We start from the raw sequence: 288358 nt of genomic DNA, 5'->3' as shown, positions 1-288358 counted from the left end.
TGTACTTCTTTTATGTTCTCCTCTTATGTACACTCTTATGTACTTCTCTTATGTACTCTCTTACGTACTTCTCTTATATACTCTCTTATGTACTGCCTCGTTGGTCTAGCTGTCGCAAGTGCGGCTGCTGAGCACGAGGTCTCGGGTTCGATTCCTGAGTCGGGCCGAAATCGCTTTGTGGGTTTTAGAAGACTTTCACATAGCAGCCCGGAGCCTGGAAGGTGGTGATTGATACACCCGTGCATCGGAGAGCACGTAAATGTCGGTCCTGCGCTTGATCTCTTTCCGGTCGTGTCGGATTGCCGTCCCATCGGGCTATGAGAGTGAAGGAATAGGGAGTGCACCTGTGTCTGCGCAAATGCTCGTGCACTATAATATGTCCTGCGTAGTTGGCTAATCTCCTTACATGAGAACAGCCGCCGTAGCCGATAATCGGCTAGGAGGACATCATCATCATCATCATGTACTCCTCTTATGTTCTCCTCTTATGTACTTATCTTATGTACTCTCTTATGTACTCTTCTTATGTACTTCTCTTATGTACTCTCTTATGTACTCCCTTATGTACTCTCTTATGTACTCCTCTTACATACTCTCTTATGTACTTCTCTTATGTACCCTCTTATATACTTCTCTTATGTACTCTCTTATGTACTCCTCTTATGTTCTCCTCTTATGTACTCCTCTTATGTACTCCTCTTATGTACTCCTCTTATGTACTTCTCTTATATACTTCTCTTATGTACTCTCTTATGTACTCTCTTATGTTCTCCTCTTATGTACTCCTGTTACATACTCTCTTATGTACTCTCTTATGCACTCCTCTTATGTTCTCCTCTTATTTCTCCTCTTATGTACTCCTCTTATGTACTTCTCTTATATACTTCTCTTATGTACTCTCTTATGTACTCTCTTATGTACTCTATTATGTACTCTCTTATGTACTACACTTATCTACTTCTCTTATGTTCTCTCTTATGTACTTCTCTTATGTACTTCTCTTATATACTACTCTTATGTACTCTCTTATGTTCTCTCTTATGTACTTCTCTTATGTACTTCTCTTATATACTTCTCTTATGTACTCTCTTATGTACTCTCTTATGTACTCCTCTTATGTACTCCCCTTATGTTCTCCTCTTATGTTCTCCTCTTATGTACTCTCTTATGTACTTCTCTTATGTACTCTCTTATGTACTTCTCTTATGCACTCCTCTTATGTACTCTCTTATGTACTACACTTATCTACTTCTCTTATGTTCTCTCTTATGTACTTCTCTTATGTACTCCCCTTATGTTCTCCTCTTATGTACTCCTCTTATATACTCCTCTTATGTTCTCCTCTTATTTCTCCTCTTATGTACTCCTCTTATGTACTTCTCTTATATACTTCTCTTATGTACTCCTCTTATGTTCTCCTCTTATTTCTCCTCTTATGTACTCTCTTATTTACTTCTCTTATGTACTCCTCTTATGTACTCCTCTTATGTACTCCTCTTATGAACTCCCTTATCAACTGGTTTCAACACTCGAAACATAAATAAATTAGCCACATCTAACTACCTGTAACATCCATCTTCCAAGCCTTTTTCCCAATCATGTTGGGGTCGGCTTCCAGTGTAACCGGATTCAGCTAACTACCAGTGCTTTACAAGAAGCGACTGCCTATCTGACCTTCTCAACCCGATACCCCTTGGTTAGACTGGCGTCAGACTGACTGGCTTTTGACTACCCGTAACGACTGCCAAGGATGTTCAATGACAGCCGGGACCTACAGTTTAACGTGCCATCCGAAACACAGTCAATGGTGTCTATGTCTAAGATATAATTAAAAAGTACATACAAACAATAAACATACAAAAAAGTTGCATTGGTACTTGCCTGGGATCGAACCCGCGCCCTCTTACTTTAGAGGTTGGTCCGTTACCCACTAAGCCACCACGACTTTCTGTAACAAAAAGTGTACAATTATTTTTATAATAACTTTTTCACATGTCAGTGGGTACGCCCTAAAACTATACCTACCTATTTTCACTAAATGGAGGCATTGTAATTTTTTTGGTTCTCTTTTTTAACACATTTTTGTAGCTGCTTGAGCAAAAGGTATGGGTAAGATGTTGACTAGCCAACATAATAAAATATTTTACAGTTTTTTTTTTTAAATACACAAAGTGATTTTTGACGTGGGTGGAGTAATTGAGGGGAAGCAAGCGGCATGCTGCTAGTAACAAAATGAAAAAAGCTAGTGTAGGGTAAAGGCGGGATAGATGCCGCAGTGGGATAGATGCCCCATTTTTAAAAAACCTAACTTCCCATGCTCGCGATTAAGAAACAACCGTTTAACTAGAAGCCACAAGCACCCCGCACCTAAATTAGCCACGCGCCATCGAGGGATGAGGTCGCGTTTCGCTCGTGTATGAATTCATCTCCGCGGCGAACTTACAGCGAGCGTAAAATTTTTAAAGGTGAGTATTTGCTGTTGTATAACTTTATAAGTAGATATTAATTCCATCAATTTTTTTATTACGTATGTATATTGTTTCATGAAGTATACATTTTGATGTAAATAGTTGCTCTATTGTATTTATTTATTTAAAAAAATACTAGGGCATCTAACCCTGTCAAAAAGGATAGTTGCCCTGATTTTTTACGGTATAGGTGCCCCTAGGGGCATCTATCCCTCCATACACCACGTGTACCCTGAATGTATTATAAGTGCTTTGAATATATATTTTTCATGTGTTTATGTATAGGTATTTACACTTTTTATTGATTACGAATGATTTACAGTTCAAACAGTGAAGATGAAGACAATTCACTTAAGAACAAAGTTAAGGAATAGAAAACTAAAGGTTTGCCGGTGAAGAAGACTAAAAGAGATGGGCAGGATGAGCCTAAAGATACAAATAAAAATAACTGCATATAATGCTTTGAAAACTATGAATAAACAAAGTCTAAATCCGACTGGATTCAATGTGTAATGTGTCAGTGCTCGTTACATGAAACCTCTATACTTTTCAGAAATTTTTGCTCGAGATGTAGAAAACTTAAAGCACTGTCCGGTTAAATATTATGATGCTAAGTATATTGTGTTATTTTAGTTTTTAAGAAAGAATGATTTTTATGATTTTGCATGTTGAAACTAAATAATTAATATTTTATAATAAGTGTTTCAAATATAAAATACATTATTTTTGTTGAACAAATACTTTTAGAATATTATTGTGTTAATTTTAATTAATCTGATAATGAATATAAAAAGATTTTAAAAACTGCAAAATACTTTTCATTTCAAATAAATTAAAGTCAAAAAATATATAAATATTATTAATATAATATACTTAAACAGTATGAAGGGCATCTATCCCGCACCGTAGGCATCTATCCTCGCTAGTATTTTCAAGGTGGGGCAACTATCCATAGGGGTAGGCATCTATCCCCAAAAATTGAGGTCTACAAAAAGCTAAAATCTGCAAAACGTGTAGTATATAGGTCCAAAAAGACAAATCACAAATAAACATAAAGGATTAAACTAGTTACATTCATAGGTGTTATTAATGTAGAACCAATATTTATTAAATTATAAGCATATTTCAAAAAGTGGGGCATCTATCCCACCTTTACCCTATGTCTGTATTCAAAGTCCAGGACTATAAGGTGTAATTCCTGGGCACGGGACAAGACACGTAATTCCTGGACAATCCCGGATTTCCCGGTCATCTGGCAACCCTATATATATATAATATATATATGTAACTAAAACATCTAGAATTTTCATTTGACTTATAAATATTTCATCATTTCCCATCATTGAAATATTCGAATAAACAAATAACGATAAAACGAGGCACAAAAATCCTGCAATACACACAAAAATATCTATGAAACGGCCAAAAAAACTCCGAATTAAATACAAAAAGTCTGAATCAAGACTACATCGACATAATCCCATTAATCTTAGTGACTTAGTGACAACATAATTCAATGGGCGACTGAGATACGGCGGGAAGAAAAACGATGGAACTAAGGAAATATCAGGTCACTGAACCGTGGTACATGGCGCCAGCCTGACAAGCCGACAGCCGATAGGTCGCGAAGTATGACGATCTTATCTGCTTCTTAAATAGAAAGAATATTGCTAGATCGCTTTGTAGGAAAAGAGCAAAATTGGGCTGAAGTTATTAATTATTTCACAGCACAGCCTGAAATTTATCTCCTAAAGTTAAACGGATGCTTTACAATATTTCTGGAGTTGCGAGACTTATTTATACAATTTTTTTCCGTCCCAGCAGTAAAAACAAGAAATTAGTTGTAGTAAAACACGCCTTAAACATAAACGACCCTCTATAGTCAAAAACCTCATTAACAAATTTCCAAAAAAGCGCAAAAAATCCAGCCACTCACCAACACGAATCGTTCTTAATTCATCAACGGCTATCACCTGACGAATATAAAAAGTACCTCTCTCTGTCAGCGTTGATTAGTCGGAGATCCCTCTTCAAATTATCTGAGCTATAAGGCCAAGTAATGCACCTTATTGGATTATCCCCAGCTTTGATGTCCGTCCCGAGTTCCGTAGTCGTTTACAGCAAGTTAAAGGTAATAAAAAGCGAGTATTCTTTAAAGGGAACTCTTATTAAGGAAAAGAAATTGTGTAAGCTTACTAAGTGGAGTGTATCAGGAGCAAACGACGTCTGATCTTGTTGGCCGTCATCTGATCTTTGAGATGACAATTTGGGAAATAAGATTTTTGATGTGCACCGGTTTGATCCGGTTTGGACGGGACAAATTGAGGAGTCTTGTATTTTAAAGCTGCTTAAATTGTGTGTGTCATGGAAAATTTTACATACAAAGGAATAAATGTTCCTTTTGCAAGGTAATTGAGTAGTAGGAAGTTTTCCTTTAGTCGTAGTCTCAGAACTAAGTATTGGTCTGAATGTATTAAGATAACATCGTTATCGGCAGACAACAACAATCTTATCTAAATTGACACATGAATTCGAACTATTTATTACTATTCCATTAACAACATACTTTTCCCTATTCATTTCATACGCCAGTGAAACAACATCCCACCAATATACCTATGTAATAAGCATCTTCATAGACAACACAATACAACCTCATTTACTAATTCCGATTGCCAAACAGAATAACCGAATACCATGTTTACTTTACCCCACCATTACGAGTTGTATCAACAATCGCGAACCCGGTGAACGTCGCAAATCAGCATCATTCGACATCACAATAGTTCGACTATAGATTAGCAGTCGTTCCCAATATACGATCTGTCGTTTGATTTGGTAACTAGCGATAGAATTTTGACGTAATGTCTAATAGGCGTGGCGACAGGGTTAAGAAAGTGATTCTGAATAGTCCGTCTCTTAGCTAACCAAAAAATTTTGGACACGTATTTTTTATTTTAATAAAACATAAGGGGCCTTACTACAAAAACTTTAAACCCTGTTTTACACTTGTCTAATAAAATTTTCACTGCAAAATGAACCATATGTCAACGTCATAATTTGACATTTTTTTAGACAAGGCATAAACTGACGTTTAAAAGTTTTTGTGGTAAGACGGTAACCGTCTTACCACAAAAACTTTTTAACGTCAGTTTAAGACTTGTCTAAAAAAATGTCAAATTATGACGTTGACATATGGTTCATTTTGGAGCCACATTTTTTTTAGACAAGTGTAAAACAGTTGCTAAAGTTTTTGTAGTAAGGCCATAACCGTCTTACCACAAAAACTTTTAAACGTCAGTTTAAGACTTGTCTAAAAAAATGTCAAATTATGACGTTGACATACGGTTCATTTTGCAGCCAAAATTTTTTTAGACAAGTGTAAAACAGGGGTTAAAGTTTTTTTAGTAAGGCCATAAAAATTTACTAAGATATAAGGCATTAAAGGCTGGGAGTGGGATTTTGTGGAGTCACGTTTATGTCAAATTAGTACCTAAAAGTGATGTTACATGAAATGAAAACTTATTGTATCTTCGTTGTTATTGTCTGTGAGAGAAAAGAAAAGAAACCTGTCCATCATTTCAGGATTATCTAAAAGTCTAGACTAATTACTTTTTTCTTTCGTCATGCCTATTCCTATCTCTAGTTAGCGACACAAAAGATAGACAGGATATTGGGAGCGGTCCTAGATTAGGTTGCTTTGATAATTGAGAACACAATGGTCCGATGTGTGCCCGCATCGAATCGGTTGCATCGATCCGTGCTCGCGACAAACAGACGGACAAACAATGCGAGCTAACTGAACGATTTGTGCCTATGGATGCCAGTTTTCTTTTTTTTGGATATTTTGAATAGCGTTTTTGTGTATGTTGGTAAAAAAGATTGATCGGATGTAGGATGGACTTTTTGTTAGTAAATATTTCTGTTCACATGTCATCTCTAAAATACTTAGAACTTACACTTACACTTTCTTTCAGGCCAGTATAGGCCAAAATAGGCTTTGTTTCCTTAATTTAGAATGTTGGGAAATATTACAATGACGATCTGATAAAAAGAGCCAGCTTTTAATTCCAAGTAATACTCATAATATGAGAGCTTTAATGCATTTCCATTCAACTATTGTAAGTGGACATACTTCAATACAAATTATATTCTAATTACATAATTTAGTCCCCCTAGATAGGTCTTCAAAAAACGTAAGTCCTTCAACCACTTTCTAATTGCATGCAACTGCAATACTCAATTCAATGCAAATTACACAAATTGCACCCTACCCTTAGGCCATTATAAAAAAATGCCCCATATCACCCCTTACAAGTCTCCTGGGGTTTGACAATCAGAGGCGAAACTATCGTAAGCGCCACTATTTTTGCTAATCAGCTAAAATGGTGTATCTACCGTTCTGCGACCGGCGCTCGCGCAAGGCGCTGAATTATGGCCGTCGCATGCTAATACCGCGGTAATCTAAATGTAAATCTGTATCGCGGTAATTACGATCGAGATTACCGGTTACTGCACATTGGTTATCGCTCTTTAGACGCGTTTGTTTAATTGCAACGGGGCTTGTTTGCTGTTTGTAGTATGGTTGATTGGGTAGTGAAAGAAATAGCTGTTAGTTGCTTGGATTTAGTTCCTAAGCTTTATTTTTTGTGAAATTATATTATGGCACCATTAGAAGTAAAGAAAAAGACAATTAGAAGCGTTAAAAGCTTATTAAACTCCTACTTTCAATAAAGGTTAGGCAGAACGTTCTTATTCCACAATCATATTACATAGTTATTGATATGAGACAAAAATATTCAATTACCTATAATATTGAATAACATTTTTCTGTTTATGATTCCTACGGTTCTTTCATGTTTTCAGTAGCCATAGGTATTAAGTAAGTCATGCTTATGAACATAATAATATCATCCGAACCTAGATATTTTAACTTTTTAATTGAAAGCACTTTAAAAACTTTTATTTACCACTAAATTCAACTTTTAAAAAATATAACAAAGTGCTCAGAGAAAACTTAAAGCTGCATGTTTTACAATGAACTGGAGTCAGGTAAAGGATTCATGCGTTTGAGAGGGTCCATTTATATGCACGGCGGGCGAGCGTTACCTACATACTACCTACATATTTATGCTCGTGCGGTCGCTTAAGGCGCGTACGCACGTACGAACACGAACATAGCGAACACAAACACCAGACCCGAACATTTGGTTCGTACGTATGGACGGCATATTCGAACACGAACGCAAACATAGTTCGAGTCGAGTTCGCGAACAACAGTCGTGAACTCTATCTTAGTAGCCATGACGGCGCCGTTGGAAGTGGTCGATTGTGAAGTTATTAAAGCGCTTCGAACACCGTCCATACAGAACACACTACAAGGATCGCCGCGAACATGTTTGACGAACAGAGTGTTCGATGTTCGATAGTGGTACGCACGTGCGAACCAAGTTGTTGCATATCATGTAACGCAACAAATTTGTTCGTACGTGCGTACGCGGCTTTACACCGTCAAGTGTAACACAACGTTAAGTACGGAACTTTACTGTTTTTATCTTTGAACTTTGTGGACTCATTTTTCGTGAACGCTAGTGTAATTGCATAATGTTTGTGGGATACTAATTTTGGTTCTATTTGAATAATTTTGGGATGCGTCCTTTTTTGAATGGTTTTAAATATGAAATTTTTGCAGTAGCTCTAGAGATCAATGGCAAAATGGACATAACACCAACCTGTAGATGCCGACTTCTAGAGCCATGGCAATTTTTTTTTTTAATAAAAATATTTTTTTGCTTAACATGCTTTGAAAATATTTTTTTGTTTAGGTGTACAATCAAGTTGTGACAAATTGTTACAATCAAGTTGTTAAAAATTAAACCAATCATTATATCTTTGTATTATTCCATCATTAACTCATAATTTCACCAAATTCTTAGAATACTGATCTTCGTCACTTATATTATTTTCACTTCTAACTACCGTATTCCAGAGTATTTTACCAGCTCTTCAGAAATATCGTTGGAAGTCACTTCACTCAGTTTACGGAGAAAAATTTAACTTTCGCAGAACTTGTTCGCAAGAAAGGCTTCTCAAACATTTTGTAAATAGAGAAAAATATTTTAGAAGTGAACTCTTAAAAGGAACTATAAATATTTCTACGGAACTCCTTGCTTTCTGAATAAAAAATAGTTTTCAATTGTTTGCTGGGAAACGGTCTACCTTTGCGGGGTAGGAAACTATTTTGCAAAGATTTTTAAACGGCTTCTTGTAATCAAACTAGGATTTTTACGGTTTTACTTCGTCCAGAGGGAACTAGAAAATAAACCCTAGGATGATAATCTCACACAAAATCTTAATTACTCTAGTTATTTACTACAAATGTATAAATACCTTGTCGATTTAAAAAAATCTTTCTGATTTTTTTGATTGAATACAAAACAGTTATCACAGAACGCGAGCAGAATTGCAGGTCAAAGCTAGTTCACAAATAAATATATTTACTTATTAACTTTCCATCAAGGCAAGCAATAACGAAGCTTTGACGTAAATACTTCTTAAGCGCAAATAATATGCTATCAAAGACGATGCAAGAGTGGAAAACTTATCGCTGGTACTAAGAAACTAAATACTTACGAACCGTATCTCGGAGATAAAGTTAAATAACGATGGAGTTTTAACTGCAGATTAAAGTTATACTGAATAAGGGATGTGTTGTGATGCAATCATAAATTTTATCTTATTATCTGTACCCAATATTACATATTTTTAGACCGCGATTTTACAAGAAACCATTATTATTATATTTTGTCTAATGTTAGTTTAGACCGCTATTTTACACGAAAGTATAATATTCAACTTATTTTTATAGACCTTTTAGCTTTTTCAGTTCAATAAAAATTGCCAAATATTTTTTTTATATTTAAATGGGCAACTAGAACCAAATTTATTTATATTTTTGACGTTCATAAATGCTTGTATATGCTTAAATGAAATAAATGATTTGACTTTGAAAAATACTAAATTGAACTCGCATTCGACGTATCCATAAAGCGATATAAAACTTGAAACTATCTAACCGTTACCCACTACTTTTCATAGAACCATGTATATTAAATTACAATCCGATTCAAAATCGTCACATCTTAAGTCGATTTTTGAAATCCAAGCATGGAAACTCAATTAAAACAATCTCTCACCATCAGCATTGGTACGCTTGCATTTCGCACGTATAATTCAAGTCATTTTCAAGCCCATTGGCTGGGAAAATATGAATTTGCCAACGATAGTTCAAAGAGCTTAGAGAATTAACTTGATGAGCACTTGAGATGAGTATCATTTGTAATTATGGCCGTGTAAAGGTATGGTGCGAGTTGTGAAGGCTTGTTTTGAAATATTTTGTATGGTTAAGATTAATGCTTGGTTTGAGACATCTCAAAAATAGATTTTCATTTACAAACTTGACAGTATAAAAAACTACATAGGTACAACAGTATATAAATAAGTAGTACTTAATTTCTAAGTCATGGGCTGGATAAGACAAGCCCCTATGAATGAAGGTAACTCATTATTTCAGCGATTAAAAGCCTATTTATTTAGTAGGACAGTTTAGAAGCCGGTTATAATGCTTTATAATTATTATTACAGTAGGTACTAATTTGACACACATTTCCCAAAAACGCCCCAAGCACAATACAATTTCCTAAAACTACAGTACACAGCGTGACGTCACCGTTCCTATTATCATTCATTCGTCGTTCACTCATTACTGAGTGAGTCAGTGAGTCACTGAGCGTGGTCGACACGTGCCGAGTTGTTTAATTGTTCTAAAACACGGACATTTTAAAGAGAAAAGGATTGAATGAACTTTTATCGGCTTTTGAATTCTACAATACCTTTATTTGGTAGGTATTTTTTTTCAAGGGTCTGGCTCCTTTCGTTTCTTTGTTGTTATAATTTCAAGAGTCGGGCTATCCAAAACTAATATGATTTTGATTTTTAATATGGATACGTCTTGTATTGATTTAGGGATCCATTTTGTATTCATTTTTATACAAAATGTCTTAAGTGTCTGCTAGAGGTTTAGATAAAATAATGGTTAAATATAAAAAGGCCCTTCATTGAAAACTGTTATACACGCTACACAGCAGTTCTTTTCACTACAAATCAGACCAAAAGAGCACTAACAAATCCCTTTCCTAATCCTCAAACAGTGACAATTTCTGACGTCACTTTGACACATGATCATCGTCGCTCACAGCGCCTCGTTAGATGGCGCGTGTATCGCACGTGCGCACGCGTCCCTAAACTAATTCAATATAATTACGACCCTTAATTTGTCCCTCTTTTTGTACTGAAAAGCTCTCTAATTGGTGTATAGTTTTTATGTGAGATTCTAGTGCATGCCTCGCGTGTGACTCGTATTTTTTATTTGGGTACGTAGTATATTGGGGTTCATTATTGTCTTTACTATGAATGTCTATTCAATTTAATGAAGACCTATATACTAAAACTATATATCATAAATTGTATTCTTATTATTTTAATTATAGGTACTTAATCTCTACATATGAATCTAATAAATTTGTAAAAAAAAAAAAAAACTGTAAAGCTACTTTAGGGTACTATAGGGCTACTATAGGGCTCCAAAAGGAACACAGGTGGATGGCATCCACCTGTGTTCCTTTTGGAGCCCTATAAGAATGGCCCAGGCACAGCCCTTCTAAAAAAAAATAGTTTCAATCAATAGACTATCAATTTAAAAACTCTTCCCTCCCCTATTTACAATACACGAACAATTACTACCCCACATTTTTTTACCACAAGAAATTCATTATTATTAGTGTGTATATCAATTTTGATTTAATAAAAAACTAAGTCCACATCAAAGGACTCGTCTTTATGTGGAAAGCTATATAAATTATGTATATCTATTAACGTTTATGTTAAGCCTATTTCGTGACCACGCGGTTCGTCACAAATAGGATCGCTTGCGAGCGAAATCTGGACCGCCATCTGTGACCAAATCTTTGGGACACACGGCCGTGAAAGGTGGTCCGTAGTAAGTACTATGTAGGGCTATTTATTTTTATTTTTATTGTATTTTAAATCTCTTAAAAGACGTACCTACTTTGATTGTTTGTTATGAATGATTTAAAGATCAAAAAAGAAAAAGTACAGAAAATGTGATTCTGTTTCTTTTTTAGATAACTTTATTTCCTGAGTTTTCTTAGCTGAGAATGTTTTCGTCACATCCCGCAATAACATGACGTAACTCGTAAAGGCACTGAAAAAATAAATATAGATTACTGAAATATGTTTTTTTTTTCTTGAGATTTTTACTATATAATTTGAATACATACTTATAAAAAAGCTTCCGATACTTTTTATTTTTCCTAAAATCGAAAATGCTTCTCCCAAGAAACCCACTCTTTTCGTCCGTATGTCGCAAGTATTATAGAGGTCGTTAAAATTCAATTGTTGCTAGCTCCCCCTAGCCCCTATTGATGTAATAAGTCCATTGAGACTGCATAATTGCAAATCATTTGCGGGTTTTTGTCGATAGTTCGTAGAGATGTCTATTATAAAGTGCGGTGAAACGTAAATTTCGTTAATCGATATCTCATTTACTACGCCCCGCTGTTATGAATAGGTAATGAGTTTATTATTTTGTTATTAAGTTTGTTGTTTTTTGTCTGCGTTGGTCTAGCAATATTTTGCGTAAATGTGGTTATTTTTCAGCCCTAATTGGTTTTTGATTCTGGATGATAAATGGACTGAGACTGAGTAGCTGGTGACGTAATATTAAAATGTCGAATGGCTTAGTTTTCGGGAATTCACTAAACAAAAATTATAAATCTTATTCGAACTAATTACTTCGAACTCTCCTTTTATATTCTGGTAGACATGCTTATCATAGAAATATCTGCTTGCTAATTTATATTTAAGTTTTATAGTTTGAGATACTTATCGACGAAATTGGACATATAATTTTAAAAGTGCTACACAACTTTTATATTCCTACCTACTTCAGAACTTTCTTTCACATATGACATTTTCCTACGTACATATCTATATCAACTAGAAAAGTAAGTATCGGTCCATTTCTGCCATTTCAGCTGTCTTTTGTAGATATTCCTCAAACGTTTTGTCGTCGTATGTTCAAAGGAGCAGATCGTCCGCTCGTTAGTGAAGTTTATGCTTAGTTTCTATTCAGACAATATTACTTGGACATTGATTTTATTTTTATTTATAAAAGTAGACTTGTTAGAGGGCTATTAGGCTGTCTTGAATAAGATCTTTGAGAACTTTAGCTTTTAGGAACATTTTAAAGCCAATTTCACTGGCAATATGAACTTCATTTGTAGCAGTGAAATATCAGTTAACTTTGAAAATTAAATGTGAATATTCATACTCAAGGAAAACCGTCTTTTATGTTGACAGTGAACTTGGGCTTTAATAACCAATACTAAAGCTAGATGGTCGATTTGAAAAAGAAAATGTGACTATTATAGTTCGGCCATTCAGAGAATGCGTTCCTGACACGTCGCGATTGAACTGACGACGTAACTTTGCAATGGCGTTGCAGTTACGATAAAAATATTTTTGCTGGTTGTTTACCGTTTTAACAATTGAGGAGCATTAAAACAACATTATTATATCAATAATCAATGAATGTAGTTACGTCGTCAGTTCAATCGCGACGTGTCAGGAACGCATTCTCTGAATGGCCGAACTATAGTAACGATTAAAACATCAGTGCTTGAGTTGGTCGATTCTTTTGCACTCAAGTGTAACTAAACACAAATCCAGACCTCTAAATCAATATGCAATCGAATCAAAAGGACCCAGACATCTGCTGACAGTTTCCTTACGTAATTCCTCATAAAACACAGGCACAAAAGACCCTCATCCCATCCCGTCATCACAGGGTTATAACAATAAAAATACCTCATCTATTAACATTTATATCTACGTCTGGAGAAACCTTCTCAATGTCGAAACTTTCCCTTATTCGGACGGTGACTCATCTCGTACCCTCAACTCCGGTCAATGTCATATGATACTGAGATAAGACCAACATAGACTTACACCACAAAAAATTCACACACACCCTTACTTTCCTACTCCTAAGGTTGAAATTCCAATGGAGTGTTGTGGTTTGACTGTGTGTGAAAGGTGGTGTAATTCGCTGTACGTAAGAATGTCTAATGGGGTGGACGCGACGTATATTCGCGAATTGGGGCGACTAAGATAACCGTGTATAGCTTTATTATCTGAATATTGGATGTATTAAGTTAGGTACACATTATTTTGTTAGACATTGTGATGAAAAAATACTTATTTATATAGTCAATTATTTATCCGTCTCTTATACTTAGTCGTGATTGGAATCTCATAATTTACTTGATGAAAGTTTTATGATATTGCTCGACTAAGCTGAAATGTACGGATATAACACCTGTGCTTTGGCATGTTAATTCCTATATAAAAACATAAAAACCTATTGACAACTCCTTACTTATATTGTAAATGCGATAGTAACACCGCTTCTCTGTCCGGCGTTTACGCTAAAACTGCGAAACCGATTAAAACGTTTGTTACACAGATAGTCTTAATGTATAGCATAGCTTGACATGTGTAACGACACAGGCAACTTTTTAAGTAATTCTATATGATTACTATTATATTATTTATTAATTTTATATGATTTCCAGTAACTCAATATCATAATACACCATAGCCAACAAACGACAATTATAAAACTCACACAAATAATGACCACGCACTTAAATGCACTTAATACAAAAACTACAAGCATACCATTATAAGCATGGGGCTAGAATTTCGCACCCCACCAAGGGTAACTGAGGGCAATTATCCAAGGGTTTCACTAATTCTTTACGTGCTTAACCTTATTTGTCTGGCTTATTTAAAGACTGGTGGTATTAGGATGGGTCGTGTCAGGATTATCAGAGCAAAGAGTAAAGTGTTAGAAGTAAGTAATTGGTGGGTATTGATGTTTGTTTTTGGAGATGGTCTCAGGTCATTGGACGTGAAAATTGATGACTTAGGGCCTAATATTTTTATGTAAGTAATTTAGGAACCAAAAGGCTCATTGTCCAAGGCTTAGTATGTGATAGTCATGTCCCATAGGTCAGCCTAAAATAGTACAAAGAAGCCAAACAATAACTAACGACGTAAGTATTGTTGGTTGGTATTTGGCATAAGTAAGCACGTTTAGCACCAAACAAAAACAGATAGAAAATAACCGTCGTACCACAAAAACTTTTAAACGGCTTTTGAATAATAATTTTCAAAAAAAAAATCAAAATGTGACGTAAGATCCGTTTTGTAGCCACACTTTTTTTAGACAAGTGTTCAACGACGTTTAAGTTTTTGTAGTAAGTCTGTAAATATCTAAGAAAGACACGCTTGAAAAATACGCATATACAAAACCAATCAATACCACCACCAGACTGTCAAATTAGCAGAAATAATAAATCCGACACAACGCACTCGCGATGCTATCTTCATCCCCGCTAGGGCGCCGGGGTAGCGCAGAGCAGTAATTGGGCGCGATGCCGGCCGATAACGCCGTCTGGCCGGCTGCTGATTAAATGCACGTGCAATGCATTCTCCTGCACTGGGTAAGGATTACTGCACGTTGGGAAATGCTGTGATAAGTTTCTAATCAGGAAAGAAGAAAGTTGTATGGGTTGTGTGTGTATGCATGTATTATCGTCGAAATACCAAAATGAATGTTCTTTTTCAACCTTATTTACGTTTATGTTTCGTCCACATCAAAATCCTGTCATGTTTTGTAATTCTTAGAAACATTATTATTCGAACACATTAAACTATATCACCTTACCGAACAGTTTATTAACAATTTTTTTAAAACCTCTGTTTTGTTAAAGGGTTTAATAATAATTCACAAAGTGATTATGTCACCATCATCGGGAAACATTTAACCAACAAAATTAAAGTACCTGTTGTGTAATGAGTTTTTATATGAATAAATCAGTTGTTGTCAAGCACTGACGTCTATTACTACATGGTGACAGCGGTGATGAAAATTTTTTCAAAATTTATTATAAAATACGTATTTTGGTGCAATTTTATCGACAAAAATAATGGAACACGCTCGCCCACCATCCGAGTTGAGTTTGGACGGCGGTCCTGCAAGCCGCGCAGAGGCGTGGAAACGGTGGCGACAACAACTCACGCTGTTCCTGAAAGCTTCGGGTGCCTATACAGAGACTGCTGGGGTTCAGGCGAGTCTACTGGTAAATTTAATTGGTCCGGAAGGTTTTGACATATACCAAACATTTACGTTCGATAAGGAGGAGTATCGAGATGATATCAGAATTTTACTTGAGAAGTTCGATAGTTTTTTTGTTTCAAAATTAAATATTACACTAATTCGATACAAATTTTTCACTCGGAACCAAGAGGAAGGCGAATCAATCCAACAGTATGTTACTGCGTTACGCCTCCTTTCGAAAAATTGTAACTTCAAAGAGCTTGAGGACGAATTGATCAAAGATAGAATTGTGTGTGGCATTCGAAGTTTAAGGGTGAGAGATCGGCTGTTGAGATGTGAGGATCTGAATCTCGACAAAGCTGTAAAACTATGCCAAGCCGAGGAAATATCCAGGGAATCCGAGCAGCAGATGGATGCTGTTGGCACGAGTTCGGGAGTGGCGCAGGTGGACGTGGTTGGCGCGCAGCGGCGACGAGGTCGCGGGAGTGCCGGTGGCGGCCGGCGAGGCGCGCGCAGGGGCGCAGCGCCCAGCCCGCATCTATGTGCTCGCTGCGGGGGCCTGTCACCGCGCTGTCAGGCTGGAAATTGTCCAGCGAATCAATGCACGTGTTTCGTGTGTGGAAATCGTGGTCACTTTGCGAAGGTGTGCAAAGCGAATGCGTTTTATAAAGGTGGTGGTACAGCGCGCGTATGCGACATTAAACACCGAAGTGAGTCAGAGTCGGATGATGGTGATTCATTTTTTATTTCCATGATTGAGGGAAACAAACGACTAGGTGAGTGGTTTGAAATATTATCGTGTGGCAGTGGTACCGAGAAGTTCAAACTTGACACTGGTGCCGACATAAATGTTATGTCATTTGAGAGATTTTTAGAATTAGGTTTAGATGTTAGCATTTTGAAATGTAATAAAGTTATAAAGTTACAATCTTACAGTGGCGATGTAATACCGGTAAAGGGAACGTGCTATATAGCTTGTGTTTATAAAGGTAAACAATATGAACTGAAATTTGCTATAGCCGATATGAAATGTCAGAGTGTGTTGGGACGGATATCGTGCATACAATTGAATTTGATTAAGCGGATTCATTCATTAAATTTGTCTCAATATGATGACTTGTTCGATGGTATAGGATGTTTGCCTGGTAAATATCACATTGTGATAGATAAGTCAGTACGGCCTGTTATCTCAGCAGCGAGGAAAATACCACTGAGTTTACGGGACCAGTTGGCGGAAGAGCTCAAGCGAATGGAAAGATATGGGATGATCAGAAAGGTCACACATCCAACTGACTGGGTGCATCCTTTGGTCATAGTCGCTAAGAAAAATAATACCATTCGTGTTTGTCTAGACCCGCGGGAGCTGAATCGCGCAGTTCGGCGCGCACACTTTCAGCTGCCCACCGTGACCGAGCTGGCGGCACGCCTGCACGGCGCCACGCACTTCTCCGTGCTGGACGCTAACTCCGGTTTCTGGGCGGTGCAGCTTGATCAGGAGAGTGCTGACTTATGCACGTTTATCAGCCCATTCGGGAGGTACCAGTTCTTACGCTTACCATTCGGAATAAATTGCGCTTCGGAAGTGTTTCATGGTAAGATACGCCAGCTTCTAGAAGATTTGGAGGGCGTTGACAGTTTTATTGATGATATTATAGTCTGGGGAAAAGATAAAGAGGAGCACGACAGAAGACTTGATGCTTTATTAAATAGGGCTCGTGAGATAAATTTAAAATTTAATAAAGCTAAGTGTAAGATAGGAGTTCGGGAGGTAACATATTTAGGGCATATATTTGATCGGAACGGCATGAGGCCGGATTCCAATAAAGTAAAGGCTATAACGGAAATGCCAGAGCCTACGGACAGAAAAAGTTTAGAACGGTTTTTGGGTGCCGTCAATTACTTGTCTAAGTTTATACCAAAATATTCTGAATTGGCATTACCACTAACTAACCTCCTTCGTAAAGACACGGAGTGGTTGTGGGAGTGCGCTGAGCGCAGTGCATTTCAGAGTTTGTGTCGAGCGGTGAGCAGCGCGCCGGTGCTGGCGCTGTACGACGTGAGCGCGCCGGTGCTGGTGTCGGTGGACGCGAGCGCGCACGCGCTGGGCGCAGTGCTCATGCAGGCGGGCCGCCCCGTCGAGTTCGCGTCACGCACGCTCACCGACACGCAGCGCCGGTATGCGCAGGTTGAGAAGGAGCTCCTTGCCATTGTGTTTGCATGTGAGAGGTTCCATCAATATATTTTTGGGAAGAAACGTGTTGTTGTTGAATCCGATCATAAGCCATTGGAGAGTATTTTTAAAAAGCCGTTGATGTCCGTTCCAGCACGCTTACAAAGAATGATGTTAAGAATACAAGGGTATGATTTAATTGTGAGCTATAAACCGGGAAAGTACATGTTTATTCCCGATACACTGTCGCGTGCACCGTTGCCTGATTTATATGAGGATAATATAATGAGTAAAAATATAATGTATCAGGTAGCGATGATTGTTAATAACATTCCTATTTCATGCAATAAACTATGTGAAATAAAAAAGGCATCTCGCGATGATAGAGAAATAAGCGAGCTTATCAAGTGCATTAACTCGGGTTGGCCGGAGCACAAATGTAAAGTAGAGGATGTTGTTAAGCCCTTTTGGTCTATGAAAGATGAATTGTATGAAGTTGATGGTGTGGTGTTTAAAAACGATATAATTTTAATACCTTCTTCTTTACGGGGTGAAATGTTACGGGTCGTTCATGAGGGCCACCAGGGTATAGACCGCTGTAAGCGCCGAGCGCGCCAAGCAATATTTTGGCCAAACATTTCTCGTGACATTGAGTTATTTGTTAAACGTTGTTCTATATGCCAGGAATGTTTAAATTCGCCTGCCAAGGAACCATTATTACCTGTGGAGATTCCATCGATTCCGTGGAATAAAGTTGCATCTGATATTTTTGAATGGAAGAGAAAGTATTTTCTTTTGATTGTGGATTATTATTCTAGCTATGTGGAAGTTTGTGAGTTACCGAATATAACGTCGGCAAGCATTATAAAAGAAATTAAGCAAATATTTGCGAGGCATGGCATTCCTGAACTACTTGTCACAGATAATGGCACACAGTACTGCAGTCGCGAGTTTAGACGATTTGCACGGGAGTGGGGGTTTAATCACATAACATCATCTCCTAACTATCCCCAATCAAATGGGAAAAGTGAGCGCGCAGTTCAGACTGTCAAGTCAATGCTGATTAAATGTTTAAGAGATAACAGTGACTTTCAGCTGGCCTTACTTAATTATAGGAATACTCCAAGAGATGGTCTTAGTTCCCCATCACAGTTACTAATGAGCCGTCAGTTAAGATGTAAGTTACCAGTTAGTGTTAATATGTTAAAACCAAAAGTAGTTGAGGAACATGAAACAATGTTGCAGAAGCAAATTATTTCTAAAAGGTGGTTCGATAGAAACACTAAAGTTCTTCCGGAACTAAAATGTGGAGACGAAGCTATTTGTTTAAATGGGAAAAATAAAAGAACAAGATGTAAAGTTATAGGGCAAGCGGGATTTCCTCGTTCTTATTTTGTTGAGACAAGCTGTGGCAATAAAGTAAGGCGCAACCGACGACATTTGATAAAATGTGAGCCAATCCCGGTGGCAATCGATGTGGCACCTGCTTCCTCTGATCAGGAAAGAGGTATTCAACCTAATGAGAAAGATGCAGCAGGTCCTTCAGTAACCTCGAGCGGAATCCCGCCTGGTCCATTGACTAGGGCAAAAGCTAAACTATTTACTAGTATTGAATCTTCATTTTAGAGTCTTGTTTCATTTTAATTTTCTTTCAATTAATTGTGTTAGGTTTTTGTTCCCTGAGAATTTTAAGATTTATGTTATTTTAAGATTTATGTTATTTAAAGATTTATGTTATTTTAAGGGGGGAAGTGTATGTGTGTTATGTTCTTAAAAGGGGAGTTGTTGTGTAATGAGTTTTTATATGAATAAATCAGTTGTTGTCAAGCACTGACGTCTATTACTACAGTACCTAAATCTTAAAACCGTCTTCACAACCAAGAAACGTTAAAATCCCATCAACAGCATCCTTAAGCGTCAACAAAACCGGTTTACAAAACATGTAACTTCACTCAACTCCACACCGCTCACGCCGCAACAAAATTACCATATCCCAGCTTGGTAATTAAGTGTCTTTTTAAAGCAATGATTACCGATTCAGCCTTTGTCGACGGCCTTTAATCTTAACCCTTTCGCTACAATTCTGCTTACTTTAATGACGTCACCGTGACATAGTGTTCAGGATAGGGTTGGTACCCTGTAATTACCCGGAATCAGGGTAATTCGGACCGCTGAGTATGCCGAGCTTTTTGCTCGTTAGCTCTTGAGGTGGGGTCCTAGGTTCCGCAACATTTGTAGAAGTAGCCCATGAAATTATCGTGTTTTATTGGACTGATAAAGGCAATGAATATTGCGACATTTGAAAAAGAGCGTCAATCGAGCAGCTATCTCTATTATTACTGACTGTTGTCAGCGTCCTATATAATACAGTTGTCCTATCTCGTTGTAAAAGTAGGCTCATTACACTTTTGTTTGCAAGAACTCCACTTAAATCAATACATAAGCAACTTCAAGTAGTTTATTAACTAAAAGTATGTTTTCTATCGCTAACAGTGTGACTAAACCTCACTGGTGGTTCACAGAGCGTGTAACAGCCGCGTCATCGCCGCTCAGATTGCCGGAGAAATGTCTGGAACGCGAGCAGGGATGTCGCGCAACCTGGCAACTTGTGCTCGATACAGAGATCATGTTGGCATTAATTAGTTATAAGCGTTTAAAATGTAATTTGTGAAGTTTATATACCTACCTATAACTTTTTAATAACTTCATGTAGTTTATAAGCCTAAAGCCTGTGTTCTATCGCTAACAGTGAGACTACACCTCACTGGTGGTTCACAGAGCGTGTAACAGCCGCGTCATCGCCGCTCAGATTGCCGGAGAAATGTCTGGCACGCGAGCAGGGATGTCGCGCAATCTGGCAACTTATGCTCGATACAGAGATCATGTTGATATTAATTAGTTTTTATTAGGGCTTTATGGTTATTTGAACGGTACTTAGATACGTTGTGGAGAAAAAAGTGTAGGTAACTTAGTGTATTTAATTTGTTCATATTGTTTTTCGTGTGATAGTTAACCTGTAGGGAAAATATGTATGTGAAAAGGGAAAAGTTTTGAAGAACATAATTTTAAATAATAAAAGATTGGTTCATGAGTTTTGGTAAACCTGCTTTATTAGCGTAAATCTAAAAGCTGAAAATGTATTGTGAGCTTTTGTTGGGTACATAATTATTTTAACTTTTTCTCATTCTTTTAGATTTTAAAAGACAATAGAAATAACATTAATATCACTTTTAACTTTAAAACCTCTCAAACAACAAGAACCAAACCCACCAACCAACATAATTTAATAACCACAAAACGGCCGACATTTTTAACGCAACAACCCAGCCATTCCATAATTAAATGAACTAAACGCTTGACGAAGATAAGCGAGTACCGCGGCGTTCAAGAGGTCTCAACAATACCACAATTAGACAATAACGTCGCACTGTGAATAGCTTAATCTGCGACCAAATGCTGTTAACAGTCCCCCTGCAGCGTTTGTCGGAGCGACAGACGGGCGACAAATGACGGCTGGAATTTTAATAGATAGAGAATGTTCTAGACTTACGTACGTGCTTAATATGTGCGTGTAATGTGGATGGTGTAAACGTGTTAGCATTGGAATTTTAGCTCGGTTCGGACGGTTCGTCATAAGTGCCCTGGTAATAGTGATAAAAAATTGCTTTGCAAATATTATTTGGGAATGTAATTTTTACTGAACAAATACATACTATTTACCTAGTTAAATAATGGCCTCCAGGCCAATAGTCGGCCATAGCAGCTTTTCTCAATTAAAGAAATCAGCAAAATTTAGGTCAGCAAACAAGCATTTCTGTAGACACAGGCGCACTCACATAGCCTGATAGGACAGCAATCCGACACGACACGAAATTATTGAAGCAGATAAACTTAACTATTACTACTGTATTATTACCAATCCATTACTTTAAAAAACCGCTCGTCTACAAACCCCCCATTCATTGTTACCGGCGCAGTGTCAACGCGACCTGGTTTCTCGGAAATCTTGGTAAGCGTCATTTGCACTTTTCTTACCGTACAAAAACATCTCTAGCGAGATGAAAAATGAAATATCACGAACAGCCCTCGGTTCTCAAGCTCTTCAGCTATTTGTTAGATAATACGTTTTCTGAGAAAACAATGGTTTCTTGCGGAACTACAGTATTGTTGGCTTAAAAACGATGTGATCGTGGCATTGATATTTATTGTTTCTGGGCTTTGGTTTTTGTGTGTACTTACTGTATGTTAGGCACAGGAGAATACGTCTTTTTTATATTCACGAGTGAGTTAACTAATAAATAACGTCTTTTAAGACAAGATTGTGTTCCAAAAACTCAGCACTGTAGTATTTTAGATCCAGTTTTCCTCTAGAGATTTTCTTTCACCTTTTAGTCATTGGTGATTGGTGACACTTAAAAAGTACACATAACGTAGAAAAAATATAGAACTTATTCGTTCGTGATAGGCGGCTATTGTAATCTCCATGTTAGAGACCACTGTCTTTATCCACAACTAGCCGTTTTCCCGCGGTTTCACCCGCGTCCCGTGGGAGCTACTGCTCGCACCGGGATAAAATATAGCCTATGTTACTCGCAGACAATATAACTTTCTAATGGTGAAAGAATATTTAAAATCGGTCCAGTAGTTTTTGAGTTTATCCATTACAACCAAACAAACAAACAAAGTTTTCTTCTTTATAATATTAGTAGGTATAGATATATCTAAACAAAAACAAAAAATCCTTATATTTTCGTATTTATCTGTGCTTCACGTTGAAGCTTCGATCACCCATTTCCGCAGAGCGACAACCTTTTAGCGTCTCTTTCATCGCGACGCGCATCAATTTGTTTGACAGATACAATTTACATGTAACGCTCAAAACAAACACGGATGTATTACTATGTATGTATATAGGTACGTATGATCGGAAGCAACGTACCGGAAAATATTTTTAAAATACCCTGTGGAATATTGAGTTTCGTTATGAAAACCTTTGGTTTGTGTGCATTAAAACTATAGTTGTTCTAGATTTGAAATTACTTAATTAAAGTTAGTATACAATTTTAGAAAACATTCTATAAATCAATATGAAAGTTACGCCTTTATTATATTAAAAAAAAAAAACATGGAACACTTATGCACTTTAAAGATCACCCTATTTAACATAACCTATTGAAATTGTATTTCACAAGAAATGTTAGCAACATTTTAAGAAAAAAAGTAACTTTAATAAAGTAACTGCACCCTCCTCCGAAGCGTGCCTTTCAAAGCGAACCCCTAGATAATATCTAAAACAACTGCCACTCAATACCCAAAACGGAATGAGCACAACGGACCTACGGAAATGGCATTATCCGAAAGACATCAACATGTCTTATAGAACGCTGAGAACGGAAAGTATCATTAAGTATTGACAGAGCGATGGGGTAGGAAAGCACATTCATGTCCGTTTGTACACCTTAGAGAGGATCTCACAATACCACGCTCCAAGCAGTGACGAACGAGCTGTGCTCTTGTGACGTGAGTTGACAATGGCATTATGTTCATATTAAATTATTTGCATTCAATAATGTGTTTTACAGAAGTTATTTAACAAAAACTAAAGAACAGTAATGGACTCTGTCAAAAGACAGTAAATTTAGGAACAAAATAATTAAAATGAAAATCAAAGAAACGCGCTTGTGTCAAAGTAAAATGTGTAACCGCCCTTGCTATTCCTCATTATTCAGGGAATAATTACCCGCGAAAAATTGGCTTATAAATATCCCTATTCATTAGCCAATTTTATTGTGATATATTAAAATAAATTTTCGTAAAGCTATGAACTTAAACCAATGAAGACTCCGGAGCATGGCGCGTGGTAGTGTGGGATCCACCTGAAACAAAACAGACTTATAGGGAATGTCATGACGCCATCAAAGAAGGGGTAATACAAATGGACAAAATATTTTTTGGTGGAAATTATTTATTAAGTTGTAAGTAACTTGGACTAAACTTTTATCTTAGCTAATATATCCACCCCTTGTACAAATGCACATAGCTATATATCTGATACGAATGATTGTTTGCAGTTGCAATATCTACATAATGTCATACCACACAACGACTAAGGCCCAAGTTCACCGAGAACATAAGCGTTTATTTGCCTAAAACAACTGTTTGATTTGAACATGAAAATTCATAGCAAACAGTAGTTTTAAGACACCCGACGCTTATTTTGTACGTGAACTTGGGCCTAAAATTGTTATTGCATGACCATAATTACACACTTCTTGTACTAACCACACATTTCTAGAACCTTCTAGAATTTTCTCTTGCATTTGTTTACCTACATAAGGGTTGCAGTTAATTCGGCGTTGCTTCGGATTGGGTGTGGTGTGTGCATAAATTGTAGTATCGTGCTGCTCTACGTTATTTATGCGGCGAGGATGTGCGATCTCAGACGCATAAATACGATTCGGTGACTTGGGCTGGTACTAGTGGTTTTCAGACAGGTATGGGAAAGTTTGGTATTTTTTTCAATAGGTTCTAGAAATAGGTGATGGTTTGATTTTAGGCATGGATGAAAAAATGTTTTTCATTATTGTTATTAGAAATTAATATAATCATTATTAAAGTAGGCTTTAAAAAATACTGTCCTAATACCTAATTGTCAAACTTGAGGAACACGCTTATTTTGTTTTATTTATTACGCTTTCTTCGGGATCTGTTAAAAATAAAGTCAAACAAAAAGAAAGTCAAAAACCTTCAGCGAAACGTAGGTTATTACAAGAATATAAACTGGTGTTTGTATTTTTTCAAAACGTGTCAAAAGTCTGTTTAACTTCTTTGTAACAACACAAATATTATTTGAAATCTAGTCTAGCTTAATTTGTAATAACAGCCCATGTGTTTGAAAACTAAACAAGCCTTTCAGTACCCTAGTAGGGGTCACTTCACGAGCCACTACCTCCCGAATTATAAGACGGCACTATATACGCGATACAATTTATGACTTACCGTATATTTTGACGAGTTCCGCCATCGCGCGATTTAATTACTCGAATCGTCATTAATATTTTACGGTGTTCGTCGATTGTTTATGCTAATGTTTTTTATTATAGTTGTGTTTTGGTGCTGTAAGTTTTGATTGGTTGGAAGTTAAAACTTTTAAAATGAGAGCTCAAGAGTTTTTTTTTTGTTTTTTGTTTGCTTTTGTACTTTTGACAAACATTCGCCATTTTTGAGTTATGGTTATTGTATAATTTATTTTATTTTACAGGGATAAGCCTATGTCCAACAACATTGCAGAATAGTGCCAATATCATTATGATATTGCACAAAAAAAAAAACAATAATCAAATATTTTGCTAAAAAACACATCAAAATCGATTCACACAAAATTGAGATAATCACACACAAACATTCAGGTCAAACTGAGATCCTCCTTTTTAAGTAGGCAAAAAATGGTTCCCGTACGTTGGATAAAGCCTCCTACATCTACAAATACAAAATATTATCTAAACCCTCACCAACAAACTATTAACACTACAAAAACCGGTAAAATCCCGACATTTAGGACCTCCTTTCACGACAACCTTTCTAAGGGCGGTTATCACACAGTCTACCTTCCATAGACGCGACGCGCGGTGATTGATATTAATGGTCGTCGGTGTGCGCACGGCCTTATCTCAGCCGTTGACGTACGGACGGCCTTTTCATAAACTGGGCCGACATGGCCGAATAGTTTGTAGTTTTAAAGAGGCCAAGTTTTGAAGTGCGGACGTAAATCCCGTGAAAGGGTATGGTAAATAAGAGAAGTTTCCAAGAATAGCTGTGTTGGGGAATTTTTGGATAGGGAAATGTTTTTGGTAGGATATTGAGGAATTTTGTTGGTAAAGCTGCATAAGTTCTTCACAATATAAATTGTAAGCCCGCATTTTTAGGTCAGCCTATAACTACAGCTAGACAGAAAAACAAATGCCAAAATTAACTAGGTATTTGGATTGTCGTATTTTTCGGTCTCATTATTTTTGCAATATAAAACACCAAACATTCGAAAAATCCTATTCAAACTACACACACATACAAAGCTACAATGTACAGAAGATTTAACGAGCATCGATTTCTTCGCAGTTTTATCCTAGATAGCAATATATTAGCGGTGCACCACGAAGGCGTTTCCGATACATGACGATAAATTATGCGCAGTCCCGGCTACGGTGCTACGGTGCTACGCTCGTAGCGGTGCAGCTCTAGTGCTACGACGTTGCTACGATACCACTCATTGGGTACGCCGTCGATCGTTTGATACGCAAGATTCTGTTGTTGGCTGGATAAGAACTCAAATGTCATTAAAAATGGATTTAACAATTCGTAAAAAGTCAAGAAACAGACATCATATTTTCTTCAGAAATATCTTAATTAAAAGCGAACTGACTTATTTACAAGATTGAAAAACTATACATTAAAATATACTTTAAGGAGGTTTTTCAACTATATATAAAAATTACCCCACAAAAACTTCGGAAAAGTCTTCTACATAATGTCGATTGGGAGCGTGCCCAAAAGGTTGGCAGTATTGCTACGGTGGATGGCAATGCTTACCCTTTGTCCAAATTAATAGCAAGCCTCATCATTACATAGGATTTTTTTATATATACTATTAGGTATATAGTAAGGATAATTGTGGTAGAAAAGAAAATACAATACGTTATTAATCCAGTCGACGTATCAAATTGATATTTCCGAAAGGATCGAGTTACTCACTTAGAAGAAAATAATGACATGCTCAGAAAAAATAGGTCACGAGGCGTGTTTATTTCTATACGTCAGTATTTGTACGTAGATATAGATTTCCTTAGAACTTACAAATAATATTTATCATTGATATATTTAGTCTGAAGAAAAAATAAATGATGCCTTCACTAACAAAACAGTACCGAAAATAATATAATATCAAACACACTCTTTGTACAAATAAAAAAATCTTCAAACACATATTTCCACTTTCGTTAAAAAGAAAGTAAACAACCAGATCTAACATTACTTTATTCAAATGTCGTCGGCATTTTGCCAATTCTTATCCACATTAACACAGTCTTCGTCAAGCGTACCAATGGCCGTCGTGCCGGCGCCAGTCTTGACCGTGTCCCATTCACGCTACGACTAGAGGCCACAAATCTCACTGAACAAACAACTAATGGGCCCGCGCCGTGAATGGGATTGCTTTATTACTAAAAATAGGATGCCAAGTGATTCGAGTACAATAATGGTACAAGTCATTAAAATTTGTTTGGGGATGGTAGTTGGGTAGTAATTAGTGAAGTAAAGAAGTAGGTTAGTGAATAGAGATTTTTGTGTTGTTCTTTTCTGAATATTTACTTTTTTTCTAAAAGCGTGATAATTGATATTATATTTTCGCTTTCAGCACCATCCCTATTTTATAACATTATCCAATGGGATAGCCAGTTCATGTTTTATCTAAGAGCTAAGCTTTTTTTTCTTATTTTGAATATTCTTATTATGGTACTTTTTGCTAACAACCAACCAGAGACTCTGAACAATTGGAAAATCCCTAAAAATAAACTATAAATAACCTTGAATAAAAATAATACCTTTACCTACTTTTTGCTACATTTATATGTAAGTTAATATCCCTCCCCATATTAGGATCAAATGTATCCAAACCCAACTTAATTTGTTCATCCCCGAAAATCTAATGAAAAACAATCCTCGGGAACCCCTAACCGTCAGGATAAGAAACACTTAGCTGACGGCGCTAACTATCAGGTAGGGAAGTAATTGGGCGAAGCGTGATCTGCAATTAGCACGGGTAGCGCTAATGACTCGGAAGTTTTGTAGCTACCACTAATTACTGACCGTGGGGGATGGTATAAGGATAGGATATAGCGGAGTATTAAAATGTGTTTGTGAGAATGAATTATAGGTATGGGTATTATAGGTACCTACTAATACTAATAGGTAATATACTTTCTACCTGTTTTCTCATTTCTGCCCTAGGCCAGGCAAAAAGAAAAAAATCGACTGGTTCGAATTTATCACATCTACTTAATAATTTAAGCCCATTAATGTAGTTACAAAGTGGGAAAAACAAACGTTTTTAATAACAATTACCTAGTTAGCTTTTTTTGTATTTTTTACTTTTGATCAATTAATAACACCTATGTATCAATAATCCCGTAGTTAAGTAATATCATTATCTCATCTACGTACTTAATAAATCGCTATTCTCTTCTGAAACGCACTACACCAAGAAATATCTGCGTCAATGAAAATATTATTTAAGATGTTAACTTTCTTGCTTAACGTTCCTTACGCTGGATCGGCAAAATAGCAAAAGGAAACCTTTGAAATGTTTTTAAAAAGGAATTTCAAAGATAATATGAATATTAATTAACGTAATTTAACAAGATAGAAGTAGTATAATTTTCAATTAAATCCTAACGTGACCGTATAAACTTCTTAATTGACCTGAGCATGCAGAAAAAAATACTTAATATTCGTTTGTTTCTTACTTCCTTAGCTGTAATATTAACACAAAATCATAGATATCCAGTTTCACTAACTAAATGAAATAAAAGCAAGCAAAACTACAAAACTGCGTACACACCCAAAAAATATCAGCGTCGCAATTCATTCAACTGTGCAAAGGGACCTTAATCCACAAGCAAATCTACCCTCCGTGGGGCATTTCAATTATATTGGGCACTATCTACATCTTGTGTGGACCCGGAGTCTGCGATGCTTCTCGAGATAAACCTCGCTTGTTACATGTGAATAATGTAGACTGTCATATATCTTGGCTTAATTAGTGTTGCGGTTAGTTGATGCACGTCGATTATTATTTCTGGCCAGTGGCTTCTGCTTTTTGGTCATGTACTTGGTTTTACGTGACAGTATTGTTTTGGAAAATCCAACTGTTTTCAATTAAACATTAAAAGAAAATATACTTCGTTTATAATGATTAAAACACGTGAAACTATCACACGTTAGTCTTTGTAGCGACTAACATTATTTTGGGATCGAATCTGTACCTAAATATTTTACTGCCAATTGGTCAGTCACTTCGCTATTATGAATATAGCAGAAAAATACCAACAATAAGTTAAATAATATCAATTTATATAAAAAAACATGTTCTTCTACTTACACTTATATATTAAACATAAAAAATATAGTCACAACCACTACAAGAGCGATTTACCATCATTCTCACTCGGTTGGAACACAATTTCTTTGAAGGCTAAACGTTCATGTATTATTATTTCCCTTTACCCACGCTTCCTGTTTTTCGCGTATGTTTCACGGCTAGATTGCCTTCTGAAATATCTTGTTATGTAAAGGAGACTGCGGGAGATATATTATAACGCTTTCCGAAACTGGAACGTAAATAGAAAATATTATGAAATAGAAAATATTAGTATTTTTGAGGGTATTTTGAATGAATCTATTAAATTCAAAAACCCACGACGGTAAAAATCTTATTGAAAAATAATAAAATAACTCAAACCGACTTAACCAGTTATACCATACCCCAGACTTACCATAATACCGAGGAATATCCGTCGGGGGCTGCCTTTTCTATATGAAATTTCCCCCTCACTAGGGGGCGCCACTCACTAGCTCGGCTATTAAGGCTACTAGCTAGGCCACTAACTAGGCTGTAACTCACTAGTTACAGCCATGACACCTATCTAAGAACATGAACTCATCGAACACAAATACGTTATTGAAAACCGCATCAAAATCAGATCGTTAGTTTAGAAGATACGTGGGAACATTACTTTGCACAAACACACAAACGCACATCTCTCACCTTAAACGCATATACCTGCTCCGTTCCGTCGTGGGTAAAAAATGCTTGTAATGAAATATACTTTGGTATAGGTCCTTAGAGACTGTGTCAGAGGAACATTCATATCATACCTACCTCGTAACCGCCTCTAAAATTGCTCATAATAAAACATCCTCAATATAAATTTTATCAATAAATAAATAAATAAATTATAATAAATAATTCTTAATTCGAATTTGAATCGTGGCCCGAAAATAGTAAAAAAACTAAATACGCCACACTAATAATTATGTCACACAACACTAAAAACTTCTTAAACATTACCAAACCACGTCATTTAACCGTCGTAACAAACATTTTAAACCGTAGTATTCACTAGATGGGCGCTCTCATAACTCAACTTTGACAAATTGAAAAATGTGACAACGCTGTGAGAGTTGAAATTTTTCCTTTGACAACGTAACTTTGGAATACCGCGTGTGGTTGGTATACTGCTTTACTGCGCCATTATTAAATAATCAACGTCCTTTTGGTTGGTTTAATTTTTGCTTTCATTCATTAATTTTCTGGTTGTTTAGTTTAACTTTTATTCATTTTTAGGGTTCCGTACCCAAAGAGTAAAACGGGACCCTATTGTTTTCGCTAATTTGTCCGTCTGTCACCAGGCTGTATCTCATGAACCGTAATAGTTAGAGAGTTGAAATTTTCACAGATGATGTATTTCTGTTGCCGCTAAAACAACAAGTACTGAAAACAAATACAACAAACGTGATATTTTTTTGCTAATTTTTGCTCTGGACCGGACCCTTCGTGCATGAGTCCGACTCGCACTTGGCCGGTTTTTATCATTGCCCAACAGAATGAATCCGATCTCTCTATCATGGGCTAAGTTTCTACACTAAGCAAGTAACAACGTCTTACTTGAAATATTTGCCTTACAACTAAACATAACTTAAGGATATATAATAACTACTAGCTTCCGCCAGCGGCTTCGCCCGCGTAGAGTACGGTATTATCGCATTTCCAAGAGAATTCTTCAAAAGTCCGGAATAAAAACTATCCTATGTTCTTTCTAAAGGTCAACTCTTGGTTTAGACGTGAAAGCGTAACAGCAGACAGACAGACAGACAGAGTTACTTTCGTATTTACAATATTAGTAGGGATTAACTAATAACCACAACTATAGGATAACAAAAATCCTTTCTTAATACTGAGCTAACATTTCGCATGAAAATATTGAGAAAGAAAAATTGCTTGCAACTTTCTCATCCATCTACAAGAGCTTTTAATAAAACCTCTTTATCCACCAAAATAGTTTACCAAACCTTTTTTGGAAACTAACAAAGTTTACAATACCCTCATAGTTTTGGAGCTTGTAATTAATAAACAGCTGAAATTCCTGAACACGCAAGAATCTGTACAAGGGGCTACTCGACGTACTTGCTACTCGTTAATTACTTTGCTAAATATTTACTTTGCCAAGATTCTCCTTTCTGCTAGGATAGGGTGAGGGTAGGGTAGGAACAGCGATTTTTAGTCTTAAAGTTCTTTAGTCCAAGTCTCGTTTTTACAGGAGTTTGTAAGAATATAAAAATATTTCCTCACAGACAACAGGTACTAAACTATGTATTACGAAGGGTGCATGCAGCAAGGTATGTAAATAATAAATTACACGTGTGTAATTATTATTTGCATACCTTGCTGCATACCATTGTCTAGCTTGTTTCCTAGTTAGAGACATGGTAAGTCTTCCTCAGACTTTGGCCCGACTCCAATTTTAAGTCTATTGGTTGCGATGTTTTTAACTGAAGAGTAAAAGATAGGTAAGAAACCAGACAAATAAAATTACCAAACAGGCAGCGGTAAGTCTATTATTTTTATTTTTTTGAGTAAAGGCAAATAATGGAAATAAAAAGTTCCGTATTTAATCGCTTCTCTCATACTATAGTGCGCTACCTTAAGCACGGGAGAAGCGTCTTTGCGTCTAACAAGTAACCGTCGCATTCCTGACAGTCATTGAACAGATTAAAACAAGACAAGATTCATGTCAACACAAATGACATATGAATACGTTTAAGTGAAGAAAAAGTAGCTTAGAATAAATTTATAATAAAACTTGATACTTGAGCCGGACCTAAGTGTCTATTTATTATCTCAGTGCAATTTATGATTTTGAAAATCTGACTCCAAAAGCCACAAATATCAACAACAATCCCCACGTATTTTAAAGTGTGAATTGCTACGCGTCCCTTTTTGTCAACTTTTACTAACCTTCATTTGACTTATAAAAAATAAATAAAAATAAAAATCTTTTATATTCAGACGCCAAGGCCCATAAAATGTTAGTAACAAAAAAACAACTTAACCTATGTTAGATAATTACAATCTATAAAATAATAATAATAGAAAAAATACACCGCCTGATTCACTGGAAGGGACAAACCTATCACGTGCAGGCCCATCCTTTCTATCCGCTTATCTTTTCCTTACTAACCATGCAGAAATCCTTCCTATAATAACTGAATCTGTCTAATCCTAAATGTGGGCAAACTAAACTAAGCTACAGTCCGCATCTGTGAAATGCTTAGCGGTGTACTAGCAATATTGGGACATAACCATGGAGTTAAGATGAACGGAGATGCCATAATGCAGGTAGGTCAGGCGACTTCTTCTAGCTCAAATTCGCACGGTGGCTGCGGGTTGTTCGAAAGAGATACCGTGGTCCTGGTACATAAAAGGCCTATGACGGAACACAACGGTTTTTAGTCAGTAAGAGTCTGACACTCCCTCACCGCTACTAACCCACAGCGGGAGGGGTCATTTGATGATTTTTGACGTCGGTAAAAAAAAAACGCACTGTGGGCAGGAAAAAAACAATCAGTTACGAGTGAACTAACGAGGCGTTCTGTTTGTTTTAGATATTTGTCAAGGATTTTTGGTACTATTTAGAATGATCGGGTCCAAAGAATATAAGGGTGAAACAGTAACGTTCCTCGTCCCCTGCTCACCCGCTACTTTCTTAGGAGATTTTCCGTTATGGCACCTCCACTAGTCATTTTGTTCTCCATGGGCATAACCAACTGTGGTGTGTGCTCGGTACTTCGGCCATGTCGGGATTTACGCAAACTATGTATATTGGGATAACTAAGCAATGGTATTGGGTCATAAGATTGTGACAATGTTCTTAGTAATTGAATTGAATGCCTTAAAATTCACGGGAGATGAATGAGTCTAAAACTATTTAGAAGTGTTTTCCGTAGATGCAAGTTTTTGCGAACAAACATGATATTTTCTAGGACCTAGAGAAAAGATAATAATGGGCGTATTTAATTATTTTCTTAATAAATCTCTTAGAGACTCGCGAGGGCCAAGATCACAAATAGAGGGAATTGATCACCGAAAGTAATATAGGTAACTCATTTTACCTACACTTACAATAGCGACGTGTTTTTTTAATTGCCTTTCATATCACTTGCAAAATTTAAAATTAAATTTAAATAGTGGCTAATTGACAAATGTTTTTATTCAATAGCTAAATTCATGTCTTGTACTACAAGAAATATATAAAGTTATTAATAAGTATTTTTTTTTTTTGTTAAATCGCATTTATTTACATACATATAATTTGGTTTGTCAAATATGCCTAGAGACTTTGTTAATATTAATGTTTTTTTTTAATTGTAATTCCACATTATGATAATGGTCATAATAATATTTGCATGCCGGTTAAACGGCGAGACATGTGAAACACATACCTACTGTAACATCTTGTAATACCATACCATGTTTCTAGCAAATAAAATTTCTGATTACTGATCATACATTCCTGCTCGCGTCAGTTATTCATCAACTTTTTAAACATTCAAAATCAGAACGCGCAAAACATATTCCAATATTCGAATTTCAGTATCCACAGTTTTGTGTCCCCCGCATCCATCAAGGCATGTTAATTGAGTAATGGCCATACGACAGCCAGCACTGATTGATCGAGGCTAGCTAAATATGATGTATCGTACCCCCTGACTGCTGAATGCTGTTCAGGGATTTGACTGTTAAGAGGAAAGACCTTTGTTAGTTTTGGGTTTAAGGTTAGAGTGTAGATGGGGATTATTTATCTATACCAACTAATATTATAAAGAGATTGAACCGATTGAAAAAAATATTTTAACGTTAGAAAGCTACACTTTTCCTGAGTAATATAGGCGATTTTTTTATCCCAGTATGGACAGAAGTTACCACAGGACGCCAGTGAAACCGCGGGAAAATGACTAGTATATACCTAGGTACTAACCTTATAAAGAGCTTTTGTGATTTGTAAGTTGGTGACGTTTTGAAGGTGCATTTGCTGAATACCTATACTGAATTGTTTAAAAAATATATTATACCAATACTAAGAAAAAGTTTTAAGTGAGGATACACTTGGTTTATATTTTATCCGGTTATGACCAATAGTTTTCTCCGGATGTGAATGTGTGCAGGTTTCATTGCACTTCAAATATTTTCTTCAGTGTTTGAAAAATAATATTGTAGGTACGCCAAATTATTTTGAGCTAGGTTCAAGCTACATTTTCTCAGTATAAATAGCCTTATATTTAGCACTGGAACCATTAATCACTTAACTTTTAGAACAAAAACTTTCACCTACTTCTGCTTTATTTCTAGTAATTTCCCTGAAACAATAAATTCTCTGACACGAACACATTACATAACTAGTATGTTAGTACACATAATGAGTACATTTCTAGTTTGTTCAGAATCAAGGTCGTGCGATCGATACGATCCATTTTACTTACAAACAAGAGCATTATTCTTATTATGTTTGCGACGAGCCTATTTACAAGCCATGTTGCGTACATGACCTTATTTCTTACGCTCACACAGAGTTACAAGTCTGTATGTAGGTATTTATATTATAAATAGGGGTTTCCTGGAATTATTAAGCTCCTCTTGAATACCTAAATAATAAAAAACAAGCAACAGCATAGCAATGCTTTCTATGATCTGTCTCAACAAATCAAACGATGTATAATTTATCGAAATTGATACACACGAATTGATCTAAATAGTGACAAAAAATTACAAACTCACATACACACCATATTATCCTCCTTTGCATTGCGCAGTCGGGTAAAAAAGAGGCGCTTAGGATCCAGAATCTTTGTTTAGGCATATGTTTTCGCTGGCGCATATTTGTTTGTCACAAGTCTTTATTTTTCATGCAAGTGGGTTTTTTATAGTCTCATTTTCTGCGATTTTACTCTTAGCAATGTTCTTACAGAAATACCTTATCTGGGTTCCATCTATCTTTGGTATATTTTGCATCCATTGATTATGATAAACAACTATGTAAATCCATTCCAATTTGTACCAACCACATACACTCATCAAAGTAACAAACGCTCATAGTAAAAGTTTGATCATTATTAAGTTAGCCTCGTATTACTAGAGACTGAAGCTGCAAATATTTGTGCCCCTCGCTCAGGTGGGTTGATTGGCCCAATTTGAACGAGGCACGACTGGAAGCCAGTAGACAGATATATTGTTGTATTTGTTATTGTGTTATTAGGGGATGGAGATTATTTTTTTTGGTATTTTTTGGGTTACGTGAGGGAAAAATATGCGATAATTTTGGTTTCTTTTGAGCGAGTCACGACTTGCATTACATTTTTACGTTTGAATGGGTGAGGAGATGTCGGTATTTTTCAAATATATAACGAGATTGCTTACATACATCAACCCTTAGTTTACCCGATTATCGAAAATAGAGCAAATAATCGTACGATAACTGTATAGTTATATATTCTCTCGAGTATGAGGGCGCGGGTTCGATTCCAGGTCAGGCAAGTACCAATGCAACTTTTCTAAGTTTGGATGTACTTTCTAAGTATATCTTAGACACCAATGACTGTGTTTCGGATGGCACGTTAAACTGTAGGTCCCGGCTGTCATTGAACATCCTTGGCAGTCGTTACGGGTAGTCAGAAGCCAGTAAGTCTGACACCAGTCTAACCAAGGGGTATTGCGTTGCCCAGGTAACTGGGTTGAGGAGGTCAGGCAGGGCAGTCGCTCCTTGTAAAGCACTGGTACTCAGCTACATCCGGTTAGACTGGAAGCCGACCCCAACATAGTTGGGAAAAAAGGCTCGGAGGATGAACTGTATAGTTATATATGTTTATAAAAACAGTCTGTTAAAACTATTATATGTTATAATGCATATTGTTATATTTTATAATACAAACGGTATAAAATTCAATCTCTGACACTCATAAACGCGTAACTGCAAACTTTGCATTTAATAAAATAGAATCTTCAAATAAAAGCTAGACGAAAGACACCCAGAACTCATACAGAATTTTTATTGAAAGTCGCATATACGTGACTATAAAAGTCGTATAATTTCGAATTGTCAAGTATAATTTGAACTTTTATAGTATTCAGAATGCCATCAAAATATTGTTGATCTTTGAAATTCTGACTTTAGTAACACTTAAAAGAGTATAAAATTTTGTGGGAATGAAAATAATTTATAGTAGCTTTTCTATTTTATCGTTTCGATTGAAATGTGTTTTAGTTGGTAGTTAAGGTTAGGTATATCATTCAGTAAATCGATTTTTAAAATTATGTCTTTCCAAACTCAGTCTAATGTGAAGGTTGAGTTAGATCGAAAACAGATATAATTCACAGCACTAAGTATTTTAAACAACGCTGCTATAAATATTATTATGAAACGGTTAAATAAACAAAAAAAATCATCAACACATTTTTTATCGCTATAACAACAATATTACTATCGAAAACCCAAATAAATCCTTTCGTAATCCCAAAAAACATAATCGTGACGATAGTTTATACAACAAACGCCTATTATAAATGAATATCGTAGACATTTTCCCGTTTCGTGCACAATCTGATAATTCAATTACGCCTTTATTTCGAGAGGCCGTAGCCTTATACACGCGACGAGAAAAATGCTCTAGTTTAAACAACTGGAGACGTTGTTGTTCAGTCTCTTCTGACGAATGAAGGAGACTGTTGGACATACTCATATGTATATGTGTCATATGAGTCTAGTTTATGCTGTATGATTTTGTCTACCGCGGACTTTTCCGCCTGAACTCTGGTGCATTTTTGCGTTTAAAATCCTACGGTGCTATGCAAAGAAAACCCTTTATGGATTTAACCGCTAGGATAGCTATCGTTTATTTAAGTGGGCAAAAGAACATAATTTAATAAACAAAAAAATAACCTAGTGGTGGTCAGGCGGGAGCATTCTTGATAGTACACTTATGATAGAAAATGCATGACTGAACTATCACAATGTTTTCTGACTTGTGCTCATAGCGGTTCCGGTTGGTTAAACGCTCTATGAGAAAAATACCACAAACAATGTTTTTACTTTCACGCCGCGTTGAACAATGTTGCCAGCGCTGCGACTGTGTTGCAAGTTTACAACGTTTAATTTCGGATCAGGGAGATTGAATTAAATGTGCAGACTTTGTAATTTCATCTTTGTTTTTAGTGTGGAGTATTATATAGTTTGTTTGTTTTATTTTGAAGTACTACAAATTAAGCCAGATAAATTCTTAAATTGCATTTTTCTATCTAGGAAACCCTATTAATGTATCCATATTGACAAACTATTGTCTACCACATTGACGCGTACACATGCAGGTCAAACGGAGAACCCGCTTTTTATTAAATTCGCTTAAAATGCCCGTGCAGGGCAATAGGATATTTCTACTTATTAATTCACAATAAACAAAATTAGAAAGAGCATTTAAAAACTGCCTTCAGCGATGTTGACTCTACAAAAAAGCGCCCAATTCCTTAACTACATCCAAAGTCTTTGATCTTTAAACTAATCAAGTCAACGTATTGCAGTTTTATTCCAAAGTCATTCGTCTTCAGGAATTTAATTATTTTCGGGGGATAAAAAGCGCGGAGTTTAAAGACGATTGGAAAAGAGACTGCACTTTTAAGGGGAAGATACGAACGTTTATTTCGATTTAACATCGAATTTTAGATTAGCATTTTACAGTTAGTACTGAGATACTATAGCTTCATTTAAGGGTATTCTATTTTTTACATTTGTTTTGTAATTTAAATTATTATATACACTGTAAAATAAAACCGGCCAAGTGCGAATCGGACTCGCGCAGCGAGGGTTCCGTACAAATCCTGTATAGTTGGAAATGGTGTGATACAATTGAGTACTGCTTATTTCTAAAGAAATTCAACTGGTGATGTGGTAAAACATGGTTTTACCTGAATTACCTGACATTGTGAGAATTCAAATAAATAGCAGAAAAGGCATGATATATAAATAGGTTTAAAATACGTATCTATAATTGAAATCAGATTCCAATATTTTTTTTTCAACCATAAATGTACCTGCAAATAATCCATGAAACGCATTATCGACTACAAGTACATCTCAGTTTTACACCCGCATAGCCATAAAAATAGGTACTACTATAAACTGCAAAGTTCACGGTATAATAATTTTAACTATTGACAAAGGCTTTTATTTGCTTAACGACCGTCACTACAAAATGAATTAAAAGACAGTAAAAATGTACGGAAAGTCGTATAAACACCACGAACTATGTAGAGCACATAACTTTTATGAGTTTTTAATTTTAATGGTTTCTTTATGTTGTATACAAAGAATAAATAATATCATGTTTTCTCTATTTTATTGTCTGCTGACACTGTTTCCACTTCATTCAACTGAGCAACTCCACGTAAAAAAATCCCCGTATGTTTGACTTGGGAATTGAGACCCGTCTTTATTTCAGTCGATAAGGTAAGTAATAGATAAGCATCCTTCTGCTAATTTCTTAATACTCTTAAATCCTTCCTGATAAAAGATATATAAATGCAAAGGGAACGTGTTTGTCTGTTATGCTTTCATGAAACAAGAGCTGAACCTATTGAAATGTTGGTATACCATGGAAGCTAAAAAAAATATGTTTTTTACCTGTGTTGCAATACGTCGTCATACGCAAAATCAAGTTTCTTAACGCATATTTCAAAAACATGAACATCAAACCTCCTAACGCTTATATAATTCACAATAATCGCGATTACAAATTGCTTGTAAATTGATACTTCCCTTCGGAAACAATTAGAGTACCCCCGAGCTATACTAATGACGATCCCCGACTTTAACTGTATGCTATGTACCTTTGAGGGGCAAAGCGTGAATAAATTGATTTCAGCAACAAATTCTTTGCTGAAAGCTATTGCTTTACAGAGACAGTTGAAGGTATCTGTAGTGGTTTTATCAAACGTTTATTTGAATTTAAATATTGTTGCTATTGACTTTCTTTGAGATTTCACACGATTGGTGAGTGATAAAGATTGTTTACTTGTCTTCATGAGTACGTGGTACAAATAGGTTTCAAAAGCAGGATGCTACGTACGTAAAAGAACATGTTTTACATGTTTATGATATGATGCATACGAAATAAAATGATAATATTGACTCTATTTTTATTTCAGTTGATTCAACACATAAAGACAGAAAATTACGCCCATCGAACCGAAATATAAATAAATGTACAAACAGCTTTAAATCCAGCAATACAAAACAAATAAAAGGCAGACACTCAATCAATGTGAGCCCACATTTTTCGTCATTACTGAAATAAAATGGCGTTTCGCACGTATGAAAACTATCGAAGCGTTAGTTATCAAACGAAATAAAATATTGGCGGGTATATCCGACATTCGGTGTATGAGCCCCAATTGTATCAAAACGGTCTCTTTCACAAGTTTTATTTTGTATAAAAAAATTGTGAAAAGTGAGTGAAAAATGAAAACATCACGAACATGTACCCCCTCCCTCCATACCGAAGCGCATTGTCACACTACCCTCCCGCGGAGCAGAAAAATGACAATCGACACAGGTTATGTTGCAGATGCGATATACGAAGCTAGGAATTATGCCTAATATTTTTTGGGAATACATTGGCATGCTGTACAAAATACATGGTGCATGAATATTGATGAAGAATGTTTTTTTATTGTTTAAAGTGTTTCAGTAATTTATTTATTTCATGGTTCGTATACAACCGATTACTTACGAGTAGGCAACGAGAAGTTATCTATATTAAATTCATATTATATCTATACTAATATTATAAAGAGGAAAACTTTGTTTGTTTGGTTGGTTGTAATGGATAAACTCAAAAACTACTGGACCGATTTTAAATATTCTTTCACCATTAGAAAGCTATATTATCTGCGAGTAACATAGGCTATATTTTATCCCGGTGCGGGCAATAGCTCCCACGGGACGCGGGTGAAACCGCGGGAAAACGGCTAGTCTTTAATATATTATATATCATAAACATATTTTACTCAGTAAATACAGATGTGTCTCTATCTCCGCAATCTACTGTTATTTCTACAGACAAAACGCACATAATATTTATCTGAATAGGTAAATATTGTACGATCTAATGTACTACATAAATAGGCACCTTTCTTTCACATGTGCGCCACATTATAATCTTTGATGTTCACAAAGGGCGGATATGTCGGAAATTTTTCAAAAGTTCAGTGTTTCCTGCTAGTTGATTGTATGCATCCAAGTGAAAGAGTGATTTTTTTGTTTATTTGTTTGTGTGTGCAGCCTTCACAGGGCCGCTCACAATGCAACAGTCAGTCAGATGCAACGTGCACTTTGAGGGTCATTGTGCATCTACTGGTTGGCTGTTGGTGTCTGGCTTCTTCTGGTCGAAGAGTTTCTAAATGGTTATTTATGTTTTAGAGTTGGTTCATACTAGTATATTAAACATAGACTCTTGATAACGTAACTTACAAAACAAATAAAGCAGTAAAATTAAGAAATATAAGTAAAACGTGTGAAGACAATTTTAATATTAGGGGTTCTATAAAATTAAGTAAGCTAAAAAAGCTCTACAATAGAAACGTTAGAATTACAAATTATTAATACATTACATTATAGAAGACCTCCATAAACTATTAACTACCTACTACTTTAGTACTCACTTCGTAGTCACCAAAAACATACGTGACATATCACATTTCGTCTTTGATTTGTAATTCGTCAAAGATCAGAGGCGTCGTTAGCGATGCACCCAAGTAAGATGATCTTGATCTCGTTATATCAATCTTCCTTGACAACTTAATGGATTATATAAAGCGTCTCCGAGGGGACTAGCAAAGAAGAAAGCCTACAAACAAAAAAGTTAAGAAAACATGCATTGGTAACTGAATAAGGTTTCAGAGCGACAGTCGAATTCTTGAGACTTATAGAAGCTACCAGTACGTTGGGTTTAAAAAAAATATATTGGAATTTAGGATCAGATGCTGTGATAAATCAATATCTTACAGCCTGGTTCCTATATACATAACTCCGAAATAACATGTCGAAAACTATCCAATGTCCGTGACGAAACGAATTGTATTTTGTTTATAGATATAGTTATCGGCACGGATAATGAGCTCTCGGAGGAAGAGTGGGGATCGCTTTGCGCACTGTACACTTAAGGCAATAAAACAATAAATCACTTCAGCGCAGGTGAAGGTCAGGGCTCAATATCCTTGCCGATGATTATACATTATGTAATAGTGAATAAATCTTAGAACAATCATTTGACTCAAATGAGTAGAACGAGAAAAGAGACAGAATTCACTTCAGTCTCTGTCATACAATTATGTTAAGACAAGGAGTGATAGTAATGATATGGACCCTTGAATAAAACCTCCGCAAGGGAATACAAATGGTTTATACATTCTTTGTATGAAAGGGCTTCGTAAATGAGAAGTAAATGTACGTTTTGGGCCCGCATTTGGACATATTTATCTAAGTACTGTAACTTGCTTAAATCTTATTTACTTTATATTCTCACATCTTAATACTTTTTTATTTATATTAAAAAAACTCACTCCTTTTTACATTAAACAACGAGGAAAATGAAAAATACTGGTATGTACTAGTACCTACAAGTTTTCAACAGTGACTACAAATTAAAAGGTACATCTTCACAACTTAACCCAAGTATTCTTCATGTCTTATTAAACGAGCACATACATTCATTTCAGCTTCGTCGAAGCGGTCACGCCCCTGCTTTTAGTCCGGGATTCCATACTAATAAATTCCCGGGATTGGTGGGAATGCGTCCGGGACTGCAGCGGGATGCGACGCCGCGGCGCCAACGGATTTATATGCAAAATTCGTTTTAAGATAGAAATAGAATAGAAAAGCGTTTGATGCTGAAGTGGTGTTAACATTCTAGTAGCAAACAATGTAACGTTGTGGAAAATGTTTTGAAGACGCCATTTTTGTATACAGCCAAAATATGATAAAACTTTTGCATTTTCCAATAAAAAATGTTTTACTTTTTAACTTTACTTAGAAAAATAAAAGATTTCGTCGAATTGGCAACCTCCTCCTATATTAAAATAGGTTAAAAACAAAATATTTTTTTCCACAAACAATTTTATTGAAGAAGATATGTAATAGTGATTCTTCTTGAGTACAAAGTCTCCATAATAACAAAATATGATTTATAATAACAATAAAATAATTTAATATTTTCGCCATTATAACGTCATTGGCAGAATCACATAATTCCTTTGCGCACAATGAAATATTGCCATAAAAGTGCTGTTGACGTTTATGAGTGAGCGCGGGAAAATAAAACTGTTATTAATGCTCGTAAAAACTATTGAGAAAAACTTCATGAATCATGTATCTTACTTAAATACATTTAAAATGTGGGCTCTTTTATTTAATGTTGCTATTGGCTTCATATGGAGTGTAAATAAATATTTTTTAGAGTCTCATTCAAAATGGCTCAATGCTCCATGTGAGAGGAGGATTGTGCCCAGCAGTGGGACGATAAAAAGGCTGTAACGGAACGGAGAGTCTCTTTAAAAATGGTGGCTTGAATTTTTTGCAATGCCTACTACTTAAGCAGTAGCTTTAAAATTACTTTATAAATCAACTATGAAAAAACAAAAATATTTACTTCAATTTACTCCAGACTAGAATTTGGTATCAAGACCGATTAAGTACGCCCAAATCAGAGTTTCTGGCCAGGATTTTTTGTAGGACGTTCTGACATTGTGTCTGACACTCTTCCTTTATGAGTCGGTTAAAAATTCACCCAAATCTTAATACAATGATGATGATTTTAAATTTTGAAGTCGCTAAACCTTAATTTTTTAAATAAACTAAACGCACTAACTTCCTTTAGTTCCTCCTCCCGCAAAGACCATCTATTAAAGAAATGTTCAGCTAGGTACATAAACTCAGTGTTCACGCATCAAACACAAGGTGTACAGTGCACAGTATACTGTGGAGGATCGTTTATTATGTATGAACCCAGCCTGTCATACAAAATGAAATTCAAATGAGCACAAATAATTTTTTATGCGTTTCATGTTAACCCTCTGAAACGCAAATGTAAGATGAAGACAAGAATATGCTTACGTGGAAGGTATGTTTTGGTTGGACGGTGGATACTGCGTTGCAATTAATTTGGGTCAGATGCAAAATACTTGTGATTACTAATTTTTAAGTATTTTTTGTGCTGCTAACACACTGCGTCGTGTGTGCCTTCGTATGACTAAATGTTCGCCGGCATTGCTCATTGAGGCTTCGATATTGAACTTTCTCAACGCTTCAAAAAGCAATGCTCATAATTTTTTCAACAAACATTTTTGTTTTACCCCAGTTTCTTTGCTTGCAAGTGTAGGAATACCTTTTATTTAGTATAAATTGTCAATGACCAAACATAACAAAGAGGCGAAGGACCACAAAATGTGAGGTCTGAAGTCATAATATGAGTCGCCACAGCCATCTTTATATAAATATGAATTTATTAGCGACAAAAAGTTTTTATAGGACAGATACTCCTTAATATTTACTTATTTCTTTTGAAGATTTTACGGTGAATTGAGTTTTGGGTTTTCCACTTTTTACGTTTGGAAAAATAAGGATTATATTTGTTTGACTTTGTGCCGAAATAAACACACGTTTATTTTTATATGAAGACTTGTTTTTATGAGTTTAAATAAAGTCAAGAGATAAAATTATAATGGCCTAAATTCTTAATTTTGCAGTGAAATATTAAAATTTCACTGCAAAATTAAGAATCTGCTCTACTCTCTTCTAAGAACAAAGTAAAACTAATCTACGTACTATTTAATGGTATTTTCTTACAAATCAAAAATATCAATACCTAAGTACCAACAAAAGGTCAAACCGCTAAAACTCAAAACTCACAAAACGGAAAGTAAAAAGCGTCGTTCAGCGTTCGTTCCCACATTAATATCGAAAATTAATTTGTTATCGTGAACGTCTACGGGAGCCGTACCGATCGTCGATTCAATGACTATTGGACAAAGTTGCCAACTGGATATTAACATAAAACATCAAAACTCGCATTAAAGTGTCCAAATTTGGCGTGCCTCCCCTTGAAATATTCCCCCTCGCCCCTTCCAACGTGCTCATTCAAGCGCAGGGATGGCCCGCTGATGTGGCTTCAAGTTGTGAGAGATAGCGATTCTTGATAAGAAACTAGACTGTAGATACGTAGATTTTGTTTAATAAAGGAATAATTTATATTTATTTAATCTTATTTGGAAGTAATAGGAATAAAAAAACATTACAATGGCTTTACTACTCTACTAATACTACTCTAAAAATATTAGTTATATAATTTAAAATAATTGTTCAATTTTGTACTTTGTGCCGCTTTAAAAGCATCTGTAAACACGTTATATATACACAATTCTAGGGTCGACCTTTATTGCAATTAACTTTAGGCGATGATGAAAGAAATAGGTCTTATAACTCCTAAACGCCAACCAAATCGCCTATAACTTGAACCACTTCGAAACAATGCCTATATATTATTCAGCTACATCGAAATACTTGAACAATATAATAATTATCATTTATCGTTGCAGGCTTTATGTCGTGGAAGAAATCGCGGGGGTACAGCCTCTAAGTCGGGAACACCACCAAAATAAGAAAAATCGCACCGTCATCATTCATAGTTATGCTTTTTAATCCGCCATTGTTTTAGGGAAAGTTTTATGCAGCTTTTATCTTCTTTTATGTGTATGCTTCTTGCTCAAATGGAAGTTAATAATGGATTTTTTATTTCATCGGCCACACAAGGAGCGTCTATGAAAGAATGCTAAATTGCTTATTGCAAGTCATTCCTATTTTGACTTTTGCATGAGTTTGGGGCAATATTTACGCTCAACTGATTTCAAGATATCAAAAATATTATATCATTCTGCTAGTTTACACAAACTTCAACTTTCGTTAAGTTTTTATGAACTTCTGAAAAACCTGAAGTCAGTCATTTAATTTATTCCAATGTCGATGGATGCACCTTATTACTACCATGAGTCCATTTTACCTACTCGAACTCCCTTAAAACGTCTAACATAAAAATAACTACGAACTTACAAACACACAAAAAGAAGAAAAAAAGTGCTAACAAATGGTCTTATTTTCCTCTCAAAACCACGCATTTTCCGAAGACTCAAGATCTTCGGAATATACTTGCGTCTGAATCGGTCTGATTGCCAAGTGGTCTAACTACGCACTGAAACGGTTCATTAAGGGTATTTACTAGAAGATTCGCTCATACAGATGTCTGGCTACACAATGTCTCATCAAGTCGGGATTAAGAGATAAACACTTAGATGAAAACTTTAAGTATAATGTCAAAGGTATGATGTTTTTTGAGAATTTGATGTCTTGAATTTTAGAAATAGAAGCTAGGCTAGCTAGGTACGAGTACCTCGCTAGGAATTCCTTTGTGTTTAAGCGCCTGCTAGATCTCTAACCTGCCTTCATTTCACCAAGTACATACTCACTGAGCAGAGAAAATACTACAAGCGCTTAATTGCGTTAAAAAATACAATAAGTTGTTCGTTATTGCCATCTTCAAAATCGATCTGAAAGTCATGAACACTGTAAATTCATCTACTCAAACTTATATCATTGCCGATTTTTCGCAAAGTGTTAAGTGATTGCAAATGCGCGTCTGAGCTGACTTCGGCAGACTTCGATGTAGCAGACAACGTATAGGTCGATCGTTATGCAAATTACAACCCTTAACTTTGTGCACTCCGCACGGTTTAATCGCTCAAATTTTCTCCAAGTTTCCACAAGAAACTGCCGAAAATCGAAGGGTGAATAAATTTAAAAACCTCTTAATGCTTAGTGGATGGCGAAAACTTTATGTTTACGCGAATACTGGTAATATATTTTTTTCCTAATCTAAGCGAGTGCTTTCCGGCATTTGGGATATTTTTTAACAAGTTCATAAACTTTCCTGAAGGGTTGAGAACTGATTTATTATTTACGGAGTTAAAAGCGTCTGCGAGGTCGTTCTTGATTCGATCAAGTTGTTTGAAAGTTATGGATTTTGGGTAGATTTAATTGAAGTTTTTTTGTGGAGTGAATATTTATGTAGTGTGAATCAGGGTGTCATATTACGAGGGGTATTTGTTTAGGCATCCCCTATGGTGTCGACACGACAATACACTTTGCACTCTCCCCTCGGTAAAACATAGATTGACAGGAGTCAGTGGCGCGAAGTAGCGGGTGTCACTGGTATTTAGGAAGAAGTGCAATACCTATTCAATCAGTGTGAAGCCAATGGGTACGGAAATGTATTATCGCTTTGCGATATTAAAAATGCCTGCGTTTTTAATTGTAATGGCATGATTGCATGTCAAGGGGGTTAGCGAAATGGATTTGGTTTAATCATTTTTCAAACGTAGGTACTTATTAACGTAAGTACCAATTGCATAAAGCGTCATATTTTTAGTGTTTTAGATTTTATACTTTTTGATACAAACTTCTACTTAATTTTCCATAGGCATAGACAGCGATCACAGACACAGGGACCATTAAAAGGCATACACATAAACTCAAAAAGACTCCCTTCCGGAAAGCTTGACATCAGAACAAAACGTATTCGAATACATACTCGTATACCACACATATCTTACAAAGCGCAACGAATCTTCTCATACAGTTCACGAACCACTGCGTTTAAGGAAGGAGGGGCCTGTGACGTCACGGTTCACGACAAAGGTCGATCTGACGTGCGCGGTTACTTGCACAGGGTAACCTCTCGGTCTTTACCCTTGACTGATGATGGAGCTGGAAGAACATGAGGTATTTAGCGGCGTAATTATGGAGGGTCATAGTTCTTGAGTGTAAGTTCTAGGTTACTTATTGTGACGGAGCAACTATTACCGTTGTAGAACATAACATGTTTGCCCCATGAAGGAAAAAATATGGTCGCTTTCTTCTTAGACTAGACCACATTTCTGTCAATCGTTCATAAGTTCTAACATTTTGTACTAGAGTATTAAAAGTTGGAAAAATACTAATACTGGTAATTTATTAATTTTTTCGTTGAGAAATATCCCAATTATTTTCAGAACATACCCATATTTTATTTATCACTCACATCACTAAAACCTACAAAATATTTCTCCTATCATTCCACATCATTCACGCATCGTTTACCTGATGAGCACCTCTAAATCACGCGCACAGACAAACAAAAGTGCTACGACACTATTGCAAACGAGTGCGTTAAAAGCACAATTTGTTATCTTTTGTGCTCGAAGCACAGTGTTCTCTCTGCAAAGATTAAGTGTGCGTATAAAAGATATGGACTGTGCGAGTCTGGAGTGGTTGGGAAAACAATGGTTTAGTGTTCGAGTTTAGAATTACGGTGTTTATCAAATAAGTTGTTTGAAAGTTAAAAAGTTATAAGAACCTTTTATGCCTTTCATTTTTTAAATACAATACAAACAAAACGATGAGTAAAATTTTATTTATCCTTTACTAGCTTTCTCCCGCGGTTTCACCAGCGTCCCGAGATACCTGCTTTCCGTAGCCGGATGGTGGTCTTTCTCTCAGGTCTAAGCAACCTGTCCCGTCTAATTTTCAGTTTAATCAGTCCAGTCGGATATAGGGAATAATTTTTATATATTTTTTTTATGTAAATGAGTTTGACTATCCGTTGCTACTTCAAAAATTGTGGCTGAAATTTCAAATACTGTAACGTGCTTCTAATTAGTAGTAGATAATTTATGCTACTTCATAACACGATTGTGGGTCTTATATCACCGCGGTTTTTCAATTAAACCTTCAATCTTACTATCAAGTACACTTAAAAAAATAATCATCAAACCATTTAAAACAGCTAATTAAAATATCAGATTCACCTTGACACACTTGAAACTACTCATCATCAAAGTCAAAAGCATTGAAAAATCTAGTCATCCCGTCACATGAGTCAATAAAAACTCAAAAAAGAAACATCAAAAGTTCTCCAACTTTTTAAATGTTAAATGTTATTCAACTGTGTAGCTCTATTAGTATAAAAACCTGTGATACCGTCAAGCAGTTGTTCAGGCGAAGAGCTCGCGAACTAAGTGCCCTCCAATTAAGACGAGACTACCTAGTGCCTGTGTTTTTGAACCTGGGCTGAAAATTCTTGCGTTTTTTTGCTTTTTTTTTCTTTTTTTGTTGCTATGTGAAATGGTTGGTGGTGTTTTGTTTTATTGTAGTGATTGGTGTTTTTTGGATAGAGAATAAGCGGACGCAACATCCATAAAAATCATATTTAAGCTATAATTTACTAATTTAAATAATAAATATGAAATATAGGATAATAATATGATGAATTTTTGAAAGTTTTTGTTAGGTACCTATTTCCTCAAATATAAATAATTTGGCTTTGTCTTCATTTTATAAAAAGTGAAGATTATTTAGTTTTCATATACTAATACTTATCACAGCTTAATTGATTTAATTAATTGCACTTATCTGCAATTTTACCCGAACAAGATCTTTCCTTACCTTAAATTAGTTTCACCAAACGTTAGTCCAAATGTTCCCGAATTTCAGCCAGATGTAAGAAAAATACACGAAGCAGCATATTGTCTTTCCATTAAAGCTATACCTAAATCAATACGGGATGAGAATGAGTTCATTTCGTGAAGTTTAATAGGGTTGCGAAGTTATTACGGATGGCGCAGTGGTTAAAGGAACGGCTGCTGAGCTACTTATAGGTGGTTTGATTGCCGGATGAGACACTTTGACCAATTTCGGCAAGCCGTTGTTTTCTATATCGTGAGCATGAATCCCATATAGAGTAGCTACGTACTTCTGTCTGTGTAAATAATAGTAGCTATGTCCTGACTCCAAAACGTCGGCATTAGTAAAGCCTTTGAACTGTGCAGAAACTAGATTTTTTTTCATCAAAAACCTCATCAAGATTCAAAAGACCCTCATCCAAAGGAACCCTTTAGAAAAAAAGGGTCACGATCCAAAGTAAAAGGTAATCGTTTTTGAATAAAACAAAATCTAAACGGGTCACGACCAGAATTTTATTGGACAACTGATAGATTCAAATCAACCCGGAACGTAAACTTTCACATACCATGAATACATACTCACCGACGTAAATATTTAACCACGCCAAATTAAAACAAAAGACTATCTAATCACGTAAAAAAGAAAATTCAAAAAAGGAAAATCAACGAACAGTTCCACCGTCGAAATTCACTTATAGTAGCACAAACCGCAGACTAAACAGTCGGCCGACAGTTGCCCTGATGGGTATTTTTTTTTTTTTAAGAAAATCAAAATAAAAAATGTTTATTCTAATAAGACTGATAAATGAGCACTTTTCGAACTTCAAAAACAAAAGACAGCCCCCAAAACACCCACTCATCACCACTTCCTATGTGTTTTTGCTCGGAAGAAGAAGTGGCGCAATAAACACCCCACATGTGTTGTCGCAAACGTGAATTCAATCAATGTTTTTAGTCGGTCCAATACTGGAGAAATACATACGACATGATCTTTGTAAATGTGCGTAATCAAAACCAAATAGACCTCGAGCCTTCTATTGCACGTTTAGTATGCTTGCAGGTCGATGAAGTTGGCGAGGAACCTTACTTGAACACAGACCATTCATTTTCATACTGAGTTATGAGCCCAGAACTGTCGGCCGACAAAAAGTTTACGCCCTACTCCTAACATTCCAAAATTCATGTCGGGATATCACTAAATAATTTGTTCGGTATCTCAACACGATATAGCATGTTCCTTGACCCAAATACTAGGTATTCAAGTATTAAGGCTAGGGTTGTACGGCGAGACGATTGCACTGCTTAATAATTGAGACCACGTTCCTACGGTACCGGGCGAAAGTGATAGACGGAGGCGGGCGAACAATTTATTGTTAGGAAGTAAATTGTGAATTGTATTTCTGTTTTGTATGTATGCTTATGGAATTATGCGATGTTTTATAGAAAGTAGGGTAAGTTGTGAATCAGGGTGCTATAATTTCACAGCCGTTTTGAGCGTTTTAGTCACAACAGAAATAGCTCTGGACTTCTTTTAAAGACAGTTTTTTTTGTTCTTTCAATTAATGTTATGAGTTAAGACTGTTGTTATATGTGTAATACTCAGAAAATTGCCTTGTACAACCTTTATTATCTCCCGTATTCTCGTTTGCAGCTGTTACAAAACGCTGATTTATCATAACTTGTGCCTTATATAACAATTTTACCAGTTTCCGCTCAATTCCATCGAAGGAATCCTCTCGTAAAGAACAGGTGTTATGGTTATTAACTCTTAAACCCATACACTTTATCTACGAGATTCTCTTTTCTACACTACAGTTATTGAATTCTTTTAAGAAATATATTTGAGCTACTGACCCATAACGTTCTTCATTTATTTTTACAGATACTAGCTGTTTCCGTGGATTCACCCGTATCCTGAGGGAGGTAGTCTAGAACCTCACTGAAGCAGAAGTTGGGAAAAGGCTAGGCTGATGATTAATTCAGACGTCATCTAGATATTCTAGATATTTCATTTCTTTTTAATTCGTGTTCTAACATTACAATGTAGTGTTATTAAAAGTTATCTGCTATATAACAGAACTGTTGTTTATATTTGGTATTGATTTTGTACAAACTTTTCTAATATTGAGTACGCTTGAAAGTTAGAACGAATACCTATTATTTCGATATAAAGGATTATTACATAAATAAAACAAAACATTTCAAAATGTTTACTTTAATTTCAAAATTTCAAATCACTACTTAATTTTCTTATCTAAACAATACAGTATCTATTTGGTTCATTAATATTTATTTATATATACAACTAATAATGTTTTTTAAACATACTCTTTAGTAAAATATTAAGCCTTTTCTAAGATAATCTCAATATTGATTAGAACGTACTATAGTGTTTGCTTATTAATTAAAATTGAAAGAAGTGTTGATTGGTCTAAAATAACTATATTCTCACTTTCAAGTAAAAATATCAAAGTGAATGAGAAGTCTTATAATTACACAGAAGAAAAACTAAGACTTGTTATAACAATACTAATGGTGGAAATAATTAAGCAGTCGTAATCATAATGGCGAACGTTGAGTTTGTATGGACATCAAAATAATAGAAAAATAACAATTATAATAAACACAAAGGAAGTGAAAATTAATTCAAAGAAATAACGATGACATAATTGGCAAAGTGGAAACAAGTTCAAATATTTTCTCAAAAGATTGACTCAATAAAGAGACTCCAAGAAAAATGTTTTCCTCTATTCAAACTCAACAATTGTTACACATTTCTTTATATTATTTTGTTCAGTTGGGAAAACAGCGCCTTTCAACAACTGTTGCACAATCAATCCTACCCATTTCCCTGAATATCCTCGACAAATTGACCAACATGTTCATGTCGTTATTCCTACACAACCATAAATTCAATATATTTTCTGTCGGAGAACAAGTATTGGAGAAATAATAATAGTAAGAGCAAACTTTTAGCTTCTCAGCCAACAATCGCCAGTCGTTGCTCTTCGCCGTCTGAGAGTCCAGCAGTTTGCACAGTATCACTCGGTCGGACTTGGTCAACACGTTCGTGCGGTAATTATTGTCAACACTAAAGTAGCTCCTAAAGCTGTGATTCTTATACACGAAGTCATACCTACCCTCCTTCTTAGTCAGTGACGAATAATTGAATGGGTTCTCTAATATATTAACAGTCTCTACGCTCGCACAACTGAATCTCTTACAGTTTATGTTAAAATTCAAGTCGTTAGTCTTAAAATTGAAATTGACAGAATTCGATTGCTTCTGCTTCTGGTAAGCAGACACATTAAGCTCTAAACAATTTATTGAGTCTGTCTGTTGCACTACAAATATACAGTGCATGGATCGTACAGTCATGTTCCAAACTTGGGAATACGGCAGCTCCTGGTATTTCCCCCCTGACTGTATTTTCCAACCGACACCTACATCCCTAATATTAATACATAAATCAGAACAATTTTCTTGAAAACAAATCGTTTTTGGATCACAAAGCAATGAGCATCCGGCCCTCTTTTCACTTTCGAAACATTCGTAGAAAGCGTAAGGTGTATCGTTAAACACATGGACTTTCAAGCTATAGTAACTGTCGTCCATTCTTTTAGATATAAACAGCGCTAGTTTGAGCAACTTGGCGTCTAGACCGCTGAAACTTCTCCCGACTAGAACAAAGTCGCTCAGAAATTCGCTCACTAGGTAAACTTTGGAAGGGTCGACTTGCGCGAACAGTGGGGTCCCGGGCGTTTCCTGGCCCAAAGTCAAAACTTTTCGCCACTCCCTCGAGTTGATTTCTTCGGGCCTTTGGAGGATGGATAGGAGCCAGCTGGTGTTCTTCAAGGCGGCACAATGCGGGAAGGATAAAACCACACCCTTGCAGAAGTGAAAGTTTTTGGGGCCGCACCGTATCACGGGGCTTAGTTGAGTTTCACCTGTTAAAGAAATGTGTATCTTTATGTATATTCTTACAGTAATGTCGTGTTTTATGGGGCCCTTAATATTAAAATGTATTATTAATGTTCGGACAATTGTTTTTTGCATAATTACAAAACCAAGATTGAATATGACATTGGTAATCCCAAGAATATGTTATAAGTTATAAGTCACTAATTCAACTATGTACATATTTCAAGGCAATCAATCGTGACCCGGCTCCGAAATAACACGGCCTGGTCTACACGAAGAAACTTATAGGTCGGACTATCTGACATTTGAGATTCAGGTCAGAACACGGCTCAATGTAATCCTATTTCTGAATAGCCAAGTTTAATATTGAGAATAAGTTTGTAAGTTTGTTGCGTTCACTTTGTTTGTTGCAGGTGTTGAAGAGTTGGAAAACTTTGCGATTTAATGTCTGCAGTTCATTGTTTTGCTCAAGGAAGTAAAAGTCCTTTTGTTTCCGTTTGGAGACTGCTAGTTTAATTTCGAAAAGTTTTATAATATTATTTATTTAATATACTTCTTACTTTTAAAATGGACTATAGTCAGTCGCCATTTGTTATGTCTAGGTACGTTATGACGCCTATATTTTACAATATTCTGTAGGCAAAGTGTGCGGTGCGGATGCTTCCCGCAAGCGGTTGCTCAAACTTAAAATGAATAGAAGTCTCTAAAATTTACTTTTAAAATCTGAGCCAACCAATTCAAACCAGATCCAAATCTGGCGATCCAATCTCGACTCCCAATCCAGGTCACTAGGCCTAAATCTAAATTGCATTTACCTTCTTGCATCAGAGGTCTATTCCAGTCGTCTGCGACCTCGATCAAGAATAACTTTATGCCCTTCTCCAGTTCTCCGTGGGGAAACAAACTAATCTTACACTTATGTATCAAGGTTCAGTGCTGATTACTTTGGAACTAAATTATGTATGTGTATATGTGTGTGTGAGGATGATGTTAAAGAGGCTATTCAGGATGTAATGGAGCATCCTATCACTATTGCGGTTTAACGCCAACCAATACGGCATTTTTATAATACCCAATGGCAGATCTTAAGAAGAGCAGATATAACCATAATGTAGATCCAATATGACAAGTCAAAAATATATAATATTTGCACGATTGAAGGTCGATATGACGCTACTGAAAATGCTGTGTGCGTGTCATATATTACCTTAGAAAGTTCAAGTAAACCGAAACACAACATGCATCTTCTAAAAGTTAGGCATTGAATTATACCATTTTTGTAGATTCAAATGGGAACTTACCTTCTTGCAGCAAAGGTCTATTCCAATCATCATCAGCAACTTCAATGGAGAACAACTCTTCGCCTTTATCTACTACTCCATCAGGTACAAACAAGCTAACTCCACACTTATTAAGATTCAGCCAATCACCGTCAGCGGTCACTATCTTCGAAGTAGCTACATCTATGTGCTTAGTGAAGTATTTTGAGTCTAACGATGCATTATTTTTGAGTGATGGTGACATTTCTACACTTTCATTGCCATACGACGAACCGGCTGCAAAGATTTTTTTAGGTTAGAATTAAGTTAATAATGGGAGTTGGATTTTTAAAGCTGATAGAAGCTAGAGGCTTGTGATTATGGATGTGAATGAGGTTTAAAAGTAATACAAAGAACATTAAATAGTATAAGAGAATAATTATTATAACGTGCTGTTTCACAATTAAATCAGGCCAGGTTTTTTTTAAAATTTCGCCAACACCATTTAAAAAAGTCAAGTAGGATATGAAGAAAACTGAAATTTTAACATTATTCCTCAATCTGGTGCCTCAACAAAATGCATAGAAGAACTCACAGCTCAAAAAGCAACTGGAGTCAGATCGGGCTGACTCGACACTGTCCTTGCAAGCGTAAATCCTTTCACTGCCATTCCGTTCGGTCCTTACCTCATGATCTATAGGCGTGATGTAGCTGCAAAATTAATTTTATATTTAAAAAACTTTTTTTAAACAAATTACATTTAATTGAAAAGATTTGTTTAATTTTTAAATTCTTAATCCTATATGTAAGGGGCTTTATAAAATTTAAATTCTACGAAATAGAACAGATGTGAATAGGTATTTATAGCAAAACCTGGTTCATCAAAAAATACCCGAACGGCCGAATACTGAAACGCCTCTCAGTTTTAAAGAGAGGCCAAACCTCATTCGATTTGTCTGAATTACGTAGGACTTTAAGTTCAGCAACGCTTGAGAATTTCTCGGTAAATCTGATAGACGTTATTAGCTCACTCATTACGACTCTTAGGACCAAAAGTAATATTTGGTCCTTCGATCAGTCTTACTTAACAATAAGCCTTGACATCACCTGTTAGCTAATTGCGGTACTTCATACAAATGTTCGTGCCGGGTGTTTGTAGACGTGCTCATATGTCTGTGTGTCCTCCGAGAATCAATAGTTTGGAACTCCTCGTGTATGGTCAGGTCCGGCTGATTCGTTAGAGTCCTCTTTATCACATTCCCAAAGTAATTTGAACCTAAAGAGTACAGGAATAAAGTTGAATATCTTAAATAAGGCACAATTTTTTGGATGATGATTAATAAATGGAAGAAAGTAGGTTATTACCTGAAGGTGGTTTGACATACGGCGAAGTATCATTCAGTCTAATCTTTATGTATTTAATTCCCAAAATGACGACGACCATGAATATTAGGAAGGCTATTGATAACGCAATAAATAACGGCCAGTATGATGATCCTGTCGACAAAAAAACTATTATCACAATCTTCGAAGATGTTCTAGAACTATATTTCTTACAATAACATCTTCGCACATAATAATATTCCACATGACAAGGACAATAAGGACAAATGTAAGAGCCAAAATTATCGTCATTCGTATAAAAATAAGTTAACAAACAAAAATGGCTCACCATCATTAATATCAGATTTAGAAGTCCTCACACAAAGTGGACATTGTGCAACTTGGTAGTCTATTCCACGACATGCATTTAAAGTGAGACACCTCCTCCGTCTAGTTCGAAGGCAATCCAAGTCACATCTCGACCACTCAGACCATTGGGACCAGCGACCTGGGACAAATGGAAGGCTTACATTTGGGAGCGAAGGACCAATAGAGCAAGTAAAATCTGGTCCTCGATTTCGAGGAATATTGAAATGAATGCATTATTACCTAGTATTATATCTGGTGATTCGTCCGCCAATTCGTCTAGTTCATCTGTTGGAAAAACATAATAAAACCTTAAATATAATTCTGGACATTTTTAATCTATTATGGAAACAAATTAAGTTACGAAAGTGTTTTCATAATGTTAATTTATATCTTTACTATTATCACCAATTTTTTTTTTTGTTTTTACGTTGGGCTCCAAAGCTGCTGACCCGATTTGAAAAATCCTTCCAGTGTCGGGAAGCTACACTACCTCCGGATAACATACGCTATATTTTGTCCAGGTGGGGAAAGTCGTTTACACGGTATGCGTGTGAAACTGCTGGAAATAGCTAGTAAGTTAATGCATCAGAATATTTTCCGTACTTACCTATATCACAGTCCACACAATCTTGCGTCTTCTGCAAGTTAGGCCCCATACACGGTTGTCCCCCATTTAGCGGTCTTGGTGCCGTGCAAGTTCGTTCCCTCTTCCTCCCCGTATGACCTTGCCTCGCTTGATCCTCGCAGAAGCACTCGGTCCACGCTGACCAGGCGCTCCAACCACCGTTGACTGGTGAAAGAACTTTAATATCGTCATCAAGAACACATAATGTGCTATCAACCCTATTTAACTATAAATGACTGCATAAGGCGTCCAATTGCTAACTTCGGAGAGTCAAAAGTTATTTCAAAAAAGGTGTATGTACTAATGAGGTACGAGCGATCATTACCATGCTTAAGCGAGCTTTTATTCTGTTGTCAATCAGAAGCTATAGATTTACAATGAAAAGGAAACGTAGTTAAATAATAACGAATTATTTGGGAGGACGAATCAATTAGTACCTAATTAAAATTAAAATATATTCCTCCCCTGATAAGTAAATGCTTGTTACACAAGTACGCATATTGCTAACCACACACACACAAGGAAAACTCACAATTTAAATATCATTCACGCAAACGGTGTCTTGTAACAATAATTTCAGCAGAAACGAGGGAGAGACGAGAAAACAAAATTGCTTCAAGTTTATTTGAAAAGCGACTGGGAGTTGGAATTTTAACGTACCGAAAACTGTCAGCAGGGCTGGTTCGGATATCCTTTTCCCGGCTAAATTTTCAGCGACACATGTGTAGTTCGCCATGTCCTGAAAATTGTTTCACAATTGAAATCTGTCCGTGACTGCGTCCGTAGAATTCGTTTCTTTATTTAGTTACTCGTAGTAGGAAATAAAAAGAATTCTACGAGTTTCAAAATATTTTGTGTTCAACATGCATGCATAATAGTGAAAACTTAGTTTTACTAAATTCATTAACTGTTATTGGACCAAAATTACTCAAGCAATGATTATGAGACATTTGCATCATATTTTTAATGATAATTCAAAATCCTACAATTTTAACGTAGCCAAAAAGTTCGAACGTAGACTCTTTTCTTATTTTAGTCCGGAACAGACCCGGAATAATTTCTTTAAATATATTTAAAAAATCTTTTAGTGTATTTAATAAATGTATTTGTCTTCGAACTTACAAGTAAAGTAGCCTGTTTAATAAGCAGATCTCCTTCCTTAGACACCTGTACATTATCATCAACGACGATTGGAGCTCCATTCTTCAACCAGTATATTTGTACGAAAGGGGCGGCCGGGGGCGGCTCGCATCGGAACGTGACAGATGTGTATTGTTTGACTAACTGAGATTGGGGGGCCACGGAGAACTGTTTCTTTATGTCTAGAAGCAGTTTTTAATTGGTTAGGTTACAGTTAAGTATGCCTTAATTCGTTAAACCATCGGTAAAGTTTATAAGTATGGGAATTGTCCAAGCTGTTTTTAACCAAGTATTTTAATGTGCCGAAGATTTTCGCGCATCTGAATAATTAGATGCATGATAAATAGGTACAAGTGACACTGAAGTCCATTTCATAATTCTTGTTCATTAACGGATACTTCTGCGATGTCCTCAGATCAGAGTGTTGTCAATGACTGACATTGACGATAATAGGTCTGGGTTTACAAATATGCTCAGCAAACAATTTTTTTTCTGTTTACTGCACATCAATTTAAACATTATAATATCAAAATATAATCTTATAGATAGATCTTTCGTGCAATTTACCTACAACTTAACATAAATATTTTTAACTTACAAGCCAACTCAATAGTAGCAGGCTGGCTGCGTATATGTCCCAGGCTGGTCCAAGCAAAACATGAGCATTGGTACTTGTCACTTCCGAAGTACTCTTCGACATTCTCCCTCGTGACTTTACACTCGCCCTCAATGATTCTCACGCCAGTTTGAGGGTCCACAAATTCGAAATTAAGAGCCTGCGTTTGTACTCCATTGCATTTGAAAAATACCTTTGGGTTTTAGAGAAAGTGGTGTTAGTTATTTGCGAAGTTTAATTTGAAGTTTAAAATGGAACTAATCGTAGTGAGTCTGATATGCTTATTAATCGCCTTTATTAGCTTTCATTGATTTTCTGTTGTTTTTGAAAGAAAGGATAAAGGCTGTGTGATTTCATCATTTTATTTATTAGTTATATTAGCACTTTCATTTTTAATCAGTGAAAATTATTTTGATCATCAGTCTAAATATCTTGTATTTTATTATAAGCTGATCTTTTATAATTTCAGATGTTCAAATTCATGACAAAGTTATTAAGATGCAAATTGGAACAATACCTACAACACAACCCTTTCTATCGCATAAAATAGAATATTCATAATTAACAAATTGAAAGTAAGTCTTCGAACTACATAGTAGCTTTTATAAATAGTAAAACTATACTAGAATTTGATTACTTACTTTTAAAGCATTAGCAGCCCGACATTTCAGAGTAGCCGGCTTATTTTTAACAACATACGTGTTTTCAGGCTCCAAAAGAAAAATTGGCAGATTGTCTTTGGCCGTGTGCAAAGGTATCTTATCATCTACAGAAGATACATCATGAACATCGCTTCGTACTGTTGCTGTGTCTGGGGAATCTTTATAATTTGCTTCTTTACCATCATAATCATAGTCTAAATAAGTACTTTCGTCTTCTTCCTCATCTTCCTCAATATCCTCGTGGTTGGTAAACACGGGAGGTAAAAAATAATCTCGTTCGTCTTTTGTTTGGTGGCTGACTAAAAAGTCTAGAGGTTTGTCGTTTTTGAGGTCCGTATTTATATCATCTGTTCGACGGTGAGAATCTATAATGGAAAGTTTGGTGGTAGTATTTCTGCTGTGTTATTGTTTCGCTTTTAAGTGACTTTAAAATTGTTTCAAAACAATATTTAACTTTAGTATATAAAAGCTTCTCACGAAGTCTGAATTGATGCATTAACAACATCACTGAATCATTAATTACACACAATAACACTGATCTAAACTATGGTCATTGTGGTATTTTATAATTAAAGTCAGTTAAAAACAAATATTACATCCATAATGTGAGCTAGAATCAAAATTATTTAAGATACCACTTACTTTTGACCGTGTTTTGTCCTCCCACATAAAAAGCCAATTGCAATTGTGTTATAATCAGGCAAATCCAAAAATTCACTTCCATTTATAAATTTATTAACTTTCCAATTATTTAAAAAAACAACCGAAGTATCGCGAACATCGTGTTCCATGCTTTATAAGTTTTACATAAGTAATAATTTTACTGCACTTTTTTCAAAATATTTTCAAAACACAATCCATGTCACTGTTTATCACTATAGTTTCTTTGATTTGTAATAAATCACTTCACAATATTTTTTAAGGAACTGATTCATTAAAATCGTAAAAGTTTACGATTTTGGCCGGACGCTTGCGTAGGTGTGAGCGTGAAGAGAAATGGCATACTACTGGTATTTAGGGGTTGAATGGAAACGGTTCGTACCCTTAATAATTGCACTGCGCATGTGTAGAACTTTTAAGAGTTTTCATAGAACTTACGATGTTTTTAGTTATAGTGGTAAAACTTCCATTTTGTTTAATTTGCGTAGTGATTTTCTGTCATTTTTTTGACATTTTTGAAATATGTGATGCGATTGACCTACTGCTACTCTACTTGGGTTCGTACATTAAACTCAAACGAATTTTGGAAGAATAATAGAATTTATTGCAAAATGGTTTTCGTTATATACTCCAATATGAATGCCTACGAATGGTCTATTGTCATTGTCAATCTATGTATTAGTCCTGCAGGTGCCTACCTAATTATTTCAGAGCCAAGAAAAAGCAGCCTTAATAAGTATGCATGTAATCTGCATCCTGTAACTACATACTTCATAGGTACTGTAGTTATATATTAGAAAGCATTAATTATGCTTTAGTTTCTTTCACTTTCGTCCTCATAGAAAGTACCTATGTAAAAGTAGGATTATAACAACACTTGCGGTTGATAGGAGCAGAAGGTGTTAAAAATAAGTATTTACACAGTTTTAAAGTTTATTTATTTCAAATTTACTTACTTATCCGGAAAATGTTCCAGCAAATAATTGCTCTTGAACAAATGATATGTAGAACAGAAAAGGCCGACTAGCGTCAAAAATAACCATATTCAATATTCCTTTAACGGGTTTCAACACCGCCCCTGCAAGCATAAATACGTCATTTAGGTACGTACATAAAGCAATGTATCCACACTAACATGTATAATAAAGAGGATTTTTTTCTTTCATTTGTAAAGGCTCCGAAACGACTGAACCAATTTCAAAGATTCTTTCACTCTTTCTCAATATATGTACGTCACTCTTTCTCAATATAGGGCATATTTTTTCCGGGTACGGGAAGAAGTTCCCTCAGTGGGTAAAACCGCGGTTTAACAACTGGTTATTAATATAATTGTTTATTAATCTATTCAGGCATGTATTTTTATTTATTAAAATTTTATGAAAAATAACTCATCCATATCTACTATTTAGGTACTGATATATTTACCTAACTATTGTAATTTTGTAAAAAGTTTTTTGTATCAGGGTGAAAATTAAAACACCCTATTAGGTATAATATCATTTTTTAATTAACAACAGAACACGTTTAGAAAAATCTACAGTTGAAACCACTGATATATCATATTATACGTTACACATAAGTATATTTATTTGTATTTCAAACGCACTTACTATCCCGAAAAAACTCCGGCAAATAACTGTTCTTGGACCATAGTTATGTAGAATATGAACGGACGATTAGCATGAAAAATCTGCATATTTAGCATACTAGGACTTATTTTCTGTACTTGCACTGCTGCAAACATAAATAGGTACAGTCAACTTCAGGTCAGTGGTAACAGTTTTATAGGAAAATCGTACTTACTACTATTGAGTTAAGGTGCATGACAGTTACCACTACTGTGCAGTTTGCTGTACAGAAACTAGCTGTTTTTCCGCGGTTTCACCTGCGAATTTTTACCGTAACGGGACAAAATATTGCCATTTTTTTAATTTATCCTGTAGTTTCGGATCCTTTAATGTACAAAGAAACAAAAAAAATCCTTTTATTATACTGGTGCAGCTATTTTATTTACGTACGCGTACCATGAGAACAATTTAACGCACCTCAATAAAAAAAAAAACGTGCTCTATAAATGGGCAATAGATATAAATCACTTCTGCGCAGATGTAAGTCAGAGCTCAAGATTCGTGCCGATAACTATACAGCGTTTTCACACTGGCGGATTTTCGGAGCGGAATTTGTGTGCGATCTCGCTCGGCAATGACGCGGTTTTTTTTTCTTTTGATCATATTACTATCATTCCTGACGTTATTCATTTCATCATTTTGCATATATTGTTACTGGATTACGATGGCTGAAACCCCTTCCTGAAGGAACTACTTCTCGCACCCAATAACAACTAGCATGAGTATAACATATACCTATTACTGCAGTTTCATCAAAATCTGTTCAGCTGTTTCGGCGTGACAAGAAACAAGGAGAACAGGGAAGAAAACGTTTTCTTCCGTGATAAGAAAATTGTGACTATAATTGTCTTCCTCATATTGAAGCGTGAGTGGGGATATAAAGCATCAAAAATATGTAGGCATAGGTATCGTTTCAAATTTCACTTACTATCCCGAAAAGACGCCAGCAAACAATTGCTCTTGTACGAAGGTTATGTAGAACAAGAACGGTCGATTAGCATCGAATATAGGCAGGTTCAGAATAGCACTTGTAAACACTACTTCTACTTCTGCAAGGACAAACCAACCACCCACCGGTACAAAAAATTACGTTTAAAACCAAGCAGCCTTAGGTAATAAGACTATTCAATGAACAGAGAGCCTTATGCACCTTATGATTGAAAAGACCAATTTTTTTTACTTATAAGTGGTTTGCTCATTAATTTCCTAACAAACATCAGCTATTTATCTGTAACTGCCTCGTTGGTCTAGCTGTCGCAAGTGCGGCTGCTGAGCACGAGGTCTCGGGTTCGATTCCCGAGTCGGGCCAAAATCGCTTTGTGGGTTTTAGAAGACGCCCGAAGCCCAGAGCCTGGAAGCTGGTGATTGATACACCCGTGCATCGGAGAGCACGTAAATGTCGGTCCTGCGCCTGATCTCTCTCCGGTCGTGTCGGATTACCGTCCCATCGGGCTATGAAAGTTAGAAATAGTGAGTGCACCTGTGTCTGCGCAAATGCTCGTACACTATAATATGTCCTGCGTAGTTGGCTATGAGGCGATAATCGGCTAGGAGGACATCATTTATCTGTTATTTCGACCGTATTTATTGCGTACTGTAACATCAATAACGATGGTTACTAAATCGTCAAACAATGTTAACCTTTCCATATTTTGACGTCAGATTACTTGCTTCGAATACCCCACTTTATCTTCTGATTTTGTGTCCACATTTCATATGACATCACCATACTTACATAAATCATTTAGGTACCAGCTTTAATCTGCATACTGCAGACTAAACTGTCGGCAGATATTTGGTAATAGTGTAGGGTGGATTTCTGTGCAAACTACGATTGACTCCAAACTAATTTATGAGCCAGAACAAGCTAGGGCCGACTAAAAGTCTGAAGCAATCCCTGCCGAGACTGATAAATAGAAAGCTTGACTTACCAGTGGCCGCAGCTGCTTCCGTTCCTCTCTCATTAACTTCAATCACAGCTTTATGTATTGCTTTAGACACATAGATTGTTTCATCATCAACAATGCCAGTCAAATCGGATTTACTTCTATCGGTCATAGATCGCAGACCAATCTGAAAATTAGATAAAAACCGCATCGAATATAATTCTTACGTTTATGTGCTGTGGTGCCACAGAAAGATACTAAGAATGAAGGACACAAATAGCTGTGGAGGTTATTAAATAAGCAGCAGAATGCTTGCCACCCCCCTTATTCTCCGAAATACATATACATATCTAGAAATTTGCTACCGGTTGCCTTTAGTTGCTACCAACTGCTAACCTCGTGGGTTTGAAAATAATCTTCTGCTCAATTCAGTGTGAAGAAAAGCATGCTACCTTCCAGTAATTCATTGTGATCTACATAGATTATAAGGATGACAAGATATTAATAAATTGTTTTTAAGTGTTTTACTTAGTAGGTAGGTACCCTTCCTCTCAATACACAGAAAAATGGGTATTACCACCAGGATTTTAGGTAAAATATTTATTTTCTTGATCATTCTTATCTGGCTTACCTTTCTGTATAATTCACGTAAATCGAATTCAGACTCTATTTTGAATTTTGGCATCGTTAGTAACACATCAGTTGATTTCATTCGATCCAATGCCTCGTTCAGTAGCTCTGGTGCCAGTTTCAAGGCTCGTAAGAGTACTGGCAGACCATCGTTGCTGTACGGAAGAACTATGACCATGGAGCAATAATCGCCTTTGTAAGGAATTTCTATGACCTGAAAAATAGGACTCAAAATAGAAAAGCAGTTTTGCTTGTCTTCGTTTGCATGGGGCCAATTAGAGATAACAAAAATGTGTTATAAATTGATACTGAAGGTGGGAAGCTTATTTACTTACTCATTATGTACTTATATAAAAATACTAGCCGTTTTACCGCTGTTCCACCCGCGCCCCGTGGGAACTTCTGACCGTACCCAGATAAAATATTACTCGAGAAGAGAGTAGCTTTCTAACAGTGAAAGAATTTTTAAATCGGCCCTGTGGATTCGGATCTTTTAGGCCTCGACCTCGAATTTTGCGGGCAGCGGGGCGGCAGCGGCGGCGGCGCGGGAGCGGCAGGATCTTAAGCGTATAATCAAATGGACCGGCCCTCGAATACAGCGGCGCGGGAGCGGGCAACGAGCGGTGCACTCGGTGACCGCCCGCGCCGCCCCGCTGCCCGCAAAATTCGAGGCAGAGGCCTTAGGGTACAATCAAACAAACAACAAATTGTTTTCTCTCCAAACAGTCAACTTCAGGTCAGTGGTAACAGTTTTATAGGAAAATCGTACTTATTACTATTAAGTTAAGGTGCATGACGGTTACTGTCCCTCTCTCATTAACTTCAATCACAGCTTTATGTATTGCTTTAAAAACACATAGATTGTTTCATCATCAACAATGCCAGTCAAATCGGATGTGCAGTCTACCGTACTTATAGATATAAAATTAATATTTTAATAATAGGTATTACCTGGGCATTCAAAGTGTCAGATTTATAATAGTTGTACGTTCCTTCACGCGACATCTTTGGCATTCGACGCACCCCAGTGGGAGTATGGAAATCGCCCGTAAAAGTGTTAGGAAATGGATTACTCCAAGCACCCTAAAACATTATATTTTAGTATAAACCTTTACGGACAAATAGAAGACATGTATGCTGGTGAGTTTATTGCACCACTTCTTCTTCTCAGCAAAAACGCATAGGAAGTGGTGAAGGGTGGGCGTTCAGGGAGCTGACTTTTGTTCACACTGACATTCAAAAAGCGCTGTTTTGTACGCAAGTTTGAATAAATGATTTTGAGTTTTTTTTTCTTTTGTAACTCCTTTCTTTAACAAACGAAAATGTATATTTATGTCAATCCTTAAAATACGAATTCCAAGAACAAGATACATAGTTACTTACTGCAAAATAAACAGCGTTGACCAAGACCATTGATGTGTCTTCCGTAATATCATTTTCACTGAGCAGTTTCGTTATTTTATTCTTAGTCTTTTCGGCCACCTGATTTAAAAACATCGTGATCAACTACTTAATGAATACTTTTTTCAACAATACGGAGGGTGAAGAATACAGGGGTGGTTAGGGTAATGGAATCTACTGAACTAAACTATTTACTTTAAAAGTGTTTTAATTAAACTGTTTTCATAGTAAACAGTTGTTTCCTTTTAACCGACTTCGTAAAAGAGTTTTCAATTCGGTTGTTTTTATTTATAAACTAGCTGTTGCCCGCGACTTCGTCTGCGTGGGCAATTTGGAATTGTCAAAATACTACTTATGCCGTAGCGTAGGTGTATTCTTTTACATAACAATATAATTAGGATTACCACTTAGCAGCAGCACGGGTTGATCAATCAAGGTGGTGTCGACGGTGTGTGACTATTTATCTAAACAAAAGAAGTAAAGTTTGTGACGTTGAGGAAATCTCTGGATCTAGTCAACCGATTTGGAAAATTATTACGTAATTCTCACATAAAACAAAGGTCTGACAAAGTTGTCATTTGTACATTTTCTACAGCAGCTGCGACAAATCAGGAGCCAGAAAGTCTGTCAAACAGTTTTACTTACCACGGATAACGCGGTGTCTAGTTCACTGGGTTGAAGAGATCAGATAGGCACTCCAAGTAAACATTGGTACTCAAAAAGATTCGGTTTGACTGGAAGCCAACACCCACACAATTGAGGAATAGCTGGGTGGTTGATGACTGAGTCATCAGGCAAGCGCATAGTTTCACTACTTGTATTTTGGGGATTTTCTGTGCACTCACTCACTATGTTATGTTGGAATTCCACCGAAATGTTTGCATTAGTTCACGATCAGGTAAAGTATACGTCCGAGAGAGTAAGTCCAATTCGTGTGTTGGCACTTGAAGCCTGCAGTTCTTCCAAGATTTTCAAAATGTACGCTCGCAATTTGTCATTTCTTGGTGGAGCCAGCAGATCAGAAGAAACATAAGTGCTGTGTATACTGTGCGTCACTACTGCACAACGGTAAAATTTCGTCTTTATAAATAGCACAAACGTTCGCTCTCTTGCGGAGGACGTTTAAATACCATATTATGTGTCACACGTAGGTAAACAGGACAACAGTATATTATCATCGAACCGCTTTCAAAGATCTGATGAGCGAACAGACCAGAACCAGAAGAAAAAAAAAGACACATATATTTGCAAACAAATTGAAAAAACTTCTCCTAAGCAAATGCTACTATAGCGTCAAAGAATACCTTGACGATAAAAAGATAGTCGAATGAATAACTTGTGTTTTCCTAATCTACTATTGCATCTACTACTGTAATTAGACTTTCTAGCCTTCTTTTGCTGTACCCTAACAGGGTCCATAATATGTACCTAGCTTTAAGCCCCTTGTAACATCTTTATAACTTTATGGTATGCAAATAAATATGATTATGAATATGAACTGACTTGATCGCCTCGAGAAAATCAGAGCTCTATGAAGCGATCATTCGCTTTGATTCCTACTGCTATTGTGGTTTTTGAAAATGTATTCAATTAACCAACGATGAATATAATTCTTAGCCAGCCGACTCTTTTGACTTCTCGAAAATCATAACGATGGTTTTTGTGCAATGCACAAACGGAAATTCGATATACTACACATTCGATATTCACACTTCTACAGAATTGATATTAAAAGGTTTGACAACGGGCTATAGTAGCGTAGTTAAACTAACTGAAACAATTTTAGTGATCCTTCAATAAAGTTAGAGAAGCGGGTGTGCATGATGAACATTAAGAGTTGGTAAATACGTGATGATGATGACCTAATTCATTACTATTCTAATTTGTTCATGTACCACAAAACTCAAGTTAAGGTGGAGAAAAGGATTACCAAGCTCCCAAAGGCCTGGGCATTTGAAACACGTTGCATGGCATCCTGGAAAGTTACGTAATTCTCAGCCATCAGTTTGAGCAGTGTGAGGGAGTGTCAGGCTTTGGCCCTAGTGGGCCTCACAGGGGTTTGCTGAATCTCCTCGAGGGGCGCGTGAAATAACGGGTCTCCCAGAAGCCAGAAGGTCGATGACCCACTCAAAACTAATCGCTCACGCCTACGGTGGCCGGGAGTCGTCTCTCGACATCCGGCTTTCGTGGTGTCTTACCGCAGTGGCTGGAATGAGAGTTGGGAATTTTCAGTCGCTCCGCCGCCTCATTCTTTGTCATCCCATTTCTTCTCGCTCCAGATCATGGTTTAAACCGGGGCCGGGTGCGATAGGTCGCACAGTCCGCACAGTGGTGAGATCCGGGCGCCACCTCCATGAGATCAGAGTTGCGAATGTATGTTTGCAAAAACTAATAGAACATTTAGCAAAAACACGTTTGATAGTAATTCTGTCTTAGTAACTGAATAATATAAATGATATAAACGTAGCTATATAAAAGATGTTTTTTAGACTCAGTCCGTGGGTCTGACTGTGACTGTTCGTAATTGTAAACGGTGTATTTGTGATATAATTCTTAGCTCGATGATTTGTGATCAGGAGTTGAAAGCAAGTATGTCTCTGGCCTGCGACGCGTAATTTGTACGTTTTCAGAACGAACGAACTCTTGTCTTCTGTTGACATCTTGTTGACGTATTGTGACAGGTAGTTATTCCCATTGATGTTAATTTTAGAAGTGACACAATGTTTTCGGTCGTATTTTGCCTACATTCTTTATTACTCAAAAAGTATATTAATAAGGACCTTCTATTTATATGTAAGTGAATTCAAAATAATATAATATATTAAAACCAGGAACTTATTTTTAAGGATGTTTGAATATTAATTACAATGTTTTTTTTATAATAATAAAATCTTAGACTCGCAATGCACTTTCAGTGTGATGCATGTTTGTTATTGGATGAAATGAATGGATATTCATGTTTATGAGAGGTATAGCTTATATTATGTCAGAACAACATATGTAGACTTTTTAAGAATGTGGGGAAGTTCATAATTTCTTCGGGACGTGGGTACCGCTTCCCATGGGAACTACTGCCCGCACCGGGATAAAATATACCCTATGTTACTCGCAGATAATGTAGCTTTCTAATGGTAAAAGAATTATAAAAATGTCCCTGATGATGCGCTGATATTTCTTGTAGTGTTTTTATAGTAGCAAAATACACAAGTTGTCATATATTTTTTTCTTGAAAGTAAGAACATACCATGACAAAGTGAAGTCTGTTTTCATTGATATTTTACCTACTACCAGTTTTATGGCACATCTGTTTCTGCATGATTTTCTTCATCTATAATTTTAGGATATCATTTCTTTAAATTCAGTTTTTTGCTCAAGTTACTTATAAAAGCGTTATTTTCTATGTAAAGATAGATAATAGGCCGATAAACTTACAAAGTTCAACATTCAAATATGTGTCATTATTGCACCCGCTGTTGCAGAAACGTTAACAGAAATTATCGTTCATTGCTCATCCCCCGTAGGTGATAGCGTGATAATATATATCCTATATGTTGAACAGGCTCCCAGGTAATATTCATGCAAAATTTGATTTAAATCTATGCAGTACTTTTCGAGTTCAGTGAGACCAAACATACAGACAAACAGACAAACAGACAAACAGACAAAAATTCTAAAAACTATATATTTGGGTTCAGAATCGATAATAGATCACCCCCCAAGTATTCTTTTTAAAAAATATTCAATGTACAGTTTTGACTTTCCTATCATTTTATTATATGTATAGAAGAAATACTGACGTTTATGTTGTCAGTGCACTTGGGGTTGAGTCAATTAATTCATTGCCGAATAATAAAGATTGAGTAGTTCAACTCCAAGAGCGAAAAAAATATTCTCTATCTCGAAATAATCAACCAACGAAAAAGCTAGTTTTCTTTAATCCTTACCCACTTGTTTATATCTCTCGCAGTACGCGACGGATCTGACCGATCTATTTTCCTGCAAGAAGACTTGAATATCTTCTTCGTTCTTTTCATGAATTTCTTATTGATGTCGGCTTTTGATGAAACGTATATTCTGCTCGCTACGTCTAGCGTCACTCCTGGCAGATACTCCATATTGGTTATTAGAAGACGGAATGCTGTTGATATCTGTTCGAAAGAACGTTATAATGAAGAAATGCGTGACTCTGTTGCTATTGGAATAGGTATACTACGTCTGGTTCGTGGTTAAGTGACCTGGGCCTCCTCAGTGCCAAGAAAAGCAAGATTAGCTGACCTGATAGTTCTTTATGGATGCTTACTCGTCATACCATTATCTGATTTCTGAAGGCGTGCTTTCTCAGAATCGCTCAACAGCCCTGAGACAGCTGTTCAACCTTAATAAACAACCATAAATTCAAAGTGTTCAAAAAGTCGTGGTGGCCTAGTGGGTAAAGGACCAATCTCTCAAGTATGAGGGCGCGGGTTCGATCCCAGGTCAGGCAAGTACCAATGCAACTTTTCTAAGTCTGTATGTACTTTCTAAGTATATCTCAGACACCATTGGCTGTGTTTCGGATGGCACGTTAAACTGTAGGTCCCGGCTGTCATTGAACATCCTTGGCAGTCGTTACGGGTAGTCAGAAGCCAGTAAGTCTGACACCAGTCTAACCAAGGGGTATCGGGTTGCCCGGGTAACTGGGTTGAGGAGGTCAGATAGGCAGTCGCTTCTTGTAAAGCACTGGTACTCAGCTGAATCCGGTTAGACTGGAAGCCGACCCCGACATGATTGGGAAAAAGGCTCGGAGGAGGAAATTCAAAGTGTTGCCACGAGGGGATCTTATCTAACCCGAAACCGCTGTCTCGTTAGCTATTGCGAACTGACTATTCCTACCAAGAAGTTCCACACTTCCTATTAAAAGGAACCGATCCGAATTCATCCATTTGTCAAAATTTCTCTTGAATCACTCCTCTATATGAATATGAATAGCATTAAATATCCCAATTTTCTCCAAAGAAAACGTAGTTTTATGTATGTGTAAGAATGAGGATAATCACCTGCTTACGTTCAGTAAGACCCAAAGCCGACAATAGTTCTTTTTCTGTTGTCTTCTTCGCTCCTAATACTAATTTGCCGAGAGGCATCATCGCAGATATTGGAGAACATATCATATTCCTCCCGTGGTTATCCAACGCTGCTTGCTAGAAATTGAAATCAATAGTTTAATTTAATTTAACGTATGTTCTCGCCAAAATTGATGGCGGCTTGCATAGATACTGAAATTAGTTATCCTGTAGGTAGGGCACGCCACCATAGTGGCGGTAAGTCCCTTCTTTGAGCAGTGGCTCGGGAGGAGTCACGGCGCCCTCACGTACCGTATGACGCAGGTCCTCACCGGACACGATTATATCGGGAGGTACCTGCATCGAATCGGTCCTCAGGTGGCGCCCGGGTGTCATCACTGTGCGGACATCCCCGAGGACACGGTGGACCACACAGTACACACCACAATCACCTGACCACAACCAGCCATGCTTTTCGTATGTTATAATATCCTGATGATTAATTAATGATGAATTAGAAATCTACCGAAGTCATACCAAAGCAAACTCCCTCCTCAAACTGCCTCTCATTTCGAAGAAGGAATCATGCCCAGACGACGGCGGCGGTTCTTCTTCACTGGTTGATAGATGTTTCTTTGCTTCATCGTACTCCCTATACTCTGAACTTCCTATAGATCCCCTCTGTTTATGTTTCTTTGCCGACACTAAAAAGCTTATGTAAATGACTGTAAAAAAAATAATTACAAATGAAAAATAAAAATCGAAACATATCCAGCCACCTAGTAACCACGTAATCATATTTTTTTTAACTGGGAAATTAAAGGATGGATCTAGTTAACATAAGTAAGAGGAAGATTTATGATTAAGTCATAATAAATAGTTACTTACAAATTAAGGCCAATCTCATTATAATAAAATCAAATCATCACTCCATCAGATATAAAAAGTCCACACCAAAAGAAACAAGTTAACCGATAAGGGCACATCGTTTTTTTCAATTAAGAGATTCGTTTCATACTGATTAAAGAACCACCGGGACTAATCATAGTGATTGTTTTACTAGATATAGCAGGTACTTTTCCTTTTCAGGATTAACATACCAGTGGGTAAGTAACTACTTCTCCTTACCTACCAACTTATTTGTACGGGCGAGTGTCACAAATTCGCTGTCTGAGATTAGAGGGTAGTACAGTCAACTTCAGGTCAGTGGACATAAGGAACATAAGGTAGCTGGTAGTTAACAGCGAGAATAAATAAGGAAATGCATAGGGAAGAGATAAAGAAAAAATAAGTATGACGTCACAAGTAAATTAGGTCTGTGGGCATCATGGGCATGCCCACAATCGCCCACAATGCTTTGCACCACTACGGTACCTAGATCCGTCACTGGTGCCAAGTACATTTACCTCCCGAATTCAGCAAACTCAAAAAATATTTATTCTAGGCTGATAAATCAGTACTTTTCGAAAGTCAAAAACAAAAGACAGCCTCCCTTCACCTCAAGCTCGATGCAAGCAGTCAAACACCACAAAAACCAACATAACATGTCTAGTCTGTCCACTGAGAATCTTCACCATGCGGGAAGTCGTCATGGCTCCTAGCTATTAATATTTGATCCACGACGTGTAAAATACTAAATAAATACTCGAGTAAATAATCAGAGTATCAAATGTCCATTAGTATTGTCTCGTCTCTCTAGATATTTTTTTTACGAAGCAAAATGTGTTGAATACCTTTTTCGTTTCTAGACGATACCGGAACTTTTTGCGCTATGGCAACATTGGTGCAATATTATTGATTTTCAGATGACAGTTGACTGACAGTTCCGTACCGTACCGTGCGCGAGGTTTGAGTTTGCCGTGTTCCTATTAATTAAAAATCGTCATTAAAAAAATCATCATAATGGCTCAAGGAACCGGCTACGACTGTAATTGTTTTACTCAGCGACCATTGACCGGTATTACCGATGCTTCTATACCAGAGAATGTTCGATACAATCTCTTTATGTATCGCATGCTAGCTTTGCTCCATCAGTATTCCGATATTTACATCCCGGCCCACGGCCATTGCGTGCGACGACGCGGACGACTAGATCTCGCGTCTCCGTTCTTTCCGCATCCATTTATTGAGTTAATCGCCGCAAAATGATTCCTAGCGAGATTTTTGCTGAAGATTTGATGAGTACTGTGATTAGATATGGATTGTACATCGGTGCGGCATTCCAACTCGTTTGTCTTATGGCGTGTGTGACTTTGACTGACGAACAAAGCGAGCCCCATCCTTATGAAAAGGTAAGTCAGTGTCCCATTGAATTATTTTTAACATCATACCTTTTTAACTTAATATTTGAGTTTATAATACATACCTTTATAATACCAAGTACGACTTAATTAGGGCGTTCAGTATCGATCTGCGCAAATGCACTTTGCGTATGGTGGAGCAAATGACCTGACCTCCAATGATGAAGGGCAGACTGTTTTATTGATTTCTCATAATAGTATGGATGGGAATGTTTGCTGTCAGCATTTTTTACGAATTCATGAGATAGTTACTGCAATAAGACTTTGTATTATAGGTCAATCCTGGTAAACAAAAACAGCAACTTTTGCCTATAATGTAGCAGCTGATATATTTATTATTTCTAACTGATGTAGGTAGATAACATATTAGGACCACATAAACGTTGGTACTTTTTGATAGGGTATTTTGTTAAAAAGTTTTGGCACAATCCGAGCATTGTTTGTATCATGTTGGATCACCATTATTATAATCCTGTAAACTGCTGAATATTATCCTATTGCAAAGGTTTTCAATCATCCCAGCTGTTCTATGGACACTTGCAGAAGACTTCTACACTCCCTACACCATAGAGCAAAGAGTTCCCAATAAGAAAAGCAATGAAAGGAGTTTCACAATTCTTTGTTTTTTCTCTGCAGGCCTACACAGACAGTGACGAGTGCAGCTCTGAGCAATCTTCACCTGGGCATCGTGCCGCCATGTCCCGAGCACGGCGGCATGACAAGAAGAAGAGGCGCTAAATTATTGTCTAAACCTCAAAGGATCTAGGAATCTTTTGATAGTGTCTTTTAAGGCTCATAGTCATGGTTAACAATTGTATAGCAACAGTTGATCAACATTGTTGATGCAACCTTGCCTATAAATAAAAGTTTACAATGAATATGGATCTTAAATAGGTAACATCTTTATGTATCAATGTGTTTTATCTTTCTCTTGATATGTAGGGCACCGTTTTTGTAACATCATTTCAGTCAAATTTCATTTGTTTCTGGCTGCCTCTCTAACTCTTGCCAACATTTCAAGTGGTGCCCTATGTTTTCTCTCTAGTATTATTGTATGACTCATAGTGCAGTGCATGAATTAGTTTTTAAGTTAGTTTTTTTTTGGCTATATAAAAACATTCCTTTTGAAATACTCAATTAATGTATCTATTGTAATGATGCATTTATTTGATAGTATGTAATTTTATGCCTACTTTTAAGATTAAGTTATGATTCGTAAATTAAGTGAAAAATTGCAGACTGTCAAAATTGCATGCAATGCACTTTTTATATTAAACTATTTTTAGGTATTTACTGTTTTGGAAATTTATATATTGATCAATGAGTTTCAAGTTATAACTTTTAATCAATCATCAACTTAAAAAATAGTGCCTAATAGTCTCCCATCAACTGTTTTAGACAGCTGATAATAAATGTACTCAAACCCTGTAGGAACAACCATTGTATTGATCTCACTTTCATTCAATAAAACCATCTACATAATATAAAGCATTTTATTTGTTAAGTGGACTAGAAACCTTACAGCATTAATATTATTGCATCTATATTAAAAACTAATGAATAAAAATCTCATATAAAATTATTCAACATTTGTACAGTTAAAACACATTGTAAGTACAACAACATTTAAGGCACTGGATGACTTAAAACTAAATATATAGCACCAAACATTATGTTTCTTACATCAGAAATTCATATAAAATATTCATTGCATATACTTCCATCTATGGCACTTGATTGACACTCGGTTTCATATTAAAGATGCATATTAACAGTTAAATTATTCTCACACGTAACAATAAAAATCTCAGTGTACAACTTCGTTGTAATGTTTACGTATTTAGAAATTTCGGTTACATAGGTAAGTATCAACATTTGATAAATATATTCGGACAGAGAGCAACGATAGTAGAAGAAAATCAAAAATTGTATTGCATATTCAAAACAACAATAAAAATCTCTTGAAAAACAACAAGATGCATCAATTCATTGTAAATATTGATCTTTCTATTCATTATATACTTGTATAAAATTTCTACATCAAAATACATACAATTGTATATTCAATATAAAACAACAAAACACAATTTATTTAAAATTATGCTTAATATTGGACAAAATATCACTTAGGGCAGACTAACATTGTAAGGATGGCAATGCAAGAAACTCAATGCTTTTGTACGAAGTTAAATGCAATGGTTTATAAAAGCTACAAATATTAACTTGATGTTAGGTTAACGTTATGCAATTTCAACGCGTGGATGAGGTCGTTGTCAGAGAGAAATTGTTTGAAAGCGTCGAGTTTTTTGAAACAGATCGTAACACAACACGCCTTTTCTCCACTACAACAGGGATCCTTATCGCCGGCGTTTTTGTCACAACCAGGCAATTTTTCCGAGCTGGTCATTTTTGAGGAGCTGCACGAATTTTTACCTTCAGAAGGCGACTTATTGCCACTACAACACGATTTCTTTTCTGATTTTTGTTGGCCGCATTTACCACTAGAATCGCAATTGAAATTACATGAACAAGACAAACTTTCGACCACAGCTGATGTTTCGTCGCTTTCGTGGACAGTGAAAATTCCTAAATCTTCCAAGTTAGAGTTCTTGTGCCGTCTGTGATAATGCAAAAACGTGTTGTGGTTTGTGTCTGTGGCTTGTCCGCACCCTACCATACACTTCATTGCTGCATGATCGCATTTGCAATCGATACAGGAACATGTATCTTCATTGCAACCTTCTTTAACAGGCTCTTCATGAGCACAGTTTCTGCACTCACCAAGCCCGGGATCACATTTACATTCTGTACAAGAACAAATGCCAGCGTCAGCCGCCAATTGTTCCAGAGTATTCCTTTTAGCAACTTTACCAAATATATTCTCAGTCCTAACAACATACATATCAGAGGGAGGTTCATTATCAAATAATAATGTATCTTCCAAATCTAAATCTGTGTTGAACAGAACTGAGTTAGCTGGGTTTATTTCAATGTTTTGTTGTACTTTAGAAGGTGGCGGCGTATTTAGTGATCTATCTTCATCAGACCCCAAAAATAAGTCGATATCGTTTTCAATTTTATTAGTTTCAAGATTTGTGACTATTTCACTATCGTTAAACACTTTGTCGCCTACATCTAGAACGCTTGGGGTATCTAAATTGAACGAGTCGTGTGTGATAATATTGGCAGTTGGTGCAACTTCTGTACTCAAGTCAATGTAACTCTGCATGTGAGTGGGGACGAACGTCGCTAGAGTGAAAATGCTTTCAGGCGTTTTTTCTTTGATGCACACTGGAGTTTCTGATATCGAAGCTGCTAAAGCGCTGACATCTACCCATGGAGCCTGGTCTTCGATTTCATTAGCTAGTGCCAATTGCATCGCTTTAGACTTTACCTCAAACTTAGGAGGTTCTAAGACTATCATGGGTGGTGCCAAAGGCACAGTTGGTTGTAGATCATTGACGTCAACCCAATGATCATCGAGAGGTTTTTCTTTGTCTGTCTTGTCAACTGCAAATGGCGAAAGCGACAGGCTGGCTAAATCATAGTCGACGGCTAGATCATCAGTTTGGATATTTTTGGTTTGATTGTTATCTGGGAAGAGTAGTTCGGTTATATCGACGGTGTCTACTTTAGTGATGTCCTCTAAACTGCCATCGGTTGAATTTGACTCCGTAGTGATTCTCCCGAATGATTCGAGAAGGCTGTCCCAGTTCATAAGATCTTCAGTTGTTTTGGTCGCTTGCGTTTGGCTTTGAACAGGTTCAATTACATCTTTTTTAAGAATTGGTTCAGCTTTAATCTGTGGAAGAAAATATTTATAATTATTTTCTATATAATAGCAAATCTAGATTATTCTAGTTTCTAATACTGACATCGGGAACTCAGACGATTACAAATAACGCATTTCTTCTCAACGATGACTAATACTTCAGTTTGTGTTTGGATGCTGACTCACAATGTTTTTCATACTTTTCCGAATGTTAGGTACAAAAATAAAAGTATATTCATAAATTAAAATCTCAAGAGGATTAAATTTAAGCTTAAGCAAGATGAATGCAGATGTCCCCAAACAAAATAATGTTAAGTTCGTGAATTATTTTTTCGTTGTTTTTTCAAAATTCTTTGTCTGTCTACATGTTGAATGGTTGAACGTTAATCTTTCCATCAAAACATTTGTTCGATGAAATAAAAATTACGTTGGATGCACGCCAGTTTTCCGCTTGCTGATGGAAAATATCAACAACTCGATTTTGAATTTTAAATGTTTACTGTCAAGTGTCTACAAGACTTTTCGCCTTCGAGAAATTACGGTATTATATACAAAAACGTTGGACCTTTAAAGGATGTTAAAAAACGCAAAGCTATTTATTACATTCTATGTAATCTACCGGCTGTACATAAATCAACTATTCAACAAGTTTGAAGAAAATATGGAAAAATGAAGAAAAATAGACGCTTGCTCTCTTTGTTTTTTCTCTAGAGCTCTAGAGTGCTTTAGTCATAGGATAAGACCGATTGGTAATTGAGACACAATGTTGAAGTAAGATTTGGTGTTTTAAATAGGTAGTCATGAAAAGCAGCGCACTTGAAAATTGTTTTTTTATAAAAGTCGATTAACAATGCGTGAAAAGCAATGGAGTTAACAAGCGCTGATCATCATCCTCCGAGCCTTTTTCCCAACTATGTTGGGGTCGGCTTCCAGTCTAACTGGATGTAGCTGAGTACCAGTGCTTTAGGAGCGACTGCCTATCTGACCTCCTCAACCCAGTTACCCGGGCAACCCAATACCCCTTGGTTAGACTGGTGTCAGACTTACTGGCTTCTGACTATCCGTAACGACTGCCAAGGATGTTCAATGACAGCCGGGACCTACAGTTTAACGTGCCATCCGAAAGACAGTCATTGGTGTCTAAGATATACTTAGAAAGTACATACAAACTTTAAAAAAGTTGCCTGACCTGGAATCGAACCGGCGCCTTCATACTCGAGAGGTTCTTTTGTTGTTTTGTTTTTGTCTAACCTACTAACAAGCGCTGATGTTACCAAGAACCTTAATCTTAGTCTTACCTGATGTTTCATAGCATGCGCCTTAAGACTGGTGGCGGTAGAGAAGAGTCGTCCGCAGCCCGGCTCGGTGCACGCATGCGGCCGCGCGCCCGAGTGTGTGCGCCCGTGCGCCTTCAGGTGGTGCGACGCGGTGAACGACTTGCCGCAGCCTTCTGTTCGACATCTGGGGGAAATACATGTAGGGAATTAGTGTTATGAGTTTTTTGTCGAAACAAAACAATATAATTTTCACATTTTTTTTTATTATTACTATTTAACTATAAAGAAAAGCAAATTACCGCCCATTGGTCAAATCAGTCTGATTATAATTTGGTTATAGTTAAATGGTGCAATGAAGTGCACCATCAGCACCATAAAATATTACATTTTAAAGATAAATCTTTACAATATAAATACGATAGTTTATCTGGATGTGTGAACTTTACAATAAATACAACATTTTAAGTGGATGTGTGTATTTAAACTGTCATCCTCCGAGCCTTTTCCCAATCATGTTGGGGTCGGCTTCCAGTCTAACCGGATTCAGCTGAGTACCAGTGCTTTACAAGAAGCGACTGCCTATCTGACCTCCTCAACCCAGTTACCCGGGCAACCCGATACCCCTTGGTTAGATGGTTGGATGTGTGTATATAAACTATTGTATACATTTTACATTGCATTTATCAGTATTTCTAAAGGGTTCCTTTTCCTGAAAGACGCGAGTGGGATCGCGGTAAATGGTTAGTTGTGGTGTGAGTAAAGGGAAGTTTTTAATATATTTTTTGAGCGTAAGAATGCAAGGTGCCGGAACTATACCTACATAAGTATATTTATATTTAAAAGTCATGCGATAGGAAAGTAGCGATATAGGTAACCGACAGGTTGTTATGATACGATAATGTTTCGTGTCATAATATTGAATGACATGGCATTATACATTATTTTATCTACATGTATGTAACTTGATTACGTACAATGTATAACTATGTGATTCACATGTAAGTCACAATTTCATCGATAGCAAACATTCATACATATATTCGGAACTATAGGACATCTCTATTTATGAAAGTCAGAATATATTGTTCTATATTGTTTTCAAGAGAATTGCACTGTAAACTTATTTATAGAGCCACAATAAATAATTATCCCGTCAGTTCATTAGTCCACTCACAAATCATACCGACCTATTTATCAGTGTTACCTCACTCACGATAACATCAAGAAAAACATGTTTACTAAATTTACGATATAGAAATGTCCTGGAAGCCTGCCAGGATACAGTATCCCCAGTATATTTGGCAATACAACTGTAAGAGTAACACGAAACTTATAACATTGACCATTTGTCTTGTCAGTCGTTGCTGAAATTATGAAGCGACAATAGCAGTTAGGGCGGCGTTGACTGATGACCAGAGTAACGTCATTAAAGATGGTTGACACTTGTACAGTGTACTGTTTAATTATAGTCTATGATACAGTTCAATGATTGCGTCAGGTCTAAACGTTTGTAAGTCTGTATGACAGATTGTGAAGCCCCGCCCACTTAGATATATAGTTGACTGTGATTGTCTAGAGATTTGTAAACTGATTTCATTTGTTTTGATAATTCCTCCTCTATGTGAGAAGATGCTATATTTCTATAATAATCGATAATCTCAATCAACATTTTTCAACTTTGATTAATCATTATGCCGGATTCGTTGTTCAACCAAAATCAATTAATTACGATTATCACCTAAGTATTGTCATAACGTCACTAAATCTCTTAATCAGTTTACGGTTCACTGCAAAAACAGATCCAGATAGATAGATAAGATATTAATTTACACGCGTTTTCCTTTTACTACATTTGGTTCGAACACATATCTCTAGTTACATATAGGGATGTAAATCAGGCTCTGCGGGGTATCAATCTTATCTCCCGTCAAGGCGGCATCCGGTGACACGAGGCTCGTTACATGAAGTAATTAGTACGTAGTTGTGCAGACGATAAATATCGTATAAATACCGGTATTAAAACCGCTAGTTTAGATCGTTTATAGACTGATTGCAAGACATGCTTCCGTAAAATGCTTTAATGCTGACAGGAGCTTTTTAGCGTTTTATCTGAAGCTTGTCTTGTACGAATTCAAGATAAAATGAATTTTCTTATGACAAGATTGGTGATCTACAGATTAGGGCATGCAATACCGGTAAACCGGTTTCGTTTTTACCGGTAAATCGCCCATTTTTGCGGGTTTTAAATTACCGGTAAAAATAATATGAAACCGGTAATTTACCGGTTTTTACGTTTTTCTGATAAAATATAGCAATTGTTCATTTAACGTCAAATCTTTGTTATGTAGCCTGAATATAATGTAATGTTGCATACATTACGTATTGTAAGAGTGTTATAGTTGCTGTTTTTTAGAAAAGTAAACTTGTGTGTCCTTAACTATCTCTAGGTTAGATACAAATCTTCTTTCTCATCTTAATTTATAAAATCTAAACAAATTGTATTCATTCAGTTATTCTGTTTTTCCTCATAGCTGTCAGCTCATACTAGGTACAAATTTAGCTAATGCTTATTTTACCTACTCTATGAGCTTACTGAGCAAGGGCTTTTACTTCACCACCATGCGGACTGCTCTGAGGACACGGTGGAGCACACAGTCCAGGTGTGCACTGCCTGGGAAGGGTACCGCCGTGTTGTCGTCGAGGCAATAGGCAGCGGCGACCTTTCGCGTCCTTCCCTGGTTCAAGCCATGGTCCGGAGCTAGACGGAATGGGAAGCCGTCGCCCCTTCTGCGAAGCAGTCATGCTCGAGAAGGAGACGGCGGAGCGACTGCGAGTAGCACCTCTCATCCCAGCCGCTGTAGTGGACCAGGAAGACACCACGGGCGCCAAGGGTCGAGAGACGACTCCCGGCCACCGTAGGCGTCGGTCTGTGGGCGGTGAGTTCGAGTGGCTCATCGTTCCACCGTCTGCATAGACAACAAGCGGCGCGCGTTGTTCCACGGGCTCCTCAGGGAGATGTCAGCAAACCCAGTGGGGCCCAGCAGGGCCAAGGCCTGCCGGGGCCGCGGGATTGTTCGAAAGAGTTACCGCTACCCTGGTCCATAAAACGCCTACTAAAAAACATGGGTTTTAGACAGTAAGAGTCTGTCATTTGATGATTTACCATAAAAAAGGGCTTTCCCTTCAATGAAAAATATATTTTTTACGGTAATTCTTAGCGTTTATCCCGTCTTGTGACGGGGTCGGCTTTCCGTATCTTCCTTCTTCCACTTCGCTCTATGCTCCTGAATAGACATCTTCCTCTTCGAGTTCGCAGATTTTCATGTCATTCATTACGACACTCAACCACCACGGTTTCGGCATGCCTTTGCGCCTTTGACCGGGTATATTGAGATTGAGTATCACATTCACACTGCCGGTGTCCTCAGGTGTCACTCCTTTTTAATGTCCGTACCATCGCAGCCGTTTCTCTTGCATTTTGTCAGCGACATCGCGTACGGATGGTACTGACATGTTTTTTGTTACGGCCCACGACACAAAAAAACGTTTACCACCTTATACTTTGCATATTTATTTAGTTTTTGCTTTAAGACTACCCAATCTTATTGTTATAATATCACATTTTAAAAAAATTACAAAAATTACCGTTTTACCGGTAAAAATATTTTTATTACCGAATTTTTACCGGTAATTTTTGTTTTACCGAAATTGCATGCCCTACTACAGATGCCAGCAAAAGAACAGTCCTTTGTCCGCTTAGCTTTAAAGCCAGGAAAAAATCTTTTGGAGTCGGAGTCAGAACCGGACTCTTACTCGCAAAATGTTCTTACACATACTACTAAACATTAGATTCGTCTAATCAAAAGGCTGAATTTAGTTCATTCCAAAATTCAGTCGCATAGACAACATTGATCGATTTTGATTATTATATCTGTATTTGGTGATCAATTTCTTTTATTTTTTTTCATGTTCTCCAATACTTACTTATAAGGCCTCTCCTGTGTGTGTGTTCGTATATGTTTCTTTAGATCGCTGAGTGTTGTGAAGAACTTCGTGCATCCATCGGCGTTGCAGTTAAACGTGTCGCCGCTGTGCAGCCTTTGGTGTGCTCTTAACCTGGAACAGTGGTTATCGTACATTAGTAGGGACACACGCAAAAGAAGAAACTGACAATATCTATTGAAGGAGTGCTGAACTGGACACGTTTATAGAGCACCCTTGCTCTCAGAAAAAAGTAAGACATGAAAGAAGAACTAAGGATCAGTTATCTCTTTGGGCATCAATACAGGGTGATAAATAACGATCATTTGGATCATTTTATTATTATGTATATTTATTCAGAGAATAGTTTAACGGATTTCTAATGCATATTACTAGTAAGTACTTCAATTTGAATAGGGGAAGGGGGGGCATGACGGGGACGCGAGGTAAGACGGGGTCACGCACACATACAAGAAACTAGACTCTTGCGAACAGAAAGCAATAACCCAATAGGAAGCCATACTCGATCAACCGTCAGTGCGACAGAAACAGTGAGTGGGAGTGCACGCGTTTTTTGTTTACAAACGAAAATCACGTTGAGTGTCTCGTCGATCTAATTTTACGCAGTTAAAAACGTCTTTACTGTAAGGTAATTATGACTACCCAATTTATGTCTTTTCTCGTATATGGTTGTTAGTGTTGTTTACTTTGTTGTGGTATAGTTAGACAAAAGTTCAGTTAATATTTTTTTTTCGAGAAATTTATTTTTTCTAAATCAGCCTTTGGGGTAAGACGGGGTATTGGGTATGAGGTAAGATGGGGTATAGGGGCAACATGGTGAAGTGGGTCTTCGTTTAGGTATCTATGTTTATAAATAGGTACGTGCCTAATACGATTGTACTTTTCAGGTAAAACAATGGTACGTTCATACAAGAAAAAAACTAAAAGAGGAGAGTGGTCAACAATTTCTATGAAAACAGCTATAGATAAAGTATTAAGTAAAGAAATGGGCTACAGAAAAGCCGCTTCTGAATACGGAGTGCCTCAGACTACTTTGGAGCGATATGTTAAGAAAATGAAGGAAGATGGTGAAGTTACAATTGGTGTACCTTTGGGCCCTAAAAAACCTATTTTTACAACAAAAGAAGAAGACGAGATTGTGGCATATCTAAAACATATGGAAGAACGTCTTTTTGGGCTGACAACTCTCGATCTGAGACGTCTAGCATATCAACTGGCTGTGAGAAATGGTAAGGCGCACAATTTTAATACTGACAAGCAGATGGCAGGGGTTGATTGGCTCAAAGGTTTCTTAAGGCGTCATCCAGATTTATCCATTCGTAAGCCCGAAGCTACTTCAGCAGCTAGAGCAATGGGGTTTAATAAAGTGGCCGTTAGTAAATTCTACCAGTTGCTCGGAGAGATTTATGACAAGCATAAATTAACTCCTGACAAAATATATAATTGTGACGAAACTGGTATCTCCGTTGTATCTAAAACCAAGAGCAAAATATTGGCCATGAAAGGACGAAAACAAGTAGGCTCGTTATCATCTGCAGATCGCGGCCAGACTATTACAGTAGAAATATGTTTTAACGCTGCTGGAACCTACATGCCTCCACTGATGATTTTTCCGAGACAACGAATGAAACCAGAATTGTTAGATCACGCCCCACCAGGTACTGAAGGTGTTTGCAATGCTCGAGGCTGGATAACTACCGAAATATTTTTGACTTGGTTCAAAAAGTTTATCAGATTCTCCGGAGCTACTCCTACTAATCATGTGTTGCTGCTTCTAGATGGGCATGTAAGTCACACTCAAAATTTGGAAGTAATTGATCTGGCACGTAAAAATGGAGTTATTATACTTTGCTTTCCACCTCACTGCACACATAAAATGCAGCCAGCAGATGTTGCATTTATGAGGCCACTCAGTACATATTATGACCATGCTGTTTCGGCCTGGTTGAGATCACACCCAGGGCGTGTGGTAACTGTATTTCAGATAAGTGAAATATTTGGAAATGCATATATTCAGGCAGCTACAATGTCGACAGCAATCAACGCATTCAGAAAGTGTGGCATATGGCCGTTTAATGAAAATAATTTTACGGATGCCGATTTCATATCTGCTGCAACTACTGATATACAAAATATTGAAAACTCGTCGAGTGTAGAGCAACACAGAGTTACAGAAGCCGAAGGGCCTCAATATGAGGTAGTTCCATCTGTGCCTTCAACCACAGTAGTCACGACTGTATCTTCAACGACCACAACATCCCATCCTGGAGCAGTTACAACAAGACCTGAACTTACAACAGAATCATGCACTTCAGTTAGAATAGATTTTATCACCGAATGTACAGAGCAAGTCACACCTGATGTGACTAAAAAATCTGCTCCCGAACCTGAACCTGGATGTTCTTTTGCTTCTAAATCTCCCATCCGTGCGGTATGCCGCGATCTTACATCTAGCTTTGAAAATGCATCCCCTGGTGATATTTTGCCAATCCCTTTGGTCCAACAAACTGAAAAGAGGAAGCAATACCGGAGAGGAAAAACAGCTGTCATTACTTCAACTCCTTATAAAAATGAGCTGGAGAATTTGAAAAAACTGAGGAAAGTATCCAATCCTAATGATCCTCGGCTCAAAAAAAATGCTAAGAAGAAACAAAAGACTACAGTTGCAGCCAAGACGAAAAATGACGATGATGAAGATACAATTTGTCTCTATTGTAACGATGAAAATCATAGTTTTCTGAAATCATCCGAAGGTTGGGTAGGCTGCCAGCTTTGTGGACGTTGGGCTCACAATGGTTGTGCTGGTGTGAATGATGAAAACACCGAAGAAATTCATATTTGTATTTATTGTGATAATAATTAGCTAACCCCATCTTGCCCCATTTTCATTACCCCATCTTACCCCATGGTAAGGGGCAAGATGGGTTTTCGAAAGTTCCTATTAAATCATTTATTTAAAAAAAATGTTATAAGTTCATCTCCCAAAGACTATGCCAAATTGTAGTTAGATTAATAAGGCATTGTGCCATAAATAAATAAGCATAATAAACGCAATGATTATACTGTATTTTTGGTATTTTCCTTAGATACCCCATCATGCCCCCCCTTCCCCTACTAAATTTTGGTTGTTGTTAGATAATATAGGTAGGATTTACTTTTCAAAATCAGTTTTCATTCAATCTTTACCGAGAGCTTAGAGGTCAGCTTAAGGTCAGTTTTTGCACTCATTCAAGAAGTCTTTTTTGCACTCATCAACTTAATACGCGACGAAAATCAATTAGAAGCCAAGACCGGTTGTTTTTTATCAAAAAGCGACGTAAACATTGAGCCATATTTGTTATCTAGTAGGAAAAAATATGAGTATGTAAACAATATTCGCGCCTTCAAGGTTAAGGTGACGAGTCGGCGGGCGTTAAACGCAGTTTAGTGGGGGCCTAACTCAGAATACTATCAATATGTATGGAATTTTTCTATGGATAGTACAGGATTTTGAGAGTTGAATTAATTTCTTCAGATGCTTTAAGTATAAATTAATTCTTATAATATCCCGATATTGGATTCGGGTGGCACGTTACACTGTAGGTCCCGGCTGTCATTGAACATCCGTGGCAGTCGTTACGGGTAGTCAGAAGCCAGTAAGTCTGTCTGACACCAGTCTAACCAAGGGGTATCGGGCTGCCCGGGTGACTAGGTTGAGGAGGTCAGATAGGCAGTCGCTTCTTGTAAAGCACTGGTGCTCGGCTGAATCCGGTTAGACTGGAAGCCGACAACATGGTTGGGAAAAGGCTCGGAGGATGACCTGCTTTAACATACGGTCGGTACCTTACCGACCGTATGTTATCGCAGACCGTATGTTCTTATGGCTGCTAACACAACTGATAGGCATTACGATATATTTATAAATACATAGATACATATTGTATAACACCCAAACACTTGGTGTGTGACCAAGACCAGGTATCGAACCCGGGTTTGTGCCCACGGGATCGTTAAAGTCTTATGGACAACTGTTTTTTTAGAATGATGATTAAAATATCGCTTATCGAATTAGAATACATATTGTACCTAATCTACTACAGATGAGTCTAAATAACAAAATACTTATAAAACGATACGACGATAACAATTTTTATGGTGTCTGTTACTACGCGGAAATTCGGCTTGGCTTTGGGCCGTATCTAGTGTTAGGTTGCCGAAAAAAGGTAATAACTGAACATTTTCTCTGTATCCGTTTTCTATTCGCATTAAGAAAGAAAATAAATTATATTGCGCAATAAAAGACGCATACAAACCCTTAAAATTAGAATAAGTCGGTTAAAAATAAAAAATAATATAAAAATATAAATAAAATAAAAATGATAAACAAGAAAAAATTGTTTCATTAAAAAAAATTGCGAACTAAATACAGCCAAAGCGAGCAAAACCACGTGGTTGAACCACGTGGTTTTGATGGCTTTTACTTTAATATTGCATTAAGTGAATTATTTTATTAATATTTTTATTTCGTCATTGTTCTATTTGGTTAGATAAACTTTTTAGCTGTAGGCATGCTGTAGGTACCTAAAAAAATGGCACATGGGTATGTGCCATTTTTAGTAACCATAATGAGACAAGATGGCAACCTAGCCAAGTTTCTTTACCCGTCCTCAATGTGCCGTGAACGACATAAGACGCTAATTAAGTGCTAAATGACTGTAAAACTCTTCCCTTCCATCACATGAAGAATTAACACGTGCTTTATAAATGTTTAGAACAACATTCTACTTATAAAGTTTAATTTATACATTCCTTACTTGGGTAAAAATGTTTGAATGTGGATGTCTTTGGTGTAGTGAGGTTAACTGGATGGTAGGCGTGTCCTATTTCAAAATCTAGTGTTATTAAGTTTTTTAGAATAAAAAAATATTCTTGGTGTTTGAATTTGTACCCGGTTGAGTGATCACAATAATTCAATCAACTTTAACGAAATATCCAATCTTCGGAGAAAACTGCCAACGCGTAAAATCCATTTAAAAAATTGTACGGGACAATGTTTTGCATTTTTCTTTTGTTGCTAACTAATGTCTCCGTAAAAATATCTAATGTGTTATGTTATGTATGTCACTTCATTCTTATCAATATTGTAATTTTAGCTGTTAGGAAATAAGATTAGTTGACATAGGAAGATGATAAGATTGCGAGATAGTGTCAATGTAGAAAAATAGGCTTGGCTACACACCTACATTGAGATAGATACGGTAATGTCCAGCTCTGGTTTTAGATGACATGACTAGGGCTCGATAATTAGGAGGACCTCATGGCTAAGCAACAGCCACATGGGTTCATGCATGGATCTTAAAGCATCGACACTTGATGCGGCCGGCCGTTCCCTTGATGGATGGTCATGAGGAGTTCCTGCGTGTTTCGAAGACACGGCAAATTGGGGGGTCCCGGATGTTATTTAAATATCTTTGACAGTCTGTAATACTGTGCTCGGCTAGGTTTACTCATTCCGCAAAATTCTCAAATAACATTTTATGCTTAAACATATCTTTATTAACACAACACATGAGAACTGTTGTTGCTATTTTGTTCAATCAATTGGCAGTACTCCAAATACATAAATTACTAACACTTTCTGACTCATGGTGTTCTGTTTGAAATTTCCATTATTTACGACAGTGGAAATCAAAAAAATTGATCGAGTGCTTGTGCTATGCAGCGGTTATTATTTTTCTTCGTAAACATTTTTTTTGTTTCCATGCACTGCGAGAGTATCGCCATTTTGTGTGAGAATTTAGAAGTCGTCTGTAAAATCTCTCATGGAACTTTTGAAGAATAAGCTTACGGTTCTGTAAAGCAGTAAGCATTTGCTGGCAACGTTTAAACGACTGGTCCGTTAATGTTCTTTTTTTTTCCGACGTCAAAAATCAAATATGGTAAGAAAGAATGTTACTTGTGAGATGACGGCAGATAGAAGAGTATGGAAGAAGAAAACATGTTGCGCCGACCCCAAATAAAATTGGGATAAGGGCAGGAGGATGATGATGTCAAAAATCATCAAATGACCCCTCCCGCTGTGGGTTAGCAGCGGCGAGGGAGTGTCAGACTCTTACTGACTAAAAACCGTCGTGTTCCGTCACCGGCCTTTTATGTACCAGGGCCGCGGTATCTCTTTCGAACAACCCGCAGCCCCGGGTCCGTTAATGTTCTAAAGATAACGTTGATGATTTGCTTTCAAAAGATGGTAGTCGTTATTTATAATGTAATCATAATTAACCGATCGCTCATCATGCAACAAGACGTATGCATTTCGTCTTCTCAAGCCCAACAGACAGACACATAAGCATACAAACACACATGCACAAAATCACGCACACAATCATAACAATTTATGTGATTAATAAAGAACGAATCTAAACGAACGTTTAACGAGGCGATCTCTAGCAAATATATAAATTGTAGATTTTTTATCAATTGTTATTTATTCTTTCTGATACGTACCAGACAGGCAATGTTTTTGCGCTCAAATGTCTGATGTGCGGTAATATTATGAAAAGATTATTGTTTGTATGTAAAGTGTTATCGCTGAAACTACTAAATTGATTTTATGTTATAAATAGTAGGTATTATTGTTTCAAGTAGAGGACTTGATCTTATACATTGTGAGCCGTTACTTCTGAATTTCTGATATACTTATTGAGGTCTGTAGGAAAAGCACATAACATATACCCACCGATGTATCAATGCCACCGAGGGATTTACACGACAGCGCTGCAAAGAACAATGTCAGGTTTCGGCCCACCCAATCAACTTTTAAACTGAATTCTCACGGACACAAAGTAAGTAGTAAGTAGAAAAGCTTCTGACATTAAACTACACAAAAAACTGTAAGAATTTTCACTGTACATGAAATATTTTTATTGAGCCTAAGTTACTATGGACGTCTGACATTGTTCTTTTGTTTACTTTTAAGTGATTGGCCAAGGAAAAACGGTAGTTATAAGTCCAAAGACTTCGTTTCACAAACGTCTTTAACGCTCCTCAAATTATGGAATGCATCCACAAATCTATTTTATTGTGGCATCAGATGAAATGGCAACAATATTGGAATTGCCTATAGGATCAGTTTGAATTTATAAACGAAATCCTTCGTTAAGATTACGGGTGATTGAAATTTCTAAATGGCTGTCAAACTCTAGTAGCTATATTTGCCAAACACACATAAATATCCTTGGGAAAGTTACTCTATCATGTCTTTTTATCAGAGAGTATGACGTAGTCTGAGATCATTAGCAATCTATGAACGTCTAGTGTCAGTAATGCAGTCACTGCCGTGCAGTGAACATCGATTACACTAGGTATTTCTCGTGCCAGACGATAGGAAAATCTACAATGATACGCGAAAAATGTATTTTCCTCTGTTAAGACTCTTATCGATAGTCGAAAGACTATTTATGGCTTATAGATTTTATCGGTCAAGATAAAGGTGTCGATTGGAAAAATAAATGATGACTGTCAATTTTCACTTGTTGTACGTACGAACACGTGATGTGCGAGCTAATCTGATATGAATGAAAATTAAGTAATAATGACTAGAGGTTTTTTAGATTCGTGCTTTCGACGTTTGGGGGATAAGAAGAGAGTTTAAGCTTTCTGGGAACATGTTCATGCTGACAAAAGACTCTCTGGGGATGATTTACGCACTACCATAACCTTTTTGTAGTTTTTATTCTATTGAGGAATGCCATATGGGTCGTATGGGGAACCCAAGCCCAAGATGATTCAAAAACCTGCTCTAAGGGATTCTGGTCACAGGCTGCGGGTTTGTTCGAAAGTTTACCGCGGTACTGGTACAAACAGGGCTCCAAAAGGAACAAGGCTTGAGCCTAGTCAGTAGTTCCCTGGCTGGCACTCCAATCCACAATTTTAAAAATGGGCTACTGGCGTACATATACCCGGATACTAAGAACTACTAATACCATGTACTTACCTGTATAAAGTATTGAAAGCTTTCCTGCAGCCGCCGATAGTGCAAGCAAAGGGCTTCGCCTTAGTGTGCGCGCGAATGTGAATCTTCAGACTATATGACGTAAGGAATGCCTTCTCACATGATTGCATCGTACATTTGAACCTGTATTCACCTGGAAGACGAAAATTTTTACATTATTATACTACATGAATTGAAACTATCCAAGAAATGTGGCCTTTGATATCGTGCAATGTAATGCAGTGTTTATGGAGAATAGGAACAGATGTGGACATATTTATGCACCAGAAATACGTTGAGAATCCATGTAACAGGGAAATTATTTCAACAATTATTTTCGAACGCATCTGAGCTATATTTTGATGATGTCGAACTACCTGACTATTCGTACTAATGTGTATTCGGCTAATCCTGATCATTTTTGGGGGCAAAGGTAGAAGTAGAGAGCTTCAAGCCAGTATCCTAAAGGTTGATTTTCTGGCTATCACAGTTGTAGAAGGTTATAGAAGAATTATATGGTTTGAATGAGGAGAGTTAAACACCCGAAATCATTATATGATTGATATTTAAACATATTTGAAGGTTAAAATGTTGTTTTTACTCTCATTCGGAAGAGCATCTGGGCTTTTAAATAAGGCAGTAGTGATGTGTGAAAGTTCAAGATTGTAGACTAAATAGTGTACAAGTTTAGTTTTGAAACTAAGTGTAGGATCAATTTGAATTTTTAGTAGGTATGTTCAGTCTATATCTCTGTGGTAGATAAGCAGAGTTCAAAGAGTCATCGACGTAATATAATATTGCATATTATATAACGCCACGTATTGTAGATCAACGCCAAAGAAAGTGTAAGTCGTCAACTTTCTATGTACAAGCATCGAGTTACTATGTAGAACTCCTTCCTGGGATCGTATTTCAATATCTACTTAGGTATATGTGGTTTACTAAGATTTTGCTGTTGTTTGCGCAACTTTACCGACTTCAGGGGGTATGCAAATTGATCAGACTAAAGATCTGGTACTTAGGTACGTGGTACATTGTGTGCCATTGGAGTTTAAAAAATATAGGTATTTTAGGTGACTGCCAAGAACGACACATACACACATGATGCTAACATAAATCTACCATTACACCAGTACCACTAAATATTAATGACCTAGGAACTCCAATATTAAAAGAATAGCAAAAAAAACTGACTATCGAAACAACTAGAACAACAGACTTGGAAAGTGTAACAAGCGTGGGTGACTTCTAAGAACCTACTGCTACATGATTTATTTAGAAGTTATCGCCAAATCAGTTTAGTACCACATGTTGCGAACGTAGAGAAATTGTTTCAGCGTCAAAATGCGAGAAAGTGGGGTTTTCCATAATAAAATGCTTCAATATCGAATCAGCTTAATGAGAACGCAGTTGCGTCTTGAGGAAACTTATTCGGGCGTCTTAATAAGAACTATGTCGTGTCCTTCACCAAGCCTTTTCTTCATTATAAGCTTTTTCAAATTCGGTTTCGCTGTTTTATCGCAAAACATATCAGTCAGATAGGGCTATTAATTCTCTTTGTATCTATCTAAAATGGGCAAAGATTTACAAAGTTTACCGCTTTGCCCCAATAGGACCAAATTCTTCGAAAATACTTGTCTTATTTTTGTGCATAACGTGCATTCAGAATTTTTTTTTAGAACTGTACAATTTGAAGTTGTCTGATAGAAAGACTGTACAAAACAAAAAAAGGTTGACTTTGACAATATATGACATCACCCTCCCACTTGCTAACTGAGCATAGGTAGTTGTTTTGGTACTTGTTTGAGTGAGAAAGGAGCAGTGCTTAGTGACATAATTTTGGCGAACAGGTTAACATGTCAATAATAAGTTCTTTGGGAAATGTAAGAAGAGCCTTTGAAAACCTTCTTCTTTGTGGCTTGCAGGGCCCATTATCTATCTATAGAATGGAATCAGAACGGGTCAAATTATATTAGACGAAGATTTAAAACAGAAAATACCTTAAACCATGCTTGCATGCAATACATATACTATAGTCCGATGCGCCCGACAAGCCATATGTACTATGTAATATCTTAAAATAGAAGAACCGAACTAAACACGATGACCATCATATTTCAAAAGAGTTTTTGCTATGCTCTTAACTATCTGCGAAGTTTATAACCCGAACAAAAACCGCCTCACAAAAGCTCGCCATATTCGTTCAAGGTCATTGAACTTTACAACTAATATTTATTTATTGTATTAGATGTTAATTTTCTAAGGAAAATTGGCTAGTCAGCCAATATATTAGCACCTATATAATAGATAGAAATTGTAAAGAGATCGAAGTATAATTTGCTGAGAGCAGAGGAACGGGCAAGACAACGCTCGCTAGAGGCTAGGGACAGATGTAATCACGTAACATAATTTGATGGCAACCATTATCTACCAAAGACATCTGAACTGGTTTCCACCGGTTCCAAGACCACCAGGTTATCTGACTTATCATATAAAACCAGAATTTAGCAGTATTGCAACAGATTCATACTTCAAAATATTTGTATTGTGTCTATATTATAAGGTCTTAGCATGACTTTGATTTTTCATAATCTATATAGTCTGCTTATAAAAATAATGATAGGAGATATTTACACATGCATGCCTGCCTATTTATCAGTATATTTTTTTTGATTTTCCAATCTTTTTCTTAACATATTATGTAGATGATATACGTTATAAAACCTTTTTTTTCTAGAAGACAAAGTTAATGATTTATTAATTGGATAATAGTAAGTATTACAGATGTGTTTAGTAAGTAAATATGTGACACCTAGTACTAATTACAACCATACACTTTAATACTAATACCAGGTATATTTGTGGTAGAAAAGTTTTCCTGTTGAAAGTGCAAAATCAAGTACTGTAAACAAATTCCTAGAGAGTGAGTAAGGATACTAAAATTTTGTGTATAACCCCTTCAGTTGAGTACAACAATGTTGTAACATTTTATACCTTTGAGTGTGGCTAAAATATGTATTAAAAGAAGAATACAAATAAGGGGCACAATCAGGAAATATTTTTTAATGTGAATCTGATCAGAAAAGAGTTATCATATCCTAATTATTATCCATATTTCTCTCGCAATTATTAATCTCAATTTAAATGATCTTTTTAGTTAGTGTAAAGAAAATAATAATACATTGTACAAATTAATGCTATTTATGAGTTTTAAAACCTATTAATCTCATGAGCTACTTCCATATGTATGACTGATGCAAAAATTTGCATTTTAATGTATGCAAACTTGTAAATGAGTTAGACTTGAAATGTAAATTCATGAATAAGATTATACAAGTTGTAACAAGTTTGTTAGCATTTTTATTATAAAAATAAACAGAAGCAAACAAATGTGTCTCAATTTTCTAATGTTTATAAAGCAGTTTGTATGTTTTTATAATTTTTATGTGTAGTTATTGAGAAGCTACTACTTAGTATGTTAGAAGTATGAGTGTTTATGTTGCTGTCTGTTTTTACCTATATAAGTATGCAAAAACTAATAAGCAGTTATTAGTCATTTGTTTTTTTCCATAAAGCTTGTGTTACAGTGCAGCGACTATTGAAGTTTCTTGTATTATCTATGTGTGTGACAATAATCTCACCCTTGTGTGTTTTCATGTGTGTGCGCAGGTTTCCAACAGTGCTGTATGTGCGTTCACAACCCTCATATTCACATTTGTACCTCGCGCTGCAGTCCTCCGGCTTCCGTTTGCTCTTATCCATGGTTGATGAGATGTCACTCGAGTTTTGCATATCCAACACCGTGTCATCATGACTGAAAAGAAAGGAATACTTCAGTTTCAACCTTGAGAATGTTAACCAGCTAATCTTTGCTATAAGTACCTATAGATAACTCTATATCACTTCAGTATCAATGACAAAAGTAAACATCAAGTTTAACAACAACAAAAGCACTACCATCTGACTACTACACAATGACATTAAAATGTGGATGAAGCAAAATTCTTATGAACGAAAATAGTCCTGGAACCACATAGGTTAGTGAATAATCTCAAGTTACTATAAATAAATAGGACTAATAAAGTCTGACATGGGAAATTAACGGTGATTAACATACCTCTTACTCGCCTTTCAATAGTGTACTCATTGGAGAACACAAAATTAGGATATTCACATCACATCGTGATGGTAATGTACGAAAATAGAATGCCCAAAAACGAAATCTACATCAGCTAAAAGACCACTTTATATACAACTCCATAAGTGCGACAGGGACAGCACAATATTGACAAACAGCTGATTGGATGCAAGTAGCTAATAGCGCCGAAAACTACAATAATGTATATTTTTTTACAAAATATATAAAAGCGTATATTTAACTTACGATGAAAATCCAACAAGATTTTCTATACTGCCGTCCTTGGAAATTAATTCGCTTTTCGACGTCACTCTGCTTTCGGGAGCTTTTTCTTCGTCATTACGCACTTGGTAAACATTAAATCTTTTGTCTAAATCTAAATATTTTAAATCTGAGACTGTGTTGTTTGAAAATTGTTCAATAGTAAAAGGCCTGAAAGTGTTTTGTGATATATCGAAGCGGCCGCTGTCACCGAGCCATGCGTCCATGTTTTAGATTAGTGTTGTTCCGTATCACAAGACGAACTGTCATACAGACAAAAACCGGCAAAACATGAATCGGCAAATAATGTCAGTCAACGTCTCATAGATGGCGGTAATTTCAAATACGTGTTCGTAGAGAGAGCTACCGCTATGGAAGGTAAAGTAGGCGCCTGTACCCGCTCTGAGGACTCCCGGCGTAACTCCCGTTATAATGAACACCACTTGTTGTCTGCGCGGGCAGTGCGTCGACCGCACGCCCTTCTATTCACGCGAATGTATCATCTTCACATTCGGACAATAATTCGCGTATAAAAGTGTGCCGCACAATTTTGTAATTATTATTTATTGATTTTAATCTGAGTTTTATTCATAAAATGTGTTCAAAAAGTTTATACATCTATCTTCATTTGGTAAGTAAATAAAAAATACATAATTATTTTTGTTAATTTTATCTTTTTTATTTAATTAGAAAAATATTAATAAACATTTTAAGTAACTCATTATGTGGAAGGGACGAACGAAAATTGTTTAAAATAATTGTTTGAAAAGTTTTCAATACTATCGATCACCTACTCCTTATCAAATTTTACCGCTCACTCATGGTAAACGCTGCTTCGTTTTGCGCCCTCATTTTTTACCGAGATAAGGAAAATTTGTAAATACACATGAATGCTAGTCAGCGAACACTCATGCTTTCGAAAATCATGCAAACTTTTTCCCAGAATATAAAGCTAATTAGCTATGTCCTTTTTAAATTTATTTATCTACTCCATGTCGAAGTGGTAGAATTATTTTCCGTGTGAATATGACAAGACATGTTACTCGCAACCAAGTAATAAAGATGTCTTAAGTCATACACTGCATGGTTGACTGACTCATTGCCTATGCATTTGGAGCGAACAAGCGCTCAGGAGATAGGCAAAAAAAGCATAAAACAGTGGGTGAAGTTTATCTTTCTTTTACTGTTACCCACGGCACCCATTCTCCGTCTAGGCGCATTAACGTATCATTAGTTGAAGGTTGCTGACCGACATCATGTTCTATATCTTGACGACATGGTCACTATCCGCATAAGGAAGTCGCAAGACTTTTATGCTGAACCTATATCATAAACCGCAAACCTCTTTTCACTACTTAATTTACAGTTTCTCCTTATGTTAACGACTTAATCATAGGCCTGGTGCAAAGATTCTTATGTTTATGTCCCCAGTTAATCATGAGCATAACTTTAACAACTAACTAGATTACCGAGCAGGGCCCCGATTCTCCTAAGTTAATAATGTCAAAATCTAATAGAAATCGAATCGCAATATGATCGTAATAGCAGTTTTAACCATATCGGGCATTCTGCTACTAATAAAAGACCAATCGTATTCGATTGACATTTGATTGGTGTGCGATTGGTCTGCTATTTTGATGATTTTGGTCTATACGGTAGTTTGCTGTACAATCATTTTGCAATCCTAAATCATTTGCAGACAAAATGATTCATTATTGAATGACAGAAAAGGATAAAAACCTTTATTTCAAAGAAAAAATAGCGGAATGCCACATACGCTTCAATCGTAATCGAGTCGGGATTGGATCTCAGTCGAATCGAGTCGAACGTCAATCGAATGGCGCTTAAGTAAAATTAGGAGAATCGGGCCCCTGTTTGTAGATCGGATTATAATAGCTATATTTATATTTTACATATATATCGATGCTCATGCAAACATTATGCCCACCTTTATATAGGTACTCTTCTGGCAAAAAATCTATGATGTCGAAACCTCACTGTGTATGGTAAAAGTTGCAATTATAGTCTCTGAGCTTTTCTTTGCACGTAAATCCATAATGCAAATGCTCATTAGACATTGTAGTAGAAAGTTGTGTGTCTAGTAAATATTAAAACGCATGACTAACATTTTGATAAAGTGCCAAAATAAACAGAGAAACTATTGAAAGCATTTACGCTAAGTATTCCAAGCTTTCGAGATCTCTCTTATACTTCTTTGGTTGGACTATAATACTATGACCATGATCGTTACTACTCGGAAATCGAGCTTCAAAATGTCGTTCAAGAACGTGTTGTCCATGACAATGGACTCTAGAGACCGATGAACACTTTCGCTGCTTTTTCTTTATTCAAATTTCACTTTTGATCAATTCCTAGTCCACTGAGACTTTCTGTGGACACATAATAATCAAGTAATCGATCCCAGGAGACGAAATGTTGCGTCAAAGGAAATACTGTGCTTGGAATAATAAATATAATATAAGGAAACATAGATTGCGACGGCACAAAAAGTTATCTGTCATACTTATAGAACTTAAGCTTATTTGTTCTGATTACAAATAGATCAAGGTACTTACATAATGATAAGAGAAAAAGAGAACTTAGATAACTGACCTCTGAAAAAGGACCTTTTTTATGAAATTTGGTTCTTCTGAAACTTTGACTTTAGGATAGGATCTTGCTTCCATAGTCCACCTTCATTTTCCATAGCAGTCAGCCACTTTCATATAAGATTTTTCTATCAGATTAACCCTGAAATTACAACCTTGACTGCCGATTATATAAAAGGGTAGTTCACAAATCCAGAGATATTTGATAAGGTCTATATCTTCCTCTTAGATACCATAATTGCTAATGAGAATCAAAAAACATTTAGACAATACATGTACCTACAGCTGACACTAGCCTGTTATACGAAGTGAGTTCAATGACATGTTATTCACACATGACCTAGAAATCTGACACTGACACTTTCTTCTTGAGGGTCTTTTCGATTCACCGCACATCACTACGATACCCTTTCGTTTCCAGTGAAATGAAATTAAGTGCGAATATGAGTATTGGTTTTGGAATTTTTGAGTTGCGAATGCAATTTTGCTGGGATGAAGTCGTAGAAAAAGAAAGAAAGAAATTATTTAATGAAATATTATTCCCCTTTTTGTCGCTACATTTTCAATAGCGTCGTTCTAGTCTCCGGACATGTCCTGGACTATACTTCGGCCGTTCAGAGAATGCGTTCCTGACACCTATCAGTTAGTCACGACTAGTGATGGGCACAACATAACACTGAGTTCGTTACCGTTCCTTCAAAATGAACCGCCGCATTATTTTAAGATTATTTTCGTTTTAAATTGGCGGAATCATTTGTTTTATATTTTAGTTATTTAAGTGGAAACCAAAAAAAGGTAATATTCATATAATAAAATTGTTTTATTTATTCTTTGTTACAAGTACATTGAATTGAATGTGCGAACAGAATATTAATCAGACTCCGATTTGCTTGAGGAGGTGGTGTCTTCATCATCATCTTCGCCTACATGTATAATTATATTATTATCAATAACAGAATCAATCCTGATATCTCGGTCTAACAAAAGCCGGGTAATCAAATAAAAACAGATCGAAAACACTTGAAAAACGTGGTCTATGCGCACGAAACGACAACGGACGACTGTTTTAGCGTCACAAAATGGCGGCCCATAACGCCATTTGGGGTTACCATTTTTAATCTAAGTATAAAAATGCGGTTTGGTCATAGTTTTATTTTTATATTTCATAAACGTTATAATTAAGTCTTATAGTCCATTATTTTCCAATTCTTAAAAAGAAAATCAAAACGTATTATTTTATATTATAACTGTATAAGAACAGATTACGATACTTGCCTGTTATTTTTAGCACAGCACTACAAAATATAAACCGCTGACATAACCTTGTAATAGCGCAGTATAGATTTAGAAAAATATTGTTTACCAAGTTATTTGACACTCAGTTTGGCACAAAATTATAACATTCATTGATTATTGATATAATAATGTTGTTTTAATGCTCCTCAATTGTTAAAACGGTAAACAACCAGCAAAAATATTTTTATCGTAACTGCAACGCCATTGCAAAGTTACGTCGTCAGTTCAATCGCGACGTGTCAGGAACGCATTCTCTGAATGGCCGAACTATAGTGTATTTTAAGCATAATACTTTGACGTAGCTAATGATATTTTAAAATAGGCATGAAAGACATAATTTTATAGGTATAGTTCGGCCATTCAGAGAATGCGTTCCTGACACGTCGCGATTGAACTGACGACGTAACTACATTCATTGATTATTGATATAATAATGTTGTTTTAATGCTCCTCAATTGTTAAAACGGTAAACAACCAGCAAAAATATTTTTATCGTAACTGCAACGCCATTGCAAAGTTACGTCGTCAGTTCAATCGCGACGTGTCAGGAACGCATTCTCTGAATGGCCGAACTATAATCACACGCAACTACGAAATGCAGTTCCCATAAACATTTGGACTGAGGTACCTACAATCCTGTTAACCTGTAAGCAAGAAGTGTTTCAAGCAAACAGAAAATAACTGAGTCAGTATGTTAAGTCCACGGTTAAGTTCGTGTCATTATTTCACCAAACAAGTTTTTTTTTAACTTGCTTAGTCACGTTTTGGGTTTGGCTTGCGGGCGTTTTCGTTTTTTACTCACGATAAGCTTGCGAAGTGCAGTTCCTGTGATAGCTATCCAATAGAATTAGACAAGAAAAAGGACTGGTTTTGTTTGTCGAAGATGGTCCGTGGCAGGGGATCTGTGTCATTCGGCCACGACATACATACCGCCCTGACGGCGACTCACGCGCCCGCGATGAATTCGTGCGACCAATCATATTTTATTTATATAGAGACTTTTTATTTCATACTATGTTAAAAATCTAATTAGGTACAATAAACAATCTGAAAATAAGCCAGACCGAACAAAATGATTTAATGTAAATGAAAACAAATTCAAGTTAGCAATTTAAAGTGATATATTCCAAATTAGGCCATTTAGCGTGCGTGAGTTGAATCCATTCTCGGAATATTTACTAACTTTTCTTTTCACGTACATTCCAGGCGCTCGTAGCTGGCTGCGTGGTTGCTGATTGCGGTCCAAGATTGAAATACACGTGGGGCGATGCATTACAAGGAACAGATTGTGCAGGCCCTGATGGAACACCATACCCTAGGTAATTTTATGTTTTATCGGTTTTTTAATTACGGTTTTTTAAGTTCTAAATCTTCGAGCAAAGGTAGGTATCAATACTTTGATTTATTTATCCCCATAAATAACAAAATCAAACTATGGCTTAGGTATATCTACCTCAAAGCACATAGGTGGTAAAAGTGAGTTCTTTCAGATGTAGGTGTGATGTAGATACACCCATGCTTTATCCGAAGCTCATTTTCATGGTTAGTACCTAAATGGTTGCCAACATAAATACTTAGTCCTTTCAATAGGAAGAAATGTGCTTACTGTCCGAATCTACAAAGCTAGGGGACACCATGCTTTGTGTCACCGTAGGCAACCTTAGGTTCTCTTTAACATCAGGGACTAGGGACATTAAAATATAAAAAAGTCACAAACACAACTTACGCAGAAACAACAGATAAGAATTATTCATTTCTTTATGGTTTCGAATTTTGTAGGTCATTTATCGCTTAATAATATCTACAAGCTAACGAGTAAAATATCGATATAGTGAAATACCTACGATAAAACTACAGCTACTATAATTAAGCCAGCTTAGCAACCGGTTAAATTAATTGGGTTTGGGCAATACGCGTTTCCTCCAGGCGCCAGTGTACCTAAGCTAGAGAAAGACGTCAGTGTTCGGCTCTGTCCGGTCCGTCCGCTCGGGCAACTTCGGGCATTGACGCGCGCCATCTTGCCATTTCGTGCCCTCCCCAGTCAGTGTACATTAATTCTACACAGCCGAGGCGTGTTATTGTTGCGTTGTACCAAGTTTTTTCTCAAAATACCCGGACAGTATACGTACGAAATGGTTGATAGTGATACTGGATCAACAAAAAATGCGAAAAGCAATAATGATGTCGATAGAGAAGAGTTTTACCAGCGATTGTACGATGTTTTTAATAATAAGAAGGCGCAAAATTCAGTGTTGTTATCACGTGACAAATATAATTGGCTCATCGAAAGGATAAAGCATGCAAAAACCACTCTGAAGAAAACTCCGGCGGATTATCGTCGTTTGAAAAAGTTTGAAATTGTTGAGACGCCTGATGGGGAAAAATTGTACGCTAAAGATCTCGGAGATAACAGAAAGCAAATGTATGTGACTATGGATGAGATGTATGACATTATATCTCAATACCACGTTAAGTTGAACCACGGTGGACGAAGTCGCATGATGATTGAAATAAAAAGAAAATACAGAAATATTACTACGGAGAGTGTGTTGGTGTATTTATCAATGTGTATGTCGTGTAAAAATAAATTGATCAAAAAAAGGTCAAAGCAAAGCCTGAATGCGAGTAAAATTTGTGAACCTATGGATACAACTGATGACAATTCTAGCGACCCCATTGCTGAGTGCTCGACATCTAAACTTGAATTAGAAGCTGAGGAGTTTATACGAGATTTAAGGAGAACAACATTTAGAAGCCCAGAACTTTATTCACGAGGCCAAGTTGACATATTAGGCGTCTCTAACGAACCTACAGAGGAATATAAATATCTGTTGGTATATAGAAATTTTATTTCTAAATTTATCCATTTGAAGCCTATGAAAACTTTGAGTATGGAAGAAGCCATTGAAGAGTTATTAGGAATATTTTTGGTATTTGGAGCTCCAAATATTTTGCAATCCAAAAACGGACTGACTCTAGCAAAGCCTATATGCAGACGAATTTCGAACTTATGCCCTCAGATTAAGATCGTTGCATCAGGATCAATTTTTAGCAAGACGGATTTTCTTGGGAAATCGAATGAGGATATACTTAAAAAGTTAAATGATTGGTTGTGCAAGTCACAGAATACAAAGTGGCAAGAAGGCGTTAAGTTCGTACAATACGAGTTAAACACTACATTTCATGAGGTATTGTGTAGAACGCCCAGTGAAATGGTGTTTGGTGAAAACCCAAAAGGGGGTCTTGTTAACTTTATGGCAAAGAATGTATATGAGGATTTGGTAACGGAAGAGGATTTGATGACAGTTTTAGATAATAAGGATCCCATTGGTCCAAAACAGCTTAACCTGGAAGAGTCACTTATGTTGCCTAGTAATTTTATTAAGTTAGAGGCTGAGATGGAGGATGAGAATGGAATGGAGAATGATGAGACGAACATTTAGGCTGTTTTAATTTCGTACTTTGTGTTACCTATTAGATAACTCTCTTACTTATATAATGATTATACATATGATGACTACCTACCTACATTTAAAATGCTAAGTAATCTTTGTTTTCTTGATCATGATTTGGAACAATAAAAATATTTTCAGTTAAACCTTTTTTTGTAACTTTTTTGGAATGATGGGAAACATAAAATTTTATCAACCAAGAAACCTGCTTCGTTACTAACACAATTGCATTCATAACGGGTTTTGCTTTTCTCAGCTTATCTAAGTGGTCAATTCCATAAAACGGAAGTAATTAGCCGTGTGCTGGAAGAGTCTTAATAAAATTATTATTCTATTATTATTCTACGACTGCGTGGCCACTAGTGTACCAATTTCCCCTCCTTATAGACGCTACTTATTTATATTTAAACTTCGGACATTTTTAATAAATCAGATTTTATAAGATATTTTTTCTTCTATGTTTAACCTCAGCCCAAAAGTAATGGATGGTAAAATATTCTTACCTACTCAATTATTGGGTAATCTAGAACATATTTTTTTATAACAAACATGCATTATGAATAAAATAGTTACCTATGTTGTGCAAAACGTGCTAACCAATTTTAGATGAAACAAGTATGAAGTAGGCGATGGTTCCGTTAATTCAAATGTAAGTTCCTACGTTCATTCTCCACTCGTGGGAACTTTCTCACTAAGCCCCATCTTTGTTCTTTTTCTACCTTAATGCATCGTACCGCACTTACAGTAATTGCAAAATGATGATTATTACGTCTGCTGATTACAGAGCGAAACGGAACGTGAAGGATTCATTATTTAATTTTGCGACATCTAGTGGCACGCATAGTAAACTTGGTGGTTTAAAAGTTTCATATAGTTTTCACAGATGTCGCTGATGTATTATTTGGGTAGGTTCAAATTACTAAACAAAATCACCAAAAAACCGACTACCTAACACATAAAAACCGTAAAAATAATTTTGAGACAAGACCTAGCTTTAGAAAGTCAGCAGTCAGAGTTTGAGATTATTGCTGTATTATTTTATTTTGCCAACTAGGTCTTCTAATACCTAGGTGCAAAAGTTTATTTTATTAGGACAGCAAATATTCATAAAAACGTATAAAGCCAAATAGACTCAACCTAATTTGTCTTTTCTTTCCAGGCATTTAGTAAACAGAGCTCTTAAATCAGGGCCATGGCAGTCATCGCGGCAGGGTCGAGGAGTTCGGACGGTGGACCCAGCCGTCATGAGGAGAGCATTGTTGGACGCACACGCTGGTTATTCAGAAGGCTCTTTTGGCCACGGCAGCAACAGAACTGGTGAGAAATTGACATTTATAATTTTTTCATAAAAGAAAAAAAAGTGTGCTGCACTTTTTTTTGGGTGGAAATGGTCAAATGACCCCTCCCGCTGCCCGCTGTGGGTGCAGCGTGGAGGATTGTCAGGCTTTAATTCACTTAAACCAACCAATGTTCTTCTTGGGCCCTTTATGTACTTGAGTAGGCACAAGCTAAACAATCTTGCTAAAACTTTTTTCACAATATGCATTTGTGAAAAAAGTCGTACCAAGATTGTATATAAATAAATTTTAAGCAGTACCTACTTTATTATTAAACAAATAAAGTACTGCTTAAAATGTATTTATTTCGCATAGATATTTAAATATAGATAAAAAATATAATACAGATAGCTAAATCTAATTCGACATAGTACATATTTCTAAATATTTCCTTAGCTATACTTATCCTTACATACTACACAGTACCTAAGTGGCCCTTGTGATGTAATGAAAATAATGATTAAATTGATTAAGTAATTATTAACATTATTTTTAAACTGAGTTTATATATCAAATTAATGTCATATCAAGATCGTTTTTTTTTCAAAAGGAGGTTGATCGATAGAGGTCGTTGTCTATGCGGATGGAGGGCGCGAAAGTGTTATTGTCAATAGTATTGATGGGAACACGTTTTGTTCGTGTTAATAATGTCGTTAAAGAAATATGAGGTTGTCGCTTGTATTAGCTATTTGTAATGCTATTGTTTACCGCGAGATTATGTGGCAAGAAATTAAACTACTGGTGTAGAAGTAATAGGAGACTGCCATGAAACATTGACGGTTATTACAAATAAGTTTAGGAATTTAAGTATGATGTAGTAAATGCTTCTGAAATGGGTTTTTTTGAAAGTTCTAAAGGGGTCGTTCGATAGTTCGTGATTGTACGAGTACCTACGTAATTGTGGGCAGTAACTATTTAGTAATATAAAATTGTTTGAAACTGTGTATGAAACTGAAAAATATAATGTACCTATTTTTCTTAAATATTAGTGCTGTAGTCTCTAAAACCAGTTTCCGATTCTAGGTCGCGCCTTAAACATGCCCAGCCTATCTTCGGCGCCCACGAACTCCTGTGGGGGTGGCCGACTGTGCAGAACGAGGTACAACACCACAGCGCCTATGTACGGCGTCTCTCTGACCTCGGGACAGCCAGTCACCATCGTGCAGAAATTCCCTGATTTATTACAGCAAGTCGTCTTTGAGGTTTGCGAGTAAGTATCAGAAATTCAGCATATTTACTCATTTGCAAAAATTAGAGCCAAGTTCAAACACAAGGAAACGAAAGAAAAATACGGAATTTGTAACGAACAGTTTATCAATCAGCTGTTAACAGGTCAGTGAACTACAACATCAAAAAAAGCAGCGCATATTAGCTTTTTCTCATCTACCGTAATTTAAATCGCAATCTATAGCACGGATGCAAATCAACAGCTTGTATAGGTCAACCTTATAAGTACCGCTTGTATAGCTAATGAAACACTTCTTCTCTTTCAGATCCAGCGAATGCTCATTGGTACGAGGCACGTGTTCACAGACGTACGTGCCATATCTATTCTTGGTGCTACCACTAGGTCCTGTCACCCTAACAGGCCAAGACTACGTGCTCGTAGAGTCTGGCTGTGTCTGCAGGCCAGACCCGGCGCCATAGACCCGCCATAGACATTCTAGACCATTTGCTATCAAAATAATTGTAGGAGAATTCAAATCCGTCCAGTTACAGTTAGAGAATTTGTAATGGCGTCTTGCCGCCATTTTGAGGGGAAATTATTTATTTTGTTTAAAAGATTTCTTGTTATTGTAGTTGCTGCCAGGCAACCGATAAATGAAATAGTTTTCAAAGATCGTTTCTAGTAAAAACCACTTCTCAATGCTTTGGGATTTGTGAATAAGGCGTTGGGCACTGTTAGCACAATTTCATTGAATATGAAAACTACAGACTGTTTCAAATTATGTATTTTTTCTATTATTTTAGAATTGGGTATAAAGAGAAGTATTTTCTTTAAAAGGAAGACTTTACTAAGGGTGCATTTATTAACTGTAAAATCGCCGAAAAATTATCAAACAAGTAATTTGTCGGCCATTTTTCATTAAAAGTTAACTTATTAAACAGACTGAATATTAATTTTATATTTTTGTTAATTTATTATAGATATTTATATTTATTTTATGATCCGTTGTGTGACGGTTCAAAATATTTATTGAATAAAATAACGAATAGGTTTTATGAGAGAACTTATGATTATTGTGAATATATAATTTTATTTTACAACATTAGGTATGACTTATACGAATCGCTCATGTTACGTTAAATTACGAACAACGAATGTATCAAAGATTTATTAAATTTTTATTGGAAATAATTCTGTTTTGTTTTATTCGCGGATTTTAATATAATGCAGTTCAGATTAAAAGTAGTCGTCTTATTTTCGACCTAAGGGAAAAATGTAATGAAACAGTATTTGGTATTTAAAAAAATCATAGTAACTTTATTATATAACATCGAATAAGATACATAGTCTGGCATACTTTACACAATCACAAACATAGGTGTTAGAAGATACAATTTAAAATGAAGTAACAGAAATAAAATAAAATCTACGAGCAATTCCGTCAAAGGAAAGTAAAGAATAAAAAAGAAGATAAGAAAAGTATTAAAATCGTTGTAATCTCATCCTACAATCAATCCTTAAATTAAATATAGGCTCTGAGAATATAAATAAGAATAATATTTACTAATATCTTTGCATCATAACCTTATTTCAGCTACGTCTACATTTTTGCAAATAAAGACATAACTCGCATTTTGTTAAGACTTCCATAGCTTAACTTACGAGGCACAGAGTACTATAAACAACTATTTTACACTAAATAATAAAATGTCTACGCTGTTATTGCGGTATTGGTTTGTATTATTAAATAATTATGACTTGATAATTACAAACCAATTGGGAAATTGTGAACTTGGCTGCACACACTACCGAATTTGTCAGATATTTTAAACCTTGTTCTTAAAAACCCACTCATATTTTTTAGCTTCTCTATTTATGACACTTTCTCTTCAAAGTCATCAATATCAGAGAAGACAGGAGTCCCTATATCTTCACCCTCCTAATCCTTTTTGTTTGTAATAATTTCATCATCATAATCCTCCTGTCTTTATCCCAATTTTATTTGGGGTCGGCAGCATGTTTTCTTCCTTTTTAACAGTTACCTAATCTAATTCCCCTATCCGCAATAACCAACACAGACAGACTATACTATTTCCATCTTATTGTTCATAACGGTAGTACTGTTGGGGAGCCGCGTGCTGAGGCTGCTGTGGCCGCGGCTGCGCGTGCGCCGCGTGCTGCACCTGAGGCTGAAGGAGCTGGGGTTTGGGAGTGGGGATCTTTACTACGATGTCTGTGGGCTGTCTTGATACCTGGGGAGGAAATTTTGGTGTTAATTTTTTTGTCATTGTCAAAATGGGAAACATATAATCGATAAATAATAAAATAATGTAATTAGCTACTTAGCACAAATAACAAAAAAAAAATACTTTCAATAGTAGGTACATCAATAGTATTGAGGTAATTCTGACATTCATTCAGAGAAGATTTCACAGATTCGGAGTAAGTTTTACTTTTCGATAGTTATTACACCTTTTATTGAACTCGATCTATATTTTAGAGCACCCTTTCCTATGTATAGAGCACCACACTTGTACCATCTCTTCGAAGTACATACGTGTACCTACAGTAAAACTATCGTCACAAATTGTAGGGGTATACGTACTAAACTTAACATATTATATATGAATATATTAGCCAATAGCTATAACATTATTATATTAACCGAAACGTGGCTCACTCCACATATATTCGATAGCGAATTCATAGATGAACGGTATGAGGTTTTTAGATGTGACAGAAATCGCGCCGCTACAAATAAAAAGGAGGGCGGTGGAGTGCTTGTAGCCGTCATGAAAACCCTGAACGCAGTTTACTTGTCAACAGAAATATCCATGGATTCATATATTGAACATTTGCTTATACAATTGCCAGGTGACAATAATCATAAATACCTTATTGGTGTAACATATATTCCTCCAAAATCTCCCGAATATGTTTATTCCGTACATTTTGAAAGCCTGCTGACTAATATTGACAAGTATAACTCTAGTGAAATATTCTTACTTGGCGACTATAATTTGCCGGACGTAAACTGGTTTCCCTCTAATAACTACTCCGAGGGGTTGCTTTGTGATAGTAATTCATGTGCTAGTGAACATTTGGTAAATTTTATGTCGCTAATCAATGCGTTTCAGTTTAATTCCTTGAGAAACCACAAGAAGCGCATTCTGGATTTGGCTATAAGTAATCACGACTGCTGCTTGCATGTTCCACAGTCTGAACTTTTACCAGTGGATCGCTATCACCCCCCTTTCTGTTTAACTTTCCAATATAAATTAATACGAACGCTTCCGCGGGCGACACTAACGAAATACAATTTGTATAAAGCTGATTATGATTCAATAAATCAGGAGTTGTGTAACGTTGATTGGTTAAATGTTTTCAAAGGTTTGTCAGCTGATGATGCAGTAAACGCACTCTATAATGTTATTTTTCGCACCATCAAGAATTACGCTCCAAAAACTATTAAGAGATCAACGAAATTCCCCGTATGGTTCTCTAAGTCGCTGATTCACATGTTTAAAAACAAAAATAATGCTTGGGTAAAATGGAAAACATACAACAACATATCAGATTACGAGCAATTCTCCTTGCTTAGGCATAGATTTCAAGCGGAATGTAAAAAAAGTTACAATAATTATATTCTTTCGGTTGAGGATAATATAAATAAAAACGTTAAGTATCTTTGGAGTTACATCTCACACCGTAAGGGTAATCCTGGTATACCCTCTAATATGTCCTATAAAGGTAACTGCGCTAGTGATCCTACAAAAATCTGTAATATGTTTTCCGATTTCTTTTATTCGGTCTATGAGGAATCGACTTTTGATTCAAATAGTTGGTTACCGACGAATGCCTATAACGATGACTGTACTTTATTGAGCAGTATATCATTCAGCCTTGATAAAGTTTTAAAGGCCCTACAATCACTGGACACCACCAAGGGCCCCGGACCTGACGGGATATCGGCATATTACCTCAAAATGACCTCAGATAGTATATGTGTACCCCTTCATATCATATTTAATAAATGTATATCGGAGGGCACATTTCCAGAGATATGGAAAAAAGCACATATAACACCTGTTCATAAATCAGGTTCCAAAAGCGACATTGAAAACTACCGTCCTATCTCTATTTTGCCTGCCTTATCGAAGCTTTTTGAAAGGCTTGTCCATAACGAAATTAGTCCAATATTAAATAATGTAATAATAAAACAACAGCACGGATTTGTTAAAAAAAGGTCCACTATAACAAATTTATTGACCTTCACTGATTTCCTGTTTAACAGTATGGACAAACAAATACAAGTTGATGCTGTCTACACAGATTTTCGGAAAGCTTTCGATAAGGTAGATCATGAACTTCTTTTGACAAAGATAGCCTACAATGGAATACGAGGTGACTTGCTTCGCTGGTTCGCATCCTATGTCTCAAACAGAACTCAAAAGGTAGTTATCAAAGGTCATGAGTCGACGTCCATTAGGGTTACCTCCGGCGTGCCCCAGGGATCTATACTGGGTCCCCTCTTGTTCATCTTATTTATTAACGACATAGACGATTGTTTTAAAAATTCTAAATTTCTTCTTTATGCTGATGATCTGAAAATCTTCAAAAAAATACAGAGTATTGATGACTGCCATAAGTTTCAGGAAGATTTAAACAGATTCTCTATGTACTGCTTAAGAAACAAGATCCAACTCAGTTTTTCAAAATGTTTGGCAGTCACATTCACCAAAAAGAAAAATGTATTTCAGACGACATATAACCTAGACAATGTGCCACTACAAAAGGTAACTTCAGTTAGGGATCTTGGAGTACTACTAGATAGCAAGCTACATCTTGATCAACACATCAATAAAATTATAAGTAACGCATTTCGAATGTTCGGATTTGTTATGAGGTGTATGATTGATTTTAAACGCTGTAATACTTATATTCACTTGTTCAAATCACTCGTAAGATCACAGTTAGAGTATGGTGTACAGATATGGAACCCTTATTACAAAATATATATTGAAAATCTTGAAGCTGTACAACACAAATTTCTTAAAGCTACTCATTATCGGTGCTACCGCAAAATTATGTCCTATGAAAATTTATTAGATTTCTATAAACTTCCTACCCTACAGGCAAGACGTACGTTCCTAGAAACAATACTACTATATGATTTGTGTAACAACAAGTATGATTGCTCAGATATAACTAATCAATTATGTTATATAGTTCCCCGTACCGTCAATAGGCGCGGGGTGCGCGCTCGTCCACTGTTTGCTGTTTCTTCCAGCCGTACTAACGCTGGACAGCGCGCGCCTCTGTGTCGCATGGTAAAAAATTATAATACTTTGTCCTCGGATCTGGATTTAGACTTTTCTTTTACACATAGTCAATTTAGAAATGTTCTCACTAAAACTATAAAAAGATAGTGTCAATCATTGCTTTAGATATACATATATACATTTTTTTCTTTTTATGTTTTACTTCGCTTCACTTGTTTAAAATTGTCTGTTTCTCATAGTCTGTAATTTTAGTTTTAACTACTCGTGCATGATGTACATTACTATTTGTTTCAGCTGTGGATAACGTCGTGAGTTGCACACTGATGTATACTACTTAACCATTTTGTTAGATTTTTAATAAGTGTGTAATTGTTTGTTATCCCTAATAAATAAAATAAAAATAAAAATAAAAAAATAGTGTCCATCCGATCTTTTGGTAGTGAAAAAATTGTTTCACATTTGTCTAGGTGCCTAATAAGTATTTAACCCATATTCCGATATAAATCCATTTAAACTAGGCCAGGGGCACACTGACTTAGCATTATTTAATCGCATTAAAGATCAGGTTCTACTTATTGCAAATCAAGAAACCATTGTATTGTTAGATTGTTACAACTGTTCAATGAATTGCAAAAATGGATATACTATGCGATTAATCATCACTGGAGTCTTTGAGCTGGTTCTAGATTTCAATCTTTCAAAATTACTGCTACGCCATTGAAAATTAGTTCTAGGCATAACGTTTCTGCCACAAATCTATTTCTGCTTATCCAAGACTTTGCTACTTTAATTTACCACCGTCTACCGACCATTATCTATCTTCCATTACGCTTATATTCAAGTTCCTTCAAACACACCCAATATATGAAGACAGAAATAAATAAAAGCGCCACAAAATATGTAGGAAAACTAAATGCTAAAGCTGTCCAATCTTTCTCCATCATGAACATGATCAACTGTAGTTCAGCGGGTTGTTGAGGATCAAGCAAAGCAGTGTTCCTTGTAGGAGGCCCTTGTCTAGTAGCTTGTTCGTCGGAAACGAACGAACTGTTACAATTCCCTTTTATCTTGCTACATTATGAAGACCAGTTATCCATACCTCAGCCTTGAATCCTTCCTTAGGGTCAGCAGTGTAAGTAACAGTTCTGACGAAGCCATCGCTGTCGACCACGGAGTAAGAACCCTTGATAACGTCACCGTCTCTCTGCTCCTTGCGGTTCTGGTAGTTGGTGTACTGGTCATCGTTCACGTCGAAACCGAACTGGTAGGAAGGATGAGGCTGGAAAGAAAAATTATGATAAGTAACTGAAGAGAATGCTGAGGATTTGTCACCGTGGGGCAGTTATTGAGAAAATTAAGAAAGATGACTTATAATATGCAGCAGGACTGATTGTCTGATAAGTATTAAGTAGGAAGGATTATTTTTGACAAGATTTCAATAGGATAAATAAAACCTTAAGATATTGATGGATCTAATACAGTTACGCAAAACTTTGTCATCTTTGCAAGGTTCGTAACTAAATTCCTATATCTAAGTAATATTTCCAGAATAATTACAAAAAGTTTCGCATGAACTATGAATAGATTTATGATGCATCATTCATAAGACGAGAACAGGAAATATCTTATAGCACTATTTGAAAGTCTGCGTTATTCCAACGCGTTACTAATTCCCCCACATCGTTTCCTCAAACACGCATCAAAAGGCTAAAAAGAAACCATAAATCGCCACGCAATAATCAAAGAAAGTTATTTTCCAAGCTATCTTGATCTCACGCAGCGGGCAAAGCACTATCTAGAGGTATATACTTTACTCGTATAGGTACGAGACACAAGTCCAAAGTGAAAGTTGCAGCCAGTCAGCCAGCCATATTCCCGCTCTTGTTAATTCGATCCATCCGTGTTTCTATACATTAGACATTGTATCGAACTATAAGGAAATAAGACAAACTAGGTTGGATGTATTCCGGAGTCGGTTTACGTATTTTGATAGTTGTCCAAATGTTGCAAGAACGGCTTGCTAGCTACTTTTAATTGCCTGAATTTACTGTTAGAAAACAAAGTGCTAAGTTCGTATATTTCCGGGTTTCTTGTTTGGTCTGTTTTTGTGTAACCTATAGTTCGGCCATTCAGAGAATGCGTTCCTGACACGTCGCGATTGAACTGACGACGTAATAACATTCATTGATTATTGATATAATAATGTTGTTTTAATGCTCCTCAATTGTTAAAACGGTAAACAACCAGCAAAAATATTTTTATCGTAACTGCAACGCCATTGCAAAGTTACGTCGTCAGTTCAATCGCGACGTGTCAGGAACGCATTCTCTGAATGGCCGAACTATAGAAGTGCGATTGCAGTTGCGTTTCTTAAAAATGAATTAGCGAGCTGAAATATTTCGTCGACTTTTTAAGCGAGATAATATTTTGTACTGAAACATTTTGCTTAATTCAGCTGTTAACTTTTATTCATAGTAAAAGTTAATAACAATTTTATTGGACTCGTGATTTGGACATTTTATGTACCTGGTGCCATCAATGCTTCAGCATTGTTCCCAGAGATTAGGATCTTAAACGGTACCTAATTCTAACATTGGTAGTCTTTTATTTCTTTCTGGAACAATATTATCAGCATTTTAGAAACTGCTAACTTGCCATAACCACTGCTGGTGGTAATGGAATTGGCCTCCTAGCTTAAAGCTAGGTACTCGTCTGCGGTTGACACTGAGTTTGAGGTTGGTTAAAATAATCCTACAGATAATATAAAAGTAACAGCAGTTATTATAACATTACATCATACTGTTCACGCAGACCTCTGAGCGTGGTACAGAGGCTGAAGTTATGACTGCGGCTGATAACACTACTAATATAACCAATACTAAACAATAGCTGTTCCACTTACATCATACTCCTCAGGTTCGCGCGGTTCTTGGGGCCTCTGAGCTTGGGACTGAAGCTGCGGCCTGTATTGGGGTTGAGGCTGTGGCTGCCGGTTGATATGGAGACTAATATTACCAATACTGTTGAACAGTTGGTCTACTTACATCATACTCCTCAGGTTCACGTTGTTCCTGAGGCTTCTGGGCTTAGTACTGAGGCTGCGGCCTGTACTGGGGCTGGGGCTGTGGCTGCGGCTGATATCAAGGCTAATATAAGTAGTACTACAGAACAGCTGTTCCACTTACATCATACTCCTCAGGTTCGCGCTGTTCCTGAGGCCTCTGAGCTTCATACTGAGGCTGAGGTTGTGGTTGTGGTTAGGGCCAATATCAAGACTAATATAACCAATACCACAGAATAGTTGTGCCACTTACATCATACTCCTCAGATGAGGCTCCTCCCAAGCTGAGGCTTCTGAGCCTGGTCCTAAGGCTGTGGCCTGTACAGAGGCTGCGGCTGATATCAAGACTAAATAATAGCTGTTCCACTTACATCATACTCCTCAGGTTCACGCTGTTCCTGGGGTCTCTGAGCCTGGTACTGAGGCTGCGGCCTGTACTGGGGCTGGGGCTGTGGTTGTGGCTGGTACTGCTGCTGGTGCTGTTGGGGCTGGTATTGAGCCTCGCTCTGGACTGTATATAGGGGTTGAGCCTGGGGATAGAGATATCTTGTTAGAAGAAGAATAAGAAGAAGAAGGCGATAAATCTGAGGATCTTTCTTTGAATCTGAATTTTAGTAGAGAGCTTCTATTACGGCTTGGGATAAAATAAGATTCAATCGTTTTCAAGAATAGTCATGTACCTTCTTCATTGGACATTGAAATTATTTTTTGTCATATGTCTAGTTAGCTCTGTGATACGTATTAGAAGATGTCTTCAATGTGCAATAATGTGTATTGCTCACAGTGACTATGGTAAGAATTTTAAATTAGCTGGAACTCTAATTCGATTTACATCGTAACTATTCATCAGTTCTTGATAATGGGGAATCTGCAGATGCTGTATTAACAAAAAGGTTTTTTTCATGAAGTCTAGATACAGTAAATGTCTTACAGGTCTGGGTGCTGCCTGCTGTAAGTGTTGTGGTCGTTGAAGGACTTGTGTCTGCGCAGGCGCCGGCGCTGCGGCTTGTTGGTCAGCGAGGTACTGTCTTAGTAGGTGTGGGTCGTAACCTCCGGCCTGCTGGTAAAGCTTGTCAGTTAGGTAAAGTTAATGTTAATGAACTTGGGAAGGCTAGAAAGGTTGGTACTCGTTACATTATATCCTCTCGGCTGTGGCGGCCATTTTGCGCGTTTCGGCGCAAGAGCAAGAAAGGTACAGCATTACGTCATAAAGCGATAAGATAAAGCGACGGTTCGCAGAGGACTCCTGGAGTCCGCGCCACAGATGACCGTTTTTTGACAGAGAGCTCCTGGAGTCCGTTCAACAGTCGAGGGGATATTGGGCAATTATGGATTAATGAGTAAGCAATAAAGAGCCGTGGATCAAAGTACGCGAGTCAGATCATGGGCAAGATGAGTCGTATAATGCTATAAAGTGTTTTAATGAGATAAATAAAATCATCTAGTCAATTATTGGACAATACATGTATGGTAAAAGCTTCTAATAGTCAATATAACAATGGCCTATGTTCACCGTCAATGATATCAATTGGTGTTCAAGTAGGTATTTTAAAACCCAAAATCCCGTTTATTGTTTTAACTGAGCTCAAAATCCAATGTCAGTTACCCAGTTACTCAAAGTAATTTGTCTGCATAACCATCAACACCTACGTAACATAAGTAACGAAAGAAGACATAACACCTATCAACCAATTACGGCCAACAAGGGTCCAATTTCACGGAGTTGCATTACGAACAATTAGAGAAAACAAAGCCAACAAATTGGCCAGGCGCGCTAATCAGTGCGATCAGAAGCAGGTTATGTAATATTAATCCAATTATATCTCGTTTCGAATCGAACGCGGTTATGAAACGTAAAGTAATAGCCCCGTTGCGTCTCGGCCGATTGGCTATGGGTTGCCGAAAACACGTGTGGACTGTTCTACTGAACATTAGTTGTGTAAAAACCTCTGCTTTCCGGTCTACTTGCACCCATTATGTTGTTTGGTGGAGCAACTCAGTCACATGTGTGCGAATAGTCGGATGTGCTACTTTCTGCAGTGGTGATTGATTTCTAGTTTTTAATTGTTGCTAAACGTTGGTGTCGTGTCGTGATGGAGTTAGATTATATGTAACGGAATCGTGATAGGCTGAAATTATCTTTAAATACATATAGCTGGATTTTAGATTGTATTTTGCAGTACAGGAAAAAGAGATGGTGAAAATGATAGTAAAATGCATGAACCATTGCAAATTTATGATGAAAGCTACTGATCAATGTTACTAATGAAACTGTTCTTATATTTTTTAAGTTTAATTGTGTTATACTATATAGTTTATTTCACTCAATTTAAGTAGATTTATCTAGTTTAAGTTACCACATATGTTCGTGAATGTTGGTTCACCTGTACCTAATTGGCAACTGTGTAAGCCCTTTACTCCTTAAAATCTCCTTACGTTTGTTAATTTGTACACAGAAGCTGATGCTGTTCCTTTGCTAAATAAATAAAACCAAGCGGGAAATTGTTCACATCAGATTATGAGAAAATCGCACAGAAAGAGTTGAGATTGAAAATTAATACAGAGTTGTTTTTATTTATGTAAAAAACTATATTTCCTCTATTCATAATAACTGGATTGACCTGCATTTAATTTTTGCCGTCATGAAATCTCATTGTTTGTTGTAATCGACTGTAATACATCTTTGACTGATTTAATAGATTTTCATCCATCATTAAATTATCAACACTTTGAATGACGCTTGCATAGTTAAAAAAAACTATATATTTTTTTGAAATTACGCATATTAGTTAGAAAACAAAAAAGTGAAATTAACCTAATAAAATATATTTAAAGCATGTATGTAGCTGAAATAATAACAGGTCCTTGTTATTTGAACGTAACGGCATTTGTGCCTAAGTGACTAACGCAACATTAACAATGAAGGTTTTAGTTCTCAGCGTGCCGTGTTAAAGGTTAATCCTTAGGAATTATTACAGGTAATTGGTCTATTGTATGTTACTTGAGATATTTTGGTTAATTGAATGTATAATTTAATGTCTGGGAAAGCTTGTACTGATTATTTGATTTAGGTATTGGTATTGGAAAATGTGTTGTCCCTAATTAATTATTTAACTAAATTAAATTGTAAGAACGTACGTTGTTAAAAAAGCTCAAAGCTATTAAAAAAACATAGGTACTTAGTGAATGAAATCGAAACCTTTTTGAATTTGAATTTCAACTGTAATAAAAAATTATGCCAGTTAAGTATGAATTAACAACTTTACTCTAATCCTGAAAACTTTATATTTGATAAAATTGAAGGTAAATTTTTATTATTTGAATGATTTCTGCAATCAATATAAACTTCTTATAATTCACAAAACAAAAAAAGGGTCCAAATACTGCCGAAAAATATGAAAACTCACTTGATGCTGAGGTTGGTACTGATGCTGGGGCGCGGGAACCGCCAAAACACACCCCAATACTGCCAACGTGACACACTGACGTAACATGTTGCACACACAAAAAAATATTTATTAAAAAATTAAATTACAAAAAAGGCCACAGCACTCGCGACGTATTTACGTAGGTAGATTGCGGTGCGTGTAAGTAACTGTGACTATATATAGGGGCACCCCTTCTAGCTTTGTCGGTGGTGAACGCAGGAGTGGTGTGGCAAAATCCATGTATGTGTGTGTGATTCGAAATTTAAATTGGAGCATCGGTTTTTGGAGTGTGCTCTCGGATTTGTTTGTTTTATGTTGTGTTTGTTAAAAAAAAGGAAAAAATGGAGACGTGGAAGTGCTTATTATAAGGTTAGTCTGTTAATTAAATTATACTTTATGACTTCCTGAGCGTAATTTTTAAAAAGAACTTGGATCTAGCAGAGGTTGTAAACTGAAATCATGAACTAAACAACTGAAAGTGAATACAAAAATAAAATTGTTTTCCCGTCAGAATTTCATACATGTTTTTAAATGTGTTAAATTTTCTAAGCCCTTTTATTATCCTAATTGCACTGCAGTCTGATATAATTTGCATACTCGTATTGATGGTGCGATGGCGCCAAGAGATAGATTTTCTCTGTAGTTTACTTCAGCTATCTACTAGACTATAATTATATCAGGCGTAAGAACCAGCCTAAATAATAGTGCCTATACTCATATTGTCCAAAATTTTCCTTTTGCCTTAAAGTGTAACATGCTATCCAAAAGAAAAATGACCCTTACATAGGTATCCAACTATGGCCCAAATCCGTTCAGTGTATGATTTAATGAAAAATTAACTACTATTCATTCATTATGACTCTCTCATTTTTTATAAGCATGTACCTAAGAGTAATATATTACGCTTTGCCTATTTCAATAACCATTCAAATTGGGTCAAGGATTCAGTAGTATCCTGGTCGGGCATAAACAAATCCTATTCCTAAACATATTGAAAACGTGCTCGATAAATCTACAATGGACCTGATCTCTAGCTAGACCTGTATCCGTGACATTTGACTGTGTGACGTCATGAGGGAACTCTCTGTGTACCTAAGTTTGTTAGAACTTAGCTCTTTTATGCTTGTCTAGCAAGGCTTCTACTATATATGTATTTTGACATATAGGTATTTTCCAAGACCATATTTTGAAAGCTCTTTTCCTGTTGATGGACTAACATCAGCTAGAGATGTCCCGTGACGAATACTTCGCACTCCCGAATAAAAGGAACCTATAGTCTCCCTTGATAAGCGGGTTACTTTACGCCGCCTCTGTATGAATTTTACAAGTTCAACCAGATGTTTTGAAACAAATTCTTCAGTTTTATGTAACTTCACGTACCTATGTCCCTGTCTTAGAAAAATATGGAAGCTTAGGTACCAAAGTAGATTAGGTGGGTCTAAGCTGTCACGATGTATGGAACACAGATATCTACAAAGTTATTACGGACATTCAGAAGCTTGAAAGTCTGACCTTATTACTCGGATAAACTATGACTCTAAAGGTCGTGGAGGCCAGGCTCTGAAAGTTAAGTGTCGTGTTCTATTGTCATGATTCATAACTTAATAATTATGTAGGCACTATGGAGTTTGTTATTTGTTGGTTGCTATGGTAACAGTTTATGTAACTGTTGAACTAATTTTGCACTTTTTCTTGCACCTCCTACGTATGTATCAAATATAGTCAGCTTCGTGTGGGCTTTCTGAATACTTACTAATAACAAGTTATGAAATAAAATGTCTTGTTCGCTGATTGACCGATAAACATTTTCAGTCAGAATTAATCATTCGCTCACATTGACCGTTTTAAATCCAAATTGCTATCTAGATAATAACTGAATAGGTTTATAAGTGCACATTGTATTACGGTTTTGGCCTTGCACCGCTGTTAATGCCAATGCACTCTCAGATCCTCAAAATATCAATTGCTCAACCCGAATGCGTTCACTTTTGTTTTATTTTATTTAGTCTTTTGTTTGATTAGCCTTTGTTATTTTTAATGCTTATAACAACTTAAGATTTTAGACTGGTTTTAACAAGATTTTAAGCTGAGAATAACGGTTAGCGTTTACCAACAATGTTGCCGTGAGCGAAGATTATTCAATGTTTTTTTATTGATGAATGATTTCATGATTATAACATAATAAATTTATTCAGATAACTGAGATCCATACAGTAGTTAGGTACACAAACAATATAATTATAATTAATACACAATAGTAAGCAGGGACTTAGTCCTCTGCACTAATTTCCACATAAGCGGGCAGTCGTGTCTTCTGGCTATAGCACTCAAGATGCTGTGGCGACTTCCACGCAACCGACTGATGAATGATGCCGTCTTCTTACGCCATATAGCTGCAAAGCCATCTGTATCAGGAATGTGAGCTTTTGTGTAAACATGAATGAATAATGAGAAGGCATAGATTATGAACTGCCGTCAACTTCTAACCCTTAAGTCCCATACCTAGGTTGGGTTCAAGAGAATTCGGTCACAAATTTTGATACAGATACTCCTATAAAAATCCATTCCTATTTCTTTCAATCAATAATTGAATCTAACATGATAAAAAGCCTATGGGCTTATCTAAGCAGCTTTTGCAACTCAACGCCCATACTCAGATCTTTATAAATCAGAGCTATTTATTAGTCTTACATAACTGTAGCGTATTACCCGATATAATTTAATTGCCTTGTAACATACAGTGATACCAGTAGATATGGGCATCTATGTAACATCGCTTGAGGCTAGCCATGTGACTGTGCGAAAGCATTTCAGTGCATGCAATCGTGATCGAGTGCGTCTGGTTTGACAGCTGTCAAATGATTTGAGTTTGAATTTAGAACTTTTTGTTTTGAATTATTTTATTGAATTCGTAATTTACTTGGGGCTCTGATTGTACCTGGCCGTTGTAACTATATTTTTTTATTTTTGCAACCATGGTGAAGGATTTAAATAAAACAATTTTGCGGTACATATTATGTCTAACTAATAACATTTTATTTTCCTTGGAAGACTAACGACTAAAATAATAACTTTAAAGTATTTTTTTTACATAGGTTTGAGGTTTGGTGAAAAAGAGGGTTTTAAAAGGCCTTTGAATAAAGAAGGCATAAATATGCAAAGTTTTACAACATCAAAGTTTGGACTAGTGAATGAATGAGAAAATTATGAATGAAATAAAATTTAAATACACATTTATGCAAATCAATTCAGTGTAAGAAATGAGCTATCACCAAATTGTATCTTTACCATAATGTCTTACTTATATAGAAGTCTCTATAATAAGCAAGTTTATCTTACTAGAACATCTGCGGACCGCATTACGTTTCGTTACACGCTAACCTATGGAAAGTATGCAGTAATGTTGGTAATATTTTATGACAAAATTATGCACGTGCTTCTAATGATTAGTCGAATCACGTTTTTTTCTAAAAGATTACTTACTTTATAAGGATCCGCGAAACTGTTTTGCTTTTGACTTGTTATGTAAGTAAAGTCTGTGTAAGTTGTAGTCCCCAATTATGAAGAAAGTCTGAGTAGGAATGACGTCATAAGTGGGTAGGGTTGCTTGCCGTCTTATGTCTAGTAGACTGGAACCTCCTAGTTTATGGGCCATGTTACCTTTAGGCATATACAAAATGGTGGTTTACCTAGAAAAGTCACAGTTGAGGCTTATTTTTAAGTGTAGGAAATTCTGAGATTGTCGCACTATAGTTGTAATTTCAAACGCTGTTAATGCGAAGTTTCATCTATAAGTTAATCTCAATAAATTCCTACCGGAATTTCATTTTGCAAATAGGAAATTGCATTTCGCGAATCGTCATAAAAGAGAGCTAATAGTACCTCAGAATTATATTATTCATTTAATTTCCTTGTTTATTATTGATGTATTAAATGGCCACTTCTGTCAGATTGAAATACAGTAAACACAGGCTGTTATAATAAATACATAATACAAACATAGAAAGTGCATCCAATTAAATAGAGCCTCATTGGTATTTCCAATCGATTTCCCATGAAATGCAGAAAATGTCCGTGATAGATCAATAATATGACATGGCTAGAGAGAGGTTTTATATCAGATTAATTGCTGGTAGGAAAAGACAGGAAAAGGATGGTATAAAGAAAAGAAAAGTGTTTTTTTTTTATAACCTGATAGACAGCTGAAGTTTTTTTTTCTTCAAAAACAAAAACGAAAGAAGTGGTGAATAGCGTACGTTGGAAATGTTTTTTGTAATTTTTTTTATTTATTTAAAAGTGCGTTCATCATCATCATCATCTCAGCCATAGGACGTCCACTGCTGAACATAGGCCTCCCCCTTTGATCTCCACAGATACCTGTTGGAAGCGACCTGCATCCAGCGTCTTCCGGCGACCTTTATAAGGTCGTCTGTCCACCTCGTTGGTGGACGTCCTACGCTGCGCTTGCTAGTCCGTGGTCTCCACTCCAGCACTTTTCGGCCCCATCTGCCATCTGCTCTGCGAGCAATATGGCCTGCCCATTGCCACTTCAACTTGCTAATCCGGTGGGCTATATCGGTCACTTTGGTTCGTCTACGGATCTCCTCGTTTCGGATTCGATCACGTAGAGAAACACCGAGCATAGCCCTCTCCATAGCTCGTTGAGCGACTTTGAGCTTTGAGATGAGGCCGATAGTGAGAGACCACGTTTCGGTGCCGTAAGTCATCACTGGTAACACACATTGGTTGAAGACTTTCGTCTTGAGGCACTGAGGTATGTCGGACGAAAAGACATTGCGTAGTTTCCCGAACGCTGCCCAGCCGAGTTGGATTCGGCGGTTGACCTCTTTCTCGAAGTTGGACCTACCTAATTGGACTACTTGTCCTAGGTAGATATATGAGTCAACAACTTCGAGTACCGAGCTTCCAACAGAGACTGGGGTGGGCTGAACATGGACATTTGACATAATTTTCGTCTTGTCCATGTTCATTTTCAGGCCCACCCGTTGTGAAACTCGGTCGAGGCCCTCGAGCATCATACTGAGTTCCTCCATCGACTTTGCCATGACTACGATGTCGTCGGCAAACCGAAGGTGAGTGATGTATTCGCCGTTGATGTTGATGCCAAGTCCTTGCCATTCCAGGAGCTTGAAGGCGTCTTCCATTGCGGCAGTAAACAGTTTCGGGGAGATTACGTCCCCCTGTCTTACGCCTCTTCTCAATGGAATCGGCTTCGTGCTATGCTCCTGTACTCGGACCGACATGGTGGCGTTATTATACAAACACTTCAACACCTCGATGTACCGATAGTCAATATGGCATCGTTGGAGTGACTCAAGTACCGCCCATGTTTCCACCGAATCAAAGGCTTTCTCATAGTCCACAAACGCTAAGCATAATGGCAAGTTATACTCCTCGGTCTTCTGTATAACTTGCCGCAGCGTATGGATGTGGTCTATGGTACTAAAGCCTCTTCGGAAACCGGCTTGTTCGGGAGGCTGGAAGTCATCAAGCCTGTGCTCGAGACGGTTCGTGATAACCCTTGAAAACAGCTTATAAACATGGCTTAGAAGTGTGATGGGTCTGTAGTTCTTCAATAGGCTGTTGTCACCTTTTTTGAAGAACAACACCACCACACCCCTGCTCCATGCTTCAGGCGTTTTGCCCTCGGACAGGACGCAGTTAAAGAGCTTCTGGAGGACTTTAAGTGCCGGTGTTCCACCCGCTCTCAGAAGCTCTGAAGTGATTCCGTCCTCACCCGGCGCCTTGTTGTTCTTAAGCTGCTTCAGGGCCATCCTAATCTCGTACAGACTGATGTCCGGGATATCTTCGGTATAATGTCGGGACAGCTTGGCTCTTGGATCTCCTGCCAAGCTGTCAACGGACTTTGCGACCGAAGTGTATAACTGTCCATAGAACCTCTCGATCTCGCCTAAAACCTCTGCCTTGGTCGACGCTATGCTGCCATCCTCCCGTTTCAGCTTAGTCATCTGGCTTTGCCCAATAGACTTGTCCTTTGCGAACACTTTGGAGCCTTGGTTTCGCTGTATGGTCTCTTTAACACGATTCGTATTAAAGAGACGCAGATCGTGTCGCAAGGATTTGGATATTCGTCTATTGAGCTGCCTATATGACTTCGCATCATGGGAAGACTGCAACTGTAGCAAGCGTCGTTCAGCCATGAGAAAAGTGCGTTGCAATATCAATAATGATTTTGTAGAAACACATATTCCTTTAAAGTATATTGAAAACCTTATAGAGTCTTCATAATCGCTATACTAGAGCTACATGACATTTGCACTTATCTCGGGTCACCATCATGAAGATGTGCGCTCTATAGTAAATCTTTTTCCGTATATAAAATTATATTATGTAGGTAAGTGTGTGTATATGGTGGTTGCACGATGTTCGTGAACGCGAATCTGCGTTAATTTATTCTGATTGTTAGTAAGTTTAGTTAAAGTATTGTTGTTTGCTTTTTAAATAACGACATCAACCTTCAGACAGAAACGCATTACTCAAAAGCTATAAACATTATAATGCTTTTTAGGGTTCCGTAGCCAAAATGGCAAAAACGGAACCCTTATAGTTTCATCATGTCCGTCTGTCCGTCTGTCCGTCTGTCCGTCTGTCACAGCCGATTTACTCGGAAACTATAAGTACTACAGTGATGAAATTTGATGGGAATATGTGTTGTATGAACCGCTACAAAAATATGACACTAAATAGTAAAAAAAAGAATTGGGGGTGGGGCCCCCCATACATGTAACTGAGGGATGAAATTTTTTTTTTCGATGTACATACCCGTGTGGGGTATCAATGGAAAGGTCTTTTAAAATGATATAAAGTTTTCTAAAAAACATTTTTCTTAAAGTGAACGGTTTTTGAGATATCAGCTCTCAAAGTCGTAAAAAGTATGTCCCCCCCCCTCTATTTTTATAACTACGGGGTATAAAATTCTAAAAAAAATAGAGGTGATGCATGCTAATTAACTCTTTCAACGATTTTTGGTTTGATCAAAGTATCTCTTATAGTTTTTGAGATAGGTTGATTTAACTGTAATTTACGGAACCCTTCGTGCACGAGTCCGACTCGCACTTGGCCGGTTTTATGATTGGATTGTCTTTTACACCGACAGCCTCCAACAAAAACTTATTACATTTTGATCAGCAGTCAAGTGAATAAGTGTTTCACTGTTAATTAGGGTAAAGGACAATGCCAGGGTGTGGGCTCAAAGTTTGCCCAGCAGTGGGAGTAGTTCCAGGGGGTTCCATAGTGCACTTTGAACACGTAATGCAAATATTTTTGAAATCGCTCCCTGGAGTCCCGAGGAAAACCGGTTCAAATATTCCACATGAACAGTCGCTTTACAAAGCTTGAGCCATTTGTCCAGTAGTGGGAGTGGTCAAAACAGGTTCTTGACTTCACTCTTAACACGAAATTCAAATATTTTTGAAATCGGTCCCAGGGGTCCCGAGGAAAACCGGTTCAAATGTTCTCCATAGTTAGTCACTTAACAAAGCCTGAGCCATTTGCCCAGTGGTGAAAGTCTTCGAAATAGGTTCTTTACTGCACTGTAAACACGAAATCCAAATATTTTGGAAATCGGTCCCAGAGGTCCCGAGAAAAACCGGTTCTAATGTCAAACTCGAACAGTCACTTTATAAAGCTCAAGCCATTTGCCAGTAGTGGGAATAGTTAGAATAGGTTCTTTACTTCACTGTTAATACGAAATCCAAATATTTTAGAAATCGGTCCCAGAGGTCCCGAGAAAAACCGGTTCTAATGTTCTCCTTAGATAGTCACTTAAAAAAGTCTTTGGCATTTGTCCAGTAGTGGGAGTGGTCAAAATAGGTTCTTTGCTTCACTCTTAACATGAAATTAAAATATTTTTGAAATCGGTCCCAGGGGTCCCGAGGAAAACCGGTTTAAATGTTCCACGTGAACAGTCTGTTTACAAAGCCTGTGCCATTTGTCCAGTAGTGGGAGTGGTTGGAATAGGTTCTTTAATTCACTCTTAACAAGAAATCAAAATATTTTTGAAATCGGTCCCAGGGGTCCCGAGGAAAACCGGTTCAAATGTTCTCCTTAGATAGTTACTTTGCAAAGTCTTACGCATTTGCCCAGTAGTGGGAGTGGTGAAAATAAATTCTTTACTTCACTCTTAAACGAAACTAAAATATTTTTGGAATAGCACCCTGGGGTCCCGAGGAAAACGGTTTAAATGTTTTCCATAGCTAATCACTTTACAAAGTCTTAGGCATTTGCCCAGTAGTAGGAGTGGTCAAAATATGTTATTTACTTCACTCTTAATACGAAACCCAAATATTTTTGAAATCGCTCCCAGGGGTCCCGAGGAAAACCGGTTCAAATGTTTTCCATAGATAGTCACTTTACAAAGTCTTAGGCATTTACCCAGTAGTGGGAGTTGTCAAAATAGGTTATTTACTTCACTCTTAATACGAAAACCAAATATTTTTGAAATCGGTCCCTGGACTCCCGCGAAATTAACCTGACAAGACTTTTCTTCCAATTAGCGCGATGTGGCGGTCTATCCAGTAGTGGAAAATGTTGGAATGGGTTATTTTTTTTACTTACTGTGATTTTAAAATAAATTCTAAAAGCATTGGATTCTAATAAGAACTGACCCTGATTTCCCGAAAAAAAGGCAATTACCGCAGTACAAAATCTAGAAGATCAAGACTCCTGCGCTATGAGCTATGTACTAGAAAAATCTTATCAAGACGAATAAAATAAGCTCAAACACGATGTAGTTAGTAGATACCGTTGAGGAGTTCCCTAGTCTCTCTGTCGCCTTCATCGTCAGGTCAGATCTTAACCTCCACTGTTTTATGGTGTCGGAGACATTTACCCAAATGACAAGGTTTTACTTGATATGTGCCTACAATTTTTGAGAGTTGCACCCGATTTTTTAGGGTTTCATCATCAGACCCTGGACCGGATGATAAAGGAACCATTTGGGAAGTAAGCCCTTTGGAAAATGAAATAATTGTTTAAATCGTTTGGTAATCGGCGGAGTTATGCTCGTACAAACGTAAAAAGAATATAAACGAACTGAGAACCTCCTCCAGTTTTGGAAGTTGGTTAAAAAAAAGTTGTCGTATGCAACCCCTCGTGTTTGTCAATTTATATAATTAATTTCAATTAAGGTAATAAAAGTGGAATATTAAGAGTTCGTAAGCATATTTTTCGTAATATTGAATAAGAGTCAAACCAGTTTTTCTCAGGACTCCTGGGATAGATTTCGAAATATTTCGGTCTGGGACCTATTATAAGCCTATGGAACATAATACACTATGCAGTTACTGTGGGCAACTCTTGAGCCCAACTTCCATACAAAGAATAGCATTGTCCTTTAACATTACTGGGTGGATTTTCAATTTCATAAATATGAAGGTCTTTCCATGAAACAACTTGCCTATTCCAGATATTTTAAATGCTGGTATTAATATTTTAGAAATTAGCTAATGTCTCTTATTCCATGTAGTTTTCCGATTCTCGTAAAATAACTTTGCCGCTCTTAACTCAACCCCTTTATCGTTTCCTTCACACATTATGACTAGCTCACATTACTAACCAACTTCAGACCTACAAAGTTATACGACGCTATATACATATACTAGCTTTTGCCCGCAACTTCGTTCGCGTGGAATAGTGACTACCAGCAGATTTTTTATTTGACCAATAGATGGCGCTATATGTCCGGAATATATTTTTTTTTTTTGTAATAAAAACTATCCTATGTCCTTTCTCAAGTTTCAAACTATGTCTGTACCAAATTTCACACAAATCGGTTCAGTAGTTTAGGCGTGAAGAAAAGACAGACAGACAGACAGACAGACAGAAAGACAGACAGACAGACAGACAGAGTTACTTTCGCATTTATAATATTAGTTTGGATTTCGAAGCACAACCATACAGGCGTATGTAATGTAGGTTGGTCAGTACATGACCGAGTTTTTGTCACATGTAACTGATAACCGGTCGACATGTTGCGGAACATACACTGGCTATGTTATAAGGCTTTATAACTTGTAAGTTATGACCTAATTTAGAACGGACTTAGTGATAGTGTTGTAAATGCTGGGCGGTGTCTCATTTCTCATGATTTATACTTAAAATAGTACCACTTTTGACAGATTTTTTTTTTCTATTAAATAAGAGAAAAATTCAAAGCTGAGGTCTGATATCGAGACCCCCAATTTCCCACTCGGGTAGATTGGTCATAAAGTCAAGCAACCCTTGGTTCGTAAATGGGACCATCTTATCATGACGAGTTCTTCCGTGTTCCAGAAGGCACGTTAAAGTGGTTGGTCCCGGCAGTCATTTAAACATCTTTCTCAGTCGTTACGGGTAGTCAGAAGTCAGCAAGTCTGATAACCAGTTCTGCCAGTGGGAATCAGATTGCCCGGTATCTACTATCTGATGGGTTCTGGAGGTCAGCTAGCTGCATACAGTCTGGCGGAAAGCCAAAAATGACTGTTTCCTCACGTCAATATTATACTCAAAAGTATCGATAACACTATCATATCAAGCAAATCAACAAAATTATAATGAAAACTAATAATCGCGATAATGTGACAATGCACAACGAATTAATTGCTTCATAATTACGCGTGTCGTGGAAACGAGTGAAAGTATGAAGTGGTTTTTCACTCTTCTTCGTGTTAATAAGTGCTGATAAAGTAAACGGGACAAATAATATTGTTAAGTAGTGATTTTTCTTGATGATGTTTTGTTATATCTCATAATAAGACATTCTTAGTATTTTATTGCATTCCCTGCTCAATTACTCTTCAATACAATTTATTTCTTACTGTTAAAATCTGTGCCGTAAGATAAAAAGAAAGTAAGTTCAAAGTTTGAGTTGAGTTGATGCCAAGACATATAATTTATTGGATAACCTATTGGATAGAAGTCTAACGCTAAGCCCAAATCTAATGCCGAACCTGTCAAATTGTATATTGGTTAAATTCATCATAATTAATCTAATTTCATTAATTCGCTGAAATTTATGTTACTCCACTAGTTGCTGCATATGGCTTAACCATTGATAAGCCATCCAAATAGAGACTACTCATTCACTCAGTAAGTAGTAGGAGCCTATTATTATCTATCCTGCAAAGGCACAAAATGATTTTCCACTCAAGGAACTCCTAACATTTTACTAATTAAGTAACTACTTAAATTATCAGGATATAATGAAACACGTCCATATTGAGTACCAATTTGCACGTGCGGTCATTAGCACGCGTGTGATATCCTACAATACTTAAGTAGACCAGTTTCTTACGAGATAAGGCCGCCTTAGGTTTTAATAAACTATGCTATCGTTATGGACAAACTAACACTGTAGGTTGCTAAGGAAACTATTTGAGACGATTATAGTGTCATTTTCTATAACTTTCTTTATATTAATTCTTCGCAGAATCTGAAATAATGATCGTAAGAGGTGCTCATGAAGAGTTGGCGCCTTGGTACCTATAGATGAAATTAATAGGAAATAGGTACTTCTAATTATACCTTTACAGCTTAAAAACAGTATTTTTCTCAATTTTCTTTATTTTTAAGTTTCCTTTGTAAACTTCTCTGATTTATGTAACTGACTTTTGAAGTCTTCTAAATCAAACAAATAAATAAATAAAAATTTTGTGACTTAGTAGGTTCTGAGAGTGAAACTGTAAACCAGTCTCTAGCTGTTACTAAGGAAAGGGCTATAAAAAAATGAGAATATAGGTTTATGCTGTCGAATTCTTATCTTGTAGCAGAACTTACCACTACAATCATTAACACCGAAGTTTCATTAAAACATGCTCTCATTAACATACCAAAGATTTGCGTAATCAAATTAGCAGAACCGTACCTACGTCCCCTTAATTATCTGGTCGGAAATCCGACCCCGTACGACAGTTTTGAACTACCAGCGATATTATAAAAACTGTAGATTGTGTAATAATAAAGTACTTTAAACGACCATTTCAAGCTATTTAAAGTCACAAGTTTAAGTAACATTTCCGTTCCGAGATCAACTTTCTGTTTAAAATTAAATAACTGGAGTAAAGTCATTTGGGACGTCATTAGTGACGTGACCTTTTCGTCTTTCTCTTTTTCTCATATTTATTGTAATGGGTTCAGTTGAGGTATTTTTTGATCTGCATAATTTCAGTTTTAAATACCTGCAAATATTTTTACCTTGTTCATAAATAAGTAAATAATTTCTCTGTTTCATACCTTACGTGAAATTGCTTGACTACATTTCATATTATAAAGCTTTTAGTCTAATATTTATTAGATTCTATGAATATCAGTTCAAGTGAGTTTTTTGGGTGAATTCAGACAGACAGATACATATAAAGTCTTTATTATTATTCCTGCCTGGAAGGCTCTTTTTGTATTTCACCAGATCGTGATCTCTTAGCATTCTTCTACTATGTATTATAGTTACAATAGTTCTTATATCATGTACTAAGATGTTAGTGATAGTGCAACAAACACGTAAGCTCGTATGTTGCAACGTGCACCGCGGGCGTGGCCGACACGACCGCCGAACCGAATAAGTCCGACTTACAACTCGATTTAAATCGATTCAGCTCGATTACTCGGTTATGTGAGAATGCGTAATGCGGGATTTGATATGTGAGTTCTGAGAATTGAAGTCAATTGTAAGTTTGTGGAACTGATAATGGATCGATTTGAATGGGAATTGGTATGAAGCTATACCATTATTTTAAACGGTATGATTATGTAGATCCCTATCCGGCACCTCTTAAATACAATGACGATGGTGCACTACGGAATTGTCGCTAGTATATTATGCTAGGTCATTATAGATTTGGGTCATCTCACATGTTGCCAATTGTTTGCAAAAGTTTTTTTCTGATCTATCAGTAGGTAACTGCGCTGCGTACCTATTCCCGTTAGTTCCAGAATGAATGTTTTACATCTCGTACTGCGTTAACCATAATACAAATAAAACAAATATTAAACTTAACAAATATTTACTTTCTTAATATTAATTAACTAACACAACAATAATCTCTAACATAACAACTAAATAAATAACGTAAGAGAACTCCCCCAACTTCGTCACTCTAGGGGTTAAGAAGCGTACTTGTCCCCCACATGGTGTCTAACACCCCACTTATAGTTGGCATTCTTGTCGGTCTTGACGAATGTATGGACGGGGCCGGTGACCCCGCTGGTACCTCTGTGTTCGTGGTCGTGGTCGTAGTCGTCATGACCACGCTTTGGTCGCTGCCATTGTGGCTCTTCTAGTTCTGCTGATTCCACTGTAAAGAAAGGTTGAGGTTAAAGAAGGTTGCTATGTGGTAATGCTATGTGGAATTGAGATGTTGTTTTAATTAGGGGTATAAGTGATAGTTTAACGTAGATCAATGTAGCTTCCTCGTGCTAATTTTATAGTTGCTCGATAATATGAAACCTATTTTTATGCTTATTGAGTTCTTCTACGTAATTAGAATTAGGTACAGAAGCTGGATTTTGTAGTCAATAATTTTTCGGAGCATCTTGCCAATAAGTTTTTCATCATGAATCATGAAACTTCTTTATGTAACTTTTCAGCAACGGACTTCCGTAGTGATAAAACTACTCAATGCAAACTTGATCTTTCTACCTTTGATTATCAGTTTTCTATCTTTCTATTCCTCAAATCTTCCAGTAACGAAAACTCTTAATAACATGCCGTCTAAACTCACCAGGAGTCCTATGCTGTGGCAAATGAGCTGGCGCCTGAGCATGAGGTTGTGAATGCAACTGTAGATGCGAAGGATGGTGATGCGGCCTGAACCCTGGCGGTGGTGGCGCGAACCTGGTGAATCGCATCGGTCCTCGGACTGGGTAGAAGGGCCGTGACCATGCTGATGCTGTTAGTACGGTGCAGGATAATATGAACTGTAATGAGATGGGTTAAGGTTTGTTTTAGGTTGTTTCATGATGTAAATGAGTTCTTATGGTAAGTAAACATAAGGTTTAAGGTAGTGGAGAGAGGTAACAGTCTACTCTCGTAAAGTTTAGTTACATTACCAATTCAGTAATATACAGGCTCAATTAGTTTGGACACAGAGCGAGATATAAACTGCTAGCTAGGAAAAAACAAATAAATCAGTAAAACCTTATTTTCAAAAAAGGATTTACAATAAAAATTAAAACTATTACTAATTTTACAAACTGAAAAGGATTATCAGAAACAATTTAACCTTATTTCAATATTTTTCTTTCATAATTGTCTACTTCGATGTGATAGACACTATAAGCACAGATTACGTTAGTAGATACTTAAGTACTATAGTTTTTTGACGAAATGAAAAACCGGTTTTGAGTTTCTTACATCAAAGACGATAAATCAGAGTTAATGAAGTCTTTACAACAAACTAAGTAGTCGTTAAAGTTTTTAATTAAGAGATTATAAAACTAATTGGAGCTAACAACAGACTGTTAAATGTTACATAAATAGTGACAGCATATTGTTATGTAGTAGGTATTAAGCGTATCATACATATTATAACATACTTATGTACCCATTATGTGCTTCAACCTACATATATTATTTTTGAACATAAAATAAGATAAGACGTACTAACTAAGAACCCAAGTACCTATACATGATTAATTTGATGAAATGTTTTTAAAAAACCGTCTCTTAAATTTTTTACGTTAGTGTTTTTTAAGACTTAATCATGATATTTAAAAATACTATGCCTAGTTTTACAGCAAAGAGCAATCTTTAGGCTTTTGCCACATTGCTGCGGGTTGTTCGAAAGAGATACCGCGGCCCTGGTACATAAAAGGCCTATGACGGAACACGACGGTTTTTAGTCAGTAAGAGTCTGACACTCCCTCACCGCTGCTAACCCACAGCGGGAGGGGTCATTTGATGATTTTTGACGTCGGAAAAAAAAAAAAAAAAAAAAAAAGGTTTTTGCCACATTTCAACAGTAGTAACCTTCTATTGGGTTAAGGGCACAAGAACCTTCAAAAACTTACCACGAGGAAAATTTTGACGCAATTGGTCCTAATAATTAGGTAATCACATTATACATTGTACGTAAATTAACTGTCAGCGTAACATAAAATAATGACAGTCAATGTATGCGCGTATAATCGTAGCTTAATAAGCCAATCCTTATCTATATAGCCGTAAGCTGTATAATTCATAATTTGATTAATTGATAACGAGTTTATTTGCAATAACCTAATTTAATTAGTAGATTAAGAGATAGTTACCTACTTCGTATATGTAACGTGCAAGTTTTCTGCGGTTACTTATTGGGCATAGTAACACTATTCTAGTACAAATGTATGTAGGTAAATGAAGTAAAAGATAAGAATAATGAGAGTAATGAAATGTCGACAGTTACATCACATCACGTCATCAAAACTTAGCGTAACTGGATAAAAAGTAGCCTATACCTTTCCACGTTAACTGAAATATTTTTTCAAATCGCGATTCTGTGAGTAGTTCAGCAAACAGACTTTTCAGCTTTATAATATTTTAAAATACAGTAGCTCTCCTCTCTAGCTCTCCACAGTATTGTTGGGTGTAAAATAATAATGTCGGGACACCTTTTTTCACACACGGTCGGTTAGCCCCATGGTAAGTTATTTATTAACTTGTGTTATGGGTGCTAACACAACTGATAAACTACATATAGCTACATATATACATATTTATAAATACATATCATAACACCCAGACCACGGCCAACAAGCATGCTCATCACACAAATGTCGACCGAACCGGGAATCGAACCCGGGACCTCAGGTTCGGCGGTCCGGCATGATGACCATTGCGCCATCGAGGTCGTCAAAGACAAATAAGTAAGTATGAAATCTGTTTTGTGCATTCACTGCTGCTAAATCATTTTTTACTTAATGAAAAGCTACGAATCATGTTTTGTGTTACCTGCGTTGGCTGGCCGTATTAAAACTGCTCCCAATTTTGGTATTTTAAAATCACAAAAGTAAAACTCACCAAAATTCTGGTATCCATTTCTCTGCCTGTAGTGTAGTGTAAGTGAACTCGATAGTAATGGCGACCACGATGTCAATCAGCCTCTTATAAATAAGAAAGAAAACGAATTTATAACACTTTCTATTGACTATTTTACGCTCGGACGGACGCGCCGATCCGGCCGACATTGTCGAATCGGACAATGTAGTTCCCTCCTGAATGTTGAATATTTACACTGTATTAGGTATTGCATGTCATGTATTCGTTAGAATAAAGGCATTAGGGAGGAAAAAAGGTTAATTTTATCGAATATATAAATGATAATGATGATAATGGCGTTCACGGCCGATTTCGGCCACAGCGGCTGTTCTCACTTAAGGAGATCAGCCAGCTGTGCAGGACATATTATAGTGCACGAGCATTTGCGCAGACACAGGTGCACTCCCTATTCCTTCACTCTCATAACCCGATGGGATGGCAATCCGACACGACCGGAAAGAGATCAGGCTCAGGACCGACATTTACGTGCTCTCCGATGCACGCGTGAATCAATCACCTACTTCCAGACTACGGGCTGCTTTGTGAAAGCTTAAGAAAACCCACAAAGCGATTTCGGCCCGACCCGGGAATCGAACCCGAGACCTCAAGCGCAGCAGCCGCGCTTGCGACCACTAGTCCAACGAGGCAGTCATAATGATGATAATAACTAAACGAAGACGCTAAAAAGCCTTTAATTAAACTGTTACTTGAAATATTTATTTTTGTCGAAAAAAATCTATGTGTAAAGGTGTTAAGGTAATTCTGACTTTCTTGTCTGTCAGCTGATCAGCAGATTGCTTAGCTTTGATTTGCGAATATATACTTAGACTGACTTTTGAAAAGAGCTCCATATAAATTAGGCAGGTAAAATTTTAATTCTCTATCTCAAAACAACGAATAGATAAAGAAATCCGCAGCCAAGCAATAAAAATTAAGCTAAAAACAAAAGAACAACATTTCTCATCTAAATCCAAACAAAAACAATGACACCTCGACTTTACATAATTTCTCGGAATACTGCCTCTTAAACTATCATAATTATCTTATCTAACCAATAGTAACAAAAAATATATCATCACAAAGTTCGGAAGCCAGAAAATCGATTAAGTAAAAAAAAAAATAATCAATGAAGGCTTCAAATCCGGCAGACGGTAGAAAAAAAAGGTTTTATAATGACTTTACAGATGGACAAATACCTTTAAAAAACTGAAAGTTAAGTAAACTGATCTCGTAATCTTATTTAATAGTTAACGCATCTTGAATTTGCAGCATCCATTATTCATCAATTTGTGTTAATGCACTTTAACTGGTTAACTGAGAAATAACGGATATTTTAATTTTGGACGGTTGTAAAGCGTTCTTATTATGAAATCCGTTCTTGAAAGATTCTGAGAATATTATCAATGCCAATTGTTTCTGTTAATTATTTATTGTGTAAAAACTTTACCACTGTAAATTATTTTCAGTTAAGTGAAGGCAAAATAAATATGTTTCTTAAATCCTAAGAAAAAGGCCAAGAAAAATACGTTATTAATAAAAGGCCGTTAATTTTACTGTTTCTTTTGCAAAAATTCTAAAGTTTGCAATCCACTTAATCTTTTAGTCAAGTCAAAGTTAAGTCAAGTTAAAACAATATTAAAATAGACCCATTGATATATAGTAGGCCTATGAAAGCTCTTTCGAAACGTCAAACTATTTGCAATAGAAATGTTTCGAAGATCCCTAAAAAATCTTCGGATTATGAAGAAAACAATTGTTCTGGACTTCTGCACCAAGAAACTCATCAGACCATGAATACAATGCCAGGAACTGCTTACACCAGCAATCCGTATATTAATGAGAGTGCAAACAATTGAATTGAATTTCTCTAAAAACTAAGACCGATTACTTTGTTATATTTTTGTGTTGTGAACCAAATATTGAACAATCAAACATCTTTTACCTTGACAATGAGCCAAAAAATGTAGTTTTTAGAGTTCCATTTCATAAAGGGGAAAACTATTATAAGTAGTATTTTTTCCTGATTCTAAAGTTATAATACCTTGCAAAATTGCAATTTTATGACAATACATCATGTCTTTTTCAGAGGATACATAGGGCGTTTATGCCAAAAAAAGAAGAACAAGAGCAAGATCCATCATCCTCCGAGCCTTTTTCCCAAACTATGTTGGGGTCGGCGTCGGTACCAGTGCTTTACAAGAAGCGACTACCTATCTGACCCCCTCAACCCAGTTACCCGGGCAACCCGATACCCCTTGGTTAGACTGGTGTCAGACTTACTGGCTTCTGACTACCCGTAACGACTGCCAAGGATGTTCAATGACAGCCGGGACCTACAGTTTAACGTGCCATCCGAAACACAATCATTGGTATCTAAGATATACTTAGAAAGTACATACAAACTTAGAAAAGTTGCATTGGTACTTGCCTGACCTGGAATCGAACACGCGCCCTCATACTCGAGAGGTTGGTTCTTTGCCCACTAGGCCACCACGACTTCACAACAACAAGAACAAGAACAAGATAAAAAGGTTAATTCGTGGGACTTGTAGGTAATTCGTGGTTTATTTCACTAACAAACTTTTTAACTGTTTAATGTAAAAACAATAACAACATAATTTTTCTTTCAAAAATATTTCATCATTTGGATCTAAATCTACGAGCATTCTAATAAGAGGTAATATACGGCACCATTAATATGTAACCAACTCTAACTTCACCATTTGTGATCAAAAGCCCTTTCTTACAATTTTGTGATTCACGCTTCAATGTCAGCGTGATCTCGGGTCGTGCCCTAAACACACAAATGCAAGATAATAGATGTTAAATATGCCATCAATTTATTGAACATTTTGCGTATATCTGAGGTCAATTAACATTAGTTGCGGCTTTCAAGTAAACTTGTTTTGGTGTAGGACAAGTTATAAGTTTTCGGCTATATGAAGCTTATTGTAGCATTGACAAAGTGTTGTTAGTTGAAGAAGGTGATCGTTAAATACGCATAAGGCTCAGTGGAGTAAATAGCGTCATAATGGCAAAACAAATAACGCTGATTAGAATCATTAATAAGATAGGAACACTAGCAACTTCAATTTTATAAACGCAATAAAAATAAGTTCTACAGATGGACTCAGTTAATTTTGAGTAGGTATTGGTATGGTGATTAGAACATAGATAATTAGTGAAATGGACAATCTATACTTACAACTACCAAGCTGATGCGTTTTTTTTAGACGCGCTTATCACGTTAAAATTCTTTAAGTGTTAAACCCATATATCGAGGAAGATTTTTATCCAGAATTCGTTCCCAACAACTGGTTGAGTTAATTTGACTCAATTCAGAACCTCGGACTGCCTATCATAATGTGTAAGTCTCAGCAACTCATGTTACTCGTTGATAGCTTGACACTTGCGCCTCTCATAGCATTTGTAGTTAGTCCGTGGATCGTGATGTCGCCTAAGCGGGCCTGATCGGAAATTGTACTGCACTGACATACTTTCTTGAAGACCATGTTTCACAACGCCATATTGTAACTTGTTTCCTTTTGTAAGCTGCTGAATGTTTATGTGTAATATTTAGGCTTAGTGAAGGAATTGTTAGCTTTTATAGGAGAATATCTTGCTCCACTACTTGGCTTGGAGAGGTCAGTGAGGTTTTCTTTTAGTTTCGTCCACGGTTTTTTAAGTGAAGACAAAATGAATAAAAACATTATGTACTAAATGTAGTTTTGTATGTATGAAATAACCACCACCAAACTGTGTTTTCTTCTTTTCTTAAAAACGGTTAAAATAGGCGGAAGTTTATAAACAACTGCTAAAGTACTCTTATTATTATTCAGGGTAGACATAAATTCATATTTGTTTTATTGTAAAACGGTCAAAATATCGCCTAATTAATTTTAAAGTGTAAAAGCTGTTGCGAAATGGTTCCGCGTTGTGACTACAACTAATTTTAAGAGGTATTGAGATCACGAGTGCATTTCCGTATGAAATTAGATCTAGTTTTTTATAACTTAATAATTTTATAATAACATAAAATTGAATTATTTATTTACATAGATATTTACAATACATATTTACAATAAATATCAAAAACTATCTAGTAATAGTAAAACAAACAACTAAAAAGCGTCAAAAAATTCGTCCCCATTGCTGTCAACTGGGAGCGTGCCCAAGAGGCTGGCAGCATGACCTCGTTGTATCGTCATGCTGATTCTTTGTCCGAGGTAATAGCCAGCCTTCTGGCGGCTGGTTGACGCTTCTCGTGACCAGAAGGCTGGCTATTACCTCGGACAAAGAATCAGCATAACATAATAATATGTATTTGGCCTCTCTTCAATAGATGAGCTATCTCTAACACTGCAGATTTTTCGAAGCAGTCCGAGCTAGGTAGATTGGATTTGTGGGAGAGCGACCCTCGCGCGGCACCGCACCGCAGACGAAGAAGGGGTGGATTACGGCGAACACAACGTCCGTCAAAAAAAAAGGTAGATAGGATTTCCGCAGCATTTGTTAACCTAACAAATAATATTTCATTTCCTCTTATCTACATTATTTACACATTCATTACATTGTATTTCCTACCAATTGTGTATACTGTAACTTAATCTTATAAAAAACAAGGCAACTCATCTCTCAACATTATCTGAACACAAAAAAGACATCAATAACAATGTCTCACAGTAATAATGTCCTTAACATTATACTTGTTACGGTACAAGGCCGAACTTCGGTAAATCCTAATCTTTCCCAGAATAACATAACATAGATACGAAGTGTTACAAAACTTGATAAATCTTAGTATCATGTCATGTACTTACAAATTACCTCCGGCAAAAAGTGTCATTTTCATAATTCTGAAATTATAAGTAGGTACACAAAACCCATATACTTAAAAAAGCATTTAATACTACCATCACATACATACTACTACCATCTACCGCCTCTTAACGATGATCCTAAAATATACTAGTAAAACCCAAAATTTACAAATATTCTGGCTTTTACAGTACCTAATATATCTTCGTAACAACAATATCAATAAAATGTCGACACAAACAAACAATGGTCTATCACACTATAATGCCCCTTCACACGGCACTGATTCGCAACGTACAAATAGAACACGTGATTATTAGACGTTTTTACTCAAAACATAATATAGTTACGACAGTTGACAAAATTGTATGAAGTTTCATCAGACATAACCCTGAATTAGGGTAGACAATGAAGTGATGAGTTTCATAAGTCTTGGTGGCTAGCAATGAGGTAGATTTTGATAATGAAAGGTCTGATTATAAGGTGGTGTCAAAGATGGACATCAATTAGATTTATATTCTGCGCTCTGGACTACGGATGATGATAAAAATATTATTCATCTGAGAACGAGATGAATCATGAATGATAGTGGGCATTAGGGAGTGCATCATTCCATTAATGATGATAAAAGTTGTGTTATATTATTTGGTTCCTAATTGTATTCCTTATAATCGAAAAAAACAATATCGAGCCAACTATTGGTCTGCAGTGGGAGAGTCTATCGGTCTCTTCTCTAATTGATTTATTTCATCGAAATTAACTACAAAATGTTTCCAATCATTGCAGAGACACGCATATCAAAATTCACTTCAATGAAATACAGTAGCTCTTGTGTCACAATCTTAAACAGACGCAGACGCAGTAATTACAAGCAGTTGCGTAATACTCAACTCATTACACGGTAGTGGATTCGATATTACTTTGTTTTAAGTATTTATTTTTATATTACCGTTACCGTAATAGAGCTGAGCGAGGAATGAGCGGGGTAATCGGAAATGAAGATAAAGAGGTCTTAATGGAATTATGGATATTTACTTATAAGACATGTCTAACATAATAAGATGGATCTATGAGAATTGAAACACGCGAAGAAATCGCAGAGCAGTATATCAGAACACTAAATGCAAAGCCACAAACGATGCTCACTGATACGTCATGGCAATTAATTATAAAAAAATAGACAGAGAGGAAGAGCTTTCAAACAAAGAATTAACAGAGGCAGAGCTGTTGGGAAATATGAATCCTAAATAAAAACTGTAACTACAGAGAACTATTCGAATAGACGATGATGAAAATTATAATAGGTATATGTATCTATATAGATAATATAAAATTAGTAAGTAGGCTGAAGAAGAAAACAAAATTCCAAGAACCCAAACGCAAATATCCTTCAAGATGTTCACTTGATTCATTCTTATTGTAAATAGACCAGAGACAGTCAAGCAAGAAACGATTAAATAACGTTTAAACTCTTGTTGGAAAAAGGTTCATTTTTAAACTCATCCGCTCCATTTATTTCTAATTGCGTGCAGCCTTATAAAAGTGATTATAAATATTTTTCTTCGAAACGGCAAACGGTTATTGCACAACAGTTCAACTGTTGATTACCCAATAGTGGGTGTAATCATTTATGTGTCTATTTTATTATTTACTTCCTTATTTATTTTAAGAGCCTAGTTTTTGTCTGTGCAGTTCCTTCCATTTCCTGCTATTGAGTGCCAATTCCTGAACATTCTTAAACGTCACAACCATCACCTTCTATGACTTTCCTTTAATTGGACGACACCCTCCCCTCTTTCTTGCTAGCTTTTGCGAGTTATTTAAAGGCATCATGTATGAGAAAAACTGTGTGAGTCATCCACAGATGTAACCAAATATTACAAAGAACATCAAGAGTAAATCATTCTTATTTATGAGTTCTCTTTAGCACCATCACCATCAACTTCCTCTTTTGACCACACACACAATCATCAACATAAGGTAAAATTTCTGTTTACCTACACTCGAAGTGTAAGCGAGATTTTATAAAGGACTATTTTGTTAGACTTTATGTTAGTTTTGCAGTAAGCGTTATTTTTTTTATAATTTAAATAAAAGTGAAATAAATGATATAAAAAATTATAACATTACGGGACCTCATAATCTAATGGAAATCTGAAAATTTTCCTATAACAAGCTTTTTTATCTAAAGTATCGATCTTAGTTGTAACTAGCTAAGATCGATACCCAAGTTAATAGAAAAAATAGCCTATTTCTTTATCCAGCTATTGAGTAAATATGGATTAGAGTTTTTCATCGTCCTAATCTCAATCTATAAGTGAGACATTTTCACAATTGGACACGGAAAGCCGAACAACGCTTGGTAGTCAATGACGCGGCACGATTCGTAATGGGCGCATCTGAGATTGCCAGAGATAAACAACATTGTATTTGGTATAAGTAGGAATAGTGTGAAGTAGGTAAAATGGTTGTACTCGTAATTTCAATGAATATGACAACGATTTTTCCCATCAATGGATAAACGCGATTGTTTCATCAAAAACTTTATATCGCTGATTTGAGCGGTTGATAATTGGAAAGGAACAATGTCAGACGTCCATAGTAACTTAGGCTCAATAAAAATATTTCATGTACAGTGAAAATTCTTACAGTTTTTTGTGTAGTTTAATGTCAGAAGCTTTTCTATGTTTTCCACTTTTGCATTGAACTTCTCAAAACCAAATTATTCCAAATTATTCAAACGAAAAACCTGAACTCGATAAACAAAATAATTACTTATTAACATGAATTTTTTTTTTTGAAAAGTTCTAGATAACAATTAAATATTTTATAAGAAGTTAGTATTTTATATGTAAATTGTTGTAGTAAAGAACTTTGTGTCCGTGAGAATTCAGTTTTAAAAGTTGATTGGGTGGGCCGAAACCTGACATTGTTCTTTACGGTTCACGAACGAAAATCAACAAAACCAGTTTTTAACCAAATTCTAATTGGAAACCAAAATATAAGCTTGTTAAAAAGCTCTAAATTATGTGGTAGCCTATATTATTGTCTTGTTTCTTGGCAGCACCAACGTATACAACGCGTAGGTATACACACACCAATATGCTTCATGGAGAAAAAGATAAAGAGCAAAGGATCGTACAATAAATCAACCAGTAAGCTTGTCATGTGTGGCATGAAATTATTAGAAAATGAAATTATTATATGCTTTTTCTATCTGGGATGAGAGATTGATGAGAGTTAAAAACTGTCTATTAGGTCCCCCTGATAATACAACTATATTTAGGAATAATACACCTAAGTCACCGATGGAAATAAAATGTAAATAATGATCGATTTCCGTAAACAGATCGATAAACAGTTGTGTACCACTGCATTAGGTGAATTGTAACTGTCTTGTCTATAAATGAACTACCGACAGTCTTGGGCACAGACCTTCGATCAAACAGCCAAGATGTCACAACGTCTTGACAATACGGTATTACCGAACTTTTTACTGATTTACACTATTCATTTTAATAATATTCTTGAATAAAATTATAACTAAATATATAAGTTATATGAAAAATCGTAAAACAGTTTTTACCGAGTGAAAGTGTTTTAGTGTGACAGTGCTGTAAAAAGTTTTCGTTTTCAGTTTATTTTGCGATACAAATTCCTTTTTCAAAAGTGTTCTTTTTGGTGTTTTATTATCAAGTCTTGAGAATTTTAGTTCATATTTATCACTGGCTAGTTCCCATAGTTTCACTTGCGTCCTGAAGGAACCACTTTACGCATCCGATAAAAAGCTACCTGCAAAGTTTCTCCTAAATCAGCAATTTTTTTCCTGGACTGTGCGAAACATGCATTTTTTTGTTCATAAACTTCTATCTGTTATTTATAAGACGATATCATTTCTCAATTAACTATAGATAAAATGTTGTATTTTCAGAAATGGCTGTGGTGCCTGCTGGCTTTGCAAGCTGGCTCTATTTGGGGACAAGCACGATCAGTCACGGTTCGGACTCCTCCCAGCAATCCGTCGACCATAGAAGCTCAGGCTAAATTTTTCCAGTAAGTAAACATTTTAATTTAATGCTTTGGCAATAATCACAATTAAGGGCGCAATCAAAGTCCCAAAAATAATTTCGATCGCTGCTACTTTCCGCACCCAGATAAAAAGCTTATCTCCGTCGCCGGAGTACATAGATTTTCAAAGAACTCACCAAGATAGATCCGGTTAGGTTTTCCTATTACGAGACTAGACTAAAAATAATTTACAGTTCAATGAAAAGCACAAGCAATACTTCTAGTCTATTGCTAAATAAGTTCTAAGACACTGCGTTTAGGCTTAATTACTTAACGACTTTGTCTAAATCTAGCGAAACAGCCTCGTTTCATTTATCAACTTCAGCGTCAACCTTCAACTTAATTGGAGTCCATTGTCGACGGCATGCAAATACGTGACCAAACATTGACATACTTTACGCTATAGCAATTAGAGAAAGGGGTTTGGTCACCAAAACGTTTCTTTTGTCAACATTCTCATTCGTAACTAGTGTGCCTGTTAGAATACTAACTCTTTCAACTGCAATATTTTGCCCAATTTCATCTACGCAATCGACTTTGCCTAAAACAAAATCTCAGAGTACTAATCGTTTCTTGTTAATGTAACTTTAAGTAAGGATGAAAAATACTTTGCTTTATAGGGATTTTTTCTCAGTACAGTTGAGTCCGTACAAGATAGAGTTCGGTCATGTCTGCGAGGACCCCAACACTTGGGAGCAGCGCTATGAGAAGAAAGACTTTAAGAACCACAGGGACATGGGAAAAGTAAAACACATCTATTATCTCGTCTTTAACCTCTTTTCTGTTTTCTTTTTCTTTTCCGCTTTGCTTCGCTTGGCTGAAGGTATAGACATTTCCCGAAAGCCGACCAGTTTGATCAGGGACATCGGTTGGGCAGCGAACGTCACTTCACTGAGAGACATGAGAGGGCCAAACCCTCGGAAGGAGTGTTCTCTGCCAAAGTATGCTTTCTATGCTTCATAATTATTATTAACTTAGGTGCAGGATTTCTTTGGAACCCACAGTTTTCTAAAAAGCTTTAAAGCGGCAGAGTGTAAACTTTTGTCTATAATTAACTTTTGACTGTAGTTTTAATAGTTTACAGTAAAACCCAGAGAAAATCCTGCATCTTACAAACATATGTATTCTTATATACCTAACTAAAAGTGCCTTTCTTTTGCATTAATCGAATGTCATACTTTTATGTCTTTTACTTATTGCGCACTGCAGTTACTTAACTCTTTCGTGTTTAATATTTTCTTCATAACAGATATATAACTAACTTGTAAAACTAACTCTTTTCTCTTTCTATTAACATTTAATAATTTAATGTTTTACAATAAATATTAACTTTCCTTCCTACTTTGCAGACTGACTTTTAACATCTTTCGACTAACTTCATCGTTTTTTAGTGCAATATATTGAAGGGCCAAATAATAATATTGCTTTTTAATGTAGGTACGATGGGGCGACAAAAAGGGAGGTTACGGTGAACACTACTGGGATCTAAACCACGCAGGAAATGCTGATAACATCGGAGATGATGGTGATGATGGTTCCTACCACGAGTCCCATAACAGTGACCCCTACGATGAACCCAGTGACAACCTACCAACCTACGGCAATGAAGAGTACGACCCAGAAAGAGCCAGCTATGAAGAAAGTGGGCGAGCTAAAAGAGCGTACCCTAAATCAGATAGACCACGCAAACAAGAGAGAAAACATCACAAATCCTCTGAACAAGAATCTGAAGAGGAACCTAGACCTAGAAAGCAAAACCGCAATATCAAAGAAGAGCCAGAACCAGCAGAAACATCCCAAGAAGAAGAATATGAAGAAGACCATGACGATGAATCTTATGAAGAACCAAAGCCAAAGCGTCAACATCACAGAAAGAAAGAAGACAATCAAAAGCCAAAGGAGAAGAAACAAATAGTATTAGTTGTAAGCCACAAAGATGACGATGACGATAATAATCAACCACCACAACAACAGCAACAGGCCAATCAGTATACGCCTCAAACTCAACAAGAATTCTCACAGTATCAAACGCATCTGCCACAGAATCAAAATGTACAAGCTCAGAATTTGCCTAGCCAGCAAGCTACATTGCCTACATACGTGCCTAAGCAGTACTTAGAACCACCTCGCTTCGTGCCTTATGAAGGAGGAGCTGGAGTAAGACAGCATCAGCAACCAGAAGTTAGTGCAGCCACCACGGTTCCAAGACTCTTCTTGGAACCTTCAACGGGCCATGTAGTGGACAGGGCGACTGGCCAAGCGTACGTGCTGCAGCCAATAGCGGCACATAATTACAATTAGAAAGTTGCAGTAGATTAGTTTAGTAAATGTAGTTTTGTTATAGTTATTTATTTTTGTAATTAAACTTACGTTATTGTTATGGTGTGTTATAATTTGATATGCCATTTGCTCCTGTGGTTTGCTGAGAATTGATTCGAATTTCTCCCTTTCACTGTTGATCAATGGGCTCTCCAAAGTTAGGTAAATTCTTGAGGTCATTATACGAAGTCTACTTCTATGATAGTCTTAAAGTAGCTACTCATATAATCACAATTACCATAACACAGGTTAAAAAGCAAGTAAAGCTAGGAACTAAAACTGCAGCAGCAAATGCAAATGAGCAAATTAAAGTCTTTATTGCGCGAAAGTAAAGTCCTAACCAGTTGGACAGCCATTCAGGAAAGGGAACCAACTTTCCTGATTAAAATGCAAAGGAAAATAGTGTTCACTATTTATAAATTCCAAATATCAATAGGGATAAAGAACCGTTTACTTTTTATTGGACAGTTGGTAAATGTCACGTACCTATCTACGGAATTGATTTTTTGTTGATACTTTCTTATTTATAGAAAAGCAAGCTATTCTCGGAAGGATTGAAGAACTTAGTTTTATTTTTAGAGATTTTGGTAATCCATGTCTCTTTTGAATGATCTCAGAAATCATGTGCTTGGTTGTTGCAATTTTCGTTAGCCTAATGGAAATCTTAGAGATTTTATTTTCATCATCACTGTCTATACCAAAATAATTTATTAATCAGAATACCGTTAGCACCACATGCACTAATATGTATGTCTCACGAAGTCAATCAACTGGATCATTAGCAACGGGTTGTAGGGCAAAAATAATAAGGTTACATAAGACATTACACAGTCCATATTATAACATAATAATGACGTCATTGCTCTTGATATAATCTGCATACCACGTTATACTCAGTTGCAATCATTATGCGTGTCTCACTGAGGTCTTTGACTTTTACTTTTGAGATCAACCTAGGTTTAAACGTGATCTAGATATTTATTACGTTCATTAGGAATTTCAATTACTTCCTTAGACTTTCGATTAGAGCTGTGAAGCTGTAGGTTTAAACAGTCCTATATTATTTTACTGATCTCGGAAATCCAGTGCAGTCCATAAGACCTTTTGCTAACAATATATTTATATATAACTTATATTTTACCTAACATATGTTGATGCTGCGTTGATTGTTCAAAACAAATCTAAAAGTTACTTAAGTTAGTGGTTAATAGACGTAATCATTTCATTCTAATAAACTGGCCATCACAAACACACAGCTAGGTCAACGAAATATGTAGTTCTAACCACTTACACAGGCATACCATCAAAATGAAACACCATTTCATTCATACTTCCAAAAATGCACACTTCTAACTGTATTTTTGACACATTCAAAGTGTATTCACCTTCTTACACAATAAACCCTCATATTAAGACTCTTGGCCAACCGGTCGCACGATAAGGTCCTTTTCAATGGGGTCTGCAAAAGGGTCAGTAAGTTCTCATGGTTGGACAGGTTCGGTGAAATTATCTTGATCATAGTTTGTAACTGTCTGATTACTCGTATGCGGGTGATGAGTTCATTGTCTCGAACTTCGATCAGGGTGATAGTGTTTTGTTTTGACAGCGGTGAAAATATGGTATGAGAAAAACAAAACGAATGAAAGACGTGATTCGTTCTTTTGGTTCGAAATGCAAGTAGGTAGATTTACGTGACTGAAGTAAAATTGCATGATCAGGTAATTTCGCTTGAATTGCCAGGAAGTTGCAGAAATATTTCTTAATTTATGAGTACTCCCAAAGCTAAATGAAAAAAGTGGAAAAGGTAGGGTCCATTTTGACCGTCTAAAAGCAACATCCCGTTATTAATTTCCATATCAACTAAACTTCAAATAAAACACCAAAAATTATTCGGTACCTACAACATAATACCCCAATCTCCATAAATGTTTGCATAAATAAATTCAACAGGTTGTTTTTTGCTCCCATGGACCCGCGAGAACAATGACTCTCTGTATGTACCACTAAGGGGATGCAAAGTGCGCACGCGACTGAGATGAAAAAAAGGTCAGACGAGATGAAAAAACCAAGGGCTGCTGTGTTGAAACCCTTCTTATTGTACTAAGTGTAATGTTAGTATAAAATTTCATATTTCATCACCTTTAGATGAGCGATTTTGGAGAATAGATCTGCATCTTTTGTGGTTTGATAGGGATATTGAGGCTGGGGTGTAAAATTGCCAAAACATAGGTACTTATTGACAACTAATAATATTTTAGGCACAATGATACTTTTGTTGTGTTAGTTAGGGTCTGATACTTCGGTAAACGTGCGACGTCCTAAGCTAGATTCAGCAGACCAGTACGACAAGCCACAATTTTCATATTTCAAGTGAAGAGGATACCAATTACTCAAGGAGAAGACAATAGGTAAGTAAACTGAGACTTTAAGTAAATGCTAGTTAGTAATTACAAAAATGTTTATGCAATTTAATTTAAAATAATTTTAAAAATATACATAGGTTATTTAGGTATGACCCAAATGGTGCCCTGAGCTTTATATAGTCTAGGCACCAAAAAGAGTCTCTGCTAATAATCAAACCACTTCCTTCAACAACAAGGAAGAAGTAACGGCCATCGCACATTCCCACACATTAATCCTGGCCAAATACCCGTTGTCACGCACCTATCATAGACAATACGAAACGGTCACAGGGTGTCCACCCTTCACGGACGGCTAGACAAACCAGTTTGACCACTTCCAACGTGGGAACCATTGTCCAGTCCTTTGCAAATATTGCGATACACCTTTATTGTCCTGCGACCCTTCGAAAGTGAGGTGGCACTTGTTTCTTGAAGGGTGAACGGTGAATGGAATGTCTTGGGGTGAGGTAAAATGATGGGTAGTAAAGATTAATTGTTTTAAAAGCTTGTTATTGAAGTGGATAATGGATCATACTTTGTTATTTTAGATAAATTAAGGTACGAAGCTCCCTAAAGTATAGGAAAATTTACATCTGGCTGCAATACCTTAGTCTTTATTCTTATTCAAGAAATATTGTGGTTAATCGTATTTTTTAACCGTACATATACCTAAATGAAAATATTTTTTTCCTGTGTAAGTTCAATTAATGAAACTCATAACATACCTATGCCTTTATTACTTACTAAGATGACTTTTTTCCATATAGATAGGTACTTCAAATATTTTTTTTTGTTAACGGAATATCCTCTCTCTTATAACACTAGCCAAGTTTCAAAATTTCGAAACAAATTAATATAAATAATAGTAATTAAAGTCTCTACCAACCGAAAACCGATCCGCGACGCTTGACTAATTTCACGTCCATATGTCCCTTTCGCAAAAAAGGTAGGTAAGGAACACGGCATGCAAATAAAGGGTCATTGCCAAAACTGTCCTTTCTCACACTAAGAAGTGGTCAAACTGGTTTTTGGACGAACCCTTTGCGTAATGCAAGACGTAAAGACAGTGTCTTCCTAGTCCATTGTCCAAAAGTTGTACAACTTGTTTTGTTGTGAGAATGGCGAGTAGTTATTTTTACCCGGAGTAGGGTCCTCAGGTTTTAGAAAAAAAACTGCCGATAATGAAAGTTACAGCTTTCTTGTTTTGTTATTAATGAGAATAAATAAATTACATTTCCGTAAGAATTTTCATGTGCAATTTTTATTTCACTTCACTTAAGTAGAAATTCAGGATCGCTTATGATTGTTCCCTGGACTTGAACGGCGTATTTCGGACTTACTTACGCAGCACTAATCTGCAGTACCTTAGAAGAACTTTCTACGTCGTTGCACTGTTTTAACAATGAAGATAAGAAATATAACTTAGGTAGGTAAATCATAATTATTTTCATCAAATGTTTTGATGAGCATTCGATGAATACCTACTGAAAATTATGCCTACTATAAGTTACTTAGGTATTTGACGTGGGTAATGCAATATGTTTTGAAAGATCACCTTACAGACAGGAAACTAATGAACAAATCGTCCGGTATTCAATCGATAATATCATAAATTAATTGCAATTCGGAAAATATTTGCTTGCCCAATTAAGCCAAAACTGAACATACCTATTATTATTTGCCTAAAAACGTGGACTGGCTAAGATGCTCCTATCTTCATTTACAAGAATAATACGAAGATATATAAAAGAAAAAGATCCGTGCATAAAAAATCGTATGCAAAATAAAGGGTCATTACGAAACTGTCCTTTCCCACACTGAGATGTGGTCAAACTGGTTTTTGGCCAACCCTTTTGGCAATAGGAATTGAAAGGACACTGTCTTCCTAGTCCATTGTCCAAAACTTGTTTTGTGATGAGCAGAGATAATAATTGCTTGGCACCTACCGATTTGTATTTTGCAACTAAATGAAAGGACTTTAGGTGATATTCTGAACCTTTGTTTTTTTTTTTAATAAATTGTCTGAATTCGAATAATTAAGTTGCCGAAGAGTTCTCGCTCTGAAGAACTTTTTCTGTTCGAAGACTTTTTCCTTAGACAAGAATGAGCTGTGTACCTACCTATGTATCTTTAAGTAAGAAGTCCCTACCGATTTTTATAAAAAACATTCAGATTCCGAACCTTCAAGTAATTTTCTTGTAGATAATATACATACAAGAAAACTTCTACTGGGTCTAGGATCTATGGTGTAGATAAATGTTTTTAGGAGTGGAATAAAGGAAATACATTTGTCCTTACCCCCTTACCTTAAGTAGGTAACTGGCAGTTTGGATCTTTGCCTTCTGACTGACCCTTTTGTCCTGTCTTAGGGATAGTTTTACAATACCTACTTAACTATGTCTTCAAAAATTCTTTCCAGAAGTGCCTTCACAAACGTGCCTACCTATATTTACTCATATCCATAACAAGACAGACAGCACTATAATAAGCATACTCACTTACTTACATTTGACGTGTTGTAAGTAAATAATTACTATACAGCAGTCAATAATTTTCTAAGCCGTTTAACATTTTTGTGGTAGCAACTTGAACGGCGCGGTATTTGGAGCATGTGTATTGATCCGAAACCGTTGATGTTTGCTTTACGGTAGAATTTGTAGGTATTCGCAGTCCCTACGGTACTATCAGCTGCGGGAAATAGCAATGTCTAGTATTTGTAATGGAATTTCCGAATGTAGGTACCTAAGTTCTTCAGGCGCTTTAAAAGGTATTCGAGATCCCATCCGATAGATTAATGACCACTCTAACGTTCGGGCCGCGCGACCGTTTCTCTCTCTAACGTCCAGCCGCACGCGGCACCCGAACCACGCGCGACTCGCAACTTCGTCGTAACAAAAAACCTATACAGCTACTGAACCGTAATGGCTAAAATAAAGAAAAAAATACGGAAAAAATGGTTAAAGAATACAGATCAAAGTTAATGATATTTTAAAATCGTTAGTTATAATCTTTGATACTAAAATCCGGGTTAAACATTATTTTAAGGAGAAAAAAACACATTTATTTCTACCATTTTAAAATATAAGGGACAACTGTTGCATATTTTATCAATAAAATATTTTCAGAACAAATTAGGCTTATTACCCTTTCTTCTGATGTATATTTGATTATATTCGGTTAACTCTAAGTATTTTAATTAAATCGAAACAAAACACTACTCTTCGTAATTTTACCGCGATGTCTCCCGCGCTCGAGAAGGCTATTACGAAATTTTCAATGAATTTAGTATATTTCTGTTTGAAAAATGTATTATTTTGCTTATTACGATATTAAATATAATATTTTAATGCAAAGTTTGTAAAATATGTATAAACAAAACTAAGATTGGCCTATGACCTTGACCGGACTTTTTTCGAAAAAACAATCGTTTGAAGTTAAAATTAGACTAGATTTATCAGCTAAAACTGTGATATTTAAACATCATCGTAAAGCCCAAATCTTCTAGTTTATTTTGATGTATAACACTTGTAAAATAAATAAAACAAAACGACATAATAATTGACACTTATAAAAACACTTAACGAAACGAACGTCAAACGCGTCAACTGAACTTAAAATTTTTTTTTTTTGTCAAATGCTTGTTACACTACCGTCTCTTATTTTTTCGTCGAACTATTTCATCAGCTATATATATAATCTGTCAAAACTCAACAAATAATACCGTATTTTAAAATAGATGGAGTTAAACACAACTCGTCGCTTTGGATACTATAGTATCCATGGGCGTATGACGCTACTTTTTTCTTGGATACTGTACTATCCACGGACGTTAGAGTGGGGTCTATTTCTTAGTTAATTAGCTTCTACAGGTGTAGGCGACCTTTTTAAATACTTAGTTTCTTATTATGGATTACACCTAGACATACATTAAAATTGGGACAAATCCGATTAAATGCGAATACATGCCCGCCCTATTATGGCTTCTCGTACGTAGGTGTAAATTAAATTAAATAAAGGTATGATTTTTGTTATTTTTGGTGTACCTACTGAATCTCTAAATAAATTGTAACTAGTGGAACTAGGTCATTCTGCAGTTCATTGCAATCCATGTCTTCAAATTAAAATGCACATGACCGGACCTTGGCTGACAACCACAACACCTTTGCATAATGGTCTTTTATAATCTCATGCATGGGGACAAATAGGGCGGGGAAATCAAAACCCTTTTTTTAATCGAGTAACAATAGATATGCAAATTCGAATGTAACTTGGATTGCATCTTCTATCGTATGTCAGTGGTGTACAAGACGTGCTAGTAGTTACTTCTAATATTAGAATCAGTGCAAAGTCGAGGGTGTAAGAAAAGCCAGGAATTTCTGGTGAAGTTTAATTTATAATAAAAGGATTACAGGAAGGTACAGAAAGCATTTTTTTATATTCTCATAATTTTAAAACACGAGAGTACAATGTGTTCTTAATAAATGATAGTCGATATATCTTTATATTTTAGATTAATTAAACTGAATGATTGAAATACACCACATCTGATGAAAATGACGTTTACAGTTTACATGTGATCGTGATGTTGTTGATCTGTTTGAAGATTTTACATCCTATTTATGTCGTTTGATCTTAGTGACACTAGTGAAAAACTTGCTTGATTGTGGTTTTTTTTTTTGCATTTTATAATATTTTTTCTGTTTTTTTTGACGAGTGTTTTTTTTAATATTTACTCGGGCTCGTTCATCCTAAGACGGGCAAAGTCTTCGAATACGATGTTATCTTCTTCCTCGTTAGTGTAAAGAGAGTTTTCGTAGCGGTGTCTTTCAATCGATTGCATTTTCTTCATGGCATTGAAGCGTTGGCGTTCAATAGAGCCTGAAACAACAAAACGTGTGTTAAAATATCCAACTAGTATAAGGTTTTTGACATCATCTTTATGATGGGTTACCTTCAGCTGGGTGAAGAAGTTTGAAAGGCACATCGGTCACGAGTTCTCCTCCGAGAGTGCCGCAATTCAGCTTGACCCTCACGGAGTAAGAGACCACGATACCAATAGCATCAGCTGGGCATTTGCCTTCAGGTACAAGGGTAGAGCTAGCCAAGTTCACGTCATCTTCCTTAAGGTGTCCATCCAAAGCCACACCTGTAAAACCAAGTTATTTAGAACTGCTATTCGAGGAATGCAATTTCAGAATCGGTTTGTATGGTACGGTACTAGCCTCGAATATCCTTGTTGCTGCGTGCCAAAGGCACCAAGTAGAATGTCTTGGACAGACTAGCCCCAGGAGTTACGGGGCATCCTTCGCGGCTTTCCAATGAAGCTACGTGACGGCTGAACTGTGAGTTGATCATGGTGATCTCGACATGCTGCACAACCATGGCACGAATGTTGCGGACAGACTTCCTAGAGTTGTTGGACACGATAATGTTGGCGGCGACCTTCTCTCCGTGGTAGTAAATCTCTCTATCCAAAGTCACTTCAAGGTTGATCTTTCCATTGCTGAAAGTGAACCCTTTGCTCACGAGCGAACTTGGGAGGCGACGTCCACGGGAAGTTGGTGCGTGTTGCAGCTGTCAAAAAATAATTTCATATTATTATTATTTTATGTTATTTTAATAGTTATGATATAGATAAACCTTGATAAGGAATGTTCTCAATAACCAGTCATAACCAGTTTAAATATTGAAATGCATGGGCCTCTAAAGTATACCTTCTTGATGGCAAGAGTTACTGAGCTCCTCTTGTGGCTTTTCTGGTCTTCCTGCTCAGCGACGTAAGTCCTGACGCAGTATTCTACACCCATAGGCTTGCCTTGATCTTCTTCAGAGGGCTGCAGTGTTACCTGATATTCAAAATTGATTAGCATTGGGTTGTGTTTTCGTTCTTAATTGATTTGCATGAAACTAGTTTGAATAATTATATTACCGAGCTTGGAGCCAGTTCGGGGAAGTTGAAAGTAAAAGGATAAGCGTTAGGTCCAAGCTTCTTCAGCAGCTTCTCCTGCACTGGAGTGAGTTCCATCTTGGAGTTGATCATGGGTACGACTTGGTCCTGACCGATTACCATTTCCTTGGAGAACTTCAATCCCATCACTTCATCTTCCTCCCTACCGTAGCGGTACGTGGTCACGAGCTAAACAAGAACACACGACAGCGATAAGAATATGCGGGTTTAGCATAATGACAAATATCACAGGCACTTCACTATTCAAATTTCACTGAACACTGCACTTTGCATTTATACCTGGCTGTAAACTTTTCTTCCTTTCAGGTATTCGGTGTCCACCACCACCACTCCATCTACGGGATCGCAGTAATCCATATGATCAATGAAGTCACGCTTGCCAAGGTAAACCGTAACTTTTCCATTTGGAGTTGTTTTCTTAAAGACTTTCACTGCAACCACAAACGCCAAAGCAAAGTAGTCCAACATCTTGTTGGATTTAGTAGCAAGGGTATAAAGGAATAACGATATTCAAGTTGTTAGTTTGAATAAAGCTTAGTGTGAAGGTTTGAGGTGTTCACCAGAAATGATCGTATTCAGGAAATGTTCCTTATATATAAGTAACATGTGAGGTTTCCTGCAGAATACTATAACCAGCTAATTGGATTTCATTCGTAGGCGTACTAATAAGATTTAAGCTGGATGACGCATCCTCGCATAGGAATCGATTTGATGTCCCCTCACTAAGTTTAGGTAAGAAATCGTTGCTTTGCTTTGCCAAACGTCAGAAATTGACATTTGTTGTGACAGCCTCAAAAGGTTATGTAGCGTTAATTGAGGATTAGAATATTATTTACACAGCGAAAACTAATAGGATTCCAATAGAAATTGACCTAGATATCCAACTTAGTGTATTTAAAGTTTTATGTAAAGCAATGTGACATATTTGGTTTGGAAATTGTAAGTGAAAATGGGGATGTTTCTGTAGGTTTTGCTTGCGTATTCTGTATTCAAAAGTCTTTTTTATTTTTTTAGTTATACCATCAGCATGCCGACTTTCCTGACACCAGGGCGGCACGGGTACAGTGTCCGGTTTTCTCGGACAAGGCCGGATACATTGGCAGTTGCTACCAGCCAGTATTACGGCCTGGCTGGTGGTGGGACTTTGTTCTTCTTAGAGCTGTCCCCAGACGGGAGTTCGATTATTGAAGTTCAGAAACTTGAATGGAGCGATGGGCTCTTTGATGTGGTAAGTTTGTCTTTGTAAATGTGAAGCTGACTAAGTCCATAGGTCATATTGATAAGGTGTAACTAATTCCTAAGCCTTTGTTAGTATGAAATAATTTGAAAATTGCTAACAGAATAAAAACAGCATAGATTATATTATATTTTGTTTAACAATAAGCCATGTACGTATGGTAAAATGACATAGTAGTTTAAAGCTCAAGTAACATGGAAGCATGATTTTATCTACTAACAGTTATATTTATTGTAAAACCTATATAAAACTTTCAAATCCCTCCATGCCTTATATTCTTATGCTCTAAAAATATAATAACAATATCGACGTTGTCTTGTTCACACATGAAGCCCCACAACTTACACACACATACAAAGTATTTGCATCATCACATAATTGGATTAGTGTGTGTGTTAGCATTAGTTTATTTATTTATAGACAATTGAGTTAAGATCCTGGTTAATTTAAGTACAGGATTTGAGATGTAACTGGAAGTTAAATTTGCAATTGCCTGTTGTTTACTCCTCTGATATATATATTCCTTGACTTCCAATATAACATTTGTTTTTGTAAGTCTTATGGCTATATTCATAACAGAATATAAGCTGAGTAGTACCTGTAAAGATTACATAGTTCAGTTTGCCTTGGTATTTGGCAGGGTGTTGAGAATTATTTATTTTTTCCACAACATATCAATTAAAAGGTTAACATTGAGCTGGGTGTCTTCCATTTTGCTGGCATGAATACTCAGACTAAAAGGCCATTTTCATAATTTCAAGTTAAGTTTTGTTAAGGCAGTTTATAAAGCAGCTAAGTAGTAGGCTCATAATAACAACTTTATTTTGTGCCTAATTAATGTCATTGTCAACTGTTACCCAACAACAGTCTTTGTGCTAATTTCTTTAGTTTCTCATGTTTAATTTACCTTGAGATCTTTAAACAATGCTCAATCGAGTATTTAATGTAATATGCTGTTACAAATTGGGTGGAAAAAATATTTTGCAGCATAAACGCGTAGTTTACCTATTTATCATACTTAGTATGATTTTTGAATAGTCGGAGCATGACAGTTATGAATTATGAAAAAAGAAATTGAAGTATTTTCTTATTTTGTTTGTTTTAATTCTGTAGTTACATGTATGTTTGTTACAATACCTCATTATAAACATTTTGGGCCTTACTACAAAAACTTTAAACCCTGTTTTACGCTTGTCTAATAAAATTTTGGCTGCAAAATGAACCATATGTCAACGTCAGAATTTGTCATTTTTTTAGACAAGGCATAAACTGACGTTTAAAAGTTTTTGTGGTAAGACGGTTTATATTAAAATATACTATGTTATTGTTATGATACTATGAGAGTTAATACCAGCTCTGTAGGATAAGTGTTTCACACGTGCCTGAAGAATTTCTTCCCCCATAAAGTACAGCCTATGTCACCCGGATATATTAGCTTCCTAAGAGTGAAATGTTTTTTTTATTCTTTTTTGGAACCACAAATGCAATCAAACAAACAAATCTTTCCTCTTTACAAAATTGCTTTATTGTGAGTTGTGAAAAGCTGGCAATACACAGACCGCTTCAAGCTGTCGACTGCACAGCGAATTGCAGAGTTCTATGGACACACTTACACAAACTGTTCAAGCAGTTGCAAATGATTCGGACGTTGGACAGCTTAAAGCTGCCGCCCCTGACTACTTCGAGCGGTCCATGTATAGCCAACCTTGGCCAACAATGTGTGTGTGTGCCAACAAAGTGTGGCCATAGACCAACCTTATTATCTTACTAAATAAATTCATTTACTTTCTCAGACATGGTCCGGCACAACAGAAAGTGCGGCGGCTTGCGGTGCAGGCGACGGCGCCGTCATAGTATGGCGGGTTGGATGTGCGGCGCCGCTCCGGGTGTTAAGAGCTCATACTAGTGAAGTGTGCTCCGTGGACTGGCCTAGGACACATCTGTTGAGCGCTAGCTGGGATACTACTGTTAAATTGGTGAGGAAATTTGTAGTGAATTATTTAATGAGATGATTCTGCAGAAGAAAATGGAATGAGTCATATGTACTGGAAGAAACTAAAATGTTTGTTTGTCAAAATTTGCTACCTACTACAACTTCTAAGAACGCAGTTAAAAAGGTTGTTTAATTGGTATATTTTTTATGTAGGTATGTCCACTGATTTCTCCATACATTGTGAACTGATTATCATTTAGTAATAGATTGAAATAACCAAGATGATCATGTAAAAGGCTGCTTATGCCTCGATGTAATCTCCTTCGTTTTGTGTACCTTATTTACAACTTGGTATTGTCTGATCAGGAACCACAGTAAAATCAAGCATTGTCCTGCTTAAAATTATTCCACCAAAATAAAGGTTTTAGTGATGAGTAAATAGGCATAACGGGCCATATAATCTAAAACAGAAATACCTTTCTACATCAAACCCAACAACTTAACCAATTTTTACAATTCCAGTGGGACCCAGAATCAGAAGCTTGTCTCAGCACATTCCTCGGGCACTCTCAGCTGGTGTACACAGCAGCGTTCTCTCCCCACTCTCCGGCCACCTTCGCATCAGTGTCCGGTGATGGCCACCTCAAGTTGTGGACGTGTACCGAACCTTCTAGACCTGCGGCTGTTGTTAAGGCTCATGATGCTGAGGTGGGTTTGTCGCTTATTATTTAAGGGTTTGGTTTTATATAAATCAAATTGTAAAACAAATAGGCCTGCCTACACAGCAAATCACTACAGGTTATGAAGAGTAGATGTTTTTGGACAGTCTTTTTATAAAAGTGAAGCGGTCCCGAGGCAAGGTCATGTGGTGGGTCAGCGCTGAAAACCAGCGCTGTTGTCTCGTGCCTGCGTGTGCGAGACACAGCATTTATGCTGAGCGCTGCCCCTTTTCACGCATAAGTGACGCAGCTGCAGCGCTTTTCTTTTCTGTTTTACTGTTTGTTTTGTCCCTGGATTTATTTGTTTGTATTTGTGTGTGTTTGTTTGTCTGCGTCATTTGTCTGCGTCATTTGTGTGTAAAATAAATGGTTTTTCTTTCTTTCTTTCTTCTTTTCCAATACCAACATATAAATAATGTTCAATTGAAGTATAAATTAGTTTACAACCATGCTCTGATATAAGTTTTTTTTTTTATAAAATCTTATACATAATGGTTTTGTCTACTGTTCAATATTGTTAAGTTGTTTCTTTCTCAAAGTGTGAATTTATGACAACAGCCAAGATATATCCAATATAATATAATTAATATTTATATAACCATGTTTGCAGGTACTGTCATGCGATTGGAGTAGAACAGAAACACATGCATTGGCTACAGCAGGATCTGATGGTCTCATCCGAGGTTGGGACTTGAGAAGGTTAACATCACCTATGTTTACTCTCAAAGGTAATTACAATACCCTCCACATGTATTTGAAACTTCATCAAAAATAATTTCTTTTAAAAAAGGGTGAATGATTACTGCTAAGGTCCGTATCATACTAGCGGATTGGGAGCAAAGCAATCTGTTTTTTCGCGCCAGCAGCCGTTCGCAAACGGCTAGCGTGATAAGGCCCTTAGTCGCCCTCGTCAGCTTCTAGTCTATCACACACGTGTACAGTTAATATTCTCTTCAGTTTATGTTCTTCAACTTTGTACATAGTTCAGTAAGTCTTCCGTACTGCATTTATTAATAAATAAATTATTGTTTTGATTGTTTCAGGGTGTGAATGTGCTGTTAGAAGAGTACAATTCTCTCCACACGCACCTTCTATTTTGGCAGCTGGATCCTACGATTTTACTACAAGGTAACCTACCTTAAATTGTATCAATTAATTTCGTTACTTTACGAAACTTGCAACACCTTTATAGTGCAGTCATTGAAGCGAAAAATACGGTCTAACCTCCGAATTTTTTTACTGTGAACCGATTTGCATGAAATTTTGGTATTAGGTTCATCTTACCCTTAACTTCAAAAGTGAATATGATTTGAACTCCGCCACCCCCCCCCGGGGGGCGGTTGACACCCCTTCTTTGGGGTGAATATTTTTTTTGCAAAATAATCTCGGATATCGATAGAAGACCTAATTTTAAGCTAAAGTTGTCTTTAAAGTTTAAAAAAAAATGCAATACTTTTCAAGTTATTGGCAATTGAAAATTCCCAATTTTTCACGTTTTTCATCGGTTTTTTGCAAATATCTCCAAAAATATAGGTTTTATCGAAAATTTATAAAGAACAAAATTGTAGCAGGTAAAACAACGAACAATTTGTTTTTTTATAAAAGGTCCTAAGTGCAATATTAAGCTAGATATTAAAGATCAAAGCCGTTTTTTATTTTGTCTGAAATTTAATCGACGTAGTTTATGCCATCTATTATTTTAGTAAGTTGATCAATTTACCAGTTTTATTATTTTCCGGTGACATATATACACATTACAATAGTTGTGACTCTTTATTATACTGCCTACTTTCACATTGCTCCAAATATTGACACTCCGAAGTTTTCAGTTACTAAGTAGAAAAAAATATGACAAGTTTTTGGACCGTAACTCCTTCAATTTTCATGCTATCATAATTTATAAAAAACCACTGTAAAAGTAATTAAGAGAGCTACAACATCCATCATTGCAATATATAGTAAAGAACTTTTTTCTAAAACGGTGAAGGGTTAAAGTGCTTAAGAGAGGCTGTGATTGCGCTGCCACGCGCTCTTTAAACAATTATATCTCCGTCAATTTTTGTTCGACAGAAAAAACAAACAAACCAAATTGTTTGTCAGAAAAATACCTAATTTTTTTATCAGTACACTTTTATACGTATCTGTCGTAATTTTTGAGATATTATGAAAAACAAGTGGGTTTTTCTTTAATTTGAAATTTTGTTCTTTTCGTTAATCGTGACTTTTTTGAAAAATATCTGTCCTGAAGCAGCGAAACTGATACTATCTATCAAACTCTTCATAATAAAGTTAATCCTAGGCGGAATACGATTAATTTTAATTTTGGTGGAAATGGCACTTATGAAACCCATTAATTTAAAAGAAAAAATATAAGATGCTCCCCTTATTTGCAATACAGCTCACTTATTTTACGTGCAAAAGACTTTTAATAGTACTCATCTTAAAGCTTATTTCAAGCACTACAAAACCCATTTGTATTCGAATGCATAAAATGCATCTACTCGCCGCTACATGGCATTGACCACAACGATTAAATTTCAGACAAAATAAAAAAAGGCTTTGATCTTTAATATCTAGCTTAATATTGCACTTAGGACCTTTTATAAAAAAACAAATTGTTCGTTGTTTTACCTGCTACAATTTTGTTCTTTATAAATTTTCGATAAAACCTATATTTTTGGAGATATTTGCAAAAAAACCGATGAAAAACGTGAAAAAATTGCGAATTTTCAATTGCCAATAACTTGAAAAGTATTGGATTTTTTTTTAAACTTTAAAGACAACTTTAGCTTAAAATTAGGTCTTCTATCGATATCCGAGGTTATTTTGCAAAAAAAATATTCACCCCAAAGAAGGGGTGTCAACCACCCCCAGGGGGGGTGGCGGAGTTCAAATCATATTCACTTTTGAAGTTAAGGGTAAGATGAACCTAATTCCAAAATTTCATGCAAATCGGTTCACAGTAAAAAAAATCGTAGCAATAATGCTTCAATGACTGCACTATTAATCCGTTTGGATTGACTTCAGTGCATCCAACAGAGGCAACAGACATATACAAAAAAAAACTAGAACTTAAAAACGGCTGAGCCGACTTCATGTGCATCAGCATTCTTTTAAAAACAACTACATCCTAATCCGTTCAGTCGTTCAGCAGCTACGGCTCCACAGGCAGACCCACTTAGCAGTCCAACTTACATCACCCCTGTTTTTACGTAGGAGGTTAAAAAATACGTCTTGAAATTAGTTATTTCAATGTAATTTTCCAGAATATGGGACCTAAAACGCGGTTGCGAGCCTCTAGAAACGATAAGGCATCACTCGGAGTTTACCTATGGACTGGACTGGAACGCTCTCAGGCCACATCAGATAGCTGACTGCGGGTGGGACTCGCTGGTGCATGTGTTTACTCCCCGCTCCCTGGCCTGAGACTGGTGATGAAGTAAGTACTTAATATCTTTACTAATCTTTATCTATATATATATAAAAGAAAGTCGTGTTAGTTACACCACTTATAACTCAAGATCGGCTGAACCGATTTAGCTGAAAACTGGCAGGGAGGTAGTTTAGAGCCAGGAGAAGGACATAGGATAGTTTATTACAAAAAATAAAAATAAAAAATACAATTTATTCCGGACATACCGCGCCATCTATTGTTCAAACCAAAAATCTGCCGGATGCCACTATTCCACGCGAACGAAGTCGCGGGCAAAAGCTAGTACATATAAAAAAGAAAGACGTATTAGTTACACATTTTATAACTCAAGAATGGCCGAACTGTTTAAGCTGAAAATTAGAGGGGAGGTAGCTTAGACCCGGTAGAAGGACATAAGATAGGTTTTTGTCACCATCCGATATGCGGGTGAAACCGAAGCTAGTAATATATAAAAATCGTTCCATCATAAAGTTAACCTACACTTGGCGCGGCCGGTCCGTGGATGGGTTATCATCTTGTAAAATACGATCACGATAAACTTAGGTTTCGGCTATCATTTGAACATCTTTTTCAGTTGTTACGTGTAGCCAGAAAGTCAGACAACCAGTCTTACCAAGGATTATTGTGTTTAACTGGGTTGAGGAGGTCAAATAGACGGTCATTTCAGTAGATTATTGGTATTCAGTTGCATCTACACTAGAAATTGCATTTACACTACAATATAGTTTGCAGATACACTAGAATTTGACCTCAACATAGTTTGGAAAATCATAAATTTGTATATTAAAATTTTTTTGTCCCATTTTAATCAATTTTTTTAATACTTATTTCAATTTGTTCCAGATTCCATTGGATCGTCTGTGATTGAACTTGAAAGTGTATGTGGAGGAGAACGTGCCAAACCATACTAGTGTTTATTGCGAAGACAATCAGGGTTATAATCGCTTGCTGGCGTTCACAAGCAGGTTCGGTGAACAGGGATATCGAGAATGCTGAAAGTGATTGTACATTATTATTTGTTATTAGTGTAAGTTATTAGTGCTTTGTGTGTGGTGTATCATGGAAACTGTTTAATCAATGAGTTTAGGCCATTGAAACCAGAAATATATTAAAACTAACCTACTTGGTACGTCATCTTTGAAACCAACAGCTGTATAATTCAGGTCAATAGGAATACTCACTGACCTCTATATTTACCACTGGACCGGCTGTTCCGTACGTTTGACAGCAATTTTTTTGTGCCCATTTGAAGCGCCAATATCGTCTAAGCGAGTGTCCACAGAACTAATTTTGACGTATAATTTCAAATGGCTGTGAGAGAAGTGTTTGTTCATTGGTTCACTGTAAAATAATTTTAGTACCACGGACACTCGCTACGTCTAACAGCGCCAAAATGGCGATTATCAAACGGGCACAAAAGCACGTTTACAACAGCCTGTCCAGTGGAAAATATAGAGGTCAGTGGAAATACTGCATCAACAGTGAGTTCTACCATTTAAAATTGATGAGAAACGAACCATTTTGCCACCATTGGGCGGCAGTACACGGCTGGTCTTGGTTTGGTTATCGTTATAGTTAAATGGTACAAGTCACCGTTGATATGATATCTTCTCTGTGAAGTCTGAAACGTCTTTGGCCGTTTAGGGAATTCAACAGTTTCTCCGAATCTCTCGTAAGTACTAGACAACAAGCCATAAAATTGTTTATTACTTTGTATAGTAATAACTTGATACACCTTACACAAGGGTTATATGTGATTTACTATAAAATATTAATATTCGCTTGTAATATTTTACGCGAATTCGATAAAAGCTGTGTACTTAAAGAAAAATAATCATGAATTAATTTTATGACATATTCTACTGACTGAATCTATGCATATTTGTTGTTAGTGAGTTTTTATTTTAGACTTTATGTCAACGTATTAAAGTTTATTATAGCTTACTCACAATATGACTGTTACATTCCTTTTTATATTCAACTGTTTTTTATTTTGTTATATTTTTATATTGAATTTAGTTTAAGTGAATACATACTTTATTGTGATGGTTACAAGGTCTCTTTTATGTTATAAATTGTATAGTGAATTAATGTTGTATTTAAGCTACTATAGACCAATATAGGTATGAAAGAAAAATTGTGCACGCTCAACTATTCAAGCAAAGTCGGAAGAAATTATATGTTATGACTTCTGCACAATGCATAGGATAATTAAAAATCTCAACGCAAACTTGTGTTTAAACTTTAACTTGTTTTATTGGTAAAAAAGTGAAAAAGCAATGCTTGGCTTTTGGTATCTTGTAAAACATTTTTTTTTGGTAATATTGAAAACCACATAATTAATACTTGACAGTAATACTTTAAAACTTGTTGAAAAGATTTTCAAAAATCAATCTGTAGTTTGCCATTTAGATTAAACTGTTTACAATACTCGATTGCAGAGCTAATGTTTAACAAAAAATGCAATTGAAATTACTGAGTTTTTAAATATTTTACATTATTGTGTATGCCTCCAGAAGTCGAATTCTATGTATATTAAATCTTCTGGGGTACCCTTTATTTCGTTGTAAAGCCATAAAAATGAAGAGTGTAATTTATAGCTGGAAAAAATACATCACATCAAAAAACTAGGTTTGGATCTAGTCTACTGAAAATTGGCCAACTATTCGCCATTTTGACTTTTCCAGCTATGACTATAAAACCTTTTGCTACAGAGTTTATATCGTATCAAATAAATCAGAATAACAATTACTTAGTCTTTTATTGTCACATCTTTCTTATTGCATATAATTGATTGCTCTATACGTTATTTTAAGGTCAAAATTGAATGTATTTATTTTGCATATCTACATAAAATTAACAAAGTTCTTGAACATTGAAAGGAGGCTGAAAAAGGTTTTAAAACAAAAGCGACATCTATCAGCGCGTTGTCGAACTAACAACAATAAAAACTTGAAACAGTGACATCTATTGACAACTTTACGTACTTTTACGGACGTACGAATTGGGGGAATTCAACTTGAGCCTTCTCAGCCTTCCTTCAATCGCGGAAAGCATGTAATATACAGATTTCAAGTGATCCTTGTCGTGTTTACAAATATCTGTTAGGCTCGTTGCAGGCGAGAGGACGCAACAAGACAAGTGCTTCGCGGACTTGTGATAGGGGCTATATTTGAGTGTCTGGCTGGCGAACGCTGACCGACCGCTGGGTTTCATAGTGCATGCTTCCGAGTTGGGGTACGGTGGCAGATCTGAAGGTTCAACCGTTGGCTCCATAGGGGTCGCTAGGTGTTTCGTCACTGAGAAAATTGATATCAAATAAAAATATGGCATTGTTATTTTAACGTTAAGTAGTTGATTGCTAATTGCAATTTTTTTTTACATGAATTTTTAACTTACGCTTCTCTTTAACACGTCCCAAATGTTTCGTTAGCAGGTTGCTATAGTAACGGCATGAGGTTACCAAATGAGTTTTAACGCAGTCTTCGAAACATCCTTGAACATGTAAAACAAAATTAAGTTTATTATATGGATCCAAGATTTGTACAGCGTATTTCGCGGTTTTACCCGCGTAGTTTATCAAATTTTGTAAACACTTCCATTTTGAAAGAGTTTTGATGGAGTTTCTTGCTGGTTCTTCTTCATTACACTCTAGACTTCGTGCATCTAGCTTTTGACTTTTCATAAGGAGCTGCTGACTAAAAGACTTTTGCTGCGGGCCCTACTCTTCCTTAATCAGGTACTGGAATGCGCTGGCCCCTATGTCGTTCGCTTAGGGCAACCCCTCAACTTACTAAGGGTCGTAAGTCGGTAATCGGGCCATAGAATAGGCGACTTTCTCAACAAATCTGTCATTTTCTCCAAGGACAACAGTTTCAAGTCCGAACCAACTCTTTATCTTATACCTACTTAGACTACATTATGGAGATAATGCCGTTTTTGGAAGATGGTTAAGAACAATTTACCTTCTTTGTTTTCCTCTGGCATATTAAGCAGCTTCGCGTGTGTATTCGGAGCTGTCTCCGTGGTCTCTTCAACTTTCGCCACGTGGTATACCGCGGCGCATTCTGAAAGATACCTACCTATATATTTTACTAGTTGGCCTCTACTCTACTCTACTCTAGTTTGTTTTACTATGGGAACTGCTAAGTGCATCCTCGATACATGGACTATTTACCTAACACAGATTTGTCGACATTTGTGTGATGGGCATGCTTGTTGGCCGTGGTCTGGGTGTTATGATATGTATTTATAAATATGTATATATGTAGCTATATGTAGTTTATCAGTTGTGTTAGCACCCATAACACAAGTTAATAAATAACTTACCATGGGGCTAACCGACCGTGTGTGAAAAAGGTGTCCCGACATTATTTATTTATTTATTAGATTATTTTTCGAGATAAGCGTATGCAAACAAACTGTTCAGCTTTATATTATTTTTAAGTAGGTTCGTATAATTCTGTACAAGAATAAATCACCCCTTTCTTCACAAAGCGAGGGAAAATCTGTCAAATTATACCAAATACAAAACATAATGATATAATAGTCTGATAAGTATCTAAAAGAAAATACCTATATAAAAAAGAAATACCGACTGTTATGTGAGTGAGTGAGGTCTTTACAGTAGCAGTTCATAGGATAGTCGAAGCCTCGGCCCAGCGAGGTCACCACGCCAGCCGACCTCACGTCGCCCATGTGGAACTTTGTCGCTTCCACCTCTACGAAACAACAGATAAAACTTAGGCGATTTGCAAACAACTCAGGATTTTTCAACAAAAATAATGCAATCAAATCAAAAACCGTTTATTTTCCTTGGCTGCAAAACAGCACTTTTTGAACGTCAGGAATTTACAAAAGATAGCCCCCAAAATGCAGACTTTTCATCATTTCCTATGTGGTTTTGCTGGGAAGAAGATTGATGATTGATCTTAAAAATTGTCAGTTTTGTGTTCTATTATTGTACTTACCAAAAGATGTGTGCAAATTAATTCAATATTGATAATGCTGTAATTAAGGGTGTCAAAATATACCTGTAGTAAAAAAAAAATGCTACATTTTTATTTACTTATTTATTTACGGTACCTACTGAAATAGGCAGAGACAGGTATCCGGTACCCATGTCAATCTCTCTTTAATTCTTAGCTACATTTAATTTACATAAAACAATCTAATATCTTTAAAATAAGACCATCTTGATCAAATTTTTATTTGAAAAAAAAAAACAAGAAAGAGTTCTTAATTTAAAAAAGTGTCTGGTGTCTCATATTGCCTCTCGTTGCAAACTGCAGATTGATTTCAAAACTGCCAATACGTCGCTGAAATTGAACGGATTGGAGAGAATTGCAAATCGTTTGTGAATCGGAATCGAAACTGGGCGCAGTGCAACAGAAATTCGTACAATGCAAACTAAAATTTGGTTTTCCGAGCGCTGTGGGTCGGCCCACTCAACTTCCAAACCAGTCATGCAGATTTGTAGTTTGCGATTCATAAAAGTCCTCCTTTTTCCGAATTTACGATCGGTTGCATCCATTTTGAGCCTTTTCAACTTTCAAGTTATGGGTCCATGGAATTACTAAGTGGGCATATTGTGATCTCTAATCCATTATTTAACAGCAATATATGAACATAAATCTTATTTAAATATTACGGCAGGCTAAGGTGTTAATGTCAATAATCAACAAAATGTAGGATAGTTGTAACTACGTATAATATCAAAACGACACCTTAGTCTGCCCGTGACCATGGATACTGTAAAGGATCCGAAAGGTCGGGATTAAATAAGATTAACATAACCGCGATAAAGTCCGTAAAAGTAGTTTTATTTGAATCAATATAAATCTTATTTACCTTAAATATTTGGAGTGAAATAATTGCTATGAGTGAAGAGTGAGTTGAAATGACTGATGCCGACCTATAAACACTTACTTAGCAGTGGGACGAAGGTAAGCCGATTTTATGCCACAAATCATTCATTAACATTAACATTTCCATACAGACTTAGGTCTCAACTAATTTAATATTTCTGACGGCTTGTAACCGCCTACACAAAATCAAACCGAATTTGAATGGAACCTTCTTACATTTTGAAGAAGCCTATACATTTGCCTAGCGGAATAATTCACTCTGTTTGGCTGAATGGTAATGAAGTCTAATTTAATATTCTGGCAACACCTACGCACTGTAGATGAAGTATTGATATAATAGATTGTATGAAACGAGACTAGATATGCCATATAGCGAATTATGAGGATTTTGAATTAAATGTCAAGGATGTTGTAGCTAATGAAAAACGTGACGTGTGGTTTCGTTCCTAAAATATATGTTTGTAGGGACAAACAGTACTTCAAAAGCTACGAGTGGATCCTAAAATTATTAATGGCAATGACAGAATAAGGCTCAGCATTAATACCTACAACGATGGCGGCTAAAAGAGGATGATACTTTTGTTGATAAGTATACCTACCTACTCCTGAAATACCACATAACACTCAATTTTCTTCCGTCACACTGTAGGTATAATGTATAAACAAATTGCAAGTAACTGACCTGCATCAACAAGCACGGGGCCTACTATTGCATCCTTGACAGTAATGGGTTGTTGCTTCGTTTCTTCATTTACCACCCGTTTCGTGGTCTCGTACAGCGCCTTGTACACTATAAAGTACAGAAAATTAATAAGTTAAAATTAAAAAAAAGTTGATATGTATATCTATGATCAACAAAATAACGATAGCAAATGTAGTAATTTTGAAAAAAACACAAGTACACCCCTTTTTTTGCAAGAACTAGCTGTTGAAATGGCAAAGTTTAAAATAAAATATGGCGTCCCCATATTTTATTTTAAACTTTGCCATTTCAAGTTCACCGATACACATTTTCACACTTCATCGTACGTGACAAATACACCTACGTCCAATATTTCCGGGTCAGTATTTCTAAATATTTTACAGGCAAAAATGTTCACGATTTCCATCTTGTATACAAAGTGAAATCTGTTGATTCCTTGCCAAGGCTTAATAAATCAGAAACTTAAGTATTAGAGGGTGTATCTAAGGGTGCTTTGCCAATGATAAAGGGTAAATAACATATTGTTTGGCGCCAGGATTGTAAGCAACACGTATACTGTCTTAGTTTATCGTGTCATGGGTTTCTTTTTCAATTTTTACTTATTTTTATAGATATACGATAGAGTACACACAGGGTATCTAAATATTGTAACTCATCTGCGGTAGAAATAAATAGCCTTTCGATGAATTTTAGGTGAAATAGGTACCTAAGCTTTAAGTTTAATAAAGCAATATTGAAGTAAGATCGGCTCATCAATAACTGTACCAACACTGATGACAAAATACTACTCGGCTATGTTTCCATATAAAAGCAGTCAAAACCTTCCAAAACTACATTAAACATTGAAATTATTTTGTTTTTTACCTTTCGGAGAAAGAACTTCTCTAATCAATGAGTTAGGTTTCCGCTTAGAAGGTTCTTCTCTTAACGCGCCCAAAGAGGTAAGCATACCCACAGAATGGCAAACTCCCCTCTTTGGCTTCGAAGCTGAAATCGAATTATGTTATTTGGAGACAAATGTTCACTACATTAGCAAATTGATTCCCTTGAGTGATTTATTCTTTTGTTTTACTTCTAGATTTCAGAATGTTCATACGCTATGGTACCTATTTGTCTGGTCTAGCAGTTTTTGCGAAGTGGTCTGAATATTGAGTTATTGCTATAGTTGATGGAATTGGGAACTAAGTTGGCAAATACTTAATCTTAATTAAAAAGTCGTGTTACCAGTTTTCATTCGGGGATGCATTTGAACCGCAGCATCGGTGTTGGTTTTGTGAATTGCACATCGAGGCTCTCCATAAACAAACACACATTCTAAACAGCAAAAAGGAAGAATTCAAGTTTAAAAAAAGAAAATTATATAGTTACTTCACTACATAGTAGGTATAAAATTTAACTACTTTAGAGTTTGTACGCTTAAATCTTCAAAACTACACAACCGATTTTCATGCGGGTTTTTGTAATAGATAGTGATTAATAAGGAAGGTTTATATGTATAATACATTAAATAGTGGGGAAATACTGTTATCCCGTGCGAAGCCGAGGCGGGTCGCTAGTAGCGAAATAAAACCTTTATGCATGTATTTTTTCTACCCAGCTAGTATATAAGCTAGGTCTACAGATCTAAAGTAAGGAGGTATTTACCAGTAGGGGCTTGCAAGGCGATCAGTTTGCCGTCACAAGGCAAAGGAGCTGGCAACACACATTGAGTGGTCAACACACTTGCAGATCTCTGGCACAGTGATGATTCCGTTCCTAAACACAATGTAAACTTTTTAGTGGAAAGTCATACAACCTTATTTTTGGTATACTCTTAAATAGAATGGAGGTCATTCTATAATATGGAAAAAAGTACAACCAAGTTGAAAAGAGGTCGTAAATTGTCTGGTCTTTCTCTGTAAGAAAGTTGCTGATATTTTTTGAAAGGTTTTAATGAGAGCCTTGTTATTAAAAAAATCAACAACACACCGATCACCCACAAAACCTCACAAAGAATACCAAAAACAAATTGACAAAAAAATTCGCTGAATTCAACCTATTCCTCGGATTTTGGTAACCACATTATTTACTTATATAACGAACAGTGTCCAATTTTAAAATGATACCGAATTTGCCCATGTTGAAATGACATGGAAGAAATGGTCTGGAATGACTATTTGTACAGAAAGTGCAAAGAAATTTTGTAATAGTATTCGTTATGTACCTGTTTCACAAATCTCTGGGCAAGCCTGTTGAATCGATTCTTTGACCTCTTTCTTATCTAAAATTGGAAAAGAATCTTGTGATAATATTTTTCAAGTGGCTTAGAAATTACTGGGTTCAGATTGTTTCAATGAACTGTACCTTAAACTACCTTTTGTAAAAAAGAAAAACATATATTTTGGAGTAAAAGTTTTGTAAATCGGCAGTGTGGAATGATTCCGATTTAGTAATCAATATGGGATCTATTATAAAACTTCTTCCTCCTGCCCTGTTCCCAATTTTACTTGGGGTCGGCGCAATAAGTCATTCTCTTCCATTTTCCCCTGTCACTCGTCATACTGACACTCACTCCCTTCTTCAAAGAACTTTTTCTACAACATTAAAGTATTTGTACTTACCCTTTGTATCAAATAAACCTGACGTTATTTCATCAACCATTACCCGGTTAACAGTGACTATTTCGGGCAGTTTTTTGAAAACGTCTTTAGATTTCGTTATAGGAAATACGTCTGCAAGACTATCTTTCGATATACTTAGTGGTGGGAGGCCTGAAAAGTTGTTATTTAAATTATCTATACTAATATTATAAAGAGGAAAACTTTGTTTGTTTGTTTGGTTGTAATGAATAGGCTCAAAAACTACTGGACCGTTTTAAAAAATTCTTTCACCATTCGAAAGCTACATTATCCACGAGTAATATAGGCTATATTTTATCCCGGTACGGGCAGTAGTTACCACGGGACGTGGGTGAAACCGCGGGAAAACGGCTAGTTTTATTATAAATTACTACATATAATGAGTAAGATAAAGATTGTATCTAATGAAGAGAGAGCGTAGGCATTGAAAGCAACATTTGATAGTTTCTTTTTCGAACTTTAACATATCTTAGTCTTCTTCATAAATTGTTATTGAGAAATAGGCTACTTTTCTTTCAAGTTAATTCGAATTTATACCAAAGGAATGCAGTATTACTAATACTTATTAGTTGTAGAAGAATAAACTTACCCATAGGTATTATTATTGGACTTTCTTCAGGTTCAAGTTTTGATGAAGTAATGTGAATTTGCTCATTTTCTTCTTCGTCCTTAGACATAAGTAGAGATTCGTAAGCTGAAAGTATTTTAAATGTTTTTACCTGAGTTAATCTCTTCTTCTAATAAACAGTTCAGTAATACATAATAATATTATGTTTAAATGTAGAATTGAATTAGATAAATATTATTCCTAAGTTACTCAAAATACACGATACTTTTTCTCCTATTGCGCAGTATACTTACGAGTTACGAGTAGTTAGTTTACGTGTCTTCCAGGCTCAACCATCATAATATACCTCTACATAATAGTATGAAGAAAAAATTATATATTAAAAATACAAACTTTTTTCCTTGGAAGGGCATTCGTTGATCCACTGGTCAGCGGTAATACTATCTTTGCACAGTGGGGTAGAGAAAGTAGGAGCCGGTGGAAGTTTGACGGGTGTAAGACTTTTCTTCTTACCGAAGATACGAGGTAACGAGATGATATGGTGCGTAGAATCTAGAACACTTTTTTTATTAGTTATTTATCACATTTATAAATATTTAAATTAAAAACTAAACTTGTAAAATACCTCATACTAAAAAGCGTAATTTTCAATTTAAATTAAAAATGATTCTAGTAAACATTTTGTAGTGCGTGTTTTTAACATGCCTTTATTAGGTCAACCTGTTAACTGTGTGATGGAATCTAAGGCAACTAATTTAACCATCTTCCAAAGATCGTAGCGTCATGAAACTTGGCAACTGTACCTATATATTTCTGATGACAAATCAATTATATAGTGTTGAACTGATCTGATGGTCATCATGGTGGAACTTCGTATCATTGCAGTATTTGGACTTTTTAAGAAAAAGTCTTGTAGATTATTTTTTTTTGTGCATATACACGTAGAAGCAGGTATTTCTAGTGTTAAAACTTTTTATTATTCAAGCTTATTATACATGGAGGGAAATGTAAAGTTTAAATTAGTGTATCCGACCTCCACTAAATGTAGAAAAAATATATTTATGAAAGAAAATAAGGATCAAATATATAAAAACAGTACAACTACCGTTTTGAAATTCAACTTTGGACTTAGATTTCTTATTGGAGATTTTACTGCAACTTTTCGCTTCTTCTGTCGGATGTAATGTCTTCAGAATCGAAGACTGTGCTATATTTTCTGCAAATTTTAAATTTGAGTGTTAAAATTTTGAATATTATATAGTCAAATAATACCGACTATATTTCTTGGTGCCATATTAAACATAAAGTCATTGTTAGTACTTTACTGCGCTTTACTGAGATTGATGAACAAGAAATTATAATACCTACCATGGATTGATTTACCAAACAATGAATAATGAATTCTGGCTTAGTTTTCTCTGCTCATTGTATGTGCTACGCCGTAGCTATAATCTACTACGATTACTACGCCGTAGTCCTTGCCGTAGTCTTCGCTAAAAGTATAATCGCGGCGCTCATGGCGATTATACTTTTAGCGAAGATTGTTTTTCTTTCCCTCCAGACTTTTCTTAATAATCAATTTTTAACTTTATCTATTGGTTGCGTAAGGTTGAAAGTTTAACTTACTCGGAGCTGGAACAGGCTGGGTTTCTGTGTTAGTTTCCGTGTCGTGGCTTACAACTGCGCTTTCGCAAGCGCAGTTACAAAGTTGTTTGTCTGAAATACATAAGTTATGTTGCAATCTCTTTTATTATGCATCGCAGTTAAGTCAGAGCCGCATGGATTCATCGATTTTAAGGTTCAACAACGTTTGGCGCGGTCGGTCTGTGCATGGGTGACCATTTTGTCACGAGTTCTTCATAACGAGGCAACGACAAATGATAGATTTTTCCGGCCGACATTTGAACATTTCTGGCAGTCGATCGAAGCCAAAAAGTCTAACAACGAGTGTTACAAAGGGGTTTACCAGGGTACCTGGGTTGAGGAGGTCAAGTAGGTAGTCACTCCATGTACTTAGCTACATCCCCTTTCACTAAAAGCCGACCCCAACATAGTTGGGAAAAAGCTAGGCTGAATGTAGAGCATGTTCATATGAGGATGATGATTCCACCTTAAAAGTCCTGCCCAAAAATAAGGTTGGATCGTACTAACCAATATATTCGGGGTCATTGCCCTCATCTGTCGTCGTGGCTTGAGCTGATGACACTTGAACAGCCTCAGCATGTCCACAGTACGCCGTCATCACTGAAGCGCACTGGTGTAGTGGTTTTTGTGCTGGATAGAGCAAATCAGAGGCGAATTATAAAAGTTTTTATAAATTATACAAGGACTTGGACTGCAAAATAGCTGCGCTAAAGACGAAGGAAAACATCTTGACTTTAGCCTTGAGTAAGCATAGATATTAATGCTCATTCCTTCTCTGTGTGAGAAGAGGACTGTGCCCTTCACTTGCGAGAAACCCCAAACAACATAGAAAACTTGCAATATTCCAAAGCACAAGCAGTTTAGCCCGAAGTTAGCATTAAATTTTCTTTTCACCCAATAAACACGAATACTTTAGCTTTTAACATAAATCGTCGAATAAACGTCAATTATTCCACCATGATTTCGAAAATGAACGTCTCATCCCATAGAATATAATGCAACCACGCCATTAAACACAATTGTCGAGGGGTTGTTAAGATAAAATGCCGTGAAAAGCACCTACAACCCCATGGATTTACATTAACGGTTCGTAATGTATGGGGTAACAAGATCGTGAATATGTAGATGTAAAAAAGGTTATTCCATCTAAAATATAAAACAAGTATACAGTATGGCATTCTTACAAGCTAGATAACAAGCAAGATTCCACAAAAATTGTTCGCGTACAAAAATGAGTACGCGTCGTTGCGAGTTCACTGCTGGCGGCATATGTATATTGTGTTCGCGCACAAAAGTTGTAATTTCGCGAACTTTTTAGACGTGTTCGCACGTAATTTGTTACTGTTTGCTAGCGCGAGTATAAAGAAAAAATTGCATGCGTCAAATGCAATCGATGCGATGAAATCTCGTCTAAACTTTGCGTGGTACTGATTTTTCCATTGCATTCTAAGTATTAAAAATGTCTATACGAGAAATAATAAATTATACCTTGCAGAGAATCCGTCCAGTCTCCACCAGTACCGCATTCAACTGCTACAAAAAACAAGGCGTTTAAAAAAGCGTTATAGTAAGTTCAACTCAGTCTTGCGCGCGGCCTTATGTGTGGGTAACCCTTGTACATATACAGTGACTTTGTGTGAGTGACAAGAGGTACAGTCGGGTACAAATACAGTTATTTAGGGGACAACCCCTACGGCTGTTTAAAGAAAAACAGTTATTACGTAATTTAATGTTTATTTATTTATAATGATTCTAAATCGCTACTTGAAAATTCAAATGATGATATTACCCAACATCTCTTCATCAATTTGACTCAAACGTTAACATTAATGAGTTTCATTATTTCCATCTTATTTTGGTTGACATTATGCGAAGCAATATAATTTTAAAATTCTAAAATTTTTAAATTCCCTACACATTTTGTTTACATTGTTATACTAGATTATGCATCTTTTTACATTCTTAGTCCACACTTTTATTTATTGCGTACCCCGACCTAGAAAATATGTAAGGAGTATTTAATCCATCTTAGAAATTTCATCTCATTTATTTCTTAGATACTACTACTATAGTTCGGCCATTCAGAGAATGCGTTCCTGACACGTCGCGATTGAACTGACGACGTAACTTTGCAATGGCGTTGCAGTTACGATAAAAATATTTTTGCTGGTTGTTTACCGTTTTAACAATTGAGGAGCATTAAAACAACATTATTATATCAATAATCAATGAATGTTATTACGTCGTCAGTTCAATCGCGACGTGTCAGGAACGCATTCTCTGAATGGCCGAACTATAGTCAATGTCAATTTGAAAAAAACATATGAGAAAATAATGAAAAACTGTAAAATGTAATAATAAAAAGCTCCGAATGTTGTTTCATTTTTTGAAACGCTACCTGACTCCTTAAACATTTTCTCCGTGAAGAACTAGACATTTTCGTAAACGACTGTACCCATAACAAAAAGCGATAAGAACACGTCATCCTCGGACGACGTCACTGTCACACGAATGAAAGTTGTATGTATACAAGCCGACGCACACATAGGGCCGCGCGCAAATCTGAGTTGAACTATCTATAAAAGAATCGTAATATTAAAAGAGTCATTTTAATAATATTTTATGAGCACCGATTTCCTCTCAAGTACAATAATTTGAACACCTACTTTATTTTTTAGGCCTTGTCGCCAAACTAGAGCCTAATCTTGCGGTAAAATGTCAGCCACTTTGTTGATCGACTGTCAACGGCTCAGAAAAAACTATAAATCAACCCGAATCGGTCTATCAACAATTTCTTTCCGAGTCTCGATACATTGGCTACGATCGTGTAAAAAATAAATATATCATTCAGCCTATAAATAAAAACTGCCTAAGATTTACTGGTTCGATAAAAACTAATTACCTACGTGTTTTATCTAATGAATGATTAGATTTTATTTTTGGTACTTAGAAAAATTATGTTGGTCCCCAAAGTGTATCAGGTCGTTCAGGTTGATCTTGCATAGCCAATTAAAAGCTGATGTCAGCCACAAGGCACAATCCTATTTTGGTCTCTCCGATCATGTCGGTTTGCGGTCCTATCGAATTATGGAGTGAGGGAAGGGGAATGCAACTGTGTCTATGCTATTGCATGTGCACTATAATGATGTCCTGCGGAGTTGGCTGATTTCCGAATTTCGTCTGGACTATATGACCTAGGTACTTATACTTCGGCCGTTCAGAGAATGCGTTCCTGACACCTATCAGTTAGTCACGACTAGTGATGGGCACAACATAACACTGAGTTCGTTACCGTTCCTTCAAAATGAACCGCCGCATTATTTTAAGATTATTTTCGTTTTAAATTGGCGGAATCATTTGTTTTATATTTTATAGTTCGGCCATTCAGAGAATGCGTTCCTGACACGTCGCGATTGAACTGACGACGTAACTTTGCAATGGCGTTGCAGTTACGATAAAAATATTTTTGCTGGTTGTTTACCGTTTTAACAATTGAGGAGCATTAAAACAACATTATTATATCAATAATCAATGAATGTTATTACGTCGTCAGTTCAATCGCGACGTGTCAGGAACGCATTCTCTGAATGGCCGAACTATAGTTATTTAAGTGGAAACCAAAAAAAGGTAATATTCATATAATAAAATTGTTTTATTTATTCTTTGTTACAAGTACATTGAATTGAATGTGCGAACAGAATATTAATCAGACTCCGATTTGCTTGAGGAGGTGGTGTCTTCATCATCATCTTCGCCTACATGTATAATTATATTATTATCAATAACAGAATCAATCCTGATATCTCGGTCTAACAAAAGCCGGGTAATCAAATAAAAACAGATCGAAAACACTTGAAAAACGTGGTCTATGCGCACGAAACGACAACGGACGACTGTTTTAGCGTCACAAAATGGCGGCCCATAACGCCATTTGGGGTTACCATTTTTAATCTAAGTATAAAAATGCGGTTTGGTCATAGTTTTATTTTTATATTTCATAAACGTTATAATTAAGTCTTATAGTCCATTATTTTCCAATTCTTAAAAAGAAAATCAAAACGTATTATTTTATATTATAACTGTATAAGAACAGATTACGATACTTGCCTGTTATTTTTAGCACAGCACTACAAAATATAAACCGCTGACATAACCTTGTAATAGCGCAGTATAGATTTAGAAAAATATTGTTTACCAAGTTATTTGACACTCAGTTTGGCACAAAATTATAACATTCATTGATTATTGATATAATAATGTTGTTTTAATGCTCCTCAATTGTTAAAACGGTAAACAACCAGCAAAAATATTTTTATCGTAACTGCAACGCCATTGCAAAGTTACGTCGTCAGTTCAATCGCGACGTGTCAGGAACGCATTCTCTGAATGGCCGAACTATACTTTGTTTAAAAGAGGCCCCAGATATAACTATGTATGGACATAACTGCGAGGATACAAGAGACCTATAACATGCTTTCGAACCACGAGTGTTCATTTTTTTCTTTTTGCACGACATTACCATAACCTGTAGTCCATACCATACGTTTCCCTGACATATTTAAATAACAAACAAACATAATACATTACGCAGATCCACGTATTTGTGACAAGGCATGCAAGGGGTTACCCTCGAAATGACAAGCTATTTATAAATACTTAATATTCACGAACATTTATTTATACAAGTAGATTTATTTGTCACTGACATTTCTACCTTCTGACAAGAAGATGATGATATTTTTTTTAACGAAAAACACACTACAACACGCAAATGTGAACGATAGCAACGATGAGAGGAACAAACGCTTACAGCCGTTCCCAATATTTGATCTATATGTTGTATTAGTTACTGGAGATAAGAATTTGGCATTACTTGCATGGGGCTGATGACGAAATACTATGATAAGCAACCAATAAACAGATAGAATAATGGGGGGACAGTCGTTTAAATAAGCGTAGTATAGGTAACTATACCTAAAAGCTATCATTATTATACATCTCGATAAAATTTTCGTTTCCCGAAGATTAGCTTATCAATATGCAAATGTGATGTAATCGAAGACCTATACCGACAGCGAGATTAATTTAGAGAAGTATTTATGGACACGTGTCACTTGCAGACATTGGGTAATACGGCGCGATATCTCCAGATTTTCGCATGTTGAGTATGCGTATTTTGACTTTTTTATGAACTTCATCGTTTCAGTCAAATTATGTGAACTCGCTAATGCTATTTCTCTATCTCATCGACATGGTGAATGATGTGATCGGCTCAGTTACAAATTATACTAAGAGTGCTTTAGACCTGACAAATGAAGAGCTACAGCTAAAACAAGAATTTAGAATCAGTTGTCTATCAAATAAATTTCAAACAACTTCAAAATCTTTCCAGGAGAAGATTCAATTGTACTAAGGACTGTACGCATTTTTTGTTTCTGTTCATTGTTCTGTTTTTTAACGTAAAGTAGAAACGTATGTGAAAGTCACGGCTCGGCTGCTGTGTCTTGTCAACGTTCTCAGTAGCTCATACATTTCAACTTTTCACAACATAGAAGCTATGACAAGAATCTTAGGATATTATTTACCTTCTTTCACAACCGTACTTTGTTCCTTCCCTTCACCGTCTTCCATGTACTGCACACTGGTATCAGTCTTGTCTATGCCAGTCAGTTTGCTAATGTCAGACGCGGTGGGGCCTATACCCCTGGTCTCCAATCCAACGTGTGTATTCGTGTAGGTTGTCACGCACATCAGTTGTTGGCTCCCTGAAGATGTAAATTGTTACTGTTCAAAAAAATTATATGATTTAAGCTATTCAAAATATCTTTCGCTGATTTCTATGCTATTGTTAATATTTATTTGTATAAATCTATGTAGATTGCGGTGAGATTCCACCAAAATTGTTTTCGCATATTACTTCTCCGTGTGAGAGGAGGCCTGTGCCCAGCAGTGGGACGATAAAAAAGGCTGTAACAGTATTACTTCACGAACAAAATCAGAGTGCCTACGCGTCGGCACGAGTCCACTACTAACTTGTGTTCGCGCACTAAGGTTGCTTCGCGGTCATTTTAGAAATGTTCGCTCGCAATGTTTAACTTTTCGACAGACTGATGGAATCTCCCCTACAGAATAACAGTTTCATAGTTCATGAGGTTGTTGCTTTCATCAAAAAAGTAGGATCGTTTAAGGAGCAGATGGTGATGATGATGATGATTAAACCTACTGGTACTACCTGATCGCTCGGATGAGTATCGCGAATGGTGAGAACCGTCGCCTATAAGTGCCTTCTTTATTAAATTGTTCAGTAGTATTTCTGAAATAATTAAACATGGTAAAATAAATACACATTTAAAGAATAGTTAGGCATATTACAGATTTGTGTCAGAAATTGCTTTTAAGTGCTTCAAAGTCTTACTAGCTTTCGCCAGAGGATTCACCCACGTCTCCTAGGGTATTTCATTTGCGCACCCAGATGAAAAGTTGAATATAGCCTTTCTTTTAAAGACGTCAAAAATCATCAAATGACCCCTCCCTCTGTGGGTTAGCAGCGGTGAGGGAGTGTAAGACTCTTACTGACTAAAAACCGTCGTGTTCCGTAGTAGGCCTTTTATGTACCAGGGCCGCGGTAACTCTTTCGAACAATCCTGCAGCCCCGGCAGAGTTGCATATAGCCTTCAATCGATAAATACTAGGGAAGTCTAAAACTGAAAGCATTTTTTAAATTGGTTCAGTAGTTCCTGGTTTGTCCGTTGAAGTAAGCATATAAACCAACTCTTCAGCTTTATAACATTAGTATAGAGATGTATGTGGAGCAGATGGCCGATGGGGCCGAAAAGTGCTGGAGTGGAGACCACGGACTAGCAAGCGCAGCGTAGGACGTCCACCAACAAGGTGGACAGACGACCTTATAAAGGTCGCCGGAAGACGCTGGATGCAGGTCGCCTCCAACATATCTGTGGAGATCTAAGTGGGACGCCTATGTTCAGCAGTGGACGTCTTATGGCTGAGATAATGATGATGATGATAAGAGATGTATGTATACTCTAATTTTACCTGTTTCATAATAAGAATCTAGACCTCTTGTCGAACTTGATTGAGTGACAGTTTCCGAGGGGCTGAAGCCCATAGCGTCGGTACCTGTTCGAAATTAATGATATTTTTTTATGAGTTTATCACTAATAATAAAATATAAAAAAAATATATAATTGAAGTAAGAATGTAATATGTAACCCGCAATAAGCAAGCGTGGAGATTAACGCTCAATCCTTCTCCGTGTGAGAGGAGGCCTGTGCCCAGCAGTGGGACGATAAAAAGAATACTTTATTGCTGGGGATATATTGAAATATTTTTGTTTGTTGCACCACTTCTTCATCCGAGCAATAACACGGCGTGATAAGAGTGGGCTTTTTTAGAGGGCTGTCTCATTAAATCTTGACGTTCTTTCGAAAAAGTGCTGATTTGATGATGATGAGGTACATGGAAATATAAAATAATAAAGTTGAACATACCACATGTTGTGATAGGCGGTGGCTTGCGTATGAGTTTCGGTTTCAATTTACTGCTCCCGGGACGTGGCTTATCTGATTTAATTTCTGTGTTAGAGATCCAATTAATTTTAACTTAAAACTAGAGTAGTAGTAGTAGGGAGGACCACTAAAAAGTGGTCTATCTTTTCGGGGGCTTATTGAGAAAAAGGCATTTGTTGAAGTTTTCGTTATGAAAGTCAATTATATTATTTACCTGTCTTTGAGATATCTCCTTTTGCACCAGCCAGGTGTCTTGATGATATTGACACGATATTTGTGCCTGAATTTAAAATACAATGATAATACACAATCAATAATATAATTAATAGGTGTTAAGGTGGTGAGACACAAAACGGAGATTGTCCTTGGGTACATTGCTACACTATACCTATTATTCAATTATTGTTGCATAGTTTCATTAAAGTTCTCTCAAACCGAGCGAGTCGACTTCTGCCCAAAGTTAGAAGCTCCGGGACTCTATAATCCCAGGGTCTGGTGAAGATATACAAAATAGTAATAACATAGATAAAACTTCTGTACCTGCATAAGCAAGGGCCGGCGGCATTTTCGATTGGGTCTCGACAGCAAAAGATTCTTTATCCTCTTCATTGTTCACCAAAACACACGCTATAAAAAAATGTGTGTACTTATAGATTAAAAATAACATTTATGACAAATATACCTATTCCGAAAACTATTTATTTAACGAAAGAAAAATTAATAAAAGTATTGCAAAATGCTTTTTCTCTATTTTTCAACGTATTAAGTTTTGATGGACAAGTCAAAGATTTCGTGTCAAAATACTCTTGAATTTTATTGATCTTTTTTAGATTTCTCTAGACTCGCCATGACCACGACCACGAATGACGTTCATTTTATATTACATTTTTCGTAAAATATTTTATTTTCCATTGTAATGTAAAGCTAGGAATCTCACCTGAAATGAAGGCAGATTGCCTGTTGCCAAACATGGGATAAGAGTGTGTGTACGTTGATACACTATGTGAATGCACGGGAGACATCTGTGTTTCTAAATCTATTAAACAAAAGAATAAGCAAGTCATATTAAAATTAAAATACTTATAATATAAAGCTGAAGAGTTTGTTTGATTGAACGCGCTAATCTCAAGAACTACTGGTCCGATTTGAAAATTTATTTCAGTGTTAAATAGCCCATTTATTGAGGAAAGCTATAAGCTTTTTATCCGAGTTCGTGTAGGCCTTTTTTGACTTGGATAATTTTGTTATAAAAGTCAAAATATTTAATTTACTTTGGGCTTTGTACAAGTACAAGATATTAAGCTTCTACATTAAAGGTTACAAAAAATTTGATACCTGATTTTGGTACCGGTTTAGAAAGTTCAGTTTGCATAGTAAATTCAGCTTTTTCTGGTAATACCTTCCCGATCGAAGTTGACACTTAAAAAAGAGAAATATACATTATTAAAAATTATAGGCAACAGGTATAGCATATAATGTACCACTACTAGGCAAAGGCCTCCCCATCTTGCTTCCACACTTCGCAATCCTTCGACCGATACCACCAGTCTCGACTATAAGCGTCTAGGTCTCTTCTGGGGGCCTACCCTGCCTTTTGTTTTAACGAATAAAAATCATCAAATGACCCCTCCCGCTGTGGGTTAGCAGCGGTGAGGGAGTGTCAGACTCTTACTGACTAAAAACCGTCGTGTTCCGTCGTAGGCTTTTTATGTACCAGGGCCGCGGTAACTCTTTCGAACAATCCCGCAGCCCCGGGGCCTATCCTGCCTGCGGTGAATCCTGAAGTGTCCACGGGGTGACAATAGTGACCCATCTCTAAAAATAGTAAGCCTTATTGAAATAATATTAATGGCGTCCAGAAAGATGTTTGAAGATGAGCTTTCTGCCCTGGACATATTAAGTGCTCAACCGTACTCTCTATTTCGTTATACCCGATATATTAAAACAAATAGGTACCTGATTTTGGTTCCGATATCTTAGGGATGTCCGTTTGTACTTTACATTCGGCATAAGCTTTTTCTGTTGACGTCTTTCGAGGAGGCGTCAATACTAAGTTAAGAAAGAAAAGTAAATCATTGACAAAATCTTTTGAGATTTTCGGATATTTAAGTATTAAAGTGTTAAAGAGAGTTCGCTCTATTTCCTCACTCTCATGGGGAAAGATCATGCGCAGAATGGGTTTTTTTATGTTTTTTTTTTAAACCAACAAAGCAAATTCAAGCTGACTCGAAAATCAAACCTACAGAGGTGCACAGAAAACATGCTTGCGGACACTGGGTCAACATTTATGTACCTTAAGATAATATACAGGGTCACTTGTAAGTAGAGCGCATCCTTTCATGAGGTGATAGTATAGGTCAATACAAGTAACCCTGTATATGTTACAGATCAACTTTTTTCTAATATGGCTTAAGAATGTAGGTACATTATGTATATTTTCAGAGGATTACCGGTAGGAGTATAACTGGTAGCATTTTCAGTGAGTACTGGGTTGAAGGTCACCGTGCCTGTAGAAACCTTCTCCGGTACGAATCCCGATATCTGCGTTTGTGCCGCTGTTTCTGTATTGAGCATTTTCTTGGATTAGTTAAAATAATAATATAGATAGATAATTCTTTATAGCACGCCAAGAAAATTAACAACACAGGAAATCACAACACACATCGAACAGTACAATTGGGGGCTATAAATACCAAAGATATAAATAAATAGTAAATAAACGGAAAATAAAGATAAAAGAATAACAATACAACGATAGCAGTCAAAGCGTATTGCTCATCGCTATCTGAGGCAGATGAGGAGAAGTAGTGACCGTATGGGCTGCGATTGCTCCAGGGAGATGATACACCCTTCACTCTGGAGTGAGCCATGAGAGGGGATAGGTCTCCCGCCTCTGGCTTGCCTTCATTGGCCGTTCAGAGTGGAGTCACAAGACCACAGTTAATAGCTCTATTAGGAGTATGTAATGCATCGCGTAAAAGGGAGTTGGCCGTACACTTTGAGTCACTAGTAGCCAAATTCAGATCGGCAAATTTATTTGATAACCTGCACAAAATTTCGATTGCAAGTAAATAAATTGTGTTGATCTTACCAGTTGAACGGTCTCGGGTCATCAGAGTGGGGCCATTGGAATTGAATTTTCTTAAAATAGGATACAATGCTTGTTGTGTTCGGGTTTCTGTTATGAGATGTGATATATCTGAAAATAATAGTATTATTATAGTTGCGTATATTATTTTCTGTATGACACGTTTATTTTTCTAAACTGAATAAGAGCACTTTCATACTAGCGGATTCAATCACACGTATGCGCTTGCTCTTCGTGCCGCACCTTTTTTATCTTCACTTGACAACGACCGTTTATTTGACAAGTCAAAAGTTTCTGAAACCTACATGGGTGACCATATTTATAAAAACAGATGGCCGATGGTTCCGAAAGGATTTCGAACCTCTAAGGGTCCGTTCAAACAGACCGGCTCGGAGAGCATCGGCGCGCATTTTTCTTTTCAGACAGACCGGAGCCGATCGGCTGCGCGAGCATTAAAGAGCATGCAATCGGAGCCAAACGTCAAGAAAAATTACGCGATCGGAGCCGGCCGGTTCCTCTTATTATTTCACTCCGAGCGCCTTCGAGCATTCATAATGCCAGAAGCAGTGCACATGCAAAAATAAACCCTACTACAAATACGAAGTACTCGATTTTCAACGTGTTAAGAATTTGCTCTTCTCTCCGAGCCGGTCTGTCTGAACGGACCCTAAGGGCCACCAACAAGGTAAGCGGAAGATCTGATCTGATCTGACTCAGGCTGCTTCAAACCAGTCCTATTAAAACTTGATGGAGAAAGGCATAAGTAACTATGGACGTAAGACGAGGATGATAATGATGAAGGAAACTGACCTGTGCCAGCCAAAGGTCTGTAGAATGTAATGTCGCCGCCTGACGTGATGGTACCCGTAGAACTGTTGCCGAACATCGGCAGAAATGTCACCTCTGTTTCTGTAGCAAAGATTTGCAGTTTTATTTTGTTATTATTCAAATAATTTAAATGATAGGTATGTAGAGTGATTAAAAATTACTATCAATGTCTGTTATTACGTTTTTTTTATTTTTCATTAAGTACTTTAATGTCTCAATAGCGTTATAAATTGATGAGAATCATGCGAAAAATACGAATTAAGTATAAGTAATATTTTTTGTGACACACGATGTACTTCAATTGATATTTACATCAATGAAAAAAATCTTGTATGCTGTTTTACATAGCATACATTTCTCTTAAATACACCCTAATATATATGATATCCTCCTAGCCGATTATCGGCTACGGCGGCTGTTCTCATTTAAGGAGATTAGCCAACTGCGCGGGACATATTATAGTGCACGAGCATTTGCGCAGACACAAGTGCACTCCCTATTCCTTCACTCTCGTAGCCCGATGGGACGGCAATCCGACACGACCGGAAAGAGATCAGGCGCAGGACCGACATTTACGTGCTCTCCGATGCACGGGTGAATCAATCACCAACTTCCAGGCTCCGGGCTGCTTTGTGAAAGTCTTCTAAAACCCACAAAGCAATTTCGGCCCGACTCGGGAATCGAACCTGAGACCTCGCGCTCAGCAGCCGCACTTGCGACAGCTAGACCAACGAGGCAGTTAAAATATCTATACATATAATAAATCTGTAAAAAAACTGTGTCTGTACATTGAATATATTAAAAAAATAATAATTGGGTGGGGTTTAGAAACAGTAATGGAGCACAAATCCAAAAAAAAAATTCTGTCTGTATGTCTGTATGTCTGTATGTCTGTTTGTTTGTACACGCTAATCTTCCGAACTACTGAACGGATTTCAATGAATGATTTTTTCTTTGTTGTATCAGTATTAAGCCTGGTCAACATATAGGCTATAATTTATCTTCGAAACTTGAAGACCTGATGCAGAACTCCAACAGACCAACAAAACTATAAGAGATACAAAAATGGTGCCATGGCAAAAATTGTTTCATGTGATGAGCATTTTCAGCTGAGATAATAAATTTTAAGATCTGGAACACCTGATGTGGAACCCCAAGAGCCCAGCTTCTCTGTACCATATACAGGTATGACGTTTTAGCAAAAGTTGTTCAATTTGATAAGCACTTTCTATTGACTTATACAAATTGAAGATCTAAAACACCTGATGTGGAACTCCAGGGGCCCAGCCAGACTATAGCATATAGAGGTATGACGTTTTAGCAAAAGTTGTTCAATCTGATAAGCACTCTCTGTTGACTTATAAAAATTGAAGGTAAAACACCTGATGTGGAACTCCAGGAGCCCAGCTAGACGGCATATGAAGATATGACGTTTTAGCAAAAGTGGTTCAATCTGATAAGCACTCTCTATTGACGTATAAACATCGAAGATCTGGAACACCTGATGTGGAACTTCAAGAGCAATACTACACTTGAAATGTATAGAAATAAATGTTATGAAAAAGGTATGGTGAATCAAAAAAAGTAATTACTCCGTCTTTTAGATAACCTTAAAATAATGGACACGTATTTTTTCTTTTCTCCTTCTCACAAACAAATAATAACGTAGATATAACACGCTTGAATTTTGTGTTAAGTCACTGCTTAGTACAATTTTTACATACCTAGACGTGGCGGCACGAGCCCCCACTCTCCGACTTTGTTGCGTTATATCTCATTATTATTTTGTATGTCTCTTCCAGACCTCGGGACTACAGAGTTCCGAATTTTTGGGATGCAAACGTGGGGCCGAAGCCAACACGTTGAAGTCCTTTTGAGACAACTTTAATGAAATGGTGACACAAAATCGACAATTATCCCTTTATACACTATAGAAATGAACTCAAGGACAATCCCCGGTGGACGTCGTTAAAAAAAGACAATCCCCGGTTCTGTGCTAAACTATCGCTAACTATGGAGGAAAACTAATTGGGCTATTGTGATGGGATGTTAGTGGATGACAATGTATTAGCTACATGTAAAAATGGCAGGTGGAGACTCGCCACCTCACTTACTGGGCCTCCGGGAACCAGTCACTGAATAGCAACAAGAGGGCAACAGGGACATGAGCGGCTGAAGGGTGAGGATACCTCGGCGGACTTTAAACGCAGATTACGCGCTCCCTGTGCTTCCCATGAGGCACCTACCCTCCGAGCAGGGCTACTAATCCTGCTCCACTCTGGACGGCCAAGCCAAGCCAGAGGCGTGAGACCTACCCACGTCATGGTTCACTCCGACCGGCCGGAGATGGGGGGACAGTATACTCTCCCTGGAGAACTCAGTATATATAGCCCCGCGGGGTCGCTACTCCCCGTCATCAGCCTCAGATGTCCTGCGGTGCCTATATCTCATTATTATTGTCGTTATTATCTCAAGAGCCTTTGTCCCAATTATGTTAGGGTCGACTTCCAGTCACGATTCAACTGAGTACCAGTGTTTTACAAGGAGCGACTGCCTATCTGACCTCCATAACCCGGTTACCCGCTCAACCTAACACCCCTTGGTAAGACTCACTACCCATAACGACTGCCAAGAATGTTCAATGATAGCCGGAACCTACAGTTTAACATCCCCTCCAAATAACGGTCATTGGTATCCAAAATATACGTAGAAAGTACATACGAACTTAGAAAAGTTGCATTGGCAGGCACTTGCCAGACCTGGAATCAAAGACGCACGCTCATACTTGAGAGATTGGTTCTCTACCCACTAAACCACCACGACTTCCACTAAGTCACCGCGACTTTGTCATCTATTTAATGTTTTTTTAGGTAATAATACGTGTAATATTTTTGCCCCACACAACTTAAATGCGGACTAATTAGAATCACTACTTTTATCCCTATGGTCACGTCTATTGCGGTTCAGTTCTCAGCGTTTTGTTTAGTCTGCTGTGCTTTTGCCGTTAAAGTACAAAAATTTAATATATGGAACGTTTCTAATGGTTATGCGTATTCCGTTGTTTTCAAGTCAACGGGCCCTTAAAATTCAATATTAGACTATTCAGATCTTTGATTTTGCTGACCCCGTACTCGCTGGCATAAGGGACATGATCCGCGTACGAAGTCGCGGGCAGAAGCTAGTATATAATATATAAACCTCAGGTTTTTCTTAATATTTAATATAAAATGAAACCCACAAAAATATTACCTGCATTATGGCACGTGATAGCCTCACCAGGCCGTTTTCCAAGCCATCTAGGGTTGAATTTCACCACCGTGCTCGTCACCTTATCAGACATAGAGTACGAGAGACCCATAGTGTCTGCGAACAATCATAGAGTTTACACCAGGATTCCTATGAAAAAACTTGGTTCTATGATTTTAAACTACTATTGCAAGTATTTTTTTTTGTGTTTGCAAAATAATGAAACGTACCTGTCAGTTCATCAGCTAAGTTACTGTCATCACTTTCTGACAAACTTGTCGCTTGTTCTACGGTTTCAGGCATCGGATCTGTAACTTTATATAAAAAATCTGTTTTAATATCCTCTTCTATGTTACGAGCTAAACTGTTAGGTACTTAGATCCGTTTCGTGTGTCGCGTTTAGTATGAAAACAAGTGAACGTCCGTGCGCCGGACGACAAACGCACCGCAGCCGCACCGACACAGAACGTGCAATTCAAAACAATCCTAGCGGTGTCCTGTGTGGGTCAATCAACGCGGACTCAAATGTGAAGCGATACGAAGCGTCGTCACGTAATACACTTCTACAGGTATCGACGGTGTTCCAATCGCTTTGCAAAGCGCCGCTTAGCACCCAAATCGCTCACATAAGACGCACCTTAAATTAGCTCAGTAAACAGGCAATGACAGTCTCCGTTGCTAAAACGCTCAACTTTGCCGTCCCAAATTCAAATCGGGGACAATACGGGAAAACTGGAGTTGTAAACCAATAAACTGTTGTGGAACTCACCTTGAAACTGGCAACTTCTAATCGAGTTACAGTTGCACACATCACCGTCATTCCACGCGAAGTTGTCGTTAAGAGTATTACCGCTTACGCTCGAATCCATATCTTGGAAGTACGGCGACTGTGTTTTGTCCACTGTTTGAAGGGGTGCAGGTTTTCTTTCTAAACGTGTAATAGAAAATATTGTGAGCTTAAAGCACACGTAGTAAGGAAAGATGATGGAGATGCCATAATTATGAGGTCAGGACCCTTCTCATAGGTCAGGTAACGCACGGTAGGTGGTATCAGTTACTAGAACTGACAAGGCGATCAGATTACTCGTCAAATCAAAACCAGTCGGTCAAAGATTGGTCTTGATTGATTGGAGACTTTATTTTGAAAATAATAGGCGGGTTCTATTTAAGGGCGGAGCTCCTTGTCCCCCGAACACCTGCATTTTGTCGCGCAACTTTCTTAGGTGAATTTGTGTTATGGCATTTTTATGTTCTCCATGTTGACATATGTAAACATGAAAATATTGTATTAAGTATAAGTCATGGTATTTGTTAGCAGGAACTTTAAGTACACTGTTTGTACTTATTTGAAAAGAAACATGCGGGCACTTAGGGTGATTCCAAAAAGGTTCCGCCCTTATCTTTAAGTAGTCATACGTATAAATTACTTTTAACGTTCATTTGGTACGAAAGCTAAGTGCGCAAAGATCCGATTTGGGATAGCGATGATTGTAAAATTCCTTCGTATACTAGGCCTAAGCAAATACTTGACATTCGAAGATTTTGTTATACGGACAGTGAAACTGTCTGATTATGGAGTTGACACATTTTTTTGTGGGCTTTGTAACTACTATTTTTGATGTAGATTCAATAGTTGTACGCGAGATTGGCAAAATCGTGACCAATATACCGTGTTTTCGTTACTTTGTTGTATATGTATAGTAAAAAATATACTTACTTGAATTGTTGTATAAAAAGGGGAACATAGACGGTCCTAGATTCACATGTCTGATTCTGGTATTGTTACTCATTGTTCCTACAGCTGAAAATGTAAATATACACCATAGAATTAAATGTGCTAACTGCAGATGGAAAACAACAGTCTTTAATTACAAACCTTAAACAGCAGTGTGCAAAAATTTAATTATTACAAAAACTTATTTTATACTAAATCTTAAAAAAAAATACTTTTATTAACAGTCCCATAAACACTTCGTTACGAAAGGAAAACTACGTATAAATAAGGAATAGCTCGATTTTGTGCCTTCTACTAAATTCGAATAAAGCCTAAACATTTGTTTTGGATACACGAGCCCTTTCTTGAGTTATAAAATTACAACAAAAAGTGGTATTAATTTTTATATACCTACATCTATAGGATTTATTGTTTTAAAATTACCTGAGTCAGTTCTATTGGCGATAGCGTTCCAAGTTTCCATGTTAAACACGGTACCGATGGCTGCAGATTTTTGCTCTTTCACCGAGCTACAAGTGCCTAAAAGTAAAAGTGTGTCTATTACACGAAGGAAATAGTGGCGAGGATTTATGAGGGAAAGTAAGTACTCAAACTGCCAGGTTTACTTACTGGGATTAACGGAAATAGGCCGTGTGTTAAATGTGGTCGTTCCAAAAGGTTTTAAAGAGGTTCTGATCGATGCGAAGGAATTATCGAAGTTTTAGAGGCATGCTTCTATGACTAACGTTGAAATGGAAAATCTAATTATTGTGATATATTAAGCAAAAAGTACCTCTTTCATGGTAAACATGAATATTAGTCTGTACATCGGCGTCTTCCCAAACAAGTGATCGTTGTAAATAATGCATCACGCGGACTGGAAAATAAAATTATATATTGTTTTTCACATGAATTCACAATTTTTTAAACTTTGCTGTACCAAGCCGCGTGACTGAGTGCTGAACGAAGATACGCCGAATGATACACCTCTAATAGTCCCTGAAGCCTAGACTTCGCCAAAGCGGAGCGGAGCAAAGAAATTGTGAAGCTACCAATAGAGATTTTTCTCTCTCTAAGAAGTTTGTTTTATCGATATTCTATTGGTTATTAAAAACTAGTGCGCTACGCTTTGATAGAGTCTGGGTAATGGCCATTTTCACCAGTTACTGATAAAGTCTCTGATGACCGTTTTTGGTGTAAAACCTTTATTGTGAGGTATAACTGACACTTTACCGGGACTAGTCTGATGTCGTTTTCTACTCACATCTCCTGAACTTAGCAGGCGGTCTAGTGTACCTAGACCAGGAAGCCCAGCGCTCCGCAGTCTTCTTCCACACGTGGTTCCATCGGCGTCGGCAAATACGACGGATGGACAGCCTCTGGCGCCAAGACCCGAATGTTCTTGGCACTTGAAAGAAGATTTCAAGGAATTAAATAACTCACTTTCTCCAGTGGTTTCACATTCCGCGCACCCGGATATAAAGCAGTCTTATATCCTCGATAAATAGGCATGTATCTAATACTGAAATAACTTTTCAAATCAGTCTTGTAGTAAAATATAATTTATTGAATTGAAAGCCATTGCGGCCCTGTTAGGACAAAACGCTGTAATCTGTAAAAGGTCAATTTGAGAAAAATGAGTTTAAAAGTTTACATCTTTACCTCGTTACCAAATTTTATCCGGTATAGATAATAGTATAATTCTTTTTAGAACTGATTTGTCATAATATTTACTCAATTTCAATAAAACATTTTATTATTGTATCTAATCAAGAAACCTATCAAAAATAAAAAAAAATGTTTTGTTACAACAGCATGTACCTAGCCAATATTCGCCTCTGTTGTGACATAACAATGTAAGCGTTAATTACTGCGTTTTGAAGAGATATACTTGTGTACTGTTTTATTGTTATCTGCATTAACTCATACCAAAACTAAAATTAAATGTATTTAAGATATTGTACAGATTAACAAAATGTACTCTTTCTAGCTTTTATTCATTTATGTAAGGTAAATTACCTATTTTTTTATGAACAGCGTAGGTTAACCTCTTCGGAACTCTACAATTTTAAAGCTAGTGTAATTCCAAGAGAAAACATTTTTTAGTTCGCTTTTAAACAGCACAACTTCATGTACATGAGCTGTCGAGTTCTTTCGAGACCTTTTAAACGTCTCAACGTAATCATCTAAATCGTACAAGTTATCTGACTTGTTCATTTTGTTAGTTATGGCACCATGATCACTGTCATCAGACATGTAAGTATGGCCAGGCTTGAGCCTTGTGCTGGCGCCGCTGTTTATTATTATTTTGACAAAACGCAGCAAACAAAGCTTGCAATGTTTTATCAAAATTCAAGATCGGGGGAGGCCTCACCCGCGCGAGCCGCGCGGCCGCTCTCCTATCTCGGTAAAACGCTGCAATCTTGAGTACAGCGTTTAGTAAAAACATTTCCTGCGAATATTAGGTTACCGTGAAGTGAAACATTGAGTTATTTTGGCAATGGGAACTGTTATTCAACAGTAGATTGAACCTGTATCAAGCTTACATCGTTTAGATTATGTTACGTTGTATTCCCATAAAACAATGTAACCCGGGTTGCAGCGTTTTGTCGTCACAGGGTCGATTGGTGAAATCGAATCTCGAAAATTAGACGTTATTTAGAGTTATTTACGGACGTTATTTAAAAGTTTTTGTCTTATACAAGATTGTCTCTCCTAGCTTAAGCCACATGTCATTAAAAAGTAATTAATTTTTTACCATAAATGCTCTGTACAACACATTAAAAAATATCATAATCCCAAACTGCCTGTCACAGCTGCGAGAAATGCGCTTTCCACAAACAAAAATGCAAATGTTTTCATAAAAAAATGATGTTTTATTTTGGAATATTTTCTCAAATTTCCCAGAGAAGGCAATAATTATTTTCCTTGACTCTCAATGTCAGATTTTAACCGTATCTTATAGGGGATTCTTAAGATTTTTTCCCTGCAGTTTTTTGCCTAAAAACATTATTGTAAGGTATAACATTAAATTCAAATATATAATTAATACAATTTTAAAAAGACTTCGGTACTCAGTACTGGAAACCGATCCCACCATAGATGGGAAAAGGCTCGGGAGATGATGATGCTTGATGATAATATATAATAATATCAAAAACTTACAATTGTATCGACTACTAGGAAACCTCTTAAATCCCTGACACTTCTTGCAACGCCCTCGACTGTCGTTGTGGCTGTCATCGTAAAACTTCTTGTAGTACTCATGTCTTAATTGATAGCTGTCATGGTGATGATGATCATCTGAAAAAAGAAAACGTTTATGTTTTAACAGGAGAATACATGTATCTATTCCAGATATTCTACAGAATAATTTAAGCATTTCATCATCTCTTCTGCTAACATGATCGATTTTTAGTCGTATCCAAGGAATGTATTTTTATGAAAGTTAGGCTTGAGTTGATGAGACTACATAATTAAGAAAAAAAAATGTCTAGAACAAACCAATTAACTAATACCTATACTTTTACTTGACTTTGTCCAGACACACAGTAAACACATCAAACTACTATAATATAATCTGACAAATTTCTCTAATAGATTTTGAACTTTGTCTCTAGTGTATAAGGTCCAATGTTGATTGGTAACATTTTTACAAATTGCAGTAGTTGGATCTGGACAAAAATCTACATAAAGAAGAAGGTGTACCTAAACAACCATCGCTGGTTTCACTTCTATATCTACAGGACCAATTAGTGGCCGTGTCATCAGACTTCACAAACGTCATGTTGGCATTGGAGTGGAATGGTGGTCGACGCCACTCTTGAGCCGACTGTTCTTCTGCAGCCGTGAAGTCGTCCAGAGCATCCATATTGCCATCGTTAGATAGATTGTCACGATATTCTATGTCAGTAGCACCTGCACTGCTTGGGGTTTTTGGAGATTCAGTTCCTAGAAGTTTTTATATTGGTTTTAGTTATTCTTTTGCAACGAAAAGAATATGATCGAATTTGGATGATTGTTGATAATTTGGATTTCTTTCATCATCCTCCTTATCCCAATTTTATTTGGGGTCGGCGCAGCATGTTTTCTTCTTCTATACTCTTCTATCTTCCGTCATCTCACAGTAACATTCTTTCTTACCATATCTACTTTCACACAATCCATCCATCGCATCGTTTCTTTATTTTAAGTTAAAAGTGGGTCTTTTTTTCTTTAGTTACCTTCCATGATTTCAAAATTTGTTGTCTTCTGCAATATCTCCGATAAACATTCGGTATAAGATGGCACTGGTGCACGATGTTGGCGAATATCTGTATTTTGGACCACATGCGAAGGATAATGGTAGCTTTTATCCTCTTCTGAAATATTATAATGTATACTCGTTAATGCCCTTTTTGCGTGAGTAATAATTAAGTGCGCAAATACTTCCAAAACTTTTTTTAAACAACTCAATAAGAAGGAGGTTTGCAATTCGAATCTTTGCAAAGTTGTATCATATTTTGACTGTTCGTCGTTCGTTTTATAACATACCATTTTTAGATATCCGCGTAGGTTTCAGATCTACGCTATTCTTGGAGACGTTTGTGCCTTCCTCTACTTTCTGCTTAACCTCCGGTGTTTGGCAAAGCACCACCGTTTGTTGTTCTTTCAATAATGAGCTTGTTGCTGTAATATAGAAATTAGGATCAGCCTTAGTATGTTTGAACTTACATTGATATATTTTACATTAATTCTAGATGTAGCTAATGGTTTTGAAAAAGTATCGTTTCGATAAGCAATGGCTTGGTGGTAGCAGCTTTCTGCAGATGCTTATTCATAGTCTAACCTCATTATTGCAAATGTTAAAAATTTTGACTCTCGGCTAAAATTAAGGCACTGTTTGTAAGTTTGATCACAATAAAAAAAGTTAAAGTACTGGACAGGAAGGAGAAGAAAGCAAAATAATTTTCAACAAACCCGTGCTGCATTCATTGCTCTGTCCTAACATTGAAGAGGTTTTGCTTGAATCGTACGAATCCAAGCCTATGCAATATGTGTTGTTTGGCTTCACAGGCTGGCTGTCCACTTGCTTACTCATGTACTGTGGTTGTATTGGCTTGGGTTGGTTTTTGCTGCTCATAGTTTTATATCCTTAAAAAAAAATAATATAAGAAGACAAAACAGAAGAAGAAAACTATAACTCTGTAATTGAATACAATTTCAAAAATTTAGGGGAGGTCTATGTTTTTCTCTAGTTGTTCTCTAGTTAAAGTTGTTCTCTAGTTGACGATACGATATCGCATGGAATGGGACGACGTGACAACTAAAATACAATTGTAAAACTGTATGAAAATAATGTTACAATTTCCCTTTTATCGGTCGTTAATTCAAAAACTTACGCCAGACCCACGAACTTTGATTGTGATTATGACGAAGTTCATTAAGATCTTCTCTCAACATAAAATAAATGGAATAAACATATCTTGTAAGTTTTATACGCTGTGGATATTACTAGATATGATACTACATATATAGTTAATTGATTTCGAACCTGATTCATTATCTCTTGTAGGGAATTCCATTTCAGAAGGCATCCACGTGTTGACAGTCTCTTTAGCAGATTGGAATCCATTCATCAAATTATTTTTCCTGTCCAAAACTATAGTTGATCTTTGTAGATCGCTTTGATGGCAGTGTGCAGGAGAAGCCTCTGTTTTGCAGCCGAAAATTATTATAATATAAATCGATATTAAGAAATATGTTGTGCAGTCCTAAGATCATGCACCATCATCATCAGCCTATCGCAGTCCACTGCTGGACATAGGCCTCTCCAAGTGCACGCCACTGAGATCGATTTTCGGCTTCTCGCATCCAGCTCCTGCCAGCCGTCTTGCGCAAGTCATCACTCCACCGTGCCTGAGGACGTCCTACACTACGTTTGCCGAGGCGTGGTCTCCACTCTAAGATCATGCAATCTTAAATAATCTCAATTGAAGAATTTTCTGAATCATAAGGTCAAGTTATCATGAATGCGCAAAGCTAATTTCATTACTTAAATATTGTAATGTTCAGATATTACGACATAGCCCAAGACAAAGAAAGCTTTTTTCAAAATCATAATAGTTAGGTAAAAAGTATACTAACCAGTGCTGGAGATACAATCGTTGTATTCGTGCCCAACCCCATAACTCGCGGGTCTGGGATTTGATGCAATAGAATTCATTGGGGTGTTCAATTCCATAAACCAGTCTGAAAAAGCTAGAATGATAAATACATGCACTCTCCACTTAATAAACGAAATGATGTTAAAGTGAATGCTGGTAGCGGGAAATTCAAAACAAAATGATTTTTTGATGTTTTACCTAAGTTGACATCGATGTACGGCGTGATATCATTGTAGCAGAAATCAGACAACAACTTTAAAAAATTTTGCTTTACCGTGAAGACTAGTTCTAGATATTTTTTTTAAATAGAGCAATATTTCAAGTTGTTTACCATTGAGTCGATCACTATCAATCATATTGACTCGTCCATAAATCTGTCCTAGCGTTGGTATAGGTCTCGTAGATTGCTTCGAAGCTGGCACGCGCTCCTCTGAGCAAAATTCTGTAAATCAAGCCGAAATGTGGATCCAATGGGTTTGCTAAATCGAAATTGGGAACATATTTTACGTTTTGGGATTGAAATCTCAGAAGCTGAAAAGCCACGAATAATTTTAATTTTTCTTATTTATACGGTTGAATTAAACCTGCTACAGTTGCCTTATTTTGCTTTATCTGATGCAGTCTATCTTTGTCCGTTAGTATTTTTATATCCCTTTGTTGTTCATATACTTCAGAGTAGATGGTTTCATATTCATCAGATTCTTAATTGGTTGATACATACTCCTTAGCTTTACATCTATCAAATCTAATATTTATATTCGTATAATACTAGTCATATTACCTGGGTTAATTAACATATTAACTCTCTGTACATTTTTAGTTTCTGGTATAAACTGGTTATTGGTCACAGTCGGGTTTTTCATAATACAGTCGTTACTTCCTTTGATTCCATCTTTAATGGATTTACGTCGTGGTATGTGACTTGTTTTTAGGTTTTCGGCTGCAACGTATGAATAAAATGATCCAGATTATTTGTGAGCATCTGATCAAATCGAATACTTCATAGCTAAATATACTAATCATTTACTACATACGTATATCCTCTTTTTTCATTTTCACGGTAAAGCCTGTCAATTTACTTGGACCAGGCGGTGAGTCACCTGGAAGAATTCTTTCATCAAATATTGAAAGTTAAACTAATATAATATTTTATTTTAATGATATCTCCAACTTGCCAGAATCTTCAATCATTTTGGGAGAGGTATCAGTAGGCTTCAATTTCGATGTCGTTCGAACAATTCTGGGTAATCTACTATTACTTTTTCCTCTCATATGATCTGAATAGTTTGGGTTAGGATGTATTACTGTAAAATATTTGTTATTAGTCTATGAAGTTAAAATGATATGATATGGATGATTGAGTAACTATATAAAATTCCAATGCTTGTTCATGTCAACCTAACACTTACTTTTGATAAAAAATTAATTTGTTTACTTGAAATACTCGTAGTACATTGTGTAAATACACGCACTTACCGGTACAAATTCTTTCTTTAGAGTTATTCCTGCTCATCCTAGTTCTCTGAGAAACGTTGATATATTTGAAAGTTTCCTTCGTACTTTCATTTTGGGGTTGTGCTTCCATTTTGAGCTTAACATCAATGTTGATTGCAATTTTTTTGATAATTTTATATCAACAAGTACTTGAAGATGTCAATCCTCAAGATAAATCGTTCTTAATAATTCTTTGTTGTTGTTTGCTGGTCGATTTGTAGTATTAATATTCCTTATTTCAACAGCATTAGTAAAACCATAAAAATGTTTAGTTTCGTTCACAATTCACTATATAATTTCGGTACTTGTCTTTACAGTATCAGAAACGAGTGCTTATCACACGGGTAACTTACATGTAGGTTAAGATTGCCTTTAGTTAAATTGCTTTCTTTCCATTTACATATTTTATTATCACAAAATAAAACCAGATTAGTAATGCTTTGTTTTTGTTTATTTAAATTTTTACAATCAATTTTATGAATATCTAATTATTATTGCATTTCATTTTGACAACGGGAATTTGACACGAGTCGCAAAAGTCAAATAAGTTTTCTTCTAAATGATTATCTAAACTTCTTGCTTAATCGTCTCGGTCTTCGCTTTCAGTTTCAAGGTGGAATGTTCTGTCTGAAGCAGCTCTTTTCTCTGCTTGTATTTGTTCTAGTTTCTTTATCAGATCTTCCTGGACGCTGTCTACTATCTCCTTTAAGTTTTTGGCTGAAACAAAAATATTAATGTTAATAGTTTTGTCATTTTTGGATTCACAGAAACAGAAAGATGTACATTCAATTCATTAAATAGACTCACCTGTTTTCTGGTTAAATTCTTCCGCTATCAAAGATATTTTTCTTAACGTGCTAACATGTTTAGCGATCTCCGTAGCGACATCGTGTTCCGTTCCCGTGTTGACTGCTTGGTCTTGCATTGGAATCTTCTTTTTCCTTTCTATAACTGCCATTTTGAGGACTTCGCTGCTGACTAAAGGCATTTTGGGCATTTTGAATGTTCCTGGTTTTTGTACGGCTATTTCTACTTCTTCCATAGAAACATCGTCATTGATCGGTGGAACGGGTGGTGATGGGGGGTTTGGTGGCGGGATATTTAGTATGTCATTGGGTATTAGTTCTGGTGCGAATGTCTGCAGTGTCTCCATCTTCATGGGTGATGGAATTTTCTGTGGAGATTTTCTCGAAATTTTGACTGGTAAGGCATTTGTGATGCTGTCTATTATTGTTTCTGAAAACAAGTATTTATGTCTGTTTATTGTCTGCTTACTTTAAGATGTTAAATTACATTTATAAAATTAGGCTGCTGTATGTTTCTTGTTATTTGCTGTAATACTTACGGACAATATTTCTTGGTGAGTGTTCTTCTTCTTCTTCCTGCTTCTTTTTGGAAGCCAGTTTTCTGGTTAACTCTGCTAAGAACATAGAACAAGTTGGACCTGTGAATAAAAAATATAATATAAGAATCGTGCACAACAGCTGGTGGACAGAGAAATGGATGTGCTTCGAGATGTATTTATCGCAGGCAGCTCCGATCGCTCTGGTGACAAATAACATTGAGGTGGTTTTAGACGATAAGAGTCTCCCCTCTTTTTGACGACCATGACGACGCCAAAAAAATTTTAGGCTGAGTTAAGTTAAATAATTAGTCATGAAAAACTATCGATTCACACGGATATTTGAGCAGATATGAAATACAACCCATATACTGAGCAAACAACGGGTGTTTTAAGATCTAAATTTAAATGTTCCAGAATATAATTACCGTCACTTTTGCGTTTCTTCGATGTCTTTGCTTTAGCGGCTAGCTTCTTATTCTTTGATTTGTAGCGAGCAGGCTTTTCCATGGCTGCAAATAGATCTTTATTACCATTCATAATTTGTTTAATAAGTAAATATTTCACATATTTCGACATTCTCAGTCTCAGCTACAATTATGGTCTCGTTTTCGTCTTTCATTAAATTATTTGCGAGTACAATTTGTATGAGTTGACGTAATATTTCTTAACAATGATATGAGACTTATTCTATTCTGAAAGACTCGTAATTATTTGATACAACCCACATTCAAACATATTTAGCAGTGAAGTCTAGTGGAAAAAGTGCAAAACATACTTGAATGAATTTTCTTTTTTTATTCACAGATAGGGAGTGTTTCAAACATTCCCAATCGCCAAAAACCGACAAACCAACAGCGGAATTTTCGCTATAACCCCTTTGATTCTCCCAAAAGTCAATATTAAATGATTTCAAATCAAATAAGCTTGATTGCCATCACATTTTCGTTGGAACCGCGAGTATTTGCCGATCGAAATACTTTGACGTGCAACCAAAATTGAATGAAGCTTTTCGACTGGAGGGGCACAAATTAATTTCGTTTGGCAAATTACAGGGTTAAGGGTTCTGCTCAAGCTGTAATTAATAAGTCAAGAGTAATTATTGTTGTGTAACGTTAGGAAATTCTGAAGTTATAGGAAATAGTACTTGATAATATGTATTTATTGGATATTGAGATGTTGATCCGCTTGATTTCGAAGTAATTATAGATTCCATAATTTATAATCAATACGCAGAAGGAGACCTTCATCGAAGTGTCTTTGAAAGGATGAGACTGACAACAAACACTGTTTATAGTACACGAGATAAGTGGGACAATCCATCAGAGTGTTAAATTCAAATTTAAACCATAATTCTATAACAATACGGACGTCTGATACATATAACCTCACTATCATCAAGAACAACCTCTTACCTGCTATAAAAAGGAATGGTGGTATTCTTAACATACAATTTGCCTTCACATGATGAAAATAGGCCTCAAAACTCTTCAGGTTGACTAAAACAGTTCAAGGTTATAATATAAATCGTACTTACTCGACAAGAAGCCTCGGAAAGTCCCGAAATACGGGACCTCCGGTTATTAAAGAATTGCTATCTACTTACGAATGAAGACACTGAGAATTTTACTCTATCATTGACAGGCGCCATGACAACGACAGACCGTTTATGGGTTTGTGCAACGAAGGAGGGTGTTTAGTTTAAGCGTGACTGTAAACCTCCTTTGAGTGTAATGCCCTTATGGGTCAACTCACATGGACCGATTTCGTCAACGAGAATAAATTATCGTGAAATAAAATAATCATATTATTTGAACTATCATTTTTACGATAATATTGCAAAACAGAAATGTGTACTACGATGTAGCAAACTTTTTCGCTAAATGTGTACGAATTTGGACTGTACATCATACCACTATTACTTCCATGATTTGATTATTATTTTACATTGTAGACTTCCTTAATATTTTAAATGTAAAAGGTCTGTCTTTCTGTTTGTTGCACTTCCACGCCAATACTAGTAATCTGGTTTAAATGCAATTTGATACATAGACAGTCTAGAGCTGGAGTAGGGATGTCAGCTACTTTTTAACAGGTTTCAAACATTATTATAGTTCACTCGGGATGCGAGTGGAATCGCGGTGAAGAGTTAGTTGTAACTAAACTAAGCGTTCCATCTGAGTCCAGCTTTACAGTTTAAAAGCTTCGCCATAAAATTATACAAATATCTCTCGTGACGTAGTTCTTGAGAAAACTTCGTACTTTTGCATTTCTTGTAAGAATCGTAATTTCCTTTTGAGTGATCAAAGCCATATTTACTTCGAAAAATCGCGGTTATTTCGAAGAATTTGTGGGACCTTTTTTTTTTTTTTTTTTTTTTTATCGACGTAAAATCATCAAATGACCCCTCCCGCTGTGGGTTAGCAGCGGTGAGGGAGTGTCAGACTCTTACTGACTAAAATCGTCGTGTTCCGTCATAGGCCTTTTATGTACCAGGGCCGCGGTATCTCTTTCGAACAACCCGCAGCCCCGGCAGGCCTTGGCCCTGCTGGGCCCCGCTGGGGTTGCTGACGTCTCTTTGAGGAGCGCGTGGAACAACGCGCGCCGTCGACACGGGTCTGTCGTCTAGGAAGACAGAGGGACGATGAGCCACCCGAACTCACCGCCCACAGACCCACGCCTACGGTGGCCGGGAGTCATCTCGCGACACCCGGCGCCCATGGTGTCTACCTGGTCCAGCGCGGCGGCCGGGATGAGAGGTGCGGACTCTCTGGCGTTCCGCCTCCTCCTTCTCGAGCATGACCGCTTCGCAGAAGGAGGCGACGGCATCCCATTCCCTCTCGCCCCGGACCATGGCCTGAACCAGGGCCGGACGCGAGAGGTCGCCGCCGCCCAAAGCCTCGACGAGGACCCGGCGGTGCCCCTCCCATGCGGGGCACACCTGGACTGTGTGGTCCACCGTGTCCTCGGGGCTGTCCGCACAATGGTGACACCCGGGCGCCAGAATTTGTGGGACCTCAAGTGATAAACATTAAAGCGTTCGGTCCCAACAAATTCTGTTTTGATGTTCGCCACAGATATCGTCATGTTTTGAAATGGCTTTGAGACACCTACCGCGAGCATCTTGTATTATTTTTTTCTTATTTATATTTTATTTTGTGGTAATCAGACCGTTTCCCGCTGTTTCAACCACAACCTCAAAGGAATATGCTCCATGTAATTCTTTGAAATTCAAGTTAATGTTTCCATAATAAGAAAAGGCTAGGTAGATGTTTTGCCACTCGCATGTCGACATAACATAGCACAAATACGGTGGAACTCCTTGTATTGTCATCCATTCACGGAACTACCGCGTCAAGCAGAACTAAAACCTAGGCAAAGCTCATCATTGAAATCGTTTCTAAAAGTAGGTATTTATAATGAAAGCAGAGGCTGTGGTATTTAAAAATTCTGTTTATTGATCAATTTAAAATAATGTTTTTGAACCATAGAGGTCTGTTCTTAAAGTTGTATGACTAGAAGTAGGAACTTGAAGACTGGACAAATTATCTGAAAGATAAATAACGCAAACATTGATTTTCAGTTACACAAAGCTGTTCACAAACAACCTACTAATTCTCTAAGTATCATATTATGTAGGCTATTTTTTATCTATATGCGGGAAAGTAGTTCTCTCGCGCCGAGTTATCAATATCTATTTAAAACTGAAATGTATTGAGTATTCTGCGTTACATCTACATCATTTAAGAGCAAATACAAACAATGATTTCAAAAATTATCGCTTGATTAATACCGAAAAATGTTTAACTAAAAACAAATTCAACTCACCAGTAAAACGGCTTATTCCTGCGTTGATGTTGGTTTCTGTAAATAAAATAAACACGATTATGTACTTTACTTGAGAGATCTCTTGTAAGGAATATTATCTTTTTATAGAAAAATATGTACAGGTGCTTGCTCTGGCATTGGTCTCAAATCGGGCGTGTGTTTGTATCACACTGTGTCTAAGAGCATTAACCAACTGAGACGTCTTTGTTGCCGTGCCATCCCTACTGCCAAAAGCACGAGAACGGCAATCATACTCTTATGTACACACGCATATCAGGGTACTAGAATCTGACAAATATTTTTATGCAAAATGTTGAATGGGAAAATTGGTGTATCAAGTTAAAGCTCGTGTTCATAAATTTTGTTGTCTGCATGAGCAACGATATGGAATGCATGAGTGCGCAATCACTATTTGTTGCGTTGCCTCATTCCCCTTTAAACTAGTATACTATTTCGCACAGAGATGTGACTCTTGGTAGTTCCTGTTGGTCTGCTACTCTAAGCCCTGTATATTGTGGACTGTTCAGTGTCTCGGAAAAGGTGTGGGAAGGTCGCCCTCGCCCACACATTTCTTTTACTTCATAGCACAGAATGAAACGAATTCTTTAAACCTGTCTGCTTTTCAGAATTTCATTTCAGCCTGATTGGTTGTGAGACTCGTAGGAATGAGACTTATTTGTATGCAATGGTGATATGTTTTAATTTCACTATCTTGTGTTGTTAACAAGATCTTCGTCGTGTCGTGTCGAGCTTTTCCTATTGTGGATTCGAATTCCGAATCACATAGAGCAACTGCTTATCTAACTTTTATAATCTAGTTTGAAACCTTTGAAAATTACTCTTAAATTTAAGAATTACGAAAGAAGAAGAAGAATTACATAATTTTTGGAGCCGAAAAATGAAAATCATAGCCTAAAAATCGCAGGCACTCAATCGATCTGGAGAAATCTTTCAGTATAAATAAAATTTTTCTTTCCTTCTGTGTTAGATAGTTCATTTTTATACGGCTGCGCGAAGTTCCCAAGTTATACTAACAGTAATAGCCGAGTCTTTCTTCGTAGCTGGTGGAGTGGTTTGCTCTTCTGCAGAAGGCGCTGCCACGACAGGAGGAGCCTTAGAGATATCGCTGCTTTCTGAAATATCTTGCAATCGAGGGACTGCAACTGCAGCCACTGTCGGTGCGGTAGCTAGCGGTCCTTGGTTCTCTGTGAAATACGTTACTTTGGGTTCTAAAACAGCAAAAGTGTGTAAGACGTGCGTTCCAACATTTCAAAAGTTCTTCATCATCTGCCTAGCCTTTTCCCAACTATGTTAAGGTTGGCTTCCAGTCTAGCCGAATGCAGTTGAGGACCAATGTTTTACAAGGAGCGACTTCTTATCTGACCTCCTCAACAAAGTTACCCTGTTACCAGGCCAGCTAAATTATAATTTTGTTTAGAGCTCCGGCTTTTGACAAGGCGTATCAGTATGCAGTGATTGAATTGTTTATTTTTTAACAAATGCATTATTCCACTCACCTGGTATAGCATGATAGCTTTCATGGGCATCATAAAACTCTTCTTTAGCTTCTGCAGCTGTTGGAGGTATAGAACCAGAGTCAGACACCGTTTCAGTGGACTCAGTGGAATGACGCTTATCTTTAGCAGAATTTCCTTTTTTCTTTTTCTTATGCTTCTTCAATTTTGATCCTGTAACGACAGGATTCTCCGTATTCTCAGGTCCTGGTGATTGATCATCTTTTTTAATATCGTGTAGTTCGAGGACAATAGGAACTTGTGGTGCATAAAATTCTGATTCATCTGTGGAATACGATGATTCGGATGATGAAGGGGTTAGGTCTAGAAGTTCACCCATATCATCTGAAATTATTCAGTAATATTATTATTTCGAATTCCATCGTTTTGGATGTTATTTATATTATTTCAAGCACTTTGTTATTATGTACATTAAGCATTTATGAGGGTTTGGTTCAGACCGCTATCAGCTTCAACTTTACACTTGTAAATTGCTTCCACTAAAATCAGGCAAGTAACTATCGTAAGTAGGGGCTTTGTAAATTCGTATGATATATTATTTCGTATGTGTCGTAAATTAATTACGTGAGCAAAACCTAGTGTAAAGACGGCCGTGAATGTATGACTGTGTTATGTACTTACCACGATCTTCATCCATTTTACTTAACGGTCTGTTATCTACCATACCAGGTTAAGGTTTATTTTCCATATTTTTGATACTCAGTGATTTCGATTTATTTTTAAAGAACTATTTTATTTTTTATTACACATTTTTCGGTATTGGTGTATTCACTTCAACAAATAACAGTGACATAATGTCATTTTGACAGATACGTTTGATTTAAGAATTGAATATGAAAAAGTATTTATTATTTTTATTCATAGAGTTCTTATTGCTCTTTGGCATTTTAGGATCTTGTTTTCATTTTAGTTTAGTTACTTAGTTATGACAACATAAGTCTGGGATACATCTCTTTTTTAAGACATAGGTAAAACTTTTTTAATGACAAGTTTTTCATTGATTTCTTTCCACGTTTTAGCCTTTTAATGAGAAAATGTATCAAAAAAGTACATAGTTCATGTTGTAACAGTAACGTTTGTGAGGCTATTTTAATCAACTTGTAATTTCGACAAAAATAGTGCTTACTGTTAAATTTCTTAAATCAGGGGTCAATGTCACTTACGAATACCTACAGTTTAGTTACTTATAGTGACTCAATATACTGTCATCACAGTTGTTACTTACCAGAAAGCCACTTACTCCTGGTCATAAAACTTAGAGGGGTCAATAACACTACCGATCATAAACGGTGGAAAATGTACCAAAAACCTATCAAAGGACATGGTACACGCCTACAGAGTAAGGAAAGATGAGCGGAGATGACATACGTAATACAGGTTGGTCAGGCGCCTTCTTCTAGCTAAAATGGGTAGAGTAGGCATGACCAAAATAATCAGTTACGAGTGAACTAACGAGGAGTTCGGGTTCTCTGAGAAATCTTTTCTTTATGGCAAAAATAAAGAAAAACCACCATAAACCAAGGCCGCGATAACTCTTTCTTTGAGAAATCTGGCAACGATTTTTGGTATTACAAAAAATCATCGGGTCTAAAGAAGGCGTGTAAGAGTGAAGACAGTAACGTTCCCTGTCCCCCGCACACCTGCATTTTGGCGCGCCAGTTTCTTAGGAGATTTTCCGCTATGGCACCTCCGCTAGTCATTTTGTTCTCCATGTATACACCACATCTATGGGCATTTTTTATATAGACGATAAAACGGCTGGTTCGACTTTATACGACGTGATTGACAGTGACCTTTATGTAGAGGGATAAAGTATGGGTTGAAAAGTGTTCATATTTTAATATGGTCTTTAAAGTTTGTGTAAGGTTTGTTAAATAAGATGGTCTTAGGATTACAAAAGACGTAAATTCCTCATTATTTAGTTAGGGCATAGGTTAGTGCATTTATTATTTGTATTTATCCCCTTACCACGTACCAAGCCATATATGAAAAAGTTTATGATATTTAACCCCTTGTATGACAGTTCGCGGATCCACGCGAGACAAAATATTGATTTTAAATTGTTCTCTAATTAGCGGCATTCAAGCAGTATGTTTTACTCCTAAGTGTTCTTCTTTTCATCTTTTTTTTATTGTGCTTAACTTTTCATTGTAGTTTTTTAATTGCCAATATAACTAAAACCAAATTCTCCAGCTATACATTCCTTAAACTCTTCAACCGTAGTTTTGACACAAATAAAGCTTAGTCACAATAGTTGATGTTATCGCAAATTCGTCGTGTCGTGTCGTGTCGTAAGCGAGATATCGTATCGTGTCCGTGTCGTACCGCAGAAACGTTTTACTACCGTACACGGTTTACGATGTTGTGAACAGCCGGTTATTTTAAAAGTTTTGTCGTCAACTGTCCTTGTGTTTTCGTTAACTATGTTGTAGTATTTATTTGTTTTTAACTATGTTTGTTTCAAGTTTGTAGTTCATTAAAATGTTGTTAGAAATAAAAGGTTTTACAAGTTACAAGTTCTTTTAATGAGAAAGTAATTAAAGATGGGAGATTGTATAAGATTAAATATAAGTCTGCTTGAGGAAGTGGCGCGTCAATTCTATCAATTTGCTGTAGTAGAACTAAGGGGAAATTTCACGACAGTTGTTTAAGTATCCGGTTGGTAAAACGAAAACACATTTTTTTGAACGAGTAATTTTCATGAAACCAGTTTTTGTCTGGCGATTGATTTAGCAAAAGGAGTTTGTCTTGTTACTGAAAACGGTCCTATTTACATTATACATTCAAAATATCTCGACTGCTCTATGTATGTACCGACATAGTAGGTACTGATAGATTATTTTAAAAGTCAGAATCTGAATTCCTGCCAAACTCCGTGGAACAAAGGCGTGAAATCCTCACTAGTAATAAATCGAAGTAATAACACCAAGTATCAATTTATTATCTGTATTTATGAGTTCTGAGGGAACTTACTTCATGTGTTAAGTTATGCTGAGTCGGGGAACACTATTTTTGATATAGAATATTCGTAGGGCACATCAAGATTTATGTTCGATGCTTACGAAGCAGTGCTTGTAAAAACTGTCTGATATTGTATGCGCGACTAGGGAGTTTGTTGTGACCAGCGTTTTAGAATTTCGGACCAAAATATTTTTTTATTTTGTTTTTGGTAGGTTGTTTCAAAACATGTTTAATGTTCTCCTTTGTATTTGGCTCCAATTTGTGAGGAGGGAAATAAAAAAAAAATATACACTGTTTTTCAATGATGTTCGTCGTAGCGTAAGAATATTTGATATTATCTGATAATATCTATGGCATCTTTGAAAAAAAAATTGTATCTTCGAAAAAAAAAATAACTTGAAGCACAGTCATAATTTACATACTTAAATAGACATCATACTGGGTAAAATATTCATATAGAAGTAGGGAAATTATTAAAAATATTCTTAGTTTTTCGAGTTTCAACTCTATCAACTGCTAGATATTTTTTGTAGTTCCTTTAGTTTTTTGTAACCGCAGTTGCCCCGAAACATATTCTAAAGTATTTGAATAGAAAGTGCAGGCAATAACAACTTGTCTCGTGTTCAGTCGTTAGCCAAGCATGTTTGTAGGTACTATGGATTATATTACACGGACTGGTCAAAACTGTCGGTTGATTTCGTCTTACTGTCTAGCCTTTTCCCAACCATATTGAAGTCAGCTACCAGCTTGAGCGGATGCAGCTGAGTACCAGTATTTCACATGGAGAGACTGCCTGTTTGACCTCCTCAAAACAGTTACAGGACAAGTTAGTAGTCTATATGTTATGCTTTTTTACGTATTTGTTAAATTATAATATTTCGGTTATGGATTACTTGACTCAATAATAATTATAAAACAATGTTAAACAGTTTATTAAAAATGCAAAATTACAACCATTCATTTTGAACCTTTACCGAAACTAGGTACTATAAACTTATAACAGCTTAAATGACATAGGATAACTGCCCGTCTAGACTGTAATTCGTACTAACACTGTAGTTTCAGAATCGTAACAAATAACTGCTTGTATCAAGTAGTTTGAACCATTAATCGGAGTATTAACGGTCACTGTAATAATCGTTATATTGTTACATTAGAGATCTGTACTAAACTATTTTCAATTTAGGTGATAAAGGGAATTTATCTTGTTCGTAAGTGCTTCAAGTTCACCAGGGCCAAAGCCTGCTGGGGCTGCGGGATTGTTCGAAAGAGGTACCGCGAAAAGAGCTTAAGCAGGAACATGGTGGTGGGTTTTAGTCAGTAAGAGTCTGAAACTCCCTCACGCTGAACCCACAGCGGGATTATTAGATGATGATGTACCAAATAAAGAAAAAACAAGATGCAAGTTTCCATCCTCGGTCGAAGATCTAGCCCAAAACTAGACGGAGGGATGTAGCCACCAAAGATATAAAAGCCGAGGGTCCGAAATTTTTTTATCATAATAAAATTCTCATTAAAGTAGGTATTCATAAAAAGAAGGTAGGGAAATTTTGCCTTTCGGTACTTGTCTACCATAGCAAATGTAGCAAAATACAATAGACTTTACTTATGCTGTTATTGTTGTGATTCAGCTGTTTATTAAAAGGTCCCTTTTCCGTATTTCCCCGCACTTTTCTCAAAAAAATATTTGTAAACATTCACAAAAATGCGCTCTGCAAATTGAAAAATAAACTAATGTTATTTGTCACACTTACTTATAGCTAACAAAAAATACAAAAATACATGACTTGACACTGTAGACTCGACACTATCATTCTCCAATTCGATTAAACAATAGAATGCCGAAAAATTGGGTCACTGGGCTGATGACAACTGTCTTTACATTATTCTGGGTTTATTTTGGTTAACGACCTTATTAAGCCCGTATATTTTGACCAAAAATGTGATTTATGATGTGAACCCTTGACCACTTTGGTTAATTTTAGGTTTAGGTCCGTGGCCAAATATTGTTTGTAATGTTTATTAACTCACTACAATATTTTTTTTTAAATTAAAATAGGTATTCAATTAACAATTGCCCTCATACAGTTTTTGATAAGCTTTATTATACCTACCTAGATTTTCTTTTCAAAAACACCGAAGTAGAAATAATCTTAAACTACTCTATATTCCTTTTAAAGATAGATTTTCAACCTAAACATTAATCTAAAAGACTACGAAGTTTCTCCAACAGTTCAGTTCACCATGACATGTGCAAGTTTGCGCACGATTCAATTCTTCAATTTAAAGTTTTGTTCGCGACAACATGGGTTCCGTCGACCCGCTTGATTTATCTTCTTACTGTTATTGAGACTTGTTATTTTTCTCCAAGAACTTCTTAAGTTCTAACTATGTATGTTAGTTTAGTTGATATCAGTTTGGTGATGCGTTTGAACTGAGTCCTTGTTGAGAAAGATCTTTATTTTCTGAGAGTATGCTTTGAAATTCAGGGGTGTATTTTATATCTAATAGTCGGTGATAAGCATAGAAGAAACTTGGTCTTAATTAAGCTAGTATGTTAGTTATTGTCTGTTATCAGAATATTTTATACTAGAATACGTTTTTGTTACAAATGAGTCAAATACTATGATTATAGGTGAAATATCATAAGCGATAATTTTACACGACACCTTCATTTTAAAAGAGTACCTAGCCGTAAAAAGTTAATAATTATGCAAATAAGAAGATAAAGCTTTCCCTTTCAACGCACACGTACCACCCGATAAGATCAACGTCCCTGATACCCCAAACCCCATACGAAGCAGTAATCGATAACGGGTTAAAATGTTAACTGAAAATGTCAATACACTTCACTACGGGACCCTAATAACCCATTACTGAGATCTGACAGTGAACCCCATTTGATCCCTTCAGCCACTGTTACTAAGCTGACCTTCCGATTTTCCCAAACTCAATTACAGCATGAAAAGTTGAAAATAATTTATTGTGTAAAAGATTTTTTTTTTGCAAAAAGGGACAAAGTATTTCATTTGATTACTCACTTAGTTCCTTTTTGAAGGGCACATTTTAGGTACCTACGTAGGGAGTGCGTATTTACGATTTTCCCTTTTGTTAGTAAGTCCGTTTTATTTAATTATCGTTGATAAGGTCAGCTTTAGAATTGTTCGGTAATTAGGTACACAGTACTGACGCCTGAACCCTTTCAAGTTAAGGACCTTTTCATAAAAGGTCACTTAATTTCCAAGTATTTATTAAATTTAAAATGTCATAGACATCAAATGGCATGCCTTAAATAACTGGCATATATAGTATGGAACTTTAAATAGCTTAAATATAGTATATAGTATATCACTGCTTACACCCACTTTAGATAGTAAGACATTATGTTTATTTTAGGCCTAAGATCTAATAGGTAACTATAAGATATTCACGGGCCTATATATATAGTGGGGATATATACCTAATATATTTGAACTATTAATAAACTTTCTCTATAATAATTCAAGTGTGATGTAATTGTTTATAATGATACTTGGAATTCTATACCGAGAGTACCCACATACGGCAGACTAAGCTGTCGCCCGACAGTTGACAAATATATATATATATTTTAAATCTTGATCCCAATAAAGGATACTAACCTACTACCTAAATACCTGATATTTGTAATGTTCGTGGTACCATCATCTTCAAATTGATTTATGAGCCTAAACAAGCTATCGGCCGACTAAAAGTTGGTAGTGTGCTACTCTTAGATAATGTAAAACACTGGAATAGAAATGGTTAAGCCTCTTTGATCACATACCCATAATTTTCTTTGAGATGTATTCTCAATACAATTTCAGTATCAATCAGTGTATATTTTAAAGGGCAAGATCTTATCTAAATTGGTACTATTGAAACAGAAAATTGTCAATTTACTCTATTTTGTGGTTTTCACGTGTGGAACGGGTTTTCAATTACTTTGGCTATCTGAATGGACTTTTCAGACGTTTTCAAGCGTCGCTGTAAATTATTGCTTCAGATATTGCTTGATTTTCAAGTTAGTCTTCGTCACGAGATTTAATCCTGGTTTTGATGTATTTTGTGTAGTTTAACTTTGATTTTATTGAAATTGTAGTGGGACCTACACTAATTGTTGACGCATCAATATTGTTCATACTGTACTTGCATTGTGTTCGCCTCCCCAGTTGTCCCGTATATCGCACTACCAACGCACGCTACTATATAAATATTGTGACTTTACTAAATCGTATGTAACCTAATTGGAGTCAGAAAATAAAAGTGTATTAATTAGTATTCGGTTTATTTACTTATCTCTGAACACGACACCCCACCATCTAAATTGGTGACCCCGTGTGGAGAAAGTGTGAACTGTAACCAGTGAATTTGGACTTGTAATTCAGTGAATCGGACGACCGGGGCAACTCACACAAGTGTACGTAGTGTCGGTTTAATATTAGTGCGCGTCAAATTAAGAAAATTATAATGTCGTCGGAAGACAAGAAGGTCGTTATTGAAGAACATCAACTGTCGTCCATCTCCATCACAGCTAGAATTCCGGAATTTTGGAAGAAGTCGCCTAGAACATGGTTTATCCAAGCAGAAGCAGTTCTAAATCCTCAGAAGATGTCCGACGAATCAAAGTACCAGGTCCTTATTTCAAAATTACCCCCGGACGCAGTTGAGCAAGTTACACAGATCCTTGTGGATCCCCCTGAGAAAAATAAATATGAGACCTTGAAGAATAAGTTGATATTTATATATCAAGAATCCGAAGAGCGGCAAGTAAAAAAACTCATTGGCGAAATGGAATTAGGCGACCAGAAACCATCACAATTACTAAGAAAAATGCAAGACCTAACCAGGGGACGAGTAAATAACGAAACACTCATAGTTATGTGGCAGAATCATTTACCAAATTCGGTGCGAGGAGTTTTAGCTGTAACGGAAGAAAAAGATTTAGAGAAATTAGCATCAATAGCGGATAAAATAATGGAAACGACGACTCCCATACACAGTGTTGCGACTGTCAAACAGGAACCAGGCCCATCGGGTTCTCAGGACCAAATTATTTCGGCAATAAACAAATTGAGTGATAGATTACAAAATTTAGAGTCAAGATCACGAGGCCGTTCAAATAACTGGCGAAGGAATAACTTTAGACGCAACAGATCCAGGTCAGGGTCAAGAAGTCGCACAAGGAAATTCGAAGATCCAAATTGGCTATGTTTTTACCATTATAAGTATCGCAGCAAGGCAACTAAATGCGTGGATCCATGTAACTGGAAGAAAAAACACGACAAGGACAAGCCAGCGGAAAACTAGAGTCGGTGCAGTCTGCGACGGGAGGCTGTGACCGTGCCTTCGGGAATCACCGTCTGTGTGTCAGAGACAGGAAATCGGGCTTAAACTTCTTAGTGGATAGTGGTGCAAACGTGTCAGTGTTACCGCGGAAAGTAGCCTACATGAAAGGTAATACAAGTGAGTGTTGTTATAAACTCTTTGCCGCAAATGGAACTCAGATTAACACGTATGGTACATTGTACTTAGAATTAGATTTAAATCTAAGACGAGCATTCCGTTGGTTATTTACATTAGCGGACGTACAGCAACCAATATTAGGTGCTGACTTCTTAGCTAATTTTCAGTTGTTAATTGACTTGAACGGACGAAGGTTAATCGATCAAATAACTAATTTAAGCACCAAAGGCAATCTTTCTAATTCTAGTGAGCCCACTTTGAAAACTATCGTAAATAATTGCCCTTATTATGATTTATTATGTGAATTTCCAGAACTAACTAAACCAGTTTCGTACAAAGAAACGCCTAAACATAATGTTTGTCATCACATTGAGACCACAGGACCTCCAGTGCACGCACGAGCCAGGCAGTTACCAGCAGACAGGTATGTAAAAGCTAAAAATGAGTTTAAGATTATGCAAGAGCTTGGGATTTGTAGGCCGAGTAAAAGCGCTTGGGCAAGTCCCTTGCATGTTGTTCCTAAGAAGGACGGGAATATTAGACCTTGTGGAGATTATAGACGTTTAAATGCGATTACCAAGCCTGATCGATATCCAGTTCCCCGTCTTCATGATTTTACGTATATGTTAGATAATAAAAAGGTTTTCTCAAAGCTAGATATAAATAGAGCCTATTATTGTGTGCCAGTTTCGGAAAATGACATTGAGAAAACTGCCGTCATAACACCGTTTGGTTTATTCGAATTCGTGCGTATGCCATTTGGATTAAGAAATGCTGCACAAACTTTTCAACGTTTTATGCATCATACTGTTTTACAAGACTTAGATTTTCTTTTCAATTACGTAGATGACGTCATCATTGCATCGGAAAATGAAGAGCAGCATAGAGAACATTTACGAAAAGTTTTTGAACGTTTTAATGAATATGGTATAACGATTAATTTTTCAAAGTGTAGTTTTGGTAAAGATAAATTAGAGTTTTTGGGTTTTGAGGTCTCTACAGAAGGAATCAAACCATTAGAAGATAAAGTTAAAGCGATTATTGATTTTCCAAAACCTGATACTATAGAGGAACTTAGAAGATTTTTAGGCATGTTAAATTTTTATAGAGCTCATATACCTCATTCAGCTGATCATCAGGCAGCGTTAAATAAATACTTAGGGAATTCAAAGCGTAAGGATAAAAGTAAAATCAATTGGACACCTGAAGCTACGGAAAATTTTGAAAAATGTAAAGATGATCTTAAAAATGCTACCTTATTGTATTTCCCATCGGCACATACACCTTTGTCATTGATGACGGACGCATCAGACACAAGTGTAGGTGCAGTATTGCAACAAAAAGTTGATGGCAATTGGAAACCTTTAGGATATTTTTCGAAAAAATTAACTGAAGCACAAAAGAAATATAGTACATATGATAGAGAACTTTTAGCAATTTATTTAGCAATCATACATTTTCGTAATTTAGTTGAAGGGCAAGAATTAATAATTTTTACAGATCATAAACCATTAACTTTCGCGTTTACTAAATTAGGTACCAATAGAGAAACTTCTAGGCGAACTAGGCAAATTATGTTTATTAGTGAATTTAGTACTGACATACGACACATTAGTGGAAATAATAATATAGTTGCTGACACATTATCTAGAGTTGAAACAATAACATGTCCCACGACGTTAGATTTCGCAGAACTCGCCACTGCGCAGGAAGTTGACGAACAGCTTGCAAAATTATTGAGGGCGTCAAACAACAACAGTAAAGTAATATTGAAACGTGTAACGTTACTCGATACTGATAAACATGTTTATTGCGAAATGTCTACTAATAGTGCAAGACCATATTTACCTGAAAAATTTCGTCGCTTAGCTTTTGATTCTATTCATAATTTAAGTCATCCTGGTATTAAGACAAGTAAAAAGTTAGTAAAAGATAGATATTTTTGGCCTGAAATGAATAGAGATATTGGTAAATGGGCTAAAACATGTGTAAAATGTCAAAGAGCGAAAGTTCAAAAACATACGGTTTCCGATTTAGAGTCCTTTAAAAGTACTAAACGTTTTGAGCATATACATATTGATATTATAGGACCGTTACCAACCTCGCCAGAAGGTTATAGATATTGTTTAACGATTATCGATAGATTCACTCGTTGGCCAGAGGCATTTCCACTAAAAGAGATAACTGCAGAAATCGTAGCGAAAACATTATATGAAGGTTGGATTAGTCGTTTTGGTTGTCCCATAAAGCTCACTAGTGACCAGGGTCGTCAGTTCGAAAGTAACTTATTCAAAGAATTAATGATCTTAATGGGAATTATAAAGACACGTACAACTCCGTATCATCCTCAATGTAATGGTTTAGTAGAACGTTGGCATAGATCTTTAAAAGCCGCGTTAATGGCTCGCTTAAATAATAAATGCTGGGTTGACGAATTGGCAACTGTAATGTTGGGGTTACGCACAACGATAAAATTAGATACAGGTGTAACCGCTGCACAAATGTTGTATGGCAGTAATATTAGATTACCCGGTGACTTTTATGATACAACTGATTTGAAAATTAGCGATTCTGAAAATTTCGTAAATAAGTTAAAAGTTGTAATTGACGGGTTAAAGCCATCTAATAGGAAAAATAAGTCACCAAATAAGATTTTTGTGCATAAAGACTTGTATGATTGTGAATATATTTTTATCCGTAATGACGCAGTACGGAAACCGTTACAACCACCATACGACGGACCATATCGCGTCATAAGTAGAGATAATAAAGTATTTTGTATTCAGTTGCCCGACCGACAAGTTAAAGTTTCTATAGATCGTCTGAAACCAGCGTACATGTTAATAGAGGATGAATCGCAATCTAAAGTAGTTGATAATAGTAATAGGGATACCGTTTGTCGAAAAGTTACGAAAAAAGTAACAATTCAAACGGACGAACCCGATAGTAAAGTTTATACTACGCGAACTGGTCGAGTAAGCAAGAAGCCATTGAAATACCGATAAATTATTTTATTGTTAAAATGTCAATTTTGCAGATTTATTTAGGACATTAGTTTCAAATTGTGGTATCGCGATCTTTAATTTCATTTACGTTGAGACGATACATCAGTATAGTGGACTAAATTAGCAAAATGGGCTCTAATCAAACGAAAGAGAACGTCATTGTAAACGAAAATGTATCTAATGTGGCCCACATGCATAATAAGCTAAATATTATTGGCATAGTGATGATAGTTATTATAATAATGTTAATCATGGTATTTGCCTACGCACTGAAACGAAGATTTATTAGAGGCGTGAGGAAATGGTTAAGAAAAGAAATGGTAGCCAGTTCTGTAGCCTTACCTAGTATTAAGGTCGAAACTGTGCAACCTCAACATACAATGAGTCCGCCGTCAACAGCCAAAGTTGTGCTTTGATAATAATATGCTGATCAAAAACCCTCGTTCTCTCAAGTGATATTATATTTGTGTGAATGTGTAGTGAATGTTAAACAGTAGTGAATGTATATTTTTTATGGCGTCATCATGTCGGATACTGGAGACTCTTGGTCATTCGTACGAGTAGGCCAAGCGTGTAATTTTATTTTTTAATATGTATAGCAGAGTAACCCGGCATGATAACTACCCTTAACGTATATCGTATATAATATAGATTATGTATATTTCATGTTACCTATTATGTATGTAATCACATTAAATGTCAAGACGGACTCTCTAGAAGTGTTCCGCAATTGTAATAGACGTATATGAGTAGTGTATTACATAGATTTAAGGCAGTTAGGCAGTGGGTCTACGTTTCCACTGGAGTACACGAATAAGACCCACGACTATGTACAGCTCGGTTATCGCAGAGCAGTTTTCAGTCATACACGTTGTGGAACGGACGCGTTTCGTGTTTCTCGTATATATGGTGTCGAGGTACTCATAGAATTATATTGGTACTGACTTTGCTAGACAGTTCTTCTGACGATGAATCCGAAAGTCATAGGACAATGCTTCTTCTGTCAACGTGGGCCGTGCCACGCTATACATAGTCGTGGGTCATATTCGTGTACTTCAGTGGAAACGTAGACCCACGTTGTCAAACAAAGGAATACACGCAGCTAAAATGCGCCGCGTGTCCGTGCACAGCGTGCACTGCGGTGGAGCCGCGCCTTAACCATGGCCTAAAGATTTTTGTATTTATAAGAAAAGGTTTAACTTTGTTACTTATTTTGTGATAAAAAAGCATCCTACGGTCCATTCATCTATTCTCATATTTCGATTTTTCCGATAAATTGAGGTTACAAATGAAAACCACTAAACTTCCAGAGCAAAATCGTTTCCAAATAAATTGCTAGTTATTCACGTTTCAAATATAACTATTTATATCAGTAAATAGATATAATTTTGTATATAGATACAGTCCGGCGGGCCGCGATTTGGACCCGTGTCACCAGACAGGCTGGCCACGAATACTAATATCAGTGTTAATTCAAATCAAAAGCCATTTAGCTGAATAATATTATGAAGGACCAGGAGTGACAGACAGACAGATATACCTACTCAATCGTGTATCTGCAATACTAATACTTCTAGTCTGCTAGTTCAAGTACATGCCATGAAAATAAACGTAGATTTAATGTTATACTCCATTCGTAGGTAGTAGGCTCTTAACTAAAGGCAAACAATCTTAACTTTCTTTGGAAATACATATTGAAAAAATGCTTAAAATAATGACTCAATTGATTAAGTAGTAACACATACTATTTTTAAACTAAAGTTTATAAATCATACCAAGATTTTACTTTTATAGGCCTTTAGTAACGCGCCTTGTCAAATGGAGCATAATGCAGAGATGCTGGCTGACTTTACGACATTAAACAAATGAAGTACGAATTATTTAAAACCAAGAAAAAGATAATAAGACACATAAATAATTTTATTTACTTTTATGAAATTATATAGATACCGCATTTGAAATTCAGAATGCCACAAAATACGTAGTTTGAATAACTTTATAATAAACTTAATTGAGTTTCTATTTTTGTGAATTCTTTCTTTCTTTGAGAACCGAGTTCGTATGTTCACAGAATATTAATGTTGCTATCATAAACTAAATTAAGTTGAGAATTTTATTTAAGGCTACATCATATACCTAGTTTTTCAGTACTCATTATTAGGTTTCTGTTATGAAATATTATTATACTCGAAGATGGTTCGTTAAGCAATTAATTGCAGAAAGACTTGAAAAGAATAGCTGATATTTTCTTGGCTCAAGTATAATGAAAAAAAAAGAATGGTCTTGTCTCAAAAATGTAGGTATAAATAATTATCTGATTTAGGTATCTGGTATGTGGTACCTATACAATATAATTATCCCGGTAGCGTTTACACACATCCAAAAATACGGTGGATTTCCCCTACTTTTACAACTTGCAAATATTTGCCTCGCAATATTTGACAAATATTATAATATTTGCCTCGCCTCGCCTCCTGTAGTAAACTTGTAAACAGCTCGTAAACGCACAGTGATTTTCTTTATGTGTGTGCAAACGTACGTTAGGGAAACTATGAAATGTTCATTTTAATTTTAAGTTATGTATGAAGAATGAAAATGTTATCAAAAAAAATATGAGCTGATTTTAGATCTGGTTTCTTGGCCACTTTAGTGTGCCTAATGTTTTTCATGAATTACTACAATTTACTACATTATTATTAGTGGCAATGCAAGAAAATCTGTTCTGTACTTTTTAAAGCTTATCGCGGGTTAACAAACAGATACCTACTTTTCAGAGGATACCGTTTTGTAATTATGTAATCATATATGTAATATCGATTGCAATTTGATACAAATTCGTATATACTCAGTGGATTCCAAGCAAATATTTGACCTAGTTATCGATACAGCGAGTGAACTATGAAAATTCCATTCCCGTTCTACAAAAGGTTTTGGATTTAAAGGAACGTAACACGATGCTTGAATTTTACTGGTTTTCTTCTAAAACTGATAAGTGTATGTTAAAGAGATCTTGTTACCAAAGGAACAGCCTTAAAAAGGCTAAAGCTATCGCTACCGTTTAGAAAACCGTATAATTCCGAAGTTTACTACCTTGCTTTTCCGTCGGGGGTTAAAAAATACCAAGAAAATAAAAAGAAAGAGAATTACCAGTTGCATTAAGTAACATTAAAGCTCTTCACGAATGCACACAATATCACACAAACATGACATTAATTCTATGCACTTCAAGCTAACCCAAATCCAGCGAAAGCATCGCTTTAAGAGTACACACTAGAGTGCAGACTAAATAGTCGGCGGACAGTTGACCCGACGGAAGGCAAAACATTTTTTTAAAGAAAATCTTGATTCCAATGGATGTTTTCAGTCGGTTTAATACCGACTACCTGATTATGTAATGTGCGTACATCATCGTGTGCGTATAATCCATCTTCATACTGATTTATGAGCCCCAAGAAACTATCGGCCGACTAAAAGTCTCTAGTCTGCAGGTACTGTTAAAGCGCTCGCTACACTTACGACAGCATGTCTGCGTTACGGTTAGTTTCTTAGCAAATGAGCCTTGGAGAGATACTGAAAAAAAATCTCAGTAGTGTAGTTTAAATTTGTGTGCAAAATAAACATCCATGGTTATTTTAAATTGTACAAATAGTTCTAATTTTCATCTTGTTAACATTGCATATGGTCTCCCTTTCTTTAGTTGCTTTTGATATACATAGGTATTTTTTTGTAACTAAATAACATTTATGTAACAACATTTGACTGATTTGACAAACATTCAAGAATTTTTTTCTTGGAATCTTAGAGTCCTTACAAAATTGTTCTGTAAAGAGTACGTATTTTCAAAGTTTCTCGAAATACACCTTCTCTGTCCTTCATCCCATCATATATAGTGGTTCATCCTGGGTAGAAAGGAGCACGTCCATGTGGTTTGGGACTGTCCTTTCACGAACTTTTTACGCAATTTCGGGGAAGTGACTAACATTATTTCGCACTTTCGTCCGCGGAACGTGCTAAACACAATTGCCCCTTTTTTTGGGCACATCTGACACTCGGAGTGTCAAAGGGGAAAAATGTGGAAAGTAGGTAATTTATTTGATATTACTTCGTGTAATTTTCTAAGTTTTATAAAGATTTACCTACGGTTAGATTATATTATGCAAATTGATTTTAATTTTCTGTCGGTAGGTCAACTGCAGAAAAAAATTGCAGTCAGTAATTTCGGTGGTTTCTAAATTAAATTCCAAAAAAGATTACTGTAAATGTCTCAATCATAACACGGATTAAACATACACTTATATTGTAAAGTGATATTTCACTATAGTAGGCCACTTGCAAATTGTATTATTTAATAACAGTCCATTAGTCCACGTTGACCTATGACTTACAACGATAATGACAGATAAGTGCTATCATTATAATCTTAGATATTGTTCGAGTGCTGTAATTGAGCTTAATAGCGAATATTATGATTTCAGATTTAAGTCAGTTACTATATTTAGTTGTGATCTAGTTTTATAAATAAACAACGGTAAATCGAATTCATAGTTCACATATGTACGCTGGTAGCTTCTTTAGACGTGGGCATTGGAAGATGAGTTTAATTACCTAAAATCTTGATCTCGAAGAGGCATGATAAGGGCGAATGACGAAGGGCTGCGGGATTGTTCGAAAGAGTTGCCGCTGTCCTGGTACATAAAAGGCCTACGAAGGAAAACGATGGATGTTAGTCAGTAAAAGACTGAGACTCCCTCACCGCTGCTAACCCACAGCGGGAGGAGTCATTTGATGATTTTTGCCATCGCTAAAAAAAAGGGCGAATGATAAACAGAAGAAATACCTACCTCTTAGACATATTAATAATAGTAGTTTTCAGTAGTATCAGATGAATACGCCTTGTAGGCAAGTAAGAATAAATTCATACTAATTACTTAATTACAAAGCTCCCAAAATGTGAAAAGGCTTTCACAAATAAAAACACGAACTTTCAGCGATGCGAACACAGACTTTTCTACAAAGTAAAAACATAACAAAGGCACAATATGACTTAATTAGATGATAATTTTATACCTACAACACGGCCTGACTTCAATGGAAACCTTTTGAAACAGGTCTATCCCTGGATACTGGCCAATATGGGAGGCAAACAAAGCCTCGAGGAAGGTTAATATCGCCATAACTCAACCGTATGGCTACTTCATCATACATACTTGTTATAAATCTACATGATTTATCACTACGCTATTCTTTTTATTAAAAGTTAAAAAGGACGTAAGTTCAGTTCACCAACATGAAGATATGTCCCTTCTGTCATATGCATAACTCTATTCCTCCCTTAGGAATTGTACTCTAAGAAGTGATCTGAAAAATATGTAGGTACCTAAGACCTTTTCGCATAAGCTACTGTTGTTCCAACTGAGCGATAGTTCGGCAATTATTTATCGATATCGATAGGATAGGTAAATAACTAGTTTTAGTGTTATCGATGGAGTTATGGAACTTCTATTGGCAGTAATTATTGAAGTAGTTTAGATTGGCGTGATGTATCGCCAATTATATTGCTCCCACGTATTTGTTAGTGAGTTCGGACTCGGTACACTTCTGAGCAATCATTTTGACCCAATTAGAAAAACAGTTTTTCAAGCTAACGTATTTTTCATGAAATAAGACTGGAAACTGCTCTGGGTCTATTAAAATTTTTTGCGTGTTCATTTTTTTACTCTAAAATGTGTTCTTTTGTCACTTCTACATATTCGGTTTTATGTAGAAGTGACAAAATGTATCATTATCATCGTCATCAGCCTTTTCATTTCAATGTCAAACTGCAGGGCACAACTTTTTCTCATACAGAGAACTCTCTCATACTGTTACTCGCCACGCTCGCTGAAGGTACATTTGACCTACCTGGTTCACTTGCAACACTAAATGCACTTGTTTCAAATCTGTGTGTCATAAAAAAAAAAAAAAAACAGAACTGGGTATAGTTTGCGTTGTTCCAATATGTCTTGTGATACCAAAGCTCTCAGTCAAAATAATCAGATATCCAAGATAGTTGGTAGAAGCGAGGATTTTTATTTGAAACCATTTTGTGTTACGACGCTTTTACAGGGCGAGATTTTAGTATTCTAGATTCTGAGAGTCGCGGTTTAATCAAATTTCCCGTCAGACTTGATAGCCCTGAGTTTTTTTTCTTTGTCTAGGGTGTCCACAGTTTTTAAACGGTTTTATTTAGCTCACCCTGTTTGTTTTATTTATTTTTTCTTGGGTCAAATTTAATAATTCAAATTTAAGTATCTTCTTGTTGTCAGATTGATCTGAAATTTGGTACACACCTTGAATTCCGATGACAATACAATATAGTAATATTAATAACATTGTAAATCCAAGATGGCCGCCGGTACAAAATGGCGGATTTTTTCCACAACCCCCTCAATATGGGTATCAAATAAAAGGGCTAGTCAAGTAGAATACTGTCAGCAACCCCAGCGGGGCCCAACAGCGCCAAGGCCTGCCTGGGCTGGGGGATTGTTCGAAAGAGTTACCGTGGTCTTGGTATATAAAAGGCCTACGACGAAACAAGGGTTTTTTAGTCAGTAAGAGTTTGGCACTCCCTCACATCTGCTGACCCATATATAGAATGAGGAATATTCGGTATTTTCATTAAATACTAAAAACTAGAAAATAAAAAATCGGTAAAAAAACTTTTAAGTTAAACGGTTTTATCTTATGCGCACTGAAAACTAGAAAATAAATTAAAAAAAAACTGTTACTTACCTTAAACCTACGTAGGTGGTCCCGGTCATATTAGACTAAAATAAAAACGTGGGGCCCTCTGAAATCCTACCTATGGCAAAGCATATCTTTATACTTTGGTAGATCGTGAGCTCGGCGTTCGCTGGTGAAGCCGCTACGGCTGATTATTGATTGTCAAAATCTCCAGTTTCGATGATAGTACGTCGATGCAATCCACACCTATTACACCTCTAGCTAGAAGAAAGTATTACAGCAATAGTTAGGTAATAGGCCCCACGTTTTTATTTTAGTCTAATATGACCGGGACCACCTACGTAGGTTTAAGGTAAGTAACAGTTTTTTTTTAATTTATTTTCTAGTTTTCAGTGCGCATAAGATAAAACCGTTTAACTTAAAAGTTTTTTTACCGATTTTTTTTTCGTAACTTAGGACTGAATGAAAAATAGTGTTATAAGTAAGTAGGATAGGGTGCAGATATATTGTATTTTTTTTTGTTTTCATTCATAAGTACATTGATTTTTGTTCAGTTTATATACCTATTTCAAACTTTATGTACAATGGCGGACTTAACTCCTTAGGCGTTCTCTGCTAGTCTACCTTTGGGTGTTGTATAATTATAATTCCTAGATTTCTCTTTTGTTTTGTTGTTGCTCATGTCAATTATCTAAAAATCCTACTTTATATTATAAATGTGAAAGTTTGTGAGAATGTATGGATGTATGTTTGTTATTCAATCACGCAAAAACGGCTGAACCGATTTCATTGAAATTTGGTATGTAGATAGGTGATACCCTGGATTAACACATAGGCTACTTTTTATCAACACACCACGCGGGCGAAGCCGCTGGCGGAAGCTAGTACAGAATAAAGTAAGACAGTTATCATTCCAAGATAAAAAGGTAGGTAGCAACCCGACCTTAAAAATCAAAGTAAAAAAATATCAAAGAACAAAAAGGACTTTATACGGTCCAAAAATCGAGAGATATTGCCCCAAAGATATTACAGGACATATTTTAAAAATCACAGCCAACATTGTGACAAGAAAATTAATTAAGGAAAAACGCAATTTCTTACAAAAATTGCTTGGCTCTTCCGTCGCCATGATAATCTACACTGGATTGAATTTTAATGGCGTACTAATGTATTTTTAAGTTAGTTTATTTGTTGAACTAAATTAATGTCGGTGATATGTGTCATGGCTATGCTGATAAATAATTCAGTGTAATTTTGTGTTGTTGTTTTTTTAACTCACTTCCCAATAATAAGGTTTTCAATTTATCGTTTTTTTTTCTATCTGGATTTCTATGTGGTGGGTGTTTTCGTACATTCGGTCGCTGGCTTTATAATGTAAGGAAGAAGAACAAATGAAAAACAATGAAATGAATTCCATACATTTATTCTAATATTCTCTTCTTTGATACAGTGTATAAACAGTGCAGTTTCTCATATGGTATTTCACTACAGTATGATATTTCTATAGATAAAATACCATACAAGACTACTTTCGAAGTACATGCTTTAGTTTTAAAAATACACATAAAACACATGTTGACTAGAGTTTGACTCCAATCTGGTTTGGCACCTTTATGCTAGATCATATCAAATGTTTTGAACATACAATATACACTTAGGTTTGAGTCGCACTGGCACGAAGTCGACACGAAACATTATTAAAAAACGTACACTTTAACACAAAGCAGCCCGGAGTTAGGGAGTTGGTGATTGATACAGGCATGTCTTAAATATGCCCATGTCTTGAGAGCACAAAAATGTTGGCTCTGCGCTTGATACCTAATTCTCCGGTGGTGTCATATTACAGTCCCGTCGGGCTATGAGAGTGAGTGAGAGAATAGAAAGTGCACCAGTGTTCATGAAATATTTTGGTTTTACAGGCTCTTATGAAAAGATGATCTCCTTAGGGAGAACAGGCTACAATAACACTAGTCAATAGCATTTTTAGTGCAAAGGTGAAATATATAGTTTCTTTTAGAATATTTGAAAAAAATATACACTAATTTGTAGATCAGTGTAATCAGACCGATTGCCATAATATTATGTACTACGCAGTATCTTATGTTTTACTTCGACATCATGCCAGTATGAAACAAACTTTATCGAACAATGACATACATTAAAACTATTTACAACAAGTTTGGTTCAAGAGATCTATACCGTCGTACAAAATAGTAGACCGAAAATGTAGATACTTTTCTAAATAGTCCCTGTATCTCGTTCGCTACTTACTCGTTACGATAAAACACATTTTTTCATATTAGGGAAAGAAAAAATAATTTTCTAGATCAAAATAAAGAAGCTCTTTTCGTTGCTATTTTGCGGCAATTGGGATTTAAATTGAAAAAGCCTATCTATTGACGTAGGTAAAGTATTCATTAACTTAAGCAGGGGGTAGATGGAATCACAATTTTTCTTTGGATAATTATTTTGGTGGCAGCATAGGCAGTATATACTTAATTAATAAAAAAAAGGTTTTTATCTTTCCCCCACTCTTTTGGGGGATGCCGATTAAACTGTTAAACATCGAAGTCAAAGAAAGACTCGAAATATTTGCGTCTTATATCTTTATCGACTAGAATTTGGTACAAGGTTTTCAACTATGTATAAGCAATTTGTCAGAGGCAATTGATAAAATAAGTATACTACACATCGGGACGGGTTTTTTTAACTAGAAGTATTTTTTCAATTAACATTTAGTTTTTTTTTAGACAATAAAACAAGCGTAGTTACCGAATGTTTTGAACTTATTTTCTTACACGTATTTGAAATTAATAGAAACAAAATACTGCAACGTAACTGTCAGTTTCGCTCATCAAATATTTTCAAGAGTAAAAATTAATTTTTAATTCAGGGCATTCCTTAAACAATCTTAATAATTAATTAATCAATTCGTCGTAATAATCATAGTTAGTCTAAAATATTTCACATTTATTAAAATTACACAGTATACATGTAGGTACATATAAAACTTCTTTTATACATTCTTAATCTAATTTCGTGTACTTTTCTCGATAAATTCCTGGTCTTAACTAGCTTCGTAAAAATCTTTGTCTGGTTTGTTACATAATTTTACCCGACTGCGCAACGCCAAAGAGTGTAATGTGTTACTTACAGTGCTTGTCAAATAACTTTGTTCGTCTGAAGACAGCCACTCGCTGCCTTGCCTATGTGCAGTAGGGATTTCTTGGTACATTTGACCATCTCGATACTAGACAATGTAGCCAATTTCAGAGTAATGCAGTCATTTGTAATGTATTGTAGTTTCTGTAGAGTTTTACTGCTGCCGTATTGCCGAAAGTACTGGTACTTAGCTACTTCCGCTTAGACTGGAAGCCGACCCCAAGATAGTTGGGAAAATGGTTCGGAGGATGATGATACTGCTGCCGTATTTTGACACACATTGCCGTTGGCAGTGCCGCCGGTTTTACCGAGCGGCATGCCGGCGGCATGTAAAATACAAGTTTATGCTGTTCGGCAGTAGTAATACACCCCGACATTGTGTGTAGCAGCCTTAAGAACTCCCGCATACTACAGACTAAACTGTCGGTCGATGGAAAAAAATAAATATTTCAGATTATAATACAAGCTTGTTTTTTGGTATACTCATAACTCTACAAAAAGGTATCCTCTCGTCTTCTGTGTACTGGATGGCAGTTGTTATTCAGCTGTTGGTCCGGTAAGTGTAGACGAACCTTCTTAGAGTTTGTGCTGTTGCATTGGTGGAGACGTTGCTTTGGGAATTTCACGCTGTCGTCTTTTACCTGGGCCAAGGGAAATGAGATTTTAGAATATAATTTCGGAGCAAGATATGCGCAAAAAACGTTGCTACTAAAATGGTATCTAATTTCAGTCATATTCATTATCAAATTCAGTTACGTGGTTTTATAGACATAAGAAGGGGTGACAGAGGTGGGTAAGAATATTTTTGGATGGAGAGGAAGAGCTAGACAGAAGAAAAACATGGATTGTTGATGGTTGAAAAGATGGATAAATTGTGTAAGTGTTTTGTTTATACATATGAACAATTTCTGGAAAACATGTAAATGATACAGTGGTTAAAAGAACAGTGTTTGAAACTCAGCATGACATAGTTTGACATAGTGAAATACTCGAATCGTAATACTTGAATAAAACTAATTTACACGTTCAGAACTAAACTAACAAAGTTTGGTAATAAACTTGGGAACTCGCACAAATTATTTCATCATCGGAACAGAATTTGCACGATCGAATTATTAAAATTGTTACAGATATTGGAATCAATTTCTTTGAAAGCAATAAAACAGGAGGGGAAAGTAGGAAAATTTTAATTACCCTCTAAGAACTTTTTGCGTAGTTGAAAATTCAAAGTAATTTATTTTCTACGGCGAATTTCCCTTCGGTTTTTTCGAGCGACAATGCTCGATTCGCATGGGCGATGTCGCGTACACGTATATAATTATAATAATACGCAACAGTAAACAATTGACGAATGCGTTACGAATTGTGAACAACCGCGTGACTGATTTTCTGGAATGTGTGTCAAAAAAATCTGCCAGAAGTGAATTCAAGGAAACGGACAAACAAACCCTTCAGATTCGTAGAATATGAGTATAGAATTATAAAAAAAAAAAACTCACTCGTATAGTCAACTCGTGCCTCGTTCTTCGATGTGATGACGTCAGTAACTCTGTGTGGGCTCGCGATTCGTTGCCCGTCGGGCTGTCGCTCGCTCGCACCCAGCACCATAACCATTTGTATGGTGGTATGTTCCTGTTGAAGGTAGGGGGATTATTGAACTTATTTGTGAGAAAGTGGGGTAAAAAGATAATTTTTTTTAGGCGTTGAGGAAATGGTCCTGAAATATACCTAACTTATTTTAGTCTTTGAAGTTTGACTAACGGCTGTCCCCAATATTTTATCTAATGTCTTGCTCAATAGAATTGTAATTTTGACATAAACTCTTATAATACGCAATGTCAAATTCATTTCTCTGGCAAGAAAAACAAACAACAGTTATATAGGTAGAATATTGAGTACGGTCGTTAGTAATTTAAGTACAAGTAACTAGCCGTTTTCCCGCCGTACCTGTATCGTTATAAAATATAGACTAAAATAGAAACGCCTCCTCTTTACAATACAAGACTACATGTAAACATCTGTTATACGCCATTATGAAAATAAGAACAATAATTCCAAGCCTTTCATTTCTCCAGTTAATCATTAAACTGACGAATACCTACAGAAGATCTAATTACAAAACCACTTACAAATACGAACTGGCACTTATGTAAATTAATAATTTTCAATCGGCGGGCTTAATTAATCCAATGAGAAAATTGAGGAGCAAAGTTAACGTCTTTTGTAAATATAATATTGTGTAGATACGTAAAAGCTTAAAATGTTTCCCCAAAGCGTAATTAGGACTTTCTTCTTTTGAGTTTATGGCAAGTTAAAATATTTTTACGTGTTTTAAAATCTACGATAGAACCGTTGCTTTTTAATGAGCTTTATAAGGTGCACTAAAATAATAATCACAAAAAAACTGATTAGTGAAACCCATTCGGTTTCGACTTACATATGTTCATTAATTAAGGTTTTTTTGAATGTCAGTGGATTTCAAGTTAAAACGTTTGTAAAAATTATACGAGACTTTACTAAATCAATCGCTCCTTGTAAAACACTGGTACCTACTCAGCTGCAGCTGGTTAGATTGGAAGCCGACCCCAACATAATTGGGAAAAGACTATGTAGGCAGATCATGATGAATTTACTAGGTATATTAAGAACCTTCTTAAATAAAACTCGTGTTGAGACTTTATTTCTACGTTACAAAAAAATAGACAAATATATAATATCTACAAATTAAAGGCTGGTACACACATGCACATTTAACAAGACGTTACAAAAGCAACAGATAGTCACTTAAAGAGCACTAAATAAGACAAGTTTATGACTTAAGCATAAACCGTTTAGTGCTTAAGTGCATTTCGACGTCACTAACTTGAATTGAGTGCCCGTTAGCATCTTGATGATGTCATTATTTGTGATTAAAAAGCTATTGTGGTTTTTGAACGGAATTTTTAAGTAAAAAGCTTATGTTTTTGAATGCTATATGTATTTTTTTTTTTTTGGAAGGATTAAAAAGGTTTTTTAGCATGTTTTTATGAAAAAGAAACTGGTGTTTTAATTTTTAGAACACAATAACTTTAAGTCAAACGGTTCCTATCCTTGTGTTCTCAATTAATCTACTAGGAAAACAACCAACGCGGAAATAGAAAAGCCTTTTAATAATTTTACTCCAAAATAAAAAGAGCTATACCAATAATACTGGCGCTATTTTAACTTAATAAATTAAGTAAATCAATAAAATTCATTGAATCTGAATTTACGAAGAAACAGTGTTGACCTTTCTTAAAGGGTTAAAGGGGACTTTACGACTAATGAGTTTTGAAAGGCTAAATAATTAACACTAAAGATAAACATTAAATCGACCGGAACAATGATTTATTTTGACACTATCTTTGCCTTGTGAATTTACCTGCTTAAACTTCGGAAATACTCGAAGCGATTATAAAATTATTAAGCGATATTGTACGTAGTCATTAGGGGCAGAGAAACCAAAAAGGTTGACATCCAGAGACCAAAGGGCATCAAGTTGCCCGGGTAACTGGGTTGGGGATGCGAGGTCGTCAGTTGCTCCATTTGAAACACTAATACTAAACTGCATCCGTATAGACTGAAAGCTGACCCCAACTTAGTTTGGAAAAAAGCTAGGCAAATGGAACAGCTAAAGTCGCGTTTACTTTTTAATCAAACGTATCTAACACAATCTCCTTTTAATAGTTAAAGGATACCATTCAGGTACTTCATAATATTCAAATAATAATAATAGTTTCATTTGAGTTAGTTCAAAACAGTAGTATGACGTTATTAATTGTCCATAATCGCGATTAGTTTTGATTCATAGCTATTAAAATGCAATCACCAATGCTTAATGATAGTTTCAGAATTCCATAATGGTAATATCAGTGATGGATTTTAATATTTAATGTGTGCGCTTGATAGTAATTATTCCTTGATAATTATTATTATATAATTTTCTGAGAGATAACTGACTATCCCAGGTTCATTTTATTCTGTACTCATCAAGTAGTTTAACTAATTTAAGTTGGCTACTAATGACTTAAGTAATAGCAGTAGGTATAGTCAATATGTACCTACGTGCCAACACCAAAAAATATTAACTTTAAATCCTCAAAAAAGATACTGTAAATTAGGAAATAAAAGCCTGTTTCTGTAAAAATATGTCTTTGTCAATGTTTATGAACCTCAACGATTAATAAAAATACCAACATCTAAAAAACAACAGAACGTTAAGGAAATGTGTAAATTATGCGAATAACTTATCATGGCTTCCTCAGAACATTTTTTAAGCGAAACATTTTCAGTATTAGCAAGATTGCTTTAATAAAGGCTCGTTTCAAAGAGCACCTTATTTTACACTTTAGGCTGAATTTTATAAAGTTTTCAGCATCTTAAGGTCCTAGGTGGGTAGAAAATTTTGTTTACCTGCTTATAGGTATTTAGTATTTGACGATTTTTGACGAATCATCGTTTGGGTAAACAGTTTAGTTTTTTTTTTCAGCCTTTCAAGACGAACTAATCGACGACAAAAATCGGCCGACAGACAGTTTTTTTTTTTATCTGAGTTTTCAAACTATGGTAAAATATCAACCTGTTCTTCTTAATCTCAAACAAGAATTAGGTAATCAATGTTTACGGGCGCTGTGGAGGTTCCTACAACATATTTTAAGAAATGTGATAAATAGGTAGAATATCAACTTACCTGAGACTCACAAATATCCTGTTGGAAAATATGAAGTATATGACCGGATTGGCCGCGGAGTTGAGCGGCGCTAAGCTCTGGATTAGCGAAGCGATAGCTATGTTCGCTTGCGTGTCTGGGACGTAGCCGTACACTTGGAGTAAGTCGAAAATCATGTAAGGAGACCAGCAGAGAACGAATACTGTAACAAATGTTTTTATTTATTTTTCGAGTTATTGGTACCTATTAAATACATTAGATTATTACGTTTTTAGTTTAAATATTAATGTGACATGATACTCTATCAGCGCTTTCACACTGGCTGATTTTCCACTCGGTTTTTCCTTGCGAAACAAAACAGACCGTATGCAAGCGACATATTTCGAACGGAAAAAATATGTCGCCCGGATTTTTATCGTCATACGAAACGGGCGATGTCGCTCGGTATTTCTCCTCTAAGAATCCGACCGTGTGTAAGCGCTGTATGTCAGATACCGTCAGACACATTTAAAAAAAGCTTATACGGGAGTTGTTAAAATAGTACGATGAAGCATCATAGTCAGGAGTGTTCGAGTTCAAAAATGTTTGTAAACAATAACAGTTGCCTATATTTGTTCAAATTATGGTCAGAACCCTTTTTAAGCCCCGTTTGATTAAAAGATGTATGATGCATTTAATGAGGGATGAAAATGACGGGGCTAATTCCTGTAGGTATTATATTTATTATGGGGTCTAAAAAACCATGGGTTGGTTGAATGGGGGTTTTCATGTAGGGTATAAAGATAAATGAGAGATAGAGATTTAATAGGTTACTCAAAATGATGGGGTTTTGGTAATTAATATTTATGGTGATATTTTGGAAAAAAGGATTTATTTTTTATAGGTTTTTGGGTTAAGATTGAAACCAAAATAGGTCATGTTTATTTTTGGAGGATCCTGACAAATAAATATGTGAAAGTAAGTGGTACTTTTAGTTTTAAAGGTTTAAAGGAACCGATTTAAAATATTAGTTAGGCTATCTATAGTCTTCTAGATCATAAGAAAGGATATATGCTCCTTTTTTACTCTGTTGCTAGTGGTCCTGGCGGGACGTGGGTGATTATCAACTAAATTTACCTATAACATAATTTTAGTTATGCAAACTATATAGTATTTTTCTTTTGGTTTCCTCTTCCAAAATTATTCATTATTATATCATAACATACCAAAATAATGAGCCAAAATCATTCCCTTGTAGATCAGATCAGATATCGGTACATCACATTATTATGGTAATTTATGTCATCAGCCGGTATCAGAAGATTGTGGGCGAACCTATCCGACTTTCTAATAAAAATAAATATAAGCAGGAACATTGATAATGTTTATTTTTAGCCGAGAGAAGTTGGTCCAGTCTGATATAATTTTTAACAGGAAAATAGAAAGCCCTCAGAGTAGGCCGATAGTTTATTTGGGCTCGTAAATCAGTAGGTACTGTAACGTAGTTAGAAACTTTTTCATTTGTGAGGTTTTATTCGTTAGATATTTTTGATACTGACCGGGCAATCATTTCAAATGTATTCGATTTGTTCCATAGAATAAGTTTTTTATATTGAAGTGTGTCACTTCACCTCTCGAGCCCAAGCAATAAACTTCGTGATATCGAATCAGTTTTTCATTTTGAGCAAGATAATTGGTCCTGGTAGAACAATTTGGTGGAGGCGCCGTCGCCGAAGCCCCTAAAAATACAAAGTACTAAGTTTTAGATCACGCGAAAAAAATTGGCTTGGTGACAGATATTGAAGAAAAAGCGGAGGTGTCGAGTCGAGAAGGGTAACGTATACTACGCGACGGAGCCAGCGAACTACAGACAAGTTAAGTAAAATCATATTTATCACTATAACGATGGCGCAAACCATTAATTTTTTCACGGGTACAGATGACGTGAATTTCGATGAATTTCTGGTCCAATTTAAACTAATTGCCGCAATTAATAAATGGGCGGAGAATGATCTCGCACTAATATTAGGTGCATATTTGCAAGGGCCTGCATTGTCCTTCTTTAAAAATCTATACACAGAAGGCATTGCTTTCAAGACTATTTGTGACAAAATAAAGGAAGAATTTCCATCCATAACTAATTACGTGGAGAAATTCTATAGTTCTCGGCAAAATAAAGACGAGGACCTTATAATGTTTTATTATCGATTAAACGATTTGAGTATGAAGGCCCAAATAAATGACGAAAGTATTTTCATCAAGACATATCTAAAGGGGCTGACAAACGAAAATTTACAAAAGCTGGGAACGCGTGTATATAATTCGAAGGCAGAGTTGAGAATGACATTAATACAAATAAAAGAATTATTTGGTCAAGATCAGAAATCGTCAATAAATTTGCCCATCCAACCCCCGCGAGGGATTTTGTCAAAAGTTAGATTTGAACACCCCTTCGAAATTACGAGATCACCATCCACATCGACACCGAGGGCACAGAGTCCAACACCATCACCATCAACCTCGACACCCCGACCAATGGAACCACGAAATACGGAAACATTTCATACGCCTAGATACAACTTGAGACCTAGATTTAGGTTTACAAATACGAACAGCAATAACGCTCGGTTCTTTTCTAGCCCAAGAAGTCGTGATGATAACCCAAACTACCAAGGACGCAGACATTAGAAAAAGAGAAAATGACAGGGGAGTTGCGAGCTGCGTCCGAAGAAAATAAACTCCCAGATGAAAACAATAAAACCGGTCAGTCTGTTCCTTTAATAAACATTTCCATCAGCCATCAAAACATTCTTGCGCTGATAGACACTGGAGCTTCGATCTCCTGCATGTCTGAACAGCTGGCATTAAAATTAAACATTAATTTCACTCATGACGAAACGAGGTATTGCATCAAGTCCATCTCCGGCTCTTGTTTGAAGATTGTTGGATCCGCTATGGTCAATATAATATTGGATTCATATCTCTTCAAGAACGAACTCATCATCATTAAAGACATAAGTCAAGATGTGATACTCGGTCGAGACTTTCTATATAAGAATAAAGCATTGATAGACTTTAGTAACGAACGTTTAATTGTAATGAATCGCATATATGTTCCGTTTCACAAAGTCTCCCGAGATATTGCTTCAGAATCAAATACATTAGTTTATTGTCATCATAATGCCATAATGACATCAGGTAGTTTGAAAACATTGTCAAAATCAGACTATATTTATTTTTCAGAAAAGATTAGGGATAATGACGATTATGTGTTAGGTTCTAAATATGTTTCACATTCATTAAGAACGCAAGATGATAAGTCTTTAATAGATACTATTAACATAAACCCAGACCTGCGTGTTGAAGAAAAAACAGAATTGAAGAATTTGTTCCTTTCATATAGAAAATGTTTTGCTTTTTCCACGTCAGAGTTAGGAAATTGTGATTTAGTAAATATTGAAATAAAAACTACTGACGAAATACCGGTTCACCGACCTCCTTATAGGGTTTCACCGAAACAATTAGAGATTATAAACACACAAGTAGATGAAATGTTAAAAAATGGGGTTATTAGAGAGTCAAAAAGCGCCTATGCATCACCCGTGGTATTAGTACAAAAACCCGATCACACATGGAGATTTTGCATTGATTACCGAAAATTGAATAAAAAAGTTATAACAGATAGTTATCCACTACCGATAATTGAAGATATTGTTATTTATTTGTCGGGAGCAAAATTTTTTGCAGATTTAGATTTAAATTCAGGATATTGGCAACAAAAGCTATCTGAAAAAGATAAACACAAGACTGCTTTTGTAACGCCTTCCGGATTATATGAATTCAATGTATTACCATTTGGACTTAAAACAAGTCAGGCCATATTCCAGAGGACGATGGACAAAGTCTTAGCGGGAATCAAATATAAAAATGCTATATGTTATGTTGATAATATCCTGATCTGGGGTAAAAATTTTGTCGAGTTCAAAACTGCACTCACAGAAGTATTAGAACGACTTAAAAGAGCGAATCTTACGTTAAAACCTAATAAATGTAGCTTTGGTTATCATGTTGTAAGCGTATTAGGGCATGAGATATCGGGAGTAGGGATTAGGCCTGATAAGAAAAAGTTGCAGGCATTGATGTCGGTAAAACCACCGGTTAATACGAAACAAGTCAAATCTATCTTAGGATTATTTTCATATTATCGTAAATTTATTAACCATTTTGCTGACATAGTTCTTCCATTAACTAAATTATTAAAGAAAGGTGTCAAATTTAGTTGGGCGCAGGAGCAGCAAGAAGCTTTCGACACCATCATAAAATATATGTCCAACCCACCGATTCTGAAGTTTTATTCAGTTAATAAAGATATCTTGACTCGCCTTTATGTAGATGCAAGTGGAGAGGCGTTGGGCTGCTGTTTGATGCAAGGTAAGGAAATTATGCATCCAGTGGCATATGCTTCTAGGAAACTGAGTGAGAGTGAAAGAAAATATTCTACAACTGAGAAGGAATGCTTGGCGTTAGTATGGGCTCTGAACTATTTCAAACATTTCCTATGGGGAATGAAATTTCAGGTGATGACAGATCATAAGGCGTTGTGTTGGCTGAGAGATAGAAAGGATATGAACGGAAGATTGGCGAGATGGTCTTTGTGCATTCAATCGTATGAGTTTGATATTGTTCATTGTGCAGGGAGAGAGAATGTAATTGCGGACTTTTTGAGTAGGAATCCATTAAGTCAGGAGGATAGCGATAAAGAAACGATAGGTGATATGCAAGAAGATGGTATGCACTTATATAAGATAGAGGTAGTCAGATTGAAAGACGAGCAAAGGCAGGATAGCTTCTGTAGACAAATTTCAGATAAAATCAGTGAGAATGATGGAGGAGAGTATAAGAGCTTCAGACTTGTCAATGATGTGCTATGCAAGAAAGCGAGGAGGTTTAATGAAATAAAGAATTTGATTGTGGTACCAAAACAAATATTACCAAGTATACTACAAGAATTACATGATGACCCATGGTCAGGGGGACATTTAGGATTAGCAAAGACTTTGACGAAATTTTGCACTAAATATTTTATAAAAGATGCGGAAAAGGAGGTTGAAAGATATGTTAAGAGTTGCATGGTTTGTCAGGAACGAAAGAAGGTGAAAGGTGTTGCACAATTACAGCCAGTAGTGGTAAACCATTTGATGGAAAAGATAGGTATAGACATACTAGGTCCTTTTAGAAAGTCGAGGAATGGTAATAGATTTGTGATTGTAGCCGTGGAATATGTTTCTAAGTATGCGATATGTAAGGCAGTTCCTAGAGCGACAGCGCAGAGTGTGAGTGAGTTTCTGATTGAAGAAATATTTTGTCGACTAGGAGGCGTGAAAGAAGTTATTTCGGATAGGGGTTCGGTTTTTACGTCACATTTAGTTAGGGACACTATTAATTATTTTGGAGCGAAGTCATGTTTCACGACAGCTTTTCACCCAGCCTCTAATGGTTTAGTTGAGAGATTTAACAGATCATTAACACAAATGTTATCAATGTATGTTTCTGGGGATCAGCGTAATTGGTGTTATTATATACCGTTAGTTTGTTATGCGTACAACACTAGTAAGCATGCTAGTACTAAAATATCGCCCTATATGATTATGTACGCTAAAGAACCATTATTTCAGACAGATATAAGAGTAAATGATGATAGGAGTAGTGAGGTTGATTTTAGTAGAAGACATAATATACATAATATGTTATGCCGGAAAGCCTTGAATAATATTAGGAAGGCTCAATTAAAACAGAAAATAGTATATGATAGAAAGGCAAAGACTAGGCGTTTTAGTCCAAATCAACTGGTAATGGTTTTTACACCTAGGCGCATTGGTAATAGAAGTATGAAATTGTGTCGATTATATAAAGGTCCATATGAGATTGTTCGACAAATTTCTGATGTTAATTATGTAATTAGAAAGTTAAATAATAGGAGATTTAGAGATATAGTTCATGTAAATAGATTAAAACCATTTAATGCTAGGTTATAAATAATTGTCTTGATTATTATAGTATGGTTTTTCTTAAATTTATTTTATTATTACATGTTACCTGGAACGAGTTGTACGAGCATTGCCGGTGAAGGGATAAGAAGGTGAGCTACTTCATCTTCGTGAGAAGATGATGTCCACGGCAGAGCTACTTCATCTTCAGTACGAAGGAAGATGAAGATAACCAATGTGGTCAAGCCTGTGTTATTTTTATAAGTTTTTTAATATTGCTCTGTAAATCTGATCCCAAAATTATTATCTGATTTGGTTTTGAAAAAAAAAATTTTTGGATGGTGAATTGAGGTTGAGATCAACTTCGCAATAAGGGGCATAGCCTCGCGAAGAGTGTTTGCTTGACACAATGGTTTCTGCCGAAGATTTATGATCCCTATATTTGATTTATTTATTATTTAATATTCCAAAATTGTAAAAAAAATACTTATTGGGTAAGATGTTTAGTTGTATCACGTTAGGTGAGAAACTTTGATAACGGTGACTTATCCCTTCATCTGACACGTTAGCGTCCGGCGAAGTTGTAAGTTGTCAATACAGAGTTTTTCTTCGCTTGAAAAGTAATCCCTTCAGGACGGGTGTTCACTTTGAATATCCTTTGCTATTAGAAGCACGTTTCGAGGCTTTTTGCGTGGTTTTGCCGCGAAAAAGTTCACGATAACATGTTTTCTTACAGTGCAGTTTGGCACACTTAAGTAAACAACTCACATGTTATTGTAAACTATCCCGTTGTGAGGGACGTGTTTTTAATTTCCACGCATAGGTAAATTTTAAGTTAGGTTGTTTAGGTAGGGACATTTAATATGATTGCCAGCCTACAGTTGCGCTTTTGTGATAAAGTTTCGACTTTATCTTAAGGGCGTAGCTCGTGTAACGTAGTTAGAAACTTTTTCATTTGTGAGGTTTTATTCGTTAGATATTTTTGATACTGACCGGGCAATCATTTCAAATGTATTCGATTTGTTCCATAGAATAAGTTTTTTATATTGAAGTGTGTCACTTCACCTCTCGAGCCCAAGCAATAAACGTCGTGATATCGAATCAGTTTTTCATTTTGAGCAAGATAATTGGTCCTGGTATAACAGTACGTATGAAAATGAATAGTGACTAGGCTATTTTTTTTATTGCGCTTACGATTTTCTTAAAAAAAACAACCATCGGGTCAACTGTTTTGCAGAGGAAGTTTTGAGAAGTGACCATGACCTTGGGCCAGCCTAGTAAATTACTAAGATATTCACAACTGGTGCGTTTAATTGCTCGAAGGGTTAAAAGCGTTATAAAATGAGGTTGTAAAATAAAAACAAATTGAGGTTCCTCTGTTAACCTTTTAAAATTTCATGAAACAATTTTAAGCAACCCAAGAGTCAGCGACCTAAGAAAATATTAACGAAGCCATGGAAAATGAGGTCAACAGCCAAGGGTACCGAACTCTTTGAGCAAAATCTCAAGTCAGGGATAAAAGTGACCTTGATCTTAAACAGTTTGAGGGTTAATTTATTTATGGGGGTTTTATGTCCTCAGCTTTAGCAACAATTCCTTCCAGTTAGACATGATGGAGAAGGTCGTAAAAAGTTTTTACTGTCACCCATTTTGTGGGCTTTTTCATATCGCGATGGCTGTTACATTTGTTATAGCTTTCTAAGGGATTCAAAGAGCATAAATAAAACAGGACTGCTATCTGCTGAAATATGAAAATCATACTGACGATTTAAGTATTAAAATATATTCTGTCTAGCTTCCGCTCGCGGCTTCGCCCGCATGGTTTCACCCCTGTTGACCGGGATAAAAAGTATACGTGTTAATCCAGGCTATCACCTATCTACATATCAAATTTCAACCAAATCGGTCCAGCCGTTTTGACGTGAAAGTATAACAAACATACACAAACACATTTATAATATTAAGTAGGATTAGTAGGAAGTAAGATTAGTAGGAAGTAGGATTTGAGCCTTGAGATAAGTATTGATTTTGCAGAGTTACTATACGTATTTACAATATTAGTAAGAGTTTCAGATATATACAGATTATTTAGTGCCTACTAATTAACAACGACGAAGTTTTCCTGCAATATCTACACACCAAAGCTAAATACAATACACTTTAGAACCTTATTTACCTACATTTACGTAAAGGGTTACACTACCTGCGTATCTGTCACCCATTAATTTACCTTGTAACCTATCGAGATGAGTTTATGTTCTGGAACTAATATTTGCTTAGGAACCTCTGTAATGTATAAAGCGTTTGTTTATTTATTCAGAGGTCCCGCTTGTAATGTTATTAAGTTATTATGAGGCTAACGTTATTTAGTTTCGTTTTATGTAAATGTTTGCTTACCTCTATTATGAATGCGAAAGAATCACAGAGTAAGATAGAAACGTGTAACAAAAATCCTTTCTTTTTTCTATAAGCATGCAAGTGTGCGGTAGTTGTAATAGAAAATTTGGTGTAATTGTACTGTAGTTGTAAAGGTAGTGACAAAAAGGAAGTGATTACCGAAGTTTAAAATATTAAAACGTGTCATCAACTCATAGGTATCTACGTAATTTAGTAGGCACATGTAAAGCTATGATTTGTTTGTTTGCGTGTCTGTCCATCAACGCAAATGGTGACTTGTTTTTGTAGGGGAACGAATACACCACATTAATAACATGTTTGTTTTTCAAAAATGTGTACCTTCAGTCCACCACTAAATATAGGCAAATCAAAATTTTCAGTTTCAATATTAAAATTATGAAACTTTAAATTAAAAAATAAACGGGTTCATTAAGTTATAAACAATACTTTAGACACATCTTCATAAAACTTAAAACCACTGTATTCCTACTAAGAAACACGTTTCAAAGATGTTCGTTGTTCGTTGAAAGAAAACGGGACGTTTATGATGTCCATGATTTTGGGCTTGAAAAGTAAATAATAACTAAGTTAGTAATTACTCACCGAAAACGATAACAAATGTCATTTTGACAGTTTTAATTTTCGCCTTCGGTATGATGCCGCGGCTGCTGGCTCGCCGGCTGTCCAGGTCGTCACTATCTGCAATAAAAATATACTATTAATACTGTCTCTATATTTAATAAATAACATATTAACACTATTTCCATGATTTTGTGGCTATGTAGGCTGTGAATATATACTAATGTAATAGAGAGAAACATTTTTTATTGGTTTGTAAAGACTCCGAAATTACTGGACCGACCTGTAAAAATCCTTCACTGTTGGGAACCTAGACTCTTCCCGAGTAACATAGGTAAGGTAAAAAGTTTGTACAAAGGCCTTTAAAAAGTTAAACTAACTTTTTTAATCTTAGATAGTTTAAATATCAGAAGGTTTTTTTATTTCTTTAGTTTTTCATGGTATTAACATACAACATAAACTTCATTTTATCTTAGGACGGGTATTCATTTTGCCAGAAACGAAAGAAAATACGAGAAAAATCTAGTTAACGATATAAAAAAATCCAAACATTCTCCAGTTTATTTTGTTCATTTCAAGACTATCCTTCATAACTCAGTTTATCGTTTTCCTTTCTTAACCTCCTTACTATTTTCAATAAGAAACGGATAACGTTTTATTTGTGGGCGTAAATCCAGACTACTTCGGAGTCCATACTTTATGCTCTTGGAATCCATCGTCAGTTGAAGCACGTGCCCATTCCTGACCTTGATTGTTAGCTATTCTTTTGTTATTTCGGCTTTTGTTTCGGCTTATTTATTTTGATATATTGGGTTCTTTTCGCCTTTTTATTATTTGAAGTTCTCAGGGGTTCTTATTCTTTTGCTTTTTGGGATACAAAAGTCCCAGACTTGTTTTTAGAAATCTAGAAGTTCTATAACGGTTTCAGGCCTTTTTAACAGATTAATAAGCAGTAGTTTTGATTATATAAACTTTTATAGACTTTGTTGACTATTCTTAATATTTTGTAGGTTATCATAATTCGTTTATTACTCGTGCCGCGGTTCATACATACATGTATAGATATTCTTACATAGAGACACCACACATTACATAACAGACAATCTCTTAAGAGTACTTAGGGAACCATGTCCACTTCATCACATTAGCCACCAAAATTACGGCAGCGAAACCTCTAACACATTTATGTTCCCCTAATCTAATTCAGCCTAAATTTAGTCTACATAAACAACTATTTACGACTACATACTAAAATCCAGCCAATCCCGAAAAGTTTTCTCCCAAATTACAAGTTTGGGACACCCGAAAAAAAGCCTAATTACTTACATACATGTGTACTTTGTTTAATTAATGTTGTATGACTAACGAAATCTGTTTCGGTGATACAGTGATCCTTAGCGCGATTACTGTCAACTATACACGAGGCTTGAGTTTGTTCCCAGGTGGATTCAAAATCGTTCTGTCAGTAAGAAACTCTTACAAAGCACCCATACTAGTAATCGGTAGTGAAACACAACTGATAAGGCGGGTTAAATCCTCGCCAACTGTAACTTCAGTGGCCTACAATGATAGGTAACATACTACGTCAGAGGTTGACAGGCAGATTAGTAAAGCCTTTGATGCTAGGACTCACATGTCAGAAGCGTGAACAGCTGGTTGACAAAGGATAAGCATTGCAATCTATCGTGGCAATGCTGCCAGCCTTTTGGGCACGCTTCTGGTTGACAACCACGAGGAAGAGGTTTTTGACGCTTTTTAGTTTTAGTGTATACGTTTCTTTTATACGTATTTTTTATATAAACTTGTAAACATAAAAGGAAGAATAAAAATAAACTTACATTGCCTGGTCGTTGTCGCACGTCGTCCCAACACCCGGTTGCTTTTCTGACGTATAGTGACCACGATGACTCCGTAACAGGCGGATATTGTCAACGCTGGAGCGACGAATAAGGACACGAAGACGCTGGTCATCCATATCCTCCATTGTAGCTTGCTGATACCGGACCAGCATTGGTATATACCTGGAAAATGTCCAGCTTTCAGTAGTATAAATCCAATGCCAGTAGACGATGGGCACGATTTGTCATAAGATCTTATTAATGAAAAACGGTTCCGATTTACCTATTTCTGAAAATGTGGTTGTGGTCAATAATTGTGCTTTAAATTTACTTTTAAGAGAAAAAAAAACCTCAATACATATCTTATGTAAAAAAACAAAATATGTTATAATATCTGAATATTTTTTTCATCCTTATTTAAAGATACAAAGGCTGCAAGTGAAGTGTGAGTGGGTGTATTTCCATTTAGACCATTTAAGACGAACTAGACAGGAGCACCCACACACTATGTGCAGACAACTAGCCAGTCTGGATTTTAATAATACTGTTAGCTTTTAGAACTTAATCGGTTTTTATTTTATGAACGCTTGTAGGAAACTCTCGAAAATAAAAACGACAGTTTTGCATGAGAATGTCGTGGTGATTTTCCAAAGTTAGCAGAATTTTTGTAGCGTACGTTTGTAAATGGTTTCTGTCGTAAAAGAGTAAGAATGCTGACTTTCGTTGCTTTTGGTTGAAAATGAAAATAGAACAACATATTATTACAAGGAAAAAAAATACTGTATTTTTTATTCAATTTCCTTTGATGCAAAATTGCATCCATGTTTCAAAACTTAAACCCTATTTAATATCTAAGTATTGAGTGTAAAACAGAAAAATATATTATTTTAACTAGTAAAATCGTAGATCCCTTATTCAAAGCGATAGATAGTTTTGAAGTAGCTAATACCTTTCAGTTTTCTTTTTTTTGCAGCACACATTTTGAGATTTTTATAGAAGTAAGTAGTTAAAAACTACCTCTTTCGGTGGCTCTCCATGACTTAACAGTACCTTAACTCAGCATTAAAAAATATTCCATTATTGATAATTAGTTTCGTCATTTGCTTACCTTCAACATTAGCTTCGTCGAAGAGAAATAGCATGGGCACACAGAATAGGAAGCTCACAAACCACGCTCCTAATATGAGAGCGCGAGCCCGGCGCCCTGTGAGAAACAACCAATTAATTAATACTTACAAATAATATAAATGCCAAAGTAACTCTCTCTGTTCGTCTGTCTGTTTGTTTGTTAGCCGATTTAAATGAAATAATATAGAGTGTGAGAAAGGACATAGACTAATTTTAAGTCAGTAATAGGAAGCCGGAGGACCCAGAAGAACGCGAGTAAAATTGCGCTAGTCGTCAAGTTAAGATATATAAGTTGCCCTTGGGTACAAGCAAAGAAACCATGGGTATCCATGGTGTAGAAAAATATTAAAAAGAGATTTAGCTTTAAAATTAGAAAAAAAACTTAAAAGAGGTTCTTTTAATAATTTCAACTCCAGAAAATAAGTAACTTCAACAGCGCTGAAATTGGAACAAATAGTTGGTTAGCATCTAAGTTAGCAAAATATGCAACGACACTAGCCTGGACTTTGTCTAAGTTACATTTTAAGTTTATCTTAGGCTAAGTTATGATGATAATTATACAACTTTGACATAATTATGAAACTTTGCAGTTTTTTAGGACATTTGCTACTTTAGTATTATCATTTTAATAGTGCTAGCTTAAATCCGTGGTTTTTCCAGTGCCCATAACAAAAGTAGCAAGATGTTCCATTGAATAGGTACATTAAATAACAAAGAAATAATTGTCAAAATTAGACTAGCTGTTTCTGAAATTCATCAGCCCTATAAATATAATTTTATTGCCATAGGTAGTTATTTTGACCCCTGAATTTAAATCCTGACATCGATGAGAACTTTTAGATTTTATTTGATTGGAACAATCGTTCTAACTTTCAGCGGGTTATGAACTATTTACATATTCACTCTTTTGGTCTAGCTTAAGTAAACTATATTTCAAAGGATAGTATTAGTAGGATTACTTACAGCTTCCTGTAAAATTCATAGGATGCGTGATAGCATCACACCGATCCACGCTGAGAGCAACCAGCACGTATGTAGAGGAGTATGTCACCACGCCCTAAAACATAGTCTAATTAATAAACAGGATCAAAGAAAGATATAGATGGAATGACAAAGAAATTACCATAGATTTATACTCGGACGTAGACTTTATTAATAAAAGGGAAAAATTAGGGAAACTTTGAGTTTACAAGCTAAAATTTCTTGCTACGTAGGTAATCACAACTTGGCTGAATTAAAACACATAATAATCACAAAATTTAAATATTTCCCTATTTCCTTTATTTCCAATTTTGCTGCATTATAAAGTTTAATATCTCTTGATTCACACCTCGTGAGAATTTTATGACTAAAACCGAACACAATACAACAGCTTGAATTAAATAAACCTTTCTAAAAGTAAACACTATACGATTAATAATAATACGTATCTTGCACGTTTAACATGTGTTCTTCAACAATAACTAAACTATTGACAAACATATTGACAAACAAACTATTATAGTACGAAACACGTGGATTTACTCGTGTAACTAATGGGGTATCATCCTTTGTAATCGACACTTCGCTTTTTGTGTTCACGTGTTTTACCTTATAGCCATTTGTAATAATATTTTGATCCAGATCATATTACTGAGGTATATTAGGAGAAGAGTACTGTTAAAAGTACAAAATTGACAAAATAAATAATTGGCGAGTGTTTAGCTGGGTATTTAGAATTAATTTTATAGGCAGTTTTTTTTTGATGGGAATAACTTTTTGGTGTTAGATAAGTTAGTAGTAATAAGGTTCCAGATGATTAGGCGAAATATTTATACTTCGGACTAGGCATAATATAGTTTCTCTCAGATAATCAGGTAAAATATTTATACTTTAGATAATATACAAGCAAAAAAATATATCCTAATTAGCTTCATATTCAGTTAATGTATTTTATTTAAATAAATAGACAGAATTCCACGCAACATCTCAAGCAACATTCATACCTACACCATAACTCCTTACAAACAAAAGCTCTTCAAAATAAAACCTTCGCAGAAAATTATTTCTCAGAGAAACAGTTAATTAACGTTAATTAGTTTCATCTACCTTACCTGTAGATACTTCATCATTTTGCACGTGATGGAGCCGGCTAGCCATGTGATCGTGATGCGCTGGATGAGGTCAGGTAGCACGCTTATTAGACCCACTAATAAATCTGGAAAATTTTCACCCTGTTAGTTGTAGGATAGGTGAAGCAGAAAGTTGGGGTAGTAAGTGGAAAATAATTTTTAGATGGTACATTTTATAGTTGTCATTTGTAGAAAAATTGCTGTTTTTCTATACAGGTACATATTCTTTGTTAGATTATAAGTTTCATATTGTATCTTTTAAATAAGAAAGAAAGGTTCTATAAACGCCAAAGTACGATTTTTCAACAGGAATCTTATGGCATATTAAAAGTTTCAACTTTGTATATGACATTCAAATAACGGATATAATAGAGAATATAAATGGCAAGACACTCATAGATACAATATTCTCTAAGGACACTCCACAACTGCTGTATTTCACAGAGTAATACCTTACCTGCAATGGCCAGTTGCATGATAAAGAAGTTCATTCTGCTCTTTCTTGACTTTGTGAGGAGTAAGGCAAGCACGACTGTCGCGTTGCCAGCCACTATTGTCACCAGTAGCATCCATAGAATGGCCAATTGTGCTGACTGTTTGGGAATAAAATACAAGTAAGTATTAGTAATAATATCATTAAAAAAAGTTAAATAAAAAACCTTTTTTCATAAAAAAATACTTCAATAATATTGGTACCTAAAACCTTCTCCTAATTTTGAGAAAGATAAAGAAAATCGCTGAAAAATGTTTCGTAACGTAGAGTTAAACGCGAAAATTCGCGCCCAAACATACATAGGTACAGGTCATATTGAGCACTTCTTTTTTATTTAAAGTTGGTTAGAAAAACTAGGCATCGCTATCGTTTAAGACAGAGTGGTCGATTTTTGCTACATGGAATGAGTCGCTCGGAAAAATAAGCTCGTGTGAAAGCGCCAGTAGATGAGAGAGAATATAATATAAATCAATTTAATTCGGTAAACTTACATAACATTGCTACTGACTGCCAACTTGGAAATGAAAATACTTAATAATTGAACAATTGTCGACATAATTATCTAATGCTATAGCCAAACTTCTAAATCATTCACGCAATAAATTAAAGTCATAAGTGTAAATATCTCAGCTTATTTCAATTTTATTCATAGCTTCAAACTACTATATGAGCTGAAATACGTCGTCTGAACTTCTATAATATCGGTTCTAAGTATCAAAGTTGTGCAAATTCTTGCAATATTTGGTGCAAATAGTTACCTACTCCAAGTAATTTGTAGTTAAATGCATCGCAGTTAAGGTCTCAAGTGTCTCACGAATTTGAATGTTACAAGTATAGAAATAAGACATAAAATTAAATGGCATGCAATAAGCTGAGTGGAATTTTTGATACTTATATTTGGGAGTTATAAAGTTTTAGTTTAATTTTTTGAGTTTTACATGGATTTCATGAGTTTTCGTGTCTTATTCGTAGTAGTAAAATAAAAGTGACTTTTTTAGGTGATTCGTCAAAAATGTTATGATTCTACAAGTCATCCGTTGTTTTATTCATTTATGTGAATGACAAACACAAATTATAAGAGTTAGAAAAATAGAATTTTTCTTTTTACGATTTTCCATTTTAATCAAAGTTCACTTCACAAAATAGTAAAAAAGCAACAGTTCAACGAAATAGAACCTTTTTTAAACAAAATTTTCTAAATGATTCCTTGGCTCTTAAATTAAGACAGTCTTAAACAAATTAGAACACAGAGAGTGAGTCTAGACTCATACTTTAGCTAGGAACACTTCACACAATTAATTGTGCACTCCACGTTAATGAATTTCACTGATTAGTTTCTTAGCTGTACTTTTAATTAACCGACTCAGTGAAAAATCTGTTTCGTCTGAAGTGTTCAAGGTCTTTTGAGCAACGCTTTTCACAATATTCCAAGTTTTTATTTAAGTTGAATTAAAAACTTAACTTAGAAGCGAAAACTGAGATTTTACGTAAAGTTTTAACACTTTAACAGTGCAATATTTTATGTTGAACTCGAAAACTGAATTAGAGAATGTCACCAAGACCTATTTTATGTTCTCACAGTCAATTAAGTTTCCCCTCTTACCGTCTCTCGCCCATTGGTAACAGATCGTGTTCATTTGTTATTATTTTATTGCCCTGACATTTTGACAAACCATTAACTTTAATGACACACGATTTGATGAGAAAATTCATTAAGAAAGTGTACTTAACGGGCTATATGAAAACGAAAAGAACATTAAGGTAACCTAAAATATAAGAAGTTTTAACAAATAGGGGTATAGTAAAGTTTAATAATAATTAGAATTACTAATGGTAGAACAAGTTTGTAAACGAATATTGTAAAACTTGGTGTTGTTGAAAAATATTTTGGTTAAGTATATTTGGAATGGAAAAAATAACAATTAAGATCTGTCGGCGAACTTGAAAAAGTGAAACTATATGATGCACTTTCAGTAGGTAGTAATTTTCTGCCGCATAAGAGTAAAGTACAGAAAGCATACTATTTATTTACCTGGTAGAAATAGAACTTGTTGATAGTCGTCTCATTTCTGGAGATATTCCTATAAATAGTTTCGTTGATGTCGATCCAAAAACTGCAGTTGTTACAGTCTTTATCCCCCATGATGCTGTGTTTCACATCTTGTTATCATGTACCTGAGGACAAAGAACATTACCTTTTTAAAGTTAATTGTATTAAATACGGTCTTAAATAACACAGTAATGTTTCTTAAACAATCATTGAAATGTTGCCATTGCATTCAAGAGAACCGCGAACTATCAAATTTACAGATAATGAAAACAAAATCCAATGCCGGCGCGTTTTTTGAATTTGGAATGTTGCATGCCAGCATGTTGTATGAGAAGGCGTTCTGGGGTTATTAAATACTCTTTGATTGGATATCTTTTTAATGTTCTACATACATAGACAACATAGAGGGACCATTGAACGCTCCCTTTTACAATAATGTACCTACTGATATGACTCTTAAAATTTACTCTGTTTTAATTAATACTTTGTCGACTCCTACTATTAAAACTAATATTTATTATCGCATATAGCGATGTCGTTCTAAGTTTAATCTTTTCACTGTCCCAAATGAATCTCGTATCTTTATTGAATCGTTGATGAAAATGGATGCAATAAAGTCTCCAAAGCCTGTAATGCTGTAATGATAGGAGTCTAGTTTATAATCCGTTTAGGACATTTTATGACCTACTTTGTAAGTGAAGGGATGCATAGGTATTTCTTAACATTCGATTTTATATGTCAATAAGCCAATTGCCTGCGGTTTTACCAGTGTCCTGTGGGAACTACTGCCCATACCGGGATAAAATATAACCTATGTTACTCGGGAACAGTGTGACTTCAAAACAGTGAAAGATTTTTTCAAATCGGTATAGTCGTTTCGCAGCCATTAGGGTACAAACAAACAAAAAAATATTTCCTCTTAATTCTATTACTATAGATAAAAAAGTTGTTACTTTATCAATGAATTCTTTAGAAAGAATAAGGAAAGCGGCTTCACTACGTACTCGTAGAACGGTAAGACTTAATTTTTTGAAACATTTCGGTAAACACAGAAATGGTTAAAATAATAAATTGTACCTTCTTAAAATAAAGTCTTAAACGTTTATTTAGTAGAACTGTAGGTGGCAATTAGTAGCGTAACGTTGCCCTTCCCGGAGTTAGTTAACTCTTATTTGTTTTGTTAATTACAAAATGTAGTTATATTTTTAGAAAATCTTTGCTTTACATTTTGACCCTGCACGAGTCACACAGCTAGAATTAATCGGAGACTAGAACTCCTGGACCGATTTAAAAATTAGAAAGCTACATTATCTGCAAGTAGCATAGGCTATTTTTATCCCGATACCGGCAGTAGTTCCTTTGGAACGCGGATGAAACCACGGGAAAACGGCTAGTAGAAAGTATATAAAATTATTTTTACAATAAAAGTTTTTGAACATTATTGTGGATATGAAGTGCTGATTGGTGTTTATTCAGATTTTGGGTATAGAATACAATCATATTTATCAAAATCGAAGTTTAATTGATTTGTTGAACAAATAAACTATCGGTTTTCCAAAACAACTTCATAGATTTGTTTATTTACTGTTTGATACCAAGTTTCTGACTTAACCAACCGATTCAAAAAATCTTTTCAGATTTTGTATAAACGTTAGCAGGTATATTCTATTATTTAAACTTTGCGAACTTGTGTATGTAATATACATTTTCTTCAACCTAAGTTAGCCTTTTAGGCAATTATTATCATGATCTTTGAAGTTTAAAGTTTTATTCTTTGTAGTTAATTTTTAAGTCATTTTAATGAAAAGAACAGATTTCATTCTTCACAAACTTTTCTTTTTAGGACAGTTAAATTAGTTCTTGTCAGATTCAGACAAATGTTCTTATAACTCTTTTGTAACCATAACAAAGAGTAATTAACTGAAAAAACTACCAAACTCTTAAAGCCACAATAAATCCAACTAATGTAAGATGACAATTTGAGCTCTAAATAAATGAGAAAACTTTTGTCACCCAAGAAAACTTCATAAACTTATCCTATAATTTATTTGTATACCCAAAAAGTAATAAATAATACTAGGTCTATTTTCGTAACAGAAAGCAAAGTACTAGGCGCTCAGAATCTCGAAGGAGCTTTCACACATAATAGCCATTCGTCACTTGTTATTGAATGGAATACTAATGTGACCACGAAATAAAGTAAACAAGGATAAGATCATGGAGAACAAAATAACTAGCGGAGGTGCCATAACGGAAAATCTCCTAAGAAAGGAGAGCGCCAATATGCGGATGTGCGGGCGACGGGGAACGTTACTGTCTTCTCCCTTACACGCCTTCTTTGGACCTGATCTTTTTTTATAATACCAAAAATCGTTGATAAATGTCTCAAAGAACCCGAACGCTTCGTTAGACTTGTAGCTGATCATTTTGGCCATGCCCACCGTACGTATTTGACCTAGAAGAAGGTGCCTGACCTACCTACATTATGGTATCTCCGCTCATCTTTCCTTACTCCGAGGACAAGATAGAATACGTTATGGCATTATTTTATTATGAGTCCTACATTCTGTTATTTGTTTTAGGCGTGTTTAGGAATTCGTGAAGCGTGGTAAAGCTATGTTTAATGAATATTTAGGTCTGTTGTTTTTTGGCAACGAAACTAAATATAACAAAGATATACCGAAATGTAAGTAACTTCATAGTTTCTCAATCATATAGCTTCTAGGTACTGATAGAAACCATTAAACGTATTTTGCTTATGCAAAGCATGATACCTGTAAGTATGCAAAGTTTCATTAAGTGTCTGTTCACACCTCTCGGTTAAAAAGTTACTTTTAGTAGCAGAAAAAAAAAACAATCTTCCTGGCTTTGTACTAAGGTAAAAATTAAGCTATAAAAAGTTCACTTTGGTAAGAAATATTCAAAAAACTGAAACATTAAAACAAAATATTGCTAGTACAAAGTAGAATAAAAAGTCCTAACTCAGTAACTGGACCTAAATCAACTTGATAGTCTTAGTTAACATGTTCTCGTAAAGCTCGAAGCAATTTTCCAACAACTACAAAGATAAACTGCTAAACTTTCCCCGACACTATGACTCCTGAATAACCTATAAAATGGCTCCTTCATCACAACACAGGTGTTCTCACCTCACCCCAGAACCTTGCCTTTGTAAATTAAACTTTATTTATAAAGTGCGAAGGCACATTTTTGCGTGTATCGTAAAATAAGTCGAATGCAATCAATCAATTGGACAGCGATTCAATTGGTATTTGAGAAAGTGATCTAATTTATCAAAATTTATCCGCGAGGATTTAAATTAATGCGCCCTTGGTTACCCAGGTGTGGTTTAGCACTTTGATGTATTACCCCCGCAGTATCGGCTTCAGATTAGTGATTCGCAAACGACTCTTCAATTGCTTTAACAAGTTCCGTTCCAAACTTTTTGCGGAAGTATTGGTATTTCGGGTCAGATTAATTGAAGGGAGATTTTCTATGTAATCGAATTCAAACTTTATTTCTGGGCCGTTTGGAACCTTTTGAAGTTGAAATTAAATTGGTATAAACTTTTTGTTGTGAATACCAGTGGAGTTACTTTAGCATGGTTATTAAATATTTGAACAAAGTTGAGATATACTCAAAGGACTTCTAATTGAATCCCTTGAAAGCAAATAAGTTTGTTAACACTTTTATATCCCAAATGGTCCAATTCCCGTCACCTGTGCTGTCCAAACAGAAAGGCAAAACAAATGTTAGTGTTTGATAAAAGGAAAAAGTTCTGTAGTTTGGCAGAAAGTACCTTGGGGGACCCCTTAAATCCTACTAATTTCCTCTTAATTTCCTTCGTGTGATTCTTTGTGGGAAGAACGTAAATAATGATGAAGATAATGTCGATTGACGGGGGGAAAGTTCTTATGCACCGTTTGTTACCATTGTTTTTGCAAATGACAATATCTTTTTGTCTCGTCTTGAATTCAAAGTTAAAGCTTTGAAGATGGTTTTAAAGATTTTAATGAGATTTTTTAAATGACTTTTTTATTTGAGGTAGCATGGTGGCTTATTGCAATTATCTTTCTTATCGGTAGATCTGTTAAGTGTAGCTTCTACAAAATACTTGAACCCTCAAAGTTGGAACGTTTAGTTAAATACTAATCTCAGTTCCCGTAGAAACAGAATCTGGTCTCTTAGCCAAAATCTGATTCGCCAAAACAACTAAATTAGGTGAAACATCAACATAGTATTTCCCTTCGGGACCTTTGTCGGATTGTGTGTGTCTCCTAAAATTGGCAGGATTTTGTACCACGAATAACTTTCATTATTTATTTGGTTTGATAAAGCTATTTCGTTTCTTGGCACAATGCTAAGGAAACTGTAAGGAATATTTTCTATGTTATAGTGTAGATCTGATGAAAAGTTGCCTCCCTGTCAAGTAAAACAACAGCTCAAATAAATATGAGTATTTATGTTATGTTTGAATGTGAAGCCGAATCTTTGGAGTTTGTATACGTTGTTGGAATAGGATAAATATGATTTCATGTATGTATGACAAGATGTCCGGAAATAACTTTGATTTTACGAAAAGTAAATTACTAAATCTTAAGCAATTATACATCTATAACACTTGCATTTTAATAAAAAAAAATATATCTAATCATGTCTTAACTGACTTGCAAATACCTACAAAAACAAGTACACATAACTTAAGAAAGAAAAATAAACTACAAGTCATTAAAGTTCGAACTAATTATGGGAAGAAAACGATATTATTTGAAGGAGCACAGCTATACAATAATTTACCTAATGAGATGAGAGATTGTAACAACCTAAACGTATTTAAAAAGGAAATTAGGAATTATGTATGCACACTCTAATGTAAACCTAGATACTATAACTAGAGGTGTAAATAATTAATTTAATAGTAAGTGCTTTGTATCTCATTATAAGTGAACTGAACTGTATGTAAGTTCTTATGAGAAATAAATATCTTTAAACCGAAACCGAAATATTAGGTAGTTAGTGATTTTAAGTTAGTATAGTGAAAGTTATGGGAAGTGTAAAAAAAAACAAAGTTCATGTAGGAATCAGTCCGCTGGAAAAAGAGAACTTACTTGGCGAGTATCTATCTATGACGTCAGACAAACTTCGCTAGACTTCTACAAACTTACTGCAAAACTTGTTTTCTGCTCTGAAAAATTCTTAAATATCCTTATTTTTAGACATTTTTACAAGTACATTGAGAATGGGAAAAATATATTTCATGATATAATGCTACAATCGACTAATATTTGTCTCCCATGTGAATATAAGCATTAGAGCAAAGGGGGATCTTCAATAGTAAGTGAATAAGGATGGATTTAATGAAAAATAAAAACAGATGCTGATAAAAAATATTCACATACACAACACCTTAATCTAGAACATGCATAAAACTATCAGTTTGAATAGATAAAGACTAGGCATTCAGATAGATCTGTCTGAATGGATCATCATCCTCCGAGCCTTTTTCTTCCCAATCATATTGGGGTCGGCTTCCAGTCTAACCGGATTCAGCTGAGTACCAGTGCTTTACAAGAAGCGACTGCCTATCTGACCTCCTCAACCCAGTTACCCGGGCAACGCGATACCCCTTGGTTAGACTGGTGTCAGACTTACTGGCTTCTGACTACCCGTAACGACTGCCAAGGATGTTCAATGACAGCCGGGACCTACAGTTTAACGTGCCATCCGAAACACAGTCAATGATGTCTAAGATATACTTAGAAAGTACATACAAACTTAGAAAAGTTGCATTGGTACTTGCCTGACCTGGGATCGAACCCGCGCCCTCATACTTGAGAGGTTGGTCCTTTACCTACTAGGCCACCACGACTACCTGTCTGAACTATACTATCTGTCTGAATGGATAATGGATACAATTGTTTTGTTACCCAAACAACCTTGTCAGTTCACACGTCCATACCAAATAGGTTTGACGCAGATATCAATTCGTTTGAGCGTTGCAGACCTCGTTTAAAAAAAAAAAGAAAAAAAAAAACTATCGCCGAACGAATTGGATTTCGAATTTCGAAACGGAGGTGAAATATTTTGTCGTGTGCCGTATTCGATATCAAAGCTATAACTCGTTTGAATATGGAACACTCTTTAAGATTTTAAGCGGAGTTTTGTTCCGAATTTGAAAAGAGAATAATTATTTGTCTGTGGCTTAGATAAAGAGAGAATTTCACTTTCAGGATTTTTATTTGGTCCTTCCGTGATTTATACACGTTTTGGTCACCACAAGCTTAATTTAAAAAAAGTGACAAAATAAAGTATAGATTCTAACAAATGACATTGACCTGTCAAAAAATGAAAGTCACACAAATACCTAATGATTTATCGCAAAAGAACTCTTTAGAAGCACAATATCCGGAGCTGAATGAACAAGCTTTGTATTATATAATAAAAAAAAAACGTCGCGTCTCAAAAGAGGATTACGCCAGATTTGCGACTGAACTTTTCCTATATTTTGTGTCAATTTCACGTAATTGCCTCGTATTTTTGCCATTGACAGAATTATATTTCTATTTAGTATATTTGTTGGATGTTCTTAGTCTGAATTACATGGGAAAGTAGTTTGTAAGGAAAAGTAATTTAGATAATAAAAGATGAATGGTTTTATATGGGAAGTTAGCACAGAAATATTCATCAGTTTACCTACTGCTGAAATCTAACTGACGTTTGAGATCAGTTATTTTCTTAAATAACGATGTCTTACACTGTAAGTACAAGCAATAAAAATTTGAAAAATACTGAATTAAAATCTAAGATGAAGAATTTTTTGACATTCAAAAACTGTTAAGATTCACTTTTAGCTTAGCACTAACCAGTATTCTATTAGCGAATTTTAATTGAATTAATCAAAGCACTACATACCACTTAAAATCTAATAACCCAACATAATAGCAATGGTCAGTTAAAGTATCCTCTTATCCACCAGGGAGAGTATAGACTTGAATACATTTATGCCATGGAAAACAAAATGACTAGCGGAGGTGTCATAACAGAAAATCTCTTAAGATATTAGCGCACTAAAATGCGGGTGTGAGAAACGAGGAACTTTACTGTCTTCGCCCTTATGCGCCTTCTTTGGATCCGACCAGTTTTCGTTGACAGATGTCTCAAAGAACCTGAACGGCAAGTAAGTGTACTTATAACTGATTGTTTTGGCCATGCCCATCGTACCTTTTTGACCTAGAAGAAAGCGCCTGACCTACCTGCGGCATCTCCGTTCATCTTTCCATACTCTGTGATTTAGTAACTGATACTTTTGGTCATGCTCACTATGCGAATTTGACCTAGAAGAAGGCGCCTGACCTACCTGCATTATTGCATCTCCGTTCATCTTTACTTTCTCCATGATTTAGTCAGAACACAACCCCGTCTGGCTGGCTGAATCAACTCCTGATAAATGAGTGTCTATCTACTGATCGAGATAAACTAAATGTATTTTAAATTGCTTTGAGATTATTTTCTGAAATTGTTTACTTTATTTAGGAGACTTGTGACTTGTATCTGATGGGATCTTTGATCTGCGTTAGGCCACGTGAAAATATTTTAACCTTGTAGTGAACCTTGTGCTAGAGTATAATTTTAATTAGAGGAATATTATGCTGTTTGAGTTCTGTTTTTAAGGAATCATTAATTTATTTTTATTTACTTTTACCTTACTAGTGAAAGAACTTTGTATAAAATAAATATGTACAAACTGTAAAAGATACTTTATTTGAAAATAAATTATTATATTCCTAAAATTGGATACAGAAAGTGAAGATATAAACGTTACAATATTAATTCCAACTTGAACACATCCTTCAGTATTATCATCTTTTGTTTTCAAAAAGTTTGGAAGTAACTCCTTTATGTTCTCTGTTAAACTTTGTAACGCATCACATTTCATTTAAACTTATCACGAAGCATTGAAAACTCTTCAAATTCATTAGAATATCCTGAACGAAGAAGTCTTTGATTCGGTTTAATACGACGTGAAAAAGGTTTGAAGTTCAAATATTGCAAAAATATTATTTCCTTCTTCAACTAATTAATGCTTGTAATTTATAGTTATCGGCACGAATCTTGAGCTCTGACCTTCACCTGCGCAGAAGTAATTTATTGAGTCCCTTTTGTCGTATGAAGTGAGGCGCGGGGTCGGGCTAAAGCGGTGATTGGCCCGCAGTGCATCGTGTCATAGCCGTCACTCGGGATTGGTTCTTTGCTAATAAATCACTTTGCGCAGATGTAGGTCAGAGCTCAAGATAACGATAATAAGTATGGTTAATTTTTCTACATAAATCTAGATAGCTATGTGCTAACTTTTAAATCACATTTACCATAGAAAATACTTCCTACAACCAAACAATTTTTTTCCATACCGAATATCACCTTTAACAGTTCAGCCTTTTTACAGTGAAACCGGCTTATCATTGTCTTTATTCATCTCACTTGGCGGGGATTTGTTCTAACAAATTCAATTTGTGTAAGCTGCTTTACTGAAAGTACCTACGTAGGGAGCCTGGAACCTTGGTCCAGTACTTGTTTAATTAAGATATACGTTACCGACTTGGCATTGAGACCAGTTAAAGTGTGATACAATGGAGTGGTGATCTAACTGTGTTTAGGGTAAAAGATGTAGTAATGGAAGTTTATTTTTTGTTTCTTTAGAATAGAATAGTCATTTTTTATTTAAAATATTGACATATATTAAAAACAGTTCTACATAAACTACCGTTGTCAGCGAAGAAATTTTGAATTCAAAAAGATTTTTCTTGTGTGTTATTTTAAAGTTCTAAACTTCAAGAAATTCGGAATGAGTCCAAGTTTTACGTAGGTTTCTAAATTACTTAATATGTAAGAAGTCTGTGGTTGTGCATTCATTATGAAAGTTTTTGCTTAGGTACCTACTTGATTTTCCTTCTATGTATTTTCTTAAAATTTCGTTGCTTAGAACAATTTGGAGTACTTCACATAAGACTTATAAAATGGTTAGGTACGATATTTAGCTTACAATATTCTCACTTTATATATCTTAGAACAAAGTCATAAAGCCACAATTAACAACAGTTTTATTAAACAAAATTATAGGTACAACGTTCGCGTCTGCAATTAGAGGGAAATTTCCATAATCTTATGTACGCCCAGTGTACAACAAAGGTGCACTAATCGTAACGTAGTCTTAGCTTGGTTGTTGCGAAAGAGTCGTAACTTTGAATTAAAATGTAGGGTTAAACTGGGCTAGTAGTACTTACTGAAGTTTGGATTAAGCTGTGTTTAGTATACTATATCTTAGTGGTTATATATTTTAGGGGAGGTCGGGGCTAACTGACCTCACGGGTTGACCGATTACAGGTTAAGCAACGCTTGACACAGTTTATTTTTGAATCGATGACCATTTTTCTATCATAATGAGTAGGTACCTCCGTATAACGGAAGATTCATTTCTTGGGTGCCCAAGATGTCATTAGAAAAACGGAAAGTCTGACCACCAGTCTGATTACCAGTCTTACGAAAGGGTGTATTTTGCAGAAGTAAACGGGTAGAGAGAGTCAGATAGGCAGTTAGTTCATGTCCACTTAATTGCATTTAGTTAGACTAGAAGCCGATCTCAACATAGCTGAGATGGATGAAATGCTTGGCAAATGATCTTAATATCTACGGACATGGTTAAGAATTTGAATTAAGAGTTTTTTTGTTTGTACCCTAAATGCCACGAAACTACTAAACCTATTCGAAAAATTAATTCACTGTTGGAAAGACACACTTCCTGAGTAACATGGGCTGTATTTTATCTTGGTAGAAGTTCCCCAGGGACGCGAGTAAAATCACGGGAAATCAGCTAGTTGGTAATAAAAGGCCAGGAAAGGCCATTTTTGTGGTAGATGTGTGTTGTTTATGGAGAGTGATTATATTAATATGGCTGGGTGTTGTAGGTCATAAGTGCCTGATATTGTTTATGACGTTATAAAAGTATGATACTGTAGCTATGTATTAATAGAGTGTGTAATCATAATGTTATTATAGTTACTGAGAGTAGAATGGCATTCTTAAAAACTATGTAGGTACTGGATTTTGGTAAATAGAAAAATATTTAAAAAATTCGAGGTTAATTTAAAGAAATATGAGTTTAAACATTCTTGTGATTGTCAATATTTTATCCGGCTTTGCTAAAAGGAGGATAACATTATTCGTACGGGTTTAGGAAATGATCTAAAATTCTGATAATAAAGCAAAAAATAACTATTCTTCACCCTCGATCCTCTTTATTTAGCCCCAAAAGAAATCCATCAATGACAAGATCAGTTACTTTTTGGGATACACCTATCACGAAGAAAAAATATTCCATTGTTTTAGGACATAGTAGATAGGTACCTACTGAATAAGAATACTTGCCTGAATTAAAAAAAAACACCCTGATAATAAAGTATATCACAAAGTGAAGGATAGCTTTAAAATGAAGCAGTAAAAGGAGGTTTTAGTTTTGCTAAGCTTTTACTTTAATTAAGTTAGTTTATGTTAAGCTTTAGTTTTTCTTTAAATATTTTGACCTAACTTTAACTGCCGCGCGTAAAACGAAAATTTAAAGACACTTTACCCGTATTTCTCTACAAATAGTATATTAAAAATGTTCTTGAAAGAAAACACAGTCACGATGATTCATGATTATATCACTAACTATAACATGATAAATGCAGAATTAAGTTTGTGCGTTACATTTACGCACCAAAAGTCATTTAAGATGAAAATGGTATGTAGATAGGTGGCACTCTGGAGACAGAAATAACCTATTTTCCGGGCACAAGGCGTACTTCTCTCAAGACGCGAAAGAAATCGCGGACAAAATCTAGTTTGCAAATAAATATCAACATCAAGAAACAAACTTAACAAATAATAACTTAGATGCCAACAGATAAAGAACCGGCGAAAACTAAGTCCATTATATTTTGCCTAACTGTCAGTTAGTCTGAAACTTGGTACGACTCGTGAATTGTGACGTCATTGCTCCCGTTTGGTTCGTGAAAAGGTATCAAAAAGTGTATGATGGTAAGTTAAGGAGAGATTTTTATTTAGCTAGGTATACGTAGAAAGTTATAGACTTTTCAATAGTACCTATTTCGATCGATCTTTAATAGATATTGCTTGATACAGGTAGGAGTAAAACTAGCTTTCGCCTGCTGTTATCAAACTACAAAAAATCGGCTCAGCACTTCTTGAAAATACCTCATTCTGATAAACAAAAAAATCTTTTTTTTATCATCTAGTGTAGATAAAAATAATTTAATGTCTCTCGTGTAGCTGGGGTCTTTCATGGGCTTAGGTGCCTGAAAAAAATGCCTTTTCACCGTAGAGAGGTAAAAATCCAGTTTTGAAAATCACCATAATTTCGGTATCACTCAAAGCCCAAGGCATACTTAATATTTTAAGCTCGCACCAAGAATCTCAATAAGCACTCGGAAATGTTCAGTTAATCAGAAGAAAGCTTCGACGTTATTATTCATATTGAACATTGATTAATGATACCCATTAATTAATTTCCCAGTGCAATATTTGTTCTAGAGGTATTCGCTTCGTAGGTATAAACGACTTGATCTCTTATACTGACAGTGATGAAGGGTTAACGTTTGATATTTCATTAATTGAATTGAATTCCTTTCTGAATTTTGAATGTCTGTTGTTTGAAAAGGTACGAATTATAAGTTGTCAGAATAGAAAAGAGGTTTGGTATGTCGGGTGTGTCGTACCTAATCAGATTAAGTTAAATACGTTAATATACTGGTCTGGTATGGTGGATACATATGTCGATTAGCACAAAGAAAAAAAAAACAAACAAAGTAGGTAAATACAATAAAACTGTGCGAGAATTAGAACACCATAAGAGTCAGAAATTATAAACAACTGAAATTCTCCCTTGAAAACTGACAGCTGTCAACTGGTCATAACATTCGATACTTCTACCTTTGTCTCTGCTTTACACATTATGTTGTAAATTATGAAAAGGAAAAATGACTCCTGTGGCTAAACCACTGAATGGATTAGGTTATTTTTTTTACAATTCGCCATAGAATATCATAAAGTATAATGTGATAGGATTTAATGTGATTAGGTACGATACATCCGATATATTGTTTGTTTGACGAAAGCGGGTGAGTCAACTTGTGCGTGTTGTACGTGCATGGTCTTAGTATGACTCAGCCACTCGGCCAATACTGAGCACTTTCGAACTCACGCATTCAAAAGCAATGTGCAAGTAATTTATGCATACAAGAGTGGCTCCACTGCTTTATAAGATAAAATATCTATAACAGGCGTAAAAGTCGATTTATTGCAAGCTAAGAGAGGTTTGATGTACCTATATATTGCAGTGAGCAGAAATAAATACAAAGGAACAGTGTTTATCCAAAAAGTTTTCATTCAACTGCCTCGTTGGTCTAGCTGTCGCAAGTGTGGCTGCTGAGCACGAGGTCTCGGGTTCGATTCCCGAGACGGGCTGAAATCGCTCTATGGGCTTTAGAAGACTTTCACAAAGCAGCCCGGAGCCTGGAAGTTGGTGATTGATACACCGATATGAGCGTGAAGGAACAGTGAGTGCACCTGTGTCTGCGTAAATACTTGTGCACTATAATATGTCCTGCGCAGTTGGCTAATCTCCTTACATGAGAACAGCCGCAGTAGCCGATAATCGGCTAGGAAGCCATCATCCAAAAAGTTTTTATTATGCGAAAACTTTATAGGTTGCCAGTGCTATAAACCGTCTACTGTGTTCCATCCGTATCTCAATTTACACCACCACAGAAATACAAATTATGAATTAAGTTTAGCTGATGTTAGGAGAATCCTACTAATTTCGTGAGTGATATTTCGGCGCTATATAATCCGGCGTTCTGGGTCGCTAAGTCTCATTTATGTAGGTATGTCTATATATCTGTTGAGTAAGTTCCTTGCTAGGAATGTGGCATGTATGCTCGTGAAATCTCGAAATTGAAATAGGGGAGAAAATGTTGCGGATAGTAATTAAAATACGGTGGCGAGACTTAACGAAGTACCTTTTAAGTGTTTTGAATGAAATAATATTCTTATAGCGGTTGAGTTTAATTAGTTGACGCTAGATAATTTTCTCGTTGAATATTGCCAATAACACTGAGGTTTTTATATTTCTCTCTAAAAAGATTAAACGCGGTGATAGTTGTGATTGTTTGGTTTAAATGTGCCCCAACAGAGGAATTATAAAAACAAAAAGGACATTTTGCTTATATTACACTCGGATCTTCTGTTTCCACATTCAAAATTGGATCAAATCGTGCGTGCAGCGCAAGACTTCAATTGTTATTCAAGTCAGAAATCCGAGTGTTACTGAAAATACACGAGTGCTGCCGAACATGTTACATTATGACTGCAAAATATAGGGACAGTGCATGGAGTAAGGAGAGATGAGCGGAGATGCCATAATTAGGCGCCTTCTTCTTGGACAAGTTCGTGGTGGACATGGCCAAAACGATCAGTAACGAGTGAAGTGCCCCGTCCCCCACTCACCCGCATTATAGCGCACTACTTTCTTAGGCGATTTTCCGTTATGTCACCTCCGCTAGTCATTTTGTGCTACATGGGTCAGTGTCACTGTTTTGTGTAGCCATATTGTTTGTGTAACCGATATTGTCTTGTATGAATAGAGGCAAAATGGTATTGATTTATGTTCTCAGTTCTCATATAAGAAATACAACCTTAATAAATGAACGTTTGCGAAATGATCATAAACCGTAAGTAAAATATAGATTGATTCCAAAAATTACGATTGAAGTGTAACACAGAAACTTTATTTTCCTTTACTTCCGTCAAAAATAGTAGAAAATGCAGGCATTTATTTTACAACCATAAAAATTTCCAAATCTCCTTACAAGTCTAATAAAGTAATAAACATACCATAACCACTGAACAACTTACACCACCATTTTAAAATATTCCACAGAGAACTGATCTCAGATATATAAAACGACAAATTGGATTTTTCAACGACAGTAAAATTCCTCTGTATGAATACCAGCCAGTACAAGATCGTTGTGGAATACACAATGAGGTGCAACCAGAAATAGGTTAGATGATAGTGTGGTTTTGAACACTTATTGTATTGTATGAAACATCGTTTGGGTAAAGAAATAATTCAGAGAAAATCAGAAAGTTCGCCATCATCATTAGGCTTTTTATTATTCCAATGCTGGGTATAGGCCTCCTTTCACATAGAGAAGGAATTGAGCGTAAATCACTACACTTGCTCAATGCTGGTTGGTTTACTTATAAATTGTGTTTTGTAATATCCTAAGAAATAGGTGCTAATGTATCCATGTTTTGTAATAATGCTGTTAAATATGAAATAATAAATAACACATTTACGCGGTTTTCAGCGTAAGGTTTCAGTCGTCAATAAATAAGCGGTATAATAAGCTTATTATAACAATTTTAAATCCTGCTTTCACGACCTCTTCACAAAATCACACAGCCAATGATTTCTATTATTTTCAATAAGATACCATATGGTACAGTATGATTAAATATCTTCGTAGACTACTTTGTATCTATGTTGCAACATTCATGCATGCTAGACATTGGCAGTCACCATTTTTGCATTGCCTATTAATAACGCGAGATAAACTGGCAGATGTTAATAATTAATCTCGGTAATCTATGAAGATATATTTTGATTCGCTTGCAGTTGAATTTAGATTATAATTTTAATCAGACTTACTTTCTGCGAACGTAAAAAAAACGTGTTCTATTTTTGAAACAAAAGCTACATGTCAAAAATGTGTCACCGTTTTTTTATTCCAAATTTGAACTTGACGTATTTATGTCTAAAAAGGACGCGTATCAAAAAAGGTTGGATAATTTAATCCTGTACAAGACACTCTTAAAATAGAGTTTTCTTAGTTGATTGGATCGTATTATTGCTCAGTTTTGTGTGAAACTAAATGTTATTTCTTGGAACATTGTATCGCAGCGATGGAATCTTTAGATTAGTTTTTGTGCAATCTCTCGCAAGCTGGCTCTGCTGTGATTGTGGGCAAATTACTTCTATAATGGATGCAAAAGGAGCGGATTTATTTTTAGAATGATGTCCCAGCAGTATTTTTTATTCTCCTTCTTGTACTTCATCTTATGAAAGACCGTTTAAGTATGATAAAAAATATTAAAACAACGATTACCATTTTCAGTTGTCGAATTGCCGATTGACCAATGAGTGGTAAATACGCGGCTGGTTATCATTTAGTTATTGTTACATTAAAATGGTGCAAGTAACTCCTAAACTATTAACCATTATATAATTCGGGATTTCAGCTAATATATAAACTTATAAGGTAAGTACTCTAAATAGGTACGTGCGTTAGCATTATTTTGAGAGATCATCATATGAAAATAGATAAACTTAATTATTAAGATGATAACTATGGTATACATTGTGTATCTTTTGCTAAGTACAAACCAGAAACTTAACATCTATATAAGTTTCAATCTTCACTTATTGTTTGACTTTTCAAGTATAATCTGATTGAAAGTGCTTATAAATCAAGATTAGGGAACTATTTCTAGGTGAGGCTAGGTAGGTTTTGAACTCAGAAATAGATATCCTACCTCTACCTAGTAACTAGGTAGTAGAAATTCTATTATAGGCAACAACTTCATGTGAAATATAGTATAGATGTTTATATTGTACAAGTTGGTGTTAGTATTTTAGTAACGAAGTAAATCGTCGACTTGCTAAGGCCACCAAAATCTGTTTAAAACATGGGCAAACAAAAGAAGATTTCAAAGATGTTTAGAATTGGAAGAAAATAAATAATTCTTCAATTCGAATTCAAAATACAGACAATTTGATGAACAATTTCAATTCATTAAATCATTTTCTATTTTTTATTGAACAGATAATTAAGAATCTAACTAACTACATTAAACTAAGTTCTTATCACAAAAGTTTCATCAAATGTGACAAAGTTTTTACGACTGAATTACTGAAAGCCTGTTCTGACTACGAGTACTTTATTTACTATGTCTTCTGGTATTTTATTGGCCTGTATAACTTCTATAATAATGATAATGTCTTGTAATCAATTTTATAGGTGATGATACCCTTATGTTAGGGTGGAATATTAATGAAAATCATTTGACTATGAAATATTGTTGCTTCTCGACTGTCTTCTGGAACGCCATTTTTGTCACTTAATTTTAAACATTGGTAAGTACTCAGCTTCATCGAGAAGCTGACTCCACCCTCCCCCCCCCTCTCCCCATAGTAAGGAAAAGGCTAGGCAAATGATGTTAAATGTTATAGAGCAATAGTAGCTAGCGAATATCGTAGGGGAACGGAACAAAAGCTATAATTGTTTGCCGTTGAAAATTTCAGATCATAAAACTGATGATGATGATCCTTAAATATAGGTACACGACACGTTTTTACTTGAAATAAATAAATTATTATTATATTGTTAAATCAAGATATAAAGTTTCGCCAACCAATCAAGCTTAGCACCACGTTTTGAAAACAGGCTTCAAACTTACATTGAATCATTTATTTGTATAACTTACAAACATCTATTACTCAGTATCACGGAGGATTATCTATAAACCACGCGATACAATTTCTACGTGAAACGACGTTCACAATGTAAGTTCTTTACATAACATTGGATAGTTCTGATATAAATAGAAACAGTGTTGTGTTACATAATGTCCCAAATTCGGGACAGTCGGATTTAGTCTAAAACTGACACGAAACCCAGTGGAAATATCTATACAGAATCTGGTTTCGAGAATTGAACGACTTGATAAATTGATTTTATTAAGTGTTTTTGGAAGTTTTAACATTGTGCATATTAAGAAAACTAATATTTGTAAAGATAGCCATAATAGTACCATAATAACAAAGAATTGCTGAATTGTGTTCGGATTTTGGTAATGTGAGGACCGAATTAGAAGAGTTTTATTTTTTATTTTATTTTATGTATCTGGTTCACCAACAATTGTTTATACAAGAAACAAGAACTTACGAGCTAGTACAGTAGAATAGCAGTAGTACAACAATTACTTATAGGCAAACTCAACATTTCAGTATAGACATGCACGTAATTACTAATTTACAAGTACAGTGAAATTAAATAAGCCAAACAGTATATATAAAAGTGATAATGTACATAATTACAAAAGGAAGAAAGCGATAAAAGTTAACAAATTTAAAACAACACTAATTGATTGACATTACAATAAATTATCATCAGTAAAAAATAATAAGTACGAACAGAAAAACTAATACAGAAAAACTAAAAACTGTCAGAATTCAGTCAGGCCCGAGAGAATAGACTTTTTACTTTTGTGTGAATGCAAGTCGAGTCTATCGCTACAGCCATTGATGACCTTACAGAGCCTTGCGCAGGGAGAATTAGCGCCCAACACTGTTCTTCGCTGGGGTGCATACAAGGGTGTGATAGGACTACGTGGAATTCTCGACGGCACACGAAGCCTAAACAGAGCCAGCAACTGAGATGACTCAATTTTGTGGGAAAAAATTTTGCACGCAAAAATAGCATCATTGAGTTTACGACGCGTATCTAAAGATTTCATTCTGAAATACTTCAATCTCTCCTCATAAGAACGTATTTTTTTGACTAGGCCATTTGAAAACGCTAAATGCCAAAGAAAACGTTTTTGAACCCGCTCGAGTCGCAAAGAATGCACGGCATAGTGAGGTCGCCATATCACACTACAGTACTCTAAAATACTCCGGATTAAACTATTGTACAGTAATATTTTAGTGCTATTGTTTTTAAATGATCTGCAAGTTCGTAAGACAAATCCCATCATTTTGGAAGCTTTTTTGGTTATGGAGTTGACATGTGGTACGAATGTTAATTTTTTGTCATATATTACACCGAGATCACGCATGGTATCAGCTTCTTTTAAAACAATGCCGTTAATTAAGTATTCAGATGCAACAACATTTTTCGCAATTTTTCTTGTAAATGTCATTTGGTGACACTTTTTAACATTTAGGTGCATACAATTTTTATGACACCATTCGACAAGCCTATCAAGATCACTCTGAAGTGCATTAACATCATCAGGACCAGTAATTATCTTAACAGCTTTTAAGTCATCAGCGTACATAAATATCTCAGAGTGATGGAAACAATTGGAAATGTCATTAATAAAATAGTTAAATAAAACCGGACCCAAATGCGAACCCTGGGGAACTCCGGAAGTGACTCCCCTGAGAGATGATTGATAGCCATTAACCGCAACAAAAAAGTATCTTTGCTGCAAATATGAATTCAACCATTGCAACATTAAACCAGATATACCGTAAGCGTGCATTTTTGAAATTAGAATATTGTGTGAGACTTTGTCAAAAGCTTTACTAAAATCTGTATAGATAACGTCAGCTTGTTGACCGGAATCTACCGCAGCTATTAACATTTCAGTGAATGGCACTAGATTAGTACTGGTGGAGCGTTGTTTTACAAACCCATGCTGATTTTCATTTAAGTATAGTTTAAGATGGTTATGTACATATGGGCAAACTAGTGATTCAATAATTTTTGAAAATGCTGATAAAATCGAGATAGGTCTGTAGTTAGATACAATTTCTGTTTCGTCTGATTTATAAACAGGAACAATCTTTGCTATTTTCCACTCTGAAGGAAATGTACCGGTACACAACGACTTATTATAAATTAACATAAGAGGAAAAGCTAATTCAGATGAACACATTGCTATAAATTTAGGGGGTATACCATCCGGGCCTGCACCTTTATTAGTATCAATGTTTTTTAATTTAGTGTGTATGGTTTCGAGGTCTAAAAAGAGTTTATTAAATTCTAAGCTGTAATTTTCCAGCATCTGTAACTCTGCTGACTTGTGTTCATTGGAATCATTCATGTTAGGGCTGTATACGGAAGAGAAATGGGTAGCAAAGAGATCACAGATGACAGTCGGATCCGACGAGCTCATGTTACCATCCGACATGGTGTTTGGAAATACACTGGCTCCTCCCCTTTTACTTTTAACGAATGTCCAAAAGAGTTTGGGATTTCTCAGAAGGTCTTGTTCTATTTTTTTTGTGTAATCATTGTAACAATTAGTGGCCACCCTATCGCATTGCTTTCCGATAAATTTAATTTCGATGGCATCTAATGGGTTTTTATATTTATTGAAACGCTGCCTAATTTTGTTTTTTTTATTTAAAAGTTTTATTAAATAGCGACTAAACCACGGTGGGTACTTTTGACATTTAGGCACACTAAAGGGTACATATTTTACAATGGCTGTATTCAAAATTGCATAAAATACCTTGACCATTTCATTCACATCGCTTAGTTCCTGAAATAACTCATCCCATTTCTGTTCCTTTAAATATTCCCGAATAGACAGATAATCAGCTTTGTGAAAGTTACGCTTTTTGTACACTTTGTTATAAGGTAATCCAGCTTGTTTATTGAAATACATTATAATTTCAATAGGCGGATGGTGACTATCAATAATACTCAAAGGAGTCATGCACTCATTTACACTTGTTACTGGATTTGTTGAGAGGACCAAATCTAAAATGCGACCCGCAGTGTTTGTGACGTAGTTGAATTGATTGAGTTTGTTAACAAGAACAAAGTCAATCAAAACATCAGTCATGATTGAATTTGACTGAGATACGTGCTTATCTAATTTCCAGTCTATTTTGCCTAGGTTGAAATCACCAATTATATTAATGTGTGAATTTTGAATTTGTTCAATGACTGAGTTGCAGTTATCCAAGAATGATTCCAAGGAGCAACGTCCCACTGGGGGTGGCAAGTAAACCGCACAGAATACAATACGACTAATGTCACGTGACCCTGGCTTTTCTATGATCACCCACAAATCCTCGCAGCTACTTTCCCACTTAGAAATGCGTTTGGAATTCAGATAATTCCTGACAGCGATTAGGACACCTCCGCCCTCCCTACGACCTCGAGCACAGGTTTCCCTATCCCTTCTGTAAACTACATACCTATTATCAAAAAGCTCTCCATCCAATACTGAATTATTAAGCCAGGTTTCAGTGAGGATGATCACATCGTAATTGTTGCAGCGGATGTTACGATAAAATGTGTGAGTTTTAGTCCTCAGGCCTCGACAGTTCTGGTAATAAATTTGCAGATTATTGAATTTACAGTAAACTATTTACAAATACAAGACAACGAAATCAGAATATATAAATAAATATGTTTGAATGTGAATGTTGCCTTAGACCAATTTGCTCAAAGTATCCGAGTTCTTTATGTGAAAGTGCTCTGCATTGTCATCCTTTTTGACGTAGATCCTGCCGCTCCTTACCCACACGTACTTGTATCCTACCTCCCTTGCCCTGATCCTCGTAGCCGCGTGGAGAGATTTGTTACTTGCTGACAGATGTTCAGTCACATAAACCGGGGTTTTGCTACCGCCGATGCCGAGATCGGAGCTGTTAAGTTTATTGTCCTTATTCTTTTTGTTGTAATTTATGACCGCTGCTAAGAGCTGATCCCGTACTCTTGGGTTCGCGAGCTGGACAACAATTGATCTCGGGCGGGGACTAGAGGTGTTGAGCTTGGCAACACGAGTTACATGTGCTATATCGTTATCCTTTAGGACACAGCCGACCACTGAACCAAGTTGCTTTGTTACTGTATACAAGTTTTCCTGCTTGTGCTCGGGCAAACACTGGAGTTCAAGGTTGTTGGATCTAGCTTGCTGTTCAAGATAATTCAACTTGAAAGTAAGATCTGCTACTGTACTCTTTAGTTGCACATTTTCATTATTTAGGGATTTTAAGGTATTCTTTATCGTCACATGTTCAGTGTTCAGCTCATCAAAAACCTCCGTATGAAATGTAAGGGCAGTCTTCAGCTCATCCATGTCTTTTTTTATAGGTTCGAGTTTGCTGTTGATGAAACTGACAATTGTGCTTTTAAATTCCTTGAGTATTACATCACAGTGTTTCATGACGACCTCTTCCACAATGGATCGCACCTCCTCTGCAGTGACGGATTTTACTTCCGGGGGAGAGTTTAATGCCGGGCGTTTGCTACCCCTCGTGGAAGACACATTACGAATCGGAGTGCAATCTTTTTTCATTGATTTAGGCAGGAGACTTAGACATTCCGGACATTTCCAGTTGCGATATTCATCTGACTCGCTATCAATTGGGGGAAGAGTAAGACAGTGGAAATGAAATAATTTATTGCATTTAACGCAAATTATTTTTTGCTCATTTTCATTCGCGCTTTCATTAGAGCAGCAACCCCACGAGCCTTTCATTGAGGACATTTTTAAAACAGTCTTTCACAATAATTATCTTCAATAAAAAAATATAATTAATAATATGACTTAGTGCACACGAACAAAGTCCCAGTGCAGAAATCGCACGCTAATCAATGCCCACAGTGACTGAGCGTAGCTGTATGTCGCGACCAAAATGTCGTAAGCGCCGTGTAATGAGTGTCGCTTACGCGTTTATACCGTGCGTTCCAATACAATTTGTGACGGGTGGGTAGGCGATTAGAATATTGCTTAATCAATACTCAAATTGATTGTTCCAGGCCTTATTTATCACTTTACATCACAGTATTGTCCAGTCACTAATTTAGTTTGTGTCCAATGTCACTTTTCACTGTTATTTGCGTTCAAAATTTCACTATTAACACCAAAATAATTTATTTCTTAGGAGCGTTGTAACTACGTGACTATATCTGTTACCTCCGAATTCATATATGAGTTTTAGGAAAAGTGTTGTTAAATTATTATTTAAGTAGATTTGGCAATGAAAATGTACGATAAGAAATGTATACTGCTGCATATTTATGATGGTAAGATTGCCAAGTCTGTTCATATTTTCAAAATATTATCATTCAAAATCTTCATATTAAAACAAATTACCACGTCAAAGACATATCCTTATTCCAATTTACCGAATTTCCCTCAATATTAATTTATTATATAATTTTCCGTGTAATGTTAATTGAATATTGAATGGAGGAATATTTGGTGTAAATACCTGGTTTGTTGATATAATACAAACGTAACGTGTTTTGTTTATCAGGGGTTACAAATCAAATCAACAGAAACCGGGTTTGTACGTAATAGTGTTATACAGATTATAATGTAACTCGATGTAATATTTTGATTTTTAGGTTAATTCAGCATAAAAATATCTATATACCAATAATATTCTCAATTAATTCCATATTAATAACCGTGGGAAAAGGTACCACCGTTATCAGGTAATTAACAATTAACATAAGGATTAGGTACCGGACCTAAACTATTTTTTTTTGTAACGTCAAAAATTAAACGAGGTAAATGGAAATTAATTTTCACAAGGAGAGCAAGGTGGTTCCAATTTTTTCAGCAAAAATTTGGAAGACACAAATAGTCACACAATTTATTGCTACGTTTGACACAATTTTTTACCAATTTAATTAAAACAACGTAACCCTAGCACACAACAAAACGATAAAAATAAACAGCTCTTTCTTTCAAGTAAAGAAACTAGGTAAGTAGGCCTTATAGATATCAAAGGCGACGCTCCCAATATATATCTAGCTCGAATGTTTTTACTCAGTGTAGTGTATGCAGGTACATGTGCATCATTGTATAGGTTATGTCATTATTATGACGCCTCGTGCGCATACGTCACTCGGTTATAAATACCGGATCGAGCGGTGGGGAGTCAGTCGTTGTCAGACTGTCGACCTGTGTGGTGGTGCGTTGGCGAGTCGATTAACATAATAAAATGAGCGTACAATACATTGGCGACGAGGATAAAACCGTGAGTGTTTGGACCAACAGTTACCTATTATCTAATTTTTTAATTTTGAACTACCTATTAGTTCTGTGATCCAGAAAAATATTTGATATACAAGGTTATACTAAATAATTTGTCCTATTCATGCCTATACCAAATTAATGTATGCTAAATAAGCTTTGACAACAAGTAACCTCTGACCGATGTTAATATTCAATCATATTAAAAAGAGCAAAAGGAAAGAAGGAAGGGAAGAGAGTAGAATGACAAAGTATACATAACTTTTATGTTCATGTATGTATCACCCGAATTGCAAACAAATTTTAACCTTTTTACGTAATTCTTTGTTTAAGTTTACCTTGTTACAATTCTAATGGAAGTAGCAATATTTATTGCAGGTGTTAATATTTATCAAATGAGTAATTAATAATACAAAATCATTACTTGGTGATCAGTTTACTCATTCTTAAACCTGCATCAAAGTTTATTCAATAATAGGCATTTATTGGAAGCAATATAAAGTTGCTGGTTGTTGAATTGTCGTCAAGACGACTTTAGCAGTGGTGGGATTTCCTAGAGGATATAATACAATAACCTATTTGCCTTATAATCAATTGTGTTTAATAATTGTTGTGCTTGCATGCCAACAAGGCGGAATGTACTCGGATCTTATTATGTTGTTTACAATCCTATTTTGTAAGTGCCTGCATTCTAAGCAAATAAAGACCTATTCTATTCCAAAAATCTGCTGGTCATTAAATTGACAGCTTGACGGTTAGCAGTAGTGTATATCTACTGGTCATTAGATTGACAGCTTGGCAGTTGGCAGTAGCGTGTATCTACTGGTCATTAGATTGACAGCTTGGCAGTTGGCAGTAGTGTGTTTCTACTGGTCATTAAATTGACAGCCTGATTGTTGGCAGTAGTCTATATCTACTGGTCATTGAATTGACAGCTTGATGGTTGGCAGTAGTGTGTATCTACTGGTCATTAAATTGACAGCCTGATTGTTGGCAGTAGTCTATATCTACTGGGCATTGAATTGACAGCTTGATGGTTGGCAGTAGTGTATATCTACTGGTCATTAAATTGACAGCTTGGCAGTTGGCAGTAGTCTATATCTACTGGTCATTAAATTGACAGCTTGATGGTTGGCAGTAGTGTATATCTACTAGTCATTAAATTGACAGCTTGGCAGTTGGCAGTAGTCTATATCTACTGGTCATTAAATTGACAGCTTGACAGTTGGCAGTAGTCTATATCTACTGGTCATTAAATTGACAGCTTGACAGTTGGCAGTAGTCTATATCTACTGGTCATTAAATTGACAGCTTGACAGTTGGCAGTAGTCTATATCTACTGGTCATTAAATTGACAGCTTGACAGTTGGCAGTAGTCTATATCTACTGGTCATTAAAGTGACAGCTTGACAGTTAACGGTAGTGAACGTCTACTGGTCATTCAATTGACTGTACACGCATAAATTATCTGGCGATAGTTGTCAACTACTGCAACAACTAAATAGTAAATCTTGATAATTTTTATATTTTCTGTGCCCGGTGATTTGGATCATAAAAAGCTTCCAAACTTAACTTCTCAGAGTCTAGTCAACAACTTATACCTGCTATATTGTTCTGGTACTTAACTAACTTAATTCAAGTGCTTGCAATATAGAGGATATTACAAGAACAAACTGGTGGGTTATATACTCAACGGTTCTACAAATGACAAACATGTGCTAGGTATCTAGTTAAACAAACAGCACATTGAGGGACCGTAGTGGGTTGGCCATGGATGTTGAAGAACTCGCCCAGCTATACTGGTATGTATTCACCTATGCACAACATCCAAGTCCATCAACACCTCTAGTGGGTTGCCTACCCATAATAGTGTTAATTATAACAGTTGCTCAGTCACCCTAGGTATAATTTCAATACTTTTACTTTATTTTGCTGTATTAAAGAGGTTGTTATACAACAGAGATATTCCAGAAGATACAGAACAGTAGAACAGCATACAAGCAGCAATACTAGCTGGAAAATGTGGATCAAAATTTTGGTATTCAATAGATAGAATCTTTGGTAAACATGCTAGCTCACAATTGTAATTTCAGTACTTTAGGTTGATATAAAACTCTTAGATCAAAAGAATATGGAACTAAGCATTGGAGCAATCTGTGATTTATTTGACAATGCTACTTTATCTACCCAACTGCCTCGTTGGTCTAGCTGTCGCAAGCGCGGCTGATGAGTTGGTGATTGATACACCCGTGCATCGGAAAGCACGTAAATGTCGGTCCTGCGCCTGATCTCTTTCCGGTCGTGTCGGATTGCCGTCCCATCGGGTTATGAGAGTGAAGGAACAGTGAGTGCACCTGTGTCTGCGCAAATGCTTGTGCACTATAATATGTCCTGCGCAGTTGGCTAATCCCCTTACGTGAGTACAGCCGCCGTAGCCGATAATCGGCTAGGAGGACATCATCATCATTTACCCAACTGGGCCTTCTCATCTGTGACAAAAAATCTTTTAAGGATGATACCTGGAAGGAGTTCCAATGTAGATACTTACTCTGGGAACTGTCTAATGATGATTAGCTCATGGATGATTGTTGCAATCAAGTTCTCAAAAGTTGATGATTGCGTGTGCTTTTAAAACCTTCAAGATTCAGGCTTGAATGAATTTTAATTGGTATCTTAGCCTCTTTTTTATTGATTTACATTGGTGTTTACAAATAGTTTAACAAAGTGGCCCTCATTATAATATTGTTATTTGCAAATTATGTTTTACAGTATTGCAGTACCAATAAGCAGTATAAGTACATTGAGAGTTGTGGAAGAATATGCTTCCATAGGGGCGAATAACATAACCATATATGAACGTATATGAAATAGAATCCATTTATTGATCTCAAGTTAATAAATCATCACATTAATATATTCTTGAAGTGCACACCTACTTGTAATATAAAGTTGTGTAATTTCCTCAACCCATCCCATAAGATAAGATCCATATGGGTGGTGGGATGGATATCTATTAACAAAATAATGTCTTGTGTCCATAGCGTTAGGGTTAATAATAATTGATCTTAGAACACCAATCTTAGGTTACCGTAAGACAATTGGACTCGCACGAGAGGTAAAGAACTTTATCACTATTTACATTTATCGACATTTATTACTCTTTTGTGCTAATTAAACTACACAGTTGCGTCGACATTTGGTTAATAATAACTAAAATATTATTAAGTTCCTAAGTCCTAGTGCAATATATAATCTGAGTAAGTGTTCCTTAAAGTATAGGAAGTAAAATTGCCCTTAGTCACCAAATCGTTTAAAAATTTACTGGGGTGCTGTCCCTATAAAAGATAATAATATTTTTATATTCTGGTTGTCTAACTAAAACAACGTAGATAAAGTCAGCTGCAATAAAGGGTAAGCGCTTTTGAACGAAACTATAAACATACTTATGCAGCCAACTATACTTACATAAAAACAAAAAAAATATTACGTTACCTATACGCGGTCATGAAATTGAAAAAGCGTAAAATATTAAAAATGGAAGCAGCACAAAGCTGATCATCAAATTGATGAGGTCAAGTATGACATGAGAGCAGCATAGCTGCTCATGAAATTGAGATATAGAATTAGAATCCCACATTTATCTATGTGTAGACAAATGTTTTAGAAAGGTTAGCGGTTGTTTTGCAAAAGGAAAATTGCATCGACTAGAAAACTGTTTGTGAGCTGCTGTCACCTTGTTGAAAGGAAGAAGAGCATGAGTTGAGGGTCAGGGACTCTTCTATTTTATGGTGATGCAGAATGTCACAGCTTCAAAATATATAGTGCAAAGTTAGTGACACCTGTTAAAGTGCGTTCGTTGCATAATATGGTTCTAATTAGTTAAAATCTGATTCGTAATGTTACTTTACACCTTCGTTATAATCAATATGTAACCATGACACTAAAAAGCTTACCATCAAAGCATAATAATTCTTTGACTACTTAAATTTTTGAAAACCACATTAGGAAAAGCAAACAAACATTACAGAACGCAATGTCCGGTGATAATAGTGTTCTTGGATGCCTAACCGAAATATAAGTATTCCTATCGCACTATTATATGCAGTATGGTATTCATATGTTGGGTGTTGAATGCTAAGAAGCTTACAGTTTCTTGACTAGATATTGGACATACATTGATGTAGGGTATTTAAAGCCTATATCAGAATTTCAGCGAGTGTACTAGCAGAAACGTGCAAAGTACCAGCGCTGATCAATAGGGTTGAAGACCAGATTGTTTGTTACATTGCTGAGATAATGATAGGCTTTGATATTCCACTCTCAAATTAAAAACTACATATTACCAAAATTAGTTGAGTTAGCATTCTCTTGCTTACAAGGCACACAAAGTACTTAACTCGTACATAGAACTACAATTTAAACCATTAAATTGGAGACAAAGTATGTGGTCACCATTAAATGGGTGACAAAGTATGGAGTCACCATTAAATTGGAGACAAAGTATGTGGTCACCATTAAATGGGTGACAAAGTATATGGTCATCATCAAATTGGAAACAGTCCATCTAGGTCACCATTCAATTGGGACGATCTTATGTGATTACTTTCCTCGTACGGCTCGTACGGTTTTGAATGAGTGAAAAGCATTGATGAGGTACCCTAATGCCGATCTTTTACCTTGGAACAATGCATTCTGTATCAGTTTTAAGTGAAGTCGAACCAAGCAAGATGAGTGCTCATTATCTGAAGGTACAGCAATATTTGAGATTTGCTTGATTTCACATGGACTGATTGGCGGGATGTCTGCCAAATGGACGGATCATCTCTAGTGTAGATATAATACAGGGCCGGAACAGCGGCTACAAAACCTGAAGTTAAACTTGCCGGCCTGATATCACTGCTACGAATTTGTCTTGTTGAGCCTGAAGCAGATGCTGGTATGTTACCGTCTGCAAAGGGACGGATTTTTATTTATGTTTATTTCACAAGGGAAGGGATGTAGTGTCCCGCAGTATCACCGATATCTGTCGTCTCCTTAAATGGAAAGGGAAATGAAATGGAAACGGAACAAAGTAAATCAGTTTGATGGCAGTGTGATCGGTGGACTGATCTGATAGCGTGGTTTTGTTGTGCTGCAGGTGTTTGATAGATCTTTAAGAAATTACCAAAATATTTATGAGTTTGATTGTTGAACTTTTTGAAACAAGGTTAAAATCAAAACAACAAGGGAGAGATGTAGTGTATGCAGGTACATGTGCATCATTGTATAGGTTATGTCATTATTATGACGCCTCGTGCGCATACGTCACTCGGTTATAAATACCGGATCGAGCGGTGGGGAGTCAGTCGTTGTCAGACTGTCGACCTGTGTGGTGGTGCGTTGGCGAGTCGATTAACATAATAAAATGAGCGTACAATACATTGGCCCTTTCCATTTAAGGAGACGACAGATATCGGTGATACTGCGGGACACTACACTCAGCTCGTCAATTTCCATAATAAACGCGTTCTCCCTACTTAGAGAACCCGCACACTGAAGACTAAAAAGACGGCCCCGATAGCTGGCAAAAAATAATTAAAGATAATTTTTCCAATCAAAGTTTTCAGCCGTTTTGATACCGGTTAAATACCGGATCTTTGTAATGTGCGTACTACCCTCCTTCGTGGTACTACCATTCATGTTCTTGATTTATGAGCTCAAACAAACTATCGGCCGACTAAAAGTTTGTAGTTTGCGAGTACTTAGGGCGCAGTTTAATTTATGCACGAACCTTGTTTTGGAAACAACGATTTAGCCAATCCACGGCAAAATAAATAGGAATATTATACAGTGACTGAATAATTTTGACGTTAAATCTAAATTGTTAGGCATCTTCTTGGGTACTTAGTTCCTTGTTTTTGCTTTACGTATAAGAGTTGAGCCTACATCGACAAAAAAAAAAGTAATTGAAGTGTTAGAGATCGACTGTTGCTAGCAGTTTTCTTTTTCTTATAAGTAATTAAACACGAGTTGCGAATTCAGTGGTGACGAATGAGTCAACATAAAAATGGAATAACACAAATTATAATAACTTCAGGTAAATATCCATCTATAGTAGGAAGTCAAAATACAGAAACTCCTGACATTTAAAAAAACTAAATTTACCAGTTAAACACAGACCGTTATCTTTTCTACAAAAAAATCGAAAAGAAAAAATTACAATCGATATTATCAACCGAAATTGTCGTTCACAGTCTTGTAAATCGCCCCCATGGCGGTGTAAGGCAGTCAAACATGTTCTAAATCGTTCGCAATACTTTCCTAGAGATTTACAGCGTTGTTGTACGAACGCGACATTAATCAAGTGGTGTAAAATAAAATACGCCTTTACTTAGTGTGGGGTGGTGTGGGTGCGTTCATGAATAAGGAAATGTGTTTAAGTTCCTAGTTGTATGTGAGAAAAGGAATTGTTTAATTAACAGAGAATTGTAGTGTTTTTTTGCAGAAAGGGGAAACAGTAATTACCGAGAAAAAATATTAAGTTCTTAATTGTATCTTGACATATCTATATTTTTTGTGTGAAATCAAATAAGAAATCGATGCAAGTATAGTGGATTGTCAGACTTACTGACTCAACCCCGCCATGTTCCTTCTTGAGTCCTTCATGTACTAAGACCACAGTGACTCTTACTCTTTCGGCCAAGCCGGCAGCCACGGCAGGCTTTGAGAAATCTTATCATCCTTAGTTTTGTATAAAGTTTCAAATTCTAATAATTAATTAATTAAATCTTTATTTCTCTTCCACAAAGGTTCTTAAAATTAAGTTCACAACATTTTTCAGACCAGTCCTTTGTGGGAGACTGGTATCCGCACTAGGAAACCCTGTCACGCAGATTACCAGGCCCCCCCACGAACATAGTGTAACTCAATATTATAAGTGTACATAACATAAAAACCAATTGTAGCAAGTAAAACAAAATCAAATAGGAAAAAAATAAAAAATAACAATAATTGGAAAACATTTTAGAGATTAAAACTACTTGTGGCTTGAGTGTATTTATTAATATGTATTTATATATTTCCTGGTGTTAAGTAAATATGATTTGTGTGTTAGTATGTGGAGTATAATGTGAGTGAGAGTGTAAGAGGGTGTAAGTGGATGTGTGGGTGAGGAGTGCGTGTATGTATGTATGTGACATGTGGGTGTCAGTGAGTGTATACCTTATATGGCTATAGTTAAGAGATTCTCAGTTGTAACGTAATCTAGATCTAGCAGATACGTGGTTAACACCCGCTTGCATTTGACTTTAGTAAGTGGATAAATATTTAGTATAGCATTAAGCTTGTTATATAAATAGGAGCTAAGAAAACAATAGCTGCGGTGGGATAGTGCACTTTTGTAGAGCTTAGTTGAGCATACCTTACCTTTTTTACGCTTATGCGCGTTTAGGTTGGTGTTATACTGAAGAAGAGAATGCGTCCGCAAAACGGTTAGCATGATAAAAAGTTGACGAACAGACAGAACTCCGCATTTCTGGTACAAATCAGTAGTGGGGTAAAAGAATGATAGCGAATGGGCTACCTTCAATATTACTCTTTGTGCTCGTTCAATTTTAATCATATGCATCTTAGCAGCTCCTCCCCACGCTGTGATACAATAGGACAATATGGATTGGCAAAGTGCAAGATAAACCGCTTTGAGTACTGTTAAATCCGCAACATGGCGAAGATTTTTAAATATAAATATCAGTTTTCTTAATCGTTTCGATAATAGGTCTATATGTAATTGAAAATTTAGATTTCTGTCTATAACAACACCAAGGTATCTAATAGAGTCCACTTTTTCAAGTTTAGGGCATGTACAGTTGTTTGATGAATGATTATTACAAGAGTGGGCGATTATACCAAGAGCGGAATTCGATAGGAAGCGGGTATTTGTTAGTGTGAATGTGATATACTTTGTTTTGGTAGTATTTAATGTGAGACGGTTGTTATTTAGCCAGCTTCCGACCACAGAAAACCCCTTTTCAGCATGGCTATAGACTTCTTCCCATGTATCTCCATGAAAGAGTAGTACTGTATCATCAGCAAAAGTGATGATCTTTCCGTTAGTTAGATTTAATTGGCACAGGTCATTTATGAACGTTAAAAATAGGGTTGGTCCAAGAATTCTTCCCTGCGGGACACCAATATTGACATTGCAATCATCACTTTGCCATCCCTCGACTATTACGCGCTGATATCTATCACTAAGATAGCTCTGCAATAAATCCAGTTGGATTCCGCGTACGCCTACGTGTTCCAGTTTCTTGAGCAAGAGTGGTGCCGAGACTGTGTCAAAAGCCTTTGCTAGGTCCAAAAATATTGCAAGGACTTTTTTGTTTTCATCAAGTTTAGTTATAATAGTATCAGTTAATTGGTGAACTGCATCAGAAGTTGATTTACCTCTCCTAAAACCGTAATGGTTTTCAGATAATATATTTTTGGATTCTAAGTATTTTATTAGCTGTATGTTGATAGCTTTTTCTATAATTTTAGATAAAACTGGCAAAATTGAAATTGGACGATAGTTATTGACACAGTCCCTGCTGCCACTCTTGTAAATTGGATGAACCAAGGATTTTTTAAGCTCCGCAGGGAAAACGCCTGTAGAGAAGCAAATGTTGCAAATATATGCTATCGGCTGCGCTAAGATGTTAGCATATCTCTTAATGATACCACTAGGAATATCGTTAAGTCCCTGAGCACAGCTTGTTTTAAGAGAGAGTATAATAGTTTTTATCTCACTGGCATCAACTGGCAGAAGTACAAAAGAAGAATCACGAGGAGGTAGGATGGGATATTGATTGTAGTTAGACAACCCTAAAGTGGAGCCGGCCAATGAAGAACCTATGTTTACAAAGAACTGATTAATGTTATTTAATGATTGATGTGGTTTATTCAAGTCTATCAAATCTAAGCATGAGGTGTTCTGTTTTTTAGTAGATGTTATTGTTTTAATTGTGTCCCACATTTTTTTAGTATTGCCTTTACATTTCGAAAGTTCTGTCCCATCATACTGCTGTTTAACTTATTTTAGGATATTATTGCAAAAGTTACGGCAGCAAGAGTATATTATTTTATTATTGATATCGTCAGGATATTTTTTACATTTAAGATGTAGATTGTCGCGGTTACGCATGCAGCGCAGTAAGCCTGGAGTAATCCACGGTTTAATAATTCGCTTACGTCTTGGTAAGGTTATTTCTTTGGTGCAACAATTGATCATTGTTTTACGAGTTTTTAGAAAAACAGATACCGCATCGTCAGCACATGTTAATGAGTAAATGTCATCAAAGTCTGATACCTGCATCATCTTGTCCAGGGCTGCGAAGTCTGTACGGGTAATTGTTTTTGTACGCAGCTGATGCGTTGATCGTAAATGGGAAAGACTTATGATGACAGTGTAGTGGTCGGTAATAGTTGTGTGTGACACTAAACATTTGACCAATAATCTAGTTTTAACCACAACATGATCGATGCATGATCGAGAGTGTGTCGGAATATAATGCGCAGGCATGAGTCCATGTGAGGCGAGGAGATTGAGATAGTCTTCGGCTCTGTTATCAGTGGTAGAAGTTGATATATCTATATTGATATCGCCGGTAATGAAAATATTTTGGTATGACGAAAGCGATTTTAAAATGTTATTTAAGGATTCCAAGAAATGCGTGATATTTCTTACGCCTGGACGGCGATAGATACCCAGAATAACGGTTTGGTGATTAATTTTAATTGTCAAGCAATTAGCATCTGCTATTGCAGGGTCAGTTATGTCAAATACGTGAGAAGATTTGTAATATATTACAACGCCTTCGTTTTGAGACATATTATCGGTAGTGTGCGCGTAATGATATCCGCTAATAAGGGGTATGTGTTGATTTTGGGAAATCCAACATTCAGATAAAATGATGATATCCCAATCAATTTTAGATCGTGTAATAACGGTCTGTAATCCTGTAATATTACGATTAATGCTTCTAATATTTTGTACCATGATGTTCAACGAAGAGTTACCGGTATATACTGATTTTTTAGAGACTTCAATATCACATGTGCTCGATTCGGCCACACTAAGTTGATCAAGTTCATTGCTAATAGATGATTCAGAATTATGATCGAATGTTAATAAAAAAGGGTAAGCATTTCACAAACTTGTTTATATCCAAGAATTTATGGACTTGATAGGAATTGGAGTAAATATGTAGGAACGAAATGTATGATACATATAATTTATTTACGCAATTAATTCAATTTTGTACATAACCTTAATTGTTTCGGAAAGATTAATAAAGTAACCAGTGCACCACCAGTCATTACTCTTATAAAACTTTTAGTCGTCCCAAGAGTAATAGAACACAAAAACAAAAATAAACTAGGCACGAACAAACTAAGACTAATCTAAGACATAAGTCAAAAAAAATGATATACAGTATGTTTACCTGTTAGTAACTAAATAAGACTTTTAGTCTGGCTCGACTAAAATAAATGGCCAGATTTAGTCTCAGCGAATAGTTTCATGTAGGACCTTCGATCATTGAACCAACTGGAAATGACATTGCCTTGCCTTCTCCTGTGCCAAAGGAACGAGAGCACAGGACATACTGGTATTGACAATGTATGCATTAAGCTTATGCTTGTGTTGGTAATTTTTTTCAGAATCAGAATGCGTGTTTATTTGTGGTAAGGCGTAACGTAACGTATCGAAAATGTATGAATGAGATATCACCATTTGTTGCGTTGCTTGCGTCACCCTTGCTTTCAGCGTGTAATTTAACTTTTCTACACAACTCATGGCTGTTCCGGTAGGTTAAATGCTCCAAGCTTGGGACATACTGATACAGATTAGTTTCTTAGTAACTTAAACCAGGCTTTGTTTTCTGTTCGCCTCTGTAATGGAAATCATTTGTTCTACAGTGCGGTTCAGAATAAAAAGCTGTGTATTTTGTAGCGAGGTCTAGATTTATTTTTGAAAGGCTGATCACTCTTTTTCAGGCATATCTATTTATATTACACAGCTCGACGTATTTAGTCATGACGGATTGCTAGACAGATGTAGTTATTTTCCCGTTCATAATATTAGTAAGAAATATACTCTTAAATAAATAAAGATTTTTTGTAGCTTTCATGTGTTTAGTATCTTGAAAATGTTATCCTTACAACGTTGGAGAGAACTAATATCATCCTCCGAGCCTTTTCCCAATTATGTTGGGGTCGGCTTCCAGTCTAACCGGATTCAGCTGAGTACCAGTGCTTTACAAGAAGCGACTGCCTATCTGACCTCCTCAACCCAGTTACCCGGGCAACCCGATACCCCTTGATTAGACTGGTGTCAGACTTACTGGCTTCTGACTGCCAAGGATGTTCAATGACAGCCGGGACCTACAGTTTAACGTGCCATCCGAAACACAGCCAATGGTGTCTAAGATACTTAGAAAGTACATACAAACTTAGAAAAGTTGCATTGGTACTTGCCTGACCTGGGATCGAACCCGCGCCCTCATACTTGAGAGGTTGGTCCTTTACCCACTAGGCCACCACGATTTCCTACTAGAACTAATATATAAAGAACAAACTATGTCCGAACACGGCCTTATTTACAAAGATAATTACGTATTCATGTAAGATACTTCGCCCCGGGTCTCTTACAGTTACTAAGTTTTGTACAAAACTTAATTTTCGGACCGCTTGCTTTTTGAAATAGGATGTCACTTGAAACTACAATTTGTAATCTTACAAAATTCGGGGTTGCAAACTTGTGTAGGTTGAAAGTAACGTTAGGATTAATCACAGATATATGGTTAGGACCAGTAAAGTTACGAGTCCTAACTCGAGAATGTAACTTTGTTTAAGATTTATTTTGTGGGAAATCATCGGATAAATGTACCTACTTCTTCATTTGTGGTTGCAGTATAAGGAAATGTCAGTCCAGTTTTTTACTGAAAACAGGCCACCATGATAAACCCACTTCTGGTACCCTTTGTGTACCAGAGCAAGTACATAACATTCACTAACTCTTTCGAACAATCCCGCAGTCCATTAAGATGGGCCTAAAATAACCTAAAAATAAAACTCAATTTTTATTATCCATTAACCAAGCGTGAAGAGTGAAATAGCGTGTTTATCTACTAGCGACCCGTTCCGGCTTCGGGATAACAGTATTTCCCCACTATTTAATGTATTTTATGATATACTTATATATTACTCTATCTATTAAGAAAACCGCATGAAAATTGGTTGCATAGTTTTGAAGATGCGTGCAACGGGACAGAGAAAGCGACTTTGTTTTATATTATGTGGTGATAAACTCTAGTATAAAATACCATAGTACCTACTACCAAGTTTAGATAATTCTAAACGAGGTCAGAAGGGAAAAGAAACGTTTAATCTCTTCTAAATTGTCCTTCACACTGTTTCGTGTAATTAAAATTCTTTGTGCCCAAAACGTGAATCTATCAATAGATTAGCATTAGCCTTGGTACATTTATTTTCGGAGTTAGTTGAATAAACTGAGAGTGTTGTAAAGAAAATAAACTTATTATATAAAAAAAGAGTAATATAAATGTTTACTCGATTTCTTTCTTTCATAAAAAGGAGAAATATACAGTCATTCAAAAACATTTAGTTTCATAAACGAGTTGTAGTTCTCCCGCGATTCCGTCCGCATCCCGAGAAAACTAGTTACTGCACCTGAAAAAAGAATTCCTTCCTCAGAGGTTTTTAAGTTATTTTGGCGGAAGAGTGGGAAATAAATTATTTTTCATTTAGTATACTTTTAAGCAAAGAAGTATGTACAAAATACCGCGAAATGGGTCTTCTTAAAATGCAAGACAGACTTCTTGAGAAGACCGTTCTAATTTAATTTTATTACCGTAAATTAATTGGAGGAAAAGTTCGTTTTCTGCCTAAAGGACAATGGGCACTTTGTATGGGATTTGGTACCCGCTCCAACAGTAACGTATGATATATCATTAGAAAGGTATTTACGTGAACAATAATAAAAAACTATGGGGCTTGCCTCAATTAGCTGTCCGATCCGAGTAACGATAAAAATTAAATCGACATAGAAACAAGTATGTCATCCATATATGCAAATTCATTAAGAGGCATATGTCGTCAGTATAATAATTTTAAACTCAGTTAATAGACATCTTAAATTGTTTGAGATACACTCTATTATAATCTAAAGGTTGTAATAGTCTATGGAGTCATACTACGGAAACACAATCGTCATCTGATTTGACAAAAGTTCAAAACATTTCTGAAAACACAACTAATCATTTTAGTTACATACTATCTTTAAACATACTGGCTTCCATATACCTAGACATTATATGAAATAAAAAAAAACTTGTTATTAAAACACGATAATCATTAAACATTAATTGATTGTAAATACTGAAAGACTTTCATCAAATACATAAGCTATATTCTGCGTGAACTGCAAAGGTTTGCACACAGACTTTTTTTAAAGCAGTGGGCAGGCAAACATTCTAAGAAGGCCAAATTCTTGTTTTTTTGTTACTTTACCAGTTTTTATTCAATACAGTTGGATTTAAGAACTACATCTACGTTGATGATTTATGAACATTATACATTCTATTAGTCGATGTCACGCGAAATGGACAAGGAATTGGGACTAGTCGTCATAGTAAACATTTTTTGGCTTGCCAAGACCTACGCAATGATACTAGAATCAACACTGTTGGACAGGGTACCAAAACGCCCATCGTCCTTTTTATTTTTAAAAAAGAAGTGGGTTACACGTGTCCTACCTACGATGGTGCTCATCCTGTTTGGTTTTTTTTTTTAATTGTCCAAGTTATTAAATCAAAAAGTAAGTAAATAAAATTAATGTAAAGGTGAAGGAAAACATCTTGAGGAGCACTTTAAAGTCTGCAATCGCCAATCTGCCTTGGACAAGTGTGGTGATTTACCCTCATTGAACTATACTGGATGAAAAGAGTCCTGTGCTCTACAATGGGACGGTAAAAAGGCTGATGGTAATTATTTAAATGTAGAAGCCTGAGTTTTGTCACTGTGGCGAATCTCTTGGTTATACGACATTAGAGTCATGGTCTGTCACGATATACTAGCGTTATTATCTTGAGGTCCCTTCAATTTATATTGCTTATCCCTTCGAGGTCGATTTAAATCTTTCTCCGAGGCGGACGATCGTGATTTTTTGTCCCAAACACTGGCGAATTTTCCATTCGGTTTTCCGAGTAACACTCGGTTCTTTGAAATCTTATAATATAGCAAGCAATTGTTATTTACGATATAAAAACCGAGTGACAGTTTTTCTCTTCGCGAAAAATCCGCCAGGGTGAAAAAGATGTAAAAACATTGTATCTAAAGAAACATAATATTTTTCTTAAATTCGCTTGACAAAAACTTAACTATTATTCAATTTGTCCCACAAACAAATTGGAGCGTATTATAGTGACGTCATTAAGAGCATTGCAATAGAATGACTCGGGTGAAACCGCAGGAAAATGTTTATTTGCCATGACATCGACGTTATGTCGCTCACATCCTGTGTACAATGCATCGAGTTGTGGTATTTTGTGAACCAAAATTCGTTCATGTATCTTAACCGCTATGTGGCTGTAGTCAATATTATTCGATATAATATCGATTGAAGTTTTATTTTTAATAATTCATTTTATTATAAAAAGTAATAAATACCTACCAACTTCAGTTACACTTACAGTCGGCACGGTTATATAACAAAATAAACAAAGACATACACATCTACACTAAACCACTACATGAAGGAAAGAAATTGCTAATAGATTGGTTAAAATTACGTACATATGTAGATATCGAATCATTGTTATACTAAATTAGTAGATACTAGATATATTGCACCGTTACAACTACTATATAATCTAGTTATTGTATTTGAGTGACAACATAGAACTGCATAAAAATTAAATATAAGTTTGCTTTATATAGTATAGTTACAAACCGTAAGTTGTACATACAAACAGCCAAAGCTATGGAGGAGCGGAGCCTCCTAACACAGGCATCGTTATGCTTAAAAGGTGGCTCCGATCATAAACTAATATAAACATTTTGGTACTGAAATAAACATTTTGTATTTTGTATTTGTATTTGTATTTGTATTCCTTGTAGCAAAAATGTGTTAATATCTTAAAATTACTACATTTTTGTCTTATTACAAACATTTGAAGCACTCACTTTCACTCCCTTTACTATAGAATAGCGGTCCCTATGAGAAGAAGTACAAGACAAGAATAGCTGGTAATTTAGAATACATAGCGTTACCTTTTTATTTGAAACTAGCTTCTGCCAGCGGTTTCACCCGCATCCCGTGGGAACTACTTCCCGTACCGGGATAAAAAGTAGCCTATAGCCTTCCTCGATAAATGGGCTATCTAACACTGAAAGAAATTTTCAAATCGGACAGTAGTTCCTGAGATTAGCGCGTTCAAACAAACAAACAAACAAACTCTTCAGCTTTATAATATTAGTATAGATACAATTTAGTGCTGACCTTTCAAGTAGGTGCTTATATATTTGCATAGTAGAATTAAATTTAGATGGGTGTATCAGAAGCGTCTTTCAATATTAACTGAATCTTCAATGTTTTTTCAGCGTAATTGAGAGCATTTATTTGAACGGTTTATTTTCGTCGTTCCTACTAGGTCAATGTGGTGGTAAGTAATTTTATTTTATTACGTGTGTACCAGCAGTTAATGGTACGAAAAATCGTCATTTTCGTCTTATTGCCACGAAATTAAACGTGAAAATGTGACATATTTATTGGGCCTATATAGTGTTATTTATTGGCTTAAAGTAATTCATTAGTACGAGACGAATAAGAATAAGCATTACTTATTGATATGAATAAAATAGGTTGAAAACACTATAGCTTGAACTAATTTTAGTTCCCTGGAAAAATAGTGACTGTCGTGGCAATCCTTTCTATAGGTATATAAGTAATTTAGTTTGTTACACTAAAATGATTCTGATATAAAAAGGCAATTGACATAATAGTATAGGGTCCTCGAGACAAAGATAAGCTTTCGTTATCCTACTTGTTAATAAAAGTAATTTTATTTTTGCGCAGTGGAGTATACTAACGTGTCATATTATCTTCAAGAAAGATCCTGATTACAAAAGAATATTCATGCCCATTCAAACAATACCTACAGAATATTACCCCCCAAAAATTGGTCCCAATTAAGTATGTGCTTATCAAGTAAATTAATAAAAAAATACACCTTTCGTTTTAATCTGAATTTAATTTCAGTTCATATTACACCTTCATGCATAATTACACGTCTACATTGAATAAAATTACCATCAAGGGATTACAACCCTTGCAACCTCATCGTGACTTGTCATACTCATATAATGTCATATACAGTACCAATTAGTGCAGGGATCATTAGGAAAGTAATCACTTTTGGCCACTAATGGTTGAGTTGATATAAGGTTGCATGCGATTGTATTTTTAAAGTTGTATATTTTTGGTTTTAGTTTTTTTTGTTTTACTAGCATAGTTTCGATATTATTGTAAATATTTAAATACCGTATATATCTACGTAATTGAAGTTATTATTTGATACACATGATAACATGGTAAGATGATTTCTTATTTTTTTTATAATTGGAGTGGAAGAAGTTTTATACAAGCATGTCAACTAAAAAAAAACTTTTTATGCGTTCTATTTTCTATTTTCATGTTCCAATATTCAAATCTCATAACAACTTATCATTGGCCAAACTTTTGTAGGAATAACCAGAAGAGCCGTTATTTAAAGTAAATTTTTCCAAAGCTAACAAAAATCGTTCAGTCTAACAACGATGTTTAGACAGTATTTAAGGAAGGAAAATTTATTTCACTAATGATTTTTCCGAACATCAAACGCGCGAGTATTTCAACGATAATAACGCATTTACAAGCAAACAGCGTGTTTAGATATAATTTATGAATGAAGACGCCGCAAGTATTCACATACTACGAGTACGTACAAAAATAATGTAACATTTTGTGCCTACTTTATAAGTCATAAAAGAAGACCAAATTATCTTCAACGTATGAGCTGAGAAAATTCCGAGGATATTGTCAAATATTTTAGGTTTGAAACATCAATTTATGAACTTTAAATTAATTATGAATATTTATTTTTCGTGTCTTCATTCCTGTTTAGAAGTGAAAAAAATTGATTTGAGACTGCTAAGTACGGAGAAGGAGGTAAAGTCAGACTTTTGTAGACTAAAAATCCGTTTGCGATCCTTTTTTTAAAGTACCAACGGGTCATATTCGATAATTACTTAGTCTATCTTGCACTGAAAGAATTGTTTAAATCTGTCTTGTAGTTGCTGAGATCAGCGCACTCAAGCAAACAAACAAACTCTTCAGCTAATAATTACTGTTAAATAAGCATATCTACGAAATACGATGCTATAATCAGTAAGGAAATAACAATTAAAAGAGCAATTTCCATCCTACCGTCTAAAAGGCAAATTTCCGTCAATAACATTTTACTCGGAAAATTCATCACCAAAATAATTAATTAGAATTTTGAGGCAATTCTAAGAATGCTTATCAAAGTGTGATGTGATTATAAAATCGTTACGGCTATAATGTTATGCTTATAATTAAATATCATATACATGATACTGATTTCTGCGAAATAACGCTTCACCTGTCAAAATTTAGCTTAGGAAGGCTTATGAAGGCATTTTTTTTAAAGCTACACGTAGGTAATTATGATATCTTTATATTTTTTCTGAAATTTTTCATCAAGTAGCAAGAATTCTGCCTATTTTGTAGGTATAAACATTTAGTAGATCCTTCTCAAATTTCGAGTTGTTCCCCAATAATTCATTTGTAATTATCATAGCCACAAAACTAGAAGGAGTTTATAGTAGACCAAATGCTATCACGACTACCTCTAAATCAAACCAACGGTCAGTATGACTACAATTTCTACAAAATAATTAGGTACTAAAATAAATCTGTCCTTGCAAAACTTTTGTCGAAAAAAAGTTCATGATACTTAAGCCGTCAGTAAGTTTCTTTTAGACTTTGTTATAAACCTCATCTTTTAGGTGTCATTAAACCAGTTTTAAGTTACCATCATTTGGGTAACTGTAAATTGTACTCCGTTTTCAGAAACTTAAGCCGAAGAAATTGACCAGTTTTGAATTGAAGTATGTTTGTCTGTCCGGTTGGTAAGCTTAACTGTGAAATGGCAGAACAAACAAATATTAAAGAACTTCAGCGAAGAGATAGACAGCTACTCTTTCTAAAATAGTTCTGTTCATCTAATCGCAAAAAAAAATAGATCAGTAGTTTTTGTAGTCATTTGTTAGATAGCCTAAAAGGCTTGTTGAAATAGAAAACCAAGAATTAGCAGGAGACCAATTTCCTAAAGACACGGATTAAATGGCATACCTAGAATTACTCTTTATATTGAATTGGCATATCGCCAAAATGCTACCTATAAACACAGTCCGTGCAACCACAACGGCAGCTCACAGGAAATGTCGGGGTATTAACATTGTGTTCTAAATGACGTTTTGATTTAAAGCAATAAATTTTCCGTGATACTGGATATTGCGCAATCATTAAATTTTATTTATTAGACCGCCGAAACTGATTTTGATGAGCTTTAAAATAATTTGAGAGAAATGTATAGGTTGATTTATGAGTTTATCAGCATCTCTTCGATAACACCAAAAGGGAACGGAAACGAGAAACGAGTAGGTAACACTAATAAAATACCCTGTTTTCTACGTGTGTCAGAACATAAACTGGATATTTATAATACTAAAAAAACATTTATGTACATACTTAACGAAAAATATCTTCTCACAATCAAAACGAGTATCACATCATTATATCATATCCTTCACAAAAACCGCCGTCCATAATGCTTTGTCATCCATTGACGATTACCTGCATTGAAGGGAAAAATAGTGCATATGGCAAAGCAATTTCGAATTAAGAATTCTTTGTCTGAATTCAGAGACAATCTGAATTCAGACAGATGTAATTAAGGTAGCCTTACGGAGTTTAAAGGTAGGTTTTGAATCCTAGCTACCGACTGCAACTGCCGACTATGCGTGGTGCTAATGCATGAAATCGGAATATGCTTACATGAAACCTTTTGGCCCTCAGATATCGACCAATTTCATGCAGTCACTACAAGAGCGGTCGGCAGTTGCAGTCGGCAGCTAGTATTCAAAGCGTACCTTATGCTATAACTACGTTCTACCTATGGGTTTTCATCAATAATTTAAGAGCCCAGCTCTAGTCGGTGCAGCTCCTTCCATTTACGCCTATCTAGCGCCAAGTCCTGAAATTCCTTATACGTCACAACATTCACCTTCTCTTTAATTTGCTACCTTTAGGTGAGTACTGATAATTCTGAACTAAAACACTCCTCTATCTTTCGAGAAAAGGCGTGACAAAATGCCATGTAACGGGCTCATGTAAACCATAGCTCAAAGCTTACGTAAGACAAACTGAAGCTGCGTGCAGATTTACTTTATCCTACAAACTAGGTGCCTCATTAGAATTTAATGCCTCTATGTACCTCTATGTATAAGGATCGGGTACTTAGGTACGCGTATGGCATGCATGAGCAAAGGTATAAGTTATGTGGAAATCTGGTCCTACGCATATTTTGTGACTTGAATACAGTTGTGGGTTATGTTATCTAAATTTTAGGACCTACTAGCGTACATGTGCTTGATATAAGAGTGACATATCAGTAGAGTTATGTGGACATGAAAATTGTAGGTACCAGTATAAATTAAAAAGATACCTATATATCTCAACCCAAAAACCTCATGATTACCCATCACGTTTTATATACAAATGTTATATAAAATTGTCGATATAACAACATATGTATATTTAATTATTCAATCTTATATTAAAATCAAAATTGCTCTTCAGGTACTTATCGGTCTCAGGTTACTTTTAATTAATTTGTTAATAACACGTAAGAACGTAATTTTGTTGAAATATTTTAAAGTATTTGGCTCTTCAAATATCGACAACGTGTAATAAAATTAATTCACAGTCAAATAAGTTAAAACTTAATTTAATTTTGTTATTTTACGACCTTAAAATCGAACCCATACTCAATCATTACTCACACGGCGATTCGAAACCTTTCGTCATTTGGAACATACAATAAAATTATCAAAGTTTAATTTTATTTGAATACGATATCTTTGTTTGTCAGAAATCATTTATCGCCCCAAAAAACCCGTCCATAATATAAAAACCTGTGACTCCGAAATCCACCCCGCCCAATTATAGTGAAACCCATTATATCAGCAGCTTGTAAATAAACACAAAACAAAAGACGTATAAAGTTATGATTGTCTAAAAGCCGGGAAGGGCGGCTTCCCTTTGTCGTTCTGCCAAATTTCCTTTGCACGTCAGTTTGTCAAACCTACCTGTTTGATCAAGACTTCTATATTAAATACCTACGTTTATTTTCGGGTCGGCAGTAAGTTAGGGTTAAGCTGCATTAGTTGCGGTTAATTTAAGGATGGGTGACCGTTTTGTTTTCAGTGAAAGCTTTTTAGAACTCGTATTTATGACTATGAGAGCAAATGTAATTACTTCCGAAAAGTATTTATAACACAACACATTACATTCATTTAATAAACATCATGAATTTTAAGGCACTTAATATTCTAAAATGTTTAGGTAAATTCAGTTTAGTTCAGCGTATTAAAACAACCGCATTAATTAAAACATTACCCGAGAAAACAATAGAAGTGAACAACGATATCACCAGATTAAAGAAAAATAACTTAACTTAATATTAACCGAAAAAATCCGTAATCTGTCTACAGGAAAACTTTCAATTACACTTCAAGCCAAAAAAAACTACACCCTGCGTAACATTTTAACGACTTTCCCGAAACTAATTTATCAAACTTCACAGTATGTTGGACGAGAAACACGGTAAGTACTTACTTGTCAACATCCCAACTTTTTTAATCTTAAGTCTACACCAAAGTTTTGACACTACACCGAACACACACAAAAAAAGAACACAACATTTATTATTTTAAATATAAAATTTACAATAACACATTTATTTTTATTTTATTAATAAAATAAAGTAATTGAAAGTTTATTTTTATACAATCCCCGAGAGTTATTATATTATGTGCGCGACTATACGCGCAGCCGTCCGTCTCTCGCGACTGTCGGTTTCAGAGTCGCTTGTACGCTGAAAACTGAAGACGGGTCGCGACTGTACGCATCGCAGACACTTTACATATCGACTGTACACGTGCGTGACGTATTCGATATCCTTTATTCAATTTGAACTATTAATCTAGTATTGTTTGGTTGGTATGTATTTTTTTTTGTGATAGTTTTGAAAGGAATGGGGTCAATCAATGTTAAGGAAGTACATTTTTTGATAGAAATACGATTGTTCAGGACGAATGAGTAGGAAACCGGTTTTTTTATTTGTTTTAAAAATAGTAGGCATTTAATTTAATTTTTTATGTTACATACTTCAAAGGCCACTTATTTTATGAAACTCTTTTGTTTCATTTGTGTGAAATTAAAAATAGTTATTAACTAAAGCTTCCCATTCATTCACATACAGTTTTTTTTTACCAACGCCATCAAACCTTGGGACTATAAAAATATGTAAAACAATTTCACTAATAAAAAAAACACATTTAGGAATTAGAATTAAACATCCGAATTGAGAACCTCCTCCTCCTTTTTTCGAACTCGGTTAACACTCCAAAATATGACGCTCATAAACAGCAGACGCACAAAAGTTATAAAATGAACCATTCGCACCAAATATCAAACTGACGACTTACCAGTTAATGGTATCGTACGACCGATCCCAATAATCTATCTACAGTCAAAATCTGTTACAGCGACATCGACAATCGAGCATTAATCACCATGCTTGCTCAGTGCGGGTTGGTGATTTCAGACTTTATAGTCCAGGTTTCCTCAAGATATTTCCTTCACGTTTTTATCAGCCAGGACCTTTGATTTCGGTCAATTTAACCAGTATGTTGTTCTAAAGGATGAACGGTTTTGTCTGTATTTGTTGTTTTGCTTACTAGAAAGCAAAGCTACAGATAGATAGATTGGTAGAGGAGGTTATATAATTAACTTCAGCGGTTGGACATAACCGGGGGACGGATTAACCCGTCAGCCGTCAAAATATAATCGTAGATCAGGATTTGACGGACGGTTGTAACGATGAACGGTTAATGAGATGGAATGGTGAATCTGTTTATTTACTTAGGTCTCCTGTGATATCTGAGTTTTGTTGTTTAAAATGGTTCATTCAAATTATGCTGAAAAAGTTCCTGCTATTAAGAAGTATGATTATGATTGCCTATGATTTTTTACCTACATGTGTCTTTCATTTAGCATGTAGGGAGGAGGTATTGTACGTGAGAGTTACTTAAAAATAAATGGCCCAGCTTCGTAGTTTTCTATAAGTACGCAAAACAACTTAGGCTTCTTACAAAAACGTCCCTTAACTAGGCAAAAAATAATTTATGCCGTGATAGAATCTGACCCTAAACGGAGTGCCCAGTTTGGATGCAAACATCGATCTATTAGGACCTACTTCAAGGGACCAAAAGGACCAAGTCCTAACTCCCAGACTAGGGATAACCTTAAGAGCTTTTTGCGATTAAGTTAACAATAAGAGGTCTAACATGGT

At 36.0% G+C, this 288358-nt stretch overlaps 15 protein-coding genes and 1 long non-coding RNA gene across 18 annotated transcripts; 4 read left to right on the top strand and 12 right to left on the bottom strand.

Moving 5' to 3' along the window:
• Positions 1 to 50996: 50996 nt before the first annotated feature.
• Positions 50997 to 59621, bottom strand: LOC124630803 (netrin receptor UNC5B-like). The gene is made up of 13 exons (XM_047164814.1): positions 59160 to 59621; positions 58497 to 58882; positions 57838 to 58048; positions 57222 to 57421; positions 56760 to 56838; positions 56082 to 56264; positions 55715 to 55759; positions 55455 to 55613; positions 55148 to 55279; positions 54890 to 55058; positions 54378 to 54493; positions 53825 to 54079; positions 50997 to 52549 (listed from the first exon to the last, which is right to left on the bottom strand). The coding sequence occupies exons 1-13, from the start codon at positions 59239 to 59241 to the stop codon at positions 51396 to 51398; spliced, it is 3171 nt and encodes a 1056-aa protein (XP_047020770.1). The 5' UTR covers positions 59242 to 59621; the 3' UTR covers positions 50997 to 51395.
• A 471-nt stretch (positions 59622 to 60092) lies between these two features.
• LOC124630804 (antichymotrypsin-2-like) lies at positions 60093 to 70584 on the bottom strand. The gene is made up of 8 exons (XM_047164815.1): positions 70302 to 70584; positions 69759 to 69902; positions 68667 to 68870; positions 64705 to 64803; positions 64273 to 64404; positions 63323 to 63535; positions 62737 to 62878; positions 60093 to 60255 (listed from the first exon to the last, which is right to left on the bottom strand). The coding sequence occupies exons 1-8, from the start codon at positions 70560 to 70562 to the stop codon at positions 60134 to 60136; spliced, it is 1317 nt and encodes a 438-aa protein (XP_047020771.1). The 5' UTR covers positions 70563 to 70584; the 3' UTR covers positions 60093 to 60133.
• Positions 70585 to 71586: 1002 nt separating this feature from the next.
• Positions 71587 to 73552, top strand: LOC124630284 (protein anon-73B1). Its single transcript, XM_047164102.1, has 2 exons — positions 71587 to 72055; positions 72701 to 73552. The coding sequence occupies exons 1-2, from the start codon at positions 71909 to 71911 to the stop codon at positions 72800 to 72802; spliced, it is 249 nt and encodes an 82-aa protein (XP_047020058.1). The 5' UTR covers positions 71587 to 71908; the 3' UTR covers positions 72803 to 73552.
• On the bottom strand, positions 73544 to 93737 carry LOC124630283 (protein suppressor of hairy wing). 2 transcript variants are annotated; one of them, XM_047164100.1, is made up of 6 exons: positions 93469 to 93737; positions 92726 to 92898; positions 89088 to 89238; positions 81098 to 81229; positions 77135 to 77297; positions 73544 to 75866 (listed from the first exon to the last, which is right to left on the bottom strand). In XM_047164100.1, the coding sequence occupies exons 1-6, from the start codon at positions 93708 to 93710 to the stop codon at positions 74283 to 74285; spliced, it is 2445 nt and encodes an 814-aa protein (XP_047020056.1). In that variant the 5' UTR covers positions 93711 to 93737; the 3' UTR covers positions 73544 to 74282. The 2 variants fall into 2 exon arrangements, with proteins under 2 accessions (XP_047020056.1, XP_047020057.1); XM_047164101.1 differs by lacking the exon at positions 93469 to 93737 and adding an exon at positions 93202 to 93375.
• Positions 93738 to 93852: 115 nt separating this feature from the next.
• LOC124630499 lies at positions 93853 to 104536 on the top strand. The gene is made up of 5 exons (XM_047164438.1): positions 93853 to 94114; positions 98595 to 98707; positions 102000 to 102157; positions 103201 to 103387; positions 103671 to 104536. The coding sequence occupies exons 1-5, from the start codon at positions 94079 to 94081 to the stop codon at positions 103822 to 103824; spliced, it is 648 nt and encodes a 215-aa protein (XP_047020394.1). The 5' UTR covers positions 93853 to 94078; the 3' UTR covers positions 103825 to 104536.
• Positions 98492 to 99377, bottom strand: LOC124630500. The gene is made up of 2 exons (XR_006984435.1): positions 99233 to 99377; positions 98492 to 98685 (listed from the first exon to the last, which is right to left on the bottom strand). It is a non-coding gene; the product is annotated as an uncharacterized LOC124630500 (long non-coding RNA).
• A 98-nt stretch (positions 104537 to 104634) lies between the features above and the next one.
• On the bottom strand, positions 104635 to 115274 carry LOC124630498 (cuticle protein 7). Of its 2 annotated transcripts, none has more exons than XM_047164436.1 (5): positions 115096 to 115274; positions 112620 to 112745; positions 112060 to 112218; positions 109727 to 109906; positions 104635 to 105597 (listed from the first exon to the last, which is right to left on the bottom strand). In XM_047164436.1, exons 1-5 carry the CDS (start codon positions 115180 to 115182, stop codon positions 105445 to 105447), a joined length of 705 nt encoding a protein of 234 aa, XP_047020392.1. In that variant the 5' UTR covers positions 115183 to 115274; the 3' UTR covers positions 104635 to 105444. The 2 variants fall into 2 exon arrangements, with proteins under 2 accessions (XP_047020392.1, XP_047020391.1); XM_047164435.1 differs by having other exon boundaries at positions 112620 to 112748; positions 115096 to 115269.
• A 12947-nt stretch (positions 115275 to 128221) lies between these two features.
• LOC124630843 lies at positions 128222 to 131146 on the bottom strand. The gene is made up of 3 exons (XM_047164860.1): positions 131129 to 131146; positions 128853 to 129048; positions 128222 to 128426 (listed from the first exon to the last, which is right to left on the bottom strand). The coding sequence occupies exons 1-3, from the start codon at positions 131144 to 131146 to the stop codon at positions 128236 to 128238; spliced, it is 405 nt and encodes a 134-aa protein (XP_047020816.1). The 3' UTR covers positions 128222 to 128235.
• Positions 131147 to 139370: 8224 nt separating this feature from the next.
• On the top strand, positions 139371 to 142412 carry LOC124630672 (stress response protein nst1). Its single transcript, XM_047164637.1, has 4 exons — positions 139371 to 139442; positions 139896 to 140017; positions 140653 to 140776; positions 141470 to 142412. The coding sequence occupies exons 1-4, from the start codon at positions 139371 to 139373 to the stop codon at positions 142331 to 142333; spliced, it is 1182 nt and encodes a 393-aa protein (XP_047020593.1). The 3' UTR covers positions 142334 to 142412.
• Positions 142413 to 149137: 6725 nt separating this feature from the next.
• Positions 149138 to 151222, bottom strand: LOC124630450 (arrestin homolog). The gene is made up of 6 exons (XM_047164360.1): positions 151001 to 151222; positions 150683 to 150889; positions 150468 to 150599; positions 149976 to 150327; positions 149705 to 149899; positions 149138 to 149631 (listed from the first exon to the last, which is right to left on the bottom strand). Exons 1-6 carry the CDS (start codon positions 151187 to 151189, stop codon positions 149483 to 149485), a joined length of 1224 nt encoding a protein of 407 aa, XP_047020316.1. The 5' UTR covers positions 151190 to 151222; the 3' UTR covers positions 149138 to 149482.
• A 275-nt stretch (positions 151223 to 151497) lies between these two features.
• LOC124630708 (peroxisomal targeting signal 2 receptor) lies at positions 151498 to 160794 on the top strand. The gene is made up of 8 exons (XM_047164688.1): positions 151498 to 151660; positions 151736 to 151949; positions 153752 to 153934; positions 154414 to 154599; positions 155221 to 155338; positions 155654 to 155738; positions 157877 to 158049; positions 158887 to 160794. The coding sequence occupies exons 2-7, from the start codon at positions 151749 to 151751 to the stop codon at positions 158034 to 158036; spliced, it is 933 nt and encodes a 310-aa protein (XP_047020644.1). The 5' UTR covers positions 151498 to 151660; positions 151736 to 151748; the 3' UTR covers positions 158037 to 158049; positions 158887 to 160794.
• A 228-nt stretch (positions 160795 to 161022) lies between these two features.
• Positions 161023 to 167966, bottom strand: LOC124630742. Its single transcript, XM_047164721.1, has 11 exons — positions 167821 to 167966; positions 167214 to 167363; positions 166817 to 166873; positions 166258 to 166368; positions 165838 to 165927; positions 165478 to 165600; positions 164593 to 164700; positions 162642 to 162764; positions 162009 to 162110; positions 161443 to 161538; positions 161023 to 161342 (listed from the first exon to the last, which is right to left on the bottom strand). The coding sequence occupies exons 1-11, from the start codon at positions 167906 to 167908 to the stop codon at positions 161023 to 161025; spliced, it is 1368 nt and encodes a 455-aa protein (XP_047020677.1). The 5' UTR covers positions 167909 to 167966.
• A 26099-nt stretch (positions 167967 to 194065) lies between these two features.
• On the bottom strand, positions 194066 to 196276 carry LOC124630785. Its single transcript, XM_047164785.1, has 5 exons — positions 196243 to 196276; positions 195256 to 195339; positions 194831 to 194929; positions 194293 to 194721; positions 194066 to 194202 (listed from the first exon to the last, which is right to left on the bottom strand). The coding sequence occupies exons 1-5, from the start codon at positions 196274 to 196276 to the stop codon at positions 194066 to 194068; spliced, it is 783 nt and encodes a 260-aa protein (XP_047020741.1).
• Positions 196277 to 198667: 2391 nt separating this feature from the next.
• Positions 198668 to 200854, bottom strand: LOC124630173. The gene is made up of 4 exons (XM_047163901.1): positions 200812 to 200854; positions 200173 to 200514; positions 199691 to 199860; positions 198668 to 198691 (listed from the first exon to the last, which is right to left on the bottom strand). The coding sequence occupies exons 1-4, from the start codon at positions 200852 to 200854 to the stop codon at positions 198668 to 198670; spliced, it is 579 nt and encodes a 192-aa protein (XP_047019857.1).
• An 18916-nt stretch (positions 200855 to 219770) lies between these two features.
• On the bottom strand, positions 219771 to 286878 carry LOC124630472 (cardioacceleratory peptide receptor-like). The gene is made up of 11 exons (XM_047164392.1): positions 286621 to 286878; positions 242757 to 242899; positions 240689 to 240824; positions 240214 to 240317; positions 239084 to 239177; positions 238101 to 238196; positions 236993 to 237175; positions 235179 to 235274; positions 226234 to 226414; positions 223025 to 223157; positions 219771 to 222166 (listed from the first exon to the last, which is right to left on the bottom strand). The coding sequence occupies exons 2-11, from the start codon at positions 242865 to 242867 to the stop codon at positions 222017 to 222019; spliced, it is 1284 nt and encodes a 427-aa protein (XP_047020348.1). The 5' UTR covers positions 242868 to 242899; positions 286621 to 286878; the 3' UTR covers positions 219771 to 222016.
• LOC124630671 lies at positions 263064 to 263933 on the bottom strand. The gene has a single exon (XM_047164636.1). It carries the CDS (start codon positions 263931 to 263933, stop codon positions 263064 to 263066), a length of 870 nt encoding a protein of 289 aa, XP_047020592.1.
• Positions 286879 to 288358: the final 1480 nt, after the last annotated feature.

Source organism: Helicoverpa zea, chromosome 5 (genome assembly GCF_022581195.2).
Source record: "Helicoverpa zea isolate HzStark_Cry1AcR chromosome 5, ilHelZeax1.1, whole genome shotgun sequence".
In the NCBI taxonomy this organism is placed as follows: domain Eukaryota; kingdom Metazoa; phylum Arthropoda; class Insecta; order Lepidoptera; family Noctuidae; genus Helicoverpa; species Helicoverpa zea.
Note: the sequence above shows the minus strand (reverse complement) of the source record. Positions and strands in the feature narration are given on the sequence as shown.

Bases quoted from the DNA above. Each gene is read 5' to 3' on its own strand.
- LOC124630173 (XM_047163901.1), bottom strand. From the start codon at position 200,854: ATGGTAGATAACAGACCGTTAAGTAAAATGGATGAAGATCGTG. The intron at 199,861-200,172 runs GTGAGTGGAATA...CGTATTTCACAG, and splicing joins AAGCTATCATGCTATACCAG to AGAACCAAGGACCGCTAGCT. The intron at 198,692-199,690 runs GTTAGTATAACT...TTTTATTTACAG, and splicing joins AGAAAGACTCGGCTATTACT to AAACCAACATCAACGCAGGA.
- LOC124630283 (XM_047164100.1), bottom strand. From the start codon at position 93,710: ATGGACGCATGGCTCGGTGACAGCGGCCGCTTCGATATATCACAAAAC. The intron at 81,230-89,087 runs GTAAGTACATGG...CCACTGTTCCAG, and splicing joins GCTTTCAATACTTTATACAG to GTTAAGAGCACACCAAAGGC. The intron at 75,867-77,134 runs GTAAGACTAAGA...TTTCTTCCACAG, and splicing joins CGCATGCTATGAAACATCAG to ATTAAAGCTGAACCAATTCT.
- LOC124630671 (XM_047164636.1), bottom strand. From the start codon at position 263,933: ATGAAAAAAGATTGCACTCCGATTCGTAATGTGTCTTCCACGAGGGGT.
- LOC124630672 (XM_047164637.1), top strand. From the start codon at position 139,371: ATGAACTACCGACAGTCTTGGGCACAGACCTTCGATCAAACAGCCAAG. The intron at 140,018-140,652 runs GTAAGTAAACAT...TTTGCTTTATAG, and splicing joins GCTCAGGCTAAATTTTTCCA to GGATTTTTTCTCAGTACAGT. The intron at 140,777-141,469 runs GTAAAACACATC...TTTTTAATGTAG, and splicing joins ACCACAGGGACATGGGAAAA to GTACGATGGGGCGACAAAAA.
- LOC124630804 (XM_047164815.1), bottom strand. From the start codon at position 70,562: ATGATTACGTGGTTACTAGGTGGCTGGATATGTTTCGATTTTTATTTT. The intron at 64,405-64,704 runs GTAAGTAACTAT...ATAATGTTTTAG, and splicing joins TCAACGCTGTTTATTTTGCA to GGTGCTTGGAGTAATCCATT. The intron at 62,879-63,322 runs GTAAGCCAGATA...TCTAATTTTCAG, and splicing joins TACGTGAATTATACAGAAAG to ATTGGTCTGCGATCTATGAC.
- LOC124630284 (XM_047164102.1), top strand. From the start codon at position 71,909: ATGATTCCTAGCGAGATTTTTGCTGAAGATTTGATGAGTACTGTGATT. The intron at 72,056-72,700 runs GTAAGTCAGTGT...TTTTCTCTGCAG, and splicing joins AGCCCCATCCTTATGAAAAG to GCCTACACAGACAGTGACGA.
- LOC124630450 (XM_047164360.1), bottom strand. From the start codon at position 151,189: ATGTTGGACTACTTTGCTTTGGCGTTTGTGGTTGCAGTGAAAGTCTTT. The intron at 150,600-150,682 runs GTAATATAATTA...TTTGAATATCAG, and splicing joins CCGAACTGGCTCCAAGCTCG to GTAACACTGCAGCCCTCTGA. The intron at 149,632-149,704 runs GTAACCCATCAT...TTGTTGTTTCAG, and splicing joins ACTTCTTCACCCAGCTGAAG to GCTCTATTGAACGCCAACGC.
- LOC124630742 (XM_047164721.1), bottom strand. From the start codon at position 167,908: ATGTCTAAGGACGAAGAAGAAAATGAGCAAATTCACATTACTTCATCA. The intron at 164,701-165,477 runs GTAAAAAACAAA...TGTACTTTATAG, and splicing joins AGAAGTTCTTTCTCCGAAAG to TGTACAAGGCGCTGTACGAG. The intron at 162,765-164,592 runs GTCAGTTACTTG...GTTGTTTCGTAG, and splicing joins CCCCGTGCTTGTTGATGCAG to AGGTGGAAGCGACAAAGTTC.
- LOC124630843 (XM_047164860.1), bottom strand. The intron at 128,427-128,852 runs GTGAGTTTAGAC...CTTTCTTTACAG, and splicing joins GCCACAGCATAGGACTCCTG to TGGAATCAGCAGAACTAGAA.
- LOC124630499 (XM_047164438.1), top strand. From the start codon at position 94,079: ATGTGTTCAAAAAGTTTATACATCTATCTTCATTTG. The intron at 94,115-98,594 runs GTAAGTAAATAA...CGTACATTCCAG, and splicing joins TATACATCTATCTTCATTTG to GCGCTCGTAGCTGGCTGCGT. The intron at 103,388-103,670 runs GTAAGTATCAGA...CTTCTCTTTCAG, and splicing joins GTCGTCTTTGAGGTTTGCGA to ATCCAGCGAATGCTCATTGG.
- LOC124630472 (XM_047164392.1), bottom strand. From the start codon at position 242,867: ATGGGGGATAAAGACTGTAACAACTGCAGTTTTTGGATCGACATCAAC. The intron at 239,178-240,213 runs GTAAGGTAGATG...ACTATGTTTTAG, and splicing joins AAATGATGAAGTATCTACAG to GGCGTGGTGACATACTCCTC. The intron at 226,415-235,178 runs GTGAGTAATTAC...CATTTGTTACAG, and splicing joins GACATTTGTTATCGTTTTCG to TATTCGTTCTCTGCTGGTCT.
- LOC124630708 (XM_047164688.1), top strand. From the start codon at position 151,749: ATGCCGACTTTCCTGACACCAGGGCGGCACGGGTACAGTGTCCGGTTT. The intron at 153,935-154,413 runs GTGAGGAAATTT...TTACAATTCCAG, and splicing joins GGGATACTACTGTTAAATTG to TGGGACCCAGAATCAGAAGC. The intron at 155,739-157,876 runs GTAACCTACCTT...GTAATTTTCCAG, and splicing joins TCCTACGATTTTACTACAAG to AATATGGGACCTAAAACGCG.
- LOC124630498 (XM_047164435.1), bottom strand. From the start codon at position 115,182: ATGTTACGTCAGTGTGTCACGTTGGCAGTATTGGGGTGTGTTTTGGCG. The intron at 112,749-115,095 runs GTGAGTTTTCAT...AAGCTTTACCAG, and splicing joins AGTACCAACCTCAGCATCAA to CAGGCCGGAGGTTACGACCC. The intron at 109,907-112,059 runs GTAAGTGGAACA...TTTTCTTTCCAG, and splicing joins GTGAACCTGAGGAGTATGAT to CCTCATCCTTCCTACCAGTT.
- LOC124630785 (XM_047164785.1), bottom strand. From the start codon at position 196,276: ATGTTAAGAATACCACCATTCCTTTTTATAGCAG. The intron at 195,340-196,242 runs GTAAGAGGTTGT...ATCTATTTGCAG, and splicing joins ACCATTCCTTTTTATAGCAG to CCATGGAAAAGCCTGCTCGC. The intron at 194,203-194,292 runs GTGAGTCTATTT...TTTTTGTTTCAG, and splicing joins AGAATTTAACCAGAAAACAG to CCAAAAACTTAAAGGAGATA.
- LOC124630803 (XM_047164814.1), bottom strand. From the start codon at position 59,241: ATGGAAGTGAATTTTTGGATTTGCCTGATTATAACACAATTGCAATTG. The intron at 55,059-55,147 runs GTAATAACCTAC...TGTACTCTTTAG, and splicing joins GTATGTCAAACCACCTTCAG to GTTCAAATTACTTTGGGAAT. The intron at 54,494-54,889 runs GTGATGTCAAGG...TTAATTTTGCAG, and splicing joins GTACCGCAATTAGCTAACAG to CTACATCACGCCTATAGATC.